This window comes from Melanotaenia boesemani, chromosome 1, assembly GCF_017639745.1.
Source record: "Melanotaenia boesemani isolate fMelBoe1 chromosome 1, fMelBoe1.pri, whole genome shotgun sequence".
Lineage (NCBI taxonomy): Eukaryota > Metazoa > Chordata > Actinopteri > Atheriniformes > Melanotaeniidae > Melanotaenia > Melanotaenia boesemani.
In genome coordinates, this window is record NC_055682.1 from 14,422,578 (window position 1) to 14,710,935 (window position 288,358).

A 288,358-nucleotide genomic window follows, 5' to 3' on the forward strand; every position below is an offset into this window, starting at 1 on the left:
ACATTATCTGACATCAGGATGTGCAGTATTTAATAATTCATAACAGCTGCGCTGTATGACAATAAACCAATAACAGTGTGTGTGCGTGAGAAATTATGTTCGGTGATTATATGGGGTTTTCTGCTGTTTACGGGACGGGAAAATATTTTCAGGAAGAAAACATAGTGGGCGTGAAGATCTGTGGAGAGAGAAACAGTTAAGATGCGAAGATGAAACCGGGAGACATGTAGCATCCCCTCCAAATTAAAGTGTTCAATAAGACTGTAAGCTGTTGTATGACGCTACCAGTACAGTTACCTAATGTCGTTTCGTCAAACGCACTGAGAAAATAATTCTGAGTAAAGGATACACGGTTTTCCCAGCATATATTCAGCAGTTAGTTTGCTACAATAAAAGAAAGTTATTATTTTTACTATACTATAACATAATTTCCACTCAATGTTTTGTCAAAGATTGTTTTCTCCTTACCTTTATCAGCGAAATCTGAGCAGTGTTCCCAGAGTAAACCGGAAGTAATGTCGCTAACTTTACGGTGCGATCGAAGACGGAGTTGGGACATCGCATCTGACAGCTAGTAGAGGCGGGTGAGGTTATCTGATAACTTTCTGTTTATTGTTCGGTTATCGATCGGCCTGTATACACTTGTCCACAACCAGACGGGCAGATTTCTTGATGAATCCACAAAAAAGACGGCAGTGGGCATGATGAAATTATCAGGAGCGGCACTTTGCCTTTGTTTGTTGACAGTGTTGGAGACAACTGTTTATCGGGGAACTTGTTCACCGGTTAGCGTTCAAGGTTCTGGTAAGCACTCTGCAACACTTTGCTTTCAGTTTTGTGTCGCTTCTTGTGTTCTGGTCTCTGACCAAGCCCTATTTTTTCCCCAAGGTATTCGCTCAGTTAGTGAATAACTTTTGTGGCGACTTAAATCTGAGGGCAGCAATTAAAAACTACTTGACCACAACATGTGACGGCAGTTAGCCCACTAATTTACTCTAAAATTATGCCTATTCTCCAGTAAGGTTTCGTTCTTCCTTGTGACAGTTCAAACAAACTGCATACTCATCCCTCCTCTTAACAGCTCTGTCTGTCATGTGTAAGGTATTGGCTGTTTACCAAAGCATTAACATTGTGTAACTGCGTTGCAGCTCAACGCCGTGAAGCTGTCCTATGACAGAGTTTTCTATTTTAGACAGCCTTCCTGAGAACGTATTGTTAGTTAACTGTTTGCTACATTTTTTAGCCGCAAGCACCCATAAATATTTGCCTGAGCTGTAGCCTAATGTGTCCCCAACTTCTGTTCAAATTTCCTTTATGTCTTTCCCATCACGAACGTGGAACTCACACACAACGCAAGGGTGAAGTTTAATTTGTACATCAATTTCATTATGAATATAAGCTTAGTACAACAACTACAGGAATCTGTGTTCAGTCGATTAATTCCCCCCTTAATAATAACAATTGGTGTTGTAGTATACCTAGCTGGGAAGCCTGATTAGTCCCCTTTAATACGAGATATAACTAGTAAGGGTCATGCTTCTGTGGGATGAACAACACATTTAAATGTGTGGGTTGTGCCCCCTAAATGTGCCAAAAATATTCTCTTGTTGGTATTTGCTCTTGTTTTGAGTTGTTTGGTGGATTCAGTGGTTGCACTCTTTCGGAGTAAGATGAAAAAAAACAACATATAGTGGCCATTTTTACTGTAAGTGAAGGAACAGCTTTGAACATTTTGCTCCGGGATATTATCCCATTCCTCAACAAAGAGTTGTTGAAAGCCAACCAGCCTGGTAGCATTGATCATTCTGGTACATACAATATGCCAAAGCCGATACCACAAGTATTCAACTGGGCTGAGGTCAAGACTAATGGTATTCAAATGACAGTTTATTTAGATAGCACATTAAAACTACTTTAGTTGACCTAAAAGCTTCACAATATCAATTGTAGTCAATAAATAAACAAATAAAATAAACATATTGAAATAAGATCATAATATCAAGCTAAGGTAAACTCCAGTTTTTTTAGCATTTGAAGGCCAGGGAGATGAGGTGGGTTTTCAGTTCGTTTTCAGTGGGTAATGGTAGATCATTCCATCCTCTTCACTCCAAACTTTGGAGGTGATGATCCTGGCTCTGTGAGGAGAACATTGACATCCTGGAGGATAAAAGTTAGGTCCCAGATTCTGCAGATATAGGCTTGCCACTGGCTGCACAATCATATTCTGACAAGTTTGTCTATCAATTAGGTGCCAGTCACGTTTCACTCGTACCAAAACGAGAATATTGCAGGGGATTTTGGCAAAGTTTTTGGGACACTACACACATGTTTAGCTGTGTTGCTTATTCCACAGAAGAGTTACATGTTGTACCTCAAGTATTTAGGTTTTCCAGTGATGTATATTACAACAATTAGTATTTGTAATTAATTAATGTAATTATTAGGAGAAATAATGAGCCAAACACAAATTTCCTTATTTTTATGTGCTGAGTTTATTTATAACAAGTAACAAAAGTAAACACACTTTTGTACCACATCAATGTGGAGAACTTGCTCTGGTGTTATAGCAAAACAGATTAGCTTTAAATGTAACAAACGGACATTCAAGTCTCTTTTATCAATACTTCTGTTCACTTTTATTGTTTATTGACTCATAACTCTTCTGTATGGAGCATATAAAACGTTTGCACAAATTTGTAAAGAGATTTTTTTTCTTTGTCGTTGTGGTTTCAGCTGGTTTCTGCTGAAGTGGTTTAGTTGCACTACTTTTTAGTGTGACAAACACACCAGGACACATTTTGTTTTGTCATTTGGATCCATTTTCCTTTTCTGCCAAGTATCAGATTACATACAATCTCCATGTTCACAGTTATTTTGTTATACAATCAAACATTCATGCTGTCATCTATAAATGGTTTCTACCCAAGATATTTTGTGCTCATGCAGCCCCATACCATCACACTCCCACATCTCTACTTCACATTGACAGAATTAGTCTTTCTGCTGAACTTCATCTGTCAGACAAATTTGGTTTGGTGTCATTGGCTCCATGATGGTCTTTCAGTGGCAATGATACTGATACACAGACACAGTTCATAGGTCCAGAACTAGGAGAATTGAGTTTTCACTAAAGTGTTGTCTTTTTTTAATCTCTGGGTTACTTTTAGTATGGGATTTTGAAGTGAAATCCACAAATTTTTGTTGTTGAATTGTTTTGTTTTGTTTTCCATCCTCATCATTGTAGACAAGGATGCTTTCACTATTCAACACTCAAGCACAAAGAAGTGCCTGGGTACAGTGACCTCGAAGGACTTCAGTGCCGTCACATGTGACCCAAACAGCAGTTCCCAGTTGTGGAAGTGGGGTTCGGGTCACCGGCTCTTTCATGTGGCCACAACCCTCTGCTTGGCGTTGGATGTATCCTCCAAGATGTTGGTCCTGGTTGACTGTGGCTCCAGCAGTCTGTTGTCTTGGCGCTGCCTGGATGGAGGTATTTTCACTATTTATGAGATGGGCCTGGAGGTCAGTGAAGGCAAAGTTGTGCTCAAACGGGACACTGAAGAGACTTGGGTTAGAGGAGGATCCCAGGAAAACATCTGCCAGAGGTCTTATCGTGGTAAGTGTGACTCTCTCTGTCTGTTGTCTAAGAGATAAAAGGTTTACAATACTTGCACTGCCTAATGCTTGAAAGCATTTTCAGCTGAGAAAAGAAATTAGTGTTAAATCCAGTTTGTGCTGAGTGTGGCAAATTAAATTTGGTTAGAGGATTGATTTCTCAGACTGAATGTGAGGATATTCTAAGCTTCTGATACAAAACCTCTTTGTACCACAAAAACAGGTTGTGGTACATTTCAAACACAGCCTGACTGGCTGGTTGGGCTCATTGTTGTCAACCAATTCCTCCTTCATGCAACACAACAACATGGAGCGTCAGATTGTTAGTTAAGGAGTTAAACTGCCTCTCAAAGCGGACACTCCGGGGGAGTTCCATGATGTCATATGATTGTATGATCATAAGTCCATCACAACGGTTCAGTTCAATGTTCATAGTTTTGCTTTCTGTTGTGATGGTTTTGCTCACTGTATGATAGGGTTGGCGCATATTCGGTGTACCACAAACACGGTATTCAACAAATGCGTGTTTTCATTTAATTTAGAGGAAAAATAATATTATTATGTCCCATGATTAAGGTCATTTTGGAATTTTAGTGCAAGTTTAATAAAACAGCATTTTCATTGAGTATAAATTCTTAGATCTACAGCTGCTCTTGTAGAAAGTTACTTGCTTTTCTCCTTTCTTCTAATAAGTAGCTGTAGTCATTAGAGTACTCTCAGTTCAGAGAAATGGGGAGGAATTGTGGTGGAGGAGTTAAGCTAAAAGCTACTCATAGGGGTGGCCTCAGAATAAAGTATTTTCACAACCTAAAATAACTCAAATTTCAAATATTTTTTCAAGAAAACATTATATATTTATTTATATACAATTTTACATGATCTTTTCTGTGTTGATCGTGTACCTGCCCAATATATGATCCTACTAAACAGCTGCAAGTCTCAATTCAGCTGGTCTAATCCCAAAATACCAACTAGGTGACAGTAAAATTGAGTGAAAAGTCTGGAAAAGCAAAAATAATTAGCGTTTTTTAAGTGTTTGCAAAGCGAGGCTCAGCAGTAAAGCTATCCAACCAGACAGACATGACTGCTGACAGGATACAGTGCTCAGCTGCTATCACTGCATCGATGCAGAGCAACATGTAGGTTCACCTACTGAGAAAATGGTGACAAAGTAGGTCATGCCAAAGCAATGTAGGATTAAAATCATCACAAGTGTTTTTTTAAAATTACTTTGAGTTGTTTTAGATTATGAAAATTCTCTCTTCTTTGGCTCTGTTTTGAGTAGCTTTTAGCTTGTCAGACTCATGTGATTCTCCAAACTGAGGGTATTTTGACAGCTGCTCATAAATACGTCTAATAACCGTACTAACAAAACAGAATTTCCCTTTAACAGGAAACATAAGGTTGTTGGGGAGTTTTTCTCTTCCTAAACTTAGAAAGCTTACAAAGTCCGTACCAAAAAGTCCAAAACTGCTTAAAATACCTCATCGTATTTCTTCCTTCACTATATCACTATGACTTACATTCTTGCAGTATGGATCTGGTGGCTTACTGCGACACACACCAAACAAAGAATGACCAGTCAGCTTTCTTGTCAGAGCATACTGAGTGATCTGAGCTAATACAAGAGATAGTTTTCATCACGGTAATTTATACTTCCTTGTGTCAATTTTTTTCACACCACTGTCTCACATCCTCACTGGGAGGGGTTAGAACATGAGAAAGCAAAATGAGGAGTGATGTGTATAAAAGCATTTCAGAGTGAAGGAAACAATAGATGCTACTAGAATGTACTGAGCACAATGGTATGCTTTTCTGAACATGGAAAGGATGAAAACATTTTCTCCTGCATAGAATTAGCAAAACACAAGCTTAGTAACACATCACTCATTTAGATATATTGATGTTTAGAGATATAACAGCTGAGAAGATCCAGGCTGAGCAAATAGGATCTATTTGCATTTATCTGCATCAGAACTGTTTTTTTGTCTGTAATATTTTCTCTGCAGTCTTTTTCTGTCTTTGAAGCTACAATCTTACACCGGTGCATCTTCCATGTCATGTTTTTCCATGCCTGGACCTTTAGTTCAGTGTCAAAAACACATCATCATTACTTCTTCACAATATAAGGAATTTTTTTTGTAAATTTAATAATGGGTATCTGTGGAGAAACCTGAGTTTGATAAAGAAGTATGTTAATGCAACAACACTGTTGGCAGGAAGCAGCAGTGCTGTTGGCTCTCTGGACTCATTTGCCCTCCCTGTTTTTAAAAATCTTCGTGTTGTTTTTGATTTTAACCTCAAATTTGACAGGCAGGTCAGTGCAGTACTCCAGTCTAGTTTTTATCATTTGAGGCTTATTTGTAAAGTCAAGCCTTACCTTCCTTGTGACGCCCTAGAAAGGGTCATTCACGCTTTTATCTTTTCTAGAATGGACTACTGCAACTCCCTTTATTCTGGGATTGACCAGTCTCTTCTCTGTCTAAAGCTGCCCGCCTATTAACAGAGAGAAGACGGTGGGAGGACATTACTCCAGTTCTGCGCTTCCTTCACTGGCTGCCTGTCTCTTTTAGAATTCCTTTTAAAATTTTACTTTTGACTTTTAAATGTTTAAATGGTCTGGCACCTCCCTGCCTTTCTGGTTTGGAAAGGAAAGGTCTTCCCTTTTCTGGAAAGTCTGCCAGAACCTTGAATAAATTTAAATCTATTTTAAAACTCATCTTTTTCCATTGTGCCCTCAGGAGTTTAAAGCCAAATCTTTTCTCTTTTGTCTTGTATTGTTTATTTTATTGTTGTTTGATGTTTTATTTTGTATTATTTCACCTGTGCAGCACTACCACCTCTTGGTATGTGAAAGCACTATATAAATAAAGATTGATTTGACAATGTGTGGAGCAAAACATCCTTTCACAAATAACTGTTTTAAAATGACCAGTAAAGTCCAGGACCATGTAAAAGACCTATAACTTTGTTCTCTTTTTTTTCTCTGCAGTTGTCCACACCATTGATGGGAACTCTGCAGGAACGCCTTGCGAGTTCCCCTTCAAATATAACGGCAGCTGGCATCATGGTTGCCTTCCTGATTCAGATTTCCCTGGACTGTGGTGTGCTACTTCTTCAGACTATGACCAAGACAAGGAAAGGGGGCTCTGTCTGTTACCTGGCAAGTTGTCCTTTCCTTAAATGTTTTTTTTACATTACCACACTTGTTTGGTTTTCAGGCTCATTTATTCATAAAATATGCAGATTTAAAATGTTTGTTTCTGGATTTTCTAAATCATGCATCCCTGTCTCTTTGACTTTGCAGAGGAAGGTTGCCACACCCTGTTTGAAGGACCAGAAGGAGAATTCTGCTATGAGTTTGTCTCTACTGCTGCTGTGACCTGGCACGAAGCTTTGGATTCATGTCGTAGTCAGGGAGCTGATCTGCTCAGTCTGTCGGGGCCCGAAGAGCTCAGTTCTACAACCTGTAAGAGCAACATCCTCAGCCTTCATCTCTAGCTATATTATGATAAAAATACATACATCAGTTTCGTCCCACATCAGCACCAGGAAAACAAAAGTAATTCAAGATTTTGTTATAATTAATATTGCACATTAAATTCTTATTATTATCTTAGTAAAAATACACTTATTATATCAAAGTTTTTTAAAAAGGGGCATTCCTCATTGTGTATCATACTAGTCATTCAAAAATACCTTTTAGTCTCATTGTTCAAAAAATTTAATCCGGATAAAAGTTATCCAGATTTGGCAATCCCATTTTTCTGGATGGAGGATTACATAATCCAGTTTCCTTTTATTCCGGTTGTTCAAAGCACCATTGGATTAGATCACCCTGATCCAGAATCACGTTTTTCAGGATTACCAATTCCAGATAACCAGCATTTAAAACAATGTGGGCTTCCGGCTATGTGAAGAACAACAGGTAGAAGAGCCAGTATGGGGTTACTTTACATTATTCGTGACAGGTTCTTCCCTGAATATGCAGCGATGAATGACAGGAACATGGATTATTATATTTGTTTTTTTGTTGATATTTGCTTCGGGGTTTTTTTCATGGGAAGAGTTAATGTTATGTTTTATTGTTGCTGTACTATGCTGACAGGCTTAATAGGTAGCCTATGCCTACTTTATCTACTTTATCCCTGTAACAGGTAAACAAGTCAGGTGCAACATATAAATATTAGCATATGCACTGACTAAAAAGATTATTATTATTATTTGTTCAAATTTAAGGTTTTACTGCAGTTTCCTCCTGAAATCCGCCTTGTAATCCTACCCTCTGTTAGGATAAGGATAATCCTGTTTTCTTGGATCAAAGTTATCCAGATCCTACTCAAAAGTTTTGTACAACACAAACTGAAGGTTTTATCCGGATAACAACCAGGGTTGGATTACATGATCCAATCCGATTTCAGAATCCTTCTTTTCCTTTTGAACAATCCATTTTTAGGATTTGATCCAATCCGATAATCAAAATCCGATCAGATTACGTTTGAACAACCGGCTCATTGTGATGTCATGGTCTGGGTCAAAACACAGTTTTATTCTTCTTATCTGTGTGTGTTTGGGTGTGCTGTCCACTTTGTTGTTTTTACTTTATCACTTGGCCTATCCTGTTTCTTTCCTATACAAAACTGAAAGAAAAAGGAAATTGGAATGAATTTGTCCTCTTTATTTTCACAAGTAATGCCAAAATACTTGGTCTGCATGCCATCAGCTTGCTTTCAGAATACTATAAATGTTTTAAATTAGACGAAACTCACTGATTCGCATTGCTCTAAATTTGTCTTGACAGGCCCCTTTTATCTACTTCCTCCTTTTGTTCTTCCTCCTTTCTTTTTCCTCATCAGAGTTATGATGTGGGATTTTTACAAAGAAAAACAAAGAAGTGAAAAACTGAAAAGAGCCTTTAAAATTCAGGAACTAGTTTGATATTTAAATTAAACAACTCTGAAGATTCGGAGATATTTCAGCTCTTGATACCTACCTGAGGTTTGTGGTCCAGGAGAACTCCTTTAGAAATCTGACAGACTCTGCAGCCTCACTGGCTTTTTGTTGAAACATTTGCATAGTTTTTGTACTTGAGGATATCGTAATTTAGAATTTATGATATTTCTTGATAATGCTGTATGCTGCAATTTACTTTTTGTTGTCTGAGACACATAAACCACTAGATTGTTTTATGGAGATGAAAACCCCAACCATCACAATGTAACAGAATCAACAGGAGTTCACCTTATCAGGCTGCCTGTCCTTGGTAAACCAGTTGCTGTTGATGGCATGTAAAGTCAGCTCCATTTAACAGCCTTTAAAGATGCCTGGGTTGCACCAGAGACACTGAGATTACTTGTAGATTTGTTCCAGTCAGAGATTTTTTTCTGTATATTCTCCTTTCTAATTACTGCTTTGTGGGTCTGACTGGAAAAATCTTATCGAAGACATTGAGGGAGCTGCATCAGATCTGGGAAAAAAGATGTTAGCCAGATGGCTTCACCTCACAAATCGTGTCTTTGACAACAACTCACCAGTAGTTTTGACCAAGTTTCATATAATAAATAGACTTAACTGTAGCATGACTGGGTGTCCCAGGCATGCAACTATGAAGTAGTTAGTCTAGTTAATTTGTGTTCACATTTAGAAAAGTGTTTATTTATCGTTACTAATCCTGTCCTTTTATTAAACACATTTGTCATGTGTGCTGTGATGTTGCCCTTTGCAGTATTGAATGGGCTTCGCAGAATGCCTGAGAGGATGTGGATCGGCCTTCACCAGTTAGACACTTCTCAGGGCTGGCAGTGGTCAGATGGCTCTCCTCTGACCTACTTGCGCTGGGAACAAGGTGATAACGACTCATCTTTGGCTTTGTCATGTCTGTGTAAATATGAAGTGTCATTCTTCAGTGAAATTGTAAATATATTTTAATGTATTAAAGTTTAAAAAACACCATCAGCTCAGATAAGAAAGATTTTGCAGTTTCATGACATGAATACCTGCTGCACACCAAAGCTTGTGTCCTGTTGGGCTCTGTTGTGTGCTGTTCTTCTATAAACATTGGTGTCAGTCAGAGAAACAGTGTGGGTAGTGTTGTAAAGAAGCTGAGTGTGCCTCATTATTGGACACAGTGTGGCACTGGGATTGTTACTGTTGCTGAATTACCCAATAAAAGAAATGAATAGATGTCTTTATAAAGCTTACAAGCCCTTGCAATGTTTTTTTTTTCCCTTTAGGGAACATGTTACTTTGAATCTCATTGATACTGCAGCCATTTGGCCTCCCACTGATATGGGCTCTTAGTAGTTGAATTTATTTATGATGTGTAAATGTTGGTACTGGCAGCACTGTGTTGAACTTTTACTGGAACAAAACATTTCTTGTTTCACTTCTCTGTAAAGCACAGTTGATAGAATCAGTCTGGAAAGATAGCCAGTAGTGTTTGTTTTTCCTTCATTCTGCTCAAAATCAGCAGATGCTTTCATTTGCTTCTATTGTGTGTTTGGAATTTATTTGACAGGAATGCCATCCACCTCCATCTTGATTGAGTCAGACTGCGGAGTCCTGAACTCCACAAAGAACTATGAAACTGAGTCATGCAACAAGCACCTGCCATACATCTGCAAGAAGAGGGGGAATACCTCTGACACAGCAGCAACAGGTGGGTTGGCTGAAGCTCTCCTTTTTAGCACTTATTTCCTTCATTTTTAGCACCTATTTTCCTTCTGAGTCACGTGTAAACTAGGAAACAGCGTGATTTTCAGTCAAAGCAAGCATTTTATTCAGAATTCCAAAGGAATCTGGATTAGATGCTTTGCTTATGACCAACCTTTTTTTTTTTTTTGAGGTTTTATGACATTGCTCTTTCTTGGTTTCTCTCAACAGAGTCTTTTGCATATAAAGAAACAGTGTGTGAAGAAGGCTGGGCGCCATGGGATGGCATGTGTTATAAGCTGGTTAATGACACGCCAAAAAACTTTATGGATGCCCAGGTGCACTGCAACATCACAGAGAAAGGAGGAAGTCTAGCTAGTTTCCACTCCATTGACAGCAAAGAGATGATCAGCACTCATTTCCATACAGGTAAAATGATGTGCAATGTTCTGCTGTTGTTGTGGACACCATGTAGAGTTCAGATCATTTCTGCTTTTAAAGCAGGGTAAGACATTATGAAGATTAATATGTTCAGATAGCTATATCTTCATTTTTTTTTAGAACTTAGATTTTTATTAATTCTTAACAGAGTAGATCATAGTCATACATCAGCAATAACAGAAAACATGACAGTGCATAGCGTTTAGACAAAAATTATACAAGAAAAATGTTCAGGCATCTCAGCAAAACATTTAGCGATTCCATGTGGCTCCAGCATCACCATACAGTCTTGATAGAAAGATCCACCTTGAGTGGCACATATGAGTCCCAAAATCCTAAACTTTCAACTTGTCAGGCCTTTGCATGATTAAGGCTTCTGCAGGACCCCAGCGTAGATTAAAAGTGGATTTCTGAAGTCTTAGTAAATAAGTTATCTTTTCCATCTGGTACAATTCCCTTATTTTTTCAACCCAAGTGTTATAGGAGGGTGGCTCCAATTGCATCCATCTAATTGTGATGCATTTTAGAGCTGCTGTGAAGAGAATATTTAGAAGATATGATTTGGCCTGTCCCTGTACACTAGCTGGTATAACACCGAGTAATGCAGCTGTTACATCCTTTGGTATGGCCACCTGGAAGATCTGGTTTATAGCCTCATACACATCCTCCCAAAACCGTTGTATTTTAGGACATGACCAAAAAACATGTGTTTGATTGGGCACCGCTGGGCCGCAGTGTCTCCAACACAAACTTGGTACTCTTGGGTCCATCTTTGCGACAACATCTGGGGTCCTGAAATATCTACTAATGATTTTCCATTTAAATTCACGCCACGTATGAGAGTTTGTAACCCGATGTGCCCCAATCCACACTCCCTCCCACGTTTCATCAGAAATAATTTTGGCCGTCTCTGCCTCCCATCTTTGTTTTGTCCGAACGGGCGTAGTAAGATTCATTGATATAAACTCCTTATATAACTTTGCAATCAATCTCTTATACCCTTCACCCTTTTGGAATTGAATTAGGGTATTCTCAATTGGTGCGGGGTTTAATACTTTTTCCCAATCCTTATGTTTAGTCAAAAAGGAGCGCAACTGCAAATATCTAAAGAAATCACATTTCTGAAGATTAAAGTGTTCTCGTAACTCTTCAAATGACATCAGATGATTCCGGTCAATTATCTGATGTAAAAACATAAGCCCCAGTTCAGCCCATTTTGAAAAACCTTTGTCTAATGAATTGGGAGTGAAGGATTTAATATGTCCAATACTTGCTAATGTTGACAAACCTCTTGGCAACTTAAATGACACTCGTACCTTATTCCAAATATTAAGTGTAGTTCTAGTCCACAATGGCAGCTCCTTTACTGGAATATCTAAAAATGGCAAAACCTTTAGTGGTTCAGAGCACATCGCTTGTTCAATGCTCAGCCATCTTGTGTGAGAGTCTCCTTGGATCCAAGAAATTAAAGGCTTTAGCTGTGCTGCCCAGAAATAGTATTTTATGACAGGAAGATTGAGACCCCCTTCTGCCTTGCTTCTCTGTAATGTTTTATATTTTATACGAGGGCGTTTACTCTGCCATATGAATTTCGATACCATTTTATCCAATTCAGTGAAGGTAGATTTTGGTATTCCAACTGGCAGCATCTGAAACAGATACAATAATCTTGGTAAAATATTCATGCGAATAGTTTCAATGCGGCCAATGAAGGAGAGGGGCAGTGCCGTCCACCTCTCAAGGTCCTTCTTAACCGAATCCAGCATTTTACTGTAATTGGCGTGAAATAGATCATTTAGTGTAAGAGGGATATTGATGCCTAGATATTTAATGCCCTCTCTAGACCACCTAAAACCACTTTGTTGTTTTACATCCAGTGGGATATTGTTATTTACATCCATTGCTTCTGTCTTATCAACATTTATTTTATAGCCAGAAAAAAACCCATAACCAGAGATAATTCCCTTCAAGTGTGACATTGATGATGTGGGATTGGTCAAATACAGTATAACATCATCTGCATATAATGATATTTTATGTTCCTCCGTTCCAGTTAAGATCCCTTTAACTCCGTCATTGTCCCTGATGAGTTGGGCCAATGGCTCAATGCTAATTGCAAACAAAAGGGGTGACAAGGGGCACCCCTGCCTACATCCACGCTCCAGTTTAAACCTTGCTGAACTAAAGCCATTGACTCTAACGGTCGCTTGTGGGGATGAATATAGTGTATGTATCCAATCTACAAATTTCGGCCCAAATTTAAATCGCTTTAATGTCTGAATAAGATATTTCCATGACACGCGGTCGAATGCCTTTTGGGCATCGAGAGATATTACAGCGGTCATGGCTTTGTTCAGTTTTTGATGAGCTATATCTTCATTTTGTGATGGATATATGAAATGACATTTACAAAATCTAAAAGTAAAGCTGAGATTTGGAAAATCACAAAACAATGCTGAAGTTAGTGCTGTAATATCAGCGTTTCAGTGCTGTCTCTTTCTAAAGAAATCCATGGTGTTACTCCACTAGGTGCATATACAGTCCTGGAATAATTGCAGTACAAAACCATTAACTTGGTCTTTCAGTTTATTGAAAACAAATCAGAGTCTCTGACCTGCCCCATTTCATCTTCACTAATCGTAAAGTTAGTCAACTGTTTTCTTGGTCTCTGTATCCCCTGCAATATAATTAAGTAGCCCAAGTTCTGCAAATAAATCAAATTAAATCAAATAAAGCTTTATTTATAAAGCATTTTTCATGCAGGCAACACAAAGTGCTTTACGTGATGAAAAAAAACAAACAAAAATACAAACATATTTCAATTCTTGCATATTTAAAATAAAACAAGCCTTTGCACACATCAGAATAGAATTATATAACAATAAAAACCACTCATTAAAATCTTTTACACAGTCGCTCACACACACGTATACACACACACAAAGCAGCCCCCCCATTCTGTAAAAGCATGACTCTAATTTCTGTCTCCAAACTGAATGTACCTATAAATACTAAAAGTGATGAACATCTGGCTTGATACTGACAAAGTGAATTTCTATGATGAGGGTAAAACATATAGTTCACTTGTAGTTAGCCACATGACATGAAAGGCTAATTAAAAGCTAACATATTTTAATATTTCTTTTTATAACATTAAAGGATTAGAAGTGGGGTTAGCTTTATCTTGCCTGAAATAATACACACTTCACTTGAGCTCAAGAGCATTACGGAGCACTAATTTCATGCCTCCCTTAAAATTTATATATATAAAAAGAACCTTTTAACAGCTGAATTACATAATTAATCACTACTTTCTTGTGTTTTTGCGTTTACAAGTACGGTCTAAAGTTTGTATTGTCTTTTATTGCGTCAGGTGGCAGTTTTTCAGATGTTTGGTTTGGTCTTGTTGGTTCTGGCATGAACCCAACTGTCTTCAAGTGGATAGACGAGGAGCCTGTCACCTTCACATACTGGGGCACAAACCAACCTCCCCAGCCCACTCAGGATAACAGCTGTGTCTTGTACTCTGGGGAGGTATGTGTTGTTATGAGTTTTTGTGTTCCTCCTAATATGAGGCCTGCAGAATCAAGCCTGTGCCTGTTTTCTACAGTCTCATGGTTGGAGCGTTGAAAATTGTATACAGAAGCTGCCTTTCATGTGTCAGAAGAAAGGAGTGGTCACAGAATCAGGAACACAGCCCGGATGTCCCTCTGATGTAAGCATTGTCTTTGTGACTCAGTTTTCCAAATAGTCCAGGAGTAATTGGTATATTATGATTACCCTCAATATAATTCAAATCCACACTGAAATGCTGTTATTCTTTTCTATTTTAGTGCTTGTTCATATCTAAATTTGGAAGCAAGATCCCTTCTTCTATACTTGTTGCACATGAACTTTGTGTAATGTAATTTTCAAAGAGGGTGTAGGTGCCATGCAAGTGTTAATTTCATAGATATGTTATTGGTGTCAGAAACAATATACTGAAATTATATAATGAAGGACCGGACTCTTTGTAAAGTCAATTTACAGAATACTGGCTGTGATTTAAAAGTACTTACTTATCCATATTTGCATGTGATTTGATGCAAACTAAGTCTTAATGTTCTCAATTACCCAGGGTTGGAGGCGACACGGTAACTCCTGCTATCTAGTGAACACCAAGCAAGTATCCTTCAAAGACCACTGTAACTTCACCATCAGAAACAGGTGAGGGTTTGTTCTTCTGGTCAAAATTACTCCTCTGAAAGAGACAACCTCTGTCTCACTGTGAGGTAGATTATAAGGATTTGCTTCATATGCGTCTACTCAGAATTAACCTCTGTCATTGTGTTATACCAGGAAATAGTTACTCAAATTTGACTGGTCTTTCCAGATTTGAGCAGGCCTTTATCAACCGTCTCCTTGGAGAGTACATCAGCAATGAAACTCAGTATTTCTGGATCGGGCTGCAGGACATTAAGAACACAGGGGAATACCAGTGGATGAGCCAAGATTCCACTGATGTGGTTACATACACCAACTGGGGTTGGTTTGAACCAGGTTAGTTACAATCCACAAGGTACTCTCAATGCAGGATTAGCACATGCAGCATGTCAGAAAAAAAAACTCTTGGGTAATGATAAATGTTTGCAGTTCTGATCCTGTTTAGGATGTGGTAGTTTCTTTTAGAGTGGACTTCTAGATACACTGGGTCACTAATGCATTAAATGTTTCATGTGCACTGATCCATATCTGTTCAATAACATGATGTATAACAGTTAAGTTCTGTTATTTCACTCAGTTCAGTACTGCATAGATTTGTTATTTTACAAGTTAAACAAAGCAGTGTTTAAAGTCTGATCTTGCCTTTCATATAAATGTGTTCTCCTCACTGAGAAGAACACCGTTTATTCATTTAACACTGGTTTTGGATTACAATTTAGCATCACTTAACTCAGGTATCACTATTATTACTATTAATAGAGTTAAATCAGTGCCCTCAATACTAGCAGTATCACATATTACTTTTGGCATTTATACTGGAATGTAGGAGTTTTGATATTAAAATCTAAGACATTTACATATAGTGAATAGTAATTTAGAAACAGCCGTTATTCAAAATCACATCCTGTTAGCAACATCGCTCAAAACGTTATGGATGGATTTAAATAAAATTATCAGGAAATGTCAGAAATGGATTAAGGAACAAGTGATTAGATTTTGGGGGTGATGCAGATCACGCTCTGGATCTAGGTATTTTTTTTTAAAAAAGGATTCCTTACTATTTGGACATAGCCATAATTAAGCCATTACAGCTTCTCAACAGAGCTTCTGTTGAACAGAGCTTCTGCCCAGAGTCATTGGCAAAAAAAAACAAAGAGAAAAAAAAAACAAGATGACATCATGGTAGATTTTTAAAGATGTTAAATACGCTATCAGCTAACCCAGATTGCTTCCATTTGAGAAAACAAATTTCTTCAGGAATATTATAGCTATTTGCCTCATGATGGTGTCTAGAGTATGTTTCCAGGGTCAAGGATTTTAAATAAGATGTGGTATTTTTCCTGATTATGGAAATAGATGGTGATATTAGCTTGAAGTATACATTAGAGTCTTAGTTAGGCCTGTCGGACTTTTGGGGTTTTTCTCAGGTGAGTGACACTTTGGCTTGGCAGAGGTCTGTGCTCCCTGAGAGCTTCTAGTATTGGAAATAAAATTTATTTTATTTTATTTGACAGTTATGTCTTTATGCCAGAGCACTACACAGTCATTTTCATCCAAGTTTTGTTTTTATTTTTTCATGTAAAAGTCACACTTTTTTATTTAGATGTGTAAAATAATGAAGAATATTGACAGAAATTTCTTATGTTTCATCTGTGTGTTATTTAGAAAGAGTTGGAGGTTGTGCTGTGATTTCAACTGAAAAACCCCTGGGCAAATGGGTGGTGAAGAACTGTACCCTTTTCAAAGCTGGCACCATTTGTAGAAAAGACCTCAGTCCACCTCCATCTCCAGAACCAGAGCCAAACCCTAATGCAACATGTCCCAATGGATGGGTGTCCAGAAACAACATCAAATACTGTTACAAGGTCTGTCCGCTTGTGTGTGCATCTATGAGCAGCCAATGGTCTTGCTAATTTTCTATATTATTTATTTGTTTGTGTTTTTATTTTATCAAGAATCAGTGGTTGTAACTGGAGTTGAAAGAGTACTGCGATGATTCAAATAGCATACTTTGTAGAGATTTTTTAGAAATGCAACAAATTGCATTTGCTGCTCCACTGGCTGGTTGTAAATAATTGTTTCATCTTGTCAGGTGTTTCATGAGGAGCGGCTCAGCAGGAAACGCTCCTGGGAGGAAGCCCGGAGGTTCTGTCAGGCTTTGGGAGCCAACCTGCCCAGCTTCACAAACATTGAAGAGATGAAAGCCCTGAACAACATCATGAGAGAAACGATCAGGTACGCACGCAGGAATACAACTCCTGGATTAAATACCTGGCTAATTATTGCTGCAAGGGAGTGTGTTCTTTCCAGACAGATATCTCAGAGCTCAAACTGGTCTCTTTGTTCATAAAAGCAACTCACATTTCACACTTGGTGATGAAGTTCATTTTAAACTGTTGTCTAAGAATAAAACATTACAATTCTTCTAAAATATTTCACTACATTATGTTTATCTTTGTCTTTTAACCAAAGCAGATTAAGTTTCATGAATGATGATTGTGTGCTGTTCTTGTTGCAGTGATAATCGGTTCTTCTGGGTAGGCCTGAACAGGAGAAATCCTGCTGATAGCTCCTGGCAGTGGAGCGATGGGCGGCCTGTGAGTACGATTTAAATATCAAACTCCCTCTCAACACACTGTATAAAGAACAGCTCGTGGCAAAAAGTATGAAATCACCACTCTTTGAGAAATAGAGTTAAATAACCTTGAATAATCTCTATTAATTAAATAAAAATCACAGAAATGATGCAAGACTATTTAATCTAAAAACTAAAAATTCTGCCTTTATAAATCATAACAAAACTTAACAAATGAACAAAAGAAAGTTGTTGCAATTGATAGCGATTTCTTGCTAGTCTGGAAAATTATGTTTTTAGATTTTTTCTTTTTGGCCATGACTGAATGATCCCATCATTTTATATGATTAATGAATGGAATTGTCTTGCAATTTCCATTTCAAAATCCATTACATTCACAGGTCTAAATATGCAAACTATTCCTAAATTAAAAGGGAGTTATATTTTTTTGCCATAGGTTGTGTTTTGGGTTGTATATACAGATATGACAAATGAAAGAAAATTCATCAATGTGTTTTGCTGCCAGAACTCATTCTAAGAGTCTCTTTTCTGTCTTAACTCTGGAAATCTACCGGATAGAGCAGCTTTCTTGCTACTTGATGATTGTGGAGAACACTGTGTAACATGGAGGCCAGAGTCCTCCAACAGGTGTTAAACTGGACTAAAATCGGCTAGTTTTATGGTCAAAGGTTATTATTTTTATAACAAAACCATTCAGTAACCTATTTTGCTTTATGAATGCAGGCATTTTTATGCTAAAAGAGACCATTCCTGTCAGAATAAAAATGTTTCAGAACAGGACAAAGGTGATCACTCAGAAAAACCCTGTATTGATTAGCAGTGTTTCACACTCGGACACCAGATCACCTCACCTGTTTGTATCTTAAGATGCCAGTTTTGTGTAGCTCTCCATTTAAAACACACTACATTGTGGTTTTGATATTCACTGAAGTGTATCAGATTTTCTTCTGATTGTGTTTTTATTGAATGGCTTTGCAACAGGTATCTGTGGACGTGTTACTCCGTGATTTTCATGACGATGACGCATACAACCGGGACTGCACTGCATTCAAGGTAGGACAGATATTTACAGCAAAATCTTTTATGAAGAAGTGAACATTTCTTTTTTCTGTAATGATGTTTAGTCTCTTGTCTTTCTCTAAGTATATCTATTTGTTTGAGTCACTACCTACAGATGAAATCCAATTCCGCCAACTCGGTGATTTCTTTCCCCACGTGCTGTTTTGAAACAAAAACCTAGAAAAGACGACCTGGCAGAGCAGCAGTTTCACATTGCTTGTTCTTGTCACGACGACACTTTAAGCTGCCATGCATCAGTCTGGCCACAATCATAATAATGGCTGGTGTGCCTCCTGTTTTTCACTCTCTTGCTATTTTACTTTTTTCTTTACACTTGTCTCTTTATCTTGCTTTCCTGGCTCTAACAGCAATGAGTGTGTAATCCTTCTGGAAAATATTTAATTCATGCACTATTACAGAACTGTATGAAATAACAAGATGTAATATTACAGTTAGAAAATGGTTTCCTGAAAGATGATATGCTTGCAAAAAATCTGTGTCTCCATTAGACAATGAAGAGCACCTTGGCACACCTGTATGTGTTACTGCTTCATGAGGTACTGCCCCCAACTTTTTATGCCAGGCCATTTCACTGTGATGCTCAGCTAGAGTGGGTTTGCCAAATACCCCGCGGTAAGAGTACTCAGAAAACTACTTTCTCTGGAGAACATGTGTTCACAAAACAAAAGCTTCATGTGCTCAACTGCATACTTAAAAGATTTTATGAATTAGCTAAAATGTTGTGGGAAAACAGTTTTAGTCTTTTCTTTCTGTAAAACTGTGTTTGGAATTGATTTAAATTTTATTTTAGTGATGAATTAATTGGAGCACAGTAGGATTATCCTTTAGTTAATGTGGTTTTGGTAATATTTGACTTCTCATTTTTGGTTGATGCTTCAACAGGAAAGACACCAAAAACCCCAGAATGGTACAGTCCTGGTAATTATCTCATGTTTTCTATTTGACATTGTTTTAATAGTCATAAAATGCAGCATTGCTAGCATCTGAATGTACTGTCTAGCTCTGTCATTATACAGAATTTCTTTGACTCACTTTTTCTTAAATGATGTGCTAATTGTATCTATACCCCCCCCCCCACCCCTATTTCTCACAATGTTGTGCTCTTTAGGTGGGTACCATAACACATCTATCTTCGTAGATGGATCTGAGTTTTGGTTTGTTAAAGAGCCAAAGTTGAGTTTTGAGGAGGCTGGGCTCTATTGTAAATCAGAGGGTGGCAAGCTGGCTGAGCCAAAAAGCATCAATGCTGCTGTGAAGATCCAAAACGAACTAAAGGAGGTGAGCAACTGAAGACTGCCACTGAGAAATAGGATGTCTTTATTACCTTTATTTATTGATTGATCAAGGATAGACATTTTTTTAACAAAGACAGACAGAAAGAATGGTTTTTAGAAAATATAACTCTAATAATAACTGTATAATATACTACAGATCAACATAAAGCAGTACCTCTAAATGATTTCTTATAACTTAACTGAAGTCTGACATTGGCTGTGTGGAGGTGTGGAAGGTTTTTTGTTCTTTGGAACATAACAACAGTGAAACAGCCAGTAAATAAAATGTTTTCACTCTAATTTACTACTTTATTCTGTTACAAGCCACAGCTTGTCACTTCATCACTGCCACTTCCTCACCTGACTCTAGTCTTTACAAGTAATAACAGTAGTAATATTCCACATATATGAATAGTGAAACCTTTAATGTGCTATAAGCCTGAGGTACACTTACTTATGTGTGAACCTTATGCTATCTTAACAAATTTAGAATTCATAATAATCATGTGGTACTAAAATTGTTTTGATCAGCTTTCAAGTTCTCCCATGGAAAACTGGTGGATTGATATGAGACGGCCTGGGCGAATAGTTCCCATTACGTAAGCAAACACAGCCACACACATTCATCGTTCACACCAGTTGACACTGTTAATGAATGCGTTAAAATGTGATGTCCAGAGTAAATGACCCTATGTGTCTTCTAGATACAACCAGAGGTACTTTTATCATTCATTTTTCCTGGGTCGATGTACCTTCATCAATCATGAAAGTCCCTTTCCAGGTAACTAAAAATGACTGAATCTGTTTGCAGGTGGAGAATGAGAAAAAACATTTTAAATGTTTTTATATAGTTTGAATCTGTTTGTAGGTGGAGAATGATTGAAAACATTTTTAATGTTTTTATATAGTTTAGACGGGAAAGCAGTAGTTAATTCAGCTAAAGTTATTGAATTAAAAAGAAAAAAATGTATGTGACTGAGGAATAGAAATAAATAAAAAAAATGTCTTCCTCTTCTTGCTGGTCTGATATGCATGGGAAATTATTTCTATGAGGTTTCCTTAACATTTGTATCAGAATGAGAAGGATGGGGATTTTGTTTGCTTATTTTATTTTTAACGTTAGACCTAACAAAGATAGATTTTGTAAACTACATCTGAAGTGTTTGATTTTGTGATTAATATTTAGTCTTTTGGGAAAGTACTTAAAACCATGTTTTCAAGAATATTAGTCATTTAAAGCCCAACCCAAGACAAAACGTGGAGAAAATTTGATTCTTTTAGTCGGCCCTTTAACAAAAATGTTAAAATAAATAAATAAAAATAATGTTTACTGTTTATTTAATGTCTTGAAATGCCAAATTCATTGTAGTGTGACAGGTGTCCACTAGGGGGCAGCAGACTCGTATCAGATTGTGATCAACAGGGTTTTCAGCAAAGTTTTTACCATAAAGTGATGCAAAAGGTCGCAAAAACTATACATATCAATATGATACATACGTTAATGATATCATTTGAAAACATTTCTTAATTTCTAATGAGAAAAAAAAAGAACTATTTCTTTTTTTTTATTACTATTTATTTAACTATTTGTACATTTGCCGAATATAAAACTGGTAAAATTATTAAGAATTAATTCTTCTCTTTTCATACAACTATTATTTATATGCATCAACTGAATTTATGATAAATATCTCTTACTAATACACACATTTTACTGCCATATTTTACTTTCCAGAGCATGATCGCAGTTGCCAGCTACGATATTGCTTTGTGTGTGAAAAACACAATGCCACATCAGTGGAGATCAACCCTCTGGACCCTCGGCCTGGAGGCCAGCCTTGTGAAAAAAACTCGCTGTCCTTCAGAAATAAGGTTGACTCAGTCTATCCTCTGTTAATGTGAACATAATGTCATTGTCAGGTGTATGTGGGTGTTATGTAGATTTGATGCTGACAGGTACAGATGCAGACCAGAAACACCTAAAGAAACTAAGCAAAATGGCTTTAACAGGCTGTGTGCGCTCTCATATTCATGTTTTGGTCATGTGTTTCATGTTATCCCTTTTTTGTGAGGGAATGCATAAGTATTGTATGGTAACACTAAAGAAAAATAATTCCTGTGTCCCCTGGAGGGCTCTGTAACATTATGAAATATGGTACTTATTTGTCTACATGTAAGTATGAGACTTACAAATGCCCATAACGCTTACAAAAAAAAGTCTTTCACTTCACATGAAAAAAATGGCTTAATATAGTGTCTCACTATATTTCCTGCAGCTTTGAAGGGAAATCCGAAGTTTTGTGTTCTGCCCAAAATCACTTTGAACACAGCTTTACAACTACCTGAGTGATTGCGAGTGTATATGAAATGAAAGAAATAATGATAGATAGATAAAATTGTATTATTATTTATTTATTTTCTTTTTACAATACTCTCATATAGCAAGTAGCTCAGTAACGGTGTCGTAGATTAACAGACTTTAGGGATGTGGTTACAAGACTCTTGTTATTTTTCCAGTGCTACACATTGATGAAAAGGAAGTCTGCGTCATTCATAGGTGCCAATGAGGATTGCCAGTCTGTGAAAGGGACTCTGGTCACTATATTAGATCGGGTGGAACAAGGTGAGGACTAACCCCCGCCACCCCCCACACACACACACACACCACCTCCTCCAAAAGTAAATGTATGATAATAATATCAAATGGTAATGGGCAGAATAGCATAATACTAGAATGGAAAGCCAAATGAAACGATAGTAGGCCCTCTTCCAGTTTTAAGGTTTTACGTATCAGGATGCGAACATTTATTTGTTTCTTACCAGGTCTTAAAATTAAATACATCAGATGATCAGCACATGATCTATTAAATGATGTCATTATAAATTTTGCTAAAGCTATGTCAGAGCTGGTGTATTAAAAACTAAGTTCATCCTTAATGCTTCAATAGAATTTCAGAAAATAAGTAGCAGTAGTAGTGACCATTGTTTTTGCACATCAATCTGGGAAGAATTATAAGCATTTTACAAACAATTTGGAATCCATCCTTCTACAATGAGAACGATTATCCATAAGTGCTAAAAATTCAAGACAATTTCCAATCTTTCTGGCAGTGGATGAGATGAGATGAGATGAGATTATTAATCCCTACAGGAAAATTGAATGGGAGATCAGATGTCCCATCAAGTTCATCCAAAGATGGGTTTATGCAATTCTCATTCAGTCAGTTCACTCCATGCCTTCATGTTGTGAAAAGCTGGATGGCGAACAATTACCGTCAGTTAAGCGAGGACAAAACATAGGTTATTCTTTTTGGTTCACTTGTTCTTAGTAAGCAAATAGCCAGTCACTTGTGTACACTATCAGTTTGTATTAGCCAACACGCCAGGAGCTATTAGAGCTATTTTTGACTGAAAGTTAGCATTTGATATTTTACTGGCTTCCGGTAAAATATCGTATCAAGTTTAAGTCTCAATATGATAATACACATTTATCTTTCAAAGCTTTTGTGTGTTCTAAATCTTTCAAAAATGTTATTTTTTTATTTAATATTATTATTATTACTTTTACTGTAATTTTACTGTTCAGTGTTTCACTGGTTTTCTTATTTTTTATAAATGTTTTATTGTTATTTATCCTTTGCTTCCAAAAATTGTTCAGCACTTTGGTAAACTTCAGTTGTTTTACAAACAAATGTGAGTTGACAGTGATTTTTTTTTTTTAGTTTCTTTTACCTGACAGAAATTTTTCTGCGTGTTTTAGACTTCATCAACACCCTCTTGCCAAGTATGGGTAATATGAGCGGAATATGGATTGGTCTGAAAATGACTCGAAGCAACCCTGAATGGGTTGACCAGTCTCCTTTTGACTACAGCAATTTTAACCCCCTCCTCATTGGCATGTACAAGACTTTAAAGTACCAGGTAAGTTGCCCTTACTTTCAAGTCCAAACTTCATGAACATGAACCTAGAAGGATAAAATGTTAATTTGAATAAGAGCAGTTGATGAATGATATCAGGGTTGGAAGTAAGTGAGTCTAATTTGGCTGGTCAGTTACAGTTGAAATAGTCAAAAACCTTTCAATGATCAAGTTGTTTTGTGTGTAATATCTTCACATTAAAGAAGAACGTGTGAAATAACAACAACTGCTTCAAGTTTGACTTTTTTTGGTGTATTTACACAGTAAATGCTGAATGTTTGCCTCGTCTTTATTGCTACAGGTGGTTGCTGTCACTTGGCAGGTCATAAAGGCTTCATTTGAATTCACATTATCCTTTGTGCTTTGCCTTGGTTTTTTTAGACATGGAATCTAGACAGTATGAACATGTGTGCATACTTGGCTTATAGCCCTAGCTCTGACATGCTGGGTACCTGGGACTACAATTCCTGCACCCAACCCCAAAGTCTGGCCATTTGCCAACACTATGCAGGTAATTTTCAAATTCCAGCACTTAATCTGACTTTATTGTTTAAATTCTATGCATGATGTCCAAACATGAGGTTGTTTAGATTTATTTGGATTTGTGTTTTACTCTATATAATCTTGATGGTAACTCAGGAAAATACTGTTGAAAGGAAGCAAACATCCTCAGCCACTTGTTTGCTCTTATATGCTTCACTGCCACGTTCATCTCAAAATATGGCAGAGATTTTTATTGTATATATCATTTTCCACGCGCCTCATTTTCCAAGGAAATAAAAATGTTTTGGGACCATGGCACAGTAGTAACAAGACAGATTCCTTGCACAGCTTTTATGATAATATGTCTTTTTGTTTCAGATAAAGTAGAGGAGCCCATTATCCCCCCAGAGCATTTTCAAGTCAACAACCACACCTTCCTGACAGTTATCAAAAATCTCACCTGGCCCGATGCAAGGCAGGAGTGCCTGAATCTTGGTATGGATCTGGCGAGTGTGCCAGATGCTTTCATACAGTCCACCCTCAGTGTGCTTGTGAGCCGCGCACAAAAACCCATGTGGATTGGCCTCTTTAGCAAATCTGTAAGTGCACCAAAGGAATGATTTTACTTTAATTTACAATTTCTGCCGTTGTTTTGTATGATTTTTCTTTTGTTTTGCGTTCAGGAGTCCCACTACCATTGGAGTGACCACAGTCACACAGTGTTCAGTCGCTGGTCTAATGATGCCACCAGCAGCCCATGTGTGTACCAGGATACTGATGGCTACTGGAAAACCACAGAGTGTGAGGAAACACTTCAAGGTGCCATCTGCCACAAACCACACAGTGAGTACAGCAGTGGAATACACACAAACAGAAATAGTTAAAGCAATTTATTTTTATATAAAAGCCAAAATGTAAATTAACAAGGCTTGTGCAACAAATTCTTAATATACAATATAAACGGTCTGAAAGGAGTTAAGCTGAAGATACAAAAGGGCATACTTGAAACACTGCACTGTTGTCATACTTACAAAAGTGCTTATGAGTTTTATGTGGACACAGGATGTAAAAAACCGTTGTTGGGAGAAATGTAGAAACTTCATGGCTTCCTGTTTGATCTAGATGTCATATTTGGGTGAAAAGAGAAAAAACTGTAACCCTTCATAAACCTGTAACTGAAATTTAACTTGTCTGTTTTCACTTTGGTCTTTAGGTACTTTATAAATTAAATTACTCTAAAGTGACTTCTTGCCATAATTGTGTTTTTTTATTTTTTATTTTTTTTTGTTTGTTTTTTTTTTTTGTTTTGTTTTTTTAACACATTTTTTTAGAGGACACAATCACTACACTAGATGATGTTTCTGTCAAGTGCCCTCATAACATTAAAGGACCAAACTGGATCCCCTGGAAACAGAGCTGCTACTCCTTCCAGCTGGTGGCATCAAGGTGGGAAGCGCATGGAAGTGACCAGATTCAAAATACGTGCAAAAAACTTCGTAAGTACAACACACTGCCCATGTAATCATGTTGAGGCTTTGTTAAGAAAATTCTTGTAAAGCCGTCTTTATGTTTCAGATGTAGATGCGGACATCCTAACTATTCGGAATGAGCAAGAAAACGAGTTTATCAGGAGCCAACTCCTGCCATTTAAAAGCTTGGTTCAATTTATTTGGCTGGGACTGTTCAAAGATTACAATGGTTGGTAATTTATTTGTAATCCAGCTGCAAATTGAGGAGATTTTTTATATATTAAATATTTTAATCACGGCTTTTCTACTGAGACTTGTGGCAATTTAATCTTCTCTTTCGTTTTCTCTCCTGACACATTGACTTGTGATATTGGATGATTCCAGACAATTTTATCTTTTATAATTTACTATAAAAGCTTTTTCATGCCACAATGCTTAAGTATGGACAGAAAACCCCCAAACATCATTAAGTCTAATATTGTCTTATTTTGTCTTAAACATCGTTTTAGATTCATGCAATTAGAGGGACAATATATTAGGCCTTAATGTGTTTAAGTGTGTATTTATATCATTATACCAGAATTAATAGTGCCATTGTTCTGCTCCAGATAACCAGACAAAGTGGCACGATGGCACAAATGTCCAATATTCCAACTGGGCAAAAGGGCGACCGGATATAAATGGAACATTCATGGCTGGTCTTACCACTGATGGCACCTGGATCCTGATCGAAAACGAAGACCTGTATGCAGAGTTCAAACAACAGTCAATTGTGACCTGCAAACTTGATTATGGTTGGTATATTGTAACAAACATAATTAATCAAAATGATGTCCATCTCTACTGTTAACACATATATTTGAAGCTAAAAATTATATAATCTTTTTTTCCTCTCAAAGAACCCAAACAGGAGTATAACCGATCATCCAAGGATTTTCAGAACTATGGCAGCTTAACATATGAAGTTGTGACCAAAAAGTTGAAATGGTACCAGGCTCTAGAAGAGTGTAGCCAGCGTGGCGGTCGCCTGGCGAGTGTCCATGACTTCGAGCACAATGCGCATATGAAGCTCATTGCCAAGACAGATGGCTTCCCGCTGTGGATTGGCCTGTCGAACCAGGATGTGAGAATGCTTTTGCAACTAAAATCTGAGCAAAATATTTTAGCTTCACTGAAACGGAGTGCATACCCAGCATTTCATACTTGATTTTCTGTCTTAAAACTCTGATCAGATTTCACTTTACATGTTGACAGTGCCTTTTTCTCCAAAAAGGTCAGTGGCTCAACCTATGAATGGTCAGATGGGACAAAGTTTGACTACAACCCCGGCATCTCTGATGAGCAGAAGGGCTCCAGTTCAAACCAGCAGGACACCAGTTGTGTTTTAATTACCCCTGCTGGAGAATGGGTGAGAACCAGCTGCAATAGTTGGAGAGATGGTGCCATCTGCTACACCACCACCATCACCACCACTTCCCAAAGTGAGACAATAACCTGTTTTACACAGAAGTTTAGTTGAATCTTGATGAGTGTTACTGAATCATTTAGTATGATACGGCAAAACTGTACCAACGTCTAAAGAAGCACATCTACTGGCGATTTTAATTGATTTTGAAGTGGCATTAACTGTCATCCATGTTGTTTCTGTGTTGTAATCAATCAGGAGCAAAACTGCAGGCTACCCCAAAGGCTAATCGCTGCCCTCAGAGTGATGGCACATCAAACTGGGTTCAGCATCAGGACCACTGTTATGCATTTGATGGGAGTTTCTACAACTATAGTGTCTACAGTATGGAGCAGGCCAAGACAATCTGTCAGAAGTTGGGTGAGTTGCTTTGAATAATTACTATTAACCCATTGAAACCAGTTGCAATACATGCCTGTGCCTCCTTTTTAGAGTGACACTGGACTTTGGTAGATTCAGTTATGTATAAATTGTAGGGAAATTTCCTTTTTCTTCCTTACCTGACTTCATGAACCATGTAAACTTTATACACTTGCACATTCTTGGGCGTATGAGCTCGGACACTTCCTGCCCTGTCTGTTTGCTGCATGCACCTGCAAAATTAAGTGCAGCATTTCACATTTGCAGCAGACATGTGGACACAGGAAAGGCACATTATCACAAGAATGTCTGCACAGACGTCTTTGTGCAGGTTGAAGATATCTAAGAATGAGTATACTTTGTTTTTATATGTTTATATATTTTTTTTTCATATGAATTTTTATGTATATCCCACCCAACAATGGCTCAGCAGAGAAGTTGTCACACATGCTGTGATGACTCTCTCTTCAACTTTGCAAAGATCATTGAAACTATGTTTGTACTGCGGAATTCTGACTCCTCTCATCAGCAAAGGCAGAATTTCCATAACAATCAAAAAGTTATATTTAACATTTTTATATTGTTTAGAACCAAAAATATAGAGGCAGTGTTTGAAAAACTTAAGGATACCGTTACTGCTACCATAGGAGCAAAGAGAGTAAGTAGCAGCAGGTACTAATAATAATAATAATAATACATTTTATTTAAAGCGCCTTTCAGGGCACCCAAGGACGCTGTACAAACAAATAATAAAACATTAAAAGTACAGGAGAGGCAGACATATACAACACAATCTAAAAATCTAAACATAAAGGGCAGAGTGGCGAGGATGTGATTGAAAATAATGTTACAGAGAGTATGCTGTTCTGAAAAGATGAGTTTTGGGTTTGGAAATGAAGATGAGGAGAGAATCGGTATTGCGGAGGTCAGGAGGAAGTGCGTTCCAGAGCTGGGGAGCAGAGCGACTGAAAGCTCTGCTCCCCATGGTGCTGAGACGGGCAGGAGGGACAGAGAGATGGATAGAAGAGGAGGAGCGAAGACATCTGGAAGGGGTGACTATGTGGAGAAGATCTGAGAGGTAAGGGGGTGAGAGTTTATGTATGGATTTGTATGTATGGAGGAGAATCTTGTATTCTATCCTGTACTTGATGGGAAGCCAGTGGAGTTCTTGCAGGATGGGAGTGATGTGATGAAAGGAAGGAGTTCGGGTGATGATGCGGGCAGCAGAATTCTGAACCATTTGGAGTTTATGAATGGATTTTTGTGGGAGGCCAAAGAGGAGAGAGTTGCAGTAATCCAGGCGGGAGGTGACAAGGCTGTGCACCAGGATAGAGGTGGTGTGGGGGGTGAGGGAGGGGCGAAGACGGTTGATATTGCGCAGATGGAAATAGGCTGAGCGGGTGATGTTATTGATGTGTGAGGTGAATGATAAGGTGCTGTCGAGGATGACACCCAGACTCTTGACCTGAGGGGAGGGGGAAACTGAGGCGCTGTTGATGGTGAGGGAGAAACTATTAACTTTGGAAAGGGTGGATTTGGTACCAATGAGGAGAATTTCAGTTTTATTACTGTTCAGTTTTAGGAAGTTGGTGGTGAACCAGGATTTTATTTCCAGGAGACAGGCAAAGAGGGAGGTAGGTGGGAGCGTGGAATTTGGTTTACAGGACAGGTAGAGCTGGGTGTCATCCGCGTAACAGTGGAAATAGATATTGAATTTACGGAAGATGAGACCAAGGGGGAGGAGATAGGTGATGAATAGAAGAGGCCCCAGGACAGAACCTTGGGGCACACCTGTGGAGACTGGGGAGGGATCAGAAGTGAAAGATTTGAGTTTGATGAACTGAGAGCGGCCACTGAGATAAGACTGAAACCAAAGAAGGGGAGTAGAGGTGACACCAAGTGAGGAGAGTCTGCTGAGGAGGATGGAATGGGATATGGTGTCAAAAGCAGCACTTAAGTCAAGGAGGATGAGAATGGAGAGAAAACCAGAGTCAGCTGCAAGGAGAAGGTCATTGGTAATTTTAATAAGGGCTGTTTCTGTGCTGTGACGGGGGCGAAAACCAGATTGAAAAGGCTCATAGAGATTATTGTTGGATAAATGGGAATGAAGTTGAGAAGCGACTGTTTTTTCCAGGATCTTAGACAGAAAGGGCAGATTGGAGATAGGACGGAGGTTATTGAAGTCATTGGGATCTGACCCAGATTTTTTCAGAATGGGGGTGATTGAAGCAGTTTTGAAGGAAGATGGAACAACACCAGTAGAAAGGGAGGAGTGAATAATGGCAGTTATGAGGGGAAGCAGAGAGGGGAGTGAGGATTTGACAAGAAGTGTGGGCATGGGATCAAGGTGGCACGTAGAGGGCTTTGATTTTTGGATGAGGCCGGTAATCTCAGATGGATCAGGGAGTAGAAAATGAGAAAAAGGTACAGTCTGCATGACTGGGTAAGGTGTGTGAGGAGACACAGAGTTGGAGCAGAGGTGTTGGTGGATGTTGGAGATTTTCTGGGTGAAGAATAACAACAGAGAATTGCAAGTGTCAGTGGAGTACAGATGGGGCGGCAGAGAGTGGGGGGGTTGAAAAATGTTATGCAGTAGAGAGAAAAGGGTTTTAGAATTTCCTTCATTCAATGAGATGAGTCCAGAGTAATAAGCAGATTTCCTTTTTGAAATGGAGTCCTTATAGAGAGTTATGTGAGTCATGTACAGTTCTTTGTGAATGGTAAGTCAATGGTACTGCCAAGTAGGAAAGACATCAGCAATGTTTGCCCATCGAAACTGGTAAGAACTATAAAACCAAACAATTTGGAGTCTCATCCCTCTCCAGTGAGAAAGATACACAAGTGGAAAACATTCAAGACATTTGCAAATCTTCCCAGGGATAGTGATAATGCATAGTGCTACATCTGGTGAAAACTAAACACGCTGCCTCAGCTGGTGGAGGAGTGATGATTTTGGCTTGTTTTATAGCCGCAAGACCTGGGAACCTTAAAGTTATTGTGTCAACCACAAACTCTTTTGTATACCAAACTTTTCTTAGGTCAAATATGAGGCTGGACCACTAAACAGAGCTGTGCATAAACAAAACTCAACAGCCTCAATAACCTCAATAGCCTGAAGAAATATAATGTTGTAAATAGGAGTGAGGCAAAATGTTTAAGGCTGATAACTTCATAAAAAACCCCATTACTTTACTGTTATTGAAGTAACATGAAATTGATTCTACAAGCTATTAGATAATGAGATATCCTTAGTTTTTCATACACTGCTTCTGCATATTGGCTTAGTTTTTGTTAAATAAATGATGACACTGTTTAATATGTTGATCATTTGTGTGTGTTTACCATATTTTATGACCTGGTTATCTCAAAACAAGTTATTTTTGTAAATGCTGTGATGCATAAAACCTAAAAATTAAAAGACAGTTTTTGCTTTGTTTTTTTTTTTCCTCATAACTTTAAGGTTTAAAGCGATGTTAATAATTCTGTCAAGTGTTTCAGAAGACTCAAGCTTTAGCAGCCTGTCTTGAAGCAGTGCTTACATTTTGTGTAAAGGAGGTCGGAAGAGATCAGTATTCATCTGAGGAAACTGATTGCTGTTCTCTCTGCTGGTAGATGCTGAGCTGCTTACCATAAAAACGAAAGAGGAGAATGACTTCTTGACTAAGTACATCAGTGACAACCCTTACATCACCCAACGAGTATGGCTCGGCATGGATCTGAAATCTCATGGTGGTGAGTAATGATACAGGCCTGAATGTAGTAAAATATTTACTAGGAAAATCCATATAGCAGTCGAAGACAGAATATGGTTTCATGGATGCTTTGGGTCATGTAAGTGAATGATGGATGTGTTGTGTATTGCCAGACTATGGTAATAATTTGTCATTTGTGTTAGGAGCTTGTTTGCTGACCTGTGTGGTGAAGAAATCTTATTTTAACCATATTTTTTACTGTTACAGCTTTTTCATTTGGTCACATTTTATTCCTAGATATGATGGTGTATGGTGAGGTAGTCCTCTGCTTTTTTTCTTTCTCATATCTTATACATCCTCTCAGGTAACCCTTTGTCCTGGCACGACGGCTCTGCTGTGGATTACTCTAACTGGAAGCATGGGGTGCTGGTTCCTGGGAAGAAGTTGGAGGAGGGTACCTGTGCCATAATGATGGCGACAGGCAATGGACTCTGGAATGTGGCCACCTGCAAGTCGTCCAACAGTCGTGTTGTCTGCAAAACTAAAGCAAGTGAGTATCCCTGCTGGAAAATACCAAACATTTCAGAAATTCTCCTCCTCATACTGAATGTACTGGATTGTTTTAGAAAGACACAGACCTGACAGCTTTCAGTTTTTGCATATTTTTCTTCAGTGAGACCAAAAAGAAAGAAAATCCCCCAAATTATTTTAAACCTAGACTAAATGCTAATTCTTTTTCGCTCCTCAGAGTCTAAAGGCTCTCCTGTGGCACTTGGCTTCTTCATCGTGGTCCTCATTGCTGTCATTTTGGCTGCCGGGTTTGTCATCTATAAAAAGAAAAGATCACACTTCTCCACTACTGTCCGCTACAAGAGGACCTTCGATGAATCAGACACCACCAGTATAATGCCAGACGACTGAGCTTGCTTGGATAATCAGCCTCAGGGAGAACTGATATGCCTGCCTCATGTGCATTTTACTTCTACGCTAGACCAGATTATGCCCCTTCCCCTTTTGTTTTAAATATTTATTTTCTTACTCAAGCTTGAGATTGTTTAATAATTATGCGTAAAACTGTAAATATTATTTGAGAATTGTGAATAGCTGCCAGAGTTTCTTAAATTGGATTACTTAAGACTGTTTATTAAGAGCACCTAATGTAAATGCTTGAGCTGACTCTATCTGGTAAATACTGATCATTGATAATGGTGGAGTTGATTCAGATACATGCAACCTGACAAAATCTGCTTTAGACTCTCATTCAGTCTTAAAGGCTTAAACTGCACTGATGCACAAGTGATTTCAAACTTATCAAAAACTATGATGCTGTGTTTTATACTGTAAGCTATGACTCAAACTAGCCTAAAGTTTGATTCACACACAAGAACCAACTAATTCAAACATCTAAAAGGACCGGAACCCTGAAAATACAAAAGTGCCTATTTTCTTTGACTATAAGTGTTTTATGTCCAAGATGAGTGCAAAATGGAGGGAAAAACCGTTGATCTCCAGTCATATATATATATATATATATATATATATATTAGGAGCAAATTAAGCTATTCGCTTTGTTTATTTTGACTTTAAGCTTCATTTTATTAATGTGAATTTGAGTCAATGTTTGCAAAAAGAAAAAAAAACTTTAAAAAGCACTCTCTCATGGATTACATCTTGGTTAAAGAAAACATTTTTGTATTTTCAGCTGAACTTTGCCTTCAAATAGGCAGAATTATCTTAGTGCCTTCTGATATCACTGGATAGGTTTTATTCTGAAAATGTTTTTTTTTTGCGTGGTGGTTAGCAGTGTCACACCGGACAGAGCAAGAAGGTTCGAGCCTTGGCTGGGGCCTTCCTGTTTGAGTTTTTTCTCCCTGTGCATGCATGGGTTCTCTCTGTGTACATGTTGGATTAATTGGTGTTTTAAAAGGAGTGAGTGTAAGTGGTTGTTTTCTTTTTGTGTGTTGGTGCTGTGATGGACTTTCGATCTGTCCAGGGTGTATCTTGCCTCTTGCATGATAGCAGCTGGGATAGGCCCCAACTACTCAGCTTTGAAATTGGGGGACACTGTCTTAGCCTCAAGATGAATCAGACACCTGTCTGTGCAGTTTGTTTATGTGAATCTGACTTATCTATGCACTTAACTACTGATAAGAATGCACTTTAGCATCTTGAAGTGGATATACTTCCTGCGGTATGTTGAAGAAAGTGTTTAGAGTTTTTACAGATGTTCAGTTTGCACTGTTGTTTGCTGTAAATTCTTTGTAAATATGTTTCTTTTATAACCAAGAATGAACCAAAGATGCTCTGAGTCCTTTTGAATGTTAAAAGCCTTAGTTTTCTTTGAGCAAGCAGCTGCCTTGGCCTGGCTTAACTGATTCATATTAAGGTGTGTAACTTTTTCTTTTTAAATTTTTCACCCCTCTGCAGGTTTATGAGCTTGCATCGGGTACATTAACCTTTCAATAAACTTGCCTGTTTACAAAGACTTTTCCAGTTTTGATCATTGTAATTACTGAACTAAAGGTTGTAATGAATTTCCACCAATTCCCCTAATTTGCCTTCCAATATTTTTTTATATAATTAAAAAAGAATAGGGCTTTTTACTATTTAACATTAATTATATGCAGTTATTAGAAAGTGGCCATTATACTTGAATAAACATCATCCAGTACTGAGTTCCTTAGGTAATACGTACAACTTTAAAATACAACTTAAAATTTCTAGCTGTATATTGTAGTTTAACTTTCCAGAATTGTTCCCAAGTGACAAAATATTAGTCACAAGCCTGTAAGGCACTAAAATTTTTAAGTTGCTGTAAATAAATCATACAATCTTCAGCATATTCCTTCATTCAAATATTGCCTTAATTTAGTGTTTCAAGACATGTAAAGACATACATGTAGTGGGTTCTTGTTACCTTTCTTTATGTCTGGAAATTGGCACTTAAATCAGTATCTTCCATGTAATTTCCACATTTACCAAATTTATCCGACAGGCCAGACTTGATTCTCTGGTAGACTGGTTTTGGCATCTGGGCCAATGTTTGACACACCTTTATTAAAAGAATAGTAAAGGAGACTAAAGGGCAGTCTGAAGTCGATCTTTATTCCCAAACTTAAAAGCATGACACTAGACTTCTCCATACATAAAGCATTTATGAGACAAAATAATGTCATTAGGGTAAGTGGTCATTTTTAAAAACATAAGAAATTCAGAGGAAAACAGACAAAGGGAATAATCACTATTATAGATTCTGTCCCAAAAGCACTGTCTTTCCATAACAACTTCAGTACAAATTACTTGTCACTGTTACCTTTCTCGTTTAACCATTAAAGCACTTGTGGTAGAACCATTAAAAACAACTTGCATTTTTATTTATTTAAAACTGAATAAAGTGCACTCTCGGAGAAACAGAAATAAAGTGGTTTTAACCAAAATACATTATACATCAATTCATTATGAGTTTGCATATTTGCAAAAGACACCTGCAAGAAAGGTGAGACATTTTCTGTGCAGCTGGCATTTCTTACTGCCATTGTACTTAAACTGAAAATGACACTGTCAAAGCATGTGCTAAAAACTAAGTGAGCTACCAAATGGCATGGAAAAGTCTTGCAACACATTCAAATGACTAGTACTCCTCTTCAAGATCGTCATCCAGGTCGGAAAAGTCAACAGACGGTCGGTTGTCTTGTGCCTCCTCATCGCTTTCCTCGTGGGAAACTGCAATGCAGAGAAGTCAAGTTAAATTGTGAAGCCACGCAACAAAAAAGACAGAAATAGTGAAGCAACTGTTTACTGCAATGCAGGAAAAGCATAACTTTAAACAAAATAAGTACAGGTGAAGTTGTGCTTGCAGCAAGAGAAAGAAAAGAAGGGCTGAGCAACATACTTTCAAGACTGTCCATGTGTTCATGAAGAATTCTCACCAGGTTGAATAACTGGTGAGAAAGGGCAGATTTGTCTTTTTTAAAATCTGAAGTCTAACACAATTCAACAGTGAAACATTTTTAAATGTGATAATATTGACTGTCTGTGGAAAAATCGGCTTACACGGACTAGAAATACAGAAAGTGCTGTATATTATAATGTAATCTGACAAAAAGACAATATAATCAGCTCCTGCAGCCAGAGTTGAGAGAGGCTAATGAAATTAGCACCATGGGTAAATGTGTCTGTGGACGTGAGCACTTTCTCACCCCAGCTGAATCGACTGCTCCAAGGACATCTGAAAACCTCTGCTCGCAGAAATGTAGCAGCACCACCAGATAGAGGCCGCTGCTGATGAACTCATCATATTCTGACTGTAGGCAGAAAGGGGGGGGGGGATACAAATATTAGCCCAATGTTTTGTTGGTTTCATGACAGATCGGTTTCCAGTTAGCTTTTTGGGGTTTCTAGCTGATTTTTCCATGTGCATTCAAACATTAGCATTAAGAAAAAGGTCCATGCAGATGATACACCTTTTACAAATAAGTTCTGACAATGCAACAGCAAAATTACTGTGTCCAAAAGTGGACTGCATATTGCTCTTCATTCTTCTATCATATGACCAAAAAGTGATTTTGTCGGATCTGCAAGACTTTATGTTTAGTTTTCAACTTCTAAACCTTCACAACTATATGGATCCTCTTGTATACCACCACCTTTTGACACCACTATGCAGTTCATTAACTGTGGTTCATTCTTTAACTCAAGCAACTGAAACATGTAATTTTAAATGTCATTTGTGACATTTAAAAAGAGAAAAGCTCACTCTACAGCTTCAGAACTGCTTTTCACCAGCTCCTCTCACACAGAGATTGCACTACTCCACCATAGTACAGTGTCCCTGACAAAATAAACCAGGAAATCCACCAAAGTTTGTGCATTAAGGACATCAATACCGAGGTTCTGTGATCAAAAGCATGATGTGCAACAATAGCACTGGTGTCTAACGTGGCAGGTATAAATCCTTTATACCTCTGATTGTGGCTTTAAGGTGCAATAACGCTGCATTTAGTTCTGTTTTTCACACAGAACATTGCGGTGAAATAACAGTAAAACAGGCTGACAGAGCTGCTTATTCTCCACATTTTTCTATACTTTTGATGCAAACTGGGCCACAAAATATTCATGTAATTGTCATAATAAAACCTCTGAAGGGTCAGCAATCATTAAATTTCACTCCTTTTTCATTATTGTGTTTATTTTCAACTATAAAACTAACTATAAAACTTACCAGTTATATCATCTATAATAAAAAATAATCATTATCAAATTATCCAACCTCAGTAAATGTGAGTTATTTGTCTTAATAAAGTATGAAAGATTAAACGTTGGACTTATTTTCTCTGTAGGAGGCTAAATGACTCACTTGCACATGTGTCCTGTACAACTCCTGAATGTCAAAGTTGTCGATGTTCAAACGCAACTTCTCCTTACAGAGTTCACATGTTGTGATGGCCTCAAGGTTTGTCCCTGTGAGAGAAGAGGAGGGGAAAAGAAAATTGGTTACTTTGTCGACGTTAAGCAGTACTGATAAAAGCCTTTCCCCCATATCAGAGAAGTGTGTTTACCTGAGCCGATTTTGGAGCGGAGCCATCTCTTGATGCATTCCTGATGGACATACTGCAGACTGCCTGTGCAGCGGCAAGGCTGAATCAGGGGATTGGAAGAAGACTCCTGCCCCATCTGGCAGATCCTGCACAGATCCCCCTCTTCCTCGTCAGAATCTTCCAGCAGCAGTCTATGTCAGAAAAAGATGATTTATTTGTATTCACAATACAGTGGATATTCTAACATATTTTACTCCATAAGCAAAAACATTTTACTTTTACGTTTGGATGCTGAAATTTGAGGACAATATCGAGACAATAAGTTGTTCAGATAAAGTTAACAGAAAAACAAACTAAATAAAACTGACACAGCAATCAAGTGCAAGAAATGTATATCAAGTAAAAACTCAGACTATCACCTCTCTTTGATCTTGCGCAGCTTCTCTTGATCCCGGCTGGAAATGGTCTTCTCTTTATGGTCTTCCAGCTGGCTCCCAGCACGCCCCAACGGACCCATAGAAATGGAAATATTTTCTACTACTCCAACTCTGCGGCGTGGTGAGAATGTAACAGAGGCATCTTCGAGATCAGGTAACACTTCATCCTCAAGTGTGCAAGCATGACCAGCACCTAAAGTCTCTAAACCAACTGCCCCTTCCTCCTCCTCATCTTCTTCTTCCTCCTCTTCCTCCTCCTCCTCCTCCTCATCATCCTCTTGAGATACCTTGTGTTCAAGGTCATCCCACCTTCTCAGTAAGTGCTGTGGATGGCTGTAGCCCTCTTCTAAGCCAGAGGCAGTGTGTGTACTCCCTTCCCTTGCATGTCTTCTGAGGCGAGAGAGGAGGGGAGGGCAGCGGCCACGGAAGGAGGAAGACAACCAGGAAGAGCTTCTCCCTCCTCCACTGCTGTTGCTATTACTACTACTAACGGCAGGCTCGCTCCATGACGCCATTCTGGACTGGGAGAGGCCACTACGATTGTCATCGCTGTGTCTTTCCTGGATAGGTGAGAGGTCTGCTCTATGATTCCTGAGGCTACCCAAGGTTCTCTCCGACCCTCCAACATCAACATCTGCACTAGACATCCTGGCTCCATCGTCGCTGTCCATGGACTCGCCACCAGTTGATGGCATGTCATCATCAAGGGAGAGAACGCTGGAAGAGCCACTGGAAGAATCTTGGCTGGACCGCCGTGAAAAGAGACGAGACAAAAGGCGACGTGTGGAACTACGACCATCTGGCCCTCCAACTTCAGGAGCTGGCCTCGGGAGCGTCCTCTCTGGTGTGGCAATGGGGGTGCTGTACCAGGGAGTGTGAGAGGAGTACGAAGAAGAGCTATCAGAGGATTTGCGGTTTCCTGTTTGCTCCTGAGATGAGTGGAGGGTAGATGAGCTATTCATGAAACGGGATGTGGTTCTGCAGCTGAAGTCTCGTGTCAGAGGAGAAGTCTGATGAGATGTGGAAGATGTGAGGTGACGATTCAGCGAGCTTTCTCTGGCAGTGGCGGCAGAGGAAAAAGAGGAGGGAGAGTAGGTAGTTTCTTTAGGGCGAGCTCCTTGTGCATATGTGGACATCACCCTGTCTGTCTGATCTAAAATGAGGAAAAAGTAAAATATTAACTTTAACACATTTCAAAAAAGGTTCAATACAACGTGAGTGTGTTTACACCATAGAATATACATACAAAGAGCGGAAACCAATCCAGGAGTCCTAACTTGTCTTTCTCCCAAACTTGAGAGGCCGGGCTCATTCTTTGTCTCGTGTTCTCTCCTGGACAACAGGGGCTTTGGGGAAGCAGCTGATGGCCGTGAGAGTAAACGGCTCGATCTCCATGATGAATCAAACGAGTCACCCTGTTTTTCCATGGCACCTGTTAAGAAGACAACCCACCCAAAACATTTTTATTTATCAATTTTTTTTTATGTGGTTAATACTGATCAGACATAACCAGACTAAATCTCTGCTATGCTGGGCACAACTTCATTGTCCAGCAAAACATGTTTAAAATAACCCTAATACCATTTAAGAAAACACAATTTTCAGTTTAAATCCTCACATATTTCTTTTGAAATAAGACATTATGGTTATTGGCAATCCACTTAAATTACAGAATATTTGATGCCTATCTCAAACCTACTGTAAGTGTTTACTAAGTGCCCCCTAAGTTGGTCCCTCAGGTCAGCTGACCAGCTGCTCCTAGTCATCCCAAGTTCAAAGCGGAAGCTGAGAAGGGACAGGGCTTTCTCTATCGGTGCACCAAAAGTATGGAACAACCTCCCTTTGCACATTCAGTGTCCATTTTTAAAACCCTTCATAAAACTCATTTTTTTTGTTGGCCTTCATCTTAGCTTGAAACTAAATCCTGGTTCGTTTTTTATTTAGTTTTTATTGTTTGGATTTAATTTGATCTGTTTTGTTACTTATATTCCTTTTACTGAATTTTAATTGTTTTCTGTTGTTGTTTTTAAGCTTTTATATGATCAGTCTCAGAAGTGCAGCCCTTTGTTTCAGCTGTAGCTGGTGCTAAAGCACTTTATAAATAAATTGATGATCATCACAATGAATTATGGCTCACAAGTAATCATACCAAAGATATAAGGCTAGTTGTTACTGATAAACCGCAACAAGTAATTAACGGAGTGGCCCTAGCATTTGAATGAAACATTTAAAATACTATAGCACCATAATTAACACAACATGCACACCTAAACAATCACTTGTTAATGAGAAGCAGGTCTATTTAATAAAAAAAGGAAATACAAAGCTCAGACTAAGCCACATTGTTATTGTGAGCTCTGCAGAAAATGTGTGCGGACTGAAGTACTGTGTCTGATCTTCAACTTGCGCCCACATCCAATAATAAAAATACAAGCTAAAATATTGGGAATGTGTTCCTTTGATCAACAGTTTTTCTCAAGACCTGGACAAGTGATATTTCACATACCTCTGCCACTGCTGAACCCATTACTGGAATAAGCGGATCCTGTAACGGAGGTGCTGGCCGTTCTTGAGTACAAACCTCTGTCTCTGCATGAAAATTTGGCCCTTTTGGAATCAGCATCATCAGTGGAATTTAACAAACCTGAGCAGATTCCCACGCGTCCTTCAGAATCAGTCTAAAAGAAAGAAAAAAAAAAAAAAGATGGCAGACAGGGAAAAATTACTTTACTTTTACTTCAAATATATTTAATTCAATAATATTTGACTTAATATTAAATATTTTGGTGAATATGAAACCAGGCTGTTTTGCCTGCTGTGATCTCAAATTACAGAACTTCAGTACCAGTTTGCTCCTGCTGCTGAGAGATGATTCAGCCCATGGGCGGTCGTAAGATCTGCTGGAGGGTGTCAAAGGAGGAAGCTTCCAGCTGGCGGAGCGAGTTTCAGAACTGCTGTAATCTCTTGACGAGCTCAGGAGTCGAGAATTCTTCAAAAGGAGGGACAGTAACATTCTTAATATTAGTTTGTGTTCATGTTTGAGCATTGCTTCGATGGGCATTTCCTTGTTATGTTTTAATCCAGTGCTCTAGAAGAGAAGAAACAAGCACGTTGATGATGCAATACACTCTGCTGCAAACTGTTTTACAATTTTGGCTTTTTGTGTGGCAAGAAACCAAGCAATAGCCAGAAAAACAACAACACTGTAAAGCGATCTCATTATGGACATAAACTGGTTTAAAACCCCATCTTCAGAAATATTCCATAAGGAAAACATCCTGTAAGTAGGTTGGAGCAGTTAAAAAAAAAACATGTCAGTGTGGTTTTTTTTTTGGTTTTTGTTTTTTCTGTTTTACAATGACCTGAAACTGTTCACACAAACCTTTTTCTTCTCGTAAACAGTCCTTTTTGGGTTATTGGTCCTCACATGATTTAAATGAAGAAAAAAAGAGAGAAAATCCATCAAAGGATGAAAAGGGACATACTGTTTGTTGCATCAAAGTGTTCTGCTTGGACTTTCTGGGAAAAAAGCAGGCCCTGGTTAATAGTAACACTATCTTTTGAAACAGATCTTGATGAAAAGCAGGACTAAAATACACACAAAGAATCTAGGCTGTCCTATAAAAAGACCTCCCAAGTGTCATCTGTTGCACCACCGATATACGTAGTCAGCTACTGTATCACGCTCCGAAGGAAACCTGTGAGAAATGAGCCAATTTGAATGCCAGCTCTCCAGAATACACCAGAAAAACCATAACGCATACAACAACAGGGTTAGGGTTAAGTGCAGAAGTTGTTGCTGCTCTCGTTATTTTAACCAAACTTATGCCAACACTTTTCCAGCTGACATTGTCATAGCCAAAAAGAAAGTGAGCCTGCATATGAATATATATATATATATATATAAATGATACATAAATAAGACATTTAAGAGAAAACAAATGCAATAAACTTAGTGCTTTATTTAAATCATATATTCTTTGAGCAAATACTCAAATGATGGTGTGAATTATATTCAAAACACCAATGAAACATCTAACTATTATTTTACAATAAGCCCATGTTCTGTGGCATCAACTTACCTGTCTATCCATGTCTGCTTTGTAAGGTGATGATGCTCTGGGGAAGCGGTCATTATTGAGCACTGTCTCCCTACTGTACAACCTACTAGAGCCTAGCGATGAGGAAACTGATGGGCTGGATGTGTACGAGGGCCTTGAGCTGGACAAACAAAAAGGAAGTCTGCTTGACCTGGAGTCCATCCCTGGTTGCCTTGAACCTTGCAAAGTCAAAATGAGAAACAAAAAGATGTTGCTAGAGCACCTTCTAAAGTGTACTCATATATTTGAAAGTTCAGATATGCAAGCAGGACGTTTACAATATCAAGACATTCCTTAATTTAAACTTAAGACATGAAGTCTACACTGCATTTCAAAGACTGCTGATTCAATTCTGACTTCTCAGTCTGTTCAGTAACATGGCTTGGTGGGGTGGTGTGCTGGTATGTCTGAGTTGTTGATGGAACACACGTGACAGTCTGTAAACACTAAAACTAGCCACCATGATGTTTCCTGGACTTGGTACCAAAAGTCACTGTGCCTATCTTTGGGACTGTGAACTCTGTCACATGAATATGACACTAGCAAGCCGCACTGTTAGATAAGCGTCTACGCAAGCAAGATTCTCTTAAGCGCCAGCAAGATACTGGTAATATTCATTACTAAGCAGTATTACAGTACAGAGTCAAGCAATCAAGTATCATTCTCATATTTACACAAACAATCCTGATAGCTAATAGATCATCAGTACCACCAGATGACCTGAGAGCTCCAGACATAAGGTGGTGTAGTGTGAGCTATTCCCTGGTACTGATATGGATAGGTTGAAGGCACCTGTGGTCAAAGATAGCTTGTCAGGCTGAAGTGATGTGCAGTAAATACAGCCAGATGACAAAAATATTTTTTATCTGCAACACAGCAATGTAATCTTTAAACCACACACAAGATAATCAATCTTGTGTAGTATCAATGAGCACAAGACCTCAGAAGCCTACAAAGAGTAACGTTTAGTATTACTTGTTAGAATAACAACCACCCTGATATCTAATATACAGTACATTGAGTTGCCATTTTAACTTTACTTTCTGGAGTACCTTAAAAGTATTTATAATCGATTAATCTTGACCATAACTATCCTATTTATAACAAATGAATAACAACTAAACAACCTATATAATGATAATAAGGCTGCATCTTTATTTCTGTGCATCTTTATTTATTTATTTTTACCTTGACTACTTCTTCGTTCAAGATGCTTTAATAATGGCTGATAATTAGTGAAACAACTTGTTTGCCAACAAGTACTGTAAACTTCCAAATTAGTTTAGCTCACTATGGGTTATTTGGACATTTCGCTACATTTAGCATTAGCATTAGCTTAGCATTATTCCCTTTAACACTTCCTGCTCGAGACTAAACGTCACTGTTGTTTATTAAATACAACTGTCAAACGATTTAAATTCCAACACAAGACAGTACATCGTTTATAGCTAACATAACATCTCTTTTGTATTTAGAATTACCTGCCTTGTTGTCTATTAATATTTGTTGCCTCCTTGGTTTACGTTAGTGACCGTTCTGGTATGGTGACATTAGTTTGGCTGCCGTTTCCAACGATTCGACAAATAACAAGAAGCAACGGCTGCTGGCAACACGATTAGCTTCCGGCTAGTAGCTTACCTTTTCAGCTCGCCTGTTCTAACCCCTGATATTTCACATTGACGCAAAGCTAAACGCTGAGCCGTGTTTACTTGAGTTGTTTGAGGCACTAAGTCTTCATAAACGGGTAAAAACTAAACGTTATAAGCATATGTCCTCACCTCTTATTTCAGTCTTCCTGGTTTTAGCTCAACAGAAACGATGGCGTCTGCATTAGCAGCTTTTTACTAAGGATGGGCGGGTCGATATTCTTCGAGTCGATACTTCGATATCAGCCAGTCAAACCATCTGATTCTATACATTTTTTTTAGTATCGAGATACCATACTGCAGACACAAAACATGCCATTTGATTTCACTTTTGAGAGTTTTAGGCAGCAAAATTGCATGTGAACCCCAGCCAAAGTGTATTCCATCTGTGTCATGTGATTATGGTGGCCTATCAGATGCCTTAATGATGTTGCTGCTGCTGTTGTTGGTGATGATGAGGTTATGTTTCGGTATTTTCCTGGTTCAATGCAGGTTATTGCACATTATGTGATTATATTTATCATATTATATTTTCGTATTAATATCACACATACATATACAATAAAATGATATATAAATATATATATATATATATATATATATATATATATATATATATATATATATATATATATATATACACACACACACAATTTCCACTTAATGAATTTGAGTAATATTATATTAATCTGTAGTTTAACTATTTTGTCATTTTAAAAAGATGTATTATCTTATTTTTGTTAAATTTACTCATCAGTATAATTGTTTTAAAAACATTTCAAGTACTGGTGTTCATGATTTTATTGCATTTCATACTACCCTTGCAATAAAGATATTAATGCACACTGTACAATTGTGATTTTCCTTTAAGGGCCCAGAAGTATCAATATCGGTATCGATGTAAAACTAGCATAAACTAATGGTATCGTCTCGACAGAAAAAAAGATTGGTATCGCCCATCCCTACTTTGACGCAGAGGTTAGGTGTTTTGCATTGACCCGAAAGGCTGCTTTCAGGTAGTTGTTAGCGCTAGGGGTTCGACCATGTTTTGTGTTAAATAAACACAAGTTAAATTCCATCCTGACTGGGACAACGTGGAGATATTTTAGCAACCAGTAAAAATCCTTTTTTTTATCGACTTTTTCCTCATCATTGGCTTCAAGGCCAAGTCAAACAACACCGCCATGTGGCCCAGATAAGAAATCAATCATGGTTTCATGTTTCTAGTGGATTAACCATCAGCTCAAGGCTGCGATCACAAATGATGCCATTTACTGCAATTAGTCACGTAATCTGTTGGATCACAAAAGGAGCCAAATCTAACATTGCCTCCATGTGAAGATATTGTTCATTACAGCATATGAACTTCCCTTAAAAGAAATTGTACATTCACCAGCCACTTTATTAGGTACTCCTGGGAGGAATTTAAGGGTCAGAATTTGGTGTAATTAATATGAAGCACGCATCCATTCTGCATCAACTGTATCAACAGTTCAGGCTGGTTGAGTAATTGCACCACCAAAGTCTTTGCAAACTTTGGGCCCCTTCTTACCAAATGAGCATTGTTTAAATGCCACAGCCTACCTTAATATAGTTCCTTTATGAACACAGTGTGCCCATCTTCTGATGGCTACTTCTAGCATGATAGTGTACCATGTCACAAAGCTGAAACCAACTCAAACTTTAACGTGTATTCTAATGGCCTCCACAGTTGGTCACCAGGTCTCGATCCAACAGAACACCTTTGTGATATGGTGGAATGGGAAATTCTCATCACGGATGTGCAGTCAATAAATCTACAGTAACTTTGGGATGTTATCATGTCAATATAAACCCAAATCTCTGAGAAATGTTACCAACACTTTGTTGAACATATGCAACCAAGAATTAAGGCAGCTTTGGAGGCGAAAGGGAGTCTGATCCCATACAAGCAAAGTGTACTTAACAAAATGGCTAGTTAGTATATTTCAGAATCAGAAAGGGACTTTATTGCTAAGTAAGTTTGCACATGCAAGGAATTTGTATTGGAGTGGTGTTGAATGAACGAGAGAAACAGAACAAAAAGAACACAAAAACAAAAAAGAGTATAAACAGTATAGAAAACAGGAGTATAAAAGTATAGAAAACTACACTATATCTATATCTATATATCTATATATATATATATAGATATATAGATATATACATATACTGTACATGTGCTTCTAAAGACACCTGATACTTTATAAGACTTGTTACAAGTTGCAACAATGTAATAAGCATATATCTTTATATATTCAATATATGTGCAAGTTTACAAAAAACAACCTATTTCCAATAAATCATGCATAAATAGGATTTTAATTTTAACATACATATCTTTCATTTACATATGCCTGTATGCAATATATAACAAACATATACTGTATTAGAAGCACACATACAATGAAAAAATAAATAGTAATAAACTCACAAAAGTTATAATGTATTAATGTGTTGGTGTAGCTTGTGTTACACCATGATACAGTTGCTGACATCCTCAGAAAGCAAATATGCTGTAATTTTTCAAACATAAGTATATTGTGTGAGAGTACAATTTACTGGGGTGAGGAGGTATGCTGCGTGTGTTATTTATGACAGTGAATTATTATCATTACATAAGTTCCACATATGGTTTTGTATAGGTGTTACTTCATATGCACCATGTATTTCCAACAGGAGTCAGAACTGGACTGCAAGCAGGCCAGTTCAAGCCCAAGCTGAGGTTTGCATCAGTGGTACCTTCAAACACATGCAAGTCCTCCATGCCATGGGCTTTGAATCACTCCCACACCATCACAGAGTCTTGCTTTTACCCCTTTCACTGATAAGAATCTGGTTGGTCTTTCTCATATTTGGCATGTAGGATCAGACATCATTTTTTTTCCAAAAGCAGCTGAAACATATCAGATAACCGGAAGCATGTCCACTCTCTGTCCATCTGAGATGAGCTTGTGCCCAGTCAGCTGGGCAGCATTTCTGCACTGTGTTGATATATGGCACCTTTCTTGTGTGATATAGTTTCAGGTTACATTTCAGGATGCAGTGGTGAACTGTGTGGAGTGAAAATGGTTTTCCAAAGCACTACAGCTCATGTGGCTGCATTACTCATGGTGGCATAACAGTTTATTATGCAGTGCTGTCTGAAGGCTCAGATGTCATACACATCCAAGCTGTGTTGTAAAAATGTTTGTTGACAGATCTGAAAAAGTCTTGCTGCTTAAAAGATTAAATACAGTTGAAATTTCTGTGCTCGCATGAGCAAACACTTATTGCTAATATTAAAAATAATAGAAACAACACAAAGAAAATCAACAGTAACTATGGCAGATTTGCAAAATCTGTGCAATAAAACATAAAAACATAACAAACAAGGATGAGATACTGATCCGCTGTAGAGGAAATTCAAAATAACACAGTACCACAGGGAAATGTATAAACATCAAATAATGAAATTTACATAAATGTCTATACATAATAAAGTAGGGAAAGAGGAAAGGGAATAATAAAAACTAAATCTGTGTTTATGTACACGTACTTGAATTATGTATGCATGCAATATCTGTGGTATTTGCGACCTCACAGATGATTGTGAGTGTCAATCAGTGGAGGATGTGTGTGATGTGGAGTCTTAAGGCTGATGACATGACAGAGCCTCCCAAATGATCAGCCAGAAAATCCAGCTGCAAATAAAAGACACACTTTGGAGTTTAGTCTGCAATAAACTTGAGAATAAATCAGATATTGAGTATTGAGTAAATGTACATATAAGTGTGTGTTCAGAACCCATTCTGTGATTTTACTTAGTGGAGGTCACTACCTTAATGTTTTTTTCTTTCCTTTTTTTGTTGCAACTAACATTAAAGACAATATTAGAAAGTATGTTTAATTTATAGCATTTAATCAAGTACTGCGCATAGTGTTAACTACAGTGTTCCTTTTTATCAATTAAATTATAATTTCACGTCATGCTGCTGCCATGCTCCAAACTGGTGACACTTCAAATTAAAATATTGTTGCTTTTATTTCACCTCATGTATTAAATAACCAGATATTTTTATCATTACACACGCACAAACACACACACACATATATATATTCTCATAGAAATAAATTGGTGCAATGTTCATGTTCAGAGCAATGTGTTTAATTTTCCCATAAAGAGTAGAAGTTCCAGATAAAGATTTTATGAACTGATGTGATAATTTTTAATTGGAGTTAGATAGAGTTAGTGATGAACATAACCTAATCAGAAAACTGCGCTCAGTTTTCATTCTACTGACATTATTTTCCATCAAAATGTATTAAACTGGTTTTCTTTTTCACTGTCTAACTCTCCAAGTAAACTGGTTCATTTTGTGTACAATAAGCTTTCAAATGACACAAAAATGCCAAGTTGCCCAAATAAATAAATAACGTTTTTTCCACCACAAACAAAAATATTACACTGATGTGTTCAAGAAAACTTTCCAATCCACATGGTGGGAAAACCCTGCCAATAAGTGTCAAGGTTTTCTAATAAATTGCAGGATTTTAAAAAGGAGTGAATAGTGATTTTCAGTCTGTGTCAGATCCAGTGCTGTGTATAATCTCACCAAGTGCCCCTCAAGACATTTGATTATCCAGAAATTCTCTAATCTCTGGTCTGTGTATACACGCTTTGACAGATGCAGCTTAAACTGTTTGGCATGTTAGAAGTCCCATCACAATTTTTTTCAGATATTGCACAGATAAAGGATGGATTTTAGCTTGTTTATTATTTCTATACTGTGGTTCAGCACTATACTTTCTTTTGCGATAAAAAAGAAGTGAAGGTTAAATTAATTAAACAAACAACTGCCCTAATATATGTGGAATGATATGCTATTGAATGAAATGGAAAAAAAAATTTAACTGTGAGGAAAAAAGTGGAAAAATATGTGAAAAGATCTTTGCCTATATTATTTCTTCTGTATTAATTTATGCATTGACATCTTTAACCCATAAAGGCCCGACCCATTAAAAAAAATGGTAAAAAAAATCCAATTTTTAAAATATGAGGTATTTATTTGGCCCTTTGACAAAATGTAACAAAATAAATTAACATTTTTTATTTATTCTTTTTTTTTTAAAAATATTATAATGTTTTTTTCTGCTTCTGGGTATCTATTATGGGACAGAAGACGGATATCAGGTTGTGTTAAACAGGATTTTGAGCAAAGTTTATACCATAAATTGAAACAAAATGTCTCAGAAACTGTATGTGACAAATATCTCACGTCGGGCTCTTATGGGTTAAATAGTCTTTTTAAAAATCATTTTTAAATTTATTTTATATTGCAGTATATCTGTAATGGTTTATTTGTACAAACAATGTCCTGCATACTTGCATGTTCTGCATGTCAGGATCAAAAAGTCTGAAATACAAAGTAAATGAAATAATCCAGTTCTTTATCTTCACCCTGTGCAATATGTCAACTGATTCCAAAATAAAATAACTGCACTGTATTCAAGATAACCAACAGAGTATTTCAGTGATGAACACTTGAGAAAGAAAATGGAAAATACAGTCAATCAATTAGACTTTGGATGAAGTCAGCTGGTATGTACGGTTTCCAATGAACAAACCCGACACTGCTCTTTGGCACCAAACAGCTAGATTAAATCAAAAGAGCATGAATACGAAGCATGATGAATATTGGACGCACATTGTTTGGTCAGATAAGAAGACTGAGATAAATTTAGCTCAGATGGAGTCCATCATGCTTAGTGAGAACCAGGTCAGGACTACCATGGTGGATACAAGGAAATGACAGTGAAGCATTAAGGTCGGTGAGATGATACAGCGCTGCACAAGAAGAGAGACATTTAGAATATGTTTCTTGAATTTGACAAAATACCACCTGAAAACAGGACTTTCTCCATGAACCTAAAAGAGAAATATTGCACTTTGTCTAAAAATCAGTGTCATCTGATGTTGAAATATGGTTGAAATTATGTTTCTTAAAATAATAAAAAAAATGAAAAAATCTCCGTTGCATGACTGAAATTGAACAGTGAGGGAAGTAAAAAAAATTTTATTTAAAAAATCTCTTTAACCTGCTGTACCACTTATGGTGTTATTGTACATATTTTTCATCAAAACATACAGAAAATAATCTTCACTTTTTTACAATGTAACTGTCTAACCCAACAGACTTCTCTCATCATGGAAGCCTTCATATGACAGGAAAATGCTAAGTTGCCCCATAGACTTCAATACAAAATAACAGCAAGATAACACTTTCAGTGTGATCTGGATAACACTCCACATCACACTGAGAAAATAATACTTTCTAAACAAGAAGAAAGTGAGATCTTAACCCATGACGATGCCTTGATGTGACATGTTTGACAAAAAAAATAAATAAAAAATGTTAATTTATTTTGTTACATTTTTCTTACCATTTTTTTCATGGGTCGGGCCTTTATGGGTTAGACACTCAGACTCAATTCTATATCTTCAGCTTTTCTTTCCTTAAGTGAAAGGCAAAACACACCTGTTAAAACATCACTGATGCATCACTGATTTCCTCCATATCTTGGGTACGTGTCCATTCCATCAGGTTGACAATAGCAGCAAAATGCCATTAATGCATCTAGCTTGCCAAACGCAAGAAGAAGAAAACCAGGTTGACTGATGTTGGAAACAGAGTAACAGGATGAAAGCTTTATCAGATAACATAATGAGCTACACACAAATAAATATACTATTCAGTGTAGGTGTAGGTTAATACAGGAACTCTAATGTGATTCAGATGTGGCCCAAATTTAATGAGCTGGGTTTGATATGGATTAGGGCAAGTGCTGTCAAATATAGATGTTCACCAAATGTCAAAAATAAAAAAAAGTCTGGTGGATATGCGCTATATGAGTCCAAACAAGCACACTCATTGTGAGTCAACTCTGCCATTCAAGTTCAAATGTGCATAAACTAAACCTTCAAATGTGAGCTGCGTCTGGGTCAAAAATCCTTCCAGGAAAGTGTCAAAGGAACAAAATTAGAGAAGCAGAGAAGACAGCAGTTAGATTATGTTGCATTTGGAGTTTTAATGTTAATCCCACTCTCTATAAAAATGATCAGACACACACAAAGTCATGTTTCCATCTCAACATAAAACACTAGACTGACTTCCATTAATTTCTTGGAGACTCACCCAAGCTCTTTAAACACAACTTGTCCCAACAGCGTTGCTGTGTAAACAGATTTGTACCCACAACATGAATAGTACAAGGAGACAGTCACAGAAAGGGGGGTAGGTAATCCACTGTAGTATCCAGGGCTGACGTCATCATGAAAACCACAGTGAGATGAGAACCACTAAGGGGCGCTAAAGTTCACTCATTTTCCACCACATCTTTGAACTGCATTGTTATTTACATGCCATAACTTGGTGTTGGTTTAGGTGCGGAGGCAATTAAAGCCAATTTCACCCAGTTTAATTAGATTGATTTAATTAATTGCTTTAAAAAGGCGTTGTAGATCCCATCATCACTGTAAATCCAGGGTTAGGAGCATTCTTGTGATTTACATTTTTCAACTTACCTCTAATTTGTCAGACCCCAGGAAGCATTGATCAGCAATAACTTTAAATATTTGTAAATTATATTTTTTTTAATGGTGCCATATTAAAAAAAATAGTAATAGTAAGATTAATTTGCAATCACAAAAAGTGAATTCATGTAAAGAGTGTGGGGGGTCCTAGAAGGTCAGTTTGGAGCAGAGGGGGAGCATTGTTGCACAGCAGATGCATAATGATGTGAAGGTCAACAAGATAGTCATCATGCTCCGTAAAATGTAGCAGTTAAAGTACCCAGCAATCCATTATTAGCTGCATGTATACAACAGAGAACAGTGATCAAACCAAGTGTAAATTCACTCAAGGCCAACAGAACAAGAGGTGAAGGAGAAACTGAGAAGGAAAGGGATAAATATAGGAGGGTGGAGTTGCAGATTAATTGCTGACAAAAAGGACACATGACCTAGACAAATGAGGAAGTGCAAGGTCTGGTGAGTTGGAGAGGAGGCTGTTCAACCCAGTTGCAGGTCTGTAGGCCAATGCCACTAGCTCGCCAACCCCCTCTTTTGCTTATGCAGACACATGATTCTGCACACAGCTAAGTGAAGGAAGACTACAAACTCTCCTCCCCCAGTGCTGCTGATAGGATGATAATGGAGCATTCCTTGAAGCTGTTTCTCATTCATGGTAGCTGTGACAAGGAAGGAACATACTTTTTTTTTTCCACTAGGGCAGTTAATTCTTTTAGCAAAGATCATGTAACCTGAGATTTTCTCTCCTCTTGCTTGAATTCTTTTATGTTGTTGGGGCAGATATGTGATGAATTCTTACCTGCCTAAACTGTTGCTCTTGTATTCCAGTTGTAAATGATGGTGTAGTTTAACATCAAAGTTCCCAGCATGCAAAGGAAATGCATAATTATGTCAAATTGATGTTGGACTTCTCCCCCTGCGTTTCCTCTGGGCTGTGTTTTATCAAAATTCAAAGTGCTCAAATACATCGCAATAACACTGTTAAACAATATCTGCACAGCTATAGAGATGCTGATGTTTACACAGTCATTGACTTTAACTCAGCCCGTAAGACACTGAATAACAACAAGAATGTCTGGATTTGTCCAGCACTGTGTAATCACAAAGGAATGTCCTGAGACATTTCTGCTTTTCCTCTACAAGACCCCTCTTTTCCCACGGCTCGTCCAGGTCTTGAGAATCTGTTTCCTCTCTCCTTCTCCCTTCCTCCCTCTCTCGTGCTTTTGCTGTTTTTGGAGACGTGAATACCACAAAGGCGGGTTTATAGGAGAACTACAATACAAGCTCAGTGTCTTGAAGAGCAAGAAGTCCTCTGAGAAACCTCTTCCAAATGATGTATAGGGGGAGGCTGTGAGTTTTTCCAAGTTTAAATCTGAGTTTAAATAGAAATAAGAAGTCAGACTGACAAAACATGCAACTGATCTTACTGTGCGTGCATTGTCAGCTGTTCTGTTAGTTTAATTTCTTATGTCCTTTTAGTTTTAGATGCATCACATTGAATTGTTAAGATTAAGACATTTTGTAGATCAACAGACTAAATGGAGGCAAAAGTGTGTGCTACAGTGTAACATGCCCACTGGCAATTATGTTATTGGTACTTGTATAGATGTTCCACATATTACAATTTACCTTTATACAATCAGGAAGTCTCTGGCCAGTTGGTGATGATGGTATTGTTTGTACACACTGACTTCAAACACAAGCCTGGAGACAAACATGTGAACAGATCAGTAACAATACAGACAAAGCAAGGCCACATGTGGTAACACTTTAAGTCACATGTTTGAGGGGCACCATCTAAAAATGCTCATGAGCTATTTGCGGACACTCTTCTCTCATCGTAGGTTTGCTCCAGTGAGCAGCTAGAAGCACCTCATTTGGATGCACTCATATTAAAAATCCTACATGTGCTTCCTGAGTGAAGAGAGTCTGTTTATCAATCGATGACTTTTCTCAGAACAACATTTTAGCCCAGACAAACACTAAAAGGTTCCTGAAGGATTCAAAGAACATTTGTTGGTCATAATGTTCCCCAGACACAAAGTGACATCTGCCTCCCTTCCCTGCATGCCTGCTGCTCTTTGTTCAGAAGAGGGACTGAGGGAAGAGCACACTGAAGGCAAAGATGATGTCACCATTGTGATCATTACTGGGCTGTGCGGTGCCCTATTTTTGACCAGGCGGCAGTGAGGGCAGGCCAGAATGTCTGCTTGCACACTGCTAGGAGGAACAGTGGCCTGCCAGTGTTAATTAACACAGGGCCTGTTTTCATCAGTCCTTACACCGTCTTAAGACCACCCCACAGGCCCAACAAAGTCTTAGTGCAGATGCTCCTCAACAAAAAAACAATTAGATAAATCTGACAAAGGTTTGTGGATGCACTCTGAAACTCATGGTCTATTTTCTGAGTAAGTTTTAGTTTCATTTTCTTGACAAGGCATTGCAGTTATTATCGTGAAGTATTTTAAGTTTCCATCTATTTTCTCATTAAAGCATTAAGCACATACTTGCATACATTTCTGGCATAATTATTTGTACAAACTTACAACCGTTGTTCTTTATTCATCGTTGCATGATAATAAATGCAGCTAATCCAATAATTCGTCCTGCTAATCCCAGTTCAATGTAAACACAACTGATTTATTTATTATTCCAGTCCAAGAAATTAACTGATGGAATGAAATAACACAGATGAATAAATGAATGGGAATTCACTCATTTACAAGTTTTATAACAGATTTGCTTCATGAAATGAATTTAACAATGTTGTCTTTGACATCACAGATACTTCACGGTTGATCAGCCACTGCTGTTTATAGTGAAACTTACAGATGTGGCAGAATGACTGACAGATGCTATCACCTTTAGACTTCAGTTTTCTCGATTTCTCAGAAACCAGGAGTGTATTGCATAGGTGCCCCTTTGTCTCTTTATAAAGTCTTCTGAAGAACTGATATAATTGTTAAAGGAAACTAATTTTTAAATTATGTTAGCAGTTTAATGGCAATGGATGAGGCAATCCAGTTTTTGATTACCAATCATCCAAAGAGATTTGTAGAAATGTCTCCTAACCCACCATTCAGTTTTTGAGTTTTATAACATCAAAGATGAGATGAAGGGAAGCACCTTTAGGGTAAGTTTGGTAAACTATTGACAAATCAAGCATTCAAGGAATTAGTCAGTTAACATTGAAACTGACCAAAAGAATTATTATTAAAAGAGTCAAATAGGTCTGCTCTTTTATGCATCTTGATCATATTATATATGTTTAAAGTATATGTAATTGACCAAATTTAAAGCTATTTCGGATTATATCTTAATTTTGTTTAAGAAATTTGTGAATATATGCTAGATGAATAATAGCTATATCTTACTTTTAGTTCAGATTTTACAATAAGCTGTAAAGAAAGAACTAAAATGACTAAAATATAGAATATGTTCAAAACACATTTACAAAGGGATTCTGTCTCCTGGTAGAATGGCTTCAATCACACGTCTCACATTGAACAATCACAATATTTGAAGAAGAGCGGCATATTTTTCTCTGTACAACACAATTAAAATGATCACACAAAGAAAACACGTTATTTTCCTCCAAACGTGAAAAACCACAAACCGCTTCCTCAAAATATTTTGTCTCATTTTTGTGCATTTGCTGATTAAAATTGTGCACTAGCTGCTGACCAGCAATATGTACGTGGGCATTATGTCTGCCAGATTGGTCTTTTTTCAGACACGCTATAATAGCTGTTAGAATTCATATGCAGTTCAAGCACACACATCTATGACCGAGTATGAAAGCTTGTTCAGTGGATGGATTTGTGACAGTTGCAGCACACACACTGCCTTAAAATAGCTCATATGGTATGCATGGACATTTCTCCTGCATTTGAATGAGACTTCTATAATTAGATCACAGGTAGCATTTTGATAACCATGTTCTAGTGAAAATCTCATGCTGGATTTTGTTCTTCTTTTATGCATTTCTTTCTATATAAAAGAAGATAACAAATAGACAGGAATTAACCTGCTCTTCATTCAGCTTACACACAAATGACACTATATTCTCTTGAAGGATGTTTATGTACATACAGATGTAGAATGCATGTGTTAACAAGCACCATGTTTCAGGCAGCTGATGAAATTATTTATGGTGTAGTCAAATATTTGGACGGTGATGCAATTTTCTTTTTTCTTGCTGTTAAACAGACTTCATTTACAGCTATAGAATAACTGTGCAAGCCCTCATCTTTAATTTAGGGCTACTGGCATCCACATTTGGAAGAATTTACAGCTCTTCAATATAAAGAATCCTTATTTTTAGTAGTTTACATGTAATTGTACAAATAAACTTTTTTTTTTTTTTTTTTTACATTTAATCAAGAATCCTTTGCAGACAACTGTCAGAAGTTATGAAACTTGGAGATCACCAAAGAAAGGTTTCCCCAAATGTGGTGGCTTACCAGGTTTTTAGTGTAACTGTTGTTGTTTGAACCCTTCCTGCCTCAGATTTTATCTTCTGCATGTATAGAAGAGCATATAAGACATGTAATGATCTCAGTTTTGGATAATATTGTCCAATAATCACAGTGTAAGTGACAATAATGTAGTAGCTTTAGATCAAAGCAGTCTTGATGTGTAGAGAGAAGTAGCTGAAGATGGACGTTTAAAGGAAATTAAACTCACATATGCTTTTTTTTGTACAATATTTGAATCAAACTCCGCCTGCTGTAAAGACCATAATCCCTCCAGACACATACTGAGCTTTTTATTTCCTGTGCAGGTTCCTAACTTTACTGAATTAAAATCCAGAGCAACAATAAAGGTACCACATTATACATTTTTTCAACAATTTCATATGGGTGTCAGAGGTCCAACAACTTTGCTTTTAAAGTGTATTACCCCAAATTCAGCCTTGGTCCTTAATTTCAACCATTCCAAAAGCAGCTCTAGTGAGCTCTATGAGAACAGGCTGTTTCTGTGTTTGAACCTTCAAATGTTCATGAGTGGTGCCGGTCCACGCCCACTCTCTGTGAGAGGTTCTGGCTTTTGCTGCCACCCGTTCAGTGATTTTAGAGGGCAGGCTCAGTTAGCCAGAGGGGATTGGTCAATACCAGTATCCACTACTTGGGGGACTGGTTATTTCCCTTCATGAGGTCACAAAGGTAAAGGTCTCAGACTCACCTGATTGAGCACACATTCGCTAAAAAGTGGAGCAAGCGAGAGAGGAGACAGAATTTTCTCATTTTTGGGTCTCATAGACAGGCTATGAGTACACAATTGACTCAAAATTCACTTAGAAAGTGAATTTAGCAAAATATGGGACCTTTAACTCAGAGATTCAGAGTTTCATGAGTACTGATATGTCTCAACCAGACAAACAACAGACCAATTTCACAAGAAAAAGAAGAAGAAGAAAAAAAGGACAGTTGACAGTTTCAACATAACTCTTGCAATGCAGCAGAGTCTAAGTTACTTTTATGTGCTTAAGGTACAATACTTCTAAAAACATTAGTCATTTAAGTATATTGCTTTTTTCTGTATCTACCGACTTATCTGCAACTATAATTTTGCTTTATTCCAGGAAAATTACTCTTCCAATAAAATACAGATCATCTAGTCCAAATAAGAACTGATTTCATGTTCTTTTCTCTTTCAGTACAGAACATAGTTAATAACTTTATTTTTTTTTTTTATCTTTAATCTGATTTTTAGGTAACTCCAGCAAAAAAAAACTTATTAAAGTTCCTAAACAAAAAGAAAAAGGATAAGCAAAGGGGGTGTTATACCAGCAGAAAACAAACACTTATATCCTTATTGATTGAGCTCCCTAACACTGATGTCTGTGAATATGAGAGCCTCCTGTGGATAAACAATTGAGTGGAATTTCATGAAAAATAGCCTTACTTTTGTGAAACATTAGTAGGTGACCCACTAAGAAGTTTCTAAGTCCCCATGGATTACAACTGTGTGTCATTATTAAAACAGCACTGCTATGTGTGGTAGGTTGTGCAAACTTTCTAGTAAAAGAATTAGACGTGAAAGTGTGCTAAAACTAAACTCACACTGTATGTGATATCACGCCATCTGCAATATGTGGGTCAGAGAACACAGAGGGAAAAATAGTGAATCCTCAGTTATGATAATAGGACACAGAACACCAAATATCTATCACTAAATAGTCAACTGTCAAAGATATATCTGCTGTGGGCAGATATTAAAGGTAGTTACATGTAAACTATGGTAAAGTAATGCACTGAAGCTTGAAAGTCCTTCAAGTGTGAAAGTAATTTCCCTTGAAAAAAATCCCCTCAGTTTCATTTGTTACAAAATGTAGAAAACAAGTGAGATTGTAAAACCAGAGAAGGGAAGTGTTGTTAGCTTGTGTGTGCACATCTGTTTTTCTTCATATGATAAATGCTCTCATGTGAGGGGCAAGTTTTGTGCCACTTCATTTCAAGTTGTACATTTAACTACAGCTAACAGCAGAGTTCCTCCAGGGCTCTATCCATACAGACTTGAGGGGAAATACTAGGTTGAATACCTCAGTTAAATCCCTGCACTTAGGAGCAGATTTAGCAAATGGAAAATCTGCTGACATTTTGTGTGGTGTGTGTACACACTGACGTGAGTAAAGATGTTTTTATTTGATTCAAGGTCATTTGGCGCTGTTCAGGTTGAGGTGACATTTGCTTGTGATCTCATTCTTTGTAGAGAGATGCATCACTGCGGGGCTGAGAGTTGTTTCTCCACTTTCCCAGCATAAATGACTCCTCGTTCCTAGAAAAGGAACATGCTAATGCTCTTTCTCTCCATCGGCCATGCACTGACAACATGTGCACGCAGACTGCATCTCCTCATTGAATGACAGTGTGACTGTACCTCATCAGTGAATGACTCACTCTACTACTCTGCTATTATGATGATTTCTCCCTTCTGTGTATTACATCATGCAACAGAAGGTTCTAAGTTACATTCACCACAATAAACCCACTCCTGGTGCATCCATTTGGACTGTACAGGGGTTCATTTGTCAGTGTTGCACAGAAAATATAATTTGGCTGATCTTTTCAGTTACTTTCTGCATGGTGAGCTCAGTAAGCTTCAGCTGAAAAGCAGGCAATTCTGAGAATGGATTAAAATGAGGGTGTCACAGAAACACTTGTAACCATCTTCCTGTAGATGTCTCTGGGGTCAAAGGTCATGGATCAATGCATATTTCACTGTGACATGGATCCCCATATGCCATTAGGCATCATTAGGCCTTCAGACTGTCTGTGATGTACCATTTTCAGTAAAGAATATGGAGAAACGAATCAATAACAGCATTCATCTGGCATAATTGCTGAATTTTATGTCAGCAAGAGAATATGAATGTTACTCCAGGCTCACCAGTATTCTACATATAGCAGCCACAAATTGGTCCCTTGTGCTTTAATCACACAGTCAGCTCAAATCATTGACTTTTCAAATCATTACATCTCAACAAGCATTGTGTTGATACTACTGACGTACTGAAAGGATGTTACAAAGAGAAGATACAACATGAATGAGGAGAATAATTAAAGTAAGGTGCAACTGTGAGATTCTTGCATTAAATCAACACAAAAGATTGAATTAAAGTCAACTATCGTAACAAGTGTAAGATGTTGGAGGCAGTGAGGAACAATACCGTTCGACTCATTCTATACAGCAGTACATTGTCTTAATTTAATTTATTGGGTGTTTATTTAATACTTATTATGTGGGACACAACAATAAGTGAGGACTAATTCGATTTTATAAGAAGACATCCTTAGGCCACTTTCCTGCGAGTGAACACTATTTTAAGCTCCATTTATGGTGCTCAAATTAAACATCTCAGAGTTGCTGGAAGCTTCTTGTGTTAATGGAATCCCACATAGCGGCCTGTGTGTGGAAGAGAGCAGATGAATCTGTATTCTCTGAATGTGTCTGGGCAAAAATCAATAAATGCAAGCACAGCTCCTCGCTTCTGATGGCTGTCTTTGCATGGTGGACTAATAGAAAAATAATAATTAAATTTAAATCACCAGATTAATTTGTTTTCCATCAGTCTCAGGAGAGATCCTTTTTCCCAGTTTCTTTAGTGGCTCATTATACTTTCTAATCAAGACAAAAAAAAAAGTCCTTCTTTTAGACAGACATGCTGTCTCCCTTCCCCCTTCTCTTCCCTGTGGTGTGCTTTCTCGCATTGCAGTCATTGTGCTGGCACTTATTATGTTACAAATGACCGAGGTACGGCAGGCATTCTCAGTGTGCATGCAAAGAGGGCCCACCCTTCTATGCTACCAGCGCCTTCTCCTAATGACGATACTCAGAGTGCCCCCCGACGCCACCCCATGCAGCCCTCTCCCCCACTTCCCGCCCCCATGCGCTCTCTTTAATGAAGATTCTCCAATGCAATTAAAAATCCTTGCTTCTTGCTGCTACTGTATGACAAACAGAGCCACTGTCATTCCTCATGGCCTGTCATTCCTGTTATGAGAGGCGGAGGAGATGGAGAAATACACCAGGGTGCCGGTGGCTAGAGAGACAGATAGAGAGGATCATGTGTGTGTGTGTGAGTGTGTGTTTGAAGAAGAGCAAAACCCCCCATCTCAACAGGTAATGGAAAGGGGCAGAGAGAAAAATCAATGACCAAAGAACACGGAGAGCAAGCTTATAAAATGGCTTTAACTGCACACCACAAGCTGAATAAGGGCTTCTGTGTCCATCCTCCAAACTCTGATGATCATGAATGTTTCATCAGACTCACAACCCACCACTACCTTTTCTTCTTCTTCTATTTTTTTTTTTTATTAGAGATAAAAGATGGATTTCTGAGTAAGATCTCTGCAATTCTTGCAATAGCTTTAAAAAATGTGGTGACACTTTTGGATGTTGTGACATAACAGCAGAAAGAGAGACAGAGAGAAACCAGCATTCATTTATGATCATTTAAAATGTTTATGAAGCATTAATATAAATGTGCCCATAAACCAACAGTCCATCACTCTGCAAACAATGAATTCATTGTTTGTGCTTGATTTATGAGACGTCTATAAACTAACAGCGAACAGTTTGTTAATCCAGTATAATACCTGTTAAAAAATGAATACAACCAGTGCTGGTGTGACACGCAGAGAGCGACGCACCAGTTGGCTCTGGCTCTGTGACCCATCCTTGTCAGGGTGGGGCATATAAGAACAGTTGCCCACTCCATCTGCAAAAGAACTCCCCACCAACAGCACCCCGCTCTACCCCACCCCCTTGTTGTTTTCCAGTTGAATGAAATAATCTTCCCCCGTCTGGAAACCCAGTCTGGGTCATAGGGCCTGCGTTCAGCCTGTTGCTTATTGTGTGCTCAGAAGAGGAGGTAAAGCATACAATTAGGCACAGATGGCTGTCTTTGCCAGGCAATGTATTGATCCCATCCCGAGGAAGGGCTGTCCCATTTCTGGTTTTGTTTAGCAAATGCCTTTTAATTTAGCGCCACTGTGAGACCGATTTGTATTTGTTTGATCACGTATCATCTTGTGAGGGATCATCGTTTGGCCACATAGATAGCAAGACTGATAGAAGATAGTCATAAAACGTGCAAAAAAAAAAAAAGAAAAAAAAAAGCCACCTTTCTTTTGATTATACAAGTCTAAAAACTAATTAAACTTAAGCAGAATTAAGTTTTATATGGAGCATAAAGAAAACAGTACAGCTTCTTTCTACTTCTGACGGATGCATAAAAAGGTACACATTTTTAAAAAGCGAAATAAATAAAATTAATAAATAAATTAAACAAATAAATCATATTCTTGGTAATTAATAAATGTTAAAGTTATACTTTTTTTTTTAAGTTGGCATGCTTGTAAATGTTATTTTGTATTCTATTTGTTTTTGTTTACACAATAAAAGGAGACGTGATGCCACAAACTGGATAAATAAAGTTGCTGCATCCCTGTCAGTGCTGTGCAGCTAATGATAATATCGCATTTAAAGTAATAACGGTCAATTACTGTATCCTTCTTCTTCTCTTTTTCACTACGGCCGCTGCACAAATAATAAGTTTTCTTTGTGTGGCAGTAGTGAGCTGACGTCAGGTCGGTTCCTTGAAGTGGAGCTGAATAAACCTTGAGAAGAGTCTCCTTCAATCTGCTGTTAGTAACTAACACACACACTCACACACCGAGACTCAATTACTGCCCAATTCCCTTCTTTATCATTCGTCCCCGACCTCTTTCATAACCAAAACCGACCAAGGAAAAAAAGAGGCGACAAGAAGAGCGAGACGAAGTATTAGTTGAGCTAAAAGCCCACGTTGGAAATAAGTAAAGTGTCGAAACTAAAATAAGGTAAGTCTTTTATTTCACTGACGCTGTTTTCACCTCATCACAGAACAAGCGATGAGCTGCTTTCAGCTTGGCTTCGCTTCTAATTTCTTCGCTTTTTTCAGCTTGAGTAAACAGCTTTAAGGATAGTTTCTTGTTTTCTTGCCGCGATGTATTTCATTCAGTTGTGTCCCGTAGTGGTTAGCGGTACATTTAGTTAAAGTTTTCCTCTTTAATCCGTATACGAAGTGTTTTTTCTTCCTGAGTGGTGACCTGATAGTGGGAATCGTCTTTGTGTCTCTCTTTCATTTTTCTCTCTCGCACCGTTCACTCAGACGGTCCTGTTTGATAACTTGTTTTATCCTTGAGATATTAAACTTTTTAAAGGAATTTTACTGTTCCCTGTTTAGTTTGTTAGTTTTTTGTCGAGCTCGTGAATGTGCAGTTGTCGGTTTCGGGAGCGTATTTTTATGCTGGATGTTGTTGTAACCGTCAGCCTAGAGGGGGTAAACTGTGAGCGAGGCACTGGACTGCCGTTGGTCCTCGTTGTCCGTCCTTTAAAAGCCATCCAGTTTAATAGTCCCTCGACGCAAAATAAAACAATTTGCGACAAATACATAAATATCCCAATCGGTTTGGATTAAGTTGGACGTATAATATTCATTTCTCTTTCCGAAGCGGGTAAGAGTTTGAGCTTTTTTGTGGTCTTGTTGGCCAGCCTTGCCGGGGTGCTGCTATCGCGGTCGCTTCCTCAAACCGAGGCACGCAGGCAAGCTAGCAGCCGCTTGGCCGAGTTGTTGAAATTTATCCCTTTGTGTATATTACAATATCCTCCATTTTTCTGCCCCTTCCAAAACAACAAGCCTCTCGCCATCTTGGTTATTTTAAATTCGTCCCTCAAGCACCCCTACCTTTCCCCTCTCTCGCTCACACACACACACAAACACTTCGACTACTTTAGAAGGAAATGGATCCGCGTTTTTTTCTCAAGTTTTACCAAAGTTAGAGACGCGTTAGAAAAAATGAGACGAAGGACCGACTCTTGTGTGTGCTTATAGACAGAAATCTGAGATGGTTATAAGCTTGTGAGGCATCATTTTGAAGCCAGTTTAATCTCCAGCAGGGGATAGTTTGTTGTCGAAATGTTTGCTTTAAAAATAAAAAGGCAAATATGAAGTTAGGCAGTGTTATGTATTAGGATTGAGACTGTCAAGACGACGAATGAATATGGTTATATTAGGACGCATTCAGTTTTTTTTTCTTTTTACTTTTTTTTTTAACAATGTACGTGTGCTATTTAAAGCTTATATTGTTGCTCAGTGATATCACCAATGCCCTGTGTTTGCAAATAAACATGAATGAAGGAAGGAAAGAGGAAGGAAGGAGGAAGGAAGGAAGGAATGATGTTAGGCATGATTACCAAGAATCCTATTAAAGGATGAGCAGCCAAAATGAAATTTATCTGGATGATAACACTGAATAAACACAATTTTAATTATTAAGGCTGTTTAATATAACATGAATCACACTTCTTTTGGCAACCTTTCACTGGCAAATTGGACTATTTACGTAAATTTAAATCCATGTGTGACTGATAGATTTGCCAAAATGACCATTTTAACACATGCACGCTCACACATGCATCTTTTTTCATCATAGCACACGCTTTGGCTCATGCCTGTCTATGCTGTGATACTTGTTTGATGCAGTTCAGATAGGAGAGGACACTGTAGATTTAAAAACTGATCTTATTTGATTTCTGTTTTCCATCTTACAAAAGGTGTCATTTTGGCCCATGCATATACCCAGGATCCCTCAGTTAAAACTTGATCCCACTTTCTTCCCCATGCTCTGAAAGCAGTTAAAGAAGAGGCGGAGGAAAGAAAACACTCTGAACAAATGCTTTGAAATGGAAAATCTGATCATTTCACCTCCCACCTCTTTTGTTTGCCCGTTTATTGCTGCAAAGCTGGAGTGCAGAGGAGCAGATGTTTAGCCAAACATGAAGGCGCGGTGCCTCTGTCCTTATGGGGATGGCTCTCCCTCCTCTCACTGCTGATGCATCGACATGACAGCTGCTTGATTTCATGGAGCTGCTAAGAAGCCATTAGTGGTATCAGTGAATTGAAACGGAACAGTGTCTCCCACTTTTCTATTACTACTGCAACTGTCTATTGTAAGCATCATTTTCTGCAGATTTGTTTGAATATGTGTGCGTTTATGTATACACTCATGCACACGTGTGTATGTGTGCAAGCTATGCAGCTGAACATACAAACCAACCAGAATTACTAATATATTTGTGCAGTGTGTTTTCTCATAATTTGAGAAAGAGAGTTAGCAAGAGCCAAAGTGAAAAAAGGGGAACAAATCTGTCAGAGTTTGTTTGCCATGTTGGTTTGAAATGAAAGCACACTGTGCTACCTCAAGCACACTCAAATCAGAGATGTCTCTTCTTGCCAGCCAAAGAAAAAAAAAGTCAACTCTGCTGGAGTTTTATGCTCTCTCTGCTCCTCTTTCTTTCTTAAATTGGAACTGTTGTTTTTGAAGAGATAAAGGAGGACTTCCGCTTGACTTGAACATTCAGGAATTAAGGATAGACATAGTTAAGCCCCATTTGCATGTCTACCAAAGTCACAGCAAACGGTTGCTATTGACTAAGCTGATTAGGTGAAATTAGGTTCACGAGCTCTGTGTCTAGGGGTGCTGGATCTGACAGAACTTGGACAGCTTTTGAGAAGACAAGCCCATGTGCACACAGGGTTGGATTCTCTATAATCCTTTGATATTGAATATGAAGCTATCTTCTTTTTAAAAGAGAAGACCCAAAGTTTATGTTTTTTTTTTTTTTAAGAAGCAAAGTGAGATTTAGTAGGTGTGCGTGATACTGGAAAATGATGAAGTCATCAGTTTGAGGCAGCACATGCTGTATCATGTCGTGGGGGGGTTATCGCTAGAGATATGTGTACAGTAAGGGGCATATACATGATTCATCAGTTAGTTGCCAGTGTATATGCACTTTGATTTATTTTTGCTGCAGCAGCATCCTATATCTTATAGTCAATTTGATGCCCCTGTTACAGTTCTGAATTGGCAAAGGTAATGTACAGGTTTCCTTGTGTTTTTAAAACATTTGTGAACACTCAAGACCAATATAAATATATGTTTGTGTATGCATCAGCAACCAGTATATCTCTTATAATACAGCTCAAGAGATGCTATCACCTATTAATCAGAAAACTATGTGTAATTACTGTTGTCAATACTGACAAAAATGACAGAAGTAAAAAAATATGTTTAACTATTCCCATATAGGTCATTCCTAAAAGTTAACTTGTCACTGATTAAGTCTTCTTAATATATCCTGTATTTTCTGAGTGCCAGCAGGACACATTGCAGTGCTTGTTCTTATGGAACAACACCAGAATGCCAAATTGGTAATGAAAAAAAGGTGTGGGGGGTTACACGGCCACACACATGCTTGTATACTTTTTATGGTTCATGTAAGCACTTAAGAATTCATCTGTGAATATCTTCAAACCTAAATATTTCATGTCATTGATGTTTGTAAGCTATATTTAGTCAGTGATTAATAACAGCTTACAAACAATCTATTGATAATAATGGCCATCTGGTAGCTCTGTCAAATCTCCGCATGTTAGTGCTGACAGAGCTGCGAAATTTAGGGAGGAGGTAGATGTCTGCTCTGTGTTAACCCAATGATTCAAAAACTAATGTCGGACAGAGCCTTGGTCATATTTCTTTATGTCTCATCATCAGTCAGTCATTTACATATGAACATGCAAGCATGTACACGGAAACAATAAAAAAAAAAATTAAATGACATACCAAGAAACTGATGACTTTAACAGATGTGTTGGAGGTAGAGATTAATCTTTCAAGGGCTAATGGTCCTATGAGAAGTAGCACCATTTTAGCCAAAGCCTTAAAAGCTTCTGGGCATTAAATTGATAATGTGTCTTATTGTTACAGATTGAGCTGGCGCTGCTATGTGTCTGTCTCTGTCCTCTGTTTTGTGCTGTGATACCAGACCGTGCAGGCAACTCACTTATTGATATGTGTTTACAAGGCCTTTCCTGATGTTAATATCCTCTCAGCTGGAAAGTTGGTTGGCCCTCAGATGATCTACCTAACCTTATATTACCTTGCTATTTTGGTAACGCTGTCTGTTTGCTGAATGTCCTGATAATCATCAGAGTACACAAATAATTGTCTAAAGTGCATGCTTGGTGACAGCTGCTTTTAATGTCAGCCTTTACAAATATTGTGACTGTGTTTGACCAGTTTTTTTTTATCCATCTGTGTTGTGAGAAATAAAACTACAGTTTCAAACCCAATCTAATGAGATAGGGCACATATGTCTCCTGTTATAGAAACAAGTAAACAAACTCAACTGTTAATTAAGACAAAACAAATCAACATCCATTTGGGTTTTTTTTTTCTACATTTCTGTTTGGATTACATTTAGAGGATTAATTACCAAACAATAAGCAGTGGAAAGTGCAAGTGGGTCACCCTTTATTGACTTTCTGGAGACAGAAGACAGAGCAGCCAAATTTGGGAGGGAAAGGCGATAAGCTGCTTTTTTGCTGCTTGTCCCCTGGGCCTCTATTTATCATTCAATGTGAGAATTTCCTTGATGAAAGTCAAGGTTGTTTGTGCATCCTCTGTCTCGTTGGGATGCCTGTTTTTCCACAAGCAAGGTTAAAAGGTTGATTTTCCCCTCCAAAGAGATACCCTGTTTTGAAAGTCCACGCTAGTTTCTTTTAATGAAGTCTCAAAAGGTCCTGGTGATTTTTCCACTTCAGGGCCGGTTTTGTTTTGTACATTGGTGCAGAGGGTAAAGTACAGATGTACTTTATGTTTTGTGGAACAGTAGAACAGAAATTCATCATGTCTCTATTAAAGACTCAGGCGCTTAGGTTGGAGTTCTGTGTGAGCTGAAAGCATCCATTTAATGTGGCCTTCTTGAAACATAAGAGTGACACAAAACAAAACCTGGCAACATTTTGACAGAATTTCTTCATTGCTGGTATTTGGATTCATTAAAGCGAGCCATTCAGATTCTCTAAACATTAGCTGAACAAAGGGGATGAACTAAGCTGGACAACATATACAAGATGAAATGGATTTGATCTTCCTGAGAAAACCAAACACATTGTCTTCTGTCATTTTTTTCCTCTGTCCTTTTTCCATTTTGCCAGGGCACCCAACATTTTGTTTCAGCAGGAGCTTGATTGTGTCATTGTGGTTTGGAAAACTTGCTATATAGTTTGATGTTTACTATACTCTGTCGTTCTCTGTCTGTAGCGGGGGGGGTGCTCAAATAGGAAAAGAAATGAATGTAAAAGAAAAAGAAAGAAGGTTTTGGATGTTGGATTGGAAATGATATTGGTTTTTCTACTAGTGTGCTTCTTGGGTCAGTGAGGTTCTTGGTGATACTATAGAATAAGATGATGCAGGTAGGGGAGCTGCAAACCTTTGTGAGTGTTAATGCACACACAAACATCTTTACACACGCACACACACACTTGCTGTCAGAACACAATCCTTTATGCATGGGGACAGGACAGGCACACACAGATACACACAAATGCATGAGATTGCGCCTCGACAGCCCCCATTTATTGATCTTCTTCAGCATTTAAAATCTGGTCACTGCTGCCACAAAGGCTTTTTATTTTAGCTGCGCTGGCAAAGCCTGCTCTGAGCTAAGCCAGAATTTAAAATATTTAACTCCTACATAACTCCATGAGAAATGACAAGGGTAGAGGAAAATAAAAGCAGTTTTCAACTGTGCAATGGGTATATATGTATTTGTTTGGGGGGCATGTTTCATGTAAAAGATGCTGATGAGATTAGTTCTCAGTGAGCTGGGTGTGTAAAGCATTGTAGTTGAGTAAAAACCAGTATTTTCTTTGAATTGAAGTTTCTTTGAATTGAAGGTTGTCCTCTATTACTTTCCAGAAAACAAGTTGCAGATGAGAAATACGCACTGACTTTGAATTTAACTCCACTTACATTGACCAACATAGCCTTACCTTGTTAGTACTGCACAGGCTGAAATGCTGGCAGTCATTGGATTAGTCATTACTAGGCCTGGAACTGTGCTGTTTTTAGCATATTAAGGTTAAAAAAGGATACTTGTGAGGAGAGGCACAGTATTTAATCCACAGAAGCCCTATAGCACATACTTTTACTGTTATCTCTCTGCAGTGCTTTTCTCTGTTCTCAATACATGCAAAACAAGGTATTAAGAAAACATTTCCCCCTTTTCTTATGAAGAGATGGTGTAGAAGAAATTATCTGACTAGCTCTGCTCAAACTACATTTTGAAATAATTTGTCTTGAAAAGGTCAGGGCTTTTTTCACTGACTTCAAAATGCTTCAACAATTCAGTGAAGATGTATGTTGCATGAACACCAACACAAGGGTTTCCTCATCCAGTTGAACCTGCTGCTGCTGTTGTTTTTCACTTGTTCAGCAATAAAAAGCTTACCCCCCCCCCTTTAGTTTGTGGCATTGTCCCGCTTTCCCTCTGCCTGTCTGTCTCTCTCTGTCTGTCTCTGTTTCGCGCTTGTGCTCGCTCTTTCCAAACGATGACACTGAGAGACAGCTGTAACGTGAGACGCCTCTCGATCCTGGCAGGGGCTTCGAAAGCTGAGGCAGAAGGGAGGGAGAGGGCCTTTATCTGAGACTGGGGGCACTGACCTCCTTCATTCCCCATCTCTTTTTCTCTTCCTTTCTTTCCCTGCCTCTGTGCCTGCTAACATACTAGATCCTCCCCCACCAACAGAAGCCACGAAAAAAAAGTGTAACAAGAAAACGGTCTCCCCTTGCAAAAACTTGATAAATGTATTAGATATGCCTTTTTACATCAGTGCATCTCTCCATCGTTAGATAACATTGGATGGATGTAACTTAAGTTGCGTTGTCAAGGGTGACTTATGTTTGTGATCTGCATGAGGACATGTTTTGTGTGTGTGTGTGTGCATGTAAACGAAAATATCCACACACCCGCTGGACTCTAGGCTACGACTGCTAAATCCTCTGTGAGAGCTCCCGTGTGTAATCCAAACATTTAGGGCTAATTTAAGCATGCAGGCAGCAGCATCCTTTAAGAAACAAGAGCTCTGCCTCTCCAACCTCCCCTATGTATGTATGTGTGTGCATATTACACATGTGTTTGTGTGTGCACGTCTTGTTGTCGCTGGAGGGAAATGAAAGTACTCAATCACTCACCTGTCAGAGTGCTTCAAAATCTGTCCATAACACACTAACACACACATACATAAAGCATGCACGCGCACACATATGTGCATACACACTCACCCCTGAGGGTTTGACAGCACTGGCCCTTTATTGACTCCCTTGATCAAGGAGACAGCAGATCCATTTAATAGAAGCCCCCCCCCCTCCCACCACCACCAACCAAATACACACACACACGTGCACACACACAGGCACTGGAATCAAAGTGAATTCCCATCTGCTCTCCACACAGCTCTACTTTATCATTTTTCCCTTGTATAACTAGGGTGCTCACATCATTTAAAATTGTGGCTTTGTCGGGTGTTGGATTAAACTTTGTGAGCCAGTACTAAAACATTTCATAATGTTTTCCTTTGCACAGTAAGTCAATAGTTTGCTTGTCATAGTTTCTGTCCCAGTACCCTGAAACAGCTCAGATTTGCCTCTTCGCCACATCTTGTATTATTGCACAGTGTAATCATGCCATGATACAAGTCCAGCAGGGGTTATAGACATGTTCTGTTGGCCTGGCCCTTGCGCTTCCCAGTTGGCCCTGTTTTGTACTGAGTGTTTTGGAAGACCAGTTAGCCAAGAGGCTGCTGGGAGGAGATGTGACAGCTGTGTTGGTCACGGCTTCTCTGACCTTCACACGTCATCCTGATAGATCATCAAGGCTGTAACGATGCGCTGAACCTGTTGTGTAGTCCTGTGCTAACCTGATTATCTACACTTGTGATGATCTAGTTCTATATGGCACTGATATTGATATCGAAATGCCACCAAGGCCATGTTAAATACTTATCTGAGCTTTATCTAGGCAAGATGAGCATGAAATAAAGGTGCCTAATGCCACAGTGAGCTTGTTGCCAGTAAGAGAAAAGTTATCATTACACAAAAACATGCATACATACACAGACTGGAAGAGAAAAAGCACATATAAAATTACTCTACCTCTCACAAATGGATTGCACTAATGCTCTGAGCTTTTCACCAGTCTCAAAGCGCTTTACTTCACTGTGTGGTGTAACGTGTTCCCTTGAGATGGCACTAGCTCCATCAAGTCAAGGAAGAAACCATTTAGTAGAATGACAAACACACACATATATTCACACAGCACCGGGAGGTTGGGAGGATTTGAATTGCACTTAGACAAACGTTTCTCACACAATTTCTTTATTCCTCCGTGCGCTTCCTTCTTTTGCCCTGATCATACACTTACTCACACCCAAAAGTACTTGCACATAGATTCCATTTTGTCAGCTTTCAGCCCGAGATCATGTAACGATAAAAGATGCTGCCCTGCAGTTAAACACTGCCAGTAAATCACAGGGTAAAGAAAGCTGGGAGAAGCACTTATTTTTAAGCAGCACGAGAGACCACACTGGGGGTGGGGACGGATGGGATGGGGGGTTGAGACAGATAGAGTAAGAGAGAGAGAGAGAGAGAGAAGGGAAGAGAGAGCTTCTTTGTGCACTGTGTACTGGCATTGTGTGTGATGAAGAGATGAATCACTGCTATTTAGGGATTGGTTTCCTGCAACTGATTGTGTGACGACTCAGTGGCGGACAGACTGTCAAGACTTGCCTGTTTTGTTCTGGGGGCTGCAGGAAAATGTCTGCGGCCAAGTCTCACAAACTCCCTCCCACAGGCACTGGTGTGCCAGAGATCAGCAGAGTCAACAGAGACAAACACCTCACTAGTGTCGCTCCTCTAACAAAGCATCAAATATTAAAATGGAAAGGATTTTAGGTCAATCAGAGTACACTTGTTTTCCATGCTCTAATACCAACACAGCTGTTAAAGACTCACATGTAACATTACACAGTCTTTACCTCTTTCTTTCTTTTAAACTTGCGCAGATGTCTAAGAGATACTGTGTACATCCTAGAAGTAAAGTCAACATCTATTTGGCTGAAGCAGCAGTGGTGGTAGATTAGGGAACCCAAACAATTCAGAGACATCAGAACAGTTTGGTTGTACGCTGCCCATGTGTAAGCATGCCTGGTGTGTAAAAGCAGGTAATAATAAGTTCGCAGATGATACCTGCTTTTTGTTTATTTTCTGCCTTTCAAGTTAATTACATGGAAATTACAAAGTAATGATGGTTATTATTAAAATGACATTTAGACTGTCATTTGAAAAGTAATGAATTAATATAACCTCGTCATGTCACTCGCCATAAAATAGCTTTCACATGATTACATAGACTTTTTTTCTTAATAAATTAATGCTAAGGTGAACCCTTTTTGCTTATGTGCTTGTTCGTATTTCACGGTTTTTCTATCCCATTACTTGCCTTTTAAAGTTTTCTTATGCCATGAATATATCAATCAATAACTTAATTTTGTCAGTATGTCCTCATGATTACTTCATACTCTTTATAGCTAAGTAATAAATAAATATCTCAACTGTTTGGATTATTAGCGGTATAAAACATGCTGAATGATCACTAAGATCGTTTAAAAAGACAATGATTAAAGTAAATGTTAGTTGCAGCCCTAATGCAATTTATGGATTTATGAGGACTTCTGTTGAATGAAAGTACAGGAAAAAAAAGTGTGTTTTGTGATGTTTTATCCATCTGCTATTGATGTAAAACCAGTAAGATCCTCTAGTGAAATGAGGTTAATAGACTAACAGCCTGACTCTCAGTTAGGGAAATTATGGCAGACAGCATTGGCTTTCTTATCCAGTGTAATTCACCTGCCTCATGGCTGGCAAATCATTTTCTGTGCTGAAGTCCTATGAGCAGAGATCCTTTAATCATCCACTAATAGGCCTTTATGAAAAAGCTGAAAATGAATTCAGCCTACCTGGCTCTCTGTTATCATTGTCACTGAGATGAGTTATCAAAGTGTTTGTATGTGCCTGCAGCCTGTTCATGTGTGTTTTTCTGCCAGTGTAGATAATGTGGAGAGGCATTACGGTTCGATCAGTTTAGTTATTATCAACAGAGCAAGTCTAGGTGATTCCTATTTTTGGTGATGAATTGAGCTGTGATGACAGATGTGTGTTGGATTATGTGCCACTGACGTTGACATGGCTGGAGGGCATCTGAAAAGACAGAATCACTTAGACTCATGAACTGTAATACATCAATTTCTTTAACCAAGGCAGTTATTTTAACCAGTGACATTTAGAAAATGACTGAAACTCTACAGTAAAAAACATTTACCGTTTTTTATTTCAAAATTATTGTAATATGTGACTACATCATTGCTATTGCAGCATTCACCAGGCTCGATTTTGTTGCTGTTGACCAGACAGACGTGTTTACTGACAACAGAACCTTGTTAGTTAGCTACCCACACATGCTATAACACAGAGTTAGTGTGTCTGTAAATGTCTGCTTTCCTGTTTCTGTGTGCATTCGTATGAAGAGATTAGGGAGATTCTACCTAATCATTTCAACTCAAATTATAACTGTCTGCCTTAAGTGAAAACCGTTTATCAGACATTTGTTATGTACAAGACAATGTTATAACAGCATTAATAAAAGTTGGAATATCTGTGCGTTTGCTTGCTGTGTATAGAAAGCAGGGTGGTGTCTATTATGGTGAGCTGCTTAGATTAATCTCAGGCTGTAAGTGCACAGGAGGGCCTTGGAGACAATGCATGAGAGATGGGCGTGAGAACGCTGGTAAGGCTTGGTTCTCTACAAGAACTGTCTTGTGTTTAGGGAAAATATCCTCACACTCAAAGCTCCAATGTCTAGATCCATTTCTAACAAACAGGTTTTGCAAGAAAAGGCTCAGGGAGCAAGAGACTTTTTGTGGGTGTGAATATGTTTCTGTGTCAGCGTGTATGTAGCCACAGCTGTGTTTCAGACATCACTGTATTTTTGGTTTGATATGTCTGAAAACCGCAAAAAAAAAAAAAGAATAAAATAAAAAACAATAGTGGAAGTGGAAGTCAGATTCAGGTAGTCTTAGAGACTTTATTTCCCCCCATTTCAGACCTGCTTTATTACACTATTACAAATATCCTTGCTGTTTTACTGTCATATAGAAATAAATGTACGGAAGACTCAATATTTCTGTGGTTGAAAGTTGTATATTTAACCTAAACCAGAGTGATCATTTGTTTGTGCTTATTTTCCTCCAGGTGTTACAGCAGTTATGTCAAAGAGCTGAAGACATCTCTAACAGTGAGTATAAGCTCTCCTCTTTTTCGCTCTTTGCTCCTTGCTGTATGTACATCTGTGTGTTACAAAATAGATGATGCGTGACTTTTTGAAATACATATTGTCACACACTTCTGCTTTTACAGTTTTTTTTATGGCACGCCAGAACAAACTTGCAGACTCCTCCAGTTTCAGGCCTAATTTGATTTTCATTCATTCAGTGAAAGAGGATGTTTTTTCTCTTCCCCAATTAAATTTAACAAGAGCCCCTTGAAAAGCAGTTGTTATGATTACATTACAAATTCGGGGTTCATTCAGTGAATCAAGCAATTAATTAGATTTCTTCCATTCTAATCAGAATATTTGTATGAAACGCACACGCCTAATAAACATCCTTTTTGAGTTTGCTATCTGTTCAGACCCAACATTGAATGGAAATGGCTGTTAACTGTGCCTGACAGTACTTTGAGGTTAGGATTCTTGGATTTGGTTTAGTTGCTGTTGTGTATTAGTATGTGCAGCTTTAATTTCCTGCTTTTTCCAAACCTTTGTTTTCCTCTTTTTTTTTCTTTACTGTTTGTGAGAGCAATCTGTACTCAGGGGTGCGGCTGCGTCCTCAAGGCTTCACTTCACACACAGCAAGGTGGCAGTTTATTGTTTTCACACACACACACACAATGACTTGCACTTTCTCTCTTGCTTTACTTGAAGGCCCTGCACCTGTGAGTGTGTCATCAGATCAAATGGGATCTTTTATAAGACGGTTTTCAGTGAGTGCAGAGCTCAGGGAAATACTTGTTTCGGCTGTGACTGTCTTTTTCAGCCTTGTGTGTTGCCAAACCAGATTCTATCTGGTCAAAACGTCACTGCTTCATCTCTTGCTGTGAATGATACATTATATCCCTGCAGGTTGGTGCAGGCTGCTTGTATCATTTGTGATAAGTATTGATGAGTCCTCTCTTGGGGAATCAATTTCGAAGGAGTGGGTGTAGCCTTGTAGCTCAACCCCCACAGCTGGCTGTTCCTAACTGCTGCCTTGGCTGCCTTACGCTTCCTTCAGCCCTGTTGAGAACAAACACAGCAGAGCACAGGGAAAGATGGAGCTCATCCAAACAGCTATGTTGTAATTAGCTAAAATTTGTTGCTTGGAAGACAAAAGAATGAAAAAATGAAATAGCTGCTCAATTCAAACACCCAAAGGAATATGTAAAAGTTGAGAGTGAGAGAAAGTGAAACAAGATTTGTCTAATGGCACTAAGATATAAGAGATTCTTGTGGGGATTTGTGTGTTATGAACCCATTGAACCTTTTTTTTTGTGTGTGCGTGTGTGTGTGTTTGTAACCCAAATGCACGAGCCAGCAGTCTACAGAAACTGTTGTTGAATATGTTAGGATAAGAATGATGCTTTCTTTGCTAAGAGAATATATCTATTACAGAGCATGTCTTATATCATTCAGCTATATTACCAAGGCATTACACAAGTGAACTACACAATGCCCACATGAAGCAGTCCTCCACAACTGGGATGTTTTCCTGGCTCCAGAAAGGTTGTGTTCATGCATGTACTGTGTTGGTGTGTCTGTGTGTGCACATTAAAGGAAAAGGGCTGTAATACATCTGTACTTAAGCTAAAGGTGCTGCGTGAAGGCGCAGCAATGCTTACGCAGCCCCATCTGCTTGATCCAAACAGGAAATGCAATGCTTTTCAATGACAAAATACTGAGGGGCTGGACGGTGTGCAGAAAAGGGAGGAGTGTGTGTATATGTCTAACTGAGTGAGGGTGTGAGTGTGAAATAGAGAGGAATAAAGGGAGAGGGAGGAAGGAGAGAGAAAAACATCTCGAAGGTCAGGAGCAGCGGGCGGCCGTAGGGGAGAGACACGTGAGACAGAGATAGTCTTGCGTCAGCCCCACAGCAGTCCGTTCCTTATGTATGTGTGTGTATGTGGGTGTGTATGTGTGTCCTGTGGGGCCAGCATTTCCATCTGCATCCTACCGTGTGTTATAACAGAGCAGCATGCCTATGTTTCTACCCTGAGTATAGATAGATAGATAGATAGATAGATAGATAGATAGATAGATAGATAGATAGATAGATAGATAGATAGATAGATAGATAGATAGATGCACAAATAGCTGCTTGGAATTACTTGCAAGCAGTCAATCATTGAGCTATAGATAATTTTTTACACAGTTCTTGTGACAGTGGAAGGGGAAATTACACCTTCTAGCCTGAGGGGAAGAATTTGTGTCTCACTGCCTGTCACAAAACCTGAACAGTGTTTCATCAATCCTAGCAGCTACTATCATTTTTCAGCTCTTATTCACGAACCCTCTTTGTTTCTCACAGTGTCTTTTTCCCAGTGCCCTTTAAACTGGTGCTCTGTGAGATTGGGGAAGTGTTAGAGATAACGCCTAAACATTTAGTACTTTGTACTTGCCTCGGAGCTAAGATTGTTAAAAAGCTACTGCGAGATGTCCTCGGGATAGGGAGCAGCATAGATTCAGCAGAAGCGCTCCAGCATTAATTTGGGCTTAGCCATCCATGTCTTTTTGTCGTTTTCACTCTTGCTCATACTCACTTCACTTCCACACACACACACACACACACACACGAAAACATTGACCGTACCCCTTCTGCCTTCCCTGGCCCTCACTGTCTCAACAGGGTTCGGTTCTGTAGCCAGACTTTTGATTCTCCCCCACTGCCAAACAGCCTCTGCTGTCCTTGTCCCCATGAAGGGCTGCAGCGTGGGGCGAGGCTGCTCTTTTACAGACCCTTGTGCCATGAATCACTGCTTGCACCCAGGGAGCCTCAGTCCACTCAGGGGCTGCCTGCCCAGACCATAATGCACATGGTCATGAGGGGGCCATTTTGAATAGAGGCCAGACAAAACAGGAGCTAAAGAACCCAAGCTGTGAGCTTTCCCATAGAGGGCAACAACAGGAGTGATGTGTGTGTATGTGGGTCTTTTGATGTGTTTATTGTAGCAGAGGCAAGATGTTGGACATACAATGCTGAATTTTGAGTGTTGTAATGCAGCATAATTGTATACCAGTAATTTATGAAACATTAGAAGTAGACCTTTAAACCCTGTGCATCGCAAACCTTTTAGCCGCATACAGAGGCGATTGCAATTTGAGCTCCTTGGACTCGGCCCTAATGTCTGTTTCACTGTTAGGTTTTGAAAACAAGATGATCCAGCCTTTGCCAACACGTCCACTTACCAAGCTACTGATCACATCAGGCTCACCCTGAGGAAAGTAATTCTTATTTCTTAGCTACTTATCAAATTTGAAATTGTGCCGATGTCTTGCGGAATGTAATTTTAAAACATGTGCCTGTACATCAGCATGTTACTGTTGTTGTGTACGGTTTTGTATCTTTCACATGGTTAAATGGGTTTAAAGGTTAAAACATGTTTGTGTGCTGTTGGATTTGAGTTTTGTCATTCTCATCTTTGCTGCTGTTGCAGTTGTGTTTTCTGTATTTTAAGATTTGAAACCTTACAACTTGTTAATTCAGTATTATGACTATATATAATTGATTATCATTCGTAGAACTACTATTACCAAACCTTTGCGTGCATCTGTATTGCTCTTTTAAGAGATTATTATAAAGACCACATACAACTTTTTTCTCTTACACACTCAACGCCAGCTGTTGTCCTACGGAAACCTCTGTGTTTTTGGGTCTATTTTCTTCATTTATGGCTAAACTAACTCTCTTCAACTGTCTTTATTCCTCAGTCTCTGTTTCAGTCATGGCTCTTGTCTCATGACATCCTCTACAACTCCCTGCCCCCTTACATGGCCACCCTTTTCCAAGATTTGCTTTACTCCTCTGTTACTTCAAACACCTACACACCAAACACATGGTCCACTGCTATGGATGTGGTTTCTGCCTATAAAGCATGCTTGTGGTTGGAAGTAGTTTGTCCCGATTGGGTCTGTGCATCCCAGGGCCTGTCAACCAGGCCAGGTTGTAACCTGGGTACAGCTGCAGTCCAGAGTAGCCATTAGCAGTGCCAGGAGGCCCCCAGCTCCCAGTAAGAGCTCATTACGGTTTCTGTTCAGTCACACTCCTCCTATGAAACACAGCAGTGTGTCTGGTGAAACTAGCCAGGACACTGAGCCTCAGGGAAACCATTACGATTTGATTCAAAGAGAGGGGAAGAGACAGAGAGAGAGGTTTCATCGAAAGAGGAGAACGAATACTAAGAATGATATTAATCATTAAACACATCCAGCTTTCCCTGTATTTTACTGTGAGAGTGTGAGTATCTGTGTTTATTGGATCTGATTTGCTCTTTGTTCAGTGTGTGTGTATGTGTGTGTGTGTTCTCTGAGGCCCAGTTCAGCTGTCTGGTCTGGTGTGCAGATGGCTGAGTTGGGGCCTGTGAATGAAATACCCTTTTTCTTTTTCTTGTCTTTATCTTTCCTCTTTCTTTTTTCCTTTCTTTCCTTCCCCTCCTTTGCTCTGCTTTCCTTGTTTCGCCTCTCATTTCCTCTCCACTCTCCCTTTTTCTGCTAAGTTTCATTTACCAGTTACATCCCTGGCTGCCTCTTCTCTTTCATCACTGCATCTGCTGAGGGCCATCTTGGGCAAAGGAGAGTTTTCCACCACTCTATTTTCTCTCTCCCTCCTCCTTTATGCGCCTCTCAGGGCTCAGTGCAGCAGCTATACGCGGTGGCTTTGGAATGAAATGTCTCTTAACCGAGCCATGTGCCCCGGAGCTACGGTAATTGCAGGTGAAATTCAGCTTCCTCTTTAAAATGCCATCTCTCATTTCCAGTTACCGGCCCCCTCCATATCGCTCCCTCTCTTTCTCTGCCTCCCCCCCCCCCCCCCCTCAACTCCTACTCCTCTCTCCCTCTGGCTGTCGTTCTGAGGCGTGTGAATCCCTCAGCCCCTGTCGCGTCTCTCTGCCCCAACAGACACTCCCACAATGCACAGCGCTGATGGTTGCACAGTGATATCAGCCATGCAGAGGGAAGGGAGGGCCGCTACCTAGACACACTCGGTATGTGTGTATATGTGTGAGAAAGAGCAAAGACACTATGTGTGACAGAAACTGAAAGTGTGTTTGTTTGTGAGTGGGAGAGAATGAGGATATACATTTGTGTGTATACAGGAGGAGCAGTAATGTGTGCTGTTGTGCATTTAGGTGTGTGTGTAGCGTCAGCAAGGCGTGAGCTGTGTAGAGGTGACATCAAGGTGAACGCGGCGTGCAGAACGCTCTGCCGACTCGGGAGGCAGCAAATGGCTCTGTGGCAGATGGAGTCTTTGTCAGGGAAGAAAAATGGCAGCTCAAGAGTGTCAGAGATAGCCCCCCCCACCACACACACACACCCTCTTGCTGTGTTTGTGTGTGTGTGTGTATACATATATATATATATATATATATATATAGTATATGCTCTACTTTCTCATTTTTTCCTTTTATCCACAGTTGTTTGCACACAAACATTAATAGATACAATACATGCTTATACACACATACATAATACACGGGGGCAAATGTACAAACACATATTGACACCCCCCGAAACCCCCCTCCTTAGTGAGCTGGGCTGGCAGGCGGTGACCTTCCCCTGCTCAGAGGGTTCCCTGGCTGTTTGATCAATTATCCCTCTCCCATTGTTTACCAGGAAGCTGGAGTAGAGAGGAGAGAAGAGAAGGCTCAAAATGGCCACTGTCAGGTGGAGGGATCCATTTCCCTGCCAGAGTGGGGGTGGGGGTTAGAGAAAAGCGAGGGAGAGACAGAAAGACCAAAGCTTTAAAGTGTGCTTAGAAAGAAGGGAGGAGCATGATTCCTTGGGAGTTGTGATGATGTGACATTATACTGAAGGTACGCTCTGGCAGTAGTTAACATTTGTAATGGTGACATCATCTGTTTAAAAGGCGGCTGTTAGATCTTAAAAGTTTGAACAATCACACATCAGTTATCCACATAAAAATAAAAGCATGTTTTATTTTCTTATTGCACAAATCAGTGCTTGAGTGCTTCTGAAATATAATGTCATGTCCACGCAGTGCTGCATACACGCATGCATGCATGCATAATGCCACATTTCTGCAGGTACACTTCCTATTTTTAGAGTGAAGAAGTGAGAGGGGGGGGGGGGGGTACATACTCTAAAGGTCAGGTGGCAGAGAGAAAAAAGCGAGTGGGAACAAATGATGCACTAAGCGAATGACACTCTGAGGTCCTGCTTTAATATGTATGTATCGCAGGTTGATGGCTGATTTCATTAGCGTTTCTCATTGTTATGCATAGATTGTCCTCCTGCAGCAAAATGAATATTGTATTCACACGCGTGCACACACACTCTTATACACACACTCACACACACACACACACACACACACACACAACAACTGCAATTTTCAGGGAATACTGTATGTTTGATTCTTGTGGAAGACTTGAAGAAAAGGTTGATGTTTCCACAGGCTGTTATCTGCTTTGGCTATAATTAAAACAATTTACAGAGCTGTCATTTTAACTGAGGTTTTGGCACTGCTGTGGACAATTGCTGTCAGGTAGTTGTGATTATTTAAAGTCCTTGTTGATAGTGGAGAGAATAATTTTCGAAGTCTTTGTTTAAATGACTTAAGCAGAAGAAGTCATTTTGCATGTAAAGGTTAAGATTGCATCACTTTAGTTTACTTAAATCTTTGTGAATAATATGTTGGGTGCTCTCAAGGACTCATCTTTGCACATAGACATAGGCTGACTGTATGAAAATGCCTGACTGCCCCTTTGTAATCCTCCAAGATGACTATGTTTCAGCTGGAATTCCAGTCCTTAGTGAGGCATGAGCAAATGTTCTGTACAAGATATTAATAGCCATTGTGGGCGGAAAAGGAAAAAAGCGTCTGCATTTTTCCATATGTTTTGTAAGGAAACAGTCCAGATGGATTATCTCTTGGTCTGGAGCTTTCTGTTGCCTCAACTAGCACAAATCCAAGTTGTTTTACTTGCCAGAAACACACACACACACACACACACACACACACACACACACACACACACACACACACCCATGTGCTCTCTCTACTGCTGTCTGAAGTACAACAAGCTATTACTGATTAACATGTCTAAAGTCAGCCAGTTAAAAAAACACCAATCTAATTTTTTCCATCTTTCTCTTATGTGAAACACGGATGATGTGATGCACTTTCTTCCTAACATACCTCACGATCCTTGCACTCACCGAGATATGTTTGTCGCCTTCCTATTTGTTGCCTGAGAAACCATGTTGGCTTGTCTTCTCACATTTCACACTTGGCTTCATCTCCTTAACCCCTAATGCTCGGCCTGGATCGGCTGCTTGACCTCTTGAGTCATGGATGTTAGAGTCCTTGCCATCACAAGGTCCAGAGTTTGGCTTTATTTTGTCCAGTGATTATAAACATGGACATGAGCTAACTTTTATGGATTGATGATTAAAAAAAAAAAATCCATTGCTGGCACTTTATTCTGTTCTTGTTACAGATTTTGTCAGTGCAACGTGATTTTATAGTATCTGTCAACCACACGCTCTTGTAGTATTTTAAGATCAAGTATTTAGATATAAACATTCTCTCTAGATCTTGTACCTTTTAATGTAGAAGGAAACTGCAAATCACCCAGAGTCACCTGAGTGCACATGCCCGCACATCCACACACACATCCACACACATACACACACACACCCCCACACACACAAACACAGAAGCATTATGTGGTGTGACAAGATGTCACATATTTAGAGTTTTACAGCTGGCTGGAATTCCAGGACAGCAAGAAAGAGATAATGTCAGTGCACTACTGGTTAACTCACTTTTTTTTTATCCTGTTTCTGGTTCAGAAAGTGTGAAGGGTATCTGTGACACACACAATACCTTTAGACTCACCACAGTCTGCTTTGCCTCTTCCTCCAGCCCACTAGATCATGGTAACGTAAAAAAAAGTGGCATACGGTGCTCATAGGCATGACTGCCGACATAGACAAAAACTTCTTTCTTTCTTTCTTTGTTTCTTTCTTTCTTTGTTTCTTTCTTTCTTTCTTTCTTTCTTTCTTTCTTTCTTTCTTTCTTCCTTTCTTTCTTTCTTTCTTTCTTTCTTTCTCATGTTTTCTGGAACCAGGAAGTGTTCCATTCTGACCGACAAGATGTAGGATGGTGTTATGTTGGTGCTTAAATTAAGCTATCAATGATCACATTTTGTGAAAATAGTTTCCAAACATATTACTGTGCAACACGTCAACTTAAAATGAGTGTTTTGAGAGTGTGTTGATTCTTCATAACCCAGTGGTGCTATAGGTAAATAAAGAAATCATAAAATTCATCTAGTCAGCAGCGGAAAAACTAGCTTCCTCTTCAAACCACCCACACTGCTTTCAGCCTTGTTGTGACTTGTTTTTCTGTCTGTAGAGGATTTTGACATCTTCCAGAACAATTGCACCTAAACACTCAGCTCCACAGGATGAGAACTGGTTACACAGCAGATTAAAAAAAAAGTGCATAAAACACTAAACTTAGAGTGGAGCCTGTGAGACAGGATCTGAAAAACACTCCCATTTCCACCATGATGGAGGCGCTTTCTGTATGCACGTCAGGTGTTTGCATGCTATTGTTACTTTCATCATCGGGGTGTGTTGTCATGTGCAGCTGTTTGCTCTCCAGTTAGTTTACTGGGTAGCGAGTTAGTGGAGTCATGGCAGTGTGCGGTTTCTTTTCAGTGTGTGAGCTTCTCTCTGATTTATTCTTAACATCTATCTTTGGCAGGTGTGTGGAACCACAAGGTCTTCCTTCTGAGCCTATGATGTAGCTATCATTGCAGGCAGTGTGTTTTTGTGTATGTACACTCATTTGTGCAACACAACACACAAGGCCCTCCTCCACCCACTCCTTGGGATGAGTCATTTTTGAGCCCTGTGTAATCCAAGCCTGTGTTTCATGTGTGTGAACAGACAGACCCTGAGCAGTGGTCTCTGTCCTGACTCCCTCTGGGCCAGTGAGTGGGTGAGACACAGCTATCAACAACAGGCCAAGGCAGCTTCGGTTTCAGCCTCACCACACAAGGAATCTACTCGTCATGACATGGGCAAAGATACACACACAAAAACACAAGCCGACATTCATGTAGAGCCAAAGCTATTATTCTTTGCTCCTCCTGAAATAATATCAGGTAACGAAAGAAAAGGAGGCCTAATGGCAAGCTTTGTGATTGGTAAAAGTATTAGGAAGTGTTAGGAACCAGAGGATGGGCATGTGGGTTTAGTTTTACATGAAAGATAGTGTGACACAGTGGTGACGCTTAGTCTAACACAGTTAACTCTCTTAGTGTTGGTGTGTGGATTTAATGACCATGTGTGTCCACCTGTGAGAGTGTGATTGCAATGGAGTAATCTCAAAGCTGCATATGACACAGTCAACAATAGAGACTCAAATATTTTGAGAGTGCGGTGGCACAGGAAATAAGGCCATGTCACAGGAAAAAAAGGAGCTCCATTTTGTGGGTATTCTGCCCAGCATTTCAAAGCTCCCCATTGCGGGTGTGACAAACTCCTTTAAAGGCACAGCTGGGCTTTTAAAAAGGGTCTTATACGTTTGCCCCCAGGGGGAAGTAAAGTGTCCTGAATAAAGAAGCAGAAAGGTGATACCGGAAAAATCATAGAGGAAAGCTGTTTTCCATTAAGATACTCATTTATTATCTTTTCATTCAATGTGTGACAGCAAAAGTATTATATTTTATCACACTTAACACTACAATCTGAAAAAACTCTCATTGTAAAATATTCAGCTGGCATTTAATTTTTCCTGTCTGTGAGAAAAGTGTAATATTCTATATCTATACTGCCTTGATTTAATCATGTTAATGCTGGAATAGGAAAGCAGAGGGATAGGGAACAAGAACTCAAAGATGAGATAGTGGCATTTCTTTTTGGGAAAATTCTTTTATTAAATATTTTGTGTATTTTTTAGAGCAGCTTTGAATCAAATGTCACATTAATAGAGCAAAAAGAGAGAAAAGTAGCGAACAACCATGTCAAAGTAACATTATGCATGCCCAGGGGCAATGGTTGACCACAATGTCACAACTCCGTGATGAATACGTGATCCTGTATTTATGTCGTACTCAGATATTTTTCAGATTTCACAGTTAGATGACAGAGATACTTAATAACTTTCAGAATAAAAAAAGCTGCAGATTGATTTTTTTCTTTAAGACATTTTAACATATTTAAACGGAACTAGTTTTAGCAACTTTACCCCCTTTCTGCCTTTTGAGTGTTTTAATTTTTTCTGTTGAAAGACCAGTCTCTATGATGGAAGAATGTTAAATCTTAGAGTCATGATAAATTCTTTTATCAAGTTACTGCCAATTTGTTAAAGATTTGTGGGGATATGAAATGTACAATTTGAGAAATTACAATATATCATTTTTACTTTATTACAAACCTTTGTGGATACATGTAACCACAAAGCAACATGAAACGGGCTTTTAAGGATGTCTTTCTAATGAAAATATAAAATTTAGCACATTTTCTCAAGTAAGAAGTCATATTCAAAGCTTGAAGAAGCTTTTCCCCCATAAATGCATCTGAACAAACGCTCCAAGTGTATAAATGTTATTTTGTTTTAACATATAGAACAGCAACTATTTAATTAAGCAGAAATACTGGATCGATGGATATTGGGCTGGTACAAAAAAAAAAAAAAAACATGCAAAATGCATAAATATATTAATTTCCCATTATTTTTTAACTATAAAAATGTCTTAATGAGCTCACCCTATTTTTATTATTCCTGACATCATTGTATGTTTTTGCATGCTGAAAATGAATTCTGCTTTAATTTGCTCCCTTAATATTTAATGTAACAATGACTGTCTTATTCACTGTACACTTTTGCCAGCTGTGAGCAACTTACATAATAGCTGCAACATTTATGTCCACAGTCATGTAAACGAAAAACACTAATTATTTTAAAAACAGATTCTGATTAAATTTCAGACTTACTGATGCCCTTATTCATAGCAAACATACATAACTTGCTTTTATTGTAAGTTAGCAGTTTAATCAAGAAATGGATCAATTTGGTTGTTTCATAAATCCAGACAAATCTATTTTCATCCTGTGTTTATACACCACTCACACTATTTGGGTGCAGCAAACATCATTAGGAAAGGAAACCAAAAGTTGCTGTTTGTCATAAAACACACAAGTTTAAACCTTCTATTACTGAAATAGTTTATTATAAGAATAATATTGTGACCCTGTTGTTAGTCATGTTGTATTTTGATGGTATTTAGTGATAATCATTGATCTCATATGGTTGTCTTTTGATGCAGCTAGACCTGCAATAATACTCATATTTCACAAACATTATATGTTTTTCCAACTCTAAGCCATGTTTGTATATACATATATATATATATATATATATATATATATAGCCATCAATATCACCTGCCGTGTATATGGATGTCTTTCTTGAAAAGATCTTGATTAAATGAGGGATCTGGGTATATTCACCCATAAACTTTATTGTAGATGGATGTATCACCTTCAAAGATCATGATGCTACCTCTGATGTGCAATTTGCAACTTAGTATTGACTTTCCAGTCACTCACTCAATAGACCAACATGTATTAGCTTGCCATCACCTCTGTGGAGTCAAACAGATCAAGTCAACTTAATTTATATTGTTGATTAGCTTAAAAATGTGTCATCTCATGAGCACAAGAATTGGGGTTTACCACAGATCTGTATTAAAAAGTTAGAGATGAAGTGATTATAAAGATTTTCTTTTGAGACTGTTTCCATTTTTCTCCCTACCTCTGGAGCGGGGCAGAGCGAAGTAAATGCCAGACATTATTTGTCTGAAACTGTTTGCTTAGTAAAGGTTGATGTTAAAACCACTGTGTCTTTAATGTAACATGGTTATGATGTTTTCGTTATAAAGCCCCTGCATGTACAAATGTCTGCACTTTGGCTGTATTTTGTATAATATGGATGTCAAGAAACATTCGATATAGCAGCTTATGTGTTTGTTTTTACTTTTGCATGTGTGACAGTGGCAGTGTATGTGGGGGTATCCACATGCATGCCTGTGTGTAGTTTTTTTTTTTTTTTTTAATAGTACAAATATATCCCAAGGGTTTTCCCCCCCTTTTCTCATTACAAATGCTAATGTCACATTAATGAAATCGGCTTAGTTTAGGGTTTATAGCGTAGCCTACACTTAGAGATTTGGTCTTGACACTTCCCACATATTTCAAGTTGAATCACATTTTTTCATGGGGGCATACTATTTGTGAGTTACTATAAAATGCAGTCGCCCCAAGAAAAACTTGGGAGGTAAAGTTTAGAGCATGGTTGCCAAGCTTTGTCATCGTTGTAAATTGTTGGGCCACATTTTGCCAGCTACTCAGCTTCTGAAGACAAGTGTTAGCTTTAGCTACATCAGTAATGGCTTCAGTAAGGGTCTGGTTAATGTAAACATTGTGTTAAATGCGCTAGCAGCTGTTTGTAGAGTCAGTAGCTGTTAATCATTGCTCAACAGAGAGCTTGTCAGGCACAACAACATACTAGAGAGTTAATCATAGTTATAGATCCCTTCTTTATGCAGAGGACATATTTAACAGCTGGGTTTCTAATCATATGGCCTGTCTGCTGAGCACATGTAGTACCATCAGCAGCCATGATTCCAAGGGTCAAATGAAGACGTAAGTAAACATTTTTTTTTTCAAAAATGTGTCATTTTATCCTCATAAATGTAAGTTTTTGGTACTCGCCTGCTAATTCACAAAACCATATTAATATCATGTTCTCATATCTTGGAGTGCTGTTTAAAAATGACCTGCAATTAAAAGTGATTCCTAGTTTCCTGAAATTTCTCTTTACTTTTTACCCTTTAGCCATCAGTCACAACCTTCTTCTCCCTAAAGAGAGAGGAAGTTTTTTTTTTTTTTTTTTTTTTAAATTGATTTCACATCTTTTTTTTTTTCTTACTTTTGGCTTCGGTTTGAATTTTCTTTTTTAGAATACAAAAGCTTAAACAGGGTAAGAAGACAAGATTGCTCTTCGTAATTAAAAGCCAATTTTGTAAAATTGATTAGATTATGCTAATGAAAGGAGATAATATCTTAAAAGCTGTTTGAGGAGAGGCGAGAGAGGGAGTGTGAGTAGTGGAAAGGAGTGACAGTCCAGCCGCCATTACAAGCTGCTGATTTCTGCAGAGTGCTTCATAAAATGTCAGAGCGCTTCTCCCTGAGCAAGACACTGAAAAATGGCAGCGCTGTGATGTGCTGGCACCTCACCTGCTGCACTGTGTTTGTGTGAGTGAGTGTGTATGGTGTGTGTGTTAGAGGGGGAGCGTGAGAGTGTGACTCTGTGTTCATTTGGGCAAGTGTGTACTTGTCTGTGTGTACATGCCATTATGTATGTTTTTACATCTGTGTGTAAGTGTGCATGTGCGTGTGTGTGTGTGTGTGTGTGTGTCCACGCTGGCCTCCCTCCCATGTTGCAGTGAAGCAGAACAGAGTGGCTGGCTGCCTGCTGCTTTGCCTCCATCTCTGTCAATACAACACCATTCTCTTTCCAGCCGGTCATTTTCACATGTTTAGCATTAAGTAACACACCAGTTTGAACAGAGGGATACAAGCAATAGACATATTGAGTTTAATGCTGGTGGATTTTCTCTCATCATAGCTTATGTTGCCAGATTATTGTTTCAAAACAAACCAATATTTTTTAAAACTTTCACCTGATCTCAATATTTGAACACCACACATGCAGATATGTTTTTTCTTTTTGTTCTCTACCTCACGTTGAGTGCATGTTCACTTATTTAGTATTTATCTGTATTGAACAGAATGCTGGAGTCATTTTAATGAAGTCATTATGTGAAAGTGTAATTAATGCTGGTTTCAGCAAAAGCATAAAATAATAGAAAGAGTAAAAAGCAGGAAGAGGTGTCAAGGGTGTGTGTGTGTGTTTGTGTGTGTGTGTGTGTGTGTGTGTGTGTTTAGGGTGGTGGGGGGAAAGAATAAATAAGCTAGAGATGTGGAAACACATTTTATTTAGCTATATTAATAGCTGTATTAGCTTCGCTGTTTATTTTGTGAACTATTTCAATATAATATTTTGTATGTGTTTAAAATTACTTAAAAAAAGAATAAATATGACTCTAAATTAAATGCAGTATTATGTTTTTTAGGGTTTGCTGAGATTTTAGGTAAAGGAAATTACATAAATAGCATTTACAACAATTTCCTTTAAATTGATAACAGCCTGTTGAAATGTTTTAACTAATGTCAACACTACTGTTAAGTTTTTATTTTATTTTATTTTATTTGATTTTATTTTATTTATTTATTATTTCTGGGCAGATGTAGTAGTTCCTTTTAATGGTTTGATAGTACATAATATAGTCTGCAGTCTTAACTCATTTGGGGCAGACTGGTGATATAAAACTGCTTTCACATAGGATCCAGTAGGGGCTGTACTCCACTTCTGAATCCATTCAAGTCTATGTGTGGCACAGTGTGAGAACAGATCTGAGCTGCACCAATCTGAGTGGAGCTCAGCATCAGAAGTACTGCCCACGAACTCTGCACTGAAGTTAAAGCAAGTTCAAGTTGGATGCAGTGCTCTGTGGTGACATGTCAGCTCGTCCAATCAGAAGGGATTTGGTAGATATTACCAAGTTACTCACATCAGACAAATCATTTTTGTGTGTGAAGCTAAGCTACTTTAAACTGAGCTCCATTCACTGCTACAAGTAGACCTGGAAGTTTTCATAGTACACACGTAGCTCCGTAACGAGTCTAAACTCCTCACTCTTGTCTTGTCCTGAGGGTCTCATCTCCTAATCATCAATAAAGGATATTTCTGGGTGTTTACTCTGACAATTTGGTAAATACATCCTGCATCCAAATAGAAAAGCTACTTCTTGAATATCTTTTAGTCCAGCTCCCAATTTGGATCAGCCCCCCTCCCTTAATCTGTGCCCTCCTGCATGGTGAGGGGAGTAAATACCACATCCTAAATCAGAGCAGCTTAAGCCTTGAAACTGGATGTTCCTTCTGCTTCACCTGTCTATGTGTAAATAAATCCTTGTCAAAAATAGCCTTTAAAAAGGAAACAATCATCTTGGAGCTAACAAGTCCTAAAACAGGTTTACATTTTTTTAAAAAGTCTGCTTGATGAATGATTCATTGTAAAAATCTGCTAAAAGACTTTCACAGCTTCTGCGATCTAAATCTTATTTCAGAATACTACACGTACCGGCGTCATGTCTGATTGAGCACCCTTGTTCTTGTTTGCAGTGATTTCTGATGGCAATCAAACATGGACGCTAAGAGCACATTCACGACAGCCCATTTGATACAAATCCTTGTCTGTTTGTTCTTAAAGTCTTTGGTTAAAGTTTGGGGAATTGTGAATCTGATTTAGAACAAAGAAGTCCACCAAATGCAGGTCTTGGTCCACTTTACTGAACTAAGTACAAGAAGCAGTTGGTTCAACACGGAGTGTTGTGGTTAAACACAACCAATACATATGTACATGTGGGTCAATAGGTGGTTCTGGTTGGGAGAAATGATTTGTGGTCAGATGTGGAAGAACGCATGTGGTCAACCCAAAACCCAAAACCGCTAGGATCTGATACAGCTCCATGTTGTGCTCTCATATTGTTGAAACAGAAGTTGTCCTGCATTAACCAATAGATAAGATCGTTTTCTTCTTCGTTGTGTGCCTCTTATTCTCTTTCAGTAATTCTTGATGCAGTGTAATGGGTAAAAAGGTCCAATTCGTTTGACTAGTGCAGAACAGCATGCCCTGGAAGACTGCTGGAACCCACAACTGAGTCCCCTGAGTCTAGCGGGCTATCCTGGTGTGAATGCAGTAGTGCACCTTAAAGTCGAACTTGCAAAGTCCAAAATTTGCTTCTCTGTAGTTTTCCGTTGCATTATTGGGTATAATGTTTCTGTTCAAATGAGCAGAAAAAACTTTGCTGAATGTCGTGGGTGGTTATAGTTTCTAGATGGTTATGTACAATCCAGTCTTGTACAAATGGCAAATGTAACAGATGCACTCTCTACTATTGCAGATTGTATTTCTTAAAGAAACCTTATGAAACATTAACAAATATGACCAGAGTCTGAATGACTAAATGCTGTCATTTAAAAGATCATTGCACCCATTAATTTTAAATATCTGATGTCTCGAGGTCTTGTATGTTTGCCCATTGGCTCCACAAAGATAAGTTGTTCTCTAACTGAAGGGGCAGGGGCTCCCTCACCATATCCTGAGCTTGGCCTCACCCAGGCCAATTCTGATTAAGTATATAAACAAGCCAGAAATGATTATAGGTGCAGCAAGACCATTCTCCAGTGTTAAAACAGCACTCCAGATCCTAAAAATAATATAAATCTAAGATGATGTTCAAATGACTGTTGTTTTTTTTTATATTAACCATTTCACAAACGATCATGGTAAAAAGTTTTTAATATTTTAATTTCACTACATCCTTTAAGGTGGCTGTTATTGTGCTTTCAACTATATTTGTTCATTGTTTTTATAACTAAGTGTTTCAAAGACACCTGTTACATGCATAACAGTGAATGTGTTCGTCAGAAACAACATCAAATCAGGCTTTTAACTGATAGGAAGGCACAAACTTTTTCTGCCATCACACCGTTTATCTAAGCTCTGTCACATTTGCCCAGCGGTATCAGTTATCTCCTACAAGTGAGGTTTCAAAGGAACAGAAAACTACATGGTTTCTTCTCATGGGCATGGACAGAAAAAAGAGCTCAAATAGTTGCTCGAGCAAGGTTTTGCCGCTCTCTGGCTATTCCATTGTTCTGTCACTGTCAGTTTGTTTTGCTATATGACATGCATGTCATTTGCATTATGCGTATCTGGTGTAACTGCATCTATTCTCCACTCTTTCACACACTCTTTCTCTCTTTTTTTCCCTGATATTTCCTGATGTTATTTCCGGTTTTTACATTTCATGTTTTTTCACGCATCTCCTAAATTTGTCTAAATAACACCCACACCATTGACATTGCATGGAAACATAAATTCTATGTAATTTTGTACAGCTGGCTTGATAGTGATACTGATTACTCAGAGAGCAAGGCAGCTGGTGGTCAATATTTTAGGCCGATATCATGTTCTTATTTTTCTTCCTCATGTTTTGTGTTATGATGATAACAAATAGAACACAAAATTGCTGACCTTAAATGAACATCAAACACTGTTTGTTTTCACTGGCAGTGCACTTACTTTAGGGAGAAAAAGTCAACTTAACACATTAACACATGTAATCAAAAACCTAATTGTAAAAACTGCCTGCCACTGCTGCTGCATTTGTGTTCCTTTTTGTTTTAACCAGCCTCATGAAACAGACTGCAATCCATACTGTTAAATAATTAGCCAATGCTGATTACGTTTAAATGCTAATTAATCATACTGATAGATCAACCAGCTGATCATTCTATCAGCAGTTACATTTACTGTTACATACACTGCTGTGCATGAACATTATTAAAATCACATATGGATAGGTATCGACAAAATTAAACAATTTCAGCTACCATGTTTATTATATAGCATGTGTCACGTAAACTGCACACCAATAACAAAATAAAAATGGGGCTGTGAGCAGTTTTACACTTCTTCTGAGTAATAGACATTGAAGCTGTTGATCAATTTTAGCTGTAACAAATATGAAATCCTGCAGTAGTCTAATCTAAATAGTAATTGACCGTAAATGTTGATGGCTTGCCGTTTGTGCGTTGGACATGTGCATTGCATGATTGTGGCATTCTCTGAAACATTGAGATTGTGTTATTCTGTGTTTCTGTGTGTTTGGACACATGCAGCCAATGGCAAGCAGATCTGGTTCATTCTGTAGAGAAACCATAATGAACAGTAAGACTGGCAGATGAGTATGAGTGGCTAGCAGAGAGAGAAGGGCAGATTCATCAGGGATGATTGCCTGATTCACACTTCTGGTTTTTTGATGTGAAGACCCTGTTACGTTACCATGGGGAGAATAATTAGCTTTGGCTGGATGCAGATGCGAATGAGCGGAAGAGATGGGAATTTTCGTATTGAGCTTACTTTATGATACTTAGGAGAGTGCATATGGGTTTGCTTGTGTGCACAGATATAAATACACAGAGTGATTTCCTTTCTCAAACACATGCACAGATACACACTTACTACCAGCCCTTTCTCTTCTATTTATGGCCAGAAAATGGAAGTAGTGCTATGTCTGGTTGAGCTGAGTAACACTATTCTGTCACACATAGGTTTGACATCAAACACAAGTGACAAGCCTATCCTATTCCTCTCCACCGAGTCATCACCATGTCCCAAAATCACATTATTGTCACAGGGAACCCAGCAGAGACGGATGGTGAGTAGGGGTGTTGATTCCAGCCTTTGGCATCTACAGTATGCTTGAAAAGGCAAATAAAGCCATTTGGCAAGAGCTGATTTCTTGTCATTTCAAAAATATACAGAATGCGTGTGGCACGCCTGCTAGTTTAATGTTTCATCTAAAGCCTCTTACAGCGACATGGTAAGACGTGTGTATGGGTTACAATACAGCACAGAAAATACTGAGACTGGAAACTCTCTATTGCTAATGCCACCCTTGACCGTTTGTTGCGTACAGGACCATATTATTACCTTTTCACCCTGGCAGGCTGTAAGCAGCTCTAGCCTGGTAGGCTCCAGTGGTACATGGTGGTTGGGCAGACAGGCAGTGGTGTGGCTGTAATAAAACCTGCAGCCAGCACCACTGCCAAGGCAGGTTGAGAGATGATGCCCATCCCCTACATGCCCTGCTCTGCCATCTGTCACTGGGCAGGAGTGGTGCCGAGGGAGGAGTCTGAGTCACTCCGGTTGTTGTCACCTAGATGGGGCACGCTAGGGCATGCTGCCTCTTTGTACTCCTTTCAGACATTGGCACAATTCTCTCTCAGTTCACTAAGTTATTATCCAGTTTTGCGAACATCCTGTTTTAATCTTCACTGTTCTATTAATCATTATGCATGTTTTTTATGAAGGTCATGAATTAAAAATGTTAATTCTCATAACATATCAGTGATGCTACATTATAATCAAGTCAGAGCTAACTGACTGATTAATAAACTCATGAAACTAGTGGTGTATCATGATATGACACAGTGTGTGTCTCTTTAAATGTTCTCTGAGTCGACGTTTGACACTGGACAAAGGTTGTCACTTAATTTTTGCCAAGACGCCTGGTTATGTCATTTCCTGGCTGGCGGTGTACATGCAGGGAGGGTGGGGGGTGAAGAAAGGAGAAAGGGGGTCAAGCAAGCTTGTGTGCGCTGTGCTGTAAGTAAGCAAGATGAGCTTGCTTAGTAAGAGCTCATTGCCATCAAACAACTATATTCATATGCACATGTCGTGGCTATAAAACATGGACATACAGCCGCTTCAGCTATTATGGGGTAGAGTCGCAGTATTCTCGCGCTCCCGCAATATTTCGTTTTTACAACCCACCTGCCAAATTTTTACCGTCAAAGTTTTGTAGTAACTGCTTGTTTTGGTGCTTAGCTATAACTCGTGTTATAATGCCCCCTAAACCCCCTAAAGCGAGTGAAAAAGTTGAGTCGGAGGCGGCTATTAGCAAAACTGATCTCGTGGCCGCATTAGCCGACCATAAAGACGCCCTGCTCTCTGAACTGAAAAGGGACTTCAAACAGGTGAACGAGAAGCTAGATGGGCTCCAGGAGACCGTCGTTAGTCATGGCGAGCGCATAGCGTCACTGGAAGAAAACTCTGAGACGATTTATCAGCGCTTAGAGAAGATGGAAAGGAGTTACGGGGGGCTGCAGGCTGACAACGAGAAACTAAAGGCTAAGCTAACTGAGCTAGAGGGGAGAAGCCGGAGGAATAATGTACGCCTTATCGGTCTACGCGAGGGCATTGAAGGCCCGCAACCAAGCAAGTTTTTCTCCCAACTCCTGCAGGATGTCTTTGGGCGTGACACTTTTCCCTCTCCGCCGGAGCTGGACCGTGCTCATCGGAGCCTGTTTCCTAAACCGGGCCCCGGAGATAGGCCTCGGCCTGTCATAATCTGCTTCCACCGCTGTCAGCAGAAGGAGCTTGTGATTCGAGAAGCCCGGAAAAGAGGAAATTTGACGTACGAGAACAACTCATTCAGGGTTTACGAGGACTACACTCAAGACGTGGTGAGGCAACGGAAGGGATATAAGTCTGTGATGTCATCACTGTACAAGATGGGACTGAAACCTTCGTTGCTTTACCCTGCAAGGCTCCGGATTACTGAGGCGGACGGTACCCGTACAGCGTTCAGCTCCGTGGCGGAGGCCGAGAAGTTTATTCAGGATTCTAATGGCTCTTAACTGGCTTCTTGATACTCGTAGGATACAGAACTGCCCCAGCCTGAGTGGTAACCTTTTTATTTATGTCTTAAATCAACAATTTTACCTTTATCTCAGCTATGATGATTGTTTCGATGTGAGTTACTCACTGTAAGCTATACGCTTCACTTTTACTATAGTCCCCTTTTTTTTTTTTTTTTTTTTTTTGAATGAGCTCGCTTGTTGTTTGGTGGGTGTGTCTTATACACAATTTGTTAAGCGGGTTAGAGAGTACTTTTTAGTTAGCTTTTAATGGAGGTGTTACAGTTAGATAGGGTAGGTGTGCTGTTTGTTTCAACAGCTATATTCACCTTGGTGTTCTGGGGAGGGTTTTTTTCTACTGTCACTATTAAGATAAAGATGTGTCTTCTTTGCACAACCAGATTATTTTTGTTTATGTGCCTGTTATTATATTATTTTTCTCTTGTTCTCTTACTTTCAACATGAGTAATATGGCAGGCAATTTTAACATTGTTACATGGAACGTTAAAGGCCTGAACCATCCTGTCAAAAGGAAAAAAGCTCTCACACATCTTAAAAATCTAGGTGCAGGAATTGCGTTTCTACAAGAAACTCATTTGAGGATCCCAGATAATGCTCGCTTGAGATGTGGGTGGGTGGGACAGCTTTTTCACTCAACCTTTCAGGGTAAAGCAAGGGGAGTTGCTATACTAATAAACAAAAATATACCTTTTGCGCCATCCACAATAATAGCTGATTCTAATGGACGTTACGTTATAGTAACTGGTAAACTTTATCATTTGAATGTGGTTTTGGCTAATGTTTATGCCCCTAACTTTGACGACCCCAATTTTTTTTCTCGTCTTTTTGGACAGCTTCCTTGTTTGGATTCACATCTGCTTATCATGGGAGGGGATTTTAATGTATGTCTGAACCCCGGGCTTGATAGGTCATCTGTTCGACCGGGCTATACTGAATCCAAATCAGCTTCTTACATTCAGTCCTTTCTTTCAGACTTTGGTATTCTGGATCTTTGGCGTTTTCTACACCCACAGGACAGACAATATTCTTTTTTCTCTCATGCCCATCGTAGTTACAGCAGGATTGACTACTTTTTTACCGATAATAAATTAACTTCATTTGCTCAGAAATGTGAATATCAACCCATAGTGGTTTCGGACCACGCTCCTCTTTTAATCGAATTTAATATACCTGGGGCTGGGGCTCAAAGGAAACATTGGAGGTTTAATTCTCTCTTACTGTCTGACGACAGTTTTGTTGAGTTCATGTCAAGCCAGATCTCCTTGTTTTTAGAAATTAATACGACTCCAGATGTTTCCATTTCAACTGTTTGGGAGGCTCTCAAGGCATACCTCAGAGGTCAGGTGATATCATTTGTGGCTAAAAAAAAGAGGGACTCCATGTCTAAACAAGTGGATCTGGAGAGTCGAATTGCGGATTTGGACAGTAGAAATGCACAAAATCCATCCCAAGATCTATATAAAGAACGCTTAAAACTTGGAGCAGAATATGACATACTGACATCTCGGTCTACTGAATATTTGTTGTTAAAAAATAGAAGTAATATGTATGAACATGGTGATAAGGCTGGGGAGGTTCTAGCAAGACAATTAAAAGGTGCAAGGGCCAAGCAAACAATTAATGGGGTAGGATCACAGAGTGGTGGTATTATTACTGATCAAAAAGGAATAAATGATGCTTTTCAATGTTATTATAGAAAACTGTACAGTTCTGATAACCTCTGTAATCCTCATCTTTTAGAGAATTTTTTTAGACACTTGCCTATCCCAACTTTGTCCCCAGAGCAGGTCTCTGCCCTGGATGCGCCAATATCACAACAGGAGATTGTGGAGTCGATTAAATCACTACAACCTCGGAAATCACCGGGCCCAGATGGTCTGCCGAGTGAGTTTTATGCCACGTTCGCTGAACAGCTAGCTCCTGTTTTGACATCAGTGTATACAGACTCTCTTAATAAAGGGTCCCTTCCTACCACCTTGAACCAGGCTTGTATTACACTGCTTCCAAAAAAGGATAAAAACCCTCTTGAGTGTGCATCTTACAGGCCAATATCATTATTAAATAGTGATTATAAACTATTGGCAAAAGTGCTGGCCTGCCGCTTAGAACGAGTTCTACCCAGTGTTATATCTTCAGATCAAACTGGCTTTGTTAAAGGTAGGCGTTCCTTCTTTAACATCCGCCGTTTACTTAATATAGTCTGCACCCCTTCTCAAGCTGATTCCGAATGCCTTCTCTCCATGGATGCAGAGAAGGCATTCGATAGAGTGGAATGGGCCTACCTTTTTGAAACATTGGAGAGATTTGGATTTGGCAAGTTGTTTATATCTTGGGTCAAGTTATTATATGCATGTCCGTCAGCCATGGTTCTGACAAATAACTTTTACTCTAAGCCATTTACTTTGAACCGCGGGACCCGACAAGGATGCCCGCTCAGCCCCCTACTCTTCGTCTTGGCTATTGAGCCATTGGCCATAGCAATAAGGTCCAATGGCTCCATAAAAGGTATTATGAGGGCCAATTTTGAACATAAACTATCCTTATACGCGGACGACCTTTTGTTGTATGTGTCTGATGTGGACTCAACTATCCCTCATATTTTGACACTTCTTACTCAGTTCGGTGAAATTTCGGGGTATAAGTTAAATTTACAAAAGAGTGAGCTGCTGCCACTGAATTTGAATTTTTCAGATCCTACCAGAACTAGAATTCCCTTCAAGATTGCCACACATAGTTTTGTTTATCTGGGTGTTACTATAACTAAGACTTTTGATAACCTTTACAAATATAATTTTGATAGACTATTACTTCAGGTACAGCAGGACTTAACAAAATGGTCAACCCTTCCCCTCTCTTTGATTGGTAGAGTGAACGTAATCAAAATGTCTGTGCTCCCTAAATTTACATACCTTTTTCAGTGTCTTCCCGTTTTTATACCAAGTACTTATTTTAAGAAACTCGATTCTACTATATCAGCCTATATTTGGAATGGCAAAAAACCACGTTTAAAGAAAGACCACTTGCAGAAATCTAAACAAGACGGTGGTCTGGCTCTTCCAAACTTCCGATACTATTACTGGGCTTGTAATCTGTACTGTCTGTCCTTTTGGGTGCATTACAGCTCCAATGATGATGGCCCTGTCTGGGTGGAGATGGAGAAGTATTTTTGCAGTCCTTCGTCCTTACCGGCTTTGATTGGTGCATCATTACCCCTACCTCTTAATCTTGCAACCACTAGCCCTATAGTTCGCAGTTCCTTTAAAATTTATTCACAATTTAGGAAACATTTTGGCCTTCAGCGAATTAGTCTGTCGAGTCCAATTGTATCTAATGACCTTTTTCTTCCTTCATTACAAGATCATACATTTAATGTGTGGCTAAGAAAGGGTTTAAAATGCTTTAAAGATCTTTTTATTGAGAATAAGTTTGCCTCCTTTACACAGTTGTCTACCAAATATGACTTGCCAGCTTCTCATTTTTTTCGATACCTGCAGGTTAGGCACTTTGTTACTTCGTCCATTTCTGGGTTCCCTGGAAAATCTCCCGATAATATAATTGATGAACTGATGTCTTTCAATCCAAATAGATGTAAAGCTGTCTCTTTTATGTTAAATTTAATCTCTCGCCTAGATTCCCCTTCTTCTTTAGCAATTAAACTTTCTTGGGAACGTGACCTTCAAATCACAATCAGTGAATCAGTATGGGCTGATGTTTTGAGGAGAATCCATTCATCTTCCATGTGTGCGAGACACTCCCTTATTCAGTTCAAGGTGATACACCGGGTGCACCTTCATAAATCCAAATTGGCCAGAATCTATCCTCAAATTGACCCGACATGCGATAGGTGTAAAGCTGAAGAAGCCACACTGATACACATGTTTTGGCTTTGTCCCAAAATACAAATATATTGGAATGGCATCTGTGAAGCGCTTTCTGCTGTTCTTTTAGTTAAAATAACACCAAACCCACTCATGTTGCTTTTTGGGGTCACTCCTGAGGGACTGGGTTTACCTATAGGAGGTCGCAAAGTGGTTGCATTTTCGACTTTATTAGCACGTCGTTTAATTCTTTTAAAATGGAAGGAAGCTGTCCCACCCACAGTATCACATTGGATTAAAGATGTGTTGTTTAATCTAAAACTTGAAAAAATTAGATGTGTGATGAGAGGTTCGGAGAAGAAGTTTTATGAAACTTGGAAAGCTTTTTTTACTTTCTTTGACCAACCATCAACACAGGTTCAGGAATAGTCTGCTTTTTTGTTTTGTTTTTTCTTTTGGTGATCTGATTGTGATGTGTGTTTATTGACCTGTGCATCGTTGTGTATCTTTTTCCTTTCTGTATTATACCTTTAAGTGACAGTACACACTGGGGTGTTTGTAGTTTGCAGGGTGGGTTTTTTCCTTTTTTTTTTTTTTTTTTTTTTTTTTTTTTTTTTTTTTTTTTTTTTTTTTCTTTTTTTTATTGATTTGTATTTTTGTATTGTTTTTTTTTTTTTTTTTTTTTTTTTTTTTTTATATTGAAAATCAATAAATATATTAAACACAAAACATGGACATACACAAACACAGAGATTGACATTTAGTGTGTCTGAGTCACAGTTAGAAAAGGTCAGAAATAAAAGTGTTGATCCTGATTCGGAATGATATGTTAATGATTTTACTTTCACAAGTATAACAAAAAGTACCTCTCTGTGTGTATACTGTGGCTTTTGTTGAGTAGTTCATGAGGATGAGGTCACCTGCTAACTAGAGGAACGACTTGATTATTTTGGTATATCACAGTCAAATCTTAGGAAAAACTTCACTGTTTATAGAAAATTGCAATATGGAAAAAAATGTTTAAATGCTGCTCCTGATGACTCACTTTTCTTACTGTAATATGCTTGCTGTGTCGACTCGCTATTTCATATGTTAGCTGCTCAGAGCAGGACACACTTAAAGAAAGGTTTGCGCTTGACACAGTTGCGGATCACTATAAAAGACGGAGTAAAAGATCCGTAGGAGAGAGTGGATGTTGCAGAGGCAGCGATGATATAGTCTTTGTCGTCTGCGGTAAGGAGGAAAAAAGGAGAGCAGGGAGCCACCGTGTGTCTTTGAATGGGGTCAGGGCATCATGGGGAATAATGCATTTCCCTTCTCTTGTGCCAGGCACTCCTTCCATTACGGCTGGAGAAGAGACATTGTGTCCACACTCTGATTACCACTGATCCATGCTGATGACTCTGTTGGCGGATTATCTCAGTTAGTATCAGCCATCTGTTACTTTGTGCATGTGTGTGTATGTATGTGTGTGTTTGTTGAAGGGGTGAGGAAAAAAGGGGCAGGATTGAGACACACGGGAGGTTTTATAGTTTGAGGCTGTGACACACAAACACACACACACATACACACATCCACATGCAGACATACACTTCCACTGGCATGTGCAGTGGCAGTCTTTGTGAAACCTCTGCATGTGTAACCAAGCACAATGACACACACACAACATAGACATGCTATGCCACAAAACAAGTGCCACAATATAAGGCCAAAATCCAAGTAGCATTTTCACTGCTTAATGCACACCCGTTATCTCTCCTTGATGCTATTGTGCCCTCCTTTTTAGATGATACTGACAAGTGAAGGTTCCTATATGAAGGCCACATGCATTCATAAAGCCGCAGAGCTGTTTATAGCTACACTATCTCCTGAAGGGCTGTTGCATCTAGGCACTATTAGGTGCACGTGTTGACAGCTGGGTGCTGTGTTGTATTTGTGGACGTGACTGTGAATCCAGTGCTGGAACACATCTTATAAATCATAGTTCAGCCATTAGCATAAATTCTCCCTCTCCTTGCATCTGCAAGACCTGCCATTTATGGTTGCAGTGCTCCGTGTTGATTGGGTGGTGTTGTTCAAGTCAAATTGATTTAGCCGTTCATGGAGATTATAATGCTTGCCTTATATCACCACTGTTGTGTGCTGTTAATTACCTATAAAATCAAGCTAATTCTGATGCTAAATCCATTTTAATTTCTCATAATTAAGTCTGGATTGGATCCTTAAATACCTTGGCGCTCCATTATTGTTGCAATCATTGTTGTGGCTGTGCTTTGGTGGTACATAGCTGAGCTCAATCTTATTATTGTTATTAGTTTTAATTGCTCTAAGTGATCGGTTTGTAGTTGTTAGAAGAAGATGGACTTGCCTCGCAGTGTTTTCTTTTTCCCCTCGCTGTCCTTTCTCTCTCCATCTCTCATCCCAGAAAGAGGGCCCTCTGAGAAATGGTAAGAGATGAGAGAATATGAGGGGGAGGGTAGCTCTGCTTTACACCTCTGCAAAGGAGGGACTGCTTTTTTGTTGTTTGTTAGGGGGAAATCAATTCTGCTCACATCATCACGTTTTGACAAGGCGAGGCATTAAGTGCAGATATTGAGGAACGACAGGAATGGTTTACAGCCTGTCCTTCATCCTTCCCACTCTTCTTTTCCTCTTCCCTTCCTTCCACAACAAAATCAGAGTTTATTGTCTTGCTTATCCTTTTTCTTTCTTCATCTCTTGGTCTCTTTCTCTTTTTCTTTCTGCGTTTTTCTTCTCTCTGAAAAGGTAGGGAATGATCCGCTTCACTTACCAGCTGACACCACATAAGCTTGCTCGTCCTCTGAGACACAAGCCTTTTGTTTTCATGTGCATTATGATAATTATGAAGGGCCACAGCTCCTCTCCATTTTCATCACGCCTCTCATGATACTTACATTTTTTGTCAGGAGCAACTGCGGAAAAAATCACTTCCTTTTTTTTATCTTGGAAGAATTTTTTTTTTCCATGTTTTTCTTTTCACCCTAACCTGACATTTAGAAGGTGACAGCCAAAGTGAAAGAGTATAAAGTGTGACAGCCAATCACGCAACAAAGTGTTGCTAAGAGGTAACAGTTTTTAGTTAAACGATAATAATAAAACTATCTTTACGCAACCTGAAATTTGTCTTTGTAACCAACATATAACATTCAATTACTTGCAGTTAAGGTTGATGATTTTACTCTTTCACCCACATACTGTCACCTTGCATAAGAGGCCATTCAGAGGACCTTTGACCTTGCTCATAATTACACAAGCACCATCTTTTCACTGCAGCAGTGGCAGTCATGGCCGCCCAAGTCCGATGGCACACCAGCCTCCTCCCTGTGGACTGCAGCAGGTTTTCTTGTCATCCTCGCCTCTCCCTCTCTCCCTCTCTCTTGTCAGTGTTGCTCCTGGCGAAAGGCTGATACTTGATATTCAGAGGATAGCAGCTTTTGTCTCAGAGATTTAATCAGTGGCTCTGCTCCCACTGCAGAGGGGAGAGGGGGGTGGCAGGAGAGAGGGAAGGAAGGAAAGATGGAGGCAGAGACTGTTTATGTGTAATGACACAATAACAAAGCCTGCCTGTAAAACACAATCTGCAAACTGTGCTTTTGAAGGGGATTTTCAGCCCTGGATTAGTGTCAGGCAGAGGGAAATGGAAAAGAAGAAGAGAGAAAAAGAGTCAGGTTGATGTGATAGACGGGGGAGGTGATTTTGTGTATGTGTATGTCTGTAGTGGGGGCTGAAACTCGTGTGTACAAATTTATGTGTTTTGAAACTGTTGCATTTATTTGGCTCCACAAGTCAGGGGCTGTGTGGGCATCACCGCATTGTGTTCTCAGTTGTAAGCAAAAGGGGATTAAAGTGCACAAATGTGAGGGAAATATTTGGCTGCAGAATGACCAAATGTTTCTTGTCAGGGCTTATGTTGCTGGTTGGTTGATAATGGCTTGTATGGTGACTCTTTGAGACTGTTAATGGAAAACTAGCGAGTTGGTAAATACACATTTTCTAAAAGCCTGTCCATTTAGTTCTTGTTCCAAGTGAAAGGACTCAAAGATCTTTTACTTAAGTTTTTCCCCCTGATGGAGGTGTAAAGGGATGATTTTTGTGGAATCTAAGTTTGCATGAGCTGTGCTTGTGTGCTCCTCAGTGTCAAAGGAACAAAAAATGACAAGAAGTGACAAATGGGTTATTTATCTATTTTGTGCTTGAGTTTTTGTCCAGTCTTTGACACCCCAAACATCCCACTTCAGCCTCAGCAGAGTGAGTTCTATTAAAAAGTGGCTGTCCTGTCAAGGAATAACCCTTCTCAGCACTGGTATTTTTCTTGCATCAAAATGTAAAGCCTGTTTTTCTGTCCGTTATCAGAGTCCTTAAACGTGTCATCCTCCATCCTACCCCATATTCAATCAATAGAAGCTGGGAGCCAGTGAGCATGGCTAAATAGAAATATTGTTCAGGGGAAGTGAGATGTGAAAGGAAAAGTGTCAGGAGGTGTGTGTGTGTATACACGTGCATGTGTGTGCTTGAACGTGTTGTGTAGGTGTGACAGTATACATTTGTGTGTATGTGTTTTGCGAGAGAATGGGTGGGTGTGCTTTGCTATTGTAACCCTGCTGATTGGATTGTGTTTGACAGATATGGAGTCTGGAGAGCGGCTGGCCTCCCCTGCGCCCACCCTGTCTGCTGCTCGCACCTCCTCCCCTGCGGCCTCTTCCTCCTCCTCCTCTTCTTCCTCTTCGTCATCGCCTGCTCCCCACTCTAAGAGCAGCCTGGCCTCGAGCCCATCAGCCCTGGGATCCACCCTCACCACCTCTGGTGAGTAACAGTTTTCTCCTCTGTGTCAATCTTATGTCTTTCCAAAAAAAAAAAAAAAAAAAACTGTACAGAAGAAAACACATAACAAACAGTTTACATGCAACCATAAAGACACCAAAGTGGTCACCTTCATGTCTCGATAGTATTCAAAACACACCTCATTTCTTTACCATAAAAAATAGTTTCCTCCAGTATTAATTATACAGTTATTTTGCAGCCGATGTGAATGCACCTCTCTCCCAGCTACAAGGATTTTTTTTCCTGACAGCTTGGGTGTGCAATTGAAAAGCTGCTGCATTAATGAATCCCAAACAATTAGGGGGCTCTTTTGTGTGAGAAACACACACATGCTTCGCCATGTCTCCTGACAACCTTCAGCTCTCTGGCTCCAGCTGCCTCAGAGTCAGGCTCAGCACGCCACTGTGCATGCATGTGTGTGTGTAAGAGAGAGAGAGAAAGAGCTTTTGCCTGCATGATTTAACATTTGTTAGCCACTCAGTGTCCAGTCAGCCCTGTCCGGCATCCAACTTCCTTTCTATGTTTTGGTCAAAGCCATTAGGCGAAGAGTGTGTCTCTGTGTGCTTTTTCATACCTTGAGCTAGAAAGTGAATCATTTGCTGATTCTTACTTCCTTCTCATCTCTTAATGTCTTGCTTTTCTTTCATATCTCTACCACGCAAACAATCACACATACACAAACCACTATTGTACTAAGTAGAGAATAAAATTTTCCATTTTCTCCACGATTATTTTTTTTTTTACGATACGGAGAAGAAAGAGAGAGTAAAATAAAGCCTCTTGTGCCGTCCTCTGTATCCTCAGCATTGCCCCCCAAAGAAGAAGCCATTAGAAGCATCTTCCTCTTATGCATTATACATCCCTCTTATCCCTCTGTGCCATTACGTGTGCTCAGATTTTCTAGATAAGTGATTTTGGACTGAGCGTCAAATGAAATGATTAGAGGCAGAGTATGAGCTCTAAACTTTTGCTGTGCTTTGTGGGAATCAAGCATGCCAATTCACTATTGTTTCCTTACAATGCCGTGTGTGGCATGTAACTCGTTCAGTAAAGGTTAGGAGAAGTAGTCATCTTCTCTCCTTTCCTACCTCAAAGTATTATAATGTGAAAAAAAAATTCTCATGCAGAACAAGCGTAAGCAGGTGACATCTGTAATTATATATTGCAGATATACTATCATAACAGACTCTGGAGGCATTCATTCAAGGTCCTTTGCCAATGTGCCAGTAACACTTAAGAAAATGAAATCTGAAGAACCGAAAAATGAGCACGGACTCTGTTTGTGTGTGTGTGCACGTGTCATTGATGAGGATATCACTTTGAGAATAAAAGCTGATCGGCGCTTGTAGCACTCTCCTTCTGGGATCAACTCACGGATGCAATTAACTTAAATCTGTCTGTGGAAATTTGATTGACTGCAACAAACAACAAATTAATCCCCCTTCGGCAGCATCCAAACATGAAAAAAGCAGGCGGTGCAGTTTGTCAGAGTGGAGGAAGGATTGAAACAGAATGAAAAAGAGGGCGAGGGAGCGAGAGAGAGAAAGAGACACAGAGTGAGGAAGAGCAAGTAGGTAATCCTAGGTATGTCTTTCCTGTGCCTCTTTCTCACTTGAAATTTTTAGATTTAATTATTCGCTTTCTGGAAGCACCCATTAATATTGAAGAGGCATTTGCAGATGTCACTTTGTGTTGCCTAGAATGGAAGAGGGATGTGAGGGGGAGAGGTGGGCACCCTAGTCACAAGTGAACGCTGTGGCTGGCCTTTCTGGGGGTTGCATTGCTGTCGTTTATCTTCGTATCCACTAGCTGACGCTGGCAAGGCGGGCTGTACATATTCAGCATATTCTAATGACATTCAAAAGGCAGAATTTGCTGTCTTGTGGCAGAGAGGGACCTTGAAGCCAACACAAAAGGGCTGTGCTCTCATATGTCACCCTGCCAGTATGCTGGCAAGGCCACATAACCACAAACAGTTTGATTCACACGTAAAAATCCTTTGAGATGCTTCTGTTCATTTCAGGTCTTTGTATAGAACACATGTAACTGAGCTTATTATTAGATTCTTGACTGCATTAGCTCAGAAAACACCATGCCTCAGTGTCACTTTGCTTTACATTTCTGTACTGTGTGCATGTGTATGGTAGTTTGACATTTTCATCTGCACTGTGCACAACACTTTCTTTTTCTACTGTCATCACTTTTTTGCATGTGTATTACCTGGCTTATGCAGAGGCATCAAGCAGGTTTGCTCTCCTTTTCTGGAATAGAAATTGAATTTGCATGAAATATGCTCACACCAAATTGCATCTGACTCTGGGAGGAGGTAATACGTGGCAGTCGCCCCTGCCAGAAATGATTGTGCTCAGGAAAACGCTAGAAGATGATGATGTTGATGAAGTATTCTTCTGTGTTGAAATTGAATGCCAAAAGGATGGAGGGAGGTTAGCTTTTTATACATCATATAAAGGGGTTCTTTTTCTCACCATAAAAATCCAGTCTTTGTTAATAAGCCACGCACTCTGACACTTCTTTTAAGCTGGAGATGTATCAATACACAAATACAGTATAATTGTGCTAGAATTTGATTATGACAAAATGCTTTATAATTTAAATGTGAACACTTTAACTTTTTGCAATATTCTCTTGTGATCAGAAACAGCATTACCACTCTTTAGTGTGCACTGAGTGAAAACTAAATCCTGAGTTAATTCTTACAGAAATGAAAGGCAGTTGTTCTTTATATAATTTTTCTATAGTCAGGTGAATAAAATGTGATGTCTTCAAAAGGTGTTGAAATCTAGTTTATACATCCTGTTGATTTTTACATAAAGACCTTTGAAAAATTATTTAAGAACAATGTTCTCAGCCTCTGCAACGATACATAAAAAACTGTTGGCCAATGAGTTGTTTATAAGGTGATGCAAACAACAGTCATACTAGATGGATTTAAACTTTATGGAAGAAAAAACATTAACATTTTCATTCTAACAGTAAAATTGTGTTAGAACTATTTTGAGATGCCAGAGTTTACAGAAAAAATTATCTTTTACACAGAATTTCTTTTCTTTTTTCGCATATGACAGAAGTATGTACATATTATCTCAAAATGAAAGAGGAGCTACAAGAAAAAAAAAGTCTGAGTACAAAGAAAAAGTAGTGATTTCAACAATACACTGATTACTTTCAGAAGACAGGGTTTTTGAGTTTGATGTACATCCTGATTTCTCCTTTTACAGTACATTTTCAGTAAAATGTTTTTTTGGTGTATGATTGGTGAATTTGATGAAAAGTTAAGAATATTTCACATCATCCTTTGGATCTATTAAAGGCCGTCTATTTGGAGCAGCAGGAGAGCAGCCCTTCATTGGCTCTACATTGTCAAGTGCCTACCCTCTGGTGAACCACCCAGCCTTCGGAGCCCTCTATACTGCCGGAGCAGGCAGACCCGAGTTTGGAGGCCTGGGCTCCCTTGGGATGTCAGCTGCTCTGGCTGCCCACCCCCAGCTCGGAGCCCTGTCTGGTAAGAGAGTGACATGTGAATTTTGGGCAGCAGTTGGCAAAAGGGAATCTTCCTTTATTTCATCCTCTCCTCTCCTCTCCTCTCCTCTCCTCTCCTCTCCTCTCCTCTCCTCTCCTCTCCTCTCCCCTCAGAATGGTGGCGAGCTGCTGAAGCCCACGGACGGGGAGCTGCTGCCTTTCTCCCCTCCTTCATAGGCTTCCCTCCATTCTTCGCCCCTCACATTCAGCCCAATCACAACGCTAGTCCTATTCAGATCAGGACACCTGGCAAGAATAGCCATGCCCCACCTAAAGGTACAGCACTATGCTCCAGACCCATTCGCCTATCCCTCTCTTCTTTCACAACCTAAATCCACTTTGCCCTGTGATGAGATTTTTCTCTTTTTAAGATTTAATGACTTCTACTGCTCTCTTAGTCATTCGTTCAACTTCTTTTTCCCACTCTTTCCCTCACATTCCGTCTTGTAATCTCTGTTTCTTATGTTCTTTTAATTTCACAGTATCTTTTAATTTATCTTTTATTATGTAAACCACTCATGTTGAGCTTATGCCTCACACAACCAGCATGTTTGATGAGATACGTGTATAAATCAATATTTTTACTAGCCTCATTCCATTCTGCAGTTAGTTCCAGATTTTCCATTATTCCTCTGCAAAGTTCTCTGAAATGATCAAGCTGATTAGTAATACAGCAGATTTTGTGTTTCCAGGTTTGAATGGTGCAGTGAATGGCAGCGGGGTCTGCCCTCCCACCACACAATCAGGGAGCTTTTCTGCAAGTCCGACTCCTGTTCAGGCCCCAACAAAGCCAGCCAAAAATCCAGACCCCTCTAACAGCCACTGTAGCAGCCCACAGAACAATCCAGCCGAGTTGGCGGAGCAGAGGATTCAGAAAACTAAAGAGAAGGTCAGTGTTGAGATAAAGTTTTCTCCTCAGTATGAGGTGACCATGTTTATGTGTGAAATGCACAACATTTGCATTATATAATGAAGCTATTTGTTGCTGTTGTCTTTTGCAATGCAGAAGCCACGAAAGAAGCCAGCAGACACTTCTTTGGTGAGCAATAGTGAATCAGGCTCATCCTCAGACAGCTCAAGTGACGGGTCCCTCAGCAGTGACCTGGAAGACCTAGCAGAGGATGATGAAGATGATGATGATTATGACGAGGATGATGAAGAAGAGGACAAACAGAGTGAATTATCAGACTCTGAGAAACGGACAAAGAAAAAAGCAAAGGTAAAGAAAAAAAAACAGACAATCAAGGGTAAAAGCTTTTGCTTCGTCAAAATGAAATGAAACATGCTTGCTGCTGCTCAACATAGTGCTCTTGACTGCACTTGGTGTGCACTGCCTTTATTTACTGAGCTAGTGCCCAAAACGTGAATTTATAAACATGAATAATTATATTGAAGACTTTTCTTTGTTCTGATAGTTTTTAATTTCATCTCAAACTCAGGTTTTGATACCCAGCTCTGGAACTGCAAAGACTGACAGGCCACTCTCTAGGGAGGCCCAGGACAAGAAAGAAACCCATGCTGCTCAGAAGGTGCCCTCTAACCCCCCGACCCTCGTTCCCCTACCCTGCTCTGTGTCCCCTCCTGCCTTGTCCCAAACCTCAGCACTGGGGCTGCACAGCTCCAGGTCCCGGACCGAGGGACCACAACAACACTTCAGTGTGATTCAGTCCACCGGCCTGGCTGCCAACCCAAAACCTCTGGCACTCCTCACTCAGCCCCGAAGGGAGTCTTCGCCGTCTTCCTCCCCCATAGCTCTCACCACATCTCCAAAGGCACTCTCTAGCACTGCCTCTCCCAAACCTCCCAAACTGCTGCCCTCCTCCTCCCCACAGCACTTGCCCCTCTCCCTCTGCTCTTCCCCAAAGCCCCTCTCTGTCCCTTCTCCGCCCCGCTCAACTCTCCCGGCATCTACCTCCCCAAAACCGTTCAGTTTGACCTCATCATTAACAAGCTCCCAGAAGTCCTTGCTGAAGCCACCAAAGCATGCTGTTCCTGGCACCGCCAAATCCAACAAAAGGAAACTGCTGGAAGCTTCACTTGCGCAGATCAATGAGTTCAGGCTCAAACAGGTAAGCCAGCCTGATAACAGCAGTTAAATAATGTTATTTTTTTTTTTTTTCCTAAACTATATTCCCACAAATTACACAGCACTTATTATTACAGTATCAGTATGCTGTGAGCAATAATAAAGAAAATTACAGCTGCACAAAACATGTGCTTTGCAACAGTAAATGGTTATTCACCTGCACAAATTTATGTTTTATATTCACAGCTTAATTTGCTGAGCACTGTAAGGTTTTACCCACTTTTTTTCTACTCTCACATTTTTCTTCGGTGAATTAAAGTGTCAATCGCAGTTTCTCAGCAGGCAGTTTAACTTTAAAGCTGCTACAGGCCAAATATGTCCTGTCAAGTTCAAGCTTCCTTTCATACTTAGCTCATTAAGCTTTATAATCTATGCAATGTTATCCCTTTGGTTCAATTATTAATACATTTGAGCTGATTTAAATTGGTTATGTGCTTTAAATACACGGTTAGGACTGTTTGTAAAACAGTGTATTATAAAATACTACTGTATTATTTATGTTTTTGGTCAGTTATAATGACATTTTGTTCAAATTTATTTGATTTGCTGTTGACCAGACAAATCCCCTTCTTCCAGATGAAAGCACGATAATTAATATGATAAACTTATTGATACCAGCTTGTTCTCTGGAAATCATTTCCTCTTTCTTGTTTCGCTATTACAGAGAAGTTTACAACGAGCTAAATTCCCCCTGTGGTTTCAGCGCTGTTACTGTATTTCATGGTCTGTGAAATTGATTTGTTTCACTTCATATCACATCCAGTTGAAACTGCAGCATTAAAGTCTAACCTGCATTTGCTTAAACACAGATTTAAGCAAACTTGTTATCAGTGTAAAAAAAGGCAAACATGCCCAGCCGAATGATGGTAACAACAGTGGGGCTTTTCAAATGCACAGACAAGTAATTACAATTTTAGAGAGATACACAGTGTCTCTTTTTGTGAACTTGGCTGAGAACAATACATTTGGTTATTGCATTTATGTTCTTTTTGTTTCCCCCAAAGAGGCTTAGACACAGTTAACTGTAACAGTGTTCAGCATTGTAGTTTTGTCACCTGCTCAAACAATCAAAAGTGATGCAAACTGACAGCTAGAGCAACTCCATTCTGTCCCATTTCTTTTCTAATTTTTTCTCTAACCTTTCTTTGTTCCTCTCATTCTGTGTTCCCTCCCCCTGTCTCCCTGCTTTTCCCTGTTCTCCCCCCCAGACTCTCATGTCCCAAGGGCAGACGTTCCCAGCTGAGCAAAAGAAGCAGCAGCAGAGGCCAAACAAATCTCCCAGGAGGACATCGCTGTCTTCACTGCCATTGCCACCTGTTCCGCCTCCACCCCAGAACAATCACTCCAACCTCTTTCTTTCGAGTGCCCTGCTGGGTCTCTCTGAACCCCATCATCCAAATGGAGTCATCCAAAGTACCACTCAGGACGCACCTTTGGCCCTCATCACCAAACCTCGCAAAGACTCTGCCTCTCAAGGCAAGCCTCCCCAGCGTGACCCAGATGCTGGGTCGATGCCTGTCAATCTGAGCACAGGGGCAAGCAGGGGCCAAGCAACAACCCAGGTTGGTCCTTCGCCACAGCCCTCCACTACCTCACCCCATGCCACGGGCCATGGATCTAGAAAGAACAAGACCCCCAAGGGTAAGGGACAGACACCAGGGCTGGGACAAGCAGACCCTTTAGCTGCCTGGAAGGGCTTCTCTCAGAACCATCTGGTACAGTCTCTAGTTGATTTATTCAGAGGAGGAGAGTCCGGCATTGGGATTCCTGGAGTTAGTATCCCTGGGGTTGGAATTCCTGGTGTAGGAATCCCTGGGACATGTAACCCCACAGCTGGTCTCCCAGCCAATAAGGAATCTGATGACTCAGGAGATGATGATGATGATGAGGATGACGACCTTGAGGAGGAGGAGGATGAAGAGGACTCAGATGATAGTCTGTCAGGTTGGTACAATCTACGTGCAGTACCAAATCAAACGTTTTTTTTATTTGAAATTGAGCTCCAGCTGAGACTTATATTTTTTACTTATTATTCTTTAGATTATTTTATGTATCATTGGGTTAATTTGTCATTGATTTGGGCAGTTAATTCTCAATTTTGGTAATTATATACATCACAGTGTTTGCTTTAACCAAACGAAAAACACCAAATGCTCACAGCTGAGAGGAAAGAATTACACAATTGTGCCTTAAATCAACCAGATTTTAGGTAATTAAATGAATTTGTGTGAAATCCAACAAATTCAGTCATGACAATATAATAATTCAATCCCCACCTGTTTCACTGAATCAGTGCCTCTATAAATTTGAACTCCTTTTACCTTTTGTGCCCTGGTGACCCATTTCAGAGTCAGACAGTAACTCAGATAGTGACATCTCTGGGAAAAAAGTGAAGGAGTCAAAGCTGCTGCCGTCTGGATCATCTAAGAAGGAGATGATTCCTCGCAGGATTACCAAAGGTCCAGAACTACTGAACACCTCAACCAATCACACCGCCACCAGCTGCTCCCCTCTAAACCTACAGGTCATCAAGAGTCCCACTATTGCCACCAGCTCCAGTGCCTTGGCCTATCACAGCTCCCCAGGCTCATCCTCCTACAGCCTCTCCTCTCCATTAGGTAATGTGGTATTAAACTAAGGTAGCTTTACTAGGATCTTGTACTGGATCAAGTCCTACATAGTATCAGGAGCAACTTTGCTGTGTACTGTAGAACTGAAGTGTTCTGCCCAGAGAAAGGGCACTCCCGTCATCTTCAGGTAATTATGAAGAGGGCTTGTTTCTTTTGAAAGCAGGAAGAAGGCAGTTGGTTGTCATGGCTCAACCGCAGCTCAGAGGTCCTGTAGGGGCATGCCCAGGAGCCCTGACAGCTTGTTTGGCACAGCAGCAGCATTCATTTCCGCCACTTTCAATGAGAGATTACCCAGATCAGAGAAAATAGGACATAGATGTAGCTTGCCAGGAAGCAAGACATTTACAGTTTTTCTCCGGCTGTAAGTGCTTTTTATTCTCTAATGCTCGTTCTCTTCTGCGCTCATGCGTATCAGGCTTAGTGTTTCGTTTTAAAGCTTTAAGATAGCAGCCCAGTGAATTATGTATTTATTTAACTTCTGTGGTCATAATGCTGGTAAAAGCAGTTTTTGAAGGCCACCATATGTGTACCCTTCTTGCTTGGTACAATTGTTTCAGATCACAACCTTTGTCTGCTGCCTGTTTTGTTGTAACCTTCTACTTACTAACTGATGGCTGAACTGTTTCTTCACAGGTTTAGGGAAGAGGAAGAGGGTGATGGATGAGAAGGAGCTAATGGCACCTCTGGAGATGGGGTATGTACAAAAAGTTAAAAGAAAGAAAGCATATTGTGTTCAAACCTGTGTTTCTTTCAAAGAATGTGGCATGCAGTACAAACAGTTTTTTGTGAGCATCGGTTATTTTTCTCATTGTTAGGTGGAGGAGGGAAACAAGAATCAAATCAGTGGCAGGACGCCCGCAGGGCGAGGTGGCCTACTATGCCCCATGTGGCAAGAAGCTGAGGCAGTACCCTGACGTGATGAAGGTACTTCGGTGTCACAGAGTTGCAGTTTAGTCTCATCAAATGTTTCTGAGCAAAATCATGAGCAGTTTAGTTTGTAAGAAGAATTACAGTGGGAATCGTTGTGGGCAGCATTATGTATGATTTATGGAGATTTTTCTCTCAATTGCAAAACTGCTCATCTATAGTGCTCACACAAATGCTTGTGTCTGTTTTTATTGAATATTGTCTATGCTTCTGCTTCAGCTGCACTCCAACCCCACCCCATCCTGCTTTCTATGACCCTAATAGTGAGAGATGATATTCTTAGATTTAGTTCTTGTGCCACTTTTTTCACCTTTCCCCACCTCCAAAGTGATTAATGATTAGTTTTGGGATGCACAACTTTGGCTCCATTTGTACAGTATAGTGTTATCTCTGAACTTCTGTGTTCATTAAAAGCTCAACCACAGACGTTGAAGCTACCTGTGAGTGTAGTAGTGCACAAAAAAAGTCACACACAGTAGCATTCATTCTGCTACTCAGTCAGCAGGCAGTAAAAGACCAGCAATGCCATAGATAAATAAGAAGGGGCTTGAATTGTGCATCCCAAGGTCAGATCCGTTTTTCTCTCCTGAGAGCTCTTGCTCTTTTTTGTCCCCCTGCTTTTAGAATGATTAGTAGCACTGCACAAATGCTCTGTAACCGTAGACTCCCTTCAGTCTAGTGCCTCCCAGTTGCTTTTCAATGTCGCTAATTTCGCTATTTTTTTTTCCTGCCTCAACCAACGCCATTATTATTTTCTCTTCTGTAGTATCTATCCAGAAATGGAATAAGTGGCATCACGCGTGATAATTTTAGCTTCAGTGCAAAGATAAGGGTTGGTGACTTCTATGAAGCCAGAGAAGGACCCCAGGTGACTGCCTTTCATCTCTCTCTCTTTGTCTCTTTCTCTCTGTCCCTGATCCCAGTTCATCTTTTCATCTAGCGGCAGGCAAAGCTTCGTGCAGCAGTCACTGTCAGGGCATGGACAGGAATCAACAAAAAACCCTTAGTAGTCCTAGTTCATAGACCTCTCACTGTGCATGGAGAAATGTAATAATCAGTTGACATTACTTCCACAGGTGACCAGTGATATAATGCCTTGTAGCCTGTCTGTGATACAAAGCGCTACAAAATGGACGTGTTTTATTTGAAACAGAAGTAACAAATATTCAAAAATAGATTAATATAGTATAGCTGAGGGGAAGAGAAATAGAATGAGTTATTATAGACAAGTAATCTGTTTTAATATCCTGTTTAGTCAATGCTGTGGTGCCTCTTCAGAAAAAATGTAATAATGCATAGTAAGAAAAAAACTATTTGTTAAATTGCAACCAGATCGAAGTCAAGCCTGCAAATAATTACGTTCCTTACTTAAATGTGATCATACAGTACATGCCAACAAGTCCTTCAACATTACCTCTCTTCTCACCCTTCTCAATCTCTCCATCTCTACTTTTTTTTTCTCTAGGGTTTACAGTGGAGCCTTTTGAAGGAAGAGGAGGTCATTCCTCGTATTTTGGCGATGGAAGGGCGTAGGGGTCGTCCCCCAAATTCAGAGCGGCAGCTAGCAGGCGACGGCGCCAAAGGTAACCGACGGAGGAAGGGACGACCCCCTAATGTGGGCGATCCACTTCCAACTGAGGGCCCAAGTCCCAGTGAAGTCAAACTCCTGCGCAAACTAGAAGCTCAAGGTTAGCAAAGGAAATGAGCCCTGAAATATGTTTTTCACAAGTGTGTATGCTAATAATAAAGCAGTCATTATCCGGGCAGCAGAAGTACAGGAAGGTGATACAGCTTTGTGTATCTTATTTAGGATATTAAACAGTTTTTCTTTTAACAACTTGTTTATTTGTTAGGTTCACTACATGTGTGCTGAAAGAAAAAAAATATATATATACATATATATATATATACATATATATATATATATATATATATATATATACATATATATATATATATATATATATATATATATATATATATAGGATCAACTTTGTAAAAGTTAAGAATATGAAGCACCCAGAATGATCAGACTTGCTAGGCCAGATTAAATCAGCCTTCAGGTTTTTTCTGCAGTTTCTGACACTGACAATGCTGCTACTTCTGCTCTGTGCAGAAATAGCTCGACAAGCCGCCCAGATGAAACTGATGAGAAAACTGGAAAAGCAGGCACTGGCGCGTGCAGCCAAAGAAGCTCGCAAACAGCAAGGTAAGAGAGCACAGGGCTGTAAACATGCTGGTGCAGGTTATTTAGTTGGCCAGTCTGTCACTTCAAACTGCTTTGATCTAAATGAGCATAGTATGAAGACCGGCAGGACCTTTTTAGGATGTCGTGCTGCTTTCGCAACCTTTGTTTCTATATAGGTTCATATTTGATTTCATTACTTTAAAGCACAAGCTTTGATCTTCTTTTTGCTCTAATCTTTTTGCAGCCATGCTGCTGGTTTCAAATGTCATGCTTATACATTTTTATATTCATATAGATGATGATAAGGCTTAAAATGTAACTCTCAAGACTGTTTGCTTATCCCTCACTTAAATTCAGAACCAGAATATTGCTCTGAAATGCATTCCACACCAAAACATTTACACTTTTTTGTGCTGTCATTATTATATATCACTATTACTTTTATTCAAGTTTTGTTGCCGTAAAAAATTATTCCTTAATATGAAAGGGCCCAGATTAATTGACAATGTGACCTAAAAACTCTTTTCCCTATCTGTATAAAATCCTACAGTAAAAAATTCTGACTCAAACAACAAAGACATACTCCATATTCAAGCTTCCCTGACTGTCCAGAATCCTAAATGATGATGATGTCTTTTAGCCACAGCAGCCTAGCCTCAGACATGGTCAACTCAAAAAAATATGTTGCAGCTGGTGTTGTGGATGGCATTGTTAATTAGTATTATAAAAAGCAACATTGAGAAATTCACAACATTTTGCAATCTGGTTGTGCTGATGTTTCTACTTCCAGCTAGTTAAAATCATGCTTCTCTGATAACAGTTCAAACTGTTACTGCTGATTACTTCACATCATGTCCCAAAGTCTGTGATAGATATGTTACTCGTGGATCAATATTAGGTCCATTGTCATTTGTAAACAAATTACTTTTAATTTTCCAACTGTGTACTGTAATACCTGTTTTTATACTTACTGATGTATGTTGTATGGCTTCAGCCTGTCTGGTTACAAGCTGCTTTTGATTAGAGATGTGACGTTCATGAACGAATCGATTCTTTTTAACGACTCTTTTAAATGAATGATGGGAACCGATTTACAACTGTGAGCCGTTCATTTGTGAATCATTCTTTTATATACAAATTTTTTTACACTGCCTTCATCAAATGAAATGAAATCAAACTTTATTTATAAAGCGCTTTTCATGCCATAGGCAACACAAAGTTCTTTACATGATTAAAAACATAAGAATAAAAACACTCAATGAAATCTTTCACACAGTCACACGCACACACGCATACACACACACACGCCAAGCCCAAACCCACCAAGTTTGGTGTTGATAACTAAATCCGTCCAACAGAGCATCATGTATGTTTTTATAAATCACGTGTGTAATTTGAATGTACAAAACATTACATTACATTATTGATAACCACATCTTAGCTAATAAAACAGCAAATAGCAATAGCAAAAATAAATGTATAAGAAGACTTACCTGACAAAGGTTACTTCTCGTAGAACTAAAAGCAGGAGAAAAATGTTTAAAATGACCAGAGATAGAAAAAGATTTCGAATAGACCAAAGGTCTTTTCCAGATGCTGGGCCTTTGGTTTTGAGATTAAAAATGGGAGACTGTTAGACAGTTAAATGTCTGTTGAGTGAGGTTAAACCCGGTCACTTGCAGTTAGCTGGAAGATGAATCATGAATAACTGTTTCTGGGTCCTTGCATAATATTTAATGTAGTTGTAGCTGATTACTTTTATGGATTGGAATTTAAAGAGATGTTAAGTAAAACACCAATATTTTGAACTATATCAATGTTCTTGGGGCATTAAGCATCACAAAAAGCCATTTAAACTAGCATCTTATTTGTACTGTAATTGTGCTCCTTACTTGTTTCTGTTGTTGACATATGTCCTCTGTGAATACTGCAGCCACTCATAGAATTCATTCTGATCAGGCATCTTGAATAAGCAGAGCTTAACAACTACAGTTCGCTCAAGATGTGAATGTAGTAGGCAGACCAGCTTTGTAGGTCATTTTTCTGGACACTGATATAACACTGACTCATCTTGCAGCTATCATGGCAGCAGAGGAGAGGAGGAAGCAGAAGGAGCAGATAAAGATTCTCAAGCAGCAGGTGGGTCTTCTTTAAGGGCACACTAGCAATATTTTCCTCCCTTTTTCCTTATCTAAGTGTCCTGACACACAAACTCCCCATGAGCACTGCATGAAATGCTGAATGCTTATTTTATGATCCTCTTAAGCTTACTTTTCAATTACCATTATTACTTGTACTTCTAAACTTCGGCGTATCTTTGTGCCCACTCCTACTGGAATAGAGTGGTAGGAAAGCGATTTTTATCAGGGGATGTTTTCACTGTCTAAAATATTAAGAGATTATGTTTTGTTTGTTTTGTGTTTCTTTACAGGAAAAGATCAAGCGCATTCAGCAGATTCGGATGGAGAAGGAACTGAGAGCGCAGCAAATTTTGGAGGTAGAGAGTCTGATCCAGCAGCACCTCTGATTAAGCAGAACATTCCTGGATAGCTACAGCCCCTCAGTCTATAGTGTTTTAATCTTCCTAAAGCTCATTACTGAACAGCAGCATGCATTGGAGGGAGTTGCGTCTTCTTAGGCATAATTCCACATGGAACTAATGCTAAATTGGTCTTGGTTGACGGCTGTTGAATATTAAAATGGCTGTTGCTGCCTCTTCAGACCTTATTTAAATTGGACAGAAAAGTCTTTTTTTTTTTCATCAGACAACAGTAACAGTTTAGCATAAGTGGGTTGGGGAAGGGTGGGGGTGGGGGGGAATGCTGTTCTCCACATGCAAACACACATCCCAAGATGCATCCACACACACATCCATGTACAGACACACAATTATACTGCAGGAGCTTCAAAATATTTTAACAGGAGTAAATCAATTTTGAGTTGACACGGTTGGCAAGCCACTCTTAACGGGAGCCTTCAAATTTTTTCACAATTATGTGTTAAAGAGATACATTATTCATTTTCTGTTTTACAAATTTGACTGGCATTCAGGACCATGAAATCTTCTCTCAAACCTGAAAACGGCAAACAATCACCTTAAGTGTAACAACTCTCTCAACGAAAACTGATATGTGTCTGTGATTCCTGACCATCACCTTTATTCTTATTCTTAGGCTAAACGGAAAAAGAAGGAAGATGCCGCTAATGCCAAAATATTGGAAGCTGAAAAGCGTTTAAAGGTATGTTTGTTTTTAAAGAAAAGATGGGTCTTACATTGGTTATATTACACTATTTTTGATTTAAAAGAAAAAAAAGCTTTTTTATGTCTTACAAGAAAATTGGAACTGGCCTTCAAAGAAGGCTTAAAATCCATCAGGCAGTAGTGATTTTCATGATATTGCTACTATGGAAGTATATTGATTTTTCCCTCATCCTCTCATTCTTGCTTTCAAGGAGAAAGAGTTGAGGAGACAGCAGGCGGAGATTCTTAAACACCAGGTAGGTATTCAGTGCTCACACTCTTAAATGTAATAGTTTATACTCTTGTTAAAGAATTTACAGGTATGTGTGTGTATATGTGTGTGAGAGCAATGTGAATTTAAATGCAGATATGTGTGATTATATACTGTGTGAATGTGGTTAATTACCAAACATCTGTTTAATGACATGCTGTAGTATTTATTTTTTTTTATAAAACCCCATGCTTATTGGTTTTGGATATTACTTCTGTTCCATAATATTTTGCCAACTCTCTCTGCCAGGAGTTGGAGAGGCATAGACTAGATATGGTATGGGTATGTTTATTTTTGTACATCTAACACCTGCATCGTGTAACTGGTTGTGTTATGGTTGTCATAGCAATGCATTAAGTGTAGCACTGGCTGCTGTCATACTACATTCTTCTGCATGGCTTTCCAGCAAAACCAACAAAAGAGAAAAAGAGTCAGTATGCTGCCTCCATATGCTTGTCCTGAGGGACAACTGACCCTGTCACAGTGGCCAGGCAGCTTTTGTCCCCCTCCCCCCATCCTCCCCTTCTACTCAGAATGCATTGCAAAGACTGCTAGCCAATCCACACTCACTGTCTGAAAGAGCGCTCGAGGAGTTTCCATCCATCACATACATTGTCTAACTGTTGTATCGGAGTAGCCTGTGTTACCCATGAGTGCTTGACGATTTCGGCCCAGACATTGAGCTTGTGTCTGTTCGTCCGTGCATCTGTTCTGCAGTCCACAGAGTGCTGGACTTTAACCTGCCCCATCCCAGCCTCTCTTGTCATTCACTGTTCCTGCACTCTGCACAAAGAATGAAAACAGCTGCTGAGAGTCATTTTGTCTTCATGGTGGAGCTCCTTCCAGGCAGATTTCCCCACAGTTTGAGTGCAATCTTTGCTTTAACATGAACCTATTTTGGTGAAGAACAAGAGTATAATCAATCCCACCATGGGGACAAATATGGTTCTGTGTAGCTTTTTATTTTGGCCTCTCTCTCCTGCTTGTAGCCCTTTTCACTCATACTCAGTCGCAGCTGAATCTAAAGGTCTGCCTATCTGTTTCTCCCTGGACTGCACACAACTACCCTCTTATATGTTCACTCTTCATTCAGAGTGTAATAAAGTGGTGAAAGTGAGATGCGTGAAGTAATTGGTTTTTTTTTTATCGTAATAAAACCCTTTAACATTAATTGTTTTTGATGAATTGAAGAAAAAGGCTAAATGCCACAGGCTTTAGTTTTCCATTTGCAGATAAATAAGGACAAAAAGATATAACAGAGTGCTTGGCATGTAGTCTGTTTGTTTATGACAGTGATAAAACAATCCTCACAAACAGTCCATTTTAGTCCCTGTGTGCTGGAAATGTCCTTGGCAAGCCCTAATAGTGGCAATTGTGTCTTCCTGGTGGATCACAGAGGAAATGACAGCCTGATACGGTGGAGCAGGAAACCTAAAGAGATCAAATAAAATGATAGTCAGTCACCAGTGATTCCTGTGCCCTTTTGCAGTAGACGGTGTATCATGCACCAAAGAACAACATAGATGTCTCATCTTTTGCAGTCGCATACTGTGCTAATGCTTAAGCTGCCAAAACCACTGATGTGGAACTGCTCAGTTTGTAGCTACTATTTACTATCCATTCCTCTACATCTTCTGCTCACCAAATATTATTGGAATGATGTGTCAAATAAATGTTAGCCTTTACTCAGGTAATAGAATTTTCTTTTTTGACTGTAGCGCCAGTGTGGCCTGTCAGACGATTTGCGGGAACTAGCATTTTGTTGCTTTTGTTGTGTCAGCTTTAGTTTAGAGGCGCCGTCACCGATTCCAGCTGCTTCTCTTTTTTGAGCCTGTCATCACATCTACTTTGTATCGCATCTATGTGTTGCTTTTTGGTTGTCATTGTACTACTGTACTCTTCACTTATGCTTCCACCATACATGTGAAAGTGTATACATGTGAAGCATCATTTTTGTGTTTGTTCCAGTATGGTGCCTCTATTGAATTTAGTGCATCACAGTTTTACATTAATGCATAATCAGCTTAGTCGACCTTGAGTGCTGCATGTTATGTGTGTGCTTGTTAATGTGTGTCTGTTTTCCGCCATTCTAGGAGAGAGAAAGGAGGAGGCAACATGTAATGCTGATGAAAGCTGTTGAGGCTCGCAAGAAAGCAGAGGTACTTTATATGCACACAAACGCACACGTGCACATAGTCCACTTCGTAAAACGGGCCATAGTCATTACTCCCTGTGTGGATTCAGGCTTTTTCTCCTTCTTGTGCCCTCTTTTTCTTCATTCTTTTCTTTTCTACACTCTCACCAAGTGAAAAGATTCTGGCCCTTAAGCACTTTTCCTTTGAATCCACGGCAGCATTAGGCTGAATTCTTACGCTGCACAGCAAAGTCAAGTAAACCTTGTCTGTTTTCACACACACACAAATGCACACATTTGCTTTGCTTCCCTAATGCTCCCTTGAATTTTGGACTCTCTAGGAGCGTGAACGCTTGCGGCAGGAAAAAAGGGATGAGAAGCGCTTGAACAAAGAGCGTAAACTGGAGCAAAGGCGGCTGGAGTTGGAGATAGCTAGAGAACTGAAGAAGCCAAATGAAGATATGTGTCTGTCTGACCATAAGGTAGTTCATTATCACCATATTGTTGTTGTTATTATTTTAGGTAGTAATTGTGGTGTTGGTGTACCTAGTTAAAGGTTGTTTTGAGAGTCTATACAAGGCCATGTCTATGAAGACATTTATGTGTGGGAATGTGTGCCCCCAAGTGGTTAAAGAGAAGTACTACAAAATATACAAAAAAACTGTAGTTTATCTCACTGTAACCTGCTTTATTGTTTCCAGGCGCTTCCAGAATTCTCCCGCATTCCTGGTCTCATCCTACCAGGATGTGCTGTGTCGGACTGCTTGATGCTAATGCACTTCTTGCGGGGATTTGGAAAAGTTTTGGGACTTGATTTGAATGTGGATGTGCCCACCTTGGGAATGCTACAGGAGGGCTTGCTCAATGTGGGGGACAGCATGGGCCAAGTTCAAGACCTTTTGGTCAAACTGCTTTCTTTAGCAGTCTGCGATCCCGGCTTGCCACCAGGGCAAAAGGTGAGCAGTTCTTGTGGGCACTGAGTCATGCACTGCCCTTGTATATAATTTTAAACCAATGGTGCCAGCTTGAGCATTTCACCTGATGGCAAATACTCTTAGCATTTAGCTTTAATTATGGGGATTTTAAGATAAAAAACATTATGATAATTGTAATTCTGTGCAAATTATACAGATGATGAAGTAAGCACATATTGTGTAAACCAGCATTTGTAGTATGTAGATTTGTAGATTAGATTTAAGGTTTAAATTTTTTTTCTTAACACTGAAACAAAAAACGTGTTAATAAAGCATTCAAACAAAGGTAATGACTTCACATCTTTGTCATATCTTCTTCTCTATCAGACAAAAACTATGTTGGGGGACCACCTGACAAACGTCGGCATCAACAGGGATAATGTCTCTGAGGTGCTGCAGATGTACATGGGAGCCCATTGTGCCAATACAGACCTGGCTCCTCTGGCCCTCAGTCTGAAAACCAAAGCCTTCCAGGCTCACACGCCTGCCCAGAAAGCCTCAATTCTCGGGTTCCTGGCTAATGAGCTGGCATGCAGCAAAGCTGTTATCAGGTAAGAGAAGCAGCAGAAATTGAGAGGTGGGAAGACCAACTAACCGTAGTTGTGTTTCCTAATATCCTCTGCTTCAGCAACACATTTTTGGCAACTAGAAATTGTTCTACAATACATTTTTTTCCTCTGGTTTGACAAAAGTAAAACACAAATTTAGAAATTTTAAACATACACTACAAACAAGCAGTGACAAAAAAGTATTTTTGTATTGCATTGGAAAATAATTAACAAAGCCAGTAGCAGTTTGCTGTCCATTTAATTCTGCAAGTATTTGTGCTCAGCAATACTAGCAATCAAATTCACCAAGAACCATGGATGAACATCAGTATGACTGCTATTAAAATTCCTATGTTTCCTCTTGCAGTGAGATAGATAAGAACCTGGATCAAATGGCAAACATGAGGAAGGACAAGATCATTATGGAGGGAAAACTGAAGAAGTAAGTTTTCTTCAACCTTAAATTTAATGTTTTAACTCTCAATACATTGTAATACTGAATCTTTACGTTTATGCAGGTTGAAGACCATTTATGCCAAGCGAACTGGTAAGAGGGAGGCGAGCACAGGTGTGGAAGAGAACCAGTCTGTTGGCACTCCATCTTCTGCCGCCAAACGCAAGAGGAAACTGGGTGGAGACAGCGAAGACGATGAAGACGACGATGATGACAGCGATGACCAGGCAGAGGACGAGGAGGACGAGGAGGTGGAAGAATTTAAAAAAGTAAAAAAAGTAGAGGCATATGACGAGGTAAAAATAAAAAATCTATCCAAACAAACATCATAGCTGACTTTGCACAGCTACTGACAGATACTGTTTGTTTGTTTTTTGTGTATCATCAGGATGAAGTCGACCAAGCTACCAGTATTGAGGAGCTGGAGAAGCAAATAGAAAAATTAGCAAAGGTATTGCCTTAGTTAAGATGTGCATGTGCTGTAACAAAGCTTATTATCATCAACATAAACATTTAAAGCTTTAGACAATTATGTATGATTGCATGCAGAACACTCCCCTGCATGCAATCACATTAAAAAGTCCCTTGGGGAAGCAACCATAAAGAGACAAATCACAGAAACATGGAGCATTATTACTGTTTATTTCTCATCTTTATTACACATGGTACTACAGGGTTTCACTAGGTTATTATAAATGTGTGCTTATTTACACAGATGAGGCAACTCCCATAATAAAACTTACATTTCTGATGATGAGCACATTATCTTAAAATGCTGCATCCTCTTTAAGATCTAATATAGTGTGTATTGAAAAAACCCCTTGCATTTAGTACATTACATGTATAGCTGACATAGGGCTATTTGCTAATTAAGTCATTCATTTGCTTAATAAATTACCTCATCAGCAAAGTGTGAAGTACTTAATATATAACAATGATAAGAAAAGGACATTAGGTGGAAACAAATATTTTTGTTCTTTGCAGTTTGGAATCCTAGCATGTGTTTTATGTCATTTCAGCAACATCATCAGACCAGAAGAAAGCTCTTTGAAATATCCCACTCTTTACGTTGCATGATGTACGGACAGGACCGGTACCGCCGCCGGTACTGGGTGCTACCTCACTGTGGAGGGGTCTTTATTGAAGCAATGGAGAGTGGAGAAGGTAGGTATAGCACACACACACTTGCTGAATTAATAGATGGGAGGACAGGCTGTAAACACACTGTTTAGCTGTTTTTGGGAGGGGGAAAAATGCTGACAGTGTGTAACTTCATCTTAAGTTTTTAGGACTAATTTGAGATGGTTTCTATAAACATTAATATTAATATAACTCTACTTATCTTCCACAATAAAGTCTAGAAAAATCTTGTTGTTCTTTTAAAAGATTTTAAGCATTTTCTTTTTTTTCTTCCCTGCAGCTCCAGAGGAGCTGGATGAGGAGCGACAGAGGAGGAGAAGAGCAGCAGAGGAGGTCAAAGTAAAAGAGGAACCCCAGGAAATAGAGTTGCAGAAGGAGCAATCTGCCAGCCATGATGGGCAGAACATCCGGACACAAAGCTTGGAGCAACAGAAAGATGAGGACAAGGAGTATGAGGGGAAGAAAAACTCCAAATCATTCTTCTACCAGCAGCCAAGCTGTGTTTCCAAACTCTGCTTGCTCCGGGATGTTGGCAAGGATGTTGGTAAAGAGTCTGTAAAGGCAGAGGAGAAGGAGAGTTCCCATGTGAGACAAAACGGCGGTCCCATGGGCACTCCTATCGCCTCAAACAAAGGAACATCATCCTCCCCCAGTCACAGCACTCCTGAGCCAGCAGCAGCAACAACTCCCTCCATGGTGACAATTAATGACACAACCAACATCCCTCCGCCAGCTTCAACCTGTTTATCTTTCCCAAGCCTGCCAGCTCTACTGGAAAGCCCAGGAAACACTCCTCCAACCTCTTCCCCAGCTCCATCTCCACACCTTTCATTCCAAGCCAACGACCAGTTGCTCAGAGTCCTGACAGAGAGGAGTGGACACTGGTTTAGTCTGCTTCCCCGCAACCCCTGCGACCTTTCTTCTCTTACTACTACTCCTCCAGGAGCACCTCGTGGGTCTCCTCAGGCATCTTCCACCCCAGGCAGACCCAGGTCCCCACCTCCATCCCCTGCCCTCCCACTTACCCCATCAGCTGCCTCTGCCTCCACCAGCCCCCACCACCCAGCTGGCCTCCTCAACTACCCACTGTCTGCCCTGCAGGTATGACTAGTGGCTGGAATAGATAGACAGGTGCTCTTTTCTACCCCTGTTAACCCGTCTATTTATCATCTTTTCTCTCCAGGTGAAGTCAGGTGGTCCATTGCTAGGAGCTTCTTTCGCAAGCTGGCCGAGTGGCATTATAAGTCCCAGCCTGCCTCTGTGCAGCAGCCCCAGTCCCATGTTGGGTCACTCTCTTGAGGGCAACACAGCTGCAAGCATCTCTAGTAAGAGTGAATCACCTTTACCTCGTATTGAAAAAAGTTCTTCAATGCCCTCTACTGCATTTGAGATGCCAAAGTCCCTTGACCACCTCACACCTCGGCCCATCCCTGAAGGTGAGTAACAAAAATATTAGAAGGAATTGACATGTTATCAACCTGCCTGAAAATATTTTACCTCTGTTAACAAACCAAGATAATTAGATTAGGCAATCATCTGCTTTCCTATGTCTAATTTAGTAAGTGTAACATAATATACCTTTTTGTTTTGATTAGTTCAGTGTCTTCTCACTAACTGCTTGTCTGTTTTCATTGTCACAGAGATGCTGACAGGGTGGTGGCGAGTGTCTGACATTGAAGGGCTGAGGGGTTTAGTAAATGCCCTGCACAACCGAGGAATCAGAGAAAAGATCCTGCAGCGGCAGATGCAGAAATATTTGGAGATTATCCCTCAGGTCTGCACCAAACACAAAGATGGTAAGTCTTGATGCAGAATTTTCAGCCCGTAATTATTAAACATAGTAATAGTTGAAGTTTCTGTGCTGTTGTTCAGACTTAAAAGCATGTCCCTCATAATCCTTCAACGGCTGAAAACACTGTATTAATTATACTTTAGTTATGTTAATCATTGTTTGTGTGTTTACCTGCATCAGTGAGCGTTTTTGTGTGTGACTTCGTGTTTTAAGTGTCATGTTATTTATCTAGTGGCCATGATTGAGCTCCGTGAGCTGGAGGAGAGCCAGGTCAGTGTGGAGTCGGTGCGGGGTTGGTGTGTGGAGGAGCAAGCAATGGAAATGGACATTGCTGTGCTGCAGCAAGTTGAGGAATTGGAGAGGAAAGTCACTGCAGCCAGCCTGCAGGTCAAGGTAAATTAGGAGCACATGAACACAAATACTCTGTTTTGTAAGCAGAGCACGCAAAAATTAAACATGTTAAGTTGCAGGACGTCAAAATATTTAACAGCTGATTTCTTTCTAGGGCTGGACGTATCCAGACCCTCAATCTGAGCGGGAAGACCTGGTGTACTACGAACACAAGCCGCCCACCAAATCAACGGCAGCACCAGGAAGCGCAGGAGACAAGGACTCCAAGGAGCATCCAGAGGATCGTGGGGAGAAGGGCGGGGTGATACGTCACCCGGACAACCCGTTGGACATAGCAGTGACACGTCTGGCTGATCTGGAGCGCAACATCGAGAGAAGGTACCTGAGGAGCCCCTTAGGTACCACCATTCAGATCAGGCTGGATAATGTGGGTACGGTCACTGTCCCTGCCCCCGCCCCATCCACTAGTGCTGACAGGGAAGGGTAGGTCATTTCTCCAACCAAAGCTCCCCACCTTTCCCACTAAGAGCGTTTCTTATGTGTGTGTGCTTTTTGTTTCTCATCTTACTCCAAAAATGAGGATCTTTGCTGCTGCTTTCACAGCAGATTTTTGTGGCAGCTTGTTGCATTTGTGTTTTTCTTCTTCTTCTTTTTTTTTTTTTTTTTTGAGGGGGGAGGTCTTGTGCAGTTTTCTGTTTTGGGGTGGTAGGGGCTCCACTCAGTTTCATTGTTTACTGGCATTATTTTGTCTTTTTTTTCCTACAGTCATCTGCATGGTGTTGTGCCTCAGTAACCTCAGTTATGGGCATACTTATGGCTCCCAATAAACAGTATACACTTACTCTTTCTGCATGAGCATCCCCTTTACCTGACAAAATTGGTGTGTACCTCTTCCCAGCACCCTACACCCTTCAAATCCTCATGAATGTCTCTGCACAGCTGGAGCTCTTAATGGTCTGCTGTTTTGTTGGCAACTGGTTCAACTGATACCAAACTAATTAATGTGTAAATGATCCCAGTCATTCACACGCATACCTGCATGTTTGATTCTCATCACCTTATCCTCTCGCAGTGGTGAAGAGGAGGTGGCCCATGGTATGAAGGTATGGAGGAAGGCCCTGAGTGAAGTGCGTAGTGCTGCCCAGCTGGCAATGTGTATCCAGCAGCTTCAGAAGTCGATTGCCTGGGAGAGGTCCATCATGAAAGTGGTGAGAAAATTTTCCAATGACTGAAAACAGTCTCCTCAGGAAGTGTGGACTTGTTTTCAATAAGATACATTGTTTTATCTTTTAGTATTGTCAGATGTGCAAGAAGGGGGATAATGAGGATCTGCTCCTGTTGTGTGATGGCTGTGACAAAGGGTGTCACACTTACTGTCACAAACCCAAGATCACCAGCATCCCAGAAGGAGACTGGTACTGTCCAGCCTGCATATCCAAGGTATTATTCCCAGTCACAAGAAAGAATATCCATGTCTTTTTATATGTTTTCCATGCCATTCCCAGCAATAAAAAGGTTTATTATGTTGCTTTTTAACCCAACGTACTTATGTTTTAATTAAAACTGCCAGCGGAGATGGCTGAGATCATGCATTCTTTGTAATTAGAATAAATTGATCTAAGTGTGTATCATATTACAAATTTTTAATTGCTCCTAACCGTAGGTAATTATTCATGTTTAATTTTACAGGCAAGTGGTCCATCCCCTAAAAGTAAAAAGCCTCCTGCCAAACCAGTTTCTTCTAGTGGAGGAGGTGGTAAAAAAGGAGGCGAGGCGAAGAAGAACGGGAAGCAGACAGGGAACGGGGAAGTGTTGGAAGAAGACTCAGCCAGTGCCAGCAGCACACCCAAGAAAGGAGCAAAGGATACCAGCAGGAAGAGAAAAGCAGAGGAGAGTTCACCCGCTCTCACTCTGGCCAATCAGGAGAGCCCTGTCTGTGTGAAGCGAGCTAAGACAGCAAGAGACAACAACAGGGACTTGGGATTATGCAGGTATGCACGGCATGCTTGCACTTGTCTGTATGTAGAATTCTTCTTGTATGTATCATCTTGTTCTAAATAGTTAGTCTCTGCCATCTCCTGCAGCCGAAGGCTTCTGTTTTGTCTAGACTCTGAAACCTCTCACAGATTTGTTGCAAATCGAGTTTGTTAGCAAACAGTGATTTACACAATTGGATGCGTGTTCTAGACAGTAAGTTGAACAAACTCACCGTCTAACCCTGAACTCTGTGTTGATAAACCGTGAGATAAGAAACTCTTCAGTTCAGAGAAAAGCTAATCAGTTTGTTCAAACAGTTCTGAGTATGTTCAATCATGTGTTGGTAAAAGGATAAACAAACAAAAAAGAAAACACACAATCAGTGTAGTTCTAACACTCAAATGGGCAAATAAAGAGCAGGGTTTCTATTTTCATTCAGTAAAATTATGTTTGTGCTGTTTGCCACTGGGGGACCATGACATCTTATCCTCAAAAATAAATTAAAAAAAAAAACACGAATGAAGAAACGGGTCAGTAAGTTAACATTGTTAAATTTTATTCAGTGCAGTCCACTTCTTCATCTTTATCCAACCTTAAGTTTCTTTACTGTCTGAAGGCTGAAAACCCCCTGCATAAACCAGTTTATTCTAATATACTTATTCATCTGCAACCTGAATGCTTTAAGTGTAGGTGGCGGCAAGTTAAGAATAAATGATCAAGCAGATTCATTACAGTTTACTTTTATACTAAAAGGGTTCTTAGGCTTACACTGAATTTTTAAACATTCATTTCACATTAAGGAAAAATCATACTCAGCAGTATTAAATTAATATAATTTAGTAAAACGCACTTTTAAATGACCTTTTTTTGTTTAAAAACTTTTGTCTTTACAGTTATCCTTACTCAGACAAATTCACCCAATCTCCAATGTAATATGCTTATGATGAGAGAAGAGTTTCATCACTGTCAAGATTCAAATAGAATACTTTTATTTAAACAGTCATTTCAGCAGAAATCACATTAAATGTTTCATTGGAGGAGAGCTAGATAAGCTTACAGCTGCCTAAATGTCCACAAATCCACCTGTTGCTAAGAGGCACATGCAGAACCTGGTCTGAGGGTGACTCCATGATGTCCAGAAATTGGCATCCCTATCTGCTTGTTGATGACAGGTGTGGTCATGTTAAAAAAAAAAATACCTTGGATGACAAGCTGGTATCTAACTGGGATTTTCATCGTAACAGGTTTGGATTGATATTGAATGACATGATAAAAAGGACAGATGCATCTGGTCCAGCAAGAGAGTAGATTTTTATTTTTATTTTTTTAAAGAAAACTTGCCAAAGAGCTGGTTAGCTTAAAATCGCAACTGACACAGACCTTAAACGTTGCCTCTGTGGAGTAGAGAAGTCAAAGTTTACTCATGGTAGAGTCAAACTGTGAGCTGAAAGAAGCTACAGATTCCTTGGACAGCTTTGCACATGTGGTCCATTTTCAGTATAAAAGTAAATAAATGGTTTACAACAATCCCAGTAAAAGCCTGTTTCTGGTTGTTATACCCTAGACTTTTTTTGTCTCACAAATTAAAATTCTTGTCTGGGTTTATTTGTGTAACTAACAGAGTACTTCTTGCTGAGTTGGAGCGGCATCAGGATGCATGGCCTTTCCTCACACCTGTCAACCTGAAATCAGTCCCGGGCTACAGGAAGATCATCAAGAAACCGATGGACTTCTCCACCATACGTGAGAAGCTTGTGAGCAGCCAGTAAGTTCTCATCACTTCTGTTTCTTCTTTTTTCTGCTAAAAGCCTTCAGGGACTTTTGCAAAAAGTCAGAGTGATTGTTTTTTTGTTTGTTTGTTTTTAAGTTCTTTGTTATTGTAGTATTAGCTGTATGTAAGTTGTGCTTGTTGACCTAAAGATTTTCTTCTCTTTTCAGGTATCAAAACCTGGAGACTTTCATTATTGATGTCAACTTGGTCTTTGATAACTGTGAAAAATTCAATGAAGACAATTCAGACATTGGTCGAGCTGGTCATAACATGAGAAAATTCTTTGAGAAGCGCTGGACTGAGCTTCTGAAACAAACAAACTAAAAGTCTGCTCAGACTTTTCCACCTGATCCTGTTTGACTTTTCATGTTGGAGCACCAGGTTCTACTTTCATTCTTCTCATGGAGGTGGTGGCTTTGCGTGATGGAAAAAAAAGTCAACCCCTTCTAAGGAACCTGTGATGTACTTAAGAGAGATGATACCTTGAAAAATAAAAAAGAAAAAAAAAAACGTTGTTACATGAGGTGCGCTGGATTTATAACAACAGGGATAAAAGCCCCAAAGAGTCCCAGAGAAATGGGGTGTCCTAGTGCAATACCATTCCCTGTCTCAGAACACTGCACTGAATGAATCCTCAAATGTCACTGATGTATCTGCGCTAGAATACTTTCCACTACTTGTAAATAGTCTTTTGTTATTTAATCGTATTATAGTGAATGTATTTAATTTTGTAATAATTATTTATGAATCAAGGTCCACTTCATTTTCTATGAAAAGGAGGAATCATCTGAACTGCTTTGAATTAAAAAAAAAAAGGAATGTGTCTTTGTGTTGTAATTTTTCCCAAATAGCAAACAAAGCCAAGAAAAAAAAAACTGTTTACACTGTTCAGTGCTTTGGGGCATCAGAGGACTGTATTCATTTGTTCAAACTGTAAAACTGCATTTATTTACAGGAACAGCAGAGGAAACAGACAATGGTGATTCATGTGTATATACTGTTTATTAATGTCAATATTATGTCTTGTTTGGAACGATGTGTACAAATTGTTTAAGAATATTAAGATATTGTTTATGCCTTAGAATGATTGTAGCATTCTATTTTAGTGAACGTGATGAAAACATTATCATAAATATTGTTTGTACAGTATATACATATCCTCTGCAAACACTGTGGTATCCTTAATCTTGGTAGTGCCTACCCTTCCAACAGGGGCATGTAGGGGATGTTCTTGTTTTTAGTTTTCATTCTTATGACAATTATTTTTTTATATGATTTCAATCCAACAAGGCCTCCAAAGTTGGACAGTGACACAGAAATCATTCCTCATCATAGCAGGAAAAAAAGGAAGGAACAACAAGCATCCAAATATGCTTCCATAATGCATTTCCTCGTTATCTGCCACAATACAGAGGACCTAAGGCCATTCGTAACCACTGTGTTGAACCTTGCTGTGTGTTGTGGCCTGATGGAGGCAGCTAGAGTTTTTTGTACCCAAGTCAAAAGTACTTGAAGTTACTTTTATTCCACAATATCTTAAATAAAAGTATCATTCTTTTGTAGGAGCTTTATTTTTCACTAGTGTGTGGCACGGACCTATTAAAAGGATGTTTTTCAACGTATGAGACTTAAACTTGTTTTATTTCAGTTCCACTCTACAGAGCTGATTTTCAGGCATCGGTGGGTTTATTCTTTTTCACTGTGTATTGAGTAAGAAGCCGTAAGTACGTCGGCAGATTTCTGTGCTTCATAGTTAAAAGTCCATCACACTTCTAACAACTGACAAAACTGGTGGCAAAAAAACACAAGAACACTTAACCCTATATTAGGAACAAGAGTTATATTTAATTAATTCTAGATAAATAAAACTGATAATGAATGATGGACAAAAAAAGAGTTGTTTGAAAGGGGTAGTTGTAATGCTCAAAGGTATTTATGAATTAGATTCCTCAGATTTTCACAATAACATTTAGAATATAATTGAAAATTAAACCACATTACAGTGTGTTTGTTAGATGTTCACACAAAATAAAATGGATGGTTAAAGAATTTTAGTTTGAGAATCAGTAATTTCAATAAATACCAACAGCAGAGGAAACAAAATCTTCAACTACTGTATATATAAGCTAAAATACATTAACTTAGTGAAAGCAACACTTAAATCCTTCATTTAATTGTGTGACAGGGACAAGTCCTTTAGCACAGTTTAGGTTTTATTTAAAAATAATCTATTGTCCTTGGTGAAATTCAGTGTGGATAAAGTCATTGTTTCAGAGTTTACAAACTCATCTCAAGTTTCACTTGCTGAATACTCAATCTTAGCCAGCACCCCAAAGGAGCTAGTAACCAAGGTATTATAATAAATAGAAATGACAGCTTTGCTTTTGAATATAGTGGAAAATAAATATAAACTAGTGGATAAGGATAAAATTAATTTCCTCTTCACAGTGGCTAGGGTGAGAACTGTAATCCGTGAAGGGTTCAGAGTGAAACCACTCCTACTCCGCATCTAGAGAACCCAGATGAGATGGCTCGAGCATCAGGTCAGGATGCCTCCTGGACGCCTCCCTGGATAGGTGTTCTGGACACCTCCTAATGGGAGGATGCCTCATGGAAGACCCAGAACACGCTGGAGGGACTAGGTCTCTAGGCTGGCCTGGGAATGCTTTGAGCCCCCCCTGGAGGAGCTGGAAGAAGTTGCTGGGGTGAGGGAAGTCTGGGCTTCCCTGTTTAGGGTGCTGTCCCCATGATTCAATCCTGGAGGGACAGTAAGTGGATGGATGCAGAGGCAGAAATTTTTAAGGGGGTGGTCAAGATATGAGTTGGTGAGCGGTGGCCAATCAATAGGTATCACTAACTATAATGTCCTGCAGGATCATTGGTAAGTTTGTTTAGAATCAGTGTCCGCTACAGGGATTCTTGGCTGTCTGGAAACCCTTAAATAACAGCTTTGATCCATTTCAGTATAAAACAACTAAACACTGAATTACAGATTTGAAAGAATATTATACAAAATCTAAACTTTGATAAGAACTTATTGGTTTAACAAACTCAAAATCCTTTATCGTTCAGGGGTAAGAAAGGCTCAATCAATCAATCACTTTACTTATATAGCACATTTCACAACAAAACATTTTCAAAGTACTGTGCACAAAATCAATATACCACAATAAGTTAAATAAAACCATGTCAATAAATAAATAAATAATTAAATAAATAAAATAAAATAAAGAATAAAATAAAAGACACAGAGGACCACACAACTCACGCAGTGTCAAAAGCCAAGGAATAAAAGTTTGTCTTAAGATGAGACTTAAAACACTCTACAGTGGGGGCTGTGCTGACATGGGGGTGCAGGGCGTTCCCGAGTCTGGGGCTGACCATAGAAAAAGCCCTGTCCCCCCCCTGGTTTTAAGTCTGGTCCTAGGTAACACAAGTAAAGACTGGCCCTCGGGCATAAAGTATGTACTATATAGTATAAAGTACTCGGAGCATAAGTTTTGAGGTCAGTGATGTATGGTGGGGGAAGTCCATGTAAAATCTTTAAAACAAATAATAAAATCTTAAAATCAGTCCTAAAATGAACAGAGAGCCAGTGCAAAGACGCAAGGATCAAGGTAATGTGATCATGTTTTTGTTAAAGCGTAGCAGCATTCTGGACTAACTGCAGCCGGGACAGAGATAAACATTACTTATATTGCAAAGTAGACAAATAGAAAGATTATTGATCAACTAATTAATTCAAGTTTATACAAGACGGACAGAGTTTCTCACCAAACCCTAACCCCACTACTCCAGGCCCATGTCTGCCCATATTTCATAAACTGGTTGGACACGTATTTAACATTGGATCTATGTTATATAACATTTGCTTTCACGTTTTGTTATTGATTAAGAAAACACAGATTTATATTTCTTGTATTTCATATTTTTAATTTATGCAGCACTCAGAGTAACTCAGTGTGCTGTGCAGAGCAATAAACAACTTTTTTAATTAAATTTTAAGATGAAAATTTTATCATTATAATAACGCAAGTTGCAAATAACAATAATACAGATAGGTTGTAATTAATGAGCTATAAATAGTCCTGTAAATGGTAAACATTTAGATGGAGTATTGTTGTAGTTTCAGACCTCATCAAGTCTCAAATAATTTATGCTGCGTTCGATGTCAACTGAAAAATCTGAACTTTAGCTCTCCAATTATGAAAAGAATCTCAAAGAAAACTCGTATTTACAAACTGGTTAGATCAGACAATTTGAATCTGCCCTTGCAATTTATGCCATTCCATCACCGCATTTTTTGTAAATGTAAACGTTTCTTTTGATTTTTGTTCCTTTTCTTTCCTTTTTTAAAAAAAAAACAAAACAAAACTTTTCATTACTTTTTTAATGTGACTGTTTCTGCTGTTACTTGAACTACACATTTTTGTTTTGGTTATTATTAGTGAAGGCAGGTTTGTCTATCGGAGGTCGACATGACACAATATAAAATTTTATTGTCCAATTTCCAATGTAGCATAAATGTTACGTCAGTCACCAACGGATTACGCAATCCCCCTAACGTCACGGTCAGCTGATCTATGAGGAAGTAAACATTAATTGACAACATTACGGGAACTAGCGGAAGGTAAACTTTTCTGTTGTTTGCTGATATTTTAACCAGATTTATTTTGATTTACTGTCCAGGTTTTAATTGTTTGACTCTTTGGTCGGAAGTTTGTTTCCATTGGTAATCGATTTGTAATGTTTGACATCAGGTAGATAGTTATCTCTCGAATCTGATGCACCGTGAGCTCCAGCCTCCTCAGCAAGAGTAACTGTCTCTGATGATGTGCAGAGCTTTTGATATGAGGCTTCAGTTCCTGTCAGATCTTGAAAAGATCTCATTAATTCTAATTCTGTGAGCACATTGCTTGATACAGTAAACTGTTATGTTTTGTTGCCTTTATTGTCAGCTGTAATGGCCAATAAACTGAAGTTATCAGGATCAAAAGCGATAAGCTGAATATTATAATATAGTATCTAGGATATAATTTAATATGAGGTAATGCAGACAATTAATTCAATAACAAGGCAGCTTGACAGTTAATGACCAGGGGAATGTGTTGACATAAATGGGCTAATTCTCTAAACTTTGTATTTACCCTCAGGACGAGCTCTCCAAATGGCATCTCTCATTTGCACTTTACAAGATCATCAAGACGATGTCAACTGGTGTGCCTTCTCAGCCAAACTTTTAGCCACATGCTCTGGGGATAAAACTGTTAGGGTATACAGCAGTCATGACTTCTCAGAGCTGCCCTTCTCCCCGCTGTCAGGACATGGGTACAGTGTCCACTGCTGCTGCTTCAGTGCCTGTGGTCAGTTTCTCGCCTCATGCTCCACCGATGCAACCATCATGGTCTGGTCCATGGCCACAGGGGACATTGAGGCCATCCTTGAGCATCCTGGTCGCAGCCCTGTCAGGATCTGTGCTCTCTCTCCTGACTCTGTCTACCTGGTTTCTGGTGCCTCTGATGGCACATTGGCTCTCTGGAATTTCTCTTCTAAGCAACTGCTGAGGTAAAGTAAGGAATTATGTTTCTCTACAACGGAAATAACCTGTTTAATTTCTGATTTTGATAATGTTTTACAGTGATTAAAGGTACCATATTTCTGAAGGTTTTCTAACAGTCATATGTGTCATCATAGCCTGTGTTTAAGGCCCAAAAATGAGAGCATTCTGTCACCTCTCTCACTTGCTTGCTCCGCTTTTTAGTGAATGTGTGTTCAAACGGGTGAGTCTGAGATCTTTACCTTTGTGATCTCACAAAGAGAAATAACCACTGCTCCTGGTAATGGATACTGCCATTGACCCTCCACCCCGGGTAGCTGATCCCACCCTTTGAAATCGGCACCACCAAAAGCTGGATCTTCTCACAGGGAGGGGCGTGCACAGGCACCACTCATGAACATTTAAAGGTTCAGACGGAGAAACAGCCTGTTCTCATTAGAGCTCTCTAAAGCCACATTTGGAATGGCTGAAATTAAGGACCAAGGATGAATTTGGGGTTATACACTTTGAAAACAATGTTGTTGGACCTCTTATACCCATATGAAATTGCTGAAAAAAATTATAACATGGGATTTTTAAGGAGGAAAGATGTCTGTATCTGATCTTAGTAAAGTAATTTTACTGTACATCAGTCTGCGAAGGGACACAAGGCCATTTCCAAAGATAAATCCTTTTATTCTACACTGAGACAGATTGTTCAAAAGTGGAAAACATTTGAGACTGCTGCTTAACTTCCCGTAGTGGACATCCCAGCAAATTCACCCTCACAAGAGCTAGAGACTGATGACAGACATACAGAAAGTGATTACTTCAAGCACAAGCTAAGGAATCACGAGGTTTAGTTCACTTTTCACACAATACTTCTATATTTTGGTTTAGATTTTTTAAATACATAATAATAGTGTAATATGTTGTGCTTTATTGTTAATCTGAAGTTGCATTTACTTTGTTTTAAGATCTGGATGATAAAACCTTAGAATTTTTTTAAAAGTGTAATTTCTTAAGCCAATTTAAATTTGATTATATATATATGTATATATATCAAAAAATGTTTACTATTTTCTAACGTTTTAATTAATAGATTATTAGCATGTTTACTGTCTTAAGTAAAATTTAATTACTTACTGTTTTAAGTCATTTTAAAATATTTTTAAGTGAATATGATCCATTAAATTGATAGGCCCACATGACTCTATTATGTGTATAAAATGAGCTGAGATGAACTCTCCTTACACCACTGTTTGCAGTGTTGTGACCATATTTGCTCTGTTCTTTTCAGCATTCAGTTCCATTATGTTTACTTGAACAATCATGAGGCACAAACTGTTCATGCAGCTGCTGATGCTTGTGTGTTTTATAAAGGACCGGGGAAGTGAGTGACACAACAATGGTAGCTTGCTCCTTCAGCCCCTGCAGTCAGATGTTTATGACTGGCTCCACCTATGGAGACCTGCGGCTCTGGGACCTGAACATGAATCAGCTCCATGCAGAGAAGAACGCCCATGACCTGGGAGTCTCCTGCTGCACATTTGCCCCCAGCATACTCAGTGGTGAGAACCATTGATCTGCAAATTATGAGCCATTTTCTTGGGCAATGCAGATTTTCAGACCATAAATAACTTTTAAATAACTTTTTCTAAATTAAATTACCCAATATACACTACTGGTCAAAAATGTGGACACACTTCCCCAATAAACCATTAGATTTAATAGGGAAGTTTGCCCAAGAAACTAAGCTAAACCCAGTCCAGTGAATTTGACCCATCTTTGGTTGAATATCATGACCTGGATTCAACTTACACTACCGAGCAAAAGTTTGGACACACTTCTAGGAAGGTGGTCTAGTGCAATCATTTCAACATTAATAGCAAGTTTTTCTTCAAAAAACAAAAGTATCTTTTCCTTCTTTCCAGTAAAGCTGAATTCATTGTTTATTTACCAAAACAGGTGCTCCAGATGCCTAGCTGTGGATTATTTTTTTACTTGGAGTGAAAAACTTCCGGATTAAAAACATGCTTAATGTTATTTGTCTGTGGCTTGGTCGCTATATACACGGTGCATTCACTGACCCTATTAAAAAAAACAGAAAACAACAAACTAAAGACTATACAAAGCAGTGGCTGTGTTGCATTAACAGAGCAATATAACAATATTATTCAAAGATATTAGTCATTTTTAACTTTACCTTGTAACTTAAATATTTTGGACTCTTAGACAAATATGCTTACAAGTGAATTATAAATACTGTGAACTAAGAATGAACAATAGAAGACAGTGCAGCCAGTAAAATGTATGTGCTGCTGTATGCTTTTGCATATCAGCCTCTCGCCCACTGGTCTATCAGTTAGGTTTTACATAAAGTGTGCATGTCGGTAACCTACATATAGAGCACACCTGTCATTGCTTATTTAAGTGTCAGAAGACGAGGTGCTGATATTACAGTGATACAGGCAGCACTAAGGGTGTTTCATGATGAACAATTTGCCTTGAAATTTAGTTTATTTTTTTGCTTCCTTTTTTCTTTTAGGTGGTCATGTTGTGCAGTTCCGTATGGCATCTTGTGGGCAAGATTGTCTCCTAAAGATATGGGCCATTAACAAGTTCAGCGCTGGAGGTAGACAACATGTTGTGACAGTAGATAGTGGAAGATTTGTCTCTCATATAAATTGGTATCTTAAGTCATGTAAAATCTTTAGAATTTTATTTTATGCAGTAAGACAAATGACAAACGTTTTTTGTTTAGCTGAGTAAAATGATCCAGTATTGCAGGTCTGCAAGTGCAAAAGTGTTAAATCACTTTGATTAGCTGTTAATTTGGAGATTAAATTAAAGTCAGGAGTTTTCCATCTATTGGATGACAGATACAAATATATACTTTCTATATGTGCCTGTAAAATCTGATCTTTACAATACAACATTTCTATGGAAGTCATCAAAGGACCTCAGAGTTGTTGATACTCATCAGGATGGGAACTGATACTACAACATTTCTCAAAAGTTTTATATATCCACAGTCAGATTGTGTAGACACAGAGGAAATTCCTGATCATTGTTACTTTCTCCAGGAGGCGGTGACCAACAAAAATCACCTCAACAGCAACATTTGTAATACTCTGCATCAAAGGAATCATGCTAACTTTAAAGCCTCTAAAGAGCCTCTCACAGTGTTGACTATATATATATATATATATATATATATATATATATATATGTGTGTGAATATCACCACTGTTTTTGTATTTTTTATCTGGAATGAGAGGTATTGTGTTTGGAAGAAAGAAACACTACATTAACTACAAACAAATTAGAAAGACCTTCATCTGTGAACTGAAACACAAGAGAAATTGGACTTTGTGCAACCCCAAGCACATGTTTTTTTTTTCTTTTAAGGCTAGATAAAGAGAAGTAAAGCTGATGGCCATGCAAGATTCCTGACTTAAATCTTATGTGAGGAAATCTGCTGGCATCCTGTGCTGAGAAATCAGTCAAAATTCTTAAAGCTGATGTGCCTGTCTGAACAATAGTTAATGGAAAATTTAAGTTTGGATTAAAACTGTAAAAGGAAGCCGAACCAGAGTCTGAAAGGATGGCTTTAGATTAATTTTCCACTCAACATACAGGTGAGTTTTAAAGGATATGTAATATTGACTCATTTTTCTTGGTAAATACCTGGCTGAGTTGAACATATTTCACATTCATCCATCCATTCTCTTCCGCTTATCCGGAGTCGGGTCGCGGGGGCAGCTGCCTAAGCAGGGAAACCCAGACTTCCCTCTCCCCGGCCACATTCACCAGCTCATCCGAAGGGATCCCGAGGCGTTCCCAGGCCAGCCGAGAGATGTAGTCTGTCCAGCGTGTCCTGGGTCTGCCCCGGGGCCTCCTTCCGGTGGGACGTGCCCGGAACACCTCACCAGGGAGGCGTCCAGGAGGCATCCTAACCAGATGCCCGAGCCACCTCATCTGGCTCCTCTCGATGTGGAGGAGAAGCGGCTCTACTCTGAGCCCCTCCCGGATCACCGAGCTTCTCACCCTATCTCTAAGGGAGAGCCCGGCCACCCTGCGGAGGAAACTCATTTCGGCCGCTTGTATTCGAGATCTCGTTCTTTCGGTCATTACCCACAGCTCATGACCATAGGTGAGGGTAGGAACGTAGATCGACCGGTAAATCGAGAGCTTTGCCTTTCGGCTCAGCTCTCTCTTCACCACGACAGACCGATGCAGAGCCCGCATCACTGCGGACGCCGCACCGATCCGCCTGTCGATCTCTCGCTCCATCCTTCCCTCACTCGTGAACAAGACCCCGAGATATGTAAACTCCTCCACTTGGGGCAGGACCCCATCGCAGACCCGGAGAGAGCACTCCACCCTTTTCCGGCTGAGGACCATGGTCTCGGATTTGGAGGTGCTGATTCTCATCCCAGCCGCTTCACACTCGGCTGCGAATCGCTCCAGTGCGAGCTGAAGATCACGTCCCGATGAAGCCAACAGAACCACGTCATCTGCAAAGAGCAGAGACCCAATCCTGAGGCCACCGAACCGGATCCCCTCGACACCTCGGCTGCGCCTAGAAATTCTATCCATAAAAGTTATGAACAAAATCGGTGACAAAGGACAGCCTTGGCGGAGTCCAACCCGCACTGGAAACGATTCTGATTTATTGCCGGCAATGCGGACCAAGCTCTGACACTGGTCGTACAGGGACCGGACAGCTCTTACAAGCGAGTCCGGCACTCCATACTCCCGGAGTACCCCCCACAGGAGTCCCCGGGGAACACGGTCAAATGCCTTCTCCAGATCCACAAAACACATGTAGATTGGTTGGGCAAACTCCCATGCCCCCTCGAGGACCCCAAAGAGGGTGTAGAGCTGGTCCACTGTTCCACGACCGGGACGAAAACCACACTGCTCCTCCTCAATTCGAGGTTCGACTATCCGACGGACCCTCCTCTGCAGCACCCCTGAATAGACCTTACCGGGGAGGCTGAGGAGTGTGATCCCCCTGTAGTTGGAGCACACCCTCCGGTCCCCCTTTTTGAAGAGGGGTACCACCACCCCAGTCTGACAGTCCAGGGGGACTGCCCCCGATGTCCACGCGATGCCGCAGAGGCGTGTCAACCAAGACAGCCCTACGGAATCCAGAGCCTTAAGGAACTCTGGGCGGACCTCATCCATCCGCCTTGCCACCAAGGAGATTTTTAACCACCTCAGCGACCTAAGCCCCAGAGATAGGCGAGCCAGCACCAGCTACCCCAGACTCTGCTTCCTCATCAGAAGACGTGTTGGTGGGATTGAGGAGGTCTTCGAAGTATTCCCTCCACCGCCTCACAACGTCTCGAGTCGAGGTCAGCAGCCCCCCATCCCCACTGTACACAGTGTTGACGGAGCACTGCTTTCCCCTCCTGAGCCGCCGGATGGTGGACCAGAATCTCCTCGAAGCCGTCCGGAAGTCATTCTCCATGGCCTCTCCAAACTCCTCCCACGCCCGAGCTTTTGCCTTAGCGACCGCCGAAGCCGCGCTCCGCTTAGCCCGCCGATACCCATCAGCTGCCTCTGGAGTCCCACAGGCCAAAAAGGCCCGATAGGACTCCTTCGTTGGTGGACACCGACAGTAAGGGATGCCGTCATATTTCACATTGTTTAATTTATTTTTTATTCATGGCCTATATGCTTACTATATGGCAGATAGTGAACCTGGCTTATCTATGCTCACTTTTCCTGTGTTTCAGAACAAATTAGTTTAGTCAGCTAAATAATAACGAGTGCAGTTTTTTCACAGGCAAAAACCTAATTTGTAATAAATTAACACCAATTTATTAAAGACAAATCACTGCCGCTGCCAAATGAATCATTTTAATGTGTTCGTTCTCCTGTTTTTAGGTTTTTGGGCAATTTAACATTTTCCCTCCACTCTGTATTTCTTTTTTTGTGAAATCACACTGCACAGTCCAAATCTTTATCCCAGAAAAGTCCAACCTGCTGTGGCTTTATTTTTCTCATCAGCTTGACATCACTCAGCAAAAATCTTTCAACCCTTTTCATATAACTGCAATTGTTGCTCTCCCTTGCAGCCTGTAAAATGCAGCTGCTGCACACATTAACCGACCAGTCGGCCCCAGTCCTCTGCTGTGCATACTCCTCAGATGGCCAGTTGCTTGTGTCTGGGTAAGATGATGGTTTTAAGAAAGTGTTTTTGTTCCATTTTCAAGGCAAATCTTAGGCTTGCAGATTGATTTCCCGCTTTCCAGGCAACCATGAAAATTATGTTAAACAGAGCTGAAATTTGCATAAAATACCCCTAAAATCCAAGTAAAGATAAAATCCTTTTTAAAAAATCATCGTTAATGTTTATTTATTTATTTATTTTTTGTCTGTTGGTGGGTAAAGTGGAGTTTTGAAGGAGCAAGTGTTGAGTTTATGAAAACATTCAACACCATCTTTGTGTTTCTTTTAGTGACATGTTTAAAAGTTTAGATATCTAAGAATCCTGATTCCTGTAAGAGAATTTGGAGTTACCAGATAAATCTACATTTTCAACCATTCTCTTGATCTTAAATAGGTCAGTCGTCATGTCTTGATCTACTTGGGATCAATAGATTGATGTGAAATATAGATTGTTTGCCTCATGAGGTAAGTAGGCCACCCTCTGCCCAGAAATGATGGTGGAGAACTTCACTGCAACCACTGGAGGGAGACATAGATTGTCTTATCCCACATCTCCCTCCAGTGGTTCCATCTTTTCTATTCTACCATAAACATTGTTAATATAGTCAAAATCATTTTGTTTTTCTTCAGCTCTGTGGACAAAACTGTCATAATCTACGATGCAGTGAGTGTCTCTTTATTTCTATACTGAGCATTTTTAGTTTTTACCTCTAACTTCACCTATATGCTGCTCATGTTTTTCCAATGCTTCACCTTTTTTTATTCCAGAATAATGCAGTTTTGCTTTACACTCTGAAGCAGCATGAGAGGTAGATATTTATTTATATTTGTGTTTTATTTAATGGATGTTTTTATTTAGTATATATAGGAAGTCACAAAGGAAAACAGTCATTTTTTTCTGAATTTATCAGTTGTAAAACGTTAATGTTGAAATATTTAATGATATAATTTATTGAACTGATTACATATTTTAAATTTGACACACAACAGGAAATAACATTTGAATCACCAGTGTGTTTTCAACATAGCCTTTTTCCCATGCAAACATTGAAGTTCAAGGAGTTCAGTCTTTAATGATCATTTTTATTTTTTTATTATTTTTTTTGTGAGAAAATCTTTTGCAGACCAACATTTTTCAGAACCTGTTTCTAAATAAGATCCACTCAGTAATGTTTCAGATTAATTTTACTGGTCTTTGATGCCACAAAAGTTCCCCCAGTTACCAACCACATGTGTTTGAAAGGCATCAAGGTCCTTTCAGTCGGGCAAATAGAAGTACTTTGAGAAAATCACCGACTGAAGTGAAAGCAGGATAAACTCCAGAAAAAGAAGAACGCATTTGACAAAATGCTTCCAGGAAACTACTATGACTTAAAGCTAGCTAGTGTGTCGACTTTAGGTTAGTGTGAGCTTTTGTGGATAAACATTTCTCAGCATTCCAGCTTAAGTTTAAGAGATTGTCCTCATTAACTTTGCCTCAACTTTCTCAAGTCAGTTACAAAATTGGTGCTAATCCTGATTTAGATCTTTTTAATACAAATTGTGATGTGGCAAAGCACCACTGAATTGGCCCCATAAATGGAGAACATGCTACACATTTTGGTGTTTTTTCAAGCTGAGCTCCCTTTTTAACACCATGGGAGGTGAAATTCAGTCTTATATCTTAAAGCAGGACCCTCATTGATGCTCAAAAGAAACCAAGGCCTCCAGCCTTTGATCAACAGTACTCAGAAGATTGATTTCTATTTTTTTTGTCTGCCTGTTTCCTTTTTGTAAGTATGTGAAGAAAACTGTTGCTAACAAAGGCACAAATTAGGGTATTTTTTCCTGCTGCAGGTATGTGACAGCATGTTCCTTCTCTCCAACATCGCCATTGATTGCTACAGGATCTATGGATAAGACCGTAAAAATCTGGAGGATGGAGGATGGATGCAGTGGACATGGTTGGGGGAAAGCACACACATAAAAATCTTGGATGAAAGAGCCAAATTTCTAGTTTGAATATTAATTATATGTTTTGTCATCTCCTTATATTTTTCCTTAATCACTGCACACTGTGTTGGATGGAAAGGTGGAAAGACTTTACCTGGTTAGTATTTTTTATTATCTAAAATATTGTTAAATTTTTAGTTGTTTTTTTTATTGTCTGCAACATCCTGTCCTATTTCATACGTTAAATTAGCTTCATCATGCGTTGAAGGACACTGCTCTGTGTGCAAATTTGCTCTATTCCTTCTTTACTTTCCAGTCTCAAACTTGCTTTAAGATTGCATTAAGTTTCTGTCAATTACAGTTATTTTATTTTATTTTTTTATGTTACAGAAGAGTCTGCACAGACATCCACTGAAGGTGGGAAGAAGATTAAAAAGTGACCTGGAGTAGATATTAAAGGAAAAACTAAATGAAATTGGCACAAATCTAAAACAGCTGTCATACCAGAAAGGTTTTTACCTGATGCCAGATTGAGGTTTACTCTGGCATTAAATTTGCATTTAGATGGATAGTTTATTTAGAAAATATAATAAGCTAACAAATAAAGTAATCAAATCATTTCTGTCTGCAAAAGTGCAAGCATGCCATGTCAATGAAAACATCAATGAAACCTCCATATCGCTGTACATGGTGTGCTAACCGCAGCCTCCTAATCAATACTCAGTAGCATCCCAGGATGGGCTTGCATGAAAAATATTTGTTCATTTTTCAAACGGTGCCACAGCTGTCAACGATTGACCCTCTTGCCTCGACTTGCCCTCTCAGGGAGAGCCTCAGCAGGCCGCTCGAAGCTGCTGGTCGCTGATTGGTCGGAGGAGGATGTGTCAGAGTGGCTGGTGGAGGAGGGCCTTGGGGGATTGGTGGACAAATTCAAGGCCAACAACATAGATGGGACTGAGATGCTCTGTCTCACCAAGGAAACACTGGCGTCAGAGCTGCACATAGGTGAGGAAGACAAATATCACACACTGCTCAGCAAGAGAGCTGCCACTTTTTCACGCCATCCCTCTTTCATTGTGGCTTTTTTTTTCTTCTGTCTGAAATATAAGAACATAAACTCCGTCTAATTGGTGATATATTCTTGTTGAGAATGAATGTGGATGTGTGTGGTTTAAGATTTTTTTCTTTTTATCTATTTATATGGATAAAAGGCAGCATATCAGATTAAAATGCAGATAAAGGATTGAATGTTGTTTTATGTTGGGGGGGGGGTTACTCAGGAAGATTACATAATATTAGGCTCACTGTAAAAGCACTCAGCTTTTGGGATTTGGCTGTTTTGACTTTAATCTGGAGCACTTCATGAGTTATGCAACTTAAAGCAGAATTTCACATAAGCTCTAAAGTGGATTTACACCAAATATCATTGATCTCTCTCATTTTTATTATTCATTATTATTTTGTTTGTTTGTAGTGCTCCAAGTTTATTTCAGATTTTCTTTTCTTTATGAAATGATGCCACAAGGATAAAGTAGGAGTGTTATGTTGTTGATGTCAGTCTACTAGTAAAGACAGCCTCCGTCACGCAGTTCTCAGCAAATGTGTATTGTGTTGCCATGTCGTCATTTCCATCCCACAGTCACTGTCAATCACCGCTCAGTTTACACAGCATCAGTGCCCTGACAGCTTGTGTTCACATTGTTCTGTTTTTAGTAACACAGCATGAATCCCACCTTCTTATAGCTAACTTAGAAAACAGTGCTGAGTGTCATCCTGTTTTATCTGCCGCCATGACAAGACAGAGAAACATTCATATCTTTTAAAGGTGGGAGTAAAATCAATAAGTGCGCTTTGCTTCTCAAGAGGCAGTATAATAAACAGAATGCACCAGAAAGTTTGTCTTTGAGTATAAAAAGTGTTTTGTATTCAGCTGTTGTTAACTCCATAATTTATGAGCTCATACATTTTTAATTTCTTCAGTTTTCTTCTGTATTCAAACCAAAAATGCATTCCAGTGCTGCTTAGTGTTTAGCTTTGAATTGGACAGACAGTCCAGAGACATGGTCTGCTTCCACCATGTTCACTCTCACCCACGCTCACATTTGCCATCCAAGAGTGAAAAGTGCTAAATGCAGGAATGACAAATGCTCCAAACGGTCTTACTGATAATATTCCACATGTCAGCAAAGAGTCGGTTCATCTTTTTCTTTGTTATAAGAGCAGACAAAGTCCTGTTTTTCTTTTTTTTCTCTCTCTCTCTCTGGCGCATTTTCTCATCCTCTTGCTGGTGTTTGTATTGTGTTTAGAGTCTGTCGGCTTGCGCAGTAAACTCCTGAGGAAGGTGCTGGAGCTGAAGAGTGATTCAGTGTGTTTGGGCATTCCTGATGAGTTCTTGTGTCCAATCACCAGAGAGCTGATGAGGGAGCCAGTTATTGCTGCTGGTACGTGAAGATCAGACCTTTTCTACTCTTTATTACCAATTATTACAACATGCCTGCTGTTCTTTCTTTCTTTTATACTGCGTGCCTGCCCCCACAGATGGCTACTCGTATGAAAAAGAGGCAATTGAGAGTTGGATAAACACCAAGAACCGCTCCAGCCCCATGACTAACCTTCCTTTACTGACGATCCTGCTCACACCTAATCACACTCTGAAGATGGCTATTGGTCGATGGAAAACAAGCCACTAGCATCCAAGAGGCCTCCGCCATGCTCCATCAACTACATTCATAAAGTAGACAGAAACAGGATAAAGCGCTAATATCAGTCCTGCAGCACTCAAATAGCTTCCAATGTGTCTGATTATGTTGCATTTGACATGATGTGGAGAAAAACAAAATTGCAACCCTAAATCTAAATATTCAATCAGCACCGGTTGTTGGTTGCCAGCACAACGTAGACAAGTGGTGAAACGTTCAAGTTTTGGCCACTTAAAGAACTGAACTTGCAGTCATGAGAAAGAAAGTTTTCCCCTCTTTCATTTCTAAGATTTAATGTTGAAAATGACCTGTTCATTACCGGGTCTTTAAGTGACATTAATCTAACCTCAGATTAACAAAAGCACGGGACATGTTACAGAGTTATTATTAAACAAAAATTAAGCCAAAATGCAGAAGCAGTATGCGAAAACCTGCACTACTCTTAAAAAAAAAAAAGAAAGAAATATTCATATTTTTGTATGATGCCAGAGTACACCCACAATGGATTATAAACTTTGCGGGTCAACTTGGTTTGACTGTCTCCAAGCCTTTGAATGCACACGTAAATATATCACATTGCATAACATAACAAATTCCACCCTAAAGTTGAACATCTGTAACGTTCTTTGTGTAGTGTAAGTACATCCTTTAAGTAGCATCCAGGTGCTGCTGATTAAATGCACTTGATTAACTGATCATCAGCTAGTTGGAGCACCTCTATAAAAGAAGATTTTTTGTCAGTTTGCTGCTCTGGAGCATTCAGATGTGTGTTGACACAATGCCAATAAGGGAAGAAATCAGCAATGATCTTAGAGAAACAATTGTTGCTACCTATTGAACTGAAATTTTTCTGTTTCGTAACTTACACAATTCTTTGCTTTAGTGCTTGCTTGGTCATGAAAACCAGTTTATATCAAGATAAGAAGTCAGAGGTAAATTTCACCTCCTGGCATTTTTACTTCTTGTGGAGTTTATTACAAGTACCAGACAGAAAACACATTGTTAAAAGTAATGCTAGATGTCTGTAAATTCTCTCGGGTAAACAATACAGAAATGACATGTACATGAATAATATGCTATTATTTCCTCTTCAGATTCAATGAGTATAATGATTCAACTATTGCTGCTTTGTAGTTCAGATAGACAGTATATAGATCCATTATATCAGAAAATGGGCCAAATAACTTGGTACACATCGGCATATTGGATACTGGGTCATATCGCTTGATTTTCTTTGGCTCATTTTGTCCACTTTTGAAGGATAAACTGCAAATCAGTTCACTTGTTTCAATTGATCACCTCATGATAAGATTTATGCTGATGGGAGCAATCTCTTGAACGATGACAATTCTCCCATCCATTAAGCATGAGTAGTCACTGAGTGGTTGATGAGAATAAAAATGATATGAATCATAAACTGTGACTTTCACAGCCACTAGATCCTGACTCAGATGAACATCTAAGGGAGGTTTTGGATAACCGTGTTACACAGCTCTTCTCCGTCATTATTATTATCATCAAAACACCAAAAGAAGGAAAAATAGTGTTTAATTTCTGCACCAGAGTTCAAGTTCTTGTAGATCTGAAGCTGAAGTCTACTGAAGCTGGTGTGACAGAACATGAATCACCTAAAGCTTTACAGACATTTTGTGTTGATGATGCCTGTTAATTAGAAAAAAGGGATGGATGGGCTCATGTAAGTAAATACTATAACATTTCCATTGGTATATCTCCAAAATTTGGTTTCGATTTCCATCCAGTAAGCTTCTCATATTAAATACTTAGTTAATACATGTGCTCATTATTGAGTCCTTAGTTAAATGAATCTTTTTGAATTTTCATCCTAAAAAAAACTTCTACGATCAACTAGACTTTTGACTTTGTGTGGGTAAGCCTAACCCCCAGACACAGACACGGATAATGCTTGGCCACAGGAGTTTGGGTTTTACTTCTCAGTATGAGCAACATAATAAATTTATAAAGATATACAAAATTCAGATATGGCAATGTTCTCAGTTTTATATGAGAAGTTTATTATAATGGCATCATTAAAGATTTAGATATGTTTTGTTTTTTTGTGAAAGAACAGAAGCTTTCATCCTTCCATATGTAGCCCAGAGCTTAACATTTCTGAATTATACAAATGAAAGAAGTAGATGTAGAAGATGTAGTCCTTCATTAATATTTTTATTATACCACAATAATAATGTGGTAACATTCTGGATACCATAGTATGACTCTGAAAGGTTATATAACAACTATGGACATACTGCAATGTAAGAATCTCTTAAGGTCTTTTTTTCTATCCTACTGTACACTCTGTAAACACTCTCTTTGCATTCAAATAAAACCATAAACACTTAATCTGTTCTTTGTTATGCAAAAATAAATAACATACTGTGAATACTTAAGCAATCAAGTCAATGTTAGATAATAGGTTTCCAACAATGTAATGTACAGAGCCTTTTTTTTTAAATCAAATGTACCCAGAAAGAGGATCTCAAGTACACAAAGTTACTTCTTTTGAAGCCTGTAATGCTGACAGAATATCACTTACAAGGAAATATAATCTGCAAATATAGTGTACACAGTACAAATATAAATGTTTTTAAAAGACACTTGACAATAGAAATGGTCATATCCTGCACCTAATAGCATAAGGTTTTGTATATTCGTGCACAAAGCTTTCTCTGACTTCTATATTTCATATAATTAATTAAAAGCTGAGACATTATACTATGTAATTTTTTAAAATCCCTACTTAAGGTATTACTGGCTTTCTTGAATACTCTAGTTAAGCTGTATACATGTAAGCAAAGCATAGTAGCCTGAGTTGAACACTGGTTCTAGATTGTAAATGCAGTGCAGCAGCATAAATCTACAAAACAGGCTCAGGGAAGGGAGCTGCTCTCAGACCAGTCTCCCTTGCTACCTTAAATGGAACATAGCATGTTAAAAACCGCCTGTATCTGTGCTTGGATTAATTATATTCAGACGTTGGACTCTATAAATGAGCGCTTGGGTTTTATGGGAGCCATATGCAGAGCTGGGTTGTCTCTCGTAAGGCTCGTCTGTCTGTGCCTCCCTTCTGGGAAGCGTAGCTGGGACGACGAAGTGCCTCTGGTGTCTCGCTGGTGGGAACGTTCACCAAACTCCCTGCCCTGCTGCTGGCTTCCAGAGAGCTGCTCCTGGAATGAGGCGCGTTTGAACTCATTGTTCAGCCCTTGGAACTCCATGACCGACATACTGAAACTCTCTGCCCCTCCTCCTCCTCCCTGCCCCTGTCGGCTTAGACCGGAGGTCTGCTGCCCCTGGACCCGCACTGCTTTGTCCATGACCCCCATGAAGGGCCGCGGCTTCAGCTCAGGTTTTGCCTTAAAGCTACCGCTGCTCTTGATGGGACATGGGGCATCTGGTGTCGGCTGCCTGCCTCCATCTGACAGGTTCCCGCTGGAGGCCTGACTAGAGCTGGAGCCCCTTGAGCCTGCTGTTCCTCCTCCACCACCCTCCCTTCTGACCTCCATGCTGGGCCCCAGAGCGAGAGCCAGGCCATCCAGAGGCACAGAGTGGGTAGATAGTCTGTCAGAGCCCCTTGAGAAACTGGAGGAACGTGGCTGGTACATCTGGAGGGGTCCTGGAGGCGATGAGCTGCTGGGGGACATGGGGTGATAATGCTCAGTGGGGCTGAGTCCAGAGTGTTCACTGGCTGATCCAGGTCCGATGTCAATCCCCGCCACTGGTGCCGGCCTCAAGGAGGTGGAGATGTGTCTGCCTGGCAGAGGACTGGAGGGGCCACACAGGGACAGTGGCCTGATCCCGACTCTGCCGCCTGATTGGAGGGAGTGACAGTGGTGATGAGTCCTGATGCTCTGGTTCTGGGTCTGTCTGTTGATGACAGGAACAGACTCGGGCATGTCCACAAACAGCTGGTTCTGTACATATTCTTCTGGAGGGAAACATAGTGACTGATCTGCTAAACCAAAGCCCACACCTCCAGGGAGAGTCCTGTTCGGCCCGTAGGGATTTAGAGGCCAAAACTCTGGACTTTTCCCGCAATGCAGACCCACCTCATCACCTTCCTCTTTTTCTTCCTCTCTTTCTGCATTAGCCTGCTCTGCTGGGACTTGCCTCTCCAGACTTCCCTGGGAATAAACGTCTGTTTCCTCCTCTGTGAGTTGATGGTGGTGGGTGTGAGGGTCCCTGTTATAACCCTGTGTCATGCTATTGCCGGATATCTTCTGATGATGTTTGCATTCCTCCTCTACTCGTACCAGTAGGCGGCGGATCTCCCGGTTGGACGGGCAGAGTCGTGCTGCTTCGTGGAGGTCTGCCAGCGCTGCAGCAAACTGCCTGGGGAGGACAGAGAAGATGAACAATGGAACTTTAAAAATACTTACTTTACAGAACCACAGAGACCGAGCATCCCAGTGCATTTCTAAATCTCATGAATTGTTCTGCTTTCAAATAATAATACACTTAATTAAATATGTTATACCTGCTACTCCTCTTGGCTCGTGCTCTGGCATAAAAGGCTTCATAAGACCTGGGTTTGAGTTCCAAGGCTTTTGTTGCAAACTCCTCTGCTATACCAAAATCCTGCATTTTCAGATAGAAAAGCACATTAAGTGAAGTGGATAATTCATACCTCTGTTTAAATCTTAGTCTGCAGCACACAACCTACAACTAAGAAAGCTGGAGTGTTTGTTTTGCAGTTATAATTCAAAACTTTTCCAATAAAAATGGTGTTTGCTTGCTGCTTCATTAAATGCATGGAAAGATTTAAGCTTGTGCAATGGAACAGAACTCATGCTACGATCATTTTTATTGACTAGGAACAAAAAGACGGGAAGAAAAACAGATGGAAAGTTGCTTGTTTGTCTGCAGGATTTTAACTGCTCTCCTCATCACTCTCAGGTGAATATTTAATGACACCAACACATGGATTCTGTCTTTGAGAGGGAGGTCAAAATGATAGTCTTGAATGTGAGATTGTGAACATTGCTGCTGAATGTTTAATGATGGTATCATGTGCACTCTCTGCTGGCCCTTACTGCCTTCATTCTGTTATAATATGTGGGTTTAACTAGCTTTCTTGCACGCGCACTGTAAATAACCCCATGTAGAGACGCAAAGAAAGAGAGTGCACTCTGCTCGGCCAGAGAGAGCGACCTTATCACATCACATTATTTGCTCCATTATTCATCGGCTGCAGTGACCCTAAGGATGGCATTTTTACACAGTCTGTTAGGACGTCTGTCAACACCAGGGTGGGTTTCAAACCTGGCTGTAGGCCACACACATCTGTCTCTGCACTAACACACACTTTTTTCGATCATGTCACCACCTGCTCCCAGGTTTTACATGTACATTATGTTTACTGTACCATGAGACATCATATTAGATCTGAAAAGCAGTGATATTTCTATAGTGAGCAACTCTGGTGCTGAGGTTATCTTTTTATGTTGATGGAGATAAATAATATATCTTAAGGAAGCATACCTCGCCTGGCCAACCCTCCTACCATTCCCTTGCCATCTAATAAACCTGCCGATGTTAAATACTGCATGAGTGGTTTGATACAGCTGCAAGCCTTACATTGGTTTTCCTGCGGCAGCGGGAAAGGTTTAGATAAAGGGAGACTCTGAGTTCTTTTAGTCCTTTCAGCTCATCTCCTTGCCCCTCTCGAGGAAGCTTCCTCAGGGCATACTGGTACCGCTGACCTGCCTCCTTCATACGCCCCTTCTGAGAAACACACAAGATAGCCAGCTTAGTTTTAACCATTAATCCAAGGTTTCTCGCAACATACTGCTGGAACAATTCCCAATATCATACCTTATAAAGAATGTTCCCTTCCTCCATTAGCTTCTGCAGCAGGATGAGGAGAATGTCAGGTTTGGAGGAGGCCATTGCCCACGTAGCATGACCTGATGGAGCAATACGAACACTTATCTTTATATTATCTGTCTTGCTTTGTCGCTTTTACTTTGTATCTTACATAAATCACATACCTGATCGATCGTGTGGAGCCGCTCTGTAGCCTTTTGGTTGATGGAGGATTGAAAAAGCGGTGTGAAAAAAAAGAGAGGAGTGCAAGTAAAATTTCAGGATGAAATCTAGCAGTGAGCTGTACTGCAGAAAAACAGACAAATATGAACAGATCTATTGATTTGGCAATACAAGGTACAATTATAAACACATTTAAAGTAGTGTTTTGCTGTTTAACTACATAGCTTAACATCAAATAATTTAGATGAAGGATTCACTGAAGGTCTGTTATGGTGGGCGTGGTGTTTATACCCATCTTGGATCCTTTCTTAAGCAGTGAAGCCACCAGGGCCGGGTTCTGGCATCCAGCTACTCGTTCTGAACCTCTGGTACCGTTGTTGTCTGCTCTCTCCAGCACCGCTCCATGCTCCACTAGGCTATGCACCTAACGACATATTTATATTCAAATGTCAGACCTTAGCAATGACATATCTGTGTGATATCTCTATCATTTGGCTGATTATGTAGTGTATGCTGTGCCACATTGCAGACATTATCAACAAGCCACTTAATTTCGCTGATTTGGGAAAATTATTAATTATCAGATAATTTTGATTATTCTCCTGCTGATCTCCAAAGTAAATGAGTCATGAATTGAGGCTTTCTGACTCTGCATGATATTTGATTGCTGCAAATGATTTAATTATGATTTCTATCATTTGCCTAAATTAACTAAAAATGACAATCATGTGATTTAATAGTTATGTTTTGAAACTGATTGACAACAGAATCTTTTTAATGTGCCATAAACCTCCTCCAAGCTACAAATTAATAATATTTTCAAGTAAATATAAAAAAAGACAGAAAGAAACGGTTTCAATAAATACTTTTACTATTATCATCTACACAGCATGAAACCCACCATATCTGCATCCCCATTAAGGGCAGCGAGGTCAAGCGGAGTCCGCCCCTGTTTGTCTGGTTGGTTCAAGTCTGCTCCTGCCTCCACCAGAAGCTGCACCACGCTTTTCTGACCCTTCATGCAGGCCCAGCTAAGTGCAGTCAGCCCCTCCTGATCAGCAGAGGACAGAGAGGCACCTAGGGGGACACATTGCAAAAGTTGTTCTTTCATTATTAAACGTTCAGCAATAAAACTTTGATATCACTGTGGGAAGGTGGCTACTCTCACCCTTTGACAGCAGGAGCTCAACAGTGTTGGTGTGGCCCTCAGAGGCAGCTAGCATCAGTGCTGTACGACACTGTTTGTCACTCACATTGATATCTGCACCTTGTTTAAGGAGTAGCTCTGCAACCTGGTAAACGTTGCAAATTATCCAAAAGAAAAATTAAACAATAAAGCAAAACAAAAACTGTAAAACTGCCAGCGATAGCAGTCCTCACCTGTGTGTGTCCATGTTTGGTGGCACTAAGCAGTGAGACCATTCCCCTGCGGTTTGGTATCTCCAGCCCTGCCCCCCGTTCCAGGAGGAACGCACACATCTCCAACCTCCCTCTCCCAGCTGCCGCGCTCAGCACTGACAGAGGGTCGGCATAGTGATGAGACGACGAGGCAGAGAAGAATATGTAATTGAGACATTTAGAAGGGGAGGAGTAGAAGCAGCAGTGAGAAATGGAAAGAAAAATGAGGCTGGTGTAGCTTTCCTATCATATCTAATATTTTCTGTAATCACTCAGATGTAGTTTTCTGACAAGATTGAAATTGCTCAAAGACACCTTCACTGTCTCCTTTTTCTTCCTCCACCTCAACAACAAAGCCAGCAAAAGAAACAGCTTGCAGTATTACAAAAGCAAATCTCTGTGCACCCGACAACTCATACCCTCTTTGATCAGCCACAGTAATTTTACAAACGGTGGTCATTTCTTTAGTTTGCAAATCCTACAGCTAATTGGGCAACTGGAGATGAAAACAGAGTATTGATACTTTTAACCTCAGAATAAATGACTTAATGTTTCATGTGTCCTCATGCTTCAGTGGACAAATCAATGGTATAATACATTATTAAAGAGGAGTTACTGTCCTTTAAGACAAAGAAAAACAAACTAAAACAGTCTCTTAGCTTTGACTGAATTTGTGCAGCTGCACACAACAGCTGCAGGGTTACTGAAGATGCTGTTTTAAATACACAAATACAAATATTCTCATTAAAGAGAATTTTAAAAACTCTGATACACTGTATGAACTACTGTCTTGGGTAACTGTTATTCAAAGGAGTTTGAACTGCTTGGTTCAGTATTAAGACTTTAATACGTATACTTTACTGACCATGTTATCCTCACTAATAGACTTTAATCCAATGATGTGAATACTTCACATAAATATAAAACAAAACCAGACCAGTGGACATAACAAGGTGACTCTTTAAGAGGATATTTCATGCTTTCATTTTTTGTCTGTCTCAGGACTGCAGGGGACTGTGTAATAGAATTACACAGTAATGGTGCTGTAGGCAGAGATACAGGCTTCATCCAACATGCTCTCAGGAAATGGACCTAACAGAATTCTGCAAGCTGCAACATCACATCTGTGATGGAGGTAAAAGTATTACAATTGAATAACAGCTGCCTTTTAGATGCTACAAATGTGAGCAAAATGATATTCTGTGTGGTAAATGGGATGCTCCATTTTTGAGACAAAAAGAGCATTTGCAATCAACCAGAGCATCCTACAATATGAATACCAGTTAAAACTAGTTAATGGTGAAAGGTGAAAGCTCATTGTGTATCTGTGTGCAGGCAGGTTTTCATTATGTATTCACTGCACAGAGCAAGAATAAGGCTGACATGCAACCCTAAAGCCCTTGAGCATGACTCTAGAAGCACACTGATGGACAGAAAGAGGTGAGAAAGATAAATTTGTGAGACTGATAGAAGAAATGCACCCGTTTCTCCCCAGAGTGAGTCGTGAGTGTCCATCTGCACTGCCAGCTGTTCATCTTTCAAGTCCAGCAGGCTTTTCACCACCTGCAGGAAAACACAATTTTACAGCCCTCTATTGAAAGCTTACTGTGCAGAAAACAAACCAAAATAACAAAAAGCATCTAAGAAATTCTCTGCATCATCCAAGGACGGGTGTCATGCTCTACATAAAGATGAATTTCAGCAGTGCTAGAAGTTTTTTTGATAAGTTTCATACCTGTGTGTGTCCCACACTGGCTGCAGCAGTGACCGCCTGCTGAGCTGCCTGTGTTTTCCCAGTCACAGTTTCATTGCTTTGATGCTGCTGAGGGATGTCTGAGGGAATGTCGGCTCCCCAGTCTTGGCCCAGCAAGATGTTGACTATTTCTGCATGGCCCTTCAGCCCAGCATGGACCAGCGCACACTGGCCACTCTTATCAGCATGGCCCACCTGACACAGAGGGGGACACAGAAGGACTTACAACCCCGATTCTAGCTGGTGCCTGTAATACACTGGCCTAGATCATTTGTGTCATCTGTCTCCCAGAATAGATCTGAAGCTGTGGTGAATTTAAAACCAGAGCGCTTCAGGATATCACTGGTGTAAAAAGCACTGAGAGATGAAGTGTTCTGTCACAGATAGAAATCTGATTTAGCTGTGGTGATTATGATGGTTACACTCTCCAAACCTACAGCTGCCACTCCTGTGTTCTGCAGAGAAATGACACTGACCTTAGCTCCTTTCTTGCAGAGCAGGCTGACGATGTCAGTGTGTCCCGCTGCAGCAGCTAGACAGAGGGGGGTCATGCCACTTTCAGTGGTCCCATCTATAGGAGCGCCCATTTCAAGCAGCAGAGCTACCATCTCTGAGTGCCCCAGGTGGGCATGGACAGCCAGGATGGGAGCGCGCCCTATCACCTCTGTGCACCAGTTCACATTCGCACCACCAAGCATCAACAGCCGACTTACCTACAGAATGAAAAAAAATGATTTTATTATCATTTTTTATATTCATAAAAAAATTTGTGTTTCTTAATGAACTCTTCTGTATGTCACCTTGATGTTAGGTGTATACAGATTCCTCAGGGAGGCCAGTGCAGCGGACAGACTGTCTGTGCTGCAGTTTACCCACATGGCCTGGAGAACGCTGGAGGACACACCAGTCTTCTTACTCAGACCCTGTAAGCGTGTGAGAGCGAAACAGACAGACAGAGAAGATAACAATTGTTCAGATCTGCAGTGCAGTTTGAATTGTGTCCCATGAGTAAAGTGGTCTGTATAGTGTGTGAGCTAGAGTATACCAGCAGTAACTTATTAACTGTGGGTTTTTATTTACTTTTACTTCTGTGTCTTAGTGTGTTTCCACTGTAAGTGTAGATATATACAGATATAGATACATGATATAAGTTAGGCTTCAGTTCACTAAGGAAGCTAATCTTAAGTGACCTTTTGTAAGAATGTGAAAAGGGAAAGTGAATAAGATATCTCCACTAACTGTTGTAAAGTAAATAAACTAGGTTGCTAGAAGGTGACAGTGTAAGGTACAGTTTGGCCTCTGTTCAGTAGAGGTTGTTGTCATAACGGGGGAAAGAAAAACTGGAAGAGCAAGAAAGAAAAAATAACAACTGGGGTGGGAAACCACAGGAGAGAAAAATGGAGAGGGTACTTTTTCAGGAACAACTTTGATATATGGGAACATCTGTAATACGATATATCTGAGATGATGTCAGTCACACATACAAGTCTGTTGGCCAGATCACGACATAAACAGCTGGTGTGTCTCGCCATCTTAATCTTCACCGTGCAAGTCGCAATTACCTTGATCAGTTAGCTTTTATTTAATCCACATCTTATTATTGTAAATAAAAAAAAGCAATGGAAACCTGTTACCTTGAAAATGTGAGCCTTGAGGATGTGGTGTCCTAGTTCCATTGTCTGCTGGCGGTTCAGCTTTCCCTCCTGTCTCGAGAACATGAATGCAAGCAGAGCATGGCCACTCCTACAGATGGATAGAAATCAATTTTTTTAAATATTCCTTACAGATGTTATTATCTGTTGGAGAGCCTTTGACTTTTAGCCTCACCTTGGGTCACAGAGAAAGTCAGAGCTTTCTCCATCAGCTCTCCAAACCAGCCACTCCCTGAAGGAGGGATGACACAGCATCCTTGTGCTATCCCTGCGTCTAACCTGCACACATAATAAAATTTGAAAATGTCTTGCATTAAAAAAAAACTTAATATTCAATCCAAACAAAAGCCTGAATCATTACGGATCCTTCCGTGAAGTTACATTAGGAGTATTACCATGAATCCAGCCAGACTGTCTAATCTCTGCTGGAAGTCCTTCCACTCCAGCTCCCCCTTCACACTGCCTGCATTCAGTGCCCTGAACATTTGTTCATCAGTCAGTGGGTGCAGAGACGCCAGTGCCACATTTAGCACTGGAAGTACCCGGTCAAAGACGTCCTTATCCGGAAAGTTCACACGACACATCAGCAGGTACACCTAACAGAAAGCATGAAGGCTTCATTGGTTTTAAGTGTTAAAACATGCAGGTTAAAAAACATTTAAAAATGAATTATCTTAAAATATCAGTCCACTAAGTCAGCTTGTTATTGCATTCATGCTTCAGAATTTGGATGGTTTAAGCTAGAGGCTTGCAACCAATATCCCGATGAACACATACAATTTAAGTCTCAGTTGGAGCAACTTCAAAAGCAAGGATGAAGTGAATGCAGTGTACATATCTTCTGTAAGCATATCAGATACTTCATTATGGGTCCAAATTTACTCAAGAATACACCTTTTCCTGCTGCATACATTTTTGCATTGAACAATTATTGACTAACATCTTTTTAGAGGACTTTAATGCATGCTTTTCCACATTTATTATGCAATCATTAAAATTAATATATTTCTTTTGTGTGTAACAACACCTGGTTCTCTGTTGGCCTAATTTCCTAACACTGATGATTATGTAATGTTAAAGTGCTCCTGTCATTTCCCGAAGTAACCGGAAACTATTTCTGGCTCTTGGTATAAGTTTTTGATTTTATCATTTTGATCTTTTATTGACATGAATCGGCTGTGAGTACAAATTTTACTCTGTTTTTGAATATTAAACAATCAAACATGCCTGGAGAATAGCTTGTTGCCTGAGAACCTAGTGTGTGTGTATTTTATGAAGGCTGATCACTTCAGCCTGGGGTCATTTCATGACATGCAGCTCAAAATGGTGACTCACAAGTGTTAAGTATTAGACTGTCAGCATGTCCAGATGAGTATGAGAAGGGCAGGTAAAAAATAAATAAATACACATAAGGCGTATTTAACCCTTTTAGCTTTTAGGGATTTAAAATGGTAGCTTTTATATCAATTAAACAGAAATCACTCCACATCTGTGGGTTGTATCCTTCTCTAAAGGCTCAATAGAGTTGTAACCAAGTACATTTTCTTTTTAAGGGTTTAAGGGTTCACATTTCAAAATATAACGGAACTGCTTTTTCATAGCAGGTCTTAAAGTTAGATGAGCAACAACATATGATAAGCTTTGTTTTTATTAATTTAAAAAAGAACAAACACTAAATACAGAGGCAGTGTGTGACAATTTAAATAGACACCTTAATTACCGTAAATGGCTTGTAAAAACTGCCTTTAGCAGCAATAACGAAGCAATCGATTTCCTTACAATGTTAGAAGTTTATCACAGAACTGTGGAGGAATTTTATTTGACTTCTTACGGTCCCAACAGAGCATTTCAGTCAGCCTAATGTTACTGTAAAACCTTGATTGTTTTATTTTTCAACAAATCTTTTGTACTGCTGGGATCATTTTCCTGTTGTATGAGCCAATATCAGCCAAGCTTTAAATGTTGGAAAGGTAATTACACGTTTGATTTGAATACTTGAGGTGTTGACATGCCAGGTTATGTGGCTGCAAAATAAGCCCAAATGATAATTTTTCTACCCTACTTGTACTGTCATGAGCTTTAACATTTCACATGGTAACTGAGAAAGTAAAGGTGTGTTTTTATTTATTTATTTATTTAGCTGTTTTCCTGAGTATTGCACAGTCTGAACTTGGAGTGAATTTACTGGGATGTCCACTCGTGGGAAGACTGGCAGCTGCCTTGAATGTTTTCAGCTTGTCAATATTTCTTTTCAGTGTGGAATGGTGGACTCCAGATTGTTTGGGAATGGCCTTGTCACCCTCCCCAGACGGATGGGCAGCAACAGTTGCTTCTCTAGGATCATTGCTAATATCTTTCTTGGCATTATCTTAACACTAGATGTGTTAAAAGATCTCCAGACGAGCAAATTGTGGTGAATTTTTTTTTCTAATGTGTCTTCTGATTTTAGGTTTAGTTTTTGTTGAATAAATAATGACACAGCTGAATATGTGATGTTTAGTTTTTTTTCCTAATTTTAAGGCCTGGTAAGAACTAGATGATTTAAATTATGTCCAGATAAAACCTTTGAATTGAAAGAAGTTGTGCATTTCCTTTCTACACGACTGTATCTCATTAGATATTGATATATAGTGTGATATTTTATGTACCGGTACCCCAGGCAACTCCACAAGTGTTTCTGAGATACAAATACAGATGTCTCACCTCTGACAGTGAGACAGGTACAACCAAATAGTTTCCTCCTTTTAGTGCTAGATGACCTTTATGGAACAGATCCAGAGTCAGCTGAAGGTAGAGGATAGAGCCGTGGCTCCGTGTTGACAGGTGGCTGCTGAACTTGCTGAGGAGCAGAGGATCAGGAGCAGAGCCTGTTGGTGTGGTGACATTAGCTGCAACCTGGCTGCTGCTGCTAACCCTGTGATGAATGTAATCACTCAGGTCAGCTCCCAAATCACTGCTGTCTGGCAGGATGTCCAGAGAAATGCCAGCGAAAGGAAGAAGGGTGGTGATTTCCTGCAGGAAAGGAAGCCATTTAATTCACAGCACAAAAGTACGGTAGGTTTCATGTCTTTGATGCATTAGCTAGGCACAAATTAAAAGCACCAAAATCAGGACCAATTCCTCAGATGCTGTTGCCTCTGACTCATGCACAGTACAGTAAATAGTGTGACAATGACTCAAGCTCCAACATTGCTCACAGGCATCTCTCAGATTCATATTGCAGCTCTTCTGTTGCCATTCTCAACTGCGCAACACTGGCCATAACTAGCTATGATGATAAAAAAAATATATAACTCAGTCCATGTAACCTCAGCTCTTCATTAACAAAGACTGACATTTCGGTTCAGTGACAAGCGTCTGACTTGTCGTCACAGACAGCACTTCACTAAACCCTTTCAGCACGCTACACTGGGAAACATCCACCTATTACAAGAGAGCAGTCACGCCCTGTGATGACGTTGGTTAAAGAGTAATGCAAATATGATGATCTAATCAGAAAGAAGAGAAACTGCAAGGCAGGGATAATACTAATCTATAAATTTTTAGATTAAATTCTTACTGGCATCTGATGTATCACAGGAAAATGACCCTAAATGTGTTTTGTGTACTTCCAAACACTAATCCAATTATATAACCAGTTGGCGGGCTGTCAAGCTCCAGACTTCCAGCAGACTCCCGGTAGTATTACCAACCATTCAGGGTCTAATCCATGCAGCATTTGGAAGCTTGGCTTTGGCACTGGACAGATGCGTCTGCTGTTTGGTGGGATTACCAACCAGATTGAGAAAATACATCAGACTAGAGTGAGCAACTGTGCCAAATGCCACTCAGCCTTTATACTGTGGCAGTAAAAGCACAAAATCAGAACATTCAGTATGAATTAGAAACTAACTAAAAAGCATGAATAATGTTGGCAATTTGAAAAATGTCTTATTTTCTCACTCTGCTTAAATTGTAGTGCTAGTTGGGCTGCAATATTTGCCCAGGATTTGACATTAAAGTGGTTAGTGCACCCAACTCTCTACGTTTCTGAGTGGTCAACAAAAACTTGAACACACAAGAGTGTATTTAAAAAAAGAAAGATTTAAAAATTATTCAGAGTAACTTAAACATTTACTTATAACAAACAAACAAACAAAAGCATAAATAAATAAATAAAACAAAACACATGCATCCATATTATCTTTTTTGCTTGTTCTGTGCAGGATTGTTGGAGACTGAAGGCTTTCCCATCTGGATTAGAAGTGAGATACACTCATTTATATTCATGATTCGTGACAGGCTGATTATTCATCAATGAAATATTACATGAAGATGGTGAGTGAGTGCATAAAAAATGCTTTGTTATGTAAGTGTAACTGCTGTGGGAAAGGTTTTTAATGCCATTCTTGAGTTGAAATATGCAAAAAAAAAAAAAAAAAAATCACTCACAAAAAACAAACAAACAAACAAAAATACTATGACAATATGATGTGGGCATTACACACCGATCGACCACAACATTAAAACCACTGAATGGTAAAGTAAGCAGAACTGTTCATACTCTTACAAAGCAACGTTCTGCTGGGAAAACCTGCATTTTTAAATTTACATGGATGTTATTTTGACACTTGCCACCTAAATAAAGACCAGTCACCCCCAGGGCAACAGCCCTCCTCTGCTGGAGCAGCCTCCTTCTGGCAGGACAACAGTGGGCTCCATAATTACATCATTAGAAGAGTTTAAATGAATGAAATTAAAATTAAATGGAAAAATACTTTATTAATTCTAGAGGGAATTAATGAAGAGAATAATAAATTGAATAGAATGAATGAATGAATGAATGAATGAATGAATGAATGAATGAATGAATGAATGAGTGAATGAATGAATGAATGAATGAATGAATGAATGAATGAATGAATGAATGAATGAGGAGGACATATAGAAATTAAGCAGCGGGTCATAATGTTGTGGCTAATCTGTGTAATTCCTGAAGGCTGACATCTATCTCTCAGCCAATGTCTGAACCAAAACCAAAATAAAGGAGAAAAAAAAAACTGTTCTCCAAAAAAGCCAACATTAACCATTATTTTAAAAAACTCTAACTTCACAGGACATCTGCTGTGTTTTAGGGTTGTAATATAAATATTGACTTACCACCAGGCCTGTCCTCACTGTGACCACCAGTTTTAGCCACATTGGAAATTTGGAGATTATTTTGGTGATGAAGGTGGCTATTGTGTCTCCATAGTCTGGTTTATGGAACTCTGCTTCATTAAGGCTGTCAACCAATATGATGTAGTCTTCTTCCGGTAGCTTTCGCTCTGAATTCATGGGGCAAAACAAAGAGAAGAAACGGAGCATGAAACACAAAAAAGTGTGTACACTGTATTTTGTAAGCAAAAGCATGCTGTTACAGAGATTGCGTGACAATACATGAATAAAATTGTGTATCTTTGATCTTTGTTTTCCAGAACACGATATGTTGACAAAAGCAAAAAACAACTGATATTCATTACATCCAGCTGAAAGAGGCCATTGTTCTACTGGCTTAAAACAGGATGTATCCATCGTGTTTCAGGTTATCTAAGCTATCGAACCATCTCTGCAAGGCTATGAGGGCGCAACAACTCACACTAGCTCACATAAGGGCTCTCAATTTTTTCTAACCTCTTTAATAGAGATGGAGTAGACAAAACACTCCTCTACTCAGACTGTGAAGGGCTTGGCCATGACAACACATCCATCTAGCTGACTAACTATACATGAGCAACTGCTGGCTAATCAGCCCATAACATTCAAAGCTTCTCCTAAGTATGTTGTGACCTTGAAATCCTGGGGGAAGCTGATGACTCACCAGGGCAAATATCACACTCATCATTTATCTATGTAAATGACCAAACATCTGTTTCACACTAGTATTTCAAATCATTGACCTTAACTAGGGAAATAATCTATGAGCTCATCATGGAGTCATTAATGGGCTATTTCGGGCAGGAGATGGAGGTTGGCTCCCTAATTGTGAATGACGGAAGGAAAATGTTTTCCACCTTAAAACTGATATTATTTTAAATATTAAGAGCTATTTAAACTGGAATGTCACATCTGTCTCTAAGTGTGTGTATCTGTGTAGATTTCATTACCCTTGCGCAAGCTGGCAATAGGCTCAAGGATGCCCTTTCGGAAGGCAGCGATGGGATCTTGAACGCAAGAACGCAAGCTGAGTGTGTTTTGTAGGTGAGGTTCTTGTGCCAGCAGCTCCCTGTATGGGGTGAGCTGAGGTGCTCTGGCCAGCAGGGCGGCGACACTGTGGACAAACTCCGGTACAAGGCAGGTGTAAGTGTTGTCAGCCTGGCAAAAATGGTAGGCTATCACCTGGAAAGAGAAAAACAAGGGTGTAAAAGTGTGTACTGCACAGCTGACGTCTATGTCTGCTTTAAAAAAATTATTTTATACTAAATGTATGATCATTAATTAATGCAGGTGGTGTTACTGGGTATACTGGAGAAAGTATATTAGATGAATGTGAATGCAATATAAGGAGTAAGAATACATACATATTAGTGGTGTGACTCGATTAAAAAAATTAATCTAATTAATTAGAGGCTTTGTAATTAATTAATCTTAATTAATCACATTTTATTCACATAATATTTGCACCAAAAAGCATATTTTTTTTTTATTTAAATGTATTTTAGTGGATGACTGAATCAAATCATATTAATAATAATATTAATATAATATTAATATTGTAAACTCAAGCTTTAGTAAAGTCTGATAAAAAGCATTTAATTGCATTTCTATTGAAAACAGTAGAAAAAGAAATAGAAAATATCCCTGTCCAAAAATTAGAAGACCTAAAGTTAAAGTGCCATTTTAAGTACTTTAACTAATAGCTCCAGCTTTTCTATGATTAAGAGTCTACAAAATGTTACAGTACTTTAACTTTTTAAATGTTTTTATCTACACTCTTCATTAATAGACATTGACATCTGATGGTAAGCCAGGGCGGGATCAGCCAGCAGCAGCTTTGAGTCTGGTCATGAAGTAGAGCTGAACATCCCCTGCTCTGGAGCTGGGACTGATGCTGCGTGAGGACCGAGGGTGTTGAATGCTTTTGGATGGGGGAGAGGCCTGAGTCAGCACAGCGGCTCATTGAGAAGAGTAAACATTGCGTGCTGTCACGTCGGGTGGGAGGTGTGGGGGGGTCCCAAGCTCTGACGTTTGCGTCGCTGTAATTGTATCAGGAACTGCAATTAAATTAGTTCCTTTTTTTTGTAATAAATTGTAATAAGGTGTTAAAGTACAGTGTATATATATATATATATATATATATATATATATATATATATATATATATATATATATATATATATATATATATATATATATATAAAACAATTTTTAATCAGATTATTTAAAGATTACTAATTATTCATGATTAATCACCAACACTATGCCTGAAATATGCCTGTTTTTACTGTACTGTATTAACAGAATAGACAAGTAAGCAAATGCTCACTTGGCTGTTTTCTTTGCTTTTTACAACGATGATCACTTTAGTTGTAATAATCAGTTCAATATTACATAAAATCAAGACCTTAAAAAATGTATCTTATTTGTGGTCTTACCTGGCCCCCCATCAAAATTTTTCTAGACAAACCCCTGCAAAGCTGATATAAAAAATTTTACCACCTGTGAACTACTTTGTTAGTGAAGGGTCCTGCTCTGATTTGTATTTTAGAGCCTTTTCATAATTTCTTTAACCACACTCATGGCCCATAAATGATCAGTCCTCTTGCTTCCTTTTGCTGTTTCTCACTACATATCTGAACCTGATCTATCTTCATAGATGTGTGCATGACTCTTATGACTAGTAGATTTTCCAGCTGTTTCACCAGGGGGAGATGGGATGCAGACATAGAGACGACCAGAGCAGTGACTTTTTTTTTTTTTTTTTTTAATGCCTTTATTACATATAACTTTTCAGTATGAATGAGGTTTGCTAGTGACACAGCTGTAAAATCTACTAGCTATCAGACAGCCATGCACACATCTATGAAGATCAGGTTCAGATAAACAGCAAAAGGAAGCAAGAGGACATCTTCTTTAAATCATTGGTGCTGTGCAGATGTTGGAGACACAGGTCCGATCATTAATGGGCCATAAATGTAGTGAGAGAAATTATGAATAGGCCCTAAAATGCAAACCAGAGCAGGGTCCTTCACTAACAAAGTAGTTAGCAAGTAATGGAAGCTATGCAGGGGTGTGTCCAAAAAAGTTTTGATGGGGGACGGACAGGGCTACTGACCAGGAAAAGGTTGGCACAAATGAGATATATATTTAGATTTTATGTAATATTGACCTGATTATTAAGAAGTGATCATCTAATGCAGAAAAACGAAGAGAAACCCAAGTGAGCATTTGCTTGCTCTTTCTGTTGATACAATACAGTAAAAACGGGCCTTTTCAGGCATAATTGCAAACGGTGATTAATCATGATTAATTCATTTGTAAGCTGTGATTAATCTGATTAAAAATTTTAATCAATTAACAACCTTAATATATGTTCATTCATATATTCTTCCTCCTTATACATAAGGAATAAGAAATTAGGTCTGGCTTCGCTAGATTATTAAGACAGCAACACATCACTGACAGAGTCAAATCAATGTCTGTAAGAAAGGGAGAATTAGCATGGTGTGATATACAACACAAGACTGATCATGTGTCTGATCCCGGATCACCTCCATGTTATCCAAAAGCCCACACTGAGGCAGCATCACAATCTGTGTTTAGTTCAAGGTGTCTGTGGAGTCTAACTGCAGCATTACAGCTCCATTATCTAGAAAGCTGAGCTTTTGGGTGATCTATAAGCTGGGAACAGGGTATCATAATGCTGAATAAATTAGAGTTTAATTTCTGTTTACATACCTTAAAGAAAGAAAAAAAAAACATAAAAGAAGACTAAAAGAATCTCTGACTAAGATGACATAATGTAAAAAGAAATCAAGGTTTAGAATGAGTCATAATAGTTTGCCTCATGAAACTCAAAAAGAGCAGATTCAACAAATTTACTGCAAAATATCTAAAATAAAACACAATAACTACAGAGATGTTGGTTTATTCAGGCAGGAGAATGAAAAAAAAATTAAATAAAAATTCAGCCTGACACATTATATCCAACACAAAGCACCACTGATGAGGGTGATGCACTGGGACCTATCAGCAAGTGTATTTTCTTCAGTAAAAATATGCATTTAGAATAAAATTTCACTCAAGGTATTGTATGTCTATGCCTGAGATATGAATCCACATATAACATCATCAATGATTTTGCTTTTGAGCAAACATCCTCACCATCACAAGCAGCCTGACTAGTTCCCATGGAAACTCTTATTGAGGCCAAGTTAGTAAATTTAGAAGCTTCCATGTCATCTATGTGATGCACTCACCAGCATGTTCTACATGTGCTCAGAAAGAGAGATGAGCACTCTGACATTGGTGTCACAAGAGTGCAGTCTCATAAGTTAAAAAAAAAAAAAAAAAAAAAAACCAGCAACGTTGCTGCTCTTTTCACAAATATTTCAATCTTCTGCAAAAGGTTTGTAAGAATCATAGCTCCCTGCAGTACAGTTTGTGATGGTGTTTATTATTATGATATTCTGGTGACAAAAGAGTTGGAAAAAAATAAAACAAAACAGCATCAAAAGCTATACAAATATCTGTTGTGTGTTTCGATGTGTGTAATTATGTATCTTTGTGGGGACTGTGTGCTCTTTTATTTACTTTTGCTGTTCGAATGTAGCTCCTTAGAGTGGAAGATTTTGGAAAATGGGGTCAATTTGGCCTGTAAAACTTAGGTTTTTGGTCTTAGAAATAAAATCAAAAAGAAGGGGGTGACTTTAAGCATTTATTTTTATGGGGTAAGTGCACTTATTTATTTTATTTTATCTAAGATTGTTGAGAAGAGCAGTGCTACGTTAATGTCCACTAATTAATGTCCAGCTGCTGCCAGCATTAGGTTAGTTTAGCTTAGCACAAATACTGAAACTAGGTAAAATGGTAAGCCCGAATCTAATAAAGGTCCATAACGCAAGACATATTATACTATTTCTCTTTTTCTCATTGACACAGTTTTCTGAGGTTTTAATCAAACATCTAAAGCACACTTTGGCCAAAGTAGCACAGAAGTACACTGCATCCTTTTCATTCATGAAATTACACCTCTTTTACACTAACTTGTTTTAGGGAGCAGAGTGCTCACTAGACTTCACTTCATCCCTTTCTTCAGCAACTTCTTCTTCTTTGGAGGCAAATTATTATCATATTGTTATCATAAACCCTGGAGCAAGTATGCGATGGGGCGTGTTGGACCATAGTTTTTTGAGGCTAATGTTAAGAAAAATGGGATTACATTTGAATGGAAATTCACATTCCTACCTTATGATTTGGGGGGGGGGGGGATACATAGATTTTCCATGCTGGTATATTCCGCATATTCCATGCTGGTAAAAGAATTTTAGCAGATTTCCTTTATGTGTTAATTTAGTGTTAATAGCAAAGCCAAAAGCAGGAGCAGAAGATTATGAGCCAATCACGTCTGAGATATAGCAAATGCAGCATGACTTAAACTTAAAGCTGGACAGAGAGAATAATAAGGAGGCTTGATCATTTTACTATGAGCTGAAAACATGATGCAGAAATTCAGCTCACTGAATGAGATATTTTCAGATTTGAGGTGCCCTAAACAAAATGCCAGGGCTGTGTTTTCTCAGAATTTTGATCTGGTAATGACTTACACACACCTAAATATGTGTTGTCAAGCACAGAAAACACAATCTTTTGTTTAGGGGCGGCAGTGGCTCAGGCGGTAGAGCAGGTCGTCCAATGATCGGAAGGTCGGCGGTTCGATTCCCGCTCCCGCAGTTATCTGTCGTTGTGTCCTTGGGCAAGACACTTAACCCTCCTTGCCTCCAGTGTTGGCATCGCTGGTGTATGAATGTGTGGATGAATGTTCGGTGATGGTCGGAGAGGCCGTAGGCGCAGAATGGCAGCCACGTTTCCGTCAGCTTGCCCCAGGGCAGCTGTGGCTACACACGTAGCTTACCATCACCAGGTATGAGTGAGGAGTGGATGAATAATGGATTCACACAATGTAAAGCGCTTTGGGTGCCTTGAAAAGCGCTATATAAATCTAATCCATTTGTTATATGCTCTTTTTCATCTCATTTTCTGACAGTTTTGAGTTTTTGGGTTGGTATGCTGATGCTACTCCTCTGATTGGCATTGTTCTAGTTTCCCTGGCAGTTGCTTTGAGCCAAGAAATAGTAAAACACATAACCCTTTTAAAATAAAGAACTGATGTATTTACACTTGTATACCATTTAAAGCGACAAGATTTAAGATTATAATTAGAGTGGTGAGGGCACTGGCAGAGACTGTTTATGCTAAGAAAACAGTCTTGTGGCTTCAGTTTCACATTAAACCAAAAGTTAAGAGTGGATCCAATCTTCTCTAACTATCCACTAGAGAGTAAAGAAATACACTTCTAAAAATGTTGAGCTATTGCTTTTAAGGATTGAGTTACAGGCTACAAAGGGAAGTCTCTTAATTCATCATAAGTATAGAAATGCAAATTGGAGAGTATATGTGTTTTTTCTGTTACCTTGGCAGCTAGGCATCTTACAGCCTCTTTCTTCTGTGCTGAAGTGTCGCTCGTTCCTGCAGCTGAGCTCTGGTTGGGCTGGGAATCAGCTTGCTGTTTAGAAGCTGCTTTTCCCTGCCTGTCCACACCTGAGCAGAGTGCAAAGAGACAGCAACATATGCAAAGATGCCATGAAATCTCTGGTGTAAGCACAGGAGTTTCAGCAGTGCATTTGGTAAAGAGACACAGTTAAACTGCTGCAAATACTTAGTGTATGCGTAAGCAAGACTGGAAACAACAATGCTTAGAATAAAAGCAACAGAACGTTTGTTTTGAAGACTGCAGAATGACTTGCAACAGATGTATTCCTCACATTTTATGCTGTAAATAACACCATAGAGCACAGTTATACAGTAAATAATGTGAGAAAGCAACCCTGCTTTTGCTGTGCTGCTTCACCCTCATCCTTTAAACGTAACAGTTCTCATGTACTCCGCGGACAGCAGATGTGATTAAGAAAACTGGTAATTGTGACCATTCGTATTATTTTTCAAAAACAAAGATTCACAAGGATCATGCACATTCTAGTTGCATGAGAGGCTTGACTTCTTTTTTCCAGACAAGAGTAGTTCAAGTGCCACCATTAGAGAGAGGGGGGGGACAAAAAAAAAAAGATTAATAAATAAAAAAAACAACAACAACACTCTCAAAATCTCTTACAAAACTGCAATCAACAGAGAAACCTCAGGGGAGAACTTGAAAGTAGTGTGCATGACCCAGTTGCTAACTCCTTCTCAAAAAGTGAGATTTCTTCCAATATATTACCAGGCTACTACTACGACATATTGTATGAGTTCACCTTACAGCGCTTGTGCTCTTGCACTAATTCTAGTGGATAAAGGAAAGATAGGAGTCTTACATTTAGGGGAGGAGCTGGGGCTATGAGGGATGCTGGGACCTCCTTGCGGTGTGCGTATGCCGTGACAGCTGAGCGTTACCAGCCGCCACATGATGGCAGTCTTGCCGGATCCTGCATTGCCCACAATGACAGCACCTCGCCCCTCACAGCTACTTGTTTTTTTCAGGACCTCTTCCAGACGTGTGAAAAGCCAATCCCGTCCAACAAAAGGCGTTTCTGTGGTGACGCCAGGGACTTCAAATAGCAGCGGTTTTAGCATGATGTCAGCTTGTTTGAATGGCACCAATCTCCCTGGACACAGAGAGGGGACATAGCTGAAACTACCTTAAAGTTGATCATTATATCTTTAAGCAAAGGCGAAGTGTCTATATGTTCCACACAGGTTGGTAGGTGTTTCTGCAATGAGCTATACTTAAAAGTAAATTTTTTACCCCGAGGTGAAGCCAAAAGATACCTTTGGAGTCATCACTTGTACGTCCAGCTGTGCTGTGTTTGCGAACAGAGCTCCGGTGCCCAGTAGGCCTTTGGTAGTCCAGATAACTTAAATCCTCCAGTCGAGTGGAGCTTGTTGCTGTACAAATGGAATGAGTGGGAAATAAAAAAAAAAATGCAGGAAATCTGCAAAAATACATGTACATACTGCAGATACTGACCTTGAGGACACTAAAGGAAAGGTAAAAAAAAAACAACTAATCTCAGATCCTGTAATCTCAAACTGTTGCATTTTGTCTCAGGACAACAAATTTGTGATTGCCAGCTGTAATGCAAAACTGTATCAGCTGTCATTAACAGAACTTGACACATTCCACTAATGAAAAATTAAATAAGCTACAGAAAAGCCTAATTCAGAAATAAAATAAAGAAATTGCTGTACTAAGGAGCAAAGAAACAAAAAGACAGTTCTCTTCTTTTACATTTGTCCATCCATCAAGTCAACCAGGCTCATTTTCTGTAGTTTTTAAGAGTTTTAGCCGAGTCTGTTGTTCACTTTACTGTGAATAGCACAGAATGGCTTCTGTGCCATAATATTGCTCAAACTTGGTCCTCTGCAAAGAAATAATGGTATATTTCTTTTGTTGGAGTTAACCTTTTTTTACATCAAAACAGAGAAACGAGAGATAAAGAAGACCCTGTAGATTGTAAATTAGTAGTGGTCTAGGTACAAAAGTCTTTCAACACACACAGAATTATTTCTCTGACTATGTCTATGTTGGGAGAAGGCTGACTTGGGTCTGATCATTCTATTTTTAGGAGACTTTTGAGCTGAAGAACACTGTTTAGTTAGGAAGAAAATGAGGAGGTTCTTCCATTCTGGATTGTGGAGTGAGATACACGTGCCCTAACATGTGCATGCGGCTAGCCAAGCTGTTACAATATAGAAGACAGCAGCTTGGATTAAAACAGATAGCGGAAGGGTGACTGCTCTCTCTGAGAATATTATCATAAAACCATATCATCACATAGCAAAAAATCATTGTTTTTATTATTATTTTATCATTGTTATTAAAGGAGTAATGTGCAACAATTGTTGGGATCCAGTAGTCAAGTTAAATAGAAAATTAATTTAAATGCCATCCATTATCTTTTAAGCATTAAATCACATCTACACTGATAGGCTAAAACACCTATGAAAAAGAAGAAGAAGAAAAAAAGCAACTTTGGAGTCACTCTAAAGATCTTTGTAATTCATCAGCTATGTCAGTCTCAGAGTAGCCACATTAATATTTATTCTTGTTTAAATCCTCAGTATATTTAAAAATTGCTTCACCAGTTGATGTCTTTCCTCTTTGATGAAGTCAGTTCATATAGAGTTGTCTGTTACTGTATTATGTAATAAGTATTATCCTCCATTTTTAAAAATATGTACCCTTCATTAGAATTAGAGAAGCATTAGAACCACTGATTTATCCACCTTTTTTTGTTTTCACCCTGTACACATAGTCGTTTTCTACATGTTGTTTTATGGTGGTAATTTGGTCATTCTCTGAGCAGGAGGACCCGCTAAGCTAATAGTTCTGTTCCGTTTAGTCAAATAATTCAATATGATACAAACAGTTTAATGATATAATTAGCCTTTTCTCATAGATCTTTGTCACTGCTAGAAAGATGGTACACTTTCAAGGTAAATACATCCTGTCCTTTAGAAAGCAGAAAACGGTTAATGGAGAGTTAAACATTTCGGTTCAGCTATTTTTGATCAACTTGAAAACATCTTCAGTGTCTGCTTATTAATGTCTGGTAATTTCAAGGTTCACTGCTTCTCTGTCTTTGGAGCGGCTGATTAGAAAAACAGGAAGAAACTCTGCTGTAGTTTAATCTAGTTTAGTTTCGAACTTCTTTTTCTTTGAATTTAGTCTGAGCGCTTTGTGAATCAGTCATAGCTGAGAGCCATCTAACCAATTAACAGTTTACCAGAATTAAAAATAACCAGAAATATGTGTGATTATTTGGGAACTCTTGATTTAAAATAATATAGGTTTTCTGAATATTAATTTCTACTTTTAGTAATATTATTAAGATTATACATTTAAAAAGGGTTGTATAAAGAATTAGGATAGAAATATATAATATTGTTCTGTCAAATTCCATAGAAGAATAATGTTATTTTGAGACAAATGTCATTCTATTCTATTCTATTCTATTCTATAGTCATTTAGCAGACACTTTTATCCAAAGCGACTTACATTTGAGAGTAAGAACAACACAAGCATGAATTCAAACAAGATGGGACATCATAATTAAGTGAATGGTGTTGATCTTTGTGACGGGTATAATATATAGAAATAAATTCTCTGCCATTACTACTGCCACAATTTCAGAGTGGGTTGAACTGAAGTCCCAAATTAAGCTGCACTATAAAATACTGAAGATAGACCAATGAAACAGGTAGTGAACAGAGCCTTAGTAACAGTTGCTCCTACTCTCTGGAACTCCATTCCGCTAAGATCCATGGACTCTGATCGCTTGTAAAAAGCGGCTAAAACCCATCTTTCTATATTTGCTTTTGCTGTTGTGTTTTATTTTTTTTTACTTACTTACATGCTTTCCTGTCTTTATAATCATGGATTAAAGTCGCAGCACATCAATTAAAAAATCTTATGGGTTCAAAATTCTCCTAATTATAGGTCTGTTAAGAGCACATATTGATCTGTGAACAATGACATTCATATTAATACACTAGACAAGGAATATGCAAATATTACACATTAAACAGAGACCCTTGAATTACTTCCAGAAGGTACAAGAAAGACATGCACGAAAATACAAACAGGAGTGGAGAAATGTGACTTGAAAGAACATCCACAGTGAGAGGATGGAGCACAGTCTGCAGCAAAACAGTGTGAAGGAGGTGTGGAGTGGGATGAGAAAGATTGCTGGCTAAAGACAGCCAGGCCAAATGGCTGAGTGGACTAAGAGTGCAGTGAATGAGTAAAAACATGTTTTCAGCCAGTTAGACACAGGGACACCAGGACAGCTCATCCCTGCACCCGTTCACGGTCCAACCTATTCAACACTCACTGCCCACCTTTATGCTCCCTGCCGATGACTGTGTAGCTGATTGCCCTACAGCCCTTGCTGAGCCATCGTCACTTTAAAGGTTAGCTGTGCAGCCCCAGCCCAAGCCCTCAGCATCCCTGAGTGGCTAGCATCACTTAAAGATTTATGTCACCAGGAGGTTACAGAGCATCACCGTAAGTGAAGCTTGTCAATAGAGAACAAACAGCTTTACATTTCTAGAAATTTCTGACACTGAATTAAAGGTGAGGACTGATTTGCACAGTTCAGTGTGTTTTAATGGTATTTTTGCCTGATAATTACTGTATCAATCAACCAATCAATCAATCAAACTTTATTTATAAAGCACTTTTCATACAGACAAATTACAATACAAAGTGCTTTACATTAAAACAACAATAACAACAAAAAAAAAACCATCTTATCCCTTAGAGTCCCCCAGACCACAAGCCACTAGGTCTATCAGACAATTTTATTGTGGTGATAAATTCCTGATGTCTTCTGGCCAAGAGAGAGGCTGTGCACTGATAGCTAACTAATCATAAATTGTCACAATTCCTGACTTGAGTGAAAAAATCGTGATGTTGGTACAAGAGACTTGCTACCAAAAGCAAAAAAAAAAAACAAAAAAATCTGCATCTGCATGTTTATTGGCTACAGTCATGACTGTTAGATCAGAACAAAGGCTGGAAACAAGCAAACTGCTAACCTGGCTGTGGACCTAACAAACCTGATTACAGGCACAATTAGTACTCATTAATATGTTATATTCCATTTCTGTACAACAACAGAATCCAAACTAGATTCTGTCCTCACTTTTTCTTGGATGGTACAACCAAGGCCTACTGTACAAGAAAGAGTAAATTATGTTTTGACACTTGGGATTCCCCAAAGTCTCACAGCAAGAAAGTCGCTGGTTCGAGCCTCGGTTGCGGGGAAGTTTGAACAGGGGCTTTTCGATGTGGAGTTTGTATGTTCTCCCCATGTATACGTGGGCTCTTTCCAGGTACTCTGGCTTTTTCCCCACAGCCCAAAGACATGCGTGTTAGGCTAATTGGTCACTCTAAAAACTACAAGGTTATCCCTGCCTCTCCAGCTTCCCCATATATATATATATATATATATATATATATACACTGAACAAAACAAAAGGCATACGACACAGTAGCTGATGGAGCTTCTCATATATTAAACCTCTGACTTTGCTTTAAGCGGTCTCCTTGTTGACAGCTATCATACTGTGCTGAACCCAATTTAAGTCCAAAAGGAGGGTGATGAAGCAGGCAACAAAGAGTCTTCTGTCATCTCTTGTATTACTGGACAGCAGCTTCACAACAAGAATTTATTTAGTGATACCTTGAGGTAAATTAGCTAGTTTATCCGACTATTCCACAAATTCAAATCATGAGCACATTAACAAGAACATGTGGCCACTTAGTAGTTATCCGTTTTGGACTAAATCATACACTACTTATGAATTTCAACCAGAACATCGGTAATGCTGCATATAAATATGTAGAGTGTGGACTATGCACAGATTCTAATCTATTGCTGTTTAATCTTGCTGTTTTGCATGAACTAATGTATAGGCTACATTTTAATAATACATAATGCATCACATATTTGCTAAGATAGATGTTTGAATAATTTTAAATAAGTAAATCATACAGTATAGTTTTGAAATTCAGTTCTTTTTCTTATCAGCAGCTGGTTTCTCTTTTAACCAGACAATATTACTGTTCTGAGAACAAAATATCCCATTCAAGAATAAATCAAAGTTCATTTTATCTTATAGCATGTATCATTATGTGCATTTAGCTCTAACTGCATGTTCATATGTTTCATGAATGTGGAGCACGATTCTAGCAGCTACTGTACATGTGGCTCGCTTCATCTTTATTCCGAATTTCATCAAGAGTGTCGAAATGAAAGCACCAGCTGACAGAAGAAACTGGCAGGCATTACTGTGAATCCACTCCTTAGGGAATCTCTTCTTTTGCTCCCACCACAAATGAACTGACATCTAAAGGAAGAAAAAGAGCCTTGTGCACAAGCAAAGATCGTGACTGGGGAGGGGAGGGGTACTTTTATGACAACTGGAAGCCTCCCAGGACTTTTAACTGGTTCTGCTTGTGGTGTGTATCCAGCTTTAGTGGTAAGTAGAGCACTAGCGCATGGTGCAGTGATGTTTAGCTCTGCATCACAGAGATCTTGCAAATTATGCTTTCATTGTATTTGGATTTGGATTGTATTTGGAGTAGTTGGAAAATGTCAAGTCAACAATCAATTCAATCAATTTGCTATTCAGTCAATATTAATCACTCCATTAATTAATCACCCGGGTCACAGCTGTCACATTCATCCACTCATTAGTCTATTTCATCGACAGTATAATGGAAGCTTTGGCAACTCAATTGCTTGCTCACTAATTATCTCTCATTTGTTTCATATTTACAAGAATGGAGGTGTAAAAACTGCACATGCAGGGTTTTCAGGGAACATGTGTGGGACTTCCTGAAGTCTCTACTGGTTGATTAGCAACCTTTTGGTGATGGCAAGACTCCAAGTTATGTATGTTAATTAATTAGCTTCATGTGGTAGAGGTAGATACTTTGTTTTCAGTTTTTTATTAGCTAAAAGACATCAATATTAATAAGAAATGGAATAAAAATACCAGTCAAGCTCTGCATCAAAGTCAGATTGTTCCTTAATAACATGGAAAAAAGATAAATGTACCTGCCACAGAATTGGGACGGGTCATTACAAGTGAGGAAGTGCTGTGTATATGGTGCTGTGGGAGGGGTCTTTTTGGTGCTGGTGGAGTCCTGGGCTCCATGATCTCAGTTCTAGGTAAAACCTCCTCATGTCGGGCTGTCAGATTGTCTCCAGTTGGCCTGGAATGGCGGTCTTCATCTGCATGGCCCATGATGCCAGCACCGCCCTCTGGACCCTCCTCCTTTGTGAGAACCTCACTGGAAGTGCTGCGCTCCTCATTTTCAGAAGAACTAGTGATGGTTGCTGAGCAGTGCAAAGAAAATATAGTTACCATAGTTCAGGGAAAAAAGGAGTAAATCAAAGAACAAACTGAGTAGAGAAACTAAGTTTCTTAAAAAATGACTGAAGACCCAAACTTAAGCACCAAAACACATTTACGCTACAATAAAACACACATAACAGTTTTATTAGACATGAACTCATCAATCAATGAGTTTTATTGTACTTGATGTGCCTTTTGTATTCTACTATAAATACAAAATCTATTTAAGGAGAAAAGTGTCCTATTTTGGGAGAATCAGACCCATAAGCAACAAAGACAGCAGTGTCCCAGTTTTGACAGGAGGGAGCTGAAGCCTTAAGGCTGAAGTGGCACAAACGACTCAGAGACTCTAGCTGTGAGGTTGGGGTCCACATTTGAAAAAGATTAAGAACTAGGTGATGTTGCATCTAACTTCTTATCAGCATTAAATGTGTGGGGATTTAGAGACAATTCATGTTTGGGTTCATAAATGTCCTGTCATATATAGGCCAATGTTGTTTGCTCTACTCACACCTTTCACTCTTTTAGTGATGCATGGCTAAATGTCTATAATAGACATGCTTCACCTAGTGGAAAAAAATATCTGAACTTTTAAATTATGTAAAGGCTTTAAATGTAATTTGAAAATCTGCAGCTCTCACCTATAATGCCACTATCCTTGCTCTCCAAGGTTGAGGTGGGGCTTTGCGATGGAGGCCCAGGACTGCTCCCAGAGATTAATCCAGTTGCAGGACAAGGGGCGGGGCTACGTGCAGGGCTGGACAGGGTTCCACTGGGGCTGGTGCTGGAGCCACAGTGAGATGAAGATAGTGGTAAAGGCTGGGGCAAGGACTGGCTTCCAGCACTGATGCTCAGGGTGGATGTGGGGCTCTCTGAACAAGGGGATGCGGTGCTGCAGGTCAGAGTGGAGCTGGGACTCCCCCCCTGGGCAGAGGTGTCATAAAGAAAAACAGCAGGAAGAGTGACAAGAAGTTAAGCAATGTATGTCACAAGGCAAGGGGAAAGATTAATCTACCCATTCACTCTAAACAGGAAAGCACATGAGCTGCATTAGTTATTCATAAAAATGGCTATTTAGTCCAAGATCTTTCCTTCCAATTGGAAGGAAAGATCTGCTGCTAGAGTCCAAAAAGGGTGGGTCAGAGGACAAAAAAACCACACAACACAGATAAAGGGAATGACTCTTCAGTGGGTTGTCTTGTTTCTGAACAGTCCCTGTTTAAGTGGAATTCCATTATTTCAAAATTGTGGTAAATTAATAGTGTCGGCTGTCATCCTCTTAACAGAACTACACTCTGCATGACAGTGTTTGCCTTCATGCATGCTGGTTTGTATGAATGAGTACGTTTGAGGGAGCATGCAGATGGGAACTGAAAGGATAAATCCAGTTATTTTCAACCAAGCTGTCATTTTCCCAGTTTCTCATAATGATGGCTGGTTACGTTCCAAGCTCCATCAATTAGAGTAGAAATGTACAATTTAAACCATAAGTCGCTGTCTACACATCCAGCACTTCCACTATGGGATAAATAAACAAAGACTAAATGGACAGCGAGCAATTTTCACACTGGGGATAGAGATACCACAAAGATATAGAAAAAATCCAATTAACACTAAGTCAAACTTTCTGAATAATGGTGTTTATTAAAATTACACACTTAATACCACAATATATGCAAAGTTCATGCTTTGGACAGACAGTGGTTGAAGATACAATTACAGCATGCATTGCTATATTAAAAGTGTTTTTTTGTCTTTGTTTTCATAGAATATTGATGCTACATGTAAATCTCCACTAAAAGAAATCCAATATTGAATATAATAAAAAAAAGCTATGAAAATAATATTGAAATAATTTCAAAGAAAATTACATTTTTGTTTAGATTTTTAAAGAATTCTTAGTTTAACAGCTTATGTTTCTTGTTTCTTTTTTTTATTTTTCAAAACAAAAAAAAAACACATGTTTTCATGTATTTAATAGTTTTTTGTTTTTTTTTTATCAGTAAAAGGCTGATAAATCTTGAGGCATATCATAATATATTTTAGTCCTAAACTAACATGCTTTCTACAGTAAAAAAGTAGTTGCTTTTGAATATTCCTTATCCTTTTATTTGATGGTGTGCATTCATCTACACTCTCTTGATTACTGATGCAACATTTCTGCAACATAGAAACTGTTGGGAGGCAAAGCAGAGTTTAAACAGCTCACTGTTATTCCCTTTATACCAAAGCCTCATCTATCTTAGCCAGGACAACCCACATTCCTCATATGAGCCTTGCTATCTCTATGAAGCTGACTGAATCTGGAGCTCAGGTGGTGGAATGAGGCTGAGAAAATGGGCCAAGGCTGAGCAATGCAAAAGGATGGAGAGACATTTGCACACACAGTAACTTTCATACAGAGGGGTTAAAACTGATGGGCCAGTAAGTATGGAAATGGAGATTCACTTATGCATAGCAACACAATTAATAAATGCTCAAATTGTATGTTTTTTTTTTTTGGTCCCCAATGATAAACACATTAACACGAAGGTATAGTTAAATGATTTGGTGGGGTTAGGGGAGTTAAATGAGGTGGTCAAGATGCTATAAGGGAGAAGATTGTGTCATAAACCAGCCATTGCTTTTTTATGTGACAAGACAACAAGAGGGCACTAAATCAGTATGTGTCCTACCTTCTTTTCCCTCCGGTCCTCCATTGGAGAACTAGCAGTGCCGGCCGTTGCTTCTCCCAATAAGAAGCATAGTCTGGTCATCAGTTCCTGGGTAGAAAGGGAGGAGCCAAGGTGGGGCTCCACGTGGAGGTCTGGGAGACAAACAAATTCAGGACACAATTAACAATAGTCCAGAAAAACAGCAGACCAAATGAAAGCATCATGACACCATTTTAAGCTCAGCTTTGCTCACGAGGCTCCCACCCAGCAACACCGGCTGTCGACTGTAAGAAATGTATGCATCCACAGGTCAGCGCACACCCAGCTGCACCGATTCTAAGTGCATGAACAGTGGCTTTCCAGTCCCTGGTTGAGGCAGCAGTAAGAGGTTGTGTGAGTTTGTGAGTTTTGCCAGTGCATACGCCTGCCAGGTGCTCTTGGTTAAGAGACGGGTGGTGAATTTCAATGAGATTCGTGTCGAATCTGGAACAGAGAGGAGAGCCTCGGCTCTGCCTCCACTATTTCTCCTGGAGAGGCTGACTGACACAGGCCATGTGCGGCATTCATTTATCACCATTTAAGGCTCCCCAAATTCTTTGACCCTGGGCTCCTCTAAGTTTCATGCTCACATCAGCAAAGTGCAGCTGAAAGCATTTTTAAATCTTTGAGTTTTGTCTATTTGAGCAACACATTCCTACATTTTCACATCTTATCTTTGAACTGTTCTCAGCTGAGTAACATGCATATTGAGTAGGCATATAAACAGGATGACGGGACATCATGGATTACAGGAACAGCTCACTCCTCCTCACAAACATCTTTCAACATTCATTTAGACATCACATTCATCTAGCACTCCCTTCACTGATTCTTCTGTCTCTCTGGAGCAGTTTGATGCAGTATCTTTCCCTTTAAAGATACTGCATCAAACTGCTCTTTCATTAGCCCCAATTGTGTACCAAACACAAGCATAACCTTGAGAGTATCAAGGTCAGTTTCAGGAGGCAAATCTAGTCATTTTTGTTTACCACTGACAGCTTTTGTCAATACTCTTTTCACAGCCTGAAAGGGAAATCAAAACTTGGAAGGGCGTGTGTTTCAGTGAGGGGGAGGAGAGAAAACTTTGCATTTAGTCAGCAGAACCCTGAGATTCAATCTGGAGTAACATGAGGATACTGTGAATGTCCAGTACTATTCATCAAACCACCTGGCAGTTGCCAATGGAAACGAGAAGCTGAGAGGTGCCTGGCAACCAGGATGAAGGAAGCCTCATGAAATCTGTTTAGCTTAAGGATAGCCCTCTGGTCAAAAACACAAATAAAGCTGGAAGGGATTTATTTACACTATTATAGCTTTAATCTAACCTTAACTGGTCAAACAACGTTTACAGAAGTAAGGAAAAAGACTGAGGAGATAGAACAGATTCTTTCAGAAACACACAGACGTCATCATTCTTATATACATTAACATAAACATATTTTATCTTAAAAATCACCTCATTCATTCTCTCGCTTTAAACCCATTCTCAATCTTTTACAGCTCCATTGATCAAAACCTGGAAAAACAGGCACAATGCTAAACACACATCCATACACTCCTGATCTCACCTCTCTGGTCTGTCTTGCCACGGCACGAGGCAAAGACAAGAGGTTCTCTCGCACTGGAAGAGCCATCCACATACTCCAGCTTCCTTACCCGTCCTTCGGCCACAGCAAAGAGGCAGGAGGGAGAGGGAGGGAGAGCAGGCACGATGGGAGGGAGGGATTGGAGGGTGGAGAAAGGGAGAGATATGAAAGAAAGTGAGAGAGAGAGAGAGAGAGAGAATGAGAGAGATTAAGCCTCCCCAGATGAGATCTGCGTTGCAGAATTTGAATTGTGTCCCAGGAGTATACAGCAGAATGTACACAGTGTAAGCCATGCATGCAAACAATATTCAGGCATTTATCTATAATAAAACCACTAATGTGTGCGTGTGTGTGGTAGGGACATGCACTCTGATGTGTATGGGTGTGTCTCAATTTATGCAACAATATTTCAGGATTGTTGGAAGCAGATTCTTCAGGACATCAGATCTGTTCAATGAAGAAACGTCTGCAAACACTGAAACAAACTTATTATTTATTCAAGAGGGTTCAATGTTTGAATCAAAAGTGTTGATAGACTGAAACACTGCACCATAACACACCTTCCTATTTGATTTTACACAACCACCAAAGAAGCCTAAACACTACACATGTTAAGTTGCTGTAATTTTCCTTTCCCTTTCGTGTTTGCCCAGGCAGTGGAAGTGGTGCATGCAATGAAATGTAAGAGCGGTTTGTTTTTTGTTTTTTTTGAATGGCTGGCTGTACTTGCTGCAGGACACTGCCACCCAGTGCTTCCTTTAAGGTAAGACATCTCAGGAAAACATAAAATCTGTTCTCTTTTCATCCCATAATTTTAAAGATGTTATACAATGTCATAGTTTTTAAGTGATTATATCAAATGCTTTCATTAAACAGGCCAATTCTATGATTATTTGTTAATTTAAAACTTAATATTTAAAATGTAGACACAGAAAATCTCCCATAATTTTCCCTCTATCCTCTTTCTTGTGTCCGTCTGAATGTAAACCTGAGATCAGTCTTAGCAAAACATTCTGAAAGATGTCTTAATTCATAAAATGCACCTGGAAGAGAGAAGAAGCTTTTTGGAGGAGTTATAAAGATAGGAGCACAGGTGTGTCCTTTCCAAAAGTCTTTTTAGCAACTGTAACTGTGAATGTAAAGTAAACTTATACTGCATATTATTCCAAAACCTATCAAAGCTGATAAAATCTTGACTGTAACAAAACGTTGAGCAGACGATGCAGCTGTGTGTCACACATCATCATACTGAAATGATGTTGGTTTGAAATCATGGCTGAAGCAAGTGTCTCTAATCTTGTTACATGACTGTTGCCTCAACTTATTGTGTCACTTTCCTGGTTCCTCTTTTTGTTTTACAGAAGAGATTAACTAAGATGTAAGAAGAGGACATAAGTGTTTACAAACTGAGAAATGACAATAAGGAAACATGAGCATATCATTAATAATTCTTAATTTATTAAAGCAGCTTCAATCAAAACTTCTCTTTGCTGAACCTTTAATATGTAGAATAATGTACATACAGAGCATGACAGTAGGTTGTTGTCACTTTCATCTGCTGATGTGTAAAATTATCTGTACTTTCATCACATATCTAAGCTAATGAGATGTAAATACAAGAAGATTTGATTGCAGTCTGTTTGTATACTGTGTTAACAAGAAAACCTCCAATCTCCAGTGTTTTAGTGGTATATACACCATCTGTTCAATTTTGCAATAAATTACCCTTGTGGGTTAAAAGACTATCAATTTTTTAATCAAGGCTGCCAAGTTTTGATTTCAGCTTGGAGTGAGAAGGATTTCTGTTGGAGACTACAACCAACCCTGATAAGTTAGCTAGGCAGGTTCCTTTGCATAAAATTGTAATAACCAAGTAAAAGAAAAAAATATTTATTTATTCTTTCTGACTGGTTCCTGCACAATGCTGATCTCCTGTATGTATATTAATTTTCAGAGTCTTATTTTTACACTGCAACATCAAATCTTACTATAATTGTTTTTGTCAACTAATAGCAGAGCTCAACATGACAGGTGGGAGGAAATAGAAAAGGATAAATACTATTTTCATTCCAGTTTGTATGTGTGTTTAAGTATCATTAAACTCTTGCACAACAATCTGCAACTGCAAGTACATGCGAAACATATAGTGAAAAGTGAGCTTTAGTTTGTCTTTGATCCTGAATTTACTTAATTTCTTATTTATAGATCCAAACCATTATGATATTCCAATGTTGACCTACCTCACTGGGGTTCCTTGCCTTTAGTTATTTAGCTAAATTATTTACTCTGACAATCTGCTACATGTTTTTAGGCCCCTGAGGGGACGGTCTATGTGCATTCAGTTGTCATGAGATAACTGAATGCTCATAAGCCTTCTGCTCATCAAAGCAAAGATATATAAGCCTTCTGCTATCTTTTTAATTATTTCCACCCAAACAACTTCTTGTCACCCACTTTATTTCGAATATTCTTTAAAACCCACCTGGAAACTTGATGCACGACTGAGAGGGGACTATGTCAGACTGACGAGGGAGAAGAGGGGAAGATGGTAAAGAAATTGACATGCCCTTGGTCAGTTTCATCAGTTTCATTGGGCTGTCACTGTGGCCGCTGTCCTGGTCGTGAAGGTTAGTAGCATGGCCACTGCCCCTCTGCAGGGTGCTGGGGGTGTGTACCTCACAACCTGCATGGAATAGATGGGTGAATTTGGAGAAAAGACAGTGTAGGATACATATTGATTCAACAGAGCTGTGCCAGTGCTCCATAAAATATGTCTCACTTAAGGCTTCAACAGAGCAACATATCTTGCCTGGAAGGCATATTGCTGTGTGAGGTAATGGAAAGTTGGCAATACCAAAACATCTATTTAGAGGAATGGCATCACACTCATTTAACATTGTATACGCACTATTTTTCAATTTTATATTTCTTCAATTTCATGTCTATTGTAATTGCTGCCATTAAGCCTGATCCTGTCCCTCTGAACAGACATTATGCAAAATATAGAGGCCTTATTGTTATTTATAATAATTATACTAGGCTGATGTAGTTTTGTTGGTGATGAATTAGTCTGTTTTCTTGTCCAAGAGTCATGGGTTCTGTACATAATATAACAATATGATAAAATATTTGGAAAAAAAAAGTTTCTATAAACATACAAGGATTAGATGAAAAACCAAGAAGCTCTCTCAGCAAATTATCAGCTATCCCAATGTACTGTAAACATAGTATATGAATTTAATGAGACTGACACAGTTTTCTATCCTCGTCTCTGTTCTTGCTTCCCAGTGCAGCACATTATTAAATATTAATGAGAAACATGGTTGCTCTAATACCGAGCTCTACTTATGCTCATGTATATCTACTGCGCAGTCTGAAATCTCCTCTGTACTGCAGCAAGTTAACAAGTTCACCCTGTGAACAATACAAACAGCTTTCTTTGAAGGGCAAAACATCTTTAAATTGCAAACTATGGTTTCACTGACAACATTACAAAAGCGTTGGCATATCCTCAGCAGATACAGCAACTTCATACAAGAGCAGATTGTTCTCATTCAGATATAGCCTACTCACACATTCTTGTGAATATCAGTGTTTAGTAGGTCAGGATGTTTGCCTAACCTACTCTAACTTTGCTTGACACACTTTAAATACAAGCAGCGGGACACTGTGTGAAGGACAGAACACACAGATGAATTAGGCTAATTGAAATGGCTTTACTTAAATCACCCAAGAGAAGAGAACCTGAATATTTTCATCATAGAACACAAGACCTGTACAACATAAGATACATATTTCATTTTACATGATTACGACCCAGGGCAGTAATCCTAAACCTGTGTCCAAATATGATGTATTAATGTAAAGCATATATAATATATTTATGATACACAGGCAGCGTCAGTAGTTTTGTTTACCTGCATGTCTCTGGTTCTTTTTTCCTCCTCGTTTTCCACCCTCCTTCTTGTTTCCAAACACTGCTCTAAACATTACTTTGCTTTAAACTGTCAATGGAAGAAAAAAAGTTAATTGAAAATATTTGAAGCACATTGGTTGTTTTTTTTTTTTTTTTTTTTTTTTTCTTCTTTTTTCTTTGCCAGCATTGTCAACACTGTTAGTTTCTTATAAACGATAAGTTGTATTTCGGGATCATAATTTTACTCTTAAAATAACAAATCTTCTTTACGCTGAAATTACAGCAGCAGTTTAACAGAAATGTCACTGACAAATTTAGTCGACCTAAGCAGCTGAAGTTACCTGTCTTATTTTATGCCTGCATGTCTTCAAGTAAATCCACAGGAAACTGGAGAGAGACCATTTAAGCTTGCGGAGTCCAATTAAGAAGTGAGACGTACCCTCCCAAAATGATGAAAGAAGGCGGGCGCGCGCGTCGTGCCCATGCTCGTATGCTTCGTGTTCCATATTTGACGTACCCTTAAAGATTTAGTGTTTTATATTTTTGGTGGTAGGTTTCATTTCATCTTACTTTTATCTTTAATTTTATTAAATAGAGTTATTTCATTTTTATTCATTTTTTTTCAAAAAAAAATAAATAAAATTAAAACCACAGGTCTTCTTGGAAAACCATTCTTACGCAGTTGTATTTAATAAAATTGCCTTATTTGGGTTGTAAGACTAAAAATAAATTAATAAAATCTAATTACTGCATGTAAGGAAAGTATTTCAAGCAAAAAATATTCCGTTTTCTAAAAGCAAATACCAGGGGGTGTTTCAAATAACATTTTCTTACCTCTACTCGTCCACGAGGGGGCAGAAGTGAGCCACAGAACATACAGTATATTATCTAAACGCTATCGCTGCATCGACCTTTTTACAGGTTGTACCTTCAGCTCGGACAGAAGTACTCAGGAGTCTTCTTAAGTCTAGAATGCTAAACTGTTTCAACGGGTCAATCATCTCACTCGTCATGGCGTTTTGTAAGTAAACCACGTAGGCTTTTTAACGCAAGAGAAACACGAGTAATAATGCATGTTAAGTTTTAAACATCTCAGTCAGTGAGCACGTGTGGACTAGCTAGTTGTGCTTTTCGCTACTAAAAACTTTAGCTTGAGTCATTTGTTGACTGGTAGATCAAACGGATAATCACATAAACGTAAAAAAAATATATTGAAGATTATCTCTCTGCTAGTGTTTTTACAAGAAGATAACACAGCCCAGCAAGAATACAAAGGTCGTGACGTGGATTTTTCACATAACTGCTAGCTTGCTAATATTAATGCTAGCATGCGTTTTAGAGGTGCCAGTCTTGTACTTTACTATCGCATAGATTGCAAAGATCTGCAGGTATATAGATTTATACAGTACATCTTTTAAAACTATCAGTGGGTCCCCACGTTGTTAGCTGGCAGCCACGTGAGTCAATCTAAAGTCAATGGCGGAATGAACGTGCTAAGCTAACTCTAGGAGTTATTAAACGTGGTGTTCCCTCGCATCATGTAGGTATTCTGTTGGAATCTGACTAGTCGCTTCCGAAAAACATTTAACTCATAAAATAACGTAATTGGTGGCACGTTAAATACAAAGAATTGGCGTTTGTCCTAAAGCCAAATTAATTTGTTTTATTACGCAAATGCAATGCTGTCATATGCATTCACGGTGCTAGAAAGGTAACGTTTATAGTATGTAGTGTTGATGGTGTTAATGTTAGTTTCTTCTTTGTATGAACAATACTACATGATCTCTGTTTCCACTCTTTCCATTAGCTGATCATTTGCCATTTGGTGTGCATCTGTTTGGACCAGATGGAGGATGATGGCTTTTTGGTTAACAAAAGGCATCATTAGTTGAGGAAACAATCAAGTCTGTCCCATAAGGAGGACAGCAGAAAAATCATGTAAGTGTAATTCCAGCTGTTTACTTGGTACAGACAAGCTCTCATCTGTTTCTACTGATCAGTCCTCTCAGGGTGGTGAAAGCAGCATCTTTGACAGCCTGGACTCTCTGTTGTGAGAGATCCTAGGTTCTTTTTTTTGCAGATGCAATATTGAATGTCCCCGCGCTTTCTGCTCGCTACCTTTTCAATGGCGTCTCAGATTGAAGAGGGGAGGACAGAACAAATACCATATTGTTTAAGAATTATTTTGTGCATACTTCAAAGCTTGAATGTTTTTTTTCCTCTCCTTTTTCTAGTCTTGGGTTTTTCCTTGTGGAAATTACACCAGGCAGATGATATTCTATCAAGTGTGAGACGCTTGAGTGTTTGTTACAGCTGCTAAATGCAGGTGAGCTCTTGAAATCTTGTCTTTTGATGGGAAAGACTTTGATTTGCATCCACTGATAGACCTGAAGCAGACTTCTTTAGCTTGTGGGTTTGCAAAGAGATGCTAAACTGAGCTTTCCTCGCGCTTTCTGACTGCTACTTTTTATAGCAGCACAGATTGAATTGAGGAATACATTCATAAAAAATACTGATAAACTTTTAAAGATGCATTTTAAACTGATACTTCATTTTGTAGTCATAGGTCTCTTAAGATGTGGATTTAGATATTAGTAGTTGCAGGTTGTGGTACAGCTTTTAAATCTTCCATTCTTTTGCAGGTGGGAGGCCAGACCTTTCAGTACAAACATCCGATGGAGCTGGACTAGTGGAATTTTCTTCCTTCTCTTCTGATGCTTTACTATTTTTTTTATCTTCATATTCACTCACATCTGAATACTGTCATTTTTTTAACTGTTTGCAGTGATACAGCACATGGAATATCATGTCACAAATTTATCTTTGAAATAAACAATTGAGACCTTTGCATCTTTCTGAATTTGGTTAAGCCCAAGATAATATTTATTTTAAAATTAGTTAGGCTAAACATTTGGAGGTAGGTAGAGTACCAGTTATCCAAGCAGAAACATGTATGACATCAAACTTAAAGAGAAAGATTTAAATAGAGGAATTATGATGCACAGAGAGTATGTGTGACACACAGCTGCATCGTCTGCCAGCTGTGGAACACCTTATGACTTCAGGAAATGCCATCGATTATGTGGTCCAGTAAACATTCAAAGGTGTAGCTGTATGCCACTGTGCATATGCAAGGATAAAACCTTTTATGATCCTGAACTGGATAAAGTGGGTATAGAAAACTGGTTGGATGAATACAGAAAAACCTGCCAGGTGACAGCTGAATAATGAATGAAAATCAAACATGTATACTTGGCTTTGCCATTTTGATGACTTTTTTTTTTTTGTGTGTGTGTGTTGTACTTTTTATTTGGTTACAAAAATTTATAGTGCCAAAGTATTGAATATATAAAGGCAAATTATATATCTATATTGAAAATACAGTGGACTATAAAACCGGCCCTGATGTGAATGTAAATGATGTCTTCTACAATAAGTGACACCATCCTTGTCTCAGTGAATGGTAAAAAAATCAAGGGCTTCCATCCAAATCAACACCTAAGGAAAACGTAAATGGACAAAGCTCTTCAGCATCCATGAAAGAACCCTCAAATTAAAGGGTATAATATAGATTTTGGAAGAATGTTAAATCCCTTCCAAGTGACTTGCACAGATCTATAAACCAACTACCCACAATTATTCCTTTGTCTTACTCCACTGTTTTGCAGATGTAATGCCTTTTTCATTTATTATATTTTTATCTACTATAAATGTAATATGTCCTCTAGTACGATAATTTTTCACAATACAATAATTTGTAACTCCTCACTCCTGCAAAGAGCATAAAGGAGGAAATGGGATGGGGCCGGTTGAGCATCAAGGTGCATAGATTCTGTTCTGCTGGTGTGGAGCAGATAAAGCTGATTCTTCAAGTTTGTCTATTTTAATTCATTTGTCTTCACATTAGCTTAAAATCTAACTGCAAGTGAAGAAAAAAAAATCAGATATGTTGTAAGAGGAACTCTTGGTGGATGTGGTTGTATATATATATATATATATATTTTTTTTTTTTTTTTTACTGGTTCTGGTGATATTGCTGTGGAGGTGTGATAAATAATATAAGCCTTGTTGATTATTAAACACAAAAAAGTTCAAATAATTCCACTGAAACAACTTTATTACATAAATCAAGCAAAAAAAAATGTAAAATAGTCTAAAACATGTTCAAGATGGACTTAATCTTTAAAACCTGATGGCACATATGTATAATACCTCTATGCCCATCTCTGGAGGCCTCCTCAGGTCTTAGCAGGTCAATGGGGGACAGTCCAGGAATGGGAGGGGCTAGAATAATTGCAGAAAATAGTGCTTTCCTCCTAAGCATATACACAAACAGTAAGAAATCCTACTACTAGCCATTGTGGTATATCATCTGCGCACTTAAATGCAAATACTATTTCTTTAAGCATCTGATGGATTTATTCAAAACCTCTGAGCCACAGCCTCTAGGATGTGCCGGAAGTGTGACAAAGCACACCAGGAAATGTAAACTTTTGTGAAAGCTTGGTTTGTTTCATATCATCCAGAGCATTTAGAAATCCTGATGCAATTATACCAGAAGAGAGAAGTTAGGGCTGATCTATGAGGGACCCCATCACATGGAAACATGGTGTGTGTTATTTTTATGGGGACAGAAACTATTCATCAGTCTTTTCTTCGCCTTGGTAATGTCTGTACTCTGGCTTGAGCTCCCAGGTGTTCTTGTGTGTCCCCTTTACATTGTAGATGCCAATATCACGTAATATTTCTTTCAAGTAAATCTGTTCAAAGAAAAAAGACCAAATATAAAGAAATAATGAATGATTGGTGATTAAATAAATAAATAAAAACTTAAGGATTTTGGGCAACATTGAAATAATTGTCTGTTTGACCATAAACTCTCTGAACCTAGATAAACTTCTCATTCATCTCCAAGTATTTATTCTTTTCTGGCCAACAGCATTGTTTGAAATCAGCTGCTGTGAACAGGAATATAACTAAAGCCTTCGTGTTGCCCTCTGGTCTTACCACAGGCTGTTTGGTGATATCCACCAGGTCTTTGATGTTGTAGTACTGGTGCTTCTCAAAAGCAGAAAACAACATGTCCAACACCTGCTGTTTGTCAGCTCTTGCTCTCTTGCCCTCCTCCTTCTTCTTCCTTTCATACTCCCTCTGCAGCAGATAGTGAACAGACACAGCTCAGTTATCACATACTACAGAACAACTTACATATTGGATAAGACTGACATAGAATGACAATATGTTCCTGTAAAACTATTAGTTATTTGAACTACATACAAATATTTTAATAACTCAGGCTTCAAGGATCTCTTACATTGTAATCATGGTTGGCCACAGGTTTGTAGTTGCTGGTGACCGGTTTTGACAGCTGCTGTGACAGCCTGGCTGGCTTGGACGACTCTTCAATTTGTAACCTGTTCAAAAAAAGATCATTTTACCTGCCAAGTGTCCCACACACTTGAAAACACTAAGATACAGCTAAGCACAAACATGCACTGCCTGATAATGTTGACTTTGCTTGCACAATCTTCATAAAGTCATATAACACTGCAAAGTTCATAACATATTATAGTGTGCATGCCCCATTTTAAATATCACTCACCTTTTTAGTTTCATATAGCTTTCACTGACAGCAGGTCTGCACTCTGCTCTCTGTACTACCATGCCTTCCAGGGCTATTTTATCTGGAAACAAACATTTAATTATAAATCTGATCAAATTGAAATAATCCACATGCCTCAAAGAACACTTATGTATAATTGCATCATTGTATAAAAAGGGTGAGAGAAGAAAGATGAAAATGATACTGTAAAGGCAACTATGCAAAGTGTTTATTCAAGGAAAGAGAAATGCTTTTGGTACTTAAGAAAATCTATTCCATTCCAGATTCTTCCTTTGATTTTAATGAAAGCTAAGATTGCAAAACTTTGCTTGGGTTTCTTTTCTTCCTTTCCCCCATCTATCATCTGTTGGCAACTGAAGAATGTCTGCAATTTGTTTCACCCTGTTTATATGCCATATGAGATTGTTCAAATATGCTATTTTACATTTCTATAATATGTGAATAATGTATCTGATATCATACTTCAGCTATCACTACCTATTATCCACAATAACTGAAGACCCAGAGAGCTCTATAATTACATATACAACAGCTTTATTAATCTCCACAAGTAAAAAGTAAAAGCATAAACAACAACTTGTTCAAATTCAGTTGTCAGCAGATTTGCATCACTCAAAGCAAAACATGCACAGAAGTTATACCCAAAAATTTAGAGCAACCAAACATCAGCCATTTTTTTCCAGCAATTATATAAGTTAAGTGACTTCACAACCACCATCAAAAGCAGACAGCACTCTGCTGAGGAGCAGTCTCAACCGAGTTTCACCACACGGACTCATCTCTGAGCTCCAGTCAGTCAAGCAATGTGCAGAAGCTCTGCATGAAGTATATGATGAAGGTCCTAAAGGTCAAAAGCTTCTGTTCTGTGTTCTGCTTCAGAACTATTTGGTGTTTCATGTGAATGTATCTAGTTTTAGTACCACAGGCACATCACACATATTGTGATAGCCCAAATGCCATATGTCGCTAAAAGTGAGACATTTAGTCCAGTGATGCTACTTTGTCACTTTGTGGCAAAATCATAGACTCACCTGGACCTGCCCCCGAACCTGAGCTGCTGCCATCAGATCTTTCTTCTGATTGGCCTACAGGAAGGGAGGGAGGGATGGTAAACATGAAAATACAGGGGATGGAAGACGAGGGTAGGTGGGGATCAAGCCACACTCGGGGTTTAGTCACTCCCACAAAAAAAAAAAAAAAAAAAAATCACACAGCTTTTAGGCATAATCTCTGACAAGCACACATACGTGCACAAGAGCAAAGCAAGCATGGCCTTGCAACAAGAGAGTAGATACCCTGCCCCACTGTTGATATACATCTGAGACATGGCTGAACAAATGCTTGTTTGTATAAACTGAAAAATAAACTGGAAAAATCCACTTTAATAGGAGTCTTGTCTTTTTTGGTAATCAACAGAATTTTATGTTGTGATGTCCCTTCATCAGCTGCCTATTTAATCAGGTGTCAGCTGAAAAAGAAATCACACATAAATTATGTAATTTATCTGCTCATGTATAGTTTAAATTATGCAGCCCTAAAGAAATTCACACACGCACACAAACACACAGATACCCAGACATATAAGTCTCTCAAAGTACTGTGGCACAAGACCATTAGCACCCAAAGCATAACAAAAAACAAACCTCACAACATTTAGAGGGCAGAATAGGCCGGAGTAATCCAAATAAAACCAAAGAGAAGCCCATGCAGGTATGAAATCAACAACCAACTCAGCAATTATTTGTGTTGACTTATCTACTCTATATTATTCCCATCGTGACTAATCAATCAGTCGACTGTGGTGATTGGAATTGGACTGAACGGATCAACCCACAGAGTAGAAAAATGATCAAAGAGTAATCTTGCAATTCACAAAGACATGGTAAGTCAGATAAAACTGGATGAAGACAACAAAATAACTGTTTTCTATTGAGTGTTTATTTCTCCATTATGTAGAGTACATTTCCTCTATGTACTATGTCAGTACCATGGACAACGTCACACTCAAGAGAAAGTCTTACAACACTCAGGGACAAGCAGAACAGGCACGGAAGTGCAAGACAACAGTAAACGGTGAGTGTAGCAGAAGGAATACTTCCACCAACTCATCACATAGAACTTACCTCTGGACTCTAATGAAAACAGATATTTCACATGGCAGAATACTTTGATTGTATCAAGTGGTTCATGTTGGAGCAACATGAGGCTGGGCCCAGAAACTCACCAGATGAATTCTCTGTGAAGACTGCCAACATCTGACCTCCCACTGACTGCATGGTGAACGGATGCTCACGGGGTGCAGACACAGTTTTATCCTCTATACCTTCAATTACAGTGAGCTCTTCGTTCAAAGTAAAAGATACCTGCAGAGAGCACAGAGAAGTACACTTTATCTTTTCAATGCCAATGTGAACTTTTAAGGGCAATGTATCTGTCAAAACACTGTCAAAAATGTATGATTCAGTATTAAATCTCAAAGACTCATTTATAAAATATATATATATATATATATATATATATATATATATATATATATATATGTGTGTGTGTATGTGTGTGTGTGTATAAAAGGGCTGTTAAAAAAAAAAGATTTTACCTCATTTGTTGAGTTCATAAAAATCTTAAAGAACTTTGATTCTGTACATCTGAATGTTTAATAGTTAAGTAGAAAATGATAAGTAAAGAAAGGGTAAATAAGACTGCATTTGACATGGAAATGGGCACCACTTGGATGCACTGTACTTCTTCCTAGCATTTCTTACCTCTGCTTTTCCTTGGTTTCCTTCCTTTAATATAAAAACAAGAAGCAAAAATGTCACTTAATTGACTGCTCAAAAAAAAGTAATTTAATGTAATTCAATTTTATTTGTAATGGTATAATTATAACGACATGTATAACTCAGTTTGTATTTTTTCTCCATCCAAATTTAAACTAAATTTAAAGTTGCAACCCATCAAGGAGGTCTTAGTATGCACAACACAGCCTCCTGTAGTAATTTTGTTGCACTTTTTGTTGCAATGACAAATAAAGTTCTGTACAAAGTAAAAAAAAAAAAAAAAAAAAAAAAAAAAAAAAAACGAACAACAACAAACAACAAAAAAACCTTACATTTGCTCATCTATGATATAAAATGAAAAGCACAGATTCGGTAGTATTAGACCACCCTCTTTTCATTTGCCCTGACTGTCACACTCAGAAACATGTGCGAGAAGCTTAATTTAAAAACACTGCTTTCTTTCAAGGTCACTGTAACTGATAATAACAGCTGTGTAATGCCTTATACACATATTTTTTTTTTTTTTGTTGTTGTTTTTTTAGCTGTTACTGTACAACGAAAATCTCGCAGTGTTGCCACTCTACATGTTCTGTACTAACCTACATCACCTCACATATAGACAAGCACAAACATAACTGACTTAAATGTAAAGTCCTGATGCACAGTCAATTTTGAAACTGAACAGACTTCTGCTATTTCACACATGTATATCCCATACTTGCAGATTCTGAGTTTCCCAACCTCGCCTCTGCCTGACGCTTTTTCCCATTGTTGAGAAAGGTATTTTGGCACCTGTAAAGAGAAGATTGGTTGCCCTTGTGTTAGAGAATGCATTTTAACCTAAGGAAATGTCCTTGTGGTATTACCATAACTCTTTTAAATGCACTTTAAAATATCCCCCCCAAAAAGTAAATGAAACCGTGCTACTAGTAATCGTCCACACACAGCTAAATTATGCCTTTTAGTGACTACTAGTATATTACTTACTGACTGCATATAGATTTTAAATGTTTTGCCTAATTAAATGATGGTCCTAATTCAAGAATCATATTATGAATCCGACTTTTCCGATTATTATTTTAGAATACTTTTTTTTAGCTAGTAAAGTGGAAACATTAAAGCGTTAGCTACGATGAAACATTACACTTAGCTGCGTGATTGTTAGCCTTATATTTATTTATTTAAATGGTAAACCGAAAATGCCTAGTTTTCTTTTATTTGTTTAAAAATTGTATATACCCACCTTAACAAGCCACACTCCCGTGTTTTGCTTGGCACCAGTTAGGTCAACCTCTCCTTTTTCCGACATGTTTAAAATTTATGCTAGCTTCGAGTTACAACCGCCATACGCATGCGCAAAAGCAATATCAAAGTATGGCAACTCTGACTATCCATATCAGTGTTGACATCCTTTCGCCATTTCACTTGCAAGCATTTTATCCCTACAACCTACACAATTTTTAAGGTATGGGTAAAAGAATACAAACTTAGTAAAAACATCAAAACAACATCTTTTACAGCAATCTGCACAAAATACAAGCTATAACGAAAAATCGGTTTACAAAAATACAAGCTTGGAGTTCTGAGTAACAAATACCTGTTGTCATTCATTATGTGAAATCAAGAAATTGATTGGGTTTAAAGAAAAAAAGTCATAATATTCAATATCCATAATGTCATACTATGAAATAATGCATGGTTTAACGTGACAGGTTAATGTTTCCCCTCTTCCTTTCAGATTATACATGTTTAGACTTGGGCAAATTTGTATTTCTCACTAACTGTAGGATTAACAACAGTGAGAGTTAAAGCCTGACTTTTTCTTCTGGATTTTAGAATCAGCATATCAAATAAAAATTACCTCCAATATCACAGGATGAATATTGTACATACTAAAATCAACTATTATGCCATTGCTGTGGTGGGTATTTACAAACAGTGCACTCTGCCTGATTTACTGTAAAACAATTTCTGAAAAACATTTGTTTTGTTAGAATAATCAGAATTCTAATAGAATAATCAGTTCTAATACAATACTTCCTGGATAAAAACAAACAAAAAACAAAAAAAAACAAACAAAAAAAAAAAACATTCTAATAGCTGCTTTTGAATCAGTTAAAATAGGTTTTATAGCATTTCAGTGATTCAAATTTACATAAGTGGATATCTTCCATGTCTCTAATATCAATTCTGTCCGGTCTAATGAACCTCACAAACAAATAAATCTGTAGAGACAATCTATATTGTACAAACCACGTAAAAAAGTTTATCTGTGGAAGTGGAAGCCTGCATTCTAATGGATCTGTTTCATTTTGACATGTTACAGGAACATTCGGTCTTTGCTGTGGGAGAACCGTGTGTTCAGTTCCTGAGACTTCTTTAGCAGTCGCTGCTTCTGAGCTTCATCAAAGCGATTAACCTGCAGGTCTTCATCACGATCAAACGGCCTCCTCTCCACTGGTGTGTCTGCTTTCTCCTTTGCTTTTTCTTTCATCTTCTTTGTGTGCAAAGTCATGAGGGACTCAGCGCGTTTGGATTCCTTAAAAAAAGAGAGCATGCACAAACTTCAGTCATGACTTTAAAGTAAACACACATAAACTGAGACATTTTTGGGTAATGTAATGGGATAAAGCTACTTACATTATATTTAGACACTTTGTCTGCCATTTCCAAGTCCTTCCTGGAAACTTGTGGGACATCAGCTTTCTCCACTTCACCCCTTTTTTTTCCTTCAAGGCGTTCCTACATATGTGAAAAGAACAAATATATGAGATATATTAAAAGCAACAAGAAGGTTAATTAGATACTTTTCCAGCAACCCTACCCTGGCCTTCCGCTCCCTATCGGCTGGTGTATCTGTCCAAATGGAGCGATCCTTGTTTTCTGGACCGGATCTCTTCTTGAAAGTTCGAGCCCCCCAAGCCAATGTGCTGTAACTCTGGTGGGAGCTCCATCATCCACGTTTCTCTGGTTAGCACCTGAGGAGCATCCTGTTTACAGAAAATACGTACAGGAATAAGTTTGGGGGAAGAAAACCTTGACAGACATAAAAGAGGAACAGGATGGTATATTATCTGAAAAATTAAGAAATGCAGAAAAAAATTAAACTTACATCTCCTGTCAGCTTCTCTTTCATCATTTGTGCTCTTCGTTCAAAATCATGAGCCACACTGTCTTGAACTGGTCCTTTGGCTGGCATTGGTCCAATCACATCCTCATCCTCTCCCTCACTGCTGGAGGAATCAGCACGGTAGCCTGGGGGTAGGGCTGGACCTTGGAAATCCTCTTCATCTTCTCCATCACTGCCATCATCATTATCATATGTTGCTTTGTTAAACCCAGGGGGCAAAGCCGGTCCAAGCACAGGTGGCCTGAAGGAACACTATAAAATTAAAGCTTCCACAATAAAGTTTTTACCCACACCGTTATCCTTAGGTATTTCCACTTTTTAGTACAGTTGAAAACATTGCAGGGTATATTGCTCACTTTTCTGGTGAACTCTGTTGTTTTTTAAATCCTGGGGGCAGAGCTGGTCCAAAGAAACCATCATCATCATCCTTGTTCCCCCTGCGCAGAGACACGTGTTACGATTTTGTTTATTTAAAGATTTAATTTATTTGGCAAATAATCCACCAGTGAACTCACTGTGCAGGTCTGTTTCCAGTTGTCCTGGCTCGTTTCACCGCCACCTCCGGCTCACTCTCATCCGAGGAGCTCGACGGTTCTCCACGTTTATAACCAGGAGGCAGAGCAGGACCAGCGACTACAAGGTTAAAAAGAAGAACACTGTAAACTCACAGGGGGAAAGCCAGTCTGGTACAAATATTAATAATTAATCAAATAATGGTTCAGTGTTGGTTTCTGCAAAAGACGCTGTCTTCCTTACAGCCTGTTTCCTCGTCGTCGTCTTCAGAGCTCTCCTTGCTAAACCCCGGGGGTAAAGCAGGGCCAATAAGTTTATCAGATGACATCTTACTGGCTCACTCACGTATTTTAAACTGTTTCTAAGTAAATAATAAATCAGCCTGATAAACAAGAGTATATGCTTGACCTTTGACTCAGGAAGTAAACAGTAGTGTTAGTAGAGTTTACCAAGCTAAAGTTAGTCCTACAAAAACAGGAAGTAGATCATTTTTCTATCAGAATAAAATACAAGAAACTGTTAGTTTCTTGTCTTATTAGCTGTGATGGACTCCAGCTTTCTTGCGACCCTGAGCTGGAATAAGCGGTAGAAGAAGATGAATGATGTTCAGTCAAGTGTTTGCAGTGTTCCTTTAATTTTATTTTTGTTTAAATAAAATTTAATATGTTAAAATATTTGATTGATGTTTCTTTTTCGTAATATGGTCATTTTGCTAATTATAAACAAGTTTAATTAATTCTAAATGAATTATCAATTAAACTCTAAAATCCCCTCTCTTTTAACTTTAATTAAAAATATAAGTTAAATTGAATTAAAAGTAAATAAAATTGCACAAATGTAACTTAAGGCAGTGGGTATTTTGGATGATTTCAGTGTCTGTTTTTTGTAGAAATGGGAGAGATATATTCTTAGGTATTTAAATTATATAAACTTTGATTAAAATTGTTGATAAAAATTAAAGAGACAGTGAAGAAGAAAATATATGGCAAAATAATTTGCTGTACCGATTTTAATGCGGCTATCTCATTCTATGGGCATTTGTTCCACTACATTAAAAAACAGATCCTAAAGTGAATTGTCTGTGAGTACTAACAAGCTAAAGAATTCAGAGGACAAGATCATAAGAATTCATCTGGAGGTCACATTTATGGATGTACGCTCCCTACTGATGGGGATTTTTGTATAGATTTTAAAGAATTTACACAGTAAATTTGTGCAGGTGGTTTCATTTCAACAACAGCACACATGTCTACTGGAAAATAAAGGAAGCAGATAATCTGACAAAGATTGACCTTCCTCAAATCACACTTTATGTTGAAAGTTCATACCGGAAGTACTTTGCCGTTTTCCTGCTGCGACATTGTTGTTGAAGGTGCCATGCTAGATCCATCTTGTGAATACAGATAAACTGTCATGAAAAGTAATTACGCCTTATTTTAAGACATTGCCCATTTAAACGTTTTAAAATGGGTAAAAGGGATAAAGTGGACCGGGGTAAGTTGCTAACTTTACGTTTCAATCTGCATAGCTAGTTGCTGGAAGCTAAGTAACAAGCTGAAATACCCTAACAATCTTCTTCTTTTCACACACTTTGGAAATTTACAATAATTTTTATTTGATGTTTTTGGTTATATTATTAGCCCTAATACTACAACGGGGTATGACGTAACAAATTAGACTAATTATTAGGTTAATTACACCCGAATGTGGACAGGACTCAGCACTCACGTCTGCCTTCTTCTGAAGATCAGAGCATACGTTAATGTAGCAATAAAAGGCAAATTAAAAAAAGCATCTTTTTTCGTGTGATTATGATGCATCTGTCTGCTTTTTTAAAATGTTTAAGAAGCGTTCAGTGGTGTAGTGTGTGTCTGTCGTATCTGAATGTGATGAGTGGGGTTTAACAAAGCACAATTTTCACTATGTTTTAATCATATAACAAAGTAAGTTACAAAGATATATTTGTTTTTGTTTTTTATCTTGATTATTGACAATGCTCTATAACTCATTTTTTGTATCTATTTGGTTATAGAAAAGAAATCCAAAAAACGTTATTATGAAGAAGAAGATGAAGAAGATGAGGTTATAGGCAATGAGTCTCAAGAAGCCGTTCCTGCAGCTGCGGGAAAACAAGTGGACGAGTCTGGAACCAAACTGGATGAGTATGGAGCCAAAGACTATCGTTCTGAGATGCAGCTAAAGAATGACCATTCTTCACGTCCACTCTGGGTGGTAAGATGTATCTGAGTTTTTTATTTCCTCGCTTGTGAAAATTAAAAATGTGTACCTTTCTTCCACTTTTTAAATAATGTGTGCACAAGACATAAGCTTATGTATGCCTTCATTCTCCTCCAGGCCCCAGATGGACACATCTTTCTGGAAGCCTTCTCACCGGTCTATAAGTATGCCCAAGATTTCTTAGTGGCCATTGCAGAGCCTGTGTGCAGGCCTAATCATGTCCATGAGTACAAGCTGACTGCATACTCCCTCTATGCGGCTGTTAGTGTGGGGCTGCAAACTTCTGATATTGTGGAGTACTTGCAGAAACTCAGCAAGACATCTGTACCTGATGGAATCGTGCAGTTTATTAAGGTCAGACTGAAATAACCTTTAATGTTTTGAGGGCTGCTGTTTGAACATTTTTATTTGTATTGTTTTGATCATCAACTGCATATAATCCTTCTTTTTCTTTCAGCTTTGCACTGTGAGCTATGGCAAAGTCAAGCTGGTGCTCAAACACAACAGGTAAATCAATTTTTAAAACCCATTGCTTCTGCCTTTGGATTACAAGTCTTTCTTTCAGCCTTCACCTTATGCTTTTCTTTCCATCCACTCTCAGGTATTTTGTAGAGAGTGCCTTCCCTGATGTGATCCAGCACCTTCTGCAGGACAATGTGATCCGTGAGTGTCGTCTACGTGCTGCCGATGGAGCAGAATCTGAACTTATTACTGAAGTGATCCACAGCAAGTCAGCGGTATGCCAACCAACATTTGATATTGGTGTTCATATTTCAATCAACCATTGAATGTTTGTTATCACTATAAAGCCTTTCACAAATTTACAAGTGATTAATATTTAAATTTTTCTCTCATTAGAAATGATTTTAATATCTTTATGGATACTTGTACCTAAAATCATACCTAACTGTGATGTAGTATTGCTTCATTGCATACTATAACAATTTCTGGAAGACCAACACATGCTGTCATGTTTCTCTTTCTGACAGATCTCAAAGTCTGCTCAGGAAAAGGGAGGTGCCTCCACCTCACAGCAACCAAGTGATGGACAGACTTCAAACCAGCAGGTCCCTGAGGACATCTTCAGCTACTATGAACAGATGGATAAAGAGGAAGAGGAAGAGGAGGAGACTCAGACGGTATCCTTTGAAATTCGCCAGGTACACATTTATCATTATCCAACCAGCCTGTCATAAAATGAAAACAAATCTTTGTTTGCTTGATGAATGACAGTTACCCAACACCAGACAGGTTTTAAAATTAAGCACCAAGCATAGAAAAAGAAACATTTTCATATCCTGCATGGAATCTTCTTCTCTGTTTTTGCCCCATCTGCTGTAGGAGATGATTGAAGAGCTACAGAAGCGTTGTATTCAGCTTGAGTATCCCCTCTTAGCAGAGTACGACTTCCGCAATGACACAGTCAACCCTGACATCAACATCGACCTGAAACCCACCGCTGTGTTGCGTCCCTACCAGGAGAAGAGTCTGCGCAAGATGTTTGGAAATGGACGTGCACGTTCAGGAGTCATAGTGCTGCCATGTGGTGAGACAGCTGTTTGAAAGAAGCTGAGGGATGATTAAACATTTAACCACAAAATAGAGAGCATTTAATAGCAATGATGTGCAGAAATTAAAATGAAATGTTTATGTTTACTACTTTGTCTAGTCTAATTACAACAAAAAAGATAAACTGTTGTCTTTAGTAGAGCTTTTGCCAAGTCCATGCAACAAATGTGTGTGAATTATTCTCTCCTACCTTTGCATTTGATTTGCAGGAGCGGGTAAATCTCTGGTGGGCGTGACAGCAGCGTGCACTGTGCGGAAGCGCTGCCTGGTGTTGGGCAACTCCTCTGTGTCAGTGGAACAGTGGAAGGCCCAGTTCAAGATGTGGTCCACTATCGATGACTCTCAGATCTGCCGCTTCACTTCCGATGCCAAGGACAAGCCCATTGGCTGCTCAATAGCCATCAGCACTTATTCCATGCTGGGTCACACCACCAAGAGATCCTGGGAGGCTGAAAGGGTCATGGAGTGGATGCGGAGCCAGGAATGGGGACTCATGATCCTGGATGAGGTGCACACCATCCCTGGTGAGTGCTTACCATGCAGCTCCAGATTACTCAGTGTTTTGTTTAGCTAATATTTTGTCTCTAGTTGGAGATTAAAACATGAAGTAGGCACTCGTTTTATTGAAATAAATCTATATCTTTGCTATTTCTCTTCTTTTCTCTGTAGCAAAGATGTTTCGTCGTGTTCTGACCATTGTCCAGGCCCACTGCAAACTGGGCCTCACTGCCACGTTGGTCAGAGAAGATGACAAAATTGTTGACCTCAACTTCCTAATTGGGCCTAAGCTATATGAGGCCAACTGGATGGAACTGCAGAATAATGGTTATATTGCCAAAGTCCAGTGTGCTGAGGTAAGTCCTGTAACACCAAAAACAAAGATTTCCTCAACAAAAACAGCTTCTTGTTCTGACTTGAAGGCAGAGTTGTACCATCTGAGGTAGAAACTCACGGTATTATGTCTGCTGATATGTCACATGTATGAGAGTTAAATATAGAGAGCCCAAACTCAATAAACAAATTATTTCTTTGTGAGCTGATATGTCTCAAGAGCATAACACTGTACCTACAAAAATGTAATGTCATATGATTCTGTGATATTTGAAGAAGGCTCTTGGAAACGCAGTCAAGCTTAAACTATTAAGGTTCAGACAGAGATCTTGAACTTGAATAATTGAGCTCGCTTGGGCAAATTCTGACATTTAAAAATAAGTTTTTTTACAATTAAAAAAACAGCTCATATATTTATTATAGAATGCAAAACACTTCTTAGAATTTAAAAGTACAGAATTATGCTAATCTAACTTGGGATGTGTTACAATATATGAGATATGCACTCATAAATTACCATAAACCCTGACCCTTATTATAGTGTTCATTTTTAGATGGTATTATTGGCTGAAGATTAATAAAATAGCATCCTCTCTTTTATGTACTATTTTAATTGAAATCTTTTTTGACTTATTAAAACAGAATTCAGTTAAATTAACCTTTTTATGTTTACAGAAACAGTCAGTTTGCCTTGAAAGTCATATGTGAAACAATCTGTTCATAAATGACCTAATTTAATCTGAAACACTCCAGCAGATTGGAAGATGGGCCAGCACTTTGTGTTTTGTTTAATTTACAATCTTCTTCCAAGTTTACGAAATTCTACTTAAATTATTTTATCATTGGTCAGATTTAATTAGTCTTAGGGTTAGAAATGAAAATATACAGTTAATCTCTGCCTTTATACCAATGATAAATATCAATGTAGATTAATCTGCGCTGTCCTCTTTTATAAGCAGATAATTAGAAAACAAATATATATATGAAGGCATATATGTTTACATTGCAGTTCTTGGCTTTAAACAGTTTCATTTGCTGTTATGTAGTAAGTTGTGATCATTGTAATTAAGAGTCAAATGGCTGCTGTAGCTCCCAAAGAAATTCCTTATAAAAAAAATAAAGTAATCTAAGCGATGTACCCATGTCTGTGCTTCAGGTGTGGTGTCCCATGTCTCCGGAGTTTTACAGAGAGTATGTGGCCATCAAGACAAAGAAGCGCATCCTGCTTTACACGATGAATCCCAATAAGTTCCGCGCTTGCCAGTTTCTCATTCGCTTCCATGAGCGACGCAACGACAAGATCATTGTCTTTGCGGACAACGTGTTTGCCTTGAAGGAATATGCCATTCGCCTGAACAAGTGGGTCTTTTTTGTTTTTTTTTTTTTTAACAAAACTGCCCTTTTATATGTTTTAATAAATTCCCTGTTCAGGTAATATTTCTTTATCATTTTAATTCTGCTCTTTTATTTTCCTCTCAAGGCCTTTCATTTACGGTCCCACCTCTCAGGGTGAGCGGATGCAAATTTTACAGAACTTCAAACATAACCCCAAGATCAACACTATTTTCATCTCCAAGGTAAACCAGTCAATCCATCAGGGGTTTACTGCATATACTGTGCAGGCTGTTGTTTTCAGTTGCCATGCATCCCTAGTAACCACCAGGAGGGGCCCAAGTGTTTCTGTACAGCTAACAAATGACCTGCCTTTCTTGGTTAACAGTCACAGACATTATCTGTGTGTTTAGATGAACGCCAGCAAACACACAACTATCAGTTTGAAATCAGTAATACCACCTAAAAAATATTTTAATCAATTTCTTGTGTTTTTTACTCTAATTGCAAAACATAATAAACTCACGTGTGAAATTTAAAAAGTTTTTATTTTTAATTTGCCATCCTCGAGTTTGACCATCAGTGAGACGTCTCAGGCCTTTTTTCTCCATCACATCCCTCTGATCTGTTGTGGAACAATATTCCAATTTATAAAACTTTGCATCTATCAGTACCTGCAAGTTGAAGAAAAACAGCCAGAGACTTGGATGGTCCCTCCTCTGTGCTAATGCAGTCTGCTTTAGAAACTTTCTGCTGTCAGATCTATATATGTTCAATTTGGACTCTATAAGATAAAGTACAGAGACTGCTGATAGATTTTCTTTGTTATTCTTCTTCTGTTCTTGTACTTTCTTAAAATCTTATTTCAAATAGTCACTGAACCAACTTGCCTTTTTTGTTCTTAATTTGACTTCCAATTAATCCGCTCTGTCTGTTGCTGGTCTAATGGGTCTGCCTCCAGTCCTTTATATTGTTTCACATGCTGTTAATATACCTAAATATAGAGTATGGGAAAGTTATTTTTCCTGATAAGCTTCATAACTTTCTTTGTACTGACAGAACAATTTATGTCAAAAAGTTTGACATTCAAGTTGAGAGCTGGACTATATTTAAGACAAGAAATGATGTTGGTAATGTCATATAGTGGCAATATCTTTACTTGTTAAAACAGGTTGGAGACACTTCTTTTGACTTGCCAGAAGCCAACGTTTTGATCCAGATCTCCTCCCACGGTGGATCACGCAGACAGGAGGCCCAGAGGCTTGGAAGAGTCTTAAGAGCCAAGAAAGGTTAGATTGTTTGCAAAAATAAAAACTAAAAAAGTACATGAATAAAACAGCTTAATTGTTTATTTATGTAGGCTGCACCTACCTGTCTTCATCACCCATGAGTGCAAACATTTGATCTCACTCACCCTGTTTTCCCATTTAGGGATGGTGGCAGAGGAGTACAATGCATACTTCTATTCACTGGTGTCCCAGGACACCCAGGAGATGGCTTACTCCACCAAGAGACAGAGGTTCCTCGTGGACCAGGGATACAGCTTTAAGGTGTGTTCACTACAGGAGCATCTTATCTCAACACAATCTCACGTTGGTGCTGTCTCCTCACCATTCATTTCATTTATTTATTCTTTGCATTTTACCTTATATAACTCGTTCTAACACGCACATATAATTCCTCTCTCATATTATATTAATTACAGTTTGAACATTGGACTTTTAAAGGTGGCTAAGGTTTACTGTACCTAGTGGTGGACAACCGTATTGAAACACAGACAGCTGAAGTCAGTTCATATAACTTTAAGCACTTGTTCTCTTTTCATAAAATTTTATTCCTGGCCCTTAAATTAACTTTGTTTATGTATAGGACAACTTAAACCCTTTAACATGATGTCATTATTTGTATATGAGTGTAGTTAAAACATTTCTTATGAAAAGACACTTGGACAACTATTACATAATCACCTGATTGCAGTTATTTGAGATTATTGCTATTTTCTTTCCCCTATTGAACAAAATCCTCTTCATCCACTTGCAGTTGAGTGAAACAAAAGAAAAATGATATATTTCTCCATCAGTTTCTGCTGTTTGATAAATCAACAGATTGGCTTACGTTTGGTGATGTCATCTCTACACACCCACCTTCAATCCGTTTTATTCCAACCAACCAATTTTTTTTTTTTCGCGAAACTCCTCATTTTCATTAGAACAATTCAAAACATGTTAAGTGGACTACATAAAATACTGTAGAAAGTAGGTTTGCTGGATTTGCATTATTTGTGAAATTATGTGTTTCACTTTGGAAAGTTCAAAAGAAAGACGAAGAAAAGATGTTTTATTATAAAAGTTTTTTATATCTGTACACAAAGCTCATGCTAGTACAAACCTGACGTTATGTATCTGAATGGATTTAGTTTCTGCATATCCTGTTTGGATAGTGGCAGGTGCATTATGAAGCAGTCCAACAGTGAAATCTGAGCACTGTTCTGGCAACATTCTGTATGAGTTTTCTGTGGAGAGGCAAAACAAATACTGAAGCACTTCCAGAGTTAGTTTACACTCTATTAAAAGATACTTTCCTGTTTTGCAGTACATACAAAACAATAGTTTCATTTGAAAGAATTTAGGTCATATTCTTGTGAGGGACAGAGCCTGGGGGAAGATTTATATTAAAACCACAAAAATAGTGAATAAAGGCATAAATGTATCACCAGATCATAGAACTTTACCCACAGGCTTGTACAGTAGGCACTATGTATGATGGCTGCATCACTTTGTCTGCCTCTCTTCTTACCCTGATGCTCCCGTCACTCTGGATCAGACCACATGACCTTCCTCCATGGCTCCAGAGTCCAATCTTTATGCTCCCAAGCAATTTGAAGTCTTTTTTTCTTATTCCTACACAGCTGTTCATTCCCAATCCATGAAGTTCCCTTTGCATTGTGAGTGGAAATGCTCTTACTTTCCCTAGTAAACATATCCCTGAAGTCTACTGCAGTTTTTCTTCTATCTGATTACAAATCATTTAATGTTCGCAGATCACCGTCATTCATGATTTTTTTCTGACCACATTCCTTCCTGGAAGATGGTACTCCACTGTCCTTCCAGTTTTAATACTGCATTGGACAGTTCTTAATCCAGTTTTATTAGTTTCTGCAACCTCTTTAGATATTTTCTTTGCTTGGTTTATGCTAATGATTTAACCCTTCTTAAACAGACTAACATTTTTCTCTGACCATGGGATGTGTCTTTCAAAATGGTTGTTTAAGAAATGTGAAGTTGTTCATTGCATCAGTTGGGACTAAATAACTTGTTCCTGGCTGAACAATAATCGCCCATACAGTAATTATCCAATAGGAGGCTCATTTCTGTTTCCTTAAATCCAGGTGGTGACTTTTTTTTGTTAAAGGGAGTGTATATATGCAGCTGTTTGCTGTGAATTATGTCTACAGCAGATTTCCTAATCAAATATAAATTTGCAATTGGATATGGCAATGAGGAAATACTCGTGATTTTGGACAGAGAATTGCCTTATTATCATAAGGATCTGGACTTGGAAGAGACATTGAATTAGACTGGCTCACTTCAGAGAAAAGCAAGGCCTGGCTCAGGCGATTTTCTACATAGTTGCTTTTGTTTACCAACAAGATGCAGCATGACATTGCATTATCACACCTCCTCATTATTCCTGTTGGGTGGTGAGGTTCATCCAGCCACAGAGCAAAAGATGTGAAGTATTTTTTTTTCCTTGTGAATTTGCATTTAAGTTAAGAAACGTATCTCCACCAATTATTTTATTTTATTTTATTTTATTTTATACAATAGCCCTGCTACAGCTTCATCGGCACTGTGTAAATAAGATTTTACATATATAAAAATATATTTAAAAATTTATTTATTTTTCTTTTTTTTTATAACTTTGTTAGAAAGAACGTTACATGTATTGGTGACAAATTCTTTTGACCAGGAAATTGTTAATCAAAACTGTGTATTTGATCCTTTAACTTTTATGAGACTTCCTGTATTTGTTCCTTATATTTAATTCCACTGCAAATTTTTGCTGTCCTTCTTTTTTCGCAGGTGATCACAAAGTTGGCAGGTATGGAAGAAGAAGACTTAATGTTCTCCACCAGAGATGATCAACAGCAGCTGCTTCAGAAGGTGCTGGCTGCCTCAGACTTGGACGCTGAGGAGGAAATAGTGGCTGGCGAAGTGGGCACACGACCACAGGTGATGAATTTTGCTGACATTTAAATAAAGATTGAAAGTCTGTGCATAATTCTCACTTTTTTCCCCCCTTTCTGCTTCTTTATCAGGTCTCGAGGCGAGCGGGCACCATGAGCTCCATGTCAGGTGCAGATGACACCATCTACATGGAATATCAGAGTCGAAGCAGCAAAGCCTGTGCATTAGGCAAGAGCGTTCACCCCCTGTTCAAGCGCTTCAGAAAGTAGCGCCACTGAACCTTGACACCTCAAGACTTACTCTGTTGTAACAGGGAGAAAGGACATGACTTCAGAGGGGAAAAGCAACTACTGAGCTGCAACTTCAGACTCCTTCTGGTCTGGTGAAGAGAGCAACTTTTGGAGATAACCTGCAACAAAGTTTGAAGGTTCTGGAAAATACTGGTGTTACGCAGGGTGAAACTGGATGGTTACTTGAACATGACCAGTGTTTTATCTCATGTAAATGGTAACCTGATCGAAAGCTTTTTTTTGGAAATATGGCTATAATGGCCATTGATTTGTTCCTAAAGACTTTATGGTATGTTATGGAATTTCCTTCTTTAAAATGTTCCTAAATATATTTTGTAGAACAAAATGTTTTGGAATTTCTTTGGTTACTTTTAGAAATATTAAAAAGATCACACATCTTTTACTGCACAAGACCTAAATTAATGTTTGCTGCAAAGATTATACATACAGTGTTAAATTACAAAGGTGAAATAGAACATGACAACATCCTAAATTCACATGTTAAACTAAAGAAAACAAACAACTCTTGTTTCTGTCAGTAATAAAAAAAAAAAGTAGTCACTGCTGGCTACATGTAACAGAATAACTCAGTAACTTAGTTCCTGTTATTTGGCCAAACAGAGAATGTGTAGATTATGCACAAGATTTCTTTCCCTCTAAGACTGAAGGAAGGGAAAACACTTGCATAAAAGCCTGGGATAGAGGGAGCATGAAAAGGAGGACGGATCTACTTCTTTTACTTCTTGATGACTTGAAGATATTCCAAGAAGAAAAATCAGTAGCCTGGTGCAAGCTATAAAAGGGCGAGTGTGGGAAAATGCCCTCCTCTGCCCGGCTTACCCTTTTGCAGCAGTATCCCCCGTGAATGGCCTCATCTGTGGCCTTTCAGCTTAAGCACTATATTGTTTCTTGTGGCGACTTGAGGCTTAAACTTTATAAGTTAAAAAAAAGTGAAGAGCATTGAAGTTGATTTTAATGAATGTGTCTGTTGATTAAAGATAAAGAAGATTTGTGCTGATTTAAATCTTTTTTAAAGGATTCATGGAAGATGGTATGATTAGCTCAGATTTGTAATTCCTCAGAAATGAAGAGAAGGCAATAAGTTAAAAGCATTTAGTGCTAAACCGCTTAAAGATCTAGAAGATCAGCATCTTAAGTCAGATTAGGTGCTTTTGTTTACTCTGTGAGGTAAATGCATTGGCTTAATTGCCAAACATACCATTTGGCTTTTGCAGATGTTTAATTATCCATCAGGTGTCAAGAAAAATATAACACATGTAAATCTTATCTCAGTGGGAGCTTCACACATGTATCACTTCTACAGTCTACACCTACACCCCCAGTCTTTGTCAGCATTCCCTTAAGTAAAGTTTATGACATGAAAACTTGCATATGTTTATGTAAACAGTTGTTTTTGAACGCTTCTCTCATGCTTACATGAGCTGTGGGTGGGGTTGTCCTTTTTTATCAAGAATTTTAACGGGTAAATCGACTTCATGTGACGTTTATAATTGTGTTCCTTTTCTTCTCGGGGTGGGCAGTGCGCGTGCACGTTCGCTGCCTGATTGATTGATGTGATGTAACTGTGTTTTGGCACGTTGTACTATGCCCCTTTTGCAATAAAATGGATTCACCAGTTTTTTGGGGAAACGCCCACATCCGAATACAGCATATATCCCTCCCTTCCTTTGAAGCGATTATCCAATCCTGATCCACAGAGGTTGTACAAGCAACTATTTAAAAGGGTTCTATAATACAAGTCTGGCTGCGTTAACACGTGCCAGGAAGATGGGTTTGCAGATGTGAATGCTGGCGCTTTTAGAGTTGGCCAAGACATTAAATCACATACACAACTTTGCTTGCGGAGTCATCGGATAAAAGATCATAGTAATGGCAATCTTGAATCGCTTTACGACTACATGCTGGAAACGTTTTCAAGCCGACCGGCGAAACAAGCAGCTGTTCTACGTTTTACGCGCATTACACAAGTCAGCAGCCAGCGATGCTTTGGAAATCCCCGCACCGAGAGAGGGGTCCATGTCCGACAGACTGGTCGCACCGGCCCATTCCGGTGAGAAAACAAGAATTAAGACTCTGGAGGAGATGCCGGGGCCCAGCACCGTTTCCAACTTAATTGAGTTCTTTTGGAAAGACGGTTTTAGCCGAATCCACGAAATACAGGTAACGATTGCCGCAAATAACCCCTTGTGATTTATGCCGCTTTGTGTGAAGCAATTTCCTAGTCAACGTCAAAGAACCCGTGTGTTGTTAGCGTCAGCCAAATTTGTCACCTATGCGTAAAATGGCACGGAGTGTTGCGTAAAAGCGCACCACAAGCTCGACCCCCATGGTCAGTTTTCTGCTCCAGGCATAGGTTTTTGTAATATTAAGAGAGAAGAAATACATAAAGAATTTTAATCATTATATGAAAAGACAACAGGAAAAAAACAGTAACAGAGCAATTTGACCGCAACCCTGGTCTCCTTAAAAGTTTTACGTATGAAAAAAGTGTTAGCATGCCAAGCAAGAAGACGTTCACTTTCATACAGGCTACCTATAAATTAATCTTAATAGTTTTAAGGAAAGTTCTGAATGGAGATAAAATTTTAAATGAATATAGCAGACCTACCTTCTGTATTTTTTCATGGTAGAGTTTGTGACTTCTTTTAACCAAGAACTCTGGGAAAGGTACTCTACCATTTTCCATAGACTTTGTGTCTAAGTGTGTGTGTATGTATGTATGTATGTATGTATGTATGTATATATATATATATATATATATATATATGAGAGAGAGAGAGAGAGAGAGAGGGAGAGAGAGAGATAGTGGTGTGTGTTAACCAAATTTTAGAGGTAGAATTCTCAAATTGTATATAAAATACATTTGTTTACTACAAATGACTAATTGAAAGGCCTAAAAATCACAGATTTCGAGTGGTAATGTCAAGTACATGTTGGTCCTTTGTTACAACCTACCCCACTGCCGCGGTGCTTTGTAGCCTAATACATTATGGGGATAATTGTAACAGACAAAACAAGTGAAAACAAAGGCCACACCACATAATATACTTTAAAAAGATGTGTATTGCAGAACAAGAACAATCCAGAACAATGGGGAACATTTTGCCCACACATCCGTTGGCTTTGATTTGCCAAATGACTTCATAGAGACGACTCAAATGTTTTTTGTCATCCGAGGTCTCAGTATCTTCAGCGATTTTCGACGTTTCGAATATTTCCAGCAGGCAGATCTCTTTCTGTTTTTTTTCTCTCAATGCCTAGGCGTGTTTTAAATTGAATAAAGTCAAGAAACTATTAGGCTACTTTTATGCGAGGGAGATGGTTATAACGCTTTTAAAATATAGGCCCATGTTACAACCCACCCCGACCCTGTCAGACAGTTAAGCTAACCGCATAGCGGCTTGAAACGGGAAAATGCCTCATTTTTTCCTCTAAAAGACAACAATTTACAAGTCATACGATTTTATCTTCAAATGTATAAGTACTAGACAAAGTCTAGTGTCGGAAAAAAGAAAAAAAAATACTATTATTTTGTAACTCAAAATCAGTTATCTCTCTTTATCTCTCCATATGTATTTTACTCTTATCATTTTATTTTATAGAATAATTTACCAAAATAATGCCGTGTTACTGGCCAGTTTTACACCGATGCGCTGAAATAAGGTGTGTAACGTTATTCGCTGTAAATTAATAACGTTATCAGTAACATTATTGTTATTGTATATTAATATTTTATTAATAATTTGTGAAATTACTACATCTCTTAAGTAAAACATAGATTTGAAGTCACTGCCAGGAAGTAGCTGAGAAGTTGCATCATAAAGTGAAATGACTGGAATCAGCCATTATCAAATGAAATTGAGAAAGTCTGTGAATTAACCATTGTCACTTCTGCTTCATAGTTGGATCACAGGAAGAAGTATGGGAAAATCTTCAAGTCTCATTTTGGGCCCCAGTTAGTGGTCTCAATCGCGGATCGTGACCTGGTGGCCGAGGTGCTGCGGGCTGAGGGCGTGGCCCCCCAGAGAGCTAACATGGAATCCTGGAAGGAGTACAGAGACATGAGGGGCCACTCTACTGGCCTCATCTCAGCGTAAGTTATCTCAGAACCTTAGATCTGTAAATCCTAACAGCAAGCTCCTGAAGAAAACCTTGCCCAGGGTAAATAATATCACATTTTTAGATTCTGGTTCTGGATTTGTGCAGCACAATGCTCTACAAGTTTTGTGTCAAGTCATATTTCATGCAAATGCCTTTTTGCGCTGAAAAACCATAAGTAAATAAAAACTATTTAGCATTTGTTATTCCAAAATTGTTCCCTGAATCAGTCTTCACAAAACTTATCTACTTTCTCATTAAGTCTTTGAAGTCTTTATGAATTTTGATCAATAAGCAAAAAATACCTTTAAAAAGTTAATTCACTTATTTTACAGTGAAGGAAAGGACTGGCTTAAGATGCGTGCCGTGCTCAGGCAACTCATCATGCGCCCCCGTGATGTAGCGGTCTTCTCTGATGATGTAAACAAAGTGGTAGATGACCTGATAAAGAGAGTGTATACCCTGCGTGCCCAGCAGCCCGATGGAGCAACTGTGTTCAATGTGAATGACCTCTTCTTCAAATATGCCATGGAAGGTTGGTAAAGATCTTTAGGAAGTTCAGTGTGAGGGAATTGAAAGTTGGGTTAGATTAGGTGTTGTACAAGAGTGGAGGAAATTTGATCATTGAGACAATCTGAATTAAAAAAAGAAACAAGAGGAATTTGCTAACTTATTTTTCTGTTTCTATAAAATTTAGAACACTTAAGTGGCCATGGTGATAAAGTTTACATAGCTACTACTAATGTACATCAACATGTAATTCTAAAAATTTCTAGTCTAAGTGACAAGCAAGGAAACCTCGCTGCAGCTTACCAGTCTCCAAGTCGCGCTCTCCTTTGTCTTCACAGGTGTGGCAGCTCTTTTGTATGAGTGTAGACTAGGGTGTTTGGAAAATAAGATTCCTCAAGAAACCCAAGACTACATCACTGCCTTGAACCTCATGTTCAGTTCCTTCAAGACAACAATGTATGCTGGAGCGATCCCTAAATGGCTCCGTCCTATCATTCCCAAACCATGGGAAGAGTTCTGTCTCTCCTGGGATGGCCTCTTCAAATTCAGTAAGTGGTGTACAGTTTATAATTAGTGACTGCAAGGACAGCACATTATTACTTTGTACTGTAAAATGCTTGTATGCACCAGTACATGCTGTAACTTGAGTACTTTGACAGTAATAGGGTATTTTAGCAATTAACACTTCTTCAAGAGGGAGATTTAAAAAGAGGACACTAACACAAAGTGTTTACACTTGCAGAATGTAGCACCTTTTAGCCTTACCCCTACTTTGTAAAGTGCACTGTAAAGTGCTTTATAATATGTTTTTCCTTCATACACCAATTAGCATATGGGAGTGGGAGGGCTGGAAGTGGTAATGTTGGCATTGAAGACACTGACAATTAGAGGAAGCAGGGAATTGACCCACTGATTTACTGTCTGGAAGATTCAGAAATTTCAGAACTTTTTATTTTGATTGTTATTATTTGTAGAATACCCTTTATGATTCATCTATTTTATTTGTAAGCTATCTTAGTGGCTTTAAATAAGATAACCTTTAACAGGCCAATAATATTTTGGCATTATCCAGAAGTACTTCTCCTTTTGGAGCCTGTTTCCATGATGGGTCTTCTCACTTAAGCAAGTTTAATATTTAACAGCTTTGGGAGAGAAAAAGTATATTTTCAATCTGGCAAAGTACTTGCAAGTTGTTTTTTTTGGGAGTGGGTAAATGTCTAACATCAATAGAAAGGAATGTTTATTTGCATATAAATCTCCACTGCTGTAACATTTGTTTGTGGGAGTGGGAGTTCTCTTTTTAACATAGCACCCCCCATCCCTTATTCCCAACCCTTCTATCTTCTTTTTTTCTCATCCAACCTTCTCTGTGTCTGTCTAATCCCAGGCATCATTCACATAGATAAGAGGTTCACAGAGATAAAGGCCCAGCTGCAGCGTGGCGAGGAGGTGAAGGGGGGTGTGCTCACACACTTACTCATTACGAAGGAGATGAGCTTGGAGGAGATCTATGCCAGCGTAACAGAGATGCTCTTGGCTGGCGTTGACACGGTGTGTTTGTGTCTGTGTGTTTACTCTGAAACATTGGTGCAGAGAATGGTTTGACATGCGAGAGGTTACAGTAATTGTTGCTTTAGCAAGAGTTGCAGGGGTTCATACGTGCATGTCTGCCATTCTGTATGTGTGTGTCTGAATCAGTGTTGAGTTTCAAGGGTTGGGTTTCTGGCGCCACATCTGTGCCTGTGTAGTTGTGCCAGCGTCAGGTCAGAGCAATGAATCGGAAGGTTACACAGTATCCCACTGACAAACTAGTTCTCACTCTGATTTAGTTTCTTATTATTTGTCTTTGTCTGTTAGATCTACACAGGGGGCCCTTTGTCCCCCGCCCTCTTTTTCTTTCTATGCCAGACATCTGTGTTGTGTGTTCATATGTTTCCACAATAGAACTTAATCAGACGCGTAATTGTACTTGCTAGTAATTAAGGCTGTTGGTTTAATTATGGCTGCATGTTCAATCTCAGTAGTAAATTATGTTTTGAGTATTTGTTTATGTTTTCTATTTTATAGTTTTTATAGTTTTATTTTGCACATAACATAAAACAGAAATAATGAAAGGGAGCTTTGAATGGCACGCAACAAATATCTTGCATCAGTTTTGGATGTTATTTTTACACTGTGGCACCTCCACCCTCTGACTCATCAGATGTTCCCACATGACCCCCCTTAAAGCAACTGCAAATTAAAGATGTTTGCAGAAAATACTAGACTCTGTCATGAGACTATACAGTATACAATGCCTAAATTTGCAGAACCGCTTTGTATATTCCTGCACATGTTCATAGTTGCTGCCTAATTTGTTTGGGGTACTGTGAGATTAATGAGAAGTGTTAATGAGAGTTTTTTGTGCTAAGCTTGGGGCCACAGGATAAGAAGGCGTGTGTGTTTTTGTTGAACTTGTTGAATCGGCCACATCCTGGCAGGGGGTGGGCTTTGCTATGCCATTACCTGACCCTGTGGTGCAATTGCCTTTACTCGGGACACACAAGAGCTGTCAGGACACATTACCCACAGTCAGAGTTATAGCACAGTCGGGGCAGAGGTGAGATTGAGGGGAGGGTGTGGGGATAAGGGGATGGGTGTGAGGGAAGAGCTAGAAATTGGCATAATAAGATGAAAGTAAAAACAAATTAAGCTCGTAGTGGGTGTTACAAAATGAAATGAGATTGTAAGGAATAGAAGAGAGAAACTTTTGGGAATATGGGCTTGGGTGAGCTTTTGTCATACGATTCCACTCTGGTGATATCTGAGGCGTTGCTAGCATATGTGCCAGCTGGGGTTGTTTAGAGCAAGTAAGCTGCATGGAGGGAGAATGATGACAGAGTGTGCGGGGGGTCCAAGGAAGGATGGTGGAACACACCAGAGTAGATGCTTTTTGATCATTAGTTAGTCCACTTGGACAAGTTGACCTTGTGTTTACCTCTGAGGGCTATTATATTTTTAATATATGCAAAAACAAGGCTGCCCTTTTGATAACTGTATTTGTCATGAAACACATTGGTGGAAAAGTGAGGGGGTGGATCGAAAGATAGGCAGGATTTAAGGAAGGCAGACGGTATACACTTGGTAAACATGGAAGGGATGTGAAACACATTTTCATATCATTTGGTCATCTGCCCACCCCATTCAAATTAAAATGTCAGTGAAATATGAGTCAAAGAAAGGGAGCTGGGATGGTTGAGGGAAAACCCATGCTGTGTCTGACAACAAAAGGAAAGTACCATTAGGATTTTGTGAGGTAGAAAGCTTTGTAATGCCATTCCAGCTATTACAATTTCTTAGTCAATTAAGGTTATAGTCACTTTCCTTATTAATTTGCTACTTACTGTAATACTGTTAGGTGTGACACAAGTGAATGCAAATTGATGAGAAGGGTGAATGATGCAAGATGAAGAATAAAGGGCTCAGAGTGTAGCTGGTGGTGGTGTGAACATGAGTGTCTTCTCTGTAGAATTAGCCCCCCTTGGTCTCTTGTGCAACACTATAGAAACTCTTGTAAGAGCTAGTTTAAGACTGTTGCAGACCTCAGAAAAAAAGGCATAATATAGAAGTGTAAATGAAGAAAATAAAAAATGCAAAATCCATATATTTTTTAGAGCAATGTATGTTTTTTTTTTTTTTTAAATAATATCTCCTTGTTATTTTTAGACATCTTTCACTTTGTCTTGGACATCCTATCTGTTGGCGCAACACCCTCACATACAGCAGCAAATCTATTCAGAAGTCACACAGACTTTGGGGCCTGGAACAGTTGCCACTGCTGATGATGTTGCTCATTTGCCTCTTATCAGAGGGCTTGTCAAAGAAACACTCAGGTATTTTCTGCTCAAAATTTCCTACTAGCCTAGCTTGTTTTATTTAACTTTCAAGGTCTTACTTTCTTTGCCCTTCATTCCTTTTTCCCCCTTTTACTTTCAATTGTTATACAATTAAAAATGAGTGTTAGCCTTGCTCAGTGTGTTCACTGAAATATCCTTAATTTGGAAGCCATCTTCCTGTGTTTCCCTCGTCTGATTATCTTAGAATTAGTGTTTATGAAAAGCCCAGTGTACTGTGGTGCTGTTGAATAACACAGTCTTTGTGTGTCCCACCCTGGGAGCAGACTTTTTCCAGTTCTCCCAGGCAATGGACGAATTACCCAGGATGACTTGGTGGTTGGTGGATACTTTATCCCCAAAGGGGTAAGACTGATTAAAACTTCTAGAGTGTGCATGTATTGAAGGAAAAAAATTTCTACAAGAGTGAGCCAAAAAAATGACGCTGGAACCAGATGAAACATGATGCTGCATTACTTTGTCTCTTGTGTATGAATGAATGTACAATAGTCCAGCTGTTTTCATTGCATAACTTTTCTTTCTCTCTCTCTCTCTCTCTCTCTCTCTCTTTGTTAGACTCAGTTGGCTCTGTGTCACTACACCACATCTCTGGAGGAAGAGAATTTTGCAGATGCTTTAGATTTCAGACCGGATCGCTGGGTACGGAAAGATTCCACAGATCGTGTCGAAAACTTTGGCTCAATTCCCTTTGGCTACGGCATCAGGAGCTGCATTGGCAGGAGAATTGCAGAGTTGGAGATGCATCTAGCTCTTACAAGGGTATGGAGATTAATCCACTCTTGGCTCGTTGACTATTGGCATTAAAAAAAATCCACTTTATCAAGTAAAAAAAAAAAGATTTCTTATTTTCTTTAAACTTAAAAGCATAAATTAATGAAACAAGACTATTATTGCCATGCCATTCAAATATGTTCAGCAGCACACAAAACACCCTCACTTCTTTAAACCAGATCCAGGATGCCATCTATGATTATTAGACGTATATCTAAATATCTAGTCAAACCATTTATGTAAATAATGGAATCAAAAAATTTCCGCAATATCCGATCTTAGAGGATTACACAACATAATCATGAGCCCTCCAGCAATTTAGCAAAAGTGGAAATGGTGGGACTGTGGAGCCTTTTTTTCATCTTATCTTTATCTGAGCGGTAGCTTATTGTCCCAGACTTTAATAACTGCTGGCCTAAATCAATATCAGTTTATAATACTGTGCTGTAATAATTTCATTAAAAAAGAAAGCAGCATCAGTTACAGTTTTGTAATCAGTCATAGCAGATTTTTGTGTGCATTAATTCCAGTATCTCTCAGCTTCTACTCAACTTCCTCAGAACCCCATTGTGTTTTCTTACAAAATGACTCACTTTCCACTTCCACAAAATTACACAGCTCCAACAATCCCAGTATATTCTTTAATTTCTTAACCTTGATTAATAGACAAAGCACTCTCTTTGTACTGCCTGTCTACACAGAATGACTTAACTACCTAAATAACAGATTTTTGTTTTTGTTCCTCATGCAGCTCATTCAAAAGTTCCATATTGGTGTCTCTCCTCTCACGCCCGAGGTCAAGGCCAAAACCCATGGGCTTCTTTGCCCTGCTGCCCCCATCCACCTGCAATTCACCGACAGGGAAAAATAAACCCGGGATCCTCTCCGTACCGTCTACTGGATGCTCTGGGTGTTATTTCAGCTGCTGATGGTGCGTTCCAGTTGTTTCGTAATTCCTAGCGGACGAGAGTCGGTGACGTCATTACCAGGTAGTTGCATTCCAGTTGCACCAGCTCTGAAAAAATGGATGCCTCCAAAACAGCCAGTGTGTATCTGCAAATGGCGTATAAAACTAGAAAATCACAAACCCATTGTAAAAATGTGCAACATGACAACAGCAGCCAGTATTGGCAATAATGATTGATAAACCACACATGCTGATGCGACGTAATTATTGATAACAACAACTCACTGCTGAGTTCAGAGGACAACTGAAACGCACAATGATTTATTATAGGGAGCATTGGGATACTTTTTAAATTTAAAGTTTAAGTTTAACATTTAAGTTTAAATTCACCTTCCATTGTTTTATTTTAGCCCCTATTTGAGACTGAGGTTTCACTCAGGCAAAAAAAAAAGTGTCTTAGCTGTTTGTTGGGCCACACAAAAACTGTGTAAATAATGTAAGCTATAAACACTGTTTTGAATGTATATTATTTGAACATAGAACCACTGCAGCTTTTTATTTTTATTTTTTTACTGTTACTCCTTCTATCCATCTTATTAAAAATAATGAGTGGAAAGATGTTATTATTTCACTATCGTTTTAGATAAATGTGCATGCGTGTGTGTGTGTGTGTGTATAATAAAGTGTGCACATGCAATTCCTTCTGTAACCCCACTTAGTTTATAAAAGCAATTTACTGAAATGTTAAAGGGCAGCTGTGAATGTACTAAAAATGAGCTGTGTTTAGCTGAGCAGTGATGAGCTTTAATCAGCAATTATGTTGTAAACCAAAATATTTTTTAAAAGTAGTTTTTTCTTTTGGCTCCACAGCCTTTTATTGTATGTCTTTTCTATTCAGACAGAAGAGGCATTACATTATTTTATTCCATGTACTGTATATCCACAAAACATGAAATACACAGATTGTGTCTCTTCAACTGAAGAAAGAAACTCTTTCAATATCTTTAATGTAAGCTTATATTTTAGTAGGACTATTTTCACCTTTTTATAAAAATAGTCAGAAATTTAATCATGTGTTTTAGAAATAATCTAATGTATGATAAATGATTAACAACTAAATGTATCAAATTTGTTTAGTTAAGTAAATGCCTTTTTCGCACAATATGTTGGGATCACTGAAGGTGTTGAGAATTTTTTATTTACATACTGCTTGTGGAAGATTATTCTACGAATATATTTGTTGCATTGTGAGTTTTTTGCAGAGGGCAAATGCAAGTTACATGACAGTTGCAAAGGGAAAAGACAACGTTGTTTTGAAGGATCACATTGGCTGGCATTAAGGAAAATTGAAACACTTTTTTTTGTATGTGTCTATTCTTTTGTCTTTATTTTTTTCCTGTAGTGTCAGTGAAACTGGGAAACAATAAAAATGATTTAATTACTTTAAACATTGTGTGTTGTCCTTCTTGAAGATCTTTAAATAAACAAAACTAAAACAGTTGGCTTTTTTATTGTAAGATTAGATGTTAAAATCCCATTCCTGAGACATGCTGCCTTTACTGTAAGTGGTGGCATCTGTTCCCTGCTTCCTCCTCTTTTCTGTGATTTGCTGACTGACCCAAGGTACTTGCAAAAAGTTAAAAAATAAAACTGACATGGGCTCATCTGGTAGGTGGAAAGGTTTTAAATATTTATGGTTTTATTTCCCCAAATCTTCATGTCCTTTATTGCGGCTACAAACCCTCTTTATCTATCCATCCATCCATCCATCCATACCTGTTTAACTGTTTGCAGGGTTAAAGAGGGACCTGAAGTCTGCCCCAGTTGTCCATCACAGAGAAGACAGGAACAGTCAACAAAGTCAACGTGAAATCAAAATTAAGCTAACATGCCCTGGCAACATATTATTTATTATATTTGGCCATTGTTAACAAAGGGCATGTACAGAGGAAGCGATTATATGGATGAAATGGTGAGCAGTGTAGACCTGTGATCATCTCTCACACACAGAAGAGTTTGGGAGGAATTAGCTCTCTTAACATTTCTTTATGACAGTGAAAGACAAATAGCTGAGTGCATTAAATAAATATATTTAACAATAATGTCTTGATTTTATCAATAAATCAAAGACTCACATGAGTAAATATATCAGGCATCCAAACATTGTTCTACATTTATTTTTTATCAATAATTTGAAAAAGTTATCAAACTGAGGCTTACTGATCTATTTATTTCTTAATCTCAATTTTACTATTTAATAAAATGAATTTATTTTAACTTGTCCATCTTTTCACGTTGGAAGTCATGTTTGGCTGGCATTTATTGCAGTAAAAGATTTTTAAAAGGAAGTGTAAAGAACAGACTGACCGTAGTCTGGACATATCACTCTCGCGTGATTTTTCGAGAACGCTTAGAACGAGAACACGGGAGGAAGTAAATATTCGTCACGGCATAGTACTATTGAGGGGACGAAGTATCAATAAATGCGAATGCCACTTAATTTTAACCGATAAAATAAGCCACAAACTCAAGAGTCACTAGTTTAATTGCTGAAAAACAATAGACCCTCTCCCTCTTTATTTTGATCATTTAGACTACGAGGGTCGAGATTTCGTGCAGCACGCTTGGGGCCTGGAGAGACGGATGCTAATGCAGCTAAGCTAGTCTGCGTTAACGCGGCAGTTCAGTCAACGGCGCTTTCAGCATCACATCCTGGCCAAAGGCAACTAAAGTGGCTAGTTTTTGCAGCAGATGCCTGTTATTCTTTTAAACAGATAAGTAGCTTACACTCTTGCTGTTGAGGAGAGAAAATTTGGCCGGATTTAAGATGATCATTGAAAACCTTGATGCATTGAAAACATGGCTGTCTGAAACCCTCGAGCCCATGTAAGTATAGTTAGCACTAGCCACGCAGAAGTATTCTCAACCCAGCTTTAAGTATAGTAGTTAATTAATTCAAACACACAGTTAACTCAGCGCGTGTGTGTAATTAAGTATGCGTTTTGTTATAAATTTTAGGCAACCTATCCATGCTTTGAAATGAAGTCATGTCTGTGCTCACGTGTCTTAAAGATTGTCTTTCTTACATCCAGTTGTGATGCAGACCCTTCTGCCCTCGCCAAGTATGTTGTTGCTTTGGTGAAGAAAGACAAAAGTGAGAATGAACTAAAAGTATTGTGTATAGACCAGTTGGATGTTTTTCTCCAAAAAGGTAAATGCTAATGCGTTACTTAACATATACCTTTTGGTCACCTTTCTTTCATTTGTGGATTAAATACCACTTATTCACACTATTACTTTCTTCTAGAGACCCAGCTGTTTGTGGATAAGCTGTTTGAAGCCATTAACAACAAAAGCTACCTCCCACAGCCAGAGCAACCAGCCCCAGTGGTCAAAGTTGAGAAGGATGAGCAGAAGAAAGATGAGGTTTTCTGTTGCATATCTTCAATCAGTATGGTGTCACGCCCTCGACTATATGAGACTTTCATAGACACACACTCCTCTTCATTAATTTGACTGCATATCTATGTGTCATCTTAATGTTTAAATTAGCAGCCTTGCTGTCTCTTTTGTGGAAGTTGCAATGGTGGTCTTGGTAGGTCACACTTAGCAATGTAACTATCACCATTGTACAAATTTGGACAACATGGAGTGATGATGATGGATTTGCAAAAAAAACAAAACAAACAAACAAAACCTGGTGGTTAACTTGGCATTTTTAATGAATCCCAGGCATAAGCATTAAATTAAGAAATGCTAGCAAAGCTTAATGTTTTATTGTACATTTTAGTTTCACTAGCTGCATTTTTGACTGCAGAGTTTACTCTTGAAACTTATTTTAAATTTTAAAACTTAAGCATTTAACTACATTTCCTGACTGAATGAAGCTGTGAATAAAATTCACACAAAAATGGTTGTCTGCATAATAGAATGCGCTTTTTTGACAAATTGAGGAAACTTTTTATGTCATACATTTTATATATAAAAGAGCTTTTAAAATTATTTTTTATGATTTCTTATTATCCTTTAGTTACTCATCCGTCACTGTTTTGTACAGACAAATCGGGACGAAGAACGGGACAAGAAGTTTTCCCGGCGCGTGACTCATAGCCCTCCACAATCAAGTTCTCGTTACAGTAGGGATGGCAGGTGTGGAGCATTTTCTCGTTTCCACTTTCTTTTTTAAGAGGTTTTTATTTAATCACTAAATGATATGCTTTTTTCTAAAATTTTAGGAGAGGAGATGACCGTAAAAGAGATGATCGCTCCAGGAAGAGGGATTATGATCGTATCCCACTAAGGAGGGACTCGTACCGTGATCGATACAATCGCAGGAGAGGTCGCAGCCGAAGTTACAGCCGTAGTCGCAGCCGGAGCCGAAGTTGGAGCAAAGACCGCATCCGAGATCGCGACAGAGAAAGGGATAGTAACAGGGACAGAGAAAGGGACCGAGATCGCAGTAGGAGCCGGTCCCGCAGCAGAACTCGTTCCAGAAGCAGGAGTCGAGGTAGTAGCTAGTGTAAAACGCTTAAAAAACCGGTCTTTTGCATGTTGGTGTGAGTGATACTTATACCTATGGCTATTTTTTGTTTTCACAGACCGAGATTCGGGAAAGCTGAAGTATGATCATGACAGAGTGGAGAGATTAGAGAGTGGTGATGTCTACGCCCCAGCAGCACTTGTCTCCTCTGCAGCCACCTCACATTTCCCTGTGCCAACATTGAGTAGTACTATTACAGTCATTGCCCCCACACATCATCATAGTAACATCACCACTGAGAGCTGGTCAGACTTCAGGCCTGAACATCCTGTGGATCATGGCCCTTTTAATAGAGGGCCACCACCTCAACAAAGGAAGCGATGCCGTGACTATGATGGCAAGAAAAACTGATCCAATTTTTTTTTTTTTTCATTATTAAAAGCATGAAATTTGGCTATAGTTGTGATTGGTGTATGATGTTCTGTTGCCTCACAGAAAAGGGCTTCTGCATGCGTGGGGACATGTGTCCTTTCGATCATGGGAGTGATCCAGTCGTAGTAGAGGATGTCAATCTGCCCAGTATACTGCCCTTTCAGCCTCCACCAATCCCAGGTGTGGACCCACCACCGCCTCCAGGCCTACCACCACCACCCGCGCTCATGAACCCTCCACCTGTAAACCTACGTCCCCCTGTGCCGCCACCAGGTGCCCTTCCACCCAGTCTTCCACCTGTTGCAGGTATGAATGTGAAAATTAGCCAGACGTATTTAATCTTTGACACAGGAGTTCAGGGCAAATAACTCATTATATTTTCTTGTTCAAACATATGCTATTAGTATTTCAAGTTTGTAGTCAAAGATATTTTCAAAAGTCTTGCTTTGTTTGACCAGAACTATAAAAACAGATGCCCAATGTTTTCTATTTTAGTGTTATGGTGAAAAATCCAGTAAATTTTTTAAAAAGGTTGCTGTTACTTTGCAGCCTTTATCATTTAATTATAATTATAATTTGAATCTAACCCAGAAAATGGAGATGATGGAGGTCTTTCCAGTTAAAACCATTTGATATGTTAGGTAGAAATTATCAAAATAATATATAATTTGTTTTATTTATTTAAAAAAAAAAAAAAAAAAAAAAAAATATATATATATAATTTACATAGTAGATTTATGTTTGCAACCATGAAGGTCTATGCCTCAAAAAACATCTTGAAATGTTTTTTTTTTTTTTAAAAAGGCAGAGAAGTGAGAATGATAAATTTTAGCATACCCGAGAAGTAAAATTTACTTTGGCTAGTTATTTGTTTTGCTCAAACTTTGTATCTTTTCTTTCATGCGAGACAGGTCCTCCTCCTCCTCTTCCTCCACTACAGCCTGCAGGCATGGATGCTCCTCCTAATTCCATCACCAGCTCTGTCCCCACCATTGTTACCTCTGGGATGCGATCATCAATTCCCCCAGTCTCAGCACCGCTCTTTACTTCTGGTACTGGCTTGTGTCCTCTAAAGGTGTTTTGTGATTTGCCCGGCTGTAATATGAGTTAAGGTATATTCTTTCTGGTTATCAGACCACTATGACACAGATGTGTACAATCCAGAGGCTCCCAGCATCACCAACACTCCCAGGCCGATCTACCGCCATCGGGTCAATGCCCAGAGGCCCAATCTTATTGGCCTTACAATGGGGGAGGTTGACCGGCCTCAGAGAGGTATTTCTATTATAATCATCAGAACTTTGAATATATTGTCTGTAATCAGTCAGTGTGATAGTCTGTTGCTACTTTTCTAAATAATACCAGTAATCAGTAAAATGTGATTTTAATGTGTAAATGTGATGTGAATGATAATTTTTAATGAGCCACGTACGTTATTCTCAGATTTGACTAATTATTGTTTTTCACCAGACAAGATTCCAAACAACAGTATGAGAATTGTCATGGAATCTGAACCCAGGAAGAGACCAGTTGCTTCCCATGACAGCGGTATGCTCTCCAAGAAACCTTGGTTTGACAAGTAAGTAAAATTGACATGCCCATTACATGCTGCCTCAAAAATATTAATAAACAGTTAGGCCTGGGTTAAAAAAATAGATTTATCAGTTTAAATGAATTCAAATTATTTAATCCAATATTGATTCATAAAACTTGGAGATAGATTTTTTCCTTTCTTTTGTAAAATGTCCTCTTTTCCAGTAACATGCCCCTACTCTTGCATGACTTACTGAGGCTCATCGAGATTTTAGCATATATACACACAGCTGGTTTCCTGTGCTGCCTCCGTCCAGAAATTGGCTTCTGTCAAGATGATGTCAAATTCAGATGTTTTCATTCACCAGTGTGGATTACATTCACATGTAAAGTATTTTGCAGCGTATTACAGCTCACATTAGCAGCTAACAGCCTGCAGGCTCCCATATTAGCATCTAATGCTAAGACCGTGGGCACCAACACATTCCACAACAGGAAGTGATGTCACCATGTACTTTGAAATAATTTGAAGTTTTCAAAATTTTCTTAGGGAGATGAAGATGGAAGCATTTTGCTCCAGTGAGGAGCAGATGTGGGATTTCTCATGCTCCAGTGTTACGCCGATAGTGTCGGGGTCGTTACGGCGACGTGTACAGCTAAACAAGCTGAATCTACTGACATTGTAGGAATTTTTGAGTTGTATTATAGATTTAAATGGATCCAAAATATTTTTAGGTTTTATTAACATCAACCGATTATCCGAGATCTGAACTTTAAGAATATTTAGTGACTCCACTCTATCGGGAAATTTAAAAAATTGAACTTTTGTTCTTTTTTTTTTTTTTTTTTTTTTTTTAACTCATCACAGAATTTCTGGCTGTGAATCGGGTAAAACACTATACTGTTCTGGTATTTCAGAAATGCATGTAGATGTGTTAGATCAGATTATTACAGTAATCTGATTACTCCCAGATAACTGATTTTTTTTATTTTCAAGTAAATGCACTCCGTGTTTTTTAAAAATTGTTATTTGAGAATGTCTTTAATATTCAAGAAAAGTAGGTGGTCCTACATAATTAGCTGTAAATGAATCAATATTGAATTGGATTGAATTTAAATCAAATTGAAATAGGTTGTTGTGAATCAAATTCATTTATGAAATTAGTGACGATACCCGGCCCTTTAAACAGTAATTGATCATAGAATTGCCATTCTTAATGATTTATGTTTTTTCTGCTCAGACCCAGCTTCATCAAACCAAACCACCAGGGCTACCACAAAAGAGCTCAGTTCTCTGCCAACACTAAGCTGCTTGTTTGGCAAATTCCCCCCGAGCTCAACAACATCAGCAAACTCAATGAACATTTCAGCAAGTTTGGGACCATCGTCAACCTGCAGGTCAGCCCTGTGTTATGCTGTAAATACAGAAGTTCCAGGTTTGAGTGTCAGGCTGTAAATTATCTAGGAACACAGATCAGTAAATTAAACTAATGTGTTAATAGTCGGAGGTAGAAATATGGTATCAGAAGGTTAATAATGAAATATTAGTCAGATTGTGTGTTTATGTAATTAGTGTTGATTTTTATTCTGCGGTGTGTCCTTGAATCTACATTGTGTTGTGCACTATTATCAGGAGTATCTGTGCTATAATGACTTTGGGGAAAATTTGATTTGTTTGTCAGAGCTGTACCTGTCTTCTGTCCATTTAAATGGGGTCAAATTGTGTGATTTCTCTGTGGAGAAATTTAGGGTCTTTGTGTCATGCAGATTGCTTGGCTCTCAGCATGATGGCAACGCCTTATACACAAAGAATAAAACTTAAAAAATGCAGTTATAATTTTGCACCCTAGACTAATTTTTTTTTTCATTATTGTATACACTGTGCAGTGCTGCTAACGTACAGCTTTGAATGTGTTTTACAGGTGGCCTACCAAAATGACCCAGAAGGAGCACTGATACAGTTTGCCTCTCCTGAGGAGGCCAAGCGGGCTATGCAAAGTACAGAAGCAGTTCTCAACAACCGTTTCATTAGGGTGAACTGGTTTCGTGATGATGGGAGTGACATACAAGCTCCGTTTCGGTCGCAGCAGCCTCAGTCACAGCCAGCCATGGTAAAAGTTCACTTTAAAACCATTACTAATTGCACTTTGTTTCTGAATATGTCTCTAAACACAATCACAATTGTGGGCTGTATTTGATATAAAAAATATGTTGTCTTTATCAGTAAAAATGCACTTGTTTGCTATATTATTGTTATATTTTTATCTGTTTCTTTTGGGCAAGAAAAATTCTGTTGCATTATTTAAGCAAAAATCCAACAGTACAAGGATTGTACCACAGCTTTGACCTATATTCTACATATGGTCATAGAAAGCTGGCTAAACGAAAATGACTTCATACAGCATCACTTAAATTTCTATGTTTATAACAGTATTTCTTTAGAATTAGTAGAGTTAGGTAAATAATTAACTGCAGTACCTGCTGTAGACAGCAGTCAGTTTGAAGAAGTTACAGAGGCTGATGGACGAACCTCGCAAGCAGCTATTAAGAAAAAAAATAATTTTTGCGATCTCAAACTATTCAAACTTCCAGTAGATCCATAGAAATGATTGTTTACTGAAACGTGAAGAGAATGTGATTCAGAAGAGTTAAAGATGCTGCTGCCTTGATCAAGTCAAGTTTATTTGTAAAGCACATTTACAAAACATCAGCTGACCAAATGCTGTACAAAACAAAACAAATAAAATCCCTAAGTCACCATTAAAACAAAGTAAACAAATATATCTAATAAAATATAAAAGTAAAACATCACCATAATAAAACACATTACATTAAAATAATATAAATACATATGAGAACATAGACACATTAAAATAAAAATGCTCAAGCTGGAGGAAAAGCCAAGGTGTGTTTTTTAATAATGATTTAAAATCATCAGTGCGCTGTACAGATCTGATATTAACAGGAGACTGTTCCTGTTCATAACAAGCTTAATGCATAATTTAGTAAATTCACAACTTGCTTTGTTGATCTAAGCAGCACAAAATGTAACACCGTCTTAAAAGGTATCATTTGGGTTGGGCACATTCAGATACACACACACACCTTTCCTCTTGGTTGTCATCCTGGCAGTTGGAAACACTAGTTGCGTTGCCAGTTCTGCCACCCTTCTCAGTTTCAGTACAGAGGATTTCTTTCAGTGGGTTAGAGTGATTTAAAGTCAGTCAGTAAAGTAGATACTATAGATGTTCCTAAAATCTTTGATGATTAAAAACAAAATGTGTGTGTTAAAATTGTATTCTGCCTCTTCTGTTGTTAAGCTACCTGCAGCTACATCTCCCAAGCAGTCTGTCAAGGATCGTCTTGGACCCTTGGTCCCTGCAGACCCGGAGCCCTCCCAGGATTCCTCTCAGGTAAGTGTGGACAGTCTTGTTGAGGATGTGCTTTTTTGCGTTTACATGTCAGAATGTGCACATGGTCTGTATAAATATTCTCTCTTTTTTCCTTTGCTTTTCAGAGTGCCTCTAAAGTGTCGGTAAAGGATCGTTTAGGTTTCTCTGCCAAAACAGCAGCTCCTGTTGAAAAAGTAAGTTCATCCTGCTCAGTAGAATTCCTTTTCCTTTTCAGATAGTGCTAAGTCCTTCCATTTTCAGGTGTTTTCAACATCTCTAGGCCTCACAAAGACAGTATACAATCCTGCTGCTATGAAGGCAGTCCAGAGGACTTCAGAAGAAGCCCTGAAGAAGAAACAGGTGAGCAATGAATGTGAAGGTGGAAAAGGGGGCAAAAATATTTGGATTTCAACTGAGGCCAAATATCTGATTCATATCCCTTAACTACTTACACAGGAAGCCCTAAAACTACAGCAGGATGTGAGGAAGAAGAAGCAGGAGATTTTAGAGAAGCACATTGAAACACAGAAGGTAAGAATGTTTTCTTATCGTTCTTGCTGCATCTTTTATCTGTCAGAAGTCTGGCCCATTATACGTTTTTAAGCATTATGCTATCAGTGTAAGTGTTGTATGTATCCATTCTTTGTGGAAAGAAGATAAAGATTAAACCTGAGATATTCTGTTTTTCCTGCTTCTGTCTTCTACAGCTACTGATTTCCAAACTTGAGAAGAACAAAGCAATGAAAGCAGAAGATAAAGCCAAGATAATGGAAACTTTAGGCACATTAACTAAAAGCATCACCAAACTACAAGAGGAGATAAAGGGAATCTCAAGCTGCAGCAACCCATTACGCAATGCCAAGAGCAAGGCGCAGGTAGTGCTTTCATGTTGATAGTGTCTCCCTATAACAAAGAGATTCTTACATAAGCTCTGTTTCCATAAACCTCAGTGTTTCATATTTTTTTTTCTAAATTCAGACTACTGGGTATTCCTTGTCTATTGGTTTTTGTCAAAAAACTGGTTTCACATCACTCTTGCATGAAATACTCCTTTTATCAAGCGATCTGTTATACACAATGCATGCATCTTTTTTATTAGTTGTGCGATGCCAGAACCTGGTTTATAGCTCTGAATTAATATTACACCAGTTGTCTTTCAAACAGGCACAGAAAGAACTGTTGGATGCAGAGCTGGACCTGTATCAAAAGACTCAAGCTGGAGAAGACACAGCTTTGTTAAAGATCAAGTACACCCAGCTACAAATTGAGGTACGCTAATGCTTGAAATTCCATGTAAAAATTGCCACACAGCAGCCACTTGGGGGCACTGCTGTTCTTACAACTTGAAATGTGTTTTTCAATTCTTTTTCCAAAACAGTTGTGTTTTATATAATCTCTTTGTCCTTCAGGCAGCTAAAAGGGGAATCCTGTCACCAGGACGAGGCCGGGGCGTCCATGCACGGGGCCGTGGTGCTGTCAGGGCCCGGGGAAGGGGGACCAGGGGGCGAGGAAGAGGTGTGCCAGTGCATGCAGTTGTGGACCACCGACCTAGGGCCCTGGAAATTTCTGGTTTCACTGATTCAGATGGGGTGGACTTGCTGCCACACTTTGCTGTGAGTCAATCAGTAAAGTGACATCTTTGGCAGCTCCTTTGACAGTAGTAACCAACATGTGGCCAAGCTGAGCCAACTTTATTTACAAAGCACTTTATAACAGCAGCTACTGAACAAAGGGCTGATCATAAATAGCTAACACATTAAAAGACATAAATCAGATAAAAACAAAACTAATTAAACATGTAACATGTAGCTTAATAATGTACAAATTTTTATCCTGTAAAAAAAAGACTGTTCATGGAAATCCTGAAACAAGTGCTAGACAGTTATACTGTCAGTTATTCTGATATTCTTTTATTATGAATGTCAGTTCTCCCTGAATACACTGGGATTTAAACACATTGAGTTTAATGCCTGTGATGGTTGAACTGCTCATGTAATGTAACTTAAACACAACAAATAATAGCATCAATATATCTGCAATATTAAATCGACTTGCTTTAAAGTACTGTCTAAAACAGGAAATGTGTAGGATTAAAGTTGTTTCTCTTTTCGGTAGTTGCACTGAATTGATCCATTTTGTTTAGTGACCACAATGTTTGTTTTCACAAATTTCAAGCAATTTGGAGAGATTGAAGATTGCCAGATGGATGAAGGTAATCTGTCTGCGGTCGTCACTTACAAGACACGAGCGGAGGCAGAGCAGGTGAGGGATTTCTTGATTTCTTAGATATTTAAACAGTGAGTACGTTTCTTTTTCTTAATCATTTTGCACTATGGATCTGAACTGGATCGTGGTCAGATCTCAGAGGTGCTGAAAATCCTGTTTGACTTGCCTGTTTACCTCCTCTGCCGTCTTGTGTTTGCTCCACCTGTAGGCAGCGCTGCATGGAGTGAGATTTAACAACCAGACTTTACGCTTGGCCTGGCATAAACCTGCCACTACTCACAATACTGCAGATGCTGATGAAGAAGAACCACAGGAGGAGGAGGTTTGTGGATTTTTTCATTTTACAGCCCCTTTCGGACTGTAAATTAGGACTTTTTTAAGACTTTTTTTTTCTTTCTTGCAGTACTGCGTTTCATCCTTGTATATTTACTGTAACAAGGAAATTTAGATAATTTTCAGTAAAGCTTATTTTTTTTATTGTGAAGCTTATTATTATTATTATATTGCCCATGTTAGGTTGCCTTGAAAGAACACTAGAGGGAGCCATTACACATTACAGCAAGGACTGTTTAGTGGCTTTTTCATGAACTTCATTCTTTTTGAGATCTCTTACATAGATGCAAGAGAAAAGAAATCGAGTTTAATTTGCTTTTTGTTAACCAAAAATTTAATTTAATAATCTATAATAATTTCAGTGTTGGCTTTTCTTTCCTCAGTACCCAGATGAACCATTGAGTGATGATGCGTTGTTGCAGGATGACGATGAAGAAGACGACGATAACGAACCTCGTTCCTGGCGCAGATGAAGCTCAGTCAGATGCTTTCTTCTGACTGCACTGTTGTGGATGACTAGCAACTTTATAAGAGTTGAATGCTTGTTTATAAACAACTAGGCACATTTCTCTTTGGCTAGATTAAATTTTTCCCCTAACACATACATAACTCGCAAAAGAACTGTGTGCAGTTTGAGTAATTTTAATATGTAAACCAGATGCAACAGTGCTGTTTTTTTTTTTTTTTTTTTTTTTTTTTTTAATGCTCTTAATGTAGAATTTTTTTTTCCTTTTATTTGTTCATGAAAATCCAAATAGTTTATCTGGACATGTGTCAGCTGATCACCCAGACCCATCTTTTGAGCTCTCGGTTAAAAGAAAACCTGTGTTATAACTTAACTGAATAACAGATGGTAGCTTTTGTAGAATATTGACAGGTTAAAATGCTTGTGTGTGAATATTTTATGTCTGGGTTTAAGTGATTTGTATAAAAGCTTGGCTTCTCAGTTCTTGGCTTTACTTTGGATTGTAAAAAAAAAAAATAAAGAATTGAAATGGTCTGAAAACATCCTGCCAAAAAGAAAACAAAAAAAAGAAGACCGGAAAGAAAAGATATAAAAAAAAACAAAACAAAACATTATGGCAGTGGAAAAAAGATCAGTCCTAAAAAGAGCTGAAAAAAGACCGTTTCAAAAGAAAAAAAAAAACAAAAAACAAAAAAACCTTCTTTTTCACCTTAAGAGCAAACTTCCTAAAAACATTCCTTTTATCACCAACCTTTTTCTTTGACTTTGGATCGGTAAAGGTATTGAATAACTTTCATGCCGAGGTAAGGACTTTCTGTATATAATGGAATGTTATTTCCTCATCCATGGTCCAGCTGAAGTATTTACAGTATATATGAGCTAATTGCAAATACAACAACTAATTCTTCTTTTGTTTTTTGCAGAGCCGTCTGCAGCCTCCAGCTCCAGTGCCGTTCACCAAGAAATTTCTACCCTTTAAAATGTATAAATGTATTTGTGTGTCATTCTATTTGTCTTTTCCTATTATATGGCAGTGTAATGAAGATTTTTAAATTGTAAAGTCTGTTTGCCGTTTTTGATAAAAGCATTACCTTGGTAATGGGAGAAATGTTTTTCTTACACGTAAAATATCTTTTACATTTTACTATTAAGCTATTTTCTTCATTCAGCTGTAGCTACACAGCAGCTGTCCAGAGAATGTTGTGCACTGTGCCATGTGAAATGAAACCTTACGCAAACTTGATTCTGGGATTAGCCAGAACCTGCAACTTGATACAAGAAAACAGGGACGGGTAGTCAAAATAATTACAAAGCTAATTTTAAAAACAAAAATGACAACCATTTCACAACTTGTCAACTTATCTCTAGTCTTTACATTTTCACGTGTCTTCTGCACAGCAGTTTTGTGCTCTGTTAGTCTTATTTATATTTAGACTGTTCAAAAAATGTACCCTTTTCAGGATTTTCCAAACAGTTTGTTCAAATTGCAGCAGAATATGAATTTAAATGGAAGACCTATTATAAAATTCATCAGTGGTTGTTCTGCCCTTAGTTTCTATCTCTTTCCCTTTAAATGACAAACACTAAAGTCCTGTTAAGGTACAGGACTAATTATACTGGCTGCAAAGACACCAATATGAAGACATAAAGCTCCAGCTTCACTGAAACAAGCCTGACAAACTGCCCATATAAATGATGGTAGTTGTCGGTATATACACGATTATATGTATTGTTTCTTTGCATTATATACAACTAACCTTACAAATGCTGTACTTGTGTGTACTTAGAGCCTTAAAACAGAACAGGCTAACTTTTTATTTCCTTTTTTTTATATTTGATTTTGTATTTGCACCAGCATTTTAACTATACGTTACTAAAAAGTCTATTTCTCCATTTGAGTCACGGGTGCTATTTTATAACCAGTCACCCTTTACTGTCCTAACACTGTCACTGAATGAGAGTTTTTTTTTTTTCCTTTTTTTCTTTTTTTGGCTATAAGGGTAAGGGGTTAGTGTGGTACCTCTTCAAAGACACACTCCACAATCCCTCAGCTTTGAATAAGGGACGACAAATAACCCAATCAGTGTTCATAGTTGCTTGGCCTCCCCTGGTGCCTGTCAGGCTTGCAGAGGTAATTGTGAGAAATAAGATTTGCGCTTTTAAAATATCTGCTGTTCATCACCTAAACCCTTTCCCCCCTGTGCTGCACCAAAAATATCTCCCCTCATCCCTCTGTCTGTCAGTATGGGGCTTTTAAATGCCCCCTCCTGCTGTCTCATTTACCTACTGTGGTGCCACCAAAACACTCACACGCATATTTTTGTTCAATGCAGTTTTACCTGCAGTCTTGTGTAGTGGGTACAAGCCCCCACTAGCTTTAACCTGTCCTCTGAATGATATTTTCTGACAGTTATTTAGTAGAATTTTTAAAAGCTACAAGATTGAATAAAAGTTTAGGGAAGCATCCTGCGCTTGGTTGGAACCAGCATGAAGGAATCTATGAGCTCGATCATCTTTTGTGTCTCAATGGGCAGACAATGTGTATGTGCTTTGCATGAGCTCTGATAATATGGGATAACAAGTTTACCACCTCTGTGTCATCCATTATATAGATCTGTACTTTCTGATTTATGTCAAGGAGACAAATGGCATGAAATTTTGGAGTGGGCTGCCATAATCTTATTTCTTTTGTGTATGCACTGGGTGGATGAATTGGAAGTACATTGAGCTAGAAAACGGGGACATGTGTTTTCAAAGTCTTATTTGTGTTTGCATGAAGAATTGTTGTTTGTCAGATTCTTTTTGAAGCCCTTGGGGCCCCGAAAAAGTCGGTCACAGATATGCAACAACTAGAAAAATGCATAACATTATGCACTTGCAAAGTATCCATTTAAATATTATTGGTACATTTACACACAAAAACATGCCTTTATGCCAGTTCATACCAATTACTTCTTTATCAGGATACCTTTTTCATTTATTCTGTTTATAATTTACCCTAATGGATTAATAATGTACTAACAGTAGTATTTTGGTCACTTACCACTTTAAAATAAAAATACGAGGGATGCGCTTCTGATCAGAAATGAGCAGTGACCCCTCCTGGCATACTGCTCAATGCGTTCACATGCCTTGCCCCCATCGCTACAATGCCAGCTCTCTGTGAAGCTATTAATATTTTATGTGATCATGGGCCTCCATAAGCAAATTTCAGTCCCTAGCAAGTTGAGCCAAAGCATGATTAATTTAGTATTTATATCCCGACAACCCTTTAAACAACACAAAGCCCCCGGCCACAAAGAAAGGCACAGTTTGAAACAAAACTAGGAGCCCCTAAATCATAATCAGTAGCACAAAGTCATTTAGGATTATATGGGTTTGGGGACATACTTTTTCTGTAAGCCCAGAAGCAGACATTGAATCAGTAGTTACCTGATGCTGGCAGTTAAACTTGCAAAACCTCACCACTAAAAGCTTTGTACAAGACTAAACAACAATTTGTTGTCCAAAAATCCCTTTACATCATTAATTTCTGGAAATACGGATGTGTTAGGCCTCACAAAGCCCTTTAACTTTGGCTGTTGAAACATATTGCATGGTACTCTGTGAGCAGGATAATGCCATCAATAAGTCAAGACACAGAAGCCAAGTCATTGCTGCAGTGTATCTGTTTACAACTGAAAACCATGGTAACAGGAACAAATTGAATTTGGGACGTTTACATTGTAGCTTCAGTCCCTCGAGTATATTTACAGACAAGAGCAGCCAAAGAGAATTCTGTCATATTATACTATTTCCAATATAATATTCTATAAATATAGAAAAGAAAAAAGAGCATCACTGTAATGTCTGTAAAAGTAAAAAATTGTATAAGAAAAAATGTGTTTTCTTTTATAGTCCTTGTATTTGAGGGTTAATTTATTATAATATTATTTATTATGTTACGCATATGTTATGTTAATAAAGGTAATTAATAAAGTGCAGATGTATGATTGTATCAGAGTAGTTTAGACATATTTTGTTCTATTTTAGATTAGTTAATTGATAATAAGCCAAAAGCTATATGCAAATAATGACAACTGTAAATACTGCATTGGTTGCATCCCATTACAGTCTTTATTTTCTTCTTTGTTGTATTTTATTACTATATTCTGAATTATGTAATTTGTATTGTTGTAGGCCATAAGTCTGGTGCAAATAAACCAGTCAAACAGGCAACCTGTGTGTTTCCTGAATACCTTACCTTAAAGATGCACTACTTTTCCCATTTTCTCAGTAGTGTGCTCCCTATTGGCTGCTACTTTAGCATCCATCTCGGCTGCAGTGTCACATGGCGTCCAGGATGAAAAAGTTGCATAGTGCACTTTCTCAGCCTCAGGACGCTGCTGGGCAGTGATGGCCCCAAAAATGCACATAATAGATTTCACTGTGCCATCAAATGAATATAGTTTTAACGTTGGCAAGTTACGTAGTCCGTCTTCAAATCACTCCACTACTAGCACACCAGCGATACGTCTTTTCCAATTATTTTTTTGTTTTGTTGGCTGCATCCTTATGAAAAACACAAGACCTTCACCTCAAATCAAGTTTCTCACACTTGATAGTACATTTAACTTTAAAATACTTGGCAAATAATTCTTTCGAAATATTTACAACCTTCAATACTTTCAATGAAGCACTTCCAGAATACAATAAAACCTCCACTATATTTTACTGAAGGTTGTGTTTAGTATGTTTAGTTTAGTGTTTCCTAATATTATTAATTTTATTGCTTCTAAATTATCTGAAACATTCACAAAGAGCATTTGGTTTCTGGTTTGTTCTGAAACAACCAAACCATTAACATGACATGTCTGACAATAAAGATGTATCGTAAAGTATTGTACTACTCATGAACCACTATTTCAGGAAGACTGTAGCTTGTCTGTGAATCTTTTGTAAACATCTCTCCTTGTATTATGGCGTCCCTGATGCAGTGGAGCAGGCTGAAACCAGCACTAAGAATGGTCAGGTTAGTCAGAAGCTCCACTGATGTACTCTGTGCTGTTATTTTCTACATCTACTGCAACCCTTACAAACTTTTCTGTTTAAGTTTATTTTACTTTGCACCACACTGGTTATATGGTAACAGTGAAATATCTTGATAACATAAAAACAAACCTGAAAACTGAATTTGTTTAAAAATGTTAGTGTCCAATATTTCATAAAAATATCATAAATACTAATTAATTTAAACATATTCTATGATAACCAAGGGGAAAAAAAGCCCACGTCTGCATAGTCTCAATATAAGTAGCTCATACCTTTTTGTCTGTAATATGCTATCAAGTACAAAACTAAGCCTAATACACCAGGAATGCAGGCACAATAATGCATGACTAATTGTTAAGGTACAGTATGACTATGAGACTAAACAACGTAAATGGCTTTGTGATGCCTTATCTGCAGTCTTCCAGTTCCTATAAGGATAACTGTATATTTTAGTGCATCAGTCAGAATCTAATTAGACAGTACACTAACATGATCACTGCACAGTTCAACTCCATTAAACATAATCTCTGTTCAGACACCAGTGGACACAAGGAATCGTTCATCCTGCCTTCTATCCTGTCATTGATTTGCTCAGTGATTTGCAACATGTAATCCGATGCTCTGTGACAGGTTGTAACTGAGGTTAAAGATGGCAATTTAATTATGTGTCAGAGGTCACATTAAAGGCTGACCTTTGACCCATCACCAGAAGACTTTACTGATTAGTGATAACCTTGTGTTATTGTATTAACTAATCAACATAACAGACACATATGTGGACAGAATTAGAAGCAACTAATGCAAGATCAGTGTGATTTAAAAGTCTGATGTGATAACCTAAACATCCTATTAGGCTCTTTATTTATTAAATGACATCTTTGTTCTGTAGAGTACATTGTTTACATTGTTTTTTGCCCTTTTTTTTAGATTGCATGTTTATTGTCCTTTATTGGTAAAAAAAAAATAAATAAATAAAATGTAACTATTAACTGGAGCAGCTACTCCTTGTGTATCATTTTTTATGTATTCCTCATATATTAATCTATGAAAGAAAAACCCCAAAAAACATTAGGTCACAAATTGTGACCAAAACAATAAAATAAAAAGCCTTCCTTCACTAAAGCATGTTAAAAATACTTTTTTGAAAAGTTATTAATTAATTTGGTTAACCTATGCTTACATAGGCTGAAAAACAATTCTCATGGATTTTTGCAGTCAGACAACTGACGAGGCTGCAGTGTCTTCATTAGGTCCCTCTATAAACACTTCAACACACAAGCAAGCATAAGACTGCAGCTGTAAAGCCAGCTGTTTGTCCAACTCATTTCCCTTTCTGCATTGTATACTGCAGTTTTTCATGACTCTTGTTATCTTTGAGAGACACACAACTGTCTTTTTCACAGGATTTACACTGAAAAACTACTTTAAAAAAAGTAGTTTTAATTATGTAAAAACATTGTTTTTTTTAATAGTCAAATCAATATTCCACCAGCAAATTGGACAGTTCACAATTCTCCTACACTAGCCTTCATATTATATAGCTACAACCTAGAAGAAAATGATTGATTATTGCTTTCATCTGACCATGTCTTCAAAGACTGGCAACAGAAACCTTGGAGTTTTTGGCCCATAAAATAAGTAAGAGCTCATTAACTATAATAAAAACAGACTTTATAAGTATTTAAAAGCCTATTTATTTATTTGATAAAAACGAATAGTAAAAAAGATAGCAGCAAATAATGTTACTAAGGGAGCTTGGTACACATGAAGTTGAATAGAAGTGGTGTGCTAAGGGTCAGTTAAGCATTTGATTTGTAGATCCCCCCAAAAATTACTCACCTACATAAATCTTCTCAGTTTTTATTCATTGAATAAATATGACTTTGACATATTTATGATGCTGTGAATGTGTACAGAGTTGTTCTATTGTGTCATAGGGTTCCTGTGTAAAAGTGACATCTTACATTTCTGTAGTCAGCCACATATGCAAATGATAGGGCAATTGAAGATATACAAATATGTACCCATGGTCCATGTAGCCTAATGGCCTCCCTCCCTCCCACTGGCTCAATGGTTCATTTAGATATCTGCTCGGTTTATTGTGTGAATAAGTCACGCCTGGCTTGTTATGACCCTCTAGGTTCCTGTTTCTGCGGTGTAGCTGAGATGTGTGGCGCTCAATTAGGCTGCCTGGCTGGTAGAGTTAACCCTTTATGCCAATAAGTAGTTTTTTTTTCTCTATTCTTTTTTTTCCCAGCCAGACGAGGATGGTACATTGTGTGTGTAAGGGGTGTAAGGCAGGGATCAAAAGATCAATCCTAATACAGTGCTACCAGGCTGACCTCTCAGATGTAATAAAAGCGCCATCTTTTACCCTTGGGTCCAATTCAGAGCCTCTCACCACATGTACAAACCTGGTGTCTTTAAATTAGCTGACTTGCTTGCCCTGCAGGTAATTGCATTAGTTTATCAATGTTCAGCGCAATTTATTACTCACCCCAGCACCAGAAGAATCCTGATGTTAATGTCCTCTGTAAGGGGACTGGAGAGTCAGTATTTGTGTTAGAGTCTGTGTGAGTCTCTTTGCAAACAAAGAAGAGTAAACACAAATACACCAAAGAGTGGAATTCATTTTATTGTCACAGGTAGGTTTTGTCCATACAAGTATGGTCTTAAAATTTCAATTTTTTTCATTTTAAACCAAATTAGAGCCATACATTTAACTCTACATGAGTTTTCATTAATATACAATATCCATGTTATTTATAGGTGACCTTGCTGCCTTTGAGGCATCAGATTAGCTCTTCTTACTTTTCACAGCCAATATAGCTGCAGCACTTGTATTAAAAACTATATATGACATGAGACTTATTTGCTTTAATAGGTGCTTAAATCAGATGGTCTTTCATTACACTAAAAACAATATCACTGTCTGTACTTTTCAATAGCGTTCTTTGGCCAGAGGCAGCTGTGTGTGTCTCCCCCACATCTGTATGCATTATGGATCTGTCTGAGGTAATAAACAGACCCTGCTCTTATTCCTGCTTTCTGGTATCATTATTTCCTGCCCATCAGATGGATTATAGCCCACTGTGCAACATGTAGATGAGTGGCGCTCCTCTGATTGCCTTATGGCCATCAGGCTTTGCATATTTACTGCCCATGAATCACGGCGTGCGGAAAGCCCACAGAAACATTCTGATTCTCTCTCCTCCTCTTTTCACCCTCTGCTCTGTTTTACATTTTCTCCGTCACACGGTCTTTCATTCTCACTTCTTTTTTGCCTGCTGCCTTTCGCTCGCTGCTCCTTTCATTGTCTGTCTTTCCCCATGCCTTGATCCTGCTCTGTGCATTCCCAGCTGCTTAATTAAAGCATGCATTATTAATACGGCTATATCTTTGTCCATCTTTCTTCTCTGTTCATATGACTGCTGCATTAAGTATAAATTGTTTCGCTGTAATTCCCTTTTAACGTTCCTGTTATAATCAGTGTTTCTGGTGTGCGGAGGCATGGAGGACAGAAAAAACAAGGGGAAATGCAACTGGGATCACATGCTTTTACAGTAACTTACTGTTTGATGTGTGGCTTGCATACTACTGCCCCTGTAATTAGGTCTGTTTTGCAAGTCAAATGAATATGGCACCAATCTGCAAAATATGAGATTAATAAAAGAAAGTAGTCAGATGTGGGTGAGTATTGTGTTTTGGTTGCCTTTGCAGAGCCCCACGGGAAAGAACAGCACACTTCAATACTTTAGCTTTTTTACATGGTAACATAGTAACCCATTGTCCTGTGGAAACTTAGCAAATCCCTTTTTAAAGACCTGCAAGTTCTGGGACAACAGGAGATCTAATTGGAGATCTTTGTAGCTGAGGATCTTTAATATCTTCCTTTGGATATTTTATAGTGCACAGTATCACTCTATAAAAAAAAATAATAAACACAAACTTGTTGTGTTAAATGGCATCTGTACATGCAATAACTTTTTGTTTTCCACTTCTACTTTGTTGTAGCTGTCATTTAATCAATCTTAAAAAAAAGAGGGAATAGCACTATAACACTGTAGCACTTTAACAGATTTGCCTCATATCTTGCATCTGTCTGTTTTTTTTTATCTCTGTTAACTGCACTGATATAAATGGTTGCCTTTGCTTCAGAGAGAAAAAATATCTTAACAACTGCAGGATGGAGGTTATCGTTTTCTCCTATCACCCTTTTCCTATCACTACTTTGACTTCCTGTTGATGTTTAGTTAGATTTAAACTATTGTTTCTTGTGTTGACATCACTGATGGAGCCAACTGAAAAAAAACTTTGCTAGAATTTAAAATTACAGTAACATGAGCCTCCAACCACATGATGAAGTCTTTTAAAATTATAGCAATGTTTTGAATTTCTATGAGACCAAGACAAATTCCACGAAAAGGTCTATCCACTGTCCATCACTGCTGCTGTCTGCTGCAAAGCAAAAAGAAATTCCCATTAAACTGTTGTCCATACATTCTTAATCCTGTTCATCTTGTTGTGTAGGGGTTGAAAACTATCTGTCATAGGGTCTGAGATGGAGTACACCCTGGGTGGGATACCAGAAAAACATGCACACTCACACGTTCATTTTAGAAAAATTATAAGACTTAAAATTAATGATTATAATTCTATATTTATTTCAACTCGTACTGATTCAAAGATTAGATCTGATAAAGCTCATAGCTGTTGGCCGTATAGTTCTACAAATTGCTTTGAGTAACTTATGGCACCAGAGCTTTTTATGACTTTCTTCAGGTCAGAATCTGAATGTTCAAATACACGGTAAAAATAGAAAAGTTGAACCAACTTAAATGAGCTGCTTCAATTGGTAACAAGTAGTTAAATTAGTTTACCCCTGCTCAGTTAATAAGTTTGTTCAACACAAACACTCAAAACATTTAATTTCTTTCAAATAAAGCATCTGAATCACTGTGAATTTCATGGTAAGTCAAATTAAAGATAACAAATGATTTATTTAATTTATCTAAATGTAACTTAATATTTACATTACACTTGATGATATAGGGTGACAAAACATGCTTTAATTGTACACATTAACATTTTATTTTAGTGTCTAAAATAGTAGAGCATTACTGCTTTAAGAAGTGGGATAAACATTAAATGTTCATTAACAGCTTTCATTTTTATTTAAACACAAACACCAGCATTAGGTGGTGGTGGGTGTCCTTCACACTCATGATGTCGACTTTAACAGTCGAACAAAACAGAACATTCCAACAACATTGTCTCAATGTAAACATAACACAGCCAGTAATAACTCAAATATACAAGGTAGCAATAACAAAAGGAAAATTCTTGCTGAATATGCACGTGTCTTTGCCATCTTTGCACAATTGGCACTAAATAATTTGAAAAGGTCTGACTGTCAAGTTGAGCTAATTTAATCAATAAACTTGGATAAACTCAATTCAGTCACTTGTTACAAGTGGAAGCAATTTGTTTAAGCTGACTTAACCAAATCAGCAACACTAAGTTGTTATTGCTAACTAAAATAATTAAGTGGGGTTCACATGAAAAAGTTCCTTAAACAAACTACATCCCAACTACTCATGTTGTGTGACTAAATGCTTCAATTTAATTCCCTTAAATAGCACATGGCTAGCATGTCAATCAAGATAACCTGTACTGTTTAGTATCAAAATGTTAACATTGTGAATTGGAGCTAGCACAGCATCAAAGTGCTGCCAGCATGGCTGAATTTTACACTGAATCTACACTAAATCAGTATATCAGTGCAGAGGTTATAAATAAAATGATTCAATATTTCATTTGGGTTAATTTTGTTCAACTTAAAGTATTTATTTTTACTTCTTTTATGCTGAAGTTATAGCTGAGTTGTAAGAGGCATACTATAACATTAGCAAAACAGTACTTCAATAGATAAGGTCAACGAATGAGTTTGTTTCACCTAAATTTAGGGAATGGATCCATTTAAGCTCATCCAACCTTGCAGAGTGTTATGCATAAAAAATAGCAAAATATTGTATTATTGGTTTATGTGTTTTCTGTCTGCTCTGTCCTTTTGTCCTCATCCAGCCATCATGTCTAATAAAATGGTGTTGATGTGTTACCATTTATCAGTCACAGAGTGCTTAGTTTGCCATTATTGATTTAATGAAGGCCGATTGGCTGGGAGGGCATAGTAAACTGGGTAATTTAAAATATACATCCTTCATTGTCACATGATGGGTGCTGAATGAGATTGTTAAAGGCTGAATCAGTGTAGAGGTTATAAATAAAATGAGTCAAATATAATCAGGCAGAGAGACAGCAGCTGTCAACAAGACTTGCGCATCTGATGCCATTAAAGTGATTGTCAGTGCAGAGAAGTAGTGGTATAACGTAAGCTATAAGGAAAGGGCCTTTCTTCATTGTGCCTGAGCTGTCTGCAATGAGATGAATGTTGCAGATGATAAATGGCACAACTATCATGTCACATCTCAGAGGCCGCCCTGCTCCATATTGAGGGGGAAAGGGGAAATTCACAGGAAAAGAGTGTGAGGACCTCGTAATGTCATAAAACTGTGTTTAAATATTTTAATTTCATTTGTCAAAAGGGCCCCTCCCTTGCTCTCCATTACCCTGACAACCATCCTTCATAAGCTGAATGAGTGCATTATTCATTAGCACTAATTATTTTCACATAATGTCTGCCCTGATATATTTAACCTCCACATTACACCCAGGATAATGGCCTTGTAAAATTGAATTGTGAGAAAGAAGTGGAGTTGGAGAGCTAATTTAAAGAACATAAGAGGGAAGAAAAAAGAGAGAGGGAGGAGCAGGAAGGGTTTTTAAAGCAGCTGGAGTGGGGAGTGCGGGGGGGGGGGGGGGGGGGGGGGGGGGGGGGGGTTAGTGACAGGAAGAGTGTTAAGCACTTTGGGACAAGGAGCCCCAGAAGTGATGGGACATTTGTTCCTGTCTCATTTGCATGCTAAGAGAAGAGCCCGGTGGTTCTCTGTTGGGATGATGAGATACCTAATGCCCTGTGGGTTGAAAGTGCCCTCGAGTGCGGGAGTTAAGATTAGTTCTCTCTGACCTGACACATAACCTCAACGATTAATATATAAAAACACGACTTGGGACAGCAAGAACAGAAAGCAAACAGCTGAGTCCTGACTCACCTCACCATCTCTGACTCCATCACCTCTGTCTTTGGCTTTACCTCCAGTCCTCTTCACTTATTCCATCTCTCCTTGTTCTTGCTTTCTTTTCAGTTTCATACTTTCACGACTGGTTGAATCACTCAAACTGACATTTCTCACTGAGAAATACAGACATTTTCAATGAAACAAACTTCAAAACAAAATAGGTACCACAGAGGACTTTGTTCTTGCTTTGCTTATTCATGAGACTGACATTCACCAACCTACAAAATTTAAAACCAAACATGGTTTGCTGCTCCACTTGCTTAATCTCTGCTGTCTTCTGGGTAAGAGCTGGGATCCCATACCAGAGATGGAGCTGTAACACTAACACATGAACACTTGAAAATGTTGACACATGATACTTTATACTGTGGGCTTTCTTTCATGAGTTAGACCCAGAGATTTAATATTTTTAGAGGAAAACATTTAGAGACATTTTATGTCCTCCCCTTTAGCATTAACGTAGAACACTTATTAAAGGGCTTATTATAAAGTTGCAATCAGAAATAACTTTTATCTACAACTAACAGTATGTTCCTATGCAAAATCCCTTAAATATCAAATGAATCAAAATCATTTAACTTCTCAAAACCTGCTTTACATGCCGAAACTACAAGTGGATGATAATTTTTTCTTATCAAGAATCAGAAACTTAAAATACAGACAGCACATGAGTAACCCAGTTCAATAGAAGTAAATACACATGTGATCACTGTCGTATAATTTAGAATATTTGTGTTGATGCGAATTTGAGTACATCTCTGATTTCTTATCCTAATAACAACATGAACATGCTAACAAAATGACCCATGGAGACTAAGAACTTTCTAACTGTTCTAGTTATTTGTCTGCATCAATGAAAAGGAAGAGAAGTGAACAAGAAGAATCAGACTATTGGTCTTCACAAAGATGAAAAAGAATAAAGGAAGATCAGTCATAAGTTAGTTAATGATAAATCAATAATGGGCTAAAATACCACAGATTAGGGGCACAAGGATTATTTCCTAGAATGATGCAACAGTCAATGCAAGAATTGCATTGACTGTTGCATCACTGTCCTGCTGTCCTTGGACACTAAAATAATTGTGCTGCTGGTAAGGCTGGCAGCATTTGATACAGTGGACCACTCCATCCTCCTGACCCACCTGGCCCAGCAGGTTGATATTAAGGGACCTGTGCTGGAATGGTTCAGGTCTTACCTAACAGACAATTTTTTCTGTAAAGATCAATGACCTTTCCTCCTCTCCAGCTCCACTGTCCTCTGGTGTCCCACAGGGTTAAATTCTGGGCCCTGTTCTTTTTTCCTTGTACATGCTGTTCTTAGGTTCTGTGACATTCTGTCATTTGTCTCATTCCATCTGTATGCAGAAGATCAACAAATCTATTTGCTGGTTGCCCATAACTCCCCAGACACACAGTCCATCCAAATGAGTCTGCATAACATTAAACACTGGCTGTCTCAGAACTTCCTGTGTCTGAATGAGTCAAATGCCATCTCTATTGGAATAAACCAGGCCTCTCTGCACCGTACACAGCTTGTGCAGCTGCCCGGCTCCTCACCGATTCCCATAAAAACAACCACATTACTCCTGTCCTGTACTCTCAACACTGGTTCAATTCAGAATTCAGTTCAGAATCCTATGTTTTCTTTTCTGTTCCATCCATATCCTTGCACTTCTTTATCTATGTGACATGCTGAGCCCTCATCCAGTACAACACCTGCTGGTAGTCCCAAAGTCCAGGTGCAAACAGTGGGGTTATTGTGCCTCTACAGTAGCAGGGCTGAAACTTTGGAATTTCCTGCCCATGGAGTTAAGCTCCATCATGGACCTGCCCGTGTTTAAGGCCAGACTTGAAACCGATTCTTTCAGATCAGCCTTTGAAACTTGTGATATTTATAATGTATAAGTGTACTATGTTTTTATTCTCGTTTTTATCTCTGAACAGCACTTTGATAAACAAGGCTAAAGTGCTTTATATATAAAATTTGATTGATACTACTACTACTACTACTAATAATAATAATAATAACAATAATAATAAATTAAATAAAAAATACAAATATTTTATAAAGTAATTTACATGTCACAGTATGTGCTGACTACAAAGACATATTTTTTCCTCACCTATAAGAAACATGAACATCCTGCCGTCCAAGTCATACATAAGTTGCCTAGAAGATTTGAAAGAGAAAGAGAGAGAGAGAGATTAACAGGACTAACACTGAATGCATTTTGGAGCACAGATTGATGACATAGGCCTGGGAAGATTGCTTCCATAGATGACACCATATGGCTTATATACCAAAATACTGACCAGCAAGACAACTCCCAGTCTTCAGACGCATGATTTGAGAGGAATATTCCAGCATGGTTCCTATGTGATGTACAATACTGAAATCATGCAAGAGCATCTAAAAAAAGAAAATATTGCCTCATTTGCCTCCAATAGAAGACTTTTTGCACATAAAGAGAAAAGAACAGTCAAACATCACGTTAAAGCAAAGAGCAGTTGCAAAACATGTCTGAAAAACGGAACAGCATCTCTCTAGAAGTGTATACAATGTTTGTATCTTGAGTCTGACAAATACTGAATCATGAAAAAGATTTGACTCTCAAGCTCTGCTGACCACCTCTGTGAACCTTAACTTTAAATATAAACTATTAATTTTTTATTAAACTAAATATTGAACTCAGAAGTTATTCAGTTGTTGCTAAGTGATACAGTTTGAAGTGAGTTCACATTTAATTGATATCAGAGATGGATTTGTAAATGGATTGGATTTTTCTAAATCTTCTGGACACCTGGACCTGGATGTATATACTAAGCATTAACCAAAATACGCTTAAAGAAAATATTGTTGTCAAAACAAAATGTATAAGAGATGGGATAACCACTGAGAAAACCTGTAGAAAAAGCTACATCTTAATATGCAATGTATAATAATAATTACGTAATAATAGCTGCTTTATGTCAACAGCATAGGGTGAATTTTTGTGGCCAAAAGTCCAAAACTAAAGATACTGACCACAACCTTAAGAAACAGAAATGCAATAAATATATATATTTGAAAATCTTGAACTTTAAAATTTATGCTAAGTTATGCAAACAGTGACGAATAAGTATTTTGTAAGTTAACTCTATCAACTGACAAACTGTGCTGCTTCTGACTTCAATCTAGTAAATTTAATCTTGGCAACATGCAGACTACTATAAACAAAGCTGAAAAGAGAAAACAATTTGGCTTTTGTAGTGGTTTCCATCTCTGATTTCCTGACTTATATTGCAAAGTGACCACAGTTCTCTCTAGGCAATGTGAGTGTGAATGAGAGTTCACTGCATTATATGCTTGATGATGGGTAATTTCAGTTCATTTCAACTGGGAAAAAATATTGTTCTCACGCCTCTGTGTGTTACGCCCAGAAGGCAGAGCTCTCCGTGTGTAAAGTATCCGTCTCCCTGACATTTAGATTTGCCTTTTAAAGATGACATTTTTCAAATCTGGCACTCTGGCAAAATTATTCTTTTGCATTCGAATCAGAGTCTTCATGTAAGTGATCCATTCCTAAGTTGTTTGTTTTTTGTTTGCCAGTCTAGATATTATTTCATGTTATGTGCAACAGTTATCTGATTGTTGTTTGGTGTCAGTATTGGTTTCTGATAGTTTTACCGATCTATACACAAATGAAAATCAATGATAAGATGATGCATAAGTTATAACATCCTTTATGGGGGTTGAGGCTGGAAAGCTGTCAAGGATCATCTGAAGAGGACAAAAACATAATAATAACACAAAGTGCACAATTATCACATTTCTGGAATCAGTAGGAGTTATTTGTGGCACAAACAGGGTACATGGTACCAGCTTGATAGGTTAGGCGGGCAGATGATAGTTTTTGGGTGTGTGATTGAGGATTAATGGTGTATTGAGTGCACAGTGATCGAGTAGATGTGCTCATCTTTGAATGATTCCTTTATATCACAGGAGCTTTCCAATTACAGCACTCTGGTGACTCGCAATGAACCATTCTGCAAATGAGCATGCTATCCCTAAATAATTTCCTCTACAAAGATGGTGCTATGCATTATGAAATATTCAGAACTCAATTTTCCGGCCCTATCAGTCTTTGGAAAGATCCATAATTACATGATAATCCACAATGTAATTCATTTTGGGTACTTTAGGAAACTGAGTTTTCTTCATAGCAAAAATGTTTAATATGTTGGGGAAATGGGATGAAGCTTACTTTGTATTTTTTTTTTTTGTGATTGTTTGAAATGATTATGGATGAAATTCAGTTTTATCATTATGTTTAATAATTATAGAGATCTTCAGGGTCAGTGGGAAAGTCCAGACTAATGAGATATTGTAGCGGCTTGCAATGATACAGCACATAAAAGAACAGAAACATTAGACTGAGCACAGTTATTATCAGCAGTACACATACCAAGACACATAAACCCTCCTCACAAGTGACTGTGATATTCTAGTTATGGCAGGTTTATGTTAAAAAACTAACACCACCCTATTACATTACACTACACTAATTTCACATATGGCTATAAAACAGCATTAGAAGCCAAAAGGATGTAGAATCATGTCTTGTTGGGCAAAAATGTGGGGTTAAAGTTCAGGAAGTGTGGAGTGTAGCTCTATATACAGAAGAGGAATATGCAATATACTTTATATTGGCTTTTCAAAAGTGAGCAGAACAATCTTGTGTGGAGACAGATGGATCTGGCCAACATTGTCATTGCCCCATCTGTGTGAGAACACACTGGTTAACAGTGCATTATTTACTCAAGAGTTAACACTGAGTTGTGTGCCATGAAGAGTGAATATGTACTTCACATTCCTGTGTAGCTGTGGCAATGCACTTGTGGAAGTTTATACCATATAATACAATTTAGAGAGCAGTAAGTCACTGTAAGATATTTAAGAAAGTGGGCCATAAAAACCCCCAGCCACTGGCTTTAAAACCAATAAAGTTAAATAGACCTGCTGACATTTTTTTTTCTTGTATTGCATTATGGGAAGTCTGCCATGCAATCTCATTTCTGGAGCAGTGTGAGTCAAAACTGCTGTCAGTCACTGTGACAGAACACTCAGCAAGTTGATTTTAATGACATACTTGTTAAAATGTAACGTCCGTGTGATAACAGAGCCAAACTTAAAGGCCAAAGCTGTCACACCAAAGATGAGACAGATGGGAGAACAGAGAAGTGGGGCGAAGAGGAATGTGAGAAGTTCAAGGAACATAGAAACAACTGTACAGAGAAGCCAACAGAAAGCTGAGAGAAATCAGAGAGTTGTTTGCATTCTACTTGCATGTGGAAAACAGGATTTTTGGATAGTCAGTGCTCTGGCAACATGCATTGTGGGGATGAAGGAATTTTTCATGTCACAGAGGTTTAGCTTGAGTACAATTAAATTAATGAAATAATATGGACTGGGTACACACTGGACAGGTTACCAGTCCATCACAGGGTCAGCACTGAAAGACAAATAACCACTCACAGCCACTCCTAAGGAGAATTAAATTCTACAAATTTTGGAGACACTACTTAACTTAATGTGAATGTCTTTAGATTGTGGGAGGAAGCTGGAGTACATGGAGAAAACCCACGCACGCATGAGAATGTGTGTGTTTGTGAAATCCAACCCTACATGGGGAGAATATTCAAACTCCACACAAAAAAGTTGTTTCAACCACTCACATCTGTATCATAGAAGGAAAACCCAGTGTTAACCACACACGCACACACACACACACACACACACACACACACACACACACACACACACACACACACACACACACACACACACACACACACACACACACACACACACACACTTCTGTATGCTAAGTGATTTTTCACATCTGTATCATAAAATGAAAAAAACAGTGTTAACCACACAGCATACAGGAGTGTGAAGCTGAAAGAAAGGTTGGTGATCTTTTGGATAAAAGAAAGCTTTTTGGTCACAATATTAGTTTATTAATTTTAATCTGCTCATAGTGTATTAATGAGCATACCATCTCGACTGTTAAGCATAGTGGTAGCAGCATCATGCTATGGGGATGCTTTTCTGCAGCAGACAGTAGGTAAACAGAAGCAAAATGCATCAAAATAAAAAAAAAAAACCATCCAGGAAGAAAGCTTGAAAGAAACCTGCCTGTTGTTTTCCAGAAAGACAACGAGTGATAAAGACCCAGGAAGAGGACTGGGCTTTTTTTTTTTCAGATGAATCAGTGAGATGAATGAATTTTACTGAGAGCTTTATCTGTCTGTTTTGGTGCAACAGAACATTCAGATATTGGACTTTGCACCTTTGGCTCAGAATCTTCAATTCTAGACTCTGACTCTTATTTGATTTTACATTTGTAAAAAAAAAAATGAATCCAGCTCTTACTTTTCTTTACTGGCTCCCTGTGAATCCAGAATAGAATTAAAAACTCCTCACCTCACATAGAAAACTCTTCATGACCAAACTCCATTGTATAACAAAGATCTCACAGTTGTATATTTTCCCAACACAGCACTTTGCTCTCAGACTGCAGCTTTATTTGTGGTTCCTAATGTCCCTAAGACTAGAATGGGAGGCAGAGAGTTTGGCTATCAGGCTCCTCTTTTGTTGAACCAGCTCCCAGTCTGGGTTCCCTCTCTACCTTTAAGATTAGGCATTAAACTTTCCTTTTCAGTTAGGTGTGGTTTATCCATTTCTTAGTTATGCTGCCATAGCCTTAGAGCTAGGGGATGTCCCATGATGCACTGAGCACTTCCTTCCATTTTTGTCTCTCTGCTCTTTATCATCCACATAGAAATATTTAATTGTATCACAATGAATTAACTATGTCCGTAAAGTGCCTTGAGAAGACTTTGTTGTGAACTGGTATTATCCAAATAAAGCTGAATTGAATTGAACTGGGATGTTTGAGGGGGTATACAGATAAATTTTAGTAGAGATGGTGGTCTATAAATGCTTCTGACAATTTACTAACCCTGAATTTAATCAATCAGTAAATGGATTTTAAAGCCTATTTTTAAGGATGAAGTACTGATAGAAAAAGGTTTTTATTAAATTGTTTTACCAATGTGTATATTTTTTTTAATCTGTGTGGTTAGAGTTGGTAGAAACATACTGTATGAACACTTGCTTCAGATGAAAATTAACAGCAAATTTTCATTTTCTAAATACTGACTTGGAAGAAGTGGTAAATTATGCAGATAACTAGCGTTTGTGATTAATTCACAGATATTTTTAGTAAAATTCAGTAACTGTTGGTCATTGCCAGGACAGTCACATTATATCTACAGTGACTTGTCTCTTACGCATCAAATGCTGCCAGTCATATCAGTTGTCAGTGTAGACATCAGTCTGTTTTCTCCATTATTACTTTCCTCTATAGAAATAGCTTTTTTTTTTTTTGTAGGGTAATCAAGCCCTGATGTTCCTCATTTTCTCCACACCATTTTGTGATAAATTCCCATCTGCAAAGTATTTCCGAATACTTTGCCCAGGGAGGTGTAATTTAAATAATATCAGTCACTGTGCTGCTGCCAAAATAAGAATTATATCCACACTAATATCTCATCTGACAAGCAGCAGAAGAGAGACTTGAATAACAAAAGTGCAATAATTCACCCAATGCTATTATCAACCTAATTATAACATGATATTCAGACCAGTTTCTTTTCCTGAATGAGCAAATCGATCAGTTATTTTAATCACGTTCATAATTGCTGACTATCACTCACATGAAGACCACAACAGGAATGTTGTGGTGTTTTTTTTAGTTGACAGATGAAGTTAATAAATTGCATCTACAAACTAAAGCACACACAATAAACAGTCCTCTCTCCCTGGACTTATTTAAAGGTCACATGAACCAAATAAATATTAAACATTTACACTAAATTTGCCAAAGTGAGCAAACTCACCACACACCAAGAGTCATCACATTTTCTATACAAATGATCATAATTACAATATATTACTATAACAAATTTAATGAGAGCTCTGAACATTTTTGCCTCCAAGCAAGCAGAGGTCCAAGTCACTCACAGAGCGACTTCTTGGTCATTCTCTATTAATTTGCAGAGTGTGTTCTCAGAGTGTCAGGGTCTTGGCAGTGTTGTTCCCCAATGACTCCTACCTCCAAGTCGGCTGCACAAGGGGGGCCTTAATTAGACTCTCATGTGAATTTAATGGACTCACTGACTTTGGTCCTATGAGAGTGCACAGGATGCTACAACCTCTATACTAAAGGCACTCCACACATGGAGGAGAGCTATGCTTACGTGTGAATTTGTGGAATCCAAACCTGAAGCAGCAAGTTTTCTTGGTTTTATTGACTTTTGGAGTTCAGATCTGTTTCAAATCAATGAAATGCACAAAATAATATACAGTATAACTGATTATTAACAATCCTTAATACATTCTACATACACTGTTGACACTTTAATTTACTTCTGTGCTGCTTTGCCATCATTGTGCTAAACATAAGAATAAACATTTTTAAAAGACAAACCAATTTTCCCTAAAAAAACTTTTTTAAAACCCCACTAGAAGTGTATGAGTTATAGACCTTCACATCCATGACTGATTAATACTAAAATTACTATTTTTTTCTTTTTCTTCTTCTTCTTCTTCTTTTTAAAAAAAAATAAATATAGAAGAAAATACCTTAAGATACCTTAGCCTTAAGGTAATGTAATGAATAAACAGAACATAATTTATCAAGTATTAAGTTGTGACTCTCAGGATTTTATGCAATTTAACAAACAAGCTGTCAGCAGTTCTAATGAAAAGTTACTTTGAGGTTTGTGGCTCATCCACACTAACATGCAGCTTAGTTATTTATTATATATTATTTTTTCTTTGAATTGCACATTTGACATTTGATTTATTCAGAGATATCCCAGACTTTACACAAATAAAAACAAAGCAAGTTTTAGTACACATATTTATCTCTCTCTCTGTAGCATTGTAACATTTTTCAAATTTGTGCATATGAGAATGACGGCCTAACTCGCATCCATTTCAGTGTTTCCTCTTTCACAGCAGCCTGTTATAATGAGGACAGACATCTGGACCAATCTCACAATATGAGGCTGTGATGAATGTGACCCCTGTGGTCAGCCCTTGAACCAAAACCCACCAGGACGCATAAAGCAGTAGCACAGGCCCTGTTAAAAGGCTGCACTGGAACATAAATCGGTCCTGGTGCTTCTTAACTGTCCAATTTGCATGGCCTCTACACAAAGAGGCTAACAATGTTTTGCAAGACAAACAAGCGTAAATACAATCACAATAATATGCATGCAGGTAAACAAAAGGGGGTAACGTATTAAATGTTGTACATGCTTGTGTTTAGTGGACATTGTCTAATATTGTTATGCAAATGTGTTGTGATACCCTGCAATGACAAATAAAACTTCGGGGGGGACACAAAAAAACAAAAACCTGCATTTAATCCCTGCATTTGAAAGTTCATGAAAAAAGAGAAACTAAAGAAAGAGTGAGACTGCCGATGGGAAAAGGAAAGATGAAGAGGTTGGTGAGATGGGAGTCTGGGTAGTTTTATTTAGTGGGCAGGAAGAGGGTGGCGGCAGGATCTGTCTCTGTTAGCGAGAACATGGCCCTGTTATTAAAGTCATTTATCACTGGCTGAATATTCTTTCTTTAATGGGCTCTGTCGTTAATTACCCAACTTTGTCAAGATAGAGAGTCAAGAGCTCTCTGTTTTCTCACAGACAGGCTCAAACACACACAGACACACACAAACACACACAAACACGGGTGTGTTTCAACACATCATCAGGTGAGGAAACATTTGTCATACGTAGGAAAGCAGAACAAAACATCTGCACAGACACATCACTGGAAGCATTTTACCTGTCAGATGTGATATTATAATCATGTGATAATATAATCATTTCCACCTGTGTTCTACACAGGTGGAAATGATTAGATAATTATCTGACTGAGAGAAACTTAAAAGCATTTTAATTTCAGTTTTGAATGCAAATCAGCCCTAATAGTTTGTTTTCTTGGTGTGCTGCAGTGATTGCATGTGCATGAGCACATTTACTCACATACTGTATGTTAACACAGTATATTGGTATTTGTATTTCATTTAAATATTTTAGTTTTGTGCAGCTTTTGTGATCTCATATAAACACTGTACTTATCTGTACTGTGAAGCATTTACAGTATGTTCCACAATATGATTTCTGAGACACTATGTGCCAATAATTTTTAAAATCATAGATATTTCTATAAATTTAACTCAATATAGTTTAATCGCAACCAACATCAGCAAAATAATAGTTTTTCATGAATGCGTTAGTTACAATAATCCATTTATACATTACATAATGTTGCATAATAACACAAGACTTACAGGACTCATGTATTTGGAATGGAGCTAATCTATATTTTTTAGTATTCATTCAGTTAGGATTGTTAAACAGTTTTGGGATTTGACTTGTTGAAAGTTGACATTTTATTAATGACATTCATACTTCTCTGACTTTTTAATATCAAGAATCACTAAATAAAGACAGTAATAAAATAATGAATGGTGAAAAAAATGTTAGTTGCAGACTTGCTTTGTGTGTATATATACAGGTTCCTGCATGCAACTGTAACTTTTTATCCCTGTTATGTAGTTTCTTTTTGTTTTAATATGCATACATTGATTTTTCATGTAAAGCACTTTGTGTTGCCCCAGCATGAAAAGTGCTTTATAAATAAAGTTTGATTGATTGATTGAATATCTCCTGCAATGTGACGCAATAGGGTTCCACTGCATTTGTTTTACTGAAGTGTGTCCACTAATTCTGCACAAACAGCAGCTTTATGTGCTGTAGTTCAGCAGAAAGAAAAAGTCTGCTGCTCCTATGTCTTTAGGCAGTTCCATTTGTGGAGATTCATTAATGTTCAGTTGATCAGTCGCTTTGTGTAGAAGAAGAGTATTGGACCACAACCCCTACTCTTACTTCTCTTCTCTGTTTTTAATCAGACGCTTTTGTGCTCCTTTTATAATTAGCCACTTAACTAGCAATGGGACTGTGGGTGTAAAGCATTTACAAGGGTACTTGACAGGACACGCCAGCACCTTTTGTTTAGCAATTAGTTTCTCTGTGGAAGGGACAATACAAATGACTGGGAGAGCATCTGGTGGCCTTGTAGCTCTTAGCGCCTGGGAGAGAGAGAAAAACAGAGGCAGAGAAAGAGGAAGAACGAGCTTCAGCGCTCATCAGCAACAATAAGGATTGTACCACAAGGATTTGCTACAAGGGTTGTAAAGTTTATGGTCTGAGGAAACTGATCTGGAAATGAATACAGCAGCTCTGACAAATATGATGATAAGAGACTCAGAGAGGGCTGTGTAATAGGGACCTATTTTTCACACACCACTGATTAAGAACTGGCTAAATGTCTGTAGAGATTCCCATGTGCACAATGCAGCACAGGCAGAGTTTAGTATACGTCCCAGTACGGTTTCCTTTAGTACCCAGTCATTTACATTGTAGTTATCCAAAGACAGAGAGAAATGAAAGGCAGCATGACAAGTCCTCAATCGATCCCTTTGGCCTGATTAGCTCACCAGCGTACCTTCAAGGCAAACTAATCAGATACATTGATCATGGAATACTTTTTAATGCTTCCCCAGGCAATAATACGATTTTTCTTCCAAATTACTAGTCAGTCTGTTGAGATGTGATTCCAGACTTTTGGGAATTTAACATTTCCAATGAGATGCCAGTAAGAGTCAATGAGTCAACTTCAATCTCTGACTGTGCAATAGAAATACAATAATGACAGTGAAATGTTTCACAATTTCTTCATCTGTTGTTGTCATTTATGTAAACTGTAACTTTTCTTTTAGAGTAATTGTAACAATAGTTACTACTCACTTTGTTTCACACGGGCTTCATTTCAGTCTTTGTTACTTTCACTTCTGTCCAGAAGAGGTTGCTGTGTTCCCTGCATACAACAGGAGGCAAATGATCATGGCTGATTCCAGAGAACTATCACTGTAAGACAGAAAAATGACAATGAAAACAGAGAAACTTAACACCATAACTCAAGATTAAATAACTTCTATATTACACTCACAGTAGTCTTTAAAAAAAGCCAATCTAATGATTAAATGGAAGGACATAAAAACATGACCATTATAATGACAGCAAATTCCATTATGTTGTTTAATGATAAATTCTGGTAATTTGGCATCTGGGTGGAAAATTTCCACTAAAAAGGGAGTAAATGAGAGAAATGCTTTTGTTAATAGCTACTACCCTGCAGCCACTCCACATTGAGCTCTCAGCAATTGATTATAGATGTCATTTTCATCATTGACAGTAGGGGGCAGGATCCATTCATTGATTCGACTACATTATGTGGAAGTCAAGCAATTACATTGTAATGCCTAATAATACACAGTTATACATCTTTGACAGTAATGTTTAGTCTGTTGACTCACATGTTTAACTGGTTTCAATGATCTGTTGTCACTATATAGTACATGAATATTTGGGAGGGATTTATATGTGAAAGAGTTTAGCTTATATCTTCAAAGTTAAGTCTTCCTCTGCCCATTTACACCAATATCAAAATAAGCCCTGTGAGAGACTGTGAACAGCTGTGAGAAATATCAGCCTCTCTCTGATACCTGTGCTCCCGTGATGCTGGAGATCAAACGCTGTGATAGCATAACATCCCTTCCTGTCTGTCACACCCTCAGGCTAAACATCAGCAGAGCGTCTTGCAGCTTGCAAATGTTCTCATGACAAAGTTAAAATGTCTCGATTAATATCTGACAACTCTGCTTCTTTTTCATCCTTATCTGTGTCTCTGCTTCAGCTGCTTATCCATCATGTGATTTTTGCTGGATGCATTCATCTCAAATAATGTTTCTGTATCAGCAATGACAAGAACTGAAGAATCCCTCTCAGGTTGTTTGATGAGAGCGCTTGTATCTCCACTGCTTTGCACCACATGCACTTTGAGTGCTGTTTCTGCACAGAGTCAAACTGTAATCTTCCTAAAAATCCTTTTTAAAAAAACATTTTTTATTTGAAATTCTAAAGATTAGATTAGTACCCTTGAAACAAAGCAAAAATACACGCCACTCTATTTGTCTAGTAGATTTTGAAGAAATTAATAAATCTATCAAGTAATTCTCCACAAAATAAGAAACCTTACAGAAATATAAATGATTTCTTGTGGTAGAATATGTTCTTCCTTTCATTAATGATCTGATTTTAACTACTGTCACGCCCTGACTCATAAATTGAGAGCAGCACTCTAGATGGTGTCTACTCATGCCACAAAGTCATGCCATGAAGTCCCATCAGTAGTGTTTCTCAGTCTCAGTTAATGTCTCATCCATCCATCAGCTTTTAACCAGACCTCATGCATGATGGTGAGTGACTTAAAAGCCTGGCTAGTCAGACCTAATTAGCTAACGCCTAATCTGACAAACCCCAGCACAAGGGCAAAAAGTGGATTGTAGGACTTTCTCTCTGTTTGACACTCAGAAAAATACAAAAAACTTAAAGGCAGATGTGGACCTCTGTCTGCACTGGGAAGCAGAAAGTGCAAAAACTCTTTGCAGTACAATAAAAAGTTTGATAATATGCTTATTTAAAAAAAAAAAGTAAGGCATAAATGTATGTAATGTAATGATGTTCCTATTATATTTCTGTTTTGACATCTGTATTATTTTTGTAGAATTGCATTTTTATTGGCCATGTGAGACCCAAACTCTGTTGTGTCTGCTTGAAATTTTATTAATGCTATATTTTAGTATATACTCTTTAAACAGAGGAATAGTGAGGAAGCTAATAGTGGTTGTACAATGATGCTAAAGTAGCCAGGTACAGAACATATGGAGAACTGATAAATGAGGAAGAGGAGCAGGTGTGAGTCAAATTTTGTTGGTTTAATTGGTCAAAGAAACGATTTGACATGAAGATGCAGTTAGAGAGAAGATTATAAGGCAGTGTTTTTTAGAGTGGTGTAATTTAAGAGAAGCGGACAGGAGAGGGCAGGACACCAGATAGGAGAGGATGAGACAGGAGGAGACAGAACAGCAGTACAGCAATGTCTCCTCCCTCTGAGTCTCTGTGTACTAAAATATTGAGCAGCTTTTGTTTTGCCTAGTTAAACATGCATTGATGTGACACAAACTGTGAACAAAGCCATTTCACACGCACGGGAATCCTCTTTTTGTATAATTTATGACAGAGTGATGACTGCAGCCATGCTGTGCAGTTTGTTCTCAACATAATACATCAGGTAAACACTTAGTTTAAAAACATTTAACATAAAAATGCTAAATAAATGTGCAATAGTTGCTAGTTATAATGATTCAGAAATATATTCTCAGGAACAAATAAGCAAAAATGGGCTTAATTCCCCTTATTAATAAGAGAATTTTGTTGATCTACATGCTTATCTTTAACATTCAGTGTAAACAGAGAACTGCATTGATTGGAGAAAAGGGTGACTCAAAAGCTTTTATAACATTTTTCTCCATCTCTTGCACATAATCTCGCTGAAAGGCAACAGCATAGATGTAATGTGAAACGCAAATGCAAATTCAGTTGTTGTTTTTTTTTTTTTTTTAAACATATACTGTAAATCAGCCTTTACCCAGTTCTCACTGGAATAATTACTGGTCTCAAAAAGAAGTTTGATAATTTATACCTTAAGCTTAAACTGTTCACGCAAACTTTCATTTCTCAGCCTTTGAAGAAATTTAAACTATGAGAGGCTAAACCTTTGGCTTTTATAAGTTGTTGATCTAATCTTTACATTTAGCTATTTAGAAATACATTTGCATTTTTCATTTGTCTTAAAAATGATTGTAATTGTTATGCGTGAAGGATGAATGCATACAAACGCCGCTCCAGGTCTGAAAGACATACATTATGTTGCATCAAATCTAAACAGATTACCTGATAAAAAAAAACAAAAAAACAACAACAACATAATAAAAAAAAAAAACCCCAAAAAAAACAAAACAAAAAAACACTGACAAACTGACATCAGGCTAATCTGTAATAAGAATCTTCTTTCTAAAATGCAAGCCAGTAGAGATCTGTTCAGAACTTTAAAGTGACTTATTTTAAGTTTAATTCAACAAGTTCCTGAATATAAAAGAAGGCAGTGAAGTTGGTTAGTACCTTGAGGGTAAAGAGCCATTCAAGTATATTGCAAATTTGCAAACTTCTTTTCATAATCTTATTTAAGATTAAACTGCTGTAGAATTAATGATGTTGTAATACAGTGGGGACAGACAGATAAAAAGCCAAGCTGGTTTGGATGACTGGACTGCATAATCAGTATAGGTGTATGTTAGGCAGGAAAAGCACCTCCTCAGGGGAAATAGATGGCACAATTCTACCTGAAAACAAAACAACAACAACAAAAAAAAATTTACTTTCAAACATTGTGTTCACACTGAAAGTAGCAGTAGCTGCAATGTGACCACAGAGGAAGTCAGCTCACCTGTGAAAGTTTCACTTAAAGTGAAGAAGGGAAGAATCCATCGTGTCTGGCTCAGGTCTGGGGCTAAATCCAGTCTCTTGGTTGTCTGAACTTTAAAGACATGGGGACAGGGACTCAGCAAACTCACAGTGATCATCATAAAGTATAAAACACTATTCTGAGGGAGCCAGACAACTCACACACAGTCCTGCACATGAATTATACATCTCTCTGGAGGATTCACTCTCTCTACTCTTCCTGATTCTTCCCCTTTTCTTAACTTCTTTTTCTTTTTATGCCATGATTTTCCTTGTATAAATCAATGACCTAATAGATTCAAATAATGTAAGTTAATATGAGGAGACAGCAGACAAGGGTTAATGATCTGCAGGAGTGAGTACAGTGATTAGTGAATGCAATTTTATCTTGTTATAGATACCTATGTGTATAGTATATTTCTTGCTATTTGTGTTTGTGCATGTAAAAATGCAAAACACACACCCACACTAAAAATAAATAAGTTGCAATAAATTTTTGCAACTCTGAATATTTAATTTTATAATTGCACCATGCAGCAGCAAAAAGGACCAAAACTTAACTGTATAAACTTTAGGGTGAAATACTCTAAGTCACTCATGATGAATTAATTATTTCATCCTCACTATCGGGAACTTCATTTTTACTGACATTCAACGAACATGTTTTCAGAAGATGTGGATGTATGGGTCAGCAAATCAAACTGTAGCACTGTGTGCTTCAGTGTGTATCTGAGTGTCTCAGATAAAACAAACCCTACATACACCAGCCCAGGGACACTCCAACCGTAATTGTGCAGGTGGCATTTTAGAAATACTCCCACAACAGGGGTCAATTTCTCTTCAGGTCACTGAGAATGACATCATCAAACTACCATTAACTCTGCAAACAATCGTAGCCCTGCTACATCTGTATTGACATTGTATTCCTTCAAAACAAACAGCAGACTTTAGGCTTTGCCCTCAATCTAAAACCGTAACCTCAGAGTGAATAACAGAGAATCTCCATCTGGCAAGATGGTGAGGAGGACTAAAAATGACATAGCCAACAATTTTAGAAACATCGACTCCAACACCCATCAACTTCAGCTTCCCCTATTCTTTTAAAAGAGGTATTCACTCTTGTTCTCCACCTTTTCCCTTCTGGATTTCTCTACACACCTACACACAGATGAGATTTATGTACAGAACAATGTGTACTTTTTCAGTGAGTACAAAATCAAAAAGATCACAATGGGATTTTTTTCACCATCCTGTCTTCAGTGCTAAAGTAGATGTCCCAAAAAACAGAGAGCAAGTTTTTCAACATGCCTTGACCTATTTGGTGTGTCCTTGTTACAGCTTCACAATAGACTGGTACGTCCACAAGGCTAAGGTGTGTATTTGACATACAACTGTCAGGAAACAGTCCAAATGCAGGTCACTGTTTTTCTGTAATAATAGCTGGAAGTCTTGCTGTTCAATAATTTATGTGGCCTATCCAACACCAAGTGGATGGCATGCGGACTGCACTCCTTTGCTCTCCATCTCATTCTCCGTTTCCCCAGATGGACACAATGCACATGCTTGAGATATTTTTGTTTGCTTTTTATGTAGCCTAGCGCTGCATGTTCATAGACACAGCTCTCCAGCTTGTAATTAAACTTTAATGTCAAAAACAAGCATTGTTGTGTATTATGAAGTGCATTTCCACCACTAATAGTTCTAATTATTTACATCCATCATTTAAAGCCATGTAAATTTGCCCTAAATATCACTAAATACCAACAACAAAAGCCTTGAGTATAGATAGTCATATTATTATTATTAGATATAATTATATTCATATTGCGTTTGTGTTTTTTCTTGTATGTCTAATGTTACACTCCAACCTCATGCACTTGTAATATGCACTTTATACATATTTTCTGACTGGTCTGCACTTAACCTTTTATTGTTTGTACCTTGTTGTTGTGTATATTGTTGTGACCTGCCAAAAGACAATCAAATTCAAATTAGCTACTCGCCTAACTGTGTCACATTTACATTTGTGCATTTGTACTTGTTTATGTTCATTAATGTACAATTACCACTTTAAAAATAAATAAATTCAAATAAATATATAAATGCATTAAATGTGTGACATAATCTTTGTTGTGGTTGAAATGTTAATGAAAACAAGTAAAAAAAAAAGAAAAAAAGAAAACATTATTATTGATTGTTATTAATGATTCACTTCCTTTTGTTCCTTCACATTGAGCATGTCTTGTTTTTCTCTGCTGTTTTTACAAGAAACCATCTTATTTGGCATTACAGTGCAATAAAAACACACAGGCATATTGGAGGTTATGGCAGGATCAGTCACATGATCAATACCCTTCTAACCCTCCTCCTCTTGCCCCTTCAACTACTTTTCTTCTTTTCTCTCCTTGCCACCTTTCCTCCCAATCAATTATCTTCCACAAGTAAATAGATCTGTCCCCATGCTCACTGCTCCCTCCTGGAACTTGATATTCTTCCTCCTCCTCCTCATCCCAGCCAAGTCAGAGAGAGAAACCATACCCCTGACACGTTACTGCTACCTCTCCTCGAGCATGTGCTGAGGAACAAAGGCTAAATAAAGCTCAATGACATCATCTACATGTTCTTCATCATAATGTTTAGTACAAACCTTGTGACCTCTGAATGGGCCACTGATAAAAAGTAGAGCTTAGTGTGATTAACTTCCTCCAGTCAATACGTTTAGCCAGCCCTTCATCCTTTTAATTTAAAGTGTCTGATTTTGTTTCTTTTTCTTCAAAACACAGAAAAATGTCATCAGAAATGTGCTGATATAAAATGTGAACTGATTGTTACATTTCTTTTTTTATTTTGCCCATAGCACAATTCAACAAGCTGACAATCATAAACTTACAATTTAGGTTTTTACATGAAAGTTTATGTTCTAAAATGTTTCATCAGCGTATGGCTGAAGTGATTGGTCCAATATTAGTGATTATCATGATTTACAAGAATTCAATTTCTATAGAAAACACGATAGTAATGTGATTTGATAAATATACCATACCTAAAGTTCCACACGTATTTTGAGTGTAATTCATCATATAAAAACAAAGAAAGAAGAAAAAAAATCTATGTTACAGAGTAAAAAGCTTAAGCCGGTTTAGATAATCTCCTTACTTTTTTACTTACTTTAAATGTACCCACAGCAATAGATAGCATAAGAATGTTCACATTTCACACTTATAAATGTAATTTTCCTGCAATTGTCTGTGCATTTTTTTACATAATATGTAAAAAAAATGCACAGACAATTGCAGATGAACAGTTCATAATATAATGTGTGGATGTTGGTGACATTATCAGAGGTGCCAGCATCACAAAAAGATGTTTAGGCAAAGAAATAATTTTTATAAAAAAAATGACTTAGGCCATTATTTTAGGAAGTTGACAATATTAAAAGAATAATACGATGGTAAAGCCATTTTTTTTTACCTTAATGATCTGAATACACCATTACTTCACTTTTTAAGTGTTTATAAAGCAAGTCTGGTCAGCCAATGCTGCAGATGTCTGTTTGTTTATTTGTGAAAATATCCTTACACTACCTCTAAATTTACAAGTGTTACAACCTGAACAGAGGTCACCTCAGTATGCATTAGATTGTGAATGGTCTGAGATTTAAACTTGCATGTAAAATGTTTGCATGAGAGAAAACTCAGCCAACAGTTTACAAAAATGTTCAGAGGTTACTTAGCAAATGAAGATGCTCTGAATGCACCCCGCCCCCCACCCCCTTGCTTGTTCGATATACAAGGTGTCTACAACAGGAATCCTCAGGAGTACTGGAAAATAAAATTGTTCATTCCTCCAACACCCAAGCCAGTGAGAGTGGAGATGCAGGCAGGACCAATCTATATCTCCTGTGACCCTCAGCAACATGTCGTTATACTTGCTAATCAGATTTAGAGACAACAAGTGAAAAGGATGGCCTCTCTGGGCCGTTTGCTTTCACAAATGGATCTGCTTAATATGGGAGATTAATAGACTACTATCTCATCTTCCCTGTGATTGAAGCTATGATCTGGTTACAGGGAAACATGATGGATGTTGAGGTGGTGGTACACATGAATCGTGTTAACTCTTTCAAGGCTGAAGGCAAGGTAGCCTTGTATGTTAAAAGACAATACAGCAAAAATCTGAATAATGATGATGTCTGCAGAGTTGTTGGATTTTTAGGATCAATGTGTGAAATGGCTTCTTTCAGCTCCTAGCTGTATCATATTTCGAAATAAACAATTTCTCTTAGGTTGCTGGAAAATAATTATGCCTGTCTTGGGTATTTTGTGTGCAGGCTTGCCTCACTGTGGTATTGAATTAGCATCCTTTTATAACTTGAGGTTCTTTGCGGAGATCAATGAAATATCTTGTTATCATCAGAAAAAAGAAATGTGTTGCAGTATGACCTTAAAAATTTCACCTCCAGTCATTGTAAAAAAAAAAAACAAAACCAAAAAAAAAACCAAAAAAAAAAAACCCAAAAGAACCACACCAGTACAGAACAAAAACTATATTGTCTTCCAATTAGCTACAATTTTAGTTGTTCATCAGTAGCTGTTGGTTTAAGACACATTTGTTGATTTTGTGTTTCATCCTAATTGGATCGAAAGACCAGTATTTACTCTTTTTATAATGGCATTTTTCATCTATGTAGTTTTTGCAGGCATTTGAAGTTGAAGAGATTAAAAAAGAAGAAGAAAAGAAACATACAGTAAATGCCACACGGCTATCAAGTGTGCCATTCAACAAACTCAAACTCAGTATAAGACTGTTAAGATGATGTCCTTGTAAGAAGATGACATCTGGAGTGATCTGGACTGATAATAGAAATACAAAAAAAATAATAATAATAATAAAAAAAAAAAAAATAAAAAAAAATTAAATAAATAAATATATATACTATTGACTGGCAATCACAAAAATACATCAAAGGTTATGAACCATGACTTATTAAACACCTTTTTTTCTGTTGGTAAAAACCTGTTGTTTCCAGGGTCAATATTGAGCCTTCAAACACAACAGTGTGATTCATTTTTAGGAACAGCAAAAGCTACAGTGACTCATAGTAGTAGATGCTCTCATTTCCGCTGTTTTTATATAATTTTTAAACTGGTTTCTTAGAGTGTTGCACTGCATTGTAAGACTGTGTAAACCACAGAGAAAAGCTGTCACCTCCAATAGGGCCTTGTTAGTGGCTGCAGAACCATAATGACTGATGCCTCAAAGGCAAACTAATTATCTGGTACTTAGCAGTCCGAACCTATAATACATGTGCCACTGGCTGCAAAGGGAAGACAGGCACATAACCTACACCCTTCATCTACTTTTCTCTTTTTTGTTTTCAGTATTTTCTATTTCTTACTCTTCTTTTGTTGAATGCCTTTATTTTTTTATGCATCTCCTTTTCCTTTCTCTTTGGCTGTTTTGTACTCTTCTGCATCTCTCCCCCTTCTTTTAGTTCTCTGAGGGAACCAGCTGGGAAACTGGCCTTGGGATACAAGCTAGAAGCATGCAACCATATGTTAGATATTTTTTTATGGAAGGTGTGTGTGTGTGTGTGTGTGTGTGGGTGTGTGTGTGTAAAAAAGAAGCAAGGGAAGGAGTCTAACGTCTTGTTAAAATGCACTACATTGTAATAGTTAAGTAGGACATTTATCTGGCAGTGGTTTGTTGTTCTATGGTGCGAGTTCCTGAGTTCTCTCCATCCTACAGCTAAATGCCTCAACATAGAGAATTTCTGTTGCTTTCAAATGAACACACAAACAAAAACATGCACACATACACACTTTACAAACTGTAGGCAGACTGCTGAGAGGGACTTGTAAGAGACACTGACACAGCTTGCTCATTAGACAGTTGGATTTGGGCAAAATATCTGCAGGTCACAAACTCACTGATGTAACAGCCAATATGACTTGCTGATCTGTCAAAGTGTTGAAAAGCAACAGACAGGACTGTCTCTTATCATTATTTACTTGTACTCATGTAACATTTTGCCAATGAATGTAAAGAGAAACAACAGAGTTAAGGTGTAAGCATTCACAGTGAGGGATCATCATGAGACTAACGGTTTTTCTTTCTCCACAGCAGGCTTGCAATTACATTGTACATTAAAGACCTGTCAGTACCAACAGCTGGTGATAAAACATAATTACTTTGGATTTCTTTTGTTTTTACAAATGTCTTACTTCACTGTATTGTCATCTGTCTCAAGCTAATTTTACAGTAGCCCTCTGGAGGGGTATTTACATCCATCTATAGATACTACAGCCACAACCCAACCAGCTAGTTGTCGAGTTGTCAAGCAAAAAAAAAAAAAAAAAAAAAAAAAAAAAAAGCTGTTGCTGTTTCTTGGTATACAATTAAATAGAAAATTCTCCATACTGTATATTCTAGTGCTTTTCCTTGGATTTGTAAAACAGAAAGATAGAAGGAGTAATTGGTAACAATTAGCACAAAGAAAGTATCAACACACACACTAAGCTGTGATAAAAATCACAGTTCAGTGGCATAAAAAAAGGTTTTTGAGAAAATCTGTTATTTATGTAACTTCTTTTTAACAGCTGAATTTTCAGTTCAGTTTATAATTACAGCTATAAACTACATGAAATCTGGCTGAGCTGAAGCATCATTTAGGAAAGATTTCAGATTAGGCTTGAATGTTGCTTTTGATGCAAATCTAAGTTCGCAATAAATCCAAACATTTTTTTACTGAAAAGTGGGATTGTTCAGTTGCCGCCAGATTTTTTTTTGTACTTTTTGGTTTAATGCAAATGCTTATCTAGATGAAGATCCCATTTTCTAACTAATTATTGCAGAAACAAGGAAATTCCAGAGGCTTCATGTACCTCTTCTTGCTTCTGTTTATCTACCAGAGATACCTGCTGAGAGAACAAATCATTCTTACGCATTTTAGAACATGTTATGCAGCTTGCTTGTCACCCAACTCTGCATTTTATGTACTTATGTTTTTACTCCCTAAAGGTGAGAGTAGAGGGCCAGTCTCCAGTTCTCATTAACCTACTGGTTGGATAAATCAAAGTGCAGGGCAGAGAGGAGACCCTCAACCTTGGCCATTCAGATAACAAGAACACCCTACACCAGCTCACAGCCTAAAGCTCAGTGATATATGGATCTGCAGAGGCTAATAGCAAAGTATTGACAGGGAAATGGTATGCTTATCCTGCTCCTGCATGCTGGGGAAAGGTCCCCAAAGCAGATGGGATACACATCAGGGAGAGGGAAGGAGGAGGAGGGTGAAAGGATGAGAAAGAACTGTACTGGGACAAATTAGAGTCTTTATTGCTTTTATTTCAGCTAATTTGTTTGTGAGTTGGATGCAACAAAATAGTTTCCTACCTCTTGATTATGTCAAACTGTACTGGCCAATTGTTTCTCTATAGAAGAGTGATTAGTTCCTACATATTCTGATATCAAACAGGGAAAGTATACACCTTTTTTTTAGTAACATCAGACATAGTCATAAACATCTTTTATATTTTATTAAAATATGTTTTGAACTGCAGAATTCTTAAACAGTGTAATTAGTACGTTTAACAATATAGTTCTTTTTTTTCCATTAACTTAGTTAGATTTACACTCAGAAAATGAACATGACAAGATATGTGGATTTACATTTTTACTTTCATATCTCTTTTGATACTGTCTAGACCAGAAAGCAAAGAACTTTGTAACTTCCATTGCTTTCAGCTAGTTTTGAATATAAGTCCATAGAGGTTTATTCTTCATTCACATTCAGAGTTACAAAAACACAAAGTACACAGACTAGATCCAACAATTTGTTTCTCTAACAAGAATGAATAGATCACGATAAAGATGGCCCTCCCAGTGGTAGAGTCTTTAATGCTGGAGTCAGTAGGTTATCGCTGTGGGCGCCACACCTCCTTCTAAGTGCCTGCTTTATCAAGTACAAGCAATTCTTCCTCTGAGTGGTTGTGGATGCAGGAGATGGGCCCTAATGGCAACACTTCATCAACCTCACAGCGGATGTGGAGGGAAACTGCAGCTTCTGATGTCAGATGAAAATGTTGACATTGTATGGTTACTACTGGGTTAAAGCCTGCAGTGAACCACACCTAATGTATTTTAGAGCTTGTTCTTGTCAGATCTTGGAAACAGCCATATACAACAGGATGTGATGCAAAAGCTGGGAGCCATGCAGTAACTGAAGAAAGGACAAGGTGTGTCCCAGATTATGGGAATGACACTACGGAGAAGGGACTTAAAATACCTTTGGTTTGTAATCTTCAGATGGTAAGCACCTCTATATGGCAACCAGGGGACACAACAAAATATGAATGAATCAGGGAATGAAGACTCTCAGAGTTCTGCATTCTTCAAAAGCATGCAGTCAAACTGAGTCAAAATCAAACAACGTGGAAAACCTGCCTGTTAATAAGAAATAATAAAAAATGCCTCCAACACTATTTAGCAAATTAGGATACAGTTCCCAGTCCAAATCAGCATTTTTCAGATGCTTAAAATAAGACAAACAAACAACAAAAATTATAAAAACTTGTGCTATTGTCACCTCTGGAATGTAATGAGCATGCATCTGAATAAATGAGCAATGAGTGCAAAACCAGAGCATCATCCTACCCTGCCAAATGCCTCAGCTTCTCCAAAGGGGACCACATATGACCAAATTTGCATCTGGAAGCCAAGTACTGTACCGAGGCCTGTCCATGACCATGATTATCCACTTGACATCTTTATTGTTTTGTGGAAGAGATCCACTTGGACAGAGCTGGAGACTGAAATACAGAGTGCCAAAGTGGCCCCACAGTGCTACTGTGGGATATCAGAGTTTTGTGTTGAAATAATTAGCCTGCTTAGCTGCCATCTGGGCTCTGGTTGCTGGTGTGTGGCACAAGCCAGGTGCTTCATGGGTATTACCACAGAGAGACATACAGCAGATGCTCATTGGTAAATCTGCCCACCTTGGCACAGATCTGGATTCAGCTCATCCCCACACAAAAGTGAGGGAAAACCACAATGGGGAATACAGACAGGGCTGGTTTGAGGACAGCTTCTTGAAGCATGCGCATTAAAGGCTTTAAAGCAATTACACCAATCATTACAGCCAAATTCAGTAAGTCTAGATGAAGTGAAACATAAACTTCCTAAGGACAGTGAACATTTCTGTTTGGAGTAACTCAGCATCTGCACCATCAAACCCGGGAAAATCTATGAAACTGCATTCTGCTCAGAAGTAAATCTGAGATAACTCCTATTCATTTGACATAAAATACCAAACCAAACAATCAACACCCTTATCTATGAAAAGCAGATGCCGTTTAATTGCTGCCCTGCCACTTCACAGCTTAAAATCTGAGGTCTAAACATTTTTGAGTAGTTCAGTAGGCTAGTAACTTGATAAGGCCCCTGGATTTACTCGATGAGGTAGAAAGTTCCTGAGCAAGCAGCAGGCATGTGGTTGTTGTTCCCTGAGGGCTGGGAAACTGTATCTGCCCTGAAGGAGCATCCTCTTTGGTAAGCACTTCTTATCCAGGCCATCACTGCAGGCTGATAGCAGCAGGGTAATATCCAGTAACTGCAGCTTTATGTGCGATCCAATACTTGGATCAATCTCTAGGACAGGAGGATTGCCATTAACCCCTGAGATCTCTCTCTTTCGTTCCTGTTTTCTCTTTCCTGTTGTGAATCTCTTCTTTTCTTGATGCTACAGCATAAATCAGGAAATAATTTTGAAAAGGGAAAGACTGTTCTTTATATTCATCTTTAACAAGAAGACTCTCCTCACTCTGCTTGGAATACCATGGAAAACTGCCATTTTAAATAATAATTTATGGTCCAAATATATTGGATATTCGAAGAAAAAATGTTACTTAAACATTTCCTTCAAAGCCTTCAAATATAATACGAAACATGGCAAGGGGAACTGAGTAAATGTTAGCGTGAATACACTATAGTATGTCCATGTGTAGGAGTGTGTAACTTCTGTTGTATTGGGCGGTGAAATGACACACAGGTTTATATTTCTGTATCTACTTACATGTGCAGAGAAAGCTAGAAAGAGAGTTAGCAAGAGAGATGGTGTGAACAGGAAAGAGACTGTGGGTTTGAGATTTTCTTTGAAACTCCTTGTACTTTGGGGAGTATTGCCTCCACTTTCCCATGTGACTGAGAAAAAGAAGCTAGACTGAACCTTATAGAACATTTCTTACACTCTCTGAATATAAATGGATAGTTATTTATATAAATGTAATGAACAATGATTCTCTCATTATAAGGATGATGATATTGGCAGGAGGTGACATTTCCAGATTACTCAAACAAGAAAGAAACTTTGAATATGGATGATATCCTTTGTTATTTTTGAGTTACTTTAGATAAACAAATATCAAATTACAATTTCAGTTTGAGATGTTTTACATTTGTTTTGTCATCATTATCTTATAATTATTTGGACAAAGATGAAACTCATGTTTCTGTGATTCAGATGTATGTTAACCTCACTGCAATGATTTGAACAATTAAAATATTTGATTCTTAAACGACTTCATTATCGAATATCAAAATTCAACAAAATCAGACTGGAAGGTAATATTAAGAAAGGATATTTAAATCTTATATATTTTTGATTTTTTTGTATCAAACACATTTTTAGATATAAAGGTATGATCCTCATTAAGCTACCGTTAACCTTTAGTTTATAATGACAGTGGCATTCAGCACCTTGATCACTGGTATTTAATTTTTCTTTTTTTCTTTATTTTTGCCAAGATAAAGAAATGACACCAACATGAACAATATCTCTTAAGTGGAACTTATCATCATCATTATTATTTTACAGTATTAACCTACATAAAAGTGGAAAACAAAGTGCACGTTGTTTCTAAAATTCAAGAAGTTTAAATATAATCAGAAGTTTGACAAGTTGAACTTACCTTGTGTTTCTTTTTTGCTTTTTACTTCTTTTTTTTTTCTTTTTTTCTTTTTTTTTTAAGGAGTGTCAAGACCCCAAAGCTGGATTGCAGGTGTAGCAGGTGTAGAACAGGAAGGTTAGGCACATCCTCTCTTTTCCACGCAAACACCACAGGTCACGAGGCAGCTGTCTGCAACTGGCAACATCACAGTCAACGGCATGGGTGCAGGAGAGCTGTCCAGGCGGGTTGCCGGCCGGACTGCAGAAAGGGCTGGTCAACTGACCCAGCGGCAGAGACGAGGGGACAGGCACACGGGGAGAGGAACTGAGCAGGAGTGGGCTCTGCTGGAAGGCTTTTTCGCCTCTCCTTCCCTGAATGAAAGCAATCCCTATGAGTGAATGGGTAATGAGAGACTGGCTCCTGAGATTTTAGCTTTCTTAATCATGTTCATAATTAATTCAGGAACATTGATAATTTCATTACATTCTTTTTGTCTTATCAATAAATGATGTGCCTGCACTTTTGGTCTTGTGTATACGGGAGAGAGGGAGGAAGAGAGGGAGCGAGGGACAAGAGAAGTAATACTGCACTAAAAGCACAGGAGATGGAAAATGATACAAACAGGGAAGTGGTAATTATAATCTTTGACCAAGCCACTGGAAGCACAATATGAAGTCAAGTGGCTACAAATAATTAATAAGGCCTCCTGGTGTGTGTGTGTGTGTGTGTGTGTGTGTGTGTGTGTGCGTGTGTGTGTGTGTGTGTGTGTGTGTGTGTGGTGAGAAGCTGGGGGAGGGCGAATGCTGATGAATGTCTGTTGAACCTTATTTCAATGGCTCTCTAAGTGGTCATTTAAAAAAAAAGAAGAAACAAAGACAAAACAACTATTAAACCTCACTGCAATTTCACAAACATGATGTTCTACACTGCTGGTAATACACTCACCTTTAAGCCTCACCTTTAAACAGGGACTAGAGGGTGGAGGATGCCTGTGTATTACTGTCCTTTGGATCCAATAAGGGCTCAGGTTTCAGAGACATTAGTGCACGGTAGCAGTTTTTTTAAAAAGACCACTCTCCTCCCTCCCTTCTCTCCTCTTCACGTGCCCTCTGTCAGGTCAAGAAAAGAAAAAGAGCAGAGCCATATTCTGTCTTGTGGAACATATAGTTTCCAGTTACTTGGCAGCAAGAATGATGAGATAATATGCATTTTTAATAGTTAATCCTCAGAATATTCAATAACCCTTCACCTCTCTGTGTGCTGGAGTCTGTGCACTTTCAATCGAACTTTCTTTTTAAAACTGAGCTGAAAATAGATCAAGAGGGAGGGCACAGGGAGAAAAAATGGCTGTAATGGATATCCCTGTTTCCTAAAAAATGCTGTGATGATGATTGAGTCTGAAGAAGCCTCTGACTCAAAACCCTTCTCTTTTGCTCCTGAACACGACAAGAAGATGAATGGCTTTGAGCAGCGTAATCTGACAGTGAGTGATTGACTGCTCTGTCAATGGTCAAATCTTCTACCAGAATAGTGGAGTAGGCTGTTTATTCTGATTTTCTGTGATGTAAAATGATTAATCTATATTAACAGAGACATTCAAAACAACATCTGTGTCATTACTTTAATGTTAATATCACAGCTTTTTACTTACAACAAGGCTTAACGGATATAATATCGCCATGATTTAATTTATGACTAATCAGACAGTCAGATCATTTTTACATGAAATTTGGATGATTTGACCATAAAAGCAGTGCTCCTTCACAGCTGAAAGGCCACGTGATTTCTGTCTTTTTCTAATGGATTTCCAGCTTGTGACACAATACAATATAGATTGGTAAAGCTATATGAGGCATTAGAGATTCAAGTACTTTATGTCCTATTTATTCCTTATGTGCCACGGGCCCCTGGCCTTGAGATATGACCAACTCAACACAAGAAACCTTTAATAAAATAAAAAAGTAAAAAGGGGAAAATAGAGATTTACAGCTGGCCATTTTGACAGTAGACTTGATATAAGGTCTTCATAACAAGTTTTGCATTTTATTCCAGGTCCCTTCACACACATTTTAATCATATTTTATGTGATCTATGTATGCAGCACTCATCCTCTCTCTGTCACACAACCTCTCCAACGTGTCCTTCTTAAACAGATTGCTACAATACTTGTAATGATGGTCCTTCCCAGCTGTTAATGCAGGAGAGGGAAAGGGAGCAGCCGGCTCTAGTATTACCATAATACCCGCTCCTTCCCTCTGCTGTCCCAAGGGTCCATGTGGGGCTGCATGGGGATGTGGGGTAACTCTGCTGTGGTAGGAACTCAACTGGCTGCTGGTCCTGGAGGCTGTGTGTGTGTGTGTGTGTGTCTGTGTGTGAATATGTGTGACTGTGACAGGGCTGAACCTGCCTGTGGGCGATGTAATAAAAGAGCCACACTGCTGGTAGTGATGGTGGCCCTGCTGCTGTAGCTGCAGAGGAGGGGATAAATATAAAGCAGGCCTGCATGAAAGACACGGCCCTCAAGTCACAGCCTGACTTACATCCTAATAATTAGACCCCTTTCCAATAAAACAGGGATTTGTAGTCATGCATCTCTTTTACTTGTGTTTGATACTGCAGTGGGAGAAATGCATGATCTGCTGCTGTAACTGGGCAAAAGGGCCACTTTGAGAGGATTAAATTCCAGCAGTGTTGGAAAAAGATAAGCAGCATCTACTTAATTTCCTTCCAGAAGTTCTAACATCAGAAAAAAATTGTATCAGCCTCTTGATTAATTTATATTTAGCTATTTTCTAGTATAGTCTATAGTTTTTCCTCTATTAAATCCGTTGTTAAAATAAAAGAAAGCTTTCCTGTTTGTAATTACTATGAAATCCATACAGTGTACCATTCTCGCACACTTTCCTGCACTCCACTGTTTGTGATAGTGTCTAATCAATAGATGAGGCATGCAGGTTGCAGTTGCATGTTATCTTCAACCTCATAATGCACCCTGGCACACTCTTGTATATCCTCTCTTCAGCATTACCCCTCTCTTATTTTGTCAAACTTTCAGAAAAAGTCTAAGATTATTGTGCATGGTAGTTGATTTTAAACATCACATTCTTCAAACAAACCGGCACCTTTTCCTTTGTTAAGAAAATGCACAAGACAGATTTAAGACCCTTTTATGTTTTTCTGAACTTGTCTTTTGGCCATCTGTGAGTTAATTTGTTTGTGCCTCACTAGTGCTTGAGAATTGCCAAAAACTCGATTGAAAAGTAGATATACACAGTACTTGACTTGTAGAAGCAGGTGGAGATGGTGTGTGAGGGAGGGAAGGTCTGGGTGGGGTGGTGGTCCAGGCAGGGGGTATCAGGCTAATTAAAGCAAGCATTTGTCAGAGATTAAGCCTTAAACAGAAAAGGTCATCTGAGCACCAGAGCACACTGTTTCGCTGCTGTTCTCTTAGGGCAGTCTAAACCTTTCCAAGCTAAATGGTAAAGATGCTATTTGCCAGAGAAGGGGGAGGGGACTGAGATCCCAACCAGTGACAAGACTGACACTCGGGTCATTGGTTCTTTACTGTCCATTACACATGCTGGTCAAATCTGGCAATCGGTGTCATTTAGGGATGAAAAATAAGTGCAGGGACAAGATCAATAGATGCAGCCGTCTGTACCAGCTGTGATTAATTGACTGTCACCAATTAATGACTGGCCTGTTGCAAAGCAATGCAATCTTAGTGGGACAATGGGTATTTCTTTCATTTTGGTTTGATATTGGTTATCTTTGGGGGAAATTTTTGCTGGAATAAAGTCATTAACCACTTCAGCTAGAATTTGCTGGTTTACTGGGGCACACTGGAAAGTATTTCTGACAGCATCTTGCATGTTAGGTGTTGTTTGAAGACATTTGCAATATTCAGAGGAATGTATGCTTGAATGAAAGCTTGCAAACATCCACATAGCTTTTTTTAGTCCATCAGTAATAGTTAAAAATATTTGACTATATTCTTGCTTGTATAAATCTGCTGCACCACATGTCTGAATATATTACCACATTCTCATTATACAGGAATAATAATAATATCATAGAAAATGATGCAACATTTCTGTCCCACTGTAACTTATTTAACTTCAATATTTGATCATTTTCATTTAATTTGAACATTTGCATAAAACCACTGGTGATACAGGAAACATGTGAGAACAAGAGGTGTTTTGTGATCTATTCAATAGGTCACTGAAAACAATAAAACAAGTGCTGGTGATGTTTTTAAACTGGAATTGGAGTACAAGGTTATTTTGCAGTCAGTCAATTCTAATCGTATTAGATCCCGAGAAGATGTCCTGGTTTGAGACACGATGAAGCACAGGACACGCAGCTTTAGATATGAGTGATGGCCCTGGAAGGTTAAACTGTGGTAGAGATGTATTTGAAATGTTTTTAGTGGAATTTATGCTAATAGTAGAGCACTCTGTATTGTTATTCATAAATTACACCATTTACAACAGACAAAGCTCGCAAAATAATAACAGTGTAATCTTCTTTATGGGAATGCTTTGAATTATTGACAGTGATGTTAGTGGCTTTGAAAACAGTAAATGTCATTTTAAAATTAGTCAGTGGATATTACTGTTATTGTTTTACAGAAACAGCAAAGAACCACAACCAAAAACAAATATCTTACCAATTTCTTTGGTCTTTTCCTATTACAGACCTATTGCAAACTTATTTTCTCCATGAGACCTACTCAGTAAGTACCAGCCTGCTTTAAGTTTTGTTAAAAGTTTGTTTTGTGAATAATACAAAAGAGTTGACTCGAAGAACAGCTATATTTATTCACAAGGCAACCCAAATAGACAACATCTGTATGCTGATGTGTAGCTGCAAATTTATTTATTTACCCGATTAAACCCTTTGAAACTCTTATAGGGCTATATTTTTTTGTTTTAAAATTAGTTTGCAGCATAGTCTGTGGCACACAAATCACTGCTTCATTTTAGGATCTCTCTGGATGACAGGTTCATAGTGAATTCAAATATTTTTTCCAAATCTGATACCTGACTTTTGCACTGGTAACTTTAGTTTCTACCACAGCTATTGTCATATTTGTGCTGAATGATTCAAAACAACTCCTAGTGCAACATTTCCCATGTCTCCTGCTTTTGAGTTCATAATTAAAAACTCAATGTCTTAACTCAAAGCATTATCACAACTGTAACTTCAACACAGTTTAGTAAACATTTCTTAGTCTTTCTGAGTATTGAAAATACAGAAATTGATTAATAAAATGAGAAGCCAATTTATGAAGGTTGAATATTTAGGCAGTTGATGAAATCTCATTTCTGATTATTTTTAAACAAAACAAAACCATAACCTGTCTAACAATGGGTTACTTCCCAGACTTGTTAACTTATATAGAATACAACGCTGATGTTATGTGTTGGTTTGTTTAGTGCTGCTACACTCAAACATGGGGTCAGCCTCTAAAATCATATCTCAGGCCATTTCTGCTCTTCATATGCAGATCCTAAACATATCTGTCAACTGCAAGCTAAAGAAAATCTCATCCCAACATGCAACACGTGGCTTCACATTCTCTAAAAGATAGCTCACTTATTATAACTGGTTGGCAAAGCAGGCGTTAGATTTGCTGCAGTTTATTCTCACAGATTTCATCAACCCAGTTTGAAGTAGCAGATGAAATAAAACCATTAGGTTATGCTATTTAGCACCAAAAAGCACAGATACAAAATCGGTAGATTTGATTTTGACTTGTTTTGATGGCATACTAACATAATTATGTATCCAGAGCAGTTGTGATCTTGCAGTGTCATGAGACTGAGAAATTGTTCTTCACATCTTTTTATGTTTTCCTAAAGCATCATGTTACAGCTGCATTTTGCTTTAGAGCATCACGTCGCAAAGCACACCATGGCTGATTCAGCAATGCAACACAAGAGGGCATTATCAGAGGAAGGAAGGAGAAGAAAAAAAATGTGACAGACCAAGAGATAAGACAAGAGTCAACGTTGGACTTTTACTAGTGGGAGAAAGCTCAGAGATGCTAAAAGAATATGCAACTAAGAAAATCTGCCAAACTGTGGGGCTTTAAGAACTTAATACTTACTACCTTTACTTATGTGTAAAAGTGTTTCTATTACTATCATAGTCTTTATAAAGTTGATGTAGACTATGTAAACGTGTTGCATTTACTTGAAAAAACTGACTTAAAACGATAGTTTTACATAAAAATGTATGTTTTTTTTAAAAGAATAATTTTTATGTAAAAAAAAATCTTCAGATTTTCTTAATTAATTAGATAACGGTCAACAAAAAGCTCTTTGCAATGTTCTCACCTACAGGAAGTAAAACACAGATTAAAATGTCTTTTAATATCTCACAGGAGGATCCATTAGCTACACTGAACTCTTTATGCTCGTACCAAAGACCAACGCAGTGAGTGCAAGCCAAATTCCTGCAGGACAGGAGGTTGCAGTCATAGAGAAACGCGGCCATTGTCTCAGAATCCTTATTTTCAATGTCATTTTCTTCACCCTGATGCAGCAGGTCAAGTTGTAAATTTGTTAGGGGAATAGGTCAAAAGTACAGTGAAGCATTAGCATTATCTTACAGTACATAGCGTGAACGCTTTAACACTCTTACGCTGAATTACTCAATAATTCATACTCCTACGAAGTATGGCGGCTCTGCAGTCAGAGTTTGTGTTGGCAAATGTCAACACTTTTGGTCTTTTTAGCTTTCCGTAGTTGGAAGACTCGGCGCGCGTAATAGCGGTTTCTTCCTGGTGGGAAATTTTGAACGCCCTCAGTGGAAGTATGCCGTTTCTACTGGAAACAAATAACCATGGCTCTTAACTATCAGACATCGACTCTTTCTCTAACGCTGCCCATTTCGTGTCAGATATGCCTCGGAAAGGTAACTGCTCCTCTTTTTAAAACAACTGAGATCCATCATTCTGAGGAAGATAAAGTTTCACACGGTATAAACGGATGCTTTGTAACTGAAAGGTTGCTGCGGTACCCGTTAAAAGTGGCAGCTGTCTTTGATGCTTCACACCGTTCACTGGTGTTGGCATGGCGTCTTGACAACAAATAATCCGCTTATGTTTTTTTTTCTGTGCAGGTCCGGCAGCCGGTCATTTGTGCCAACCACCACGTGTTCTGTTCAACCTGCATGGAAATGTGGTTAAAGAAAACCAGCCAGTGTCCCACCTGCAGAGTCCCCATCACTGCAGAGAACCCGTGCAGGAAAATCATCGGTGAGTAACAGCACACAAAGAAGGAAATAGTAACAAGAAAGAGGAGACTTCAGAGTCACCATATTACATGAAGACGGTGCGAGCTTTACTGTTGTAATCTACTAGATTGGAACATCTTGCGCTAATACAGTTAGTTTTCTGGGTAAAATATTTGTTTCTTGCCATACATTCAAATTAAATATATTAATCAGAGGTTTGGACTATTCTTTCCTCATGTTTACATAAAAACAGCTGTATTGCTTACCAGGAAACAACCAGACTGGAACCCACACAAAAAGAAAAAAGATAGCTAGCCCTAACATGTATATCTAAGTCAGTAGTTATGAAAAGTATCCTATACTCAGAGCGTTGCTGTCGGTGTAGTGCCGAAAACAGCACCCCTGCCATGAAAAGCACCCCTCTCAAGGAACGTTACCAAAAGCCTGAACTAACCTGCTGATAAAATATATATATTACACAGAAAAACAATTATGCTTAAATGGTCTGTATATGGTCACACAGAAATAGTAGGACCAGGACCAACAGGGAAAGATTTCCTGGGGGGCATATTCTGGCAGATTGCACTGCCAGAATATGCCCCCCCCCCCCCCCCCCCCCCCCCCCAGTAAATTTGTCCTCGTTATTCCTATTTTTTTTGTGTGACCATATACAGACCACATAATCATCAGTGTTTGACTTTTTTTTCTCTGTTTCTCTCTCTCTCTCTCTCTCTCTCTCTCTCTCTATATATATATATATATATTAGTTCAGGCTTTTGGTAAGGCGAGATGCCGTTACTGTTCCTTGAGGGGGGGTGCTTTTCATGGCAGGGGTGCTTTTTTCAGCACGACACCTGGCAAAAACCTCCTATGTCCAAAATTCGTGATTTTTGTTTTCCTTCATAAATCATTACTATTGGTCACCCTTGATGTCTGTTGTTTTACAAATATTTAACCAAAGATATATGATGTAAAACACAATACCAAGTTTGATGACAATATGTCCAGTTATTACAAAACCATACAGTTTTTTTCATTTTTTGAGTTTTGGAGATAGGAGGTTTGCGCCCGACAGCAGCAAAAGGTGTTTTCAGAACAGGGGTTTATACAGTACTTAGAAAAAGTTAGGGATTTTCAACTTTTGGGTCAACTTTATAGAAAATGTTACAAATTGACACTACAATGATAACGTGTCATGAATGTGGGGTATTTAAATAGAATCATGCATTGGTAATAACTTTATTCAAAAGAATTTATTGACACAAAAGCTAACAAGAGTGGTGGGTATACCACAACATAAAATGTCAATGTGTCAATAACTTTCCCTGTATTAACTGTCATCTTGGTTTGTTTGGTGTTAAAATGTGAACAGTATGATTAAGAGGACTGTTTAGATAGAAGTTATCATGGAATCAGCACATTTAGTAGTTCATTCTTGGGTTAGACACTTTTTTTGCAGCACATTGTCAGAGAACAACATGCTGCCCAATAAATACTTAAGCAAAAGTTCATTCAGAACTTTAGAGAACATCAAATTAAGTTCACCTAAACAGGCTTTAGTGTATTTTAGGCACATTATTTCATTATACAAAAAGCTGAAAATTTGTGATTAGTGTATATTCAGTTTGATGTTAATAATAATAAGATTTTCTGTCCACAACTGTTTGAATATGGATAAAGACCAAATGGAGGATGGAGATTGTTACTCTGACCAGATAATGTGAGCTTTTTTTTAGGCAAAATAGTTGTTGATGGTCCACCATGCATGTTAAATTGGTTGTTCTAAATTCTCCCTAGGAGTGAGTGTGTGTGTGTGAATGGTTGTTTGTCCATATCTGTGTTGGCCCTGCGACAGACTGGTGACCTGTCCAGGGTGTACCCTGCCTCTCACCTGCTAAAATGCTGGGATAGGCTCCAGCATACCCCAAAAAATTGACTAAGCGGTTAAGTTAATGGATGGATGGATGGTCCACCATGGCATGCAGATAAATCTCAGCAACCTCTGTTAACGTTTTACTAACATTTCAAATAGAAGTAATGTTAATTTTCAAAGTTTTGCTAAATTGTGCAATTTAGGTTTGCAACTCTATCACTGTAACTACATCATGGAACCCACACAAATGATGAGTTTCTTTCCTTGGAGCATTACTTTTATGTGTTTCATTATCAGATGATCATTAACTGCGATGCTGTATTTCTGTTACAGGAGGGACAAATGAAGGTGATCACAGTGATAGTCCTTCTATGAGGAAATGTCTCAGGAAAACCAGAGGAGAACTGCTTTTTCGAGAGTATGAGGTACTAGACCATCATTCAGTATGTTTTTATCTTTATAATATGCTGTTCTGTTATCAAGTAGCTTAAGCTTTTTTTTTATTATGCAGACTTATAAAGGACAATATCACAGAAAAAAGTGAGAATAATTTAAGTCATTGCAGTTTGGAATTATAGTTGCAACTACCATCCCATACAGCTCAAAAAGCAGTTTATAGTTGGAGTATTTTTATTGAAGAAGACAATGTGTAATTTGACAACTGCAGATTTCATTTAGTTTGCATTATCATCTCCATCAGTGGTGATATAGGCAGAATCAAATGTCCTGCTTTATGTTTTCAAAAGATGATATTGTAGCTGCACATGTTTGCCTGAAAAGGCCGCAAGTGATAAGAGGACACAGTACTTTTTTTTTTATGTATTTAAAACCCTGTTTTTAATGTCACAAAATTTCTTTGACAGGAAGAGATTGAAGGACTTGTGAGAGAAAATGAGGAGCTGAAAACAAAAAATCAAAGTCTGGAGGCACAACTGAAGACTGCTTTGCATCCCTGCAGCGTTAATGCAGAGCATCAAGATGACAAAAGAGTTTCCCCTCTTGTTGTGGAGGAATGGAAGAACAAGCTGCAAGCTGCCACAGATGTTTGTGATAAAATAAAGCAGGACATGGACAAGCTGAAAGAGGTGCGCAACCTGCTGTAAACATGTTGTACAATCTTTGTGTTATATTGATCCTGGAAACAGATAGAACTGCCTATGAAGGAATATAAACACAGTTTTGTTTTGCACTTTATTTGACCTCCACTGGAGAAAAAACCCCACTGAAGTTAGCTAAAGGAAACAAGTTTGCTTTAGTTAATATAGACGTGGTTTCTTTTAATGAATCATAGAATAATTGAACTGTTTCATTTGCGTTTCATAGGCAAATAAGACCCTGCGATCTCAGAATGTCGACCTTGTACAGGAGAATATGAGACTGAAAGCAGAGGTGTCAAGCAGATCTCCTCAAAAGTAAGTATCTGCCTTGTTTCCTGGCATCCAAAGACTTCCTGAATCTTTGCAAGTTGTACAAGCATTTTTGGTGCTTTGATCTTTAATTTTAGCTGCTAATCACATGACTGATTATTGTTTCAGTTAATCCACTCAGACCTAAAGGGTACAAATGCATCCTTTTACCTTTCAAGCCTGATACAACATTTCTGTTGCCTCTTCATTTTCAAGACACCTGAGCAATTATTTCTTTAATGAAAAACTTTGACAAACAAGATAAAGTCAATAATTTACTATAACTTGAAGGATTCACCTCCTAAAGGCTTTGTTTTATTTAATGTTTTTTGTTTCTTCATACAGTGAGAAATAAATGGTTTTTGTGTACGGTTAGAAGTTTTTTAGAAAGCCCTCAGGTTTTAGAAGACTGCTTTAGTGCTGTCTGAAGTAATTTGAACAGTTTTGGTATTTTTTTTGTGCTTAAACAGCATTACTGAGACACTTGCCACAGATGATAGTTGTCACAATAAAAACCTACCTGCAGCTGTCAGTATGAGACAAACTTTTTATGTTTTGGCCACAAACTAATTGTTTGAAGGTTGGCATGGTGCATTCTTATTGTAATCTGGTGAGGATTCTAGCTGTGCAACATATTAGAAGACTTTTTTGTTGCAGCGCTTCTGGACCTGTTAGTTTACTGTCATTGACCAGTCATAATCTAAAAAGAGGTGAAACTTGTGCTACAAATACTCTAAACAGTATTTCTAACAGAAAATGACAACAGAGTTGTCTGTAGATAAGGATCCATGTGTTTTGCACTGATCTTCCAAATGATTGAATAGCTTTCTTTATTATATACTCGATTTACTTAATTTCCAAAGGTGTTATCTTGGATAAGGTACAATTACAGAACTACTGAGGATGATTAAACTGATGTCATTAAACAAAATATCATTTGAGTTTTCCGTCACAATGTTACTTCAAAATGATCTGTCCCCAGGTTTGGTCGATACACAGTGGCAGCGCTGGAAGCCAAAATACAGCAGTATGAGCGTGATGTCGACCACTTGAAAAGGGCTTTGGAACGCAGCGACCAGTACATAGATGACCTCGAGGCTCGGATCAGAAGGTCTGAGCAGAGATATGTTGAAGTGCAGGAAGCTGGTGAGAATTGCAAGACTGCGACAGAAGCTCTCACACAGCAAAAGAAAATCAGCATGATGATGAGAAGCTTGAGTGACAATGAGCGAAGATCAATCTGCAGCAATCCAGAGGCAGAGTGCCCAACATTTTCTAGAAATCAGAGTTTGGTGTTCATGCCATCTGCAGACAACAAAGAGTTTGGTAAGAATCTCACTGGAGAAAAGAACAATGAAGACCCAGAAAGCTCCTCCTCTGACTTCTTGCCCACAACTCCATCCTCTGCTTTACGGTCTCTGACCCTGAGAAGCCCTGGCATCCGTGAAAAAAGAGTTGCATTTAAACCTGTGTCTCATCTGAGAAGGCTTGACTTCGAAGAATATCCTAGTCCTGGGAAGTCAAGTGTAGTCTTGCAGAGCAAATTCCACAGCCTTGAAAAATTCCCCAAAGGCTTGCATCCAAATGATAAGGACTCTTCAAAGTCTGTGTTTTGGGGTTGTTGGCAGAGCTCAAACTTAAATGACCCAGTGTGTCCAGGTTCCAGTAAAGAAAGCTCTGTCAAGGAATCCACATCTACTAGTCTTGTAGGCAATAAGTCTGATAGTTTTCAGATGTCCAGTGAGGCCTCCATGGATGCAGCTTACCTGGATAAAATTTCCGAGTTGGACTCCATGATGCTTGATGGAGAAAGTTCCAGTAGCCGGGGATCACAGCTCTCCTTGGGTTCCTCCCTTCCCACAGACTTGGACAGCACTCTTGTCCCAGATCCACAAACCTGCCCTGATGTCTTATCGAGCCCTGATGGCATTGCCGCAGTCCAACACGAGCAGCAGAACCAGCAATCGTGCGACAACACAGACGGCACCTTTAATACCGAAGAGGCTCCAAATCGATCTGCAGAAGAATGTTTTGCTGCTCAGGTGACAGATAGGAAGGATGAGACTCATGTGTCTGGCAGTGCAGAGCAGGAAGAGCCCTGTCAGACTGAGGAGCTGTCTTTTGATTTGTTGTTTGATCCTCTGGATGAGATTAAGGCCGGTCCCTCTGGCTCTCTCAGTCCAGCAAGCCAATGCCATGATCAGGATCATGTGAACCTTTCCTCCTCTCCCTCTGGCTGCACTAGTAGTAAGCCTGTAAGCACAAGAGAAAGACATGCCCTGAACAACAGCCAGCCAATAAAGAGAAAGTCTCACAGTCCCTTTAATACAAGCAGTCCCACCAAACTTTCAAAGCTCATGTAAAGTTTTCAGAAACCTAATTTGTGTGTTCTCAATGTTCTATAGCATCTTTAGGCGAAGTTTCACTACTGCTTATGGCTGGAAAGTATTATTCTGTATACCCTTAGAACAAATGTGTGCATTTGATGTTGGTGTGTAACTTATTGTCATGATTCCCTTGTGATATGAATTAAGGTGAACTAGAAGATCGTCACATAGGTTTTGTGAAAATGTACTTGTATGTCTCAGGGGTAGTGGAGTAACTGAAGGTCAGGTTTTTAAAGCCGGAAGATCTGTTTGCAGTCATTTGTATGTTCATGTGCAGAGGTGCATCACATGTGCAGCATTGACGTTTTTCAAATATACCTTAAGATTACTTGTCTGTGTTTGTCTTTTCCAGCTCTTCAACAGACGTGATGTTTATGGTGATCTTTTTTTGCAGCATTGAATACAGATTTATATAAATAACATCAAAAGAAGTCATATGCTGAATTAAAATTGGCAGTTTTGTGTGTTAGGAAATAAAGAAGTAATGCAATGAAAAGACATGTTTTAATGTGTGTTTTTTTTTGTTTTCTATGCCCTAATCACCTGATCTGAGCGAATCATCAGTCTTGAAACTGTGGCTCAGAGTTTTGCTGTGAATTTTCCCCTTTTCATTTCTGTGGAATTATGAAGTAACTTTTCTCGGATAAGCAGTTTTTTCACATAATTTATTTTTGCTACTTTTGCAGATGATTTATAGTATACATAAAACAGTCGCAATTATTAATCGGTGGCCATTAAAAATGGAAACAGCACAGCCTGTTCATGTAGCCTTGTAATGACACACATTAGAGACCTCACAGTAGCAGAAAGCGCCCTATTTATAATGCAAATTTAACGATATGGTGTATTTCACATACCTCCTAATCGCCACATGAAAATTTAATTGGGTAACTATTGTGGTTTGAATTAATGAAGTGTTAATTCATTCGGATTAATTAATTTAGGTAAAGACTTTGTACAAGGTTATGCTGGTATATTAAATCAATTTGTTTAGTACTCATCTGGTGATGATGGGCTGTAATGATGGGGTGGCGGTCTCATTATATCCAAGGGTTAAAATGAGAGGAGAGAACAGAGCCACCTGGTTTAACTTACACATTTGAATATCTGACACTGTGAATGACAGATTAGATAAATAAATCCATATATAAATATAATATTTCTGCTCTGATGCTTCTATATAATACTTTCTTGTGCCTCTGATTTGCATTGATATTGAATATGGGCTATTTCCCTCCGCATTTTTTGGCAGACAACTGCTTGAGAAAAAAAACAAAACAAAACTAAAAACAAACAAACAAACAAAAAAAGCACAAAACAGACAATAAAAATTTCATTAAGTTGGTCACAGGCCTCTATGTAAAGAATTAGGCCTAAAAGGCAGTTGCTGGATGGAAAGAAGCAAGTCCTTAAAAACGCAAGCATCTACACTCCAGATGTTATTGCCTGCCCTGTGACCAGTTTTTATCTGTCAGCCAGTTCACTGTTCTGCCAGTTTATGTCTCGCGAGAGCAGCCGAGCACGGGCTTGACGAGATCTGTGGCGCTCAGGTGTAAGAGCCTCTCTCATCCCCAGCAGTGGGAAACAGTAGACAGATAAGTGCGTCTGAGAGACTGCAGGCATCTCTGTGATCTCCGGGCTCAAGGCTGCACTCGGCGCACTACACAGCGAACTGAACTGCATCATTACTGGATAGGCAAAGGATCTCTCTGTGTCTATGACTATTTTCCAGCTCTTGTAGCCGTTTCCCCCTTTTCTCACCCGTGCACTTTAATTGGAGAAACTCGCCAAGATGATGTCCATGAACAGCAAGCAGCCGCACTTCGCCATGCATCCCTCTTTACCCGAACCGAAGTACACCACCCTGCATTCCAGCTCGGAAGCTATAAGGAGAGCCTGTCTGCAAACTCCACAGGTAAAACGATCCCTGAAAACTTTTCCTTTGTCATTTTTCTTGCTTAGGCTGCTTGTAGCGATGAGCGCCGTCTGTGCGTAATAACAAGGCTTGCTTCAAGGCACATTGAGCCAAGACGCGCACTTAATGTTTTTTTCATGTGTTCCACAGCAATCACTCGGAGGATCTGTGATCGTTTTGAAAGCATGCTCACGCAAAGCCTGGCTTTGCTGTTTTTGTATTAATTTTTATGACTTGTCGCCTCTGAAGGAATACTCAACTCTGTTATGTGTCGCAAAAGTCCCGACTGACAGATACATTTATGCTGGTTTCTTTTTTCTTTTCTCTCCGTGCCTCTTTCCGTTTCTTACTTATATCGCACCCATTCACTCTCTCCCTTTCTTTCCTTTAATTTTCGCCCTTGCAGCTACAGAGTAACATTTTTGCGAGCCTGGATGAAACCTTGCTGGCCCGGGCAGAGGCTTTGGCGGCCGTGGACATCGCGGTGTCCCAGGGCAAGACGCACCCGTTCAAGCCCGACGCCACCTACCACACGATGAGCACGGTGCCGTGCTCGTCGACGTCCACTGTTCCACTGGCCCACCATCATCATCACCATCACCACCACCACCACCAGAACCTGGAGCCTCCGGACATTATGGACCACATCAGCTCACCGTCCCTCACTCTGATGTCCAGTGCGCACGACGGGACAGGCGGAGGAGGTGGCGGGGGAGGCGGAGGTGGCGGCGGAGGGCTCATCTCCACCTCCTCTGCCCACCCGCACTCGCACATGCACGGCTTGGGTCACCTGTCCCACCAGGCAATGAGCATGAACTCGTCGCTCACCCACCACGGACTCTTACAGGGCCATCACGGGGGGAGTCAGGGCGGTCCAGGACTCACAAACCCTGGGCTTCCCTGCATCAATGACTCGGACACAGATCCCAGGGAGCTGGAAGCTTTCGCAGAGCGCTTCAAACAACGGAGGATCAAGCTGGGGGTGACCCAAGCGGACGTGGGCAGCGCTCTGGCTAATCTCAAAATCCCCGGTGTGGGATCACTGAGCCAAAGTACAATTTGTCGATTTGAGTCCTTAACTCTCTCCCACAACAATATGATTGCGCTCAAACCCATCCTCCAGGCCTGGCTGGAGGAGGCCGAGGGGGCTCAGAGGGAGAAAATGAGCAAACCTGACATTTTCAACGGAGGGGAAAAGAAACGCAAGAGGACCTCGATAGCGGCCCCCGAAAAGAGGTCTTTGGAGGCTTACTTCGCCGTACAGCCTCGACCGTCGTCCGAGAAAATAGCAGCTATAGCTGAAAAGTTGGACCTGAAAAAAAATGTGGTGCGAGTGTGGTTTTGTAACCAAAGACAGAAGCAGAAGAGGTTGAAATTTTCAGCTGCTCACTGATGGTCAAAAAGAAGAAGGAAAAAAAAAAAAACAACCACAACAACAAAAAAAAAAAAAAAAAAAAAGAAAAAAAAAAGAAAAAGGAAAATGAAATAAGTGTGACTGAATTTGGGGACCAAGGGACATTACTAAGACACCATTTTCAGTCTTTTGTCCCCAGCGATTTTACATGCCGGTGCAGAATGGGCTTTAGATCCCCATTTTATGAGGCTTCATATATCTTGTTTATTTTCACGTTATCGGTGAATGTGAAGTATGCAAATAACAGATTACACAAATATCGCCCAGTTTTTTACAAGGGAAAAGTTTAGCGAAGTCGACATTGCCTTTGAACACACGTGGAAAGGGTAATTTGCTTGACAAAATAGCGAGTTATTTTCTCCTGATAGGCCTATTATTTGAAATATAGCCATTTAAGAATTACCTCATTGATTGTTAAACTGTTTTTATTTATTTATTTTTTGTCGTTGTTGGTATAGAGTAATTCACGAATTTATTGATTTATTCATGCATTAATTTATTCTTATTTGGAGGCTGCTATCAACTCAAATTTAGTTGCAAACTTTTATGGCTGACGGAATAAAAGAAAAAAAAGAGAAAAAATTAGGCCTGCATGAAATCTTAATTCACGGAAAGTAATTAAGCCTCAACAGGCTGTCATATTTACAGATATATTTATTTTGAATTTGCACAAAATACCCTTTAGGTTTATAGGTTGTGTCGAAATGGTTTGTATATACAGACATCACTTTATTACTATTATGAGAAGGGGAGCTCCTTTGTCTTGGAAATAAATTATAACGGTCTATCGACATCATTGGCATTACAAGGAACGTTTAAAGCAAATCAGAACACTAAAGCCTTGTACGCTTCATCAAAGAGAGCTTAAAAAAAGACGGAAGAAATAATAAATTATTTCATGTGTTTCAGTTTGCAGTGCAAACACTATGCATTGGGGAAAACTGCGTACAGCAGTGCAGTCTACTGATAGACCTTATTTTGTGGATGGTGTAAGTCACTGTTAAATGCCTGTTTTCACATTAAGATCACCTCGTTGTTTGTCGTGTTAATTGTTACAGAATCGTTGTGTAAGTAATATTTTTACTTTGTGCACAAGTATGTTTACAAAACTGCGGCGACATGTGCATCATGAAAAATGTTCCACTGTCTCCTTCCCTCACTTACAACTTGTCCACTCTCCTCTGTTGTCTTCTTACTTTCATTGGTACTCTTCATCCTGTTAGCCAAATTCAACGGGGGAGGTGTGGAGGTTTGTTCCAGCAATCTTCTAATAAATCAAACAAAGAAAAATGGGCTTTTCTGGTTGTGATTGGCTAAGTAAGACTACCAAGCTTGCAACGTTAATGCTTGTATAATATTATTGTGGTCACAATTCGATATGAACTGAGACTTTATTTTAAAATTCGGTCAGTCTTTATATGATCTAATTTTAAATTGAGCATTTTTATTCAGACAAAGTATTTAATCGATATAATAGATGTACATAGGTTTTAAATGTGAGAACTGTCGGATTGTATTTTTCTGTGTCTTCGAATACACATGTATATAACTTAAAAATGCAATAATAATAATAATAATTATAATAATAATAATAATAATAATAATTTTGAACTGTAAAACATTGCTAAAGTAAACTTAGATCTTGTGCTAAAATGTGCAATATTCTTATATTCTTAAAACATATATTTAAATATTTGAACGTCTTAATTGCGAAAGAAACGAATGTGTCACACGATTCACCAATAAGCATGTCTGTAATTTTTAAAGCAAAATAAACCTTTTTTGCGTAATAGTGAAGCAGGCTTTCACTGATAAATTAAACATTAAATGAAGTTTCATAGCAGAGGTAGAATAACTCTACGGCAACGTTAAAATGTGCTGACACCAAAGAACGAGGAAAGAAGGGAGAGAGAGAGAGAGAGAGAGAGAGAGAGAGAAGTTTAATTATTTTTATTGCGCTATTGTCTTTCCGTCCTTCGGATCTTTCTGTTCACTCCTAACACTATATATATATATATATATATATATATATATATATATATATATATATATATATATATATATATACTACATACATATAAACATGTTTCGTATTTGGTGGATTTTTTAATGTCTGCATTCGGACCTGTAAAAGCGAATTTTTACAAACATATAATGCAATATTAACAGTTTTCTCATATAAAATGCAATACTTTCAGTCAGCTTTCGGGGCTTTTAGTGAGAGCAGGCGGATGATGAAGGTTGCTGTTTAACAGAGAAATATGCTCCTTATTGCTTCTCTCTAGCTTCTGGCCACACGGACATATGAGCAGCTCCTTATCGTGAGTAAATACGTTTTTGTTGCCGTTGTTGAATTTGAGACATTTTTGGTAATAACTGTTAACTTTTATCTACTAATTTTACATTTAACAAAAACACGTTGGAATAGGCTGTTCTCAGATCACGCTGATATCTGACTTTATTCGTTAAATTATATAGTAAATAATCGAGGAATGGGAATGAAATTATACTTTATGGTTGATGCCCCCCTTCCCAAAAAAACAGCTGCTAATCTGAAGCTGTCTTGATGCTGCAATGAACATTACTGTCATCTATCTATCTATCTATCTATCTATCTATCTATCTATCTATCTATCTATCTATCTATCTATCTATCTATCTATCTATCTATCTATCTATCTATCTATCTATCTATCTATCTATCTATCTATCTATCTATCTGACTTTAAAGTTTCCTAATCTAAGACAACCTACCAAGCAATAACTCTGCACCCCTGGCACTGAACACACTCCACTAGAAACACCACACGCGCCACGTGGCGGATGTTTTCAGCACTACGAACAGCTCCTGTTGGCGGATTGAAGAGTAATGCATTATTGAAAGCCTATATCAAACAGCTCTGGGGTGCAGTCTCTCTGCGCAGGGGCTCTGGATGAAGTCGGACTGTCTGCCTGCACAATAGCCTCTAATATGTTAATGGCCGTAGGGGATGCCTGAGGTACCGTCCCCAGCTGCCTCGCCTACCATATGTCAGCCCGTTACGACAGAGCCTCTATTAATCAGTGGGATATTTCATCGGCAACTTCACCGATATCATAACCCTTAAAGCTCTATCAATACTGCTCTATCATATCCTTACTGTCAAGGCCTGAAAGGGCCTTCCTCCTTATGCATGTCTGGGTAGTTTGGATGCCCAAACCTATCCCATCCCATGATGCTTTGAGTCTGCCTTCTGAGCCTTGCCGGAGGAGAACACAAGATATAAACATAAACACTGATGTAATAGGTAATTGCATTACTATTATTATTATTATTATTATTATAGGTTTTACAACAGGCTGCACTCTCGACAGCATTAATAACTTCCTTTCTTTCTACCTTTGTATTCTTGCGTAGGCCATGATGGATTAATCGTAGAACCTTCGAAAGGATCCCATAACTTAATTCCTTCAGGCTACTAGTCGGGGGAGTAATTAATCTATACCGTGGATGTAAATAAAAGGAAATTGGATTCCTGACAGACGAAATGAGAGAGTCTCTGACACCACCTCAGCAAATAATGATTTCGCCACACGTTATGGTAACGCAGGCGTTTAGATTTACGAGGGTATGACTTTTTACTATAGCTCTGAGCGGAGGAGAGTGAGCCTGTCCTAATCGCAGCTGTTAGGCGCCCAGGTTAAGATGGATTAGATAATTATAATTACAACACCACGAGCTGACGTTAAAAGAAAGAGCGCTTACATTTGCGTTAAAGTTTTGGTTTTCTATTTGAATGATCTGTTTTTCCTGACACTGTTTTACCTTTAGAGCATCTTAAAACAATATAAAAAGATATATATAAGAACTCCCATGGAGGGCTCGGTTGATCTAACAGTGCACAGGAAGGCTGGCCTTTGGACGGAAATGTCAACCCTAGGATGTGGATGGGTAGATCCCCCAGATCTGCACTCATTTCCCACTCATATTTGCTCAGTAATCCGCTGTGGCAACCCCCCATCGCCGGGGACCTGGTTTGAGAGGCGATGGTGTTGACACGGGGGTATATTTCAATCACAGAGGGTTCAGAGTCAGACGAAGAACTTATTTGTCTAATAAATCCGCCATTTAGTAAGAAAAATATTTGATCTTGAGGGGCTGACCTCTTGTCATGTATCTACTGACAGATAAAAATGGGATGCTTCACAGGTATACAGGTTAGTCTTATACCATACAATTTTAGATGCATATTCGAGTGGAGCCCAAACAGATAAGATAGCAGATATCTTTAAAGTTAAAGCAAAAAGCTGCAAAACCAAAGATGGTAGATTAAATAATGACCAACCATTTATAACATAATTTAAAATAATTTTAATCAAGAAGATTAAAAGTGACCATGAGCCAGTAATTGTCACGACTTTGATAAACACGCGCACAGGAAAAGTAAAAAAAAAGTAATTGTGATGCAGCGCATATTTCACAATATGGAGAATTATTGATATTAATTTTACAATTAAATCAGAAAATGGTAAATTTTAATTGTGATAGCCCACTATAAAGGATAATTACACTTTCACACTTCAAATTAAAAAAAAAAAAAAAATCTCAATACTTTATGCATCCGATGTCCAAAACGGACCCTTTTCATGGTTTGCATGTTTTTTGTGAAGGCTAAATGTAACACCAAATTCTTATTTCAAGGTTTCTCTTATTATTATTATTATTATTATTAGTGTGTGTGTATGCGTTTTCTCGAATTTGTCAACATAAATTAAAAACACACTAATCTTAAAAATAAAATAAACACCATCTCCTTGGTTTTTCGATAACTGAGAATGTGTATGAAGTTTCCTGCTGAGTCAACCCCAGCATGGCCATGTGACTAAGTATGACGCTAAATCCCTGAAAACACCCAGTCTGCCACACACTGCACGTTGTAGCACATAATCGTTCACTGGCATCTGCGCTGTCCGAGATAACTTGTCAATTTCTTTCTCAATTTCTTAATTTGAACTTCCCTATAGTTGGTCTAAAAACCAAAGACGTCGTCAATACCAAACTAGAAAGCAACGTGGTTTACCCCGGACCCAGTTTGACAACTATAGTGATAAAGTGCAGCACTAAAACACCAAAACACTTGTCTGCGGTTCGTCACCTCATTCAGAAATCACGTACTGCCACCTAAATGTCACTTTATGCAAAACCTGCCTTACAACCTAAATGTCATTTATATCCCAGTCCCTGCCTTCTGAGAGCCGTCGTGGCCTTGGGTGGAGTACTCTCTGAACTCCTGCTGGAATTGAAACCATTTCCCTGTCGTCAGGAGCGCGTGACCGGAAGCGTAAAGAGTCATAAGTGAAAACTAAAGAAACGAAAGTTTTGCTTTTAAACTTGTTTGTAGGATTCAAATGAGACCACAGTGTTGTTAATAGAAATAAAAAAAAAATAGGCCTATCTGGTCAATTAGTTTGTATGGCTTAGTTTTAGCATAATTTTCTCAAACAAACAAACACAACAACAACAAAAAGTGACATTGGAGCCTAGTCAACTGGAGTTAGCTATGAAAATGATCAAATAACTGAGGCTAAAGCAAAGTTAATAATGGTCCACAGCAAAATTAATTTTACATTACTGTCTGTGGAAGTATGCTGTTGTTTATTTTTATCCTTGCAAAAAAACTGCACAAGGATGAGCACATTTAAGTTATTGTTTTGGAAATTTGGCATTGGTAATTTGAAAAATCACATTTGTCTTACAGATCAAAAAGTCGGCATAGTCGTTAAGATGACAGGATCAACTTCACAATACTAGTAAAAGGTTTGGACACATTTACCCATTGGTTTTAATGGAAAAATGTGTCTTTGACTGGCACTTTATATACATATATATATACACACACACACACACACACACACACACACACACACACACACATATATATATATATATATATATATATATATATATATATATATATATATATAGAGGATGGGTACTTGAGGTGATTTTTTTAAGTCAAC

At 38.6% G+C, this 288,358-nt stretch overlaps 12 protein-coding genes, 2 long non-coding RNA genes and 1 other non-coding gene across 37 annotated transcripts; 10 read left to right on the forward strand and 5 right to left on the reverse strand.

The window, feature by feature from the left end:
* Positions 1-529: 529 nt before the first annotated feature.
* Positions 530-33,732, forward strand: ly75 (lymphocyte antigen 75). Its single transcript, XM_042008276.1, has 35 exons — positions 530-804; positions 3,245-3,616; positions 6,608-6,778; positions 6,923-7,084; positions 9,341-9,460; positions 10,133-10,273; positions 10,498-10,695; positions 14,081-14,241; positions 14,318-14,422; positions 14,825-14,913; positions 15,080-15,246; positions 16,576-16,775; positions 17,003-17,145; positions 17,429-17,507; positions 18,488-18,559; positions 19,075-19,198; positions 19,469-19,504; positions 19,695-19,864; positions 20,392-20,459; positions 20,565-20,641; positions 21,596-21,732; positions 22,378-22,483; positions 23,621-23,781; positions 24,160-24,289; positions 24,640-24,860; positions 24,945-25,104; positions 25,593-25,757; positions 25,837-25,959; positions 26,339-26,524; positions 26,630-26,853; positions 27,004-27,211; positions 27,394-27,555; positions 31,168-31,287; positions 31,612-31,797; positions 31,996-33,732. The coding sequence occupies exons 1-35, from the start codon at positions 702-704 to the stop codon at positions 32,166-32,168; spliced, it is 5,220 nt and encodes a 1,739-aa protein (XP_041864210.1). The 5' UTR covers positions 530-701; the 3' UTR covers positions 32,169-33,732.
* A 599-nt stretch (positions 33,733-34,331) lies between these two features.
* Positions 34,332-43,326, reverse strand: marchf7 (membrane-associated ring finger (C3HC4) 7). 3 transcript variants are annotated; one of them, XM_042008402.1, is made up of 11 exons: positions 43,100-43,326; positions 41,304-41,500; positions 40,067-40,210; positions 39,728-39,899; positions 38,468-38,653; positions 37,204-38,374; positions 36,806-36,975; positions 36,604-36,707; positions 35,447-35,551; positions 35,140-35,188; positions 34,332-34,970 (listed from the first exon to the last, which is right to left on the reverse strand). In XM_042008402.1, the coding sequence occupies exons 2-11, from the start codon at positions 41,481-41,483 to the stop codon at positions 34,879-34,881; spliced, it is 2,373 nt and encodes a 790-aa protein (XP_041864336.1). In that variant the 5' UTR covers positions 41,484-41,500; positions 43,100-43,326; the 3' UTR covers positions 34,332-34,878. The 3 variants fall into 3 exon arrangements, with proteins under 3 accessions (XP_041864336.1, XP_041864490.1, XP_041864413.1); XM_042008556.1 differs by lacking the exon at positions 43,100-43,326 and adding an exon at positions 42,960-43,088; XM_042008479.1 differs by lacking the exon at positions 43,100-43,326 and adding an exon at positions 42,803-42,935.
* A 17,371-nt stretch (positions 43,327-60,697) lies between these two features.
* baz2ba (bromodomain adjacent to zinc finger domain, 2Ba) lies at positions 60,698-129,009 on the forward strand. Of its 13 annotated transcripts, XM_041999115.1 has the most exons (38): positions 60,698-60,901; positions 72,254-72,296; positions 101,168-101,347; positions 104,697-104,888; positions 105,020-105,181; positions 105,598-105,794; positions 105,912-106,124; positions 106,345-106,974; positions 108,200-108,935; positions 109,340-109,609; positions 110,255-110,315; positions 110,437-110,545; positions 111,315-111,416; positions 112,014-112,236; positions 112,665-112,757; positions 114,814-114,875; positions 115,168-115,233; positions 115,910-115,975; positions 116,190-116,234; positions 116,498-116,530; positions 118,342-118,407; positions 118,724-118,864; positions 119,084-119,338; positions 119,684-119,907; positions 120,272-120,346; positions 120,423-120,654; positions 120,747-120,809; positions 121,378-121,522; positions 121,779-122,599; positions 122,682-122,934; positions 123,139-123,294; positions 123,523-123,683; positions 123,796-124,124; positions 124,714-124,849; positions 124,935-125,081; positions 125,331-125,632; positions 127,240-127,383; positions 127,557-129,009. In XM_041999115.1, exons 3-38 carry the CDS (start codon positions 101,170-101,172, stop codon positions 127,711-127,713), a joined length of 7,245 nt encoding a protein of 2,414 aa, XP_041855049.1. In that variant the 5' UTR covers positions 60,698-60,901; positions 72,254-72,296; positions 101,168-101,169; the 3' UTR covers positions 127,714-129,009. The 13 variants fall into 13 exon arrangements, with proteins under 13 accessions (XP_041855049.1, XP_041855140.1, XP_041854804.1 ...); XM_041999206.1 differs by lacking the exons at positions 60,698-60,901; positions 72,254-72,296 and adding an exon at positions 77,275-77,296; XM_041998870.1 differs by lacking the exons at positions 60,698-60,901; positions 72,254-72,296 and adding an exon at positions 97,853-97,945.
* A 2,954-nt stretch (positions 129,010-131,963) lies between these two features.
* Positions 131,964-146,103, forward strand: wdsub1 (WD repeat, sterile alpha motif and U-box domain containing 1). 2 transcript variants are annotated; one of them, XM_041983552.1, is made up of 13 exons: positions 131,964-132,019; positions 132,543-132,954; positions 134,309-134,496; positions 135,474-135,560; positions 139,015-139,108; positions 139,739-139,772; positions 139,877-139,917; positions 140,945-141,051; positions 141,180-141,197; positions 141,431-141,457; positions 141,866-142,045; positions 143,347-143,481; positions 143,579-146,103. In XM_041983552.1, the coding sequence occupies exons 2-13, from the start codon at positions 132,557-132,559 to the stop codon at positions 143,728-143,730; spliced, it is 1,461 nt and encodes a 486-aa protein (XP_041839486.1). In that variant the 5' UTR covers positions 131,964-132,019; positions 132,543-132,556; the 3' UTR covers positions 143,731-146,103. The 2 variants fall into 2 exon arrangements, with proteins under 2 accessions (XP_041839486.1, XP_041839495.1); XM_041983561.1 differs by lacking the exon at positions 141,431-141,457.
* A 92-nt stretch (positions 146,104-146,195) lies between these two features.
* On the reverse strand, positions 146,196-182,253 carry LOC121638644 (protein TANC1-like). Its single transcript, XM_041983541.1, has 29 exons — positions 182,186-182,253; positions 181,846-181,932; positions 180,411-180,611; positions 177,911-178,003; positions 176,325-176,455; positions 174,291-174,573; positions 173,349-173,630; positions 167,551-167,667; positions 167,097-167,387; positions 166,199-166,326; positions 160,674-160,905; positions 159,688-159,854; positions 157,252-157,560; positions 154,944-155,144; positions 154,724-154,827; positions 154,531-154,639; positions 153,697-153,819; positions 153,373-153,609; positions 152,879-153,091; positions 152,625-152,706; positions 151,126-151,259; positions 150,914-151,037; positions 150,647-150,822; positions 150,037-150,169; positions 149,748-149,777; positions 149,572-149,663; positions 149,335-149,481; positions 148,235-148,335; positions 146,196-148,089 (listed from the first exon to the last, which is right to left on the reverse strand). Exons 2-29 carry the CDS (start codon positions 181,916-181,918, stop codon positions 146,730-146,732), a joined length of 5,673 nt encoding a protein of 1,890 aa, XP_041839475.1. The 5' UTR covers positions 181,919-181,932; positions 182,186-182,253; the 3' UTR covers positions 146,196-146,729.
* A 460-nt stretch (positions 182,254-182,713) lies between these two features.
* LOC121640036 lies at positions 182,714-184,691 on the forward strand. Its single transcript, XR_006010305.1, has 4 exons — positions 182,714-182,865; positions 183,652-183,782; positions 184,079-184,170; positions 184,487-184,691. It is a non-coding gene; the product is annotated as an uncharacterized LOC121640036 (long non-coding RNA).
* Positions 184,214-184,346, forward strand: LOC121646162. The gene has a single exon (XR_006011575.1). It is a non-coding gene; the product is annotated as a small nucleolar RNA SNORA31 (small nucleolar RNA).
* Positions 184,692-185,940: 1,249 nt separating the features above from the next.
* On the reverse strand, positions 185,941-191,692 carry LOC121640011 (general transcription factor IIF subunit 2-like). Of its 4 annotated transcripts, XM_041985700.1 has the most exons (10): positions 191,488-191,692; positions 190,963-191,036; position 190,824; positions 190,230-190,253; positions 189,692-189,830; positions 188,499-188,552; positions 187,447-187,528; positions 187,159-187,258; positions 186,852-186,995; positions 185,941-186,604 (listed from the first exon to the last, which is right to left on the reverse strand). In XM_041985700.1, exons 1-10 carry the CDS (start codon positions 191,551-191,553, stop codon positions 186,482-186,484), a joined length of 807 nt encoding a protein of 268 aa, XP_041841634.1. In that variant the 5' UTR covers positions 191,554-191,692; the 3' UTR covers positions 185,941-186,481. The 4 variants fall into 4 exon arrangements, with proteins under 4 accessions (XP_041841634.1, XP_041841617.1, XP_041841610.1 ...); XM_041985683.1 differs by lacking the exon at position 190,824 and having other exon boundaries at positions 191,488-191,630; XM_041985676.1 differs by lacking the exon at position 190,824 and having other exon boundaries at positions 187,447-187,533; positions 188,498-188,552; positions 191,488-191,630.
* A 51-nt stretch (positions 191,693-191,743) lies between these two features.
* gpalpp1 (GPALPP motifs containing 1) lies at positions 191,744-194,407 on the reverse strand. The gene is given in 8 exon segments (XM_041985663.1): positions 191,744-192,783; positions 192,885-192,986; positions 193,069-193,161; positions 193,163-193,234; positions 193,357-193,615; positions 193,731-193,811; positions 193,890-194,007; positions 194,131-194,407. Coding segments are annotated over 8 exon segments (1,029 nt in total). The 5' UTR covers positions 194,216-194,407; the 3' UTR covers positions 191,744-192,564.
* A 783-nt stretch (positions 194,408-195,190) lies between these two features.
* On the forward strand, positions 195,191-205,924 carry ercc3 (excision repair cross-complementation group 3). Of its 2 annotated transcripts, none has more exons than XM_041991655.1 (15): positions 195,191-195,381; positions 195,920-196,119; positions 196,243-196,479; positions 196,583-196,632; positions 196,727-196,862; positions 197,115-197,285; positions 197,467-197,671; positions 197,904-198,218; positions 198,364-198,548; positions 199,682-199,884; positions 200,006-200,102; positions 201,029-201,146; positions 201,289-201,407; positions 203,940-204,089; positions 204,176-205,923. In XM_041991655.1, the coding sequence occupies exons 1-15, from the start codon at positions 195,354-195,356 to the stop codon at positions 204,311-204,313; spliced, it is 2,352 nt and encodes a 783-aa protein (XP_041847589.1). In that variant the 5' UTR covers positions 195,191-195,353; the 3' UTR covers positions 204,314-205,923. The 2 variants fall into 2 exon arrangements, with proteins under 2 accessions (XP_041847589.1, XP_041847599.1); XM_041991665.1 differs by lacking the exon at positions 195,191-195,381 and having other exon boundaries at positions 195,962-196,119; positions 196,243-196,289; positions 196,385-196,479; positions 204,176-205,924.
* Positions 205,925-206,073: 149 nt separating this feature from the next.
* Positions 206,074-215,965, forward strand: LOC121644892 (cytochrome P450 27C1). The gene is made up of 9 exons (XM_041993144.1): positions 206,074-206,515; positions 208,258-208,448; positions 208,789-208,988; positions 209,302-209,511; positions 210,351-210,514; positions 212,669-212,835; positions 213,123-213,201; positions 213,412-213,615; positions 214,379-215,965. The coding sequence occupies exons 1-9, from the start codon at positions 206,225-206,227 to the stop codon at positions 214,496-214,498; spliced, it is 1,626 nt and encodes a 541-aa protein (XP_041849078.1). The 5' UTR covers positions 206,074-206,224; the 3' UTR covers positions 214,499-215,965.
* A 971-nt stretch (positions 215,966-216,936) lies between these two features.
* On the forward strand, positions 216,937-228,495 carry rbm26 (RNA binding motif protein 26). 4 transcript variants are annotated; one of them, XM_041986895.1, is made up of 22 exons: positions 216,937-217,420; positions 217,627-217,745; positions 217,842-217,960; positions 218,592-218,683; positions 218,770-219,041; positions 219,133-219,411; positions 219,510-219,752; positions 220,358-220,498; positions 220,581-220,721; positions 220,914-221,025; positions 222,221-222,377; positions 222,902-223,090; positions 224,300-224,392; positions 224,497-224,565; positions 224,633-224,731; positions 224,828-224,902; positions 225,079-225,246; positions 225,521-225,640; positions 225,781-225,984; positions 226,547-226,633; positions 226,806-226,919; positions 227,314-228,495. In XM_041986895.1, exons 1-22 carry the CDS (start codon positions 217,362-217,364, stop codon positions 227,401-227,403), a joined length of 3,042 nt encoding a protein of 1,013 aa, XP_041842829.1. In that variant the 5' UTR covers positions 216,937-217,361; the 3' UTR covers positions 227,404-228,495. The 4 variants fall into 4 exon arrangements, with proteins under 4 accessions (XP_041842829.1, XP_041842844.1, XP_041842836.1 ...); XM_041986910.1 differs by having other exon boundaries at positions 225,536-225,640; XM_041986902.1 differs by having other exon boundaries at positions 220,917-221,025.
* Positions 228,496-236,803: 8,308 nt separating this feature from the next.
* LOC121642159 lies at positions 236,804-241,807 on the reverse strand. The gene is made up of 4 exons (XR_006010851.1): positions 241,750-241,807; positions 239,845-239,947; positions 239,600-239,739; positions 236,804-236,885 (listed from the first exon to the last, which is right to left on the reverse strand). It is a non-coding gene; the product is annotated as an uncharacterized LOC121642159 (long non-coding RNA).
* Positions 241,808-272,876: 31,069 nt separating this feature from the next.
* Positions 272,877-279,520, forward strand: obi1 (ORC ubiquitin ligase 1). Its single transcript, XM_041993395.1, has 6 exons — positions 272,877-273,042; positions 273,250-273,385; positions 275,570-275,661; positions 276,100-276,321; positions 276,560-276,648; positions 277,625-279,520. The coding sequence occupies exons 1-6, from the start codon at positions 272,971-272,973 to the stop codon at positions 279,003-279,005; spliced, it is 1,992 nt and encodes a 663-aa protein (XP_041849329.1). The 5' UTR covers positions 272,877-272,970; the 3' UTR covers positions 279,006-279,520.
* A 1,116-nt stretch (positions 279,521-280,636) lies between these two features.
* pou4f1 (POU class 4 homeobox 1) lies at positions 280,637-283,628 on the forward strand. The gene is made up of 2 exons (XM_041993410.1): positions 280,637-280,944; positions 281,351-283,628. Exons 1-2 carry the CDS (start codon positions 280,822-280,824, stop codon positions 282,335-282,337), a joined length of 1,110 nt encoding a protein of 369 aa, XP_041849344.1. The 5' UTR covers positions 280,637-280,821; the 3' UTR covers positions 282,338-283,628.
* The last annotated feature ends 4,730 nt before the right edge of the window (positions 283,629-288,358 follow it).

Bases quoted from the DNA above. Each gene is read 5' to 3' on its own strand.
- LOC121640011 (XM_041985700.1), bottom strand. From the start codon at position 191,553: ATGTCGGAAAAAGGAGAGGTTGACCTAACTGGTGCCAAGCAAAACACG. The intron at 191,037-191,487 runs GTGGGTATATAC...TTCTCTTTACAG, and splicing joins CGGGAGTGTGGCTTGTTAAG to GTGCCAAAATACCTTTCTCA. The intron at 188,553-189,691 runs GTGAGTTTCTGG...CCCTTCCTGTAG, and splicing joins CTTCACAGAGAATTCATCTG to GCCAATCAGAAGAAAGATCT.
- ly75 (XM_042008276.1), top strand. From the start codon at position 702: ATGATGAAATTATCAGGAGCGGCACTTTGCCTTTGTTTGTTGACAGTG. The intron at 19,199-19,468 runs GTAAGAGTACTC...ATGCTTCAACAG, and splicing joins GGTTTGCCAAATACCCCGCG to GAAAGACACCAAAAACCCCA. The intron at 25,105-25,592 runs GTGAGTACAGCA...ACATTTTTTTAG, and splicing joins CATCTGCCACAAACCACACA to AGGACACAATCACTACACTA.
- rbm26 (XM_041986895.1), top strand. From the start codon at position 217,362: ATGATCATTGAAAACCTTGATGCATTGAAAACATGGCTGTCTGAAACC. The intron at 217,421-217,626 runs GTAAGTATAGTT...TCTTACATCCAG, and splicing joins TCTGAAACCCTCGAGCCCAT to TTGTGATGCAGACCCTTCTG. The intron at 225,641-225,780 runs GTACGCTAATGC...TTTGTCCTTCAG, and splicing joins ACACCCAGCTACAAATTGAG to GCAGCTAAAAGGGGAATCCT.
- ercc3 (XM_041991655.1), top strand. From the start codon at position 195,354: ATGGGTAAAAGGGATAAAGTGGACCGGG. The intron at 195,382-195,919 runs GTAAGTTGCTAA...ATTTGGTTATAG, and splicing joins AAGGGATAAAGTGGACCGGG to AAAAGAAATCCAAAAAACGT. The intron at 196,633-196,726 runs GTAAATCAATTT...ATCCACTCTCAG, and splicing joins CTGGTGCTCAAACACAACAG to GTATTTTGTAGAGAGTGCCT.
- wdsub1 (XM_041983552.1), top strand. From the start codon at position 132,557: ATGGCATCTCTCATTTGCACTTTACAAGATCATCAAGACGATGTCAAC. The intron at 142,046-143,346 runs GTGAGGAAGACA...TATTGTGTTTAG, and splicing joins GGCGTCAGAGCTGCACATAG to AGTCTGTCGGCTTGCGCAGT. The intron at 143,482-143,578 runs GTACGTGAAGAT...CTGCCCCCACAG, and splicing joins GGAGCCAGTTATTGCTGCTG to ATGGCTACTCGTATGAAAAA.
- LOC121644892 (XM_041993144.1), top strand. From the start codon at position 206,225: ATGGCAATCTTGAATCGCTTTACGACTACATGCTGGAAACGTTTTCAA. The intron at 212,836-213,122 runs GTATTTTCTGCT...CCCTGGGAGCAG, and splicing joins CTTGTCAAAGAAACACTCAG to ACTTTTTCCAGTTCTCCCAG. The intron at 213,616-214,378 runs GTATGGAGATTA...TTCCTCATGCAG, and splicing joins TGCATCTAGCTCTTACAAGG to CTCATTCAAAAGTTCCATAT.
- pou4f1 (XM_041993410.1), top strand. From the start codon at position 280,822: ATGATGTCCATGAACAGCAAGCAGCCGCACTTCGCCATGCATCCCTCT. The intron at 280,945-281,350 runs GTAAAACGATCC...TCGCCCTTGCAG, and splicing joins CCTGTCTGCAAACTCCACAG to CTACAGAGTAACATTTTTGC.
- obi1 (XM_041993395.1), top strand. From the start codon at position 272,971: ATGGCTCTTAACTATCAGACATCGACTCTTTCTCTAACGCTGCCCATT. The intron at 273,043-273,249 runs GTAACTGCTCCT...TTTTCTGTGCAG, and splicing joins GTCAGATATGCCTCGGAAAG to GTCCGGCAGCCGGTCATTTG. The intron at 275,662-276,099 runs GTACTAGACCAT...TTTCTTTGACAG, and splicing joins TGCTTTTTCGAGAGTATGAG to GAAGAGATTGAAGGACTTGT.
- marchf7 (XM_042008402.1), bottom strand. From the start codon at position 41,483: ATGGACTCCAGGTCAAGCAGACTTCCTTTTTGTTTGTCCAGCTCAAGG. The intron at 39,900-40,066 runs GTACTGAAGTTC...TCTTTCTTTTAG, and splicing joins TCAGCAGCAGGAGCAAACTG to ACTGATTCTGAAGGACGCGT. The intron at 36,708-36,805 runs GTAAACACACTT...CTTCTCTCACAG, and splicing joins CCGCTCCAAAATCGGCTCAG to GGACAAACCTTGAGGCCATC.
- LOC121638644 (XM_041983541.1), bottom strand. From the start codon at position 181,918: ATGTTTAGAGCAGTGTTTGGAAACAAGAAGGAGGGTGGAAAACGAGGA. The intron at 167,668-173,348 runs GTACATTTATCT...CCATTTGTACAG, and splicing joins CCGTCCCAATTCTGTGGCAG to CAACAAGCTCCACTCGACTG. The intron at 148,336-149,334 runs GTAAGGCTTGCA...CTGAAAATGCAG, and splicing joins GCTGCCGCAGGAAAACCAAT to GATTTTGGTATAGCAGAGGA.
- baz2ba (XM_041998870.1), top strand. From the start codon at position 97,915: ATGCTGATGACTCTGTTGGCGGATTATCTCA. The intron at 111,417-112,013 runs GTGACTGCCTTT...TTTTTTCTCTAG, and splicing joins AAGCCAGAGAAGGACCCCAG to GGTTTACAGTGGAGCCTTTT. The intron at 115,976-116,189 runs GTATGTTTGTTT...CTTGCTTTCAAG, and splicing joins AAGCTGAAAAGCGTTTAAAG to GAGAAAGAGTTGAGGAGACA.